Raw genomic sequence first — 267,858 nt, 5'->3', positions numbered from 1 at the left:
ACCAGTAGGCAGTGTAGAGATGTAATCTATGACCTACAGCCAGTAGAAGAGACCCAACTGTGTTAAACAGGCAGGTCAGAGACGCACTTGGCTACCAATAACCCAATACAGAGTCACATACAGTATAATAATCAGTAGCCAGTGGATAATTACGCAGCCAGTGAAAACAGTGGGTTCTACTGCAACTAGAAGTTCAGCAGGCAAGTTTATATTGTTACACTGTGAATGTTTGCTAGCTGTTAGTTTTTAGAGGAACATTTTAAAGGCTGTTTTGTTTTAAACAATTCTCTGCATCTTTAACAGAATATTATCTGGGTCTCTTTGTATCTGCAGTGTGTCTATCAGTTTTAAGAAGCATAAACTTAAAAGATATTAGTACATTAGTAGCATTAATAGAACTTGTTCTTTCCTAAAGTCACTAATTCATTTATACTGCTGATTCACAGCACTTTGTTTTTTCAAGATTATGTATAAGTAAAGTTCTTAGTAACTGTGCCCTGTGATGGACAGGTATCCCGTCTGCTGTGTTCCCTAATCACTGTGCTGAGTATCCTTGGGTGGTCTCTACTCACGTTACTCCAGGGTGGATAACAAGTTGCAAGCAAGCAAATTCAAATGATAACTATGAAAAAAAACATTTAGTTTTGATGAAGTTAGTTACATCATCTGAAATGTCTAGTGGGCAAAGTTTTGTAGTAAAAAATAAAGCGAGGAGTTATACAGAAAATTTGGGGATTAGCATTTGGTTATTTAGCTGATTCCTTTGTTGTGATACATTATAGCAATGTAACCCTTACAGCAGTGACCTATGTGGTTAATTTTAAATGTTAGTGACCTCATCTAAACTGTGAAAAAGATTTTTTCTCCCATAAGAGTAATTGCCAGAAAAAGATTGCTGGCCTCCTTCAGTTTTTGCTTTGCCCAGGTTGATGATTGGTCCTCGCTGTAAACAATGCCAATACTCGGGTTAACTTGTCCGTCTCGGTCAGCCTTTATAATGCAGTAGGAAAAACAACAGTTTTGTTTAATCACAGGGTCCGGCCTCTTCAAGTCAATGAATGACTACTTTGCATTTCAGATGCTCAGCTCATGCTTTTAAATTGCATGGTTGCCCATTTATAGACACGCCATGATTATTACTATTATTACTGAATATTAACCCCAGTATTACCCACTTCCACGGACTAGAAGGTAGCATTGCTGTTAAAGGCAGGTTGTTAAGCATATTGCTTAACAGATTCCACCCATTCATTTTCCAGCACTTACCCAGTGTTGTGGTGTACAGAACACACTGGATGGGATGCCATTCCTTCACAGTGCCCAGGCACACAGATGAGGGGAGTTCACCTGGCTTCATGGGCTTCTACTGCATGAAGCGAGCGGAGGACCTGAAAGAAACCCACTGGAACAGAGAAGAACATTCAAACTCCATACACACACACAGCCAGGGGCAGGAATTGAAAACACAGTCCTAGTGGCATGAGGTTACAGCAAGTAAATACTGTATAAAATACAGAATTCATCCTTTGAAATACATGCAAAGGAGAGAATTGCAAAAAAATCCCTCCATTTTCTACATCATAATTCCCTATTAACCTCTGGTGTTTTGTACATTGATCAAATGGAATGTCTTATTTATTTATTTGTTTGTATATTTGTTTAAGATCTGAACCAACCAACTTCTACCTCAATAACGTACACAATATCAATAGTATGGAAAGCTGACAGGAAATTGCAGATTACCACTGACATTGATATTGTTTGAATCTCTTAAGCATGAAATCTGTATTCAACTGTTATAGTTGCAAAAAAAATATCAAAATGGATTTATTCATACTCTTTGGCAAATACACCATACTGTTTATATCATTGTGAGTGTATGTAACATCGGGAAATACTATTTAATATATGCATACTGCATACAGCTCATTTTGAAATAATATACATTCCCCATAACAGAAGGAAAGATTTTAAAAATAATTCTATGCATGCTGAAATGTTTTTCATTTTTTTTTCGCAAATTCTAAATTATTTAGTGTTAGATTAACTAAGAAAGACCCATTGATGGTAATCTGTTGTTATAAGAATCCAAATTTCCTATATTCATGGCAAAGATAGGAAAACTATTTTGGGCTTAAAAAAAGAGAAATTGTGAAGAACTGCTTCCTGGGAAGTACCCCATGAAGCTAATTATGATGTGGAACATTCTAGTTTACCAATACATCTAGTAAAATTAAAGACCCAAAGTCATCCATTAAAGATTAAGCAGTTCTTTATGTATCTCAGCAGGAGTCATTCGCTGCAGTTCCTACAAGATATGCAGCCAAGCCCACATAAGAGCAGCAAACAGCCACTTGGCTAATGGCTTTGAAACACCTCTGTTATATGGAGGTCAGGGGCTTTGCATTTCCCCCGGCTGCACACTTTAACACTGCTGCACGTACCATTAATGGCTTTCTGTGTAAGCCTTCTGAGATGTTGCTTTTCAACCAATGTCCAGAGAAATCAAAAAGCTAGAGAAAATGTCTTCAGACACGGAATCTTAAAAAATGTAAAATGGAATGATGTCTAGGGGGGGGGGGGGGGGGCACGGTGGTGGGATCTGGGTTTGAGTTTCTGCCATGGCTCCATGTGTGTGGTTAGCATGTTCTCCCTGTGTCATTCTGGGTCTCCTCTGGGTTCTCCGGTTTCCCACTACAGTCCAAAAACACACTAAGGTGAATTGAAGTTGTCAGATTGCCAGTACATATGCATGTGCTTGTGCCCCATGAGGAGTTGATGCCCTATACTGGGTTGTAGCCCCATGACCATGAATTGGATAAGAGGTTGCAGAAAATGGATGGATGGAATGAAGTAGCCATAGATGTGTGTATCTGTCAGTTTTCCATATCCATCTTCCAATTGTTGTGGGATATACATTCCGTAGGTACACAATGCAAATTGTCTGCCACTCCACAGGGCAAATCATGTGGTGCAAATAATAGCAGTCAATGTTGCACGTAAAGTAGGCAAATTTATGTGACTGAAAATCTCATGTCACTGTTGGTGCCAGATGCGGGCACCCCAGCGCCTCAGAAACAGGGCCGTAGTCCACTTTATGGGGCCCCTAGCAAGAAGTACAGCTTTGGATTCTTTGTGTTGAGTGGAATTCAAATAAACTGTATCCACATTAACTTCCAGAGTTAAATATGTTTAACTTAATTTTACAAAATGATGAAATATTTCAAGAGCGATGCTAACTATGGAGCAAGTGAAGAACTTCGAGATCACGTGGAAAGCTTGGGCAGGTGCGCTGTAAAGCATACCGCGGCCCAGAAACAGTCACCCCCTTGTAATTTTCACGTAGTACACTGTTAAGTGATTGGTTTATGAACCAAAAACACCAAGTCGATGGCATTTCTGCAACCACAAAACCCCTGTTAATGGGTAACAAGTGCAAAAATAATAGTTTAGTACGAACCAAGCTGTGCTGAACAACTCATCTACTCTTGAAGTGATTCTAGATGCGAAAGTCAGTCCTACCCAGTACCAGCTTGGTGTACCTAATAAAGTGGTCACTCAGTAGATATGCGTATTCTTGCTTATTTCTCTTGGTGTTTAGGTTTTTTGAGGGCTATCAACATGAATGTGTGCCTGACTCTCTAAGCAGAATGTGCGTTTGTTACTCGGAGCGGTATGTTGTGGCCCGATGTGACGAAATGGTGTTTTTACGGGCACGTGCACCTGCGTTTGCCACCAGAAGGATGGACCTCATGCCAAACATGCAGAAGGCCCTTGTTAAGAGATGTGGAATCATGAACTCCCACAAGTACCAAGAAATGTTGGTATAATGCCATGTTTCCCCTGCCGATGGGAGTGTGGCTGCAAATGAACTTTCCAGCAAGACAACAATCCCAAACATCAATCACATGTAACCAGGAATCGGTCGAATAAACAGGGAATGAACACCCCGGACTAACCGCTCTAATTTCTGTAGTCAAATCTGTAGGAACATGAATGATTTGAATGGAAAAAAAAACAGAAACTGAACTACCAGGCAAAAATAAATTAAAACAATTGAAAAACAATGGGCAAAAAGAAATTAAAAGATCTAAATGTAGAAAAGGAAAGAAAAACATAATAGAATACATAAAAAATGAGGCCAATTCCATATGCCTGTATTGGCCATAGGGGACCTCCAAAGCAAGGCCATTGATACAGTCTCAGTGTGTCAAGCCTTCACATTCTCCCTGTGCTGTGCAGGTTTCCGCTGGGTCCTCCAGTTACTTTCTGCATCCAGAAACATGCCGTTATGCTAATTGTCATCCCTAAATTGCCTGTAGCATTTGACTGCGTGCGTGTAAGTGCCCAGCGATAGACTGGCATCCCGTACAGGGTGTTCCTCTGCTTTGTGCTTCGTGCTGCTTCAGCCTCATAAGCTGTCTTCAAATATGCTGCATATGAATAAAAATATTTCATATAAACCAGCCCTGCATAGCAGTATTCAGAATTACTGTAATTAAATTACAATTACATTTGCACAAAATCTTCAGTTACCATTTGTTAGGATGTAAATTTTTCCACAGACAAAAATATTGTATAACAAAAAGTATCTGTCAATCCATCTATTCATCCATCCTTACATACATACATACATCTTTCAGCTGCTTACAGGGTCTTGGGGTCGCTGGAGCCTGTACAAGGCAGGGATAATGGAATATAATTCTGGTTAATTCACATTTACAGGCAGTCTCCAGGTTAGAAATGAGATCCGTTACCCAAGTCTGTTGAATTCAGACTTATAATAATAATGCAGTACGTACTTATAATACAAATAATAAAAATAACTACATACTGTACATTGCACAATGAACCGCTGAAGCGTTTTCACAAGCGTCACAAAGTAGTGCATGCGTTTGTCATTAGGAACCGTTGTGTTTAACCCAAATTTTTTATATAATCGGCTTTATGGCAGTTTGTTTGTATGTACACATTGTTCATGAGTCGGACGTTCTTAAGCACTGCTTGCATGCATTATTCACGCATTAGTATATTTGTGGAAATAATTGCCCATTAAACATAATTCCCCCTCCATCCTACAGTGTCAGAAGTGGAAACCCCTTTCCAGAAGCATGTCTCCTACTCCCAAACCCTCCTCAGATCCACCCGGCTGCTATTCGTTACCTGAGATACCCACGGGCTGGTGATCAATTGCTCTGTCTCCAGTAAACTCTCATTAAATACAGTAGTGTAACAGGATTTCCAATAAGTAATATAACATTTATGTCCATCATCTATGATCAGGTTGCAGAGCCAATCCAGGAGGCTACAGGCGCAGGGCAGGAAATAACCCAGGATGGGGCACCAATCCATCACTGGGGATGCAAACCATTCACACACACACCATTCACACCTGCGTCCAATTTGGTATCTCCAGTTCACCTTGGCATGTCTTTAGATGGTGGTGATGAAACCCCAGTCCGAGAGGTGTGAGGCAACAGTGCAAACCAATGGCCTACTGTGCCCCCTATGTGAGGTCTGTGACAATGATTTGGTATTCTTAAGTCGTAAATAACATTTTCTTTGACCAAAGAAGTGCTACCATCAGGAGTAGGATTTCTTGCAAGTGCAGGATTGAAGATCTGGACCTGTGTGGCTATGGTTTGGGTTAGGCTTAGGGTTAGGTTTAGGCTGGGCTAGGTTTTGGTTGTTCTTCTGAATCAAGCATTTAAAAAATATTTGGAAGTTTTTCCATTGTTTAAAGAGACATGGGGCACTTTTTATGTTTGGGTTAGAGTTTGAATTTTCCCAAAATCGCTGTGCTTGTGGAGGCTTCAGTCTGCGAGCTCCTAAAAAAGCTACAAATATTCAGTGGATCAAACAGGCTCCGTGCACTCGCATGCATTCAGAATTTTGGTTTTAACTTTGATTAGTGTTGTGATGAATTCAGGATGGCAGATACTGATTTGTTCAGAGTGTGTCACAAGTAAGTGTCTTTTGTGTGTAGTATGAGAAGCAATAAAACAAAGGGCTGTCTTACCTTCAAAATGGCTTTTCCCTCTTAGGAATTACTATCCCCTCAATGCTATAGTGACTGATTTTATTGACACAGCTTAATATAGCTCAACATCAAGCTGCTATTGTGTACAAGGATACTTTTTCACTTTGTCTTGCTTTCCTGTTAGGGTACTTGGTGTGATGTTTTCACTGTCATTTGTAAATTTATGGTGAACAGGACCAAATACAGTGAAATTTACACTGTAATGGATAATTGTAAGGCCCCTAACCCCAGTTGTTCAGGGATACTGGCTGACGCTGCTCTCTGATCCTCAATTGTATGTCACTTTGGACAAAAGCATTTTCATGCAAATGGAAAACAACCAAACATGTAAATGATCAAAAAAGCAAAGATAACTCTTATCAGCCAAAGTCGGGGGGCCGTTCTCATATTTAATTTAAAACATCAAAGTCGTAAATTGCATAAATTCATAAATTACAATCTTGTTACATTTCCCACTGACAGGTGACAGATAACCAGCCAAGACCCCAACATAGGAATGTGACATTGCAGTACAGAAGCAAGTGTAATTAGACCCTGACAGAAACCCAGGTATCCTGACAGAAACCCTGGTATCCCACACGGACCCTTGTCTCAGTTAGATTACCGTTATCATCAACGTGATAAAAATGATTATCTAGACATGTTCACTTATAGTTCTCTTGCTAAGTAACTTGTGTAATGGATGGAAGCTAACATTACAGAATGATCTTTTGACTAAATACAGACTATTATGCTGTTATTATCCCAGGTATAAGGACCTGCACTGGTGAAATGGGGTAATAAGATTTGGAGGAAAAGTAACCCCCCCACAAAAAATACCAAATGACAAAAGAGTGAAGCCTTCGGTGTATTCAGTCACGTTCCTGACAACGCCATCCATCACCATATTCCTAAAACAGGTAAAGCAGGTCGCTGCTCTCCACAGAAAGCACTGCAGCAGACGAGACTTCCTAAGCTTCCCCCAACCCATCCTAGTAGTAGAGAGGCAGGCATATTCCATGACTGTCTGGTCTAGCGCTTCATCATCCCAGTGCAAGTGTAAACCGCAGCGCATCACTCATCCTGCTGGAAAGGTTATGGGCTGAAACCTTCCCCCGAACAGCTGCACAACTACAGGACAAGATGACAAGCAATAAGAATCATCAGCAACCCCACCACCCACCACCCTATAGTCATCGTACCCTCTACTACATCAGCGTCAGCATCACACTCTGTTCTATCCATTTTCTAGTTGTATTTATACTAAGGAACCTTTGAAGTTCCCTTGTTGTTTCAATCTCATCCCTTATAACTCTTGTCTACCAGACTTTGTTTTTGGAGTTGCACTGCGTATTCCCTGTCCACGCTAAATGCATTTTCACTGTGTATGTGCTGTCGGTTCTTTGCATATTGAGTAAAACAAACCAAAAATATTCTTATATATTTGTATATTCTTATATGTTTTGCTTGGTAAACAAAGTTCAGTGGGGTGGTGTGCTGGTGCAGTGGTTAGCACTGTTGCCTTGGACCCGGGTTCGAGTATCCAACAGGGTTACATGTGTGTGGAATTTGCATGTCCTCCCCATGTCGTTGTGGGGTTTCCTCTGGATATTCCAATTTCCACACACAGTCCAAAAATATGCGGAAGCTAATTGGAGTTACCAAATTGCCTATAGGTGTGTGTGTGTGTGTGCGTGTGTGTGTGTGTGTGTGTGTGTGAGAATGGTTTGCGAGTGTGCCCTGTGATGGGTTGGCGCCCCATCCTGGGTTGTTCCCTGCCTTGTGCCCTGTGATGGGTGGGCGCCCCATCCTGGGTTATTCCCTGCCTTGTGCCCTGTGATGGGTTGGTGCCCCATCCTGGGTTGTTCCCTGCTTTGTGCCCTGTGATGGGTTGGTGCCCCATCCTGGGTTGTTCCCTGCCTTGTGCCCTGTGATGGGTTGGTGCCCCATCCTGGGTTGTTCCCTGCCTTGTGCCCTGTGATGGGTTGGCGCCCCATCCTGGGTTGTTCCCTGCCTTGTGCCCTGTGATGGGTTGGTGCCCCATCCTGGGTTGTTCCCTGCTTTGTGCCCTGTGATGGGTTGGCGCCCCATCCTGGGTTGTTCCCTGCCTTGTGCCCTGTGATGGGTTGGTGCCCCATCCTGGGTTGTTCCCTGCTTTGTGCCCTGTGATGGGTTGGCGCCCCATCCTGGGTTGTTCCCTGCCTTGTGTCCTGTGATGGGTTGGTGCCCCATCCTGGGTTGTTCCCTGCTTTGTGCCCTGTGATGGGTTGGAGCCCCATCCTGGGTTGTTCCCTGCCTTGTGCCCTGTGATGGGTTGGTGCCCCATCCTGGGTTGTTCCCTGCTTTGTGTCCTGTGATGGGTTGGCGCCCCATCCTGGGTTGTTCCCTGCCTTGTGCCCTGTGATGGGTTGGTGCCCCATCCTGGGTTGTTCCCTGCCTTGTGCCCTGTGATGGGTTGGCGCCCCATCCTGGGTTGTTCCCTGCTTTGTGCCCTGTGATGGGTTGGTGCCCCATCCTGGGTTGTTCCCTGCCTTGTGCCCTGTGATGGGTTGGCGCCCCATCCTGGGTTGTTCCCTGCTTTGTGCCCTGTGATGGGTTGGCACCCCATCCTGGGTTGTTCCCTGCCTTGTGCCCATAGGCTCCAGACCCCCCACCACCCTGATCAGGACAAGCGGTATCAGAAAATAGATGAGAATAAAGTTCATTCTGCTTCTCGAAACTGTAGAGTTTATCTAGTGGTATGAATCATTCTATGTGATGTTATTGGTAGCTATACACACACAACTAGCCAAAAAAGCAGCATGTATTAGGGTGCATTAGATCTTCCTTTTGAATCTGCATTCAGCTTGGTGCTTAAAATTGAATTGCTCAGATCGGAGTTTCTCACTGCTAGTGCGGGTTTGTTAAATTCATTCATTTTTCATTTGTTGAAAATCACTGAAGTAATAATTTACCAAAATTTCTTGACCAAATGGATAAATAAATTAGGGTCACGTCAACCTGCGCAGGAAGTACATGAAATTATTCCTTTCCAGCGGAAATAGTGGAAGTGAAAAGTGTACCCCACTATTTCTTGGATAATCTAGATAAGCACTCAGGGGCAATTTTGTCCTGGAGGTAATAAGCATACAGTGAATGATTGTGCTCACCGGCAATTAAAATTCAGCCTTGTTTTTAAGCAGAAAACAAATCTATCAGCAGAATACCTGGCGCTAACTTGCCGAACAATAAGAACAGATTTCAGTTTGATGAACTCTAAAGGGACAGTGTCTTTGAAAAACTCACCAAAGTTGCGGGGTGCCTGCAGGTGTTGTGTGGGCTGGTGTATAAATTTTGACTGTGGCTGAAACATGAGTTTCTAAACGGCCCACTGATCTAACTAGGGAGGGCTTGTCCACTGCTTCCACTAGCTATCTTAATTTGAAAACAAAACAGATTTCTCTCATCATTTGTAAAGTGCAGCTCTCCATATTAACAGATCTCCTCTTCCTTGGTAAACAAAAGAGGGTACTCAACTGATACATTGGCTATCTGCTGATGCTTAATTTACCAAAGGGTTCTCTTGTAGATATTGTCCATTCAATTCTCATGAATAATTATAATAATAAAAAAAAAACTGTCCCTCATATCTAGTATGGGGTCATAGGTGAACATGGAGCCTATTCTAAACTGGCAATAGCACAAGGCAACAGGACACTGAATGGCATGCGGATGATTTGCCATATCAAGCATCTCACAAGATTGTACACCATCTGTTTCCTTACATTTTAATATATTCTGCTGGATAAAACCTTCAAAAATGCAGCGATACATTCTCTTTCGTTTTACTTTTAATTTTACTTTTCTACATTTCACTTGAAAATCACCCCGTCTCTTTTAATTTTCAGGCACAGAGCATTTTTATGCATTAATGTTTATAACTTAACCTTCAAAGTCAATGTCAGATACACGTTTGCTTTAACTGTATTCTTTTTACCACTGGGGAGCATTCTCGATACCGACTACAATTCAAATGTAAAATGCAGCATTGTTGAATGCTCTAGAGAATTCTGTCAAACCGCTTTTCTTTCATGCCGCAGACAGCTAATAGAAGCTATACTTGCGTTTTAGTGAGCTCCCAGCTAACAAACATGAACATGATTTCAACATAACAAGATATTTTGACAAGCATGGAAATGAGGAGAGCCAGTGGAGCTTCATAGCTGTAGACATACAGTTTTCTCTCCGCATTTCGTGCCGCTCTGAAGTGCAGGAGAGCCACACTCCACTATGTTCAGACGAACAGGAACAGTAAAGGTGCAACGATTCCTGGGATTGGGCGCTGAATGATTGGGGTCATTCCACAACACATCCAGAGTTGGGTAATTCAGGTCCAGAGAGTAAAAGTCCAGACCGGGATTTTGTTTCAACCAACCAGTTGAGTGCTCTGTGACTGTGACTCTTTATACTCAACTGATTGGTTGAAACAAAATCTTGGTCTGGACTTTTACTCTCTGGACCTGAATTACCCAACTCTGAACACATCCTGCTGAGTAACATCTTGATAGAGGAAATCTCTCTGTCCTAGGAATGTGGCCTTATTGTTGGACTGAAGAAAAAGCCATGCTGTTATCTTTAATTATTTTAGTGTGAAATCCTCTTGACTGGAATCTGCATTACCATAATCCAACTCTGGTCTATTTCATTCTAAAAACACCCAAACTGAAGCTATTATGTATTTTTTCATATGATTAATTGATTCAAATGTATATATTAGAGCTCGAAGCCCCGTGTGTCCTGGTACTCACACTACCATCATTAAAATTATCTGCAATTAGTGCAAGTTTGTACCAGATCTGATGGCTTTTGTTCACATGCATTGACGAGTCATGGTCACCCAACAGCCTGACAGCAGATGATGGTTGTTTCCTCCTCGGACCTCTCTCAGTAGGTACTCACCACTACTGGCCATGAGCTACCTTCATGCCATACCATTTCAGAGATGCTCTGACCCGCTCATCGGACTGTAGCAGTCTGACCCTTATCAAAGTCACTTAGTCTTTATTCATGACCAATTTTTCTGCATTCAGCATTTCGACTGTGAGTAGTGAATGCTGGCTTGTTTTTAAGATTTGTTCGTTAATATATTCAACATTTGTCACGTTAGTCATGTGGCAGTAGTCATAATGTTTTGGCTCATTGGTGTACAAACACACATGCACAGGTTGCTAATTATATCTTTGCGGGGACTCTCCATTCATTTCTAGGGGAAAAACTGTAAAACCTTAAGCACAAGTCACAAGTAACCAAAACAAATACAAGACTTTTGGTATTTTTCGTTTTTTGATTGCATTCACAGATCTTTGTGGAGACCGGAACCTTTGGTCACCACAATGTAATATAAAACTAATACACACACACACACATTTTTCCTTCAGGTTTTCTGGTAATTCATAATGCTGAAAGGTCTCAGTCATGAATAAAACTAATTGTCCTAAAGGAGGTAGGGCAGTCTGTATCGTCAGGGCTGACCATTGTCCTCTCGGAGGTAGGGCAGTCTGCAGCGTCAGGGCTGACCATTGTCCCCCCGAAGGTAGGGCAGTCTGCATCGCGGGACACGGTCTATCAGGATATCAAAATGACAGGCAGAAACAGGCTAGTGTAACAGTGTAGCGGATGGCTATGGCAGTGCCAGAAACCACAAAAAAATGGCTAAGGGTGGCAGTCTGGGTCTGAAGCACTTTGTGTAGTGTCAGCACAGGTGTAGCGTTCATCCATCGGGAACATGGTGAAGGACAACTCAGCAGACCGAGTCGCATTCCCTCCACTGCCTGTTTTACCTCCGTTTTTGCAAGCGCGTTACATTCGCAGGGGAAAGCAGGATTAAAAAATCCCAACCTTTCTATTGCCTGTACACTTCCTTTTGACATGCAGTATATCCTGGCTTTGTTAGCGAAGAAACAACGGCCATAAGGATGGCTAGAGACCAAGCTGAGTATTCATACACGACCCCTGGGGGCACCGATAAACAGCACAACTGTGATCGTTTTCAGATACCAGTGCAAAGGTATTCTCTACCCTGTGCATATAAAACAGTACATTCTATTGTGTTTTCCCTGTTCTTAATTTATGGGTTATGGAAGCTCTTTCTCTTGATATATAGAACAGAGCATAGCTCCAGAATAACACATGTGGTTTGTGTGGATCTTTTTACTTGCTTTACATTTCACTTTCTGCATACGGTGTATTAGTCGATAACTATAGGTATGGTTATGTAACTGTTCTAACGATGGGAATGCGCACCTGTACATATACATATATTTCTCATATATTTACATGTATCAGGGGTATAGCTACAATGGGTCTGTTACTAGACTGATTTCAGGAAATGAAATTCAGACCATAATCTGTCATTCATTTCTAAAGACGCAAAAAAGTATCGATAATGAAGGTATCACTGAACCGTGCGCAAATATTAAAATGTTTTTTATTAGATTTGTTTGCGACATATTAAACATAAATGTAATAATATGTAACATTGAAATTATACATAACACATGCTTTCTCCTTTTGTGTTATTTTCTGCATATACATATAAATCAGATTTTTTTTTCCCTGCTTGATTTACCAACAAATGTATTTTAAACATTTATGATTACATTAATTAACATTTCCACATCAAGTTGTGTTACAGATTTATTCTACAATAGACTCATATTTTTCTTAATGCCGTTTAAATAAAATCAAATCAAGACTGAGAAATCAGTCTATTCCTCACATTTTGTTACCAAAATGTATTTACAAACAAGATGATATCACATACTCAGTGATATTAATATGATAGGTTCCCTGATCTGTAAACATCTGGTTATCTTGCTTTTTCATGATAAGAGAAAGTGCTGAGGATTTCCAGTTTGTGAGCACATTTGGGCAGAATCTTTCACAAGTCACAAATTGCAGATGGGAGGCAGTGATCTTGAACAGGCAGTCACATTTCCGTGACCATCTGACACCTTCCATTTAGAAAAATAATACTTTCTCTCTTAGCATACGCTCTCTGCTGCACCCAGCTCCAGGAATCACGCTTCGGGGAGTTTGCTAGGCTTGGATCTCAAGTTTTCCAGTTTCTGTGTCTGGCTTTTCTAGAACTGAAAGGCCTTCTTCAGCACCAAAGACAAAGGAGGCAAAATGAGCACAGGAAAATTTTGTTACTCTGCTTTGTTGCTAAATTGTTACAATATTATACTCCAGAAATGACAAATATCCAAGTATTAATAGTCTACAGTAGGTATTGTGAGGTTTTATCATAATAATTATTATGTGTTTTTCTTGTAACTAGATGCCCTTATTATACTGTGAGCTGAATGAATGACATTAGATGTGTCACCATTTTAAACAGCTGGGGAATCATTTAGGTAACTCTTTAGGTTAAATCCGTAGCTCAGGGGGGAAAAGCATTATATCTGCAATCCAAACCTAAAACCACTTTGATGATCTGAATTGGTTCTTAACCTTCATTTCAGTACCGACATTATTCATGACATGTTTATTTATTATTCATCTTTATTTAACTTCCTATTGCCTTGATTTTGTATTTTGATGATGACTTGATGATACAATTAAAATAACACGATCGGCAATTAATTACTCCATAATGCTAATTTTATCATTCAGTCTAGGAATGCATTTTTGAAAACATGAGTCAAGGGTCTGTGTGTTCACACATGTAAACCTGTGTGTGTGTATATGTGTGTGCGTGTGTGTTTTATATGTATATAGATATTGAAAATTTTGTTTTCCTTCATTTTAAGCTAACGGTTATTTTAAAACATTAATTGATGTTTAAAATGAGAACTACCTTTATATAACACAACTGTACACAGTAAGATAAAAATGAATATAGACAGGAGTGGTATAGATGCTGTTTATCTAATGTTGTAGGTTAATGTCCATTCCCAGGTCTATCAGATCTACTTTCCACCGTGTTTTGACTTCCGTCAACGATATACTGTAGAGTGTGAGTGCAGTATTCTTTGTTGGTGAACATGTGTGTTTGAGTGTCGTGTAATATAGCCATATTCAGAGTGCATGCTCTGTAAATGCTAATTTACTAAACGACAATTTATCGAGTTCCACTGATACACAGCTGTAAATCATACACTATGATTATACGCCCCCAAGGGCTTCCTGTGTGAAAAAAAAACACATTTCCAACCATGAATGATTCCTTCACTCAAGTTTTAAAAAACATGTCACTTTCAGTCTTTAGGATATTGCATGAGATCTGCAGTGTCATTAATCCCCCCTTTTTTTAACCTCCGCTTCTTCAGGTGAGCTGACTGCAGACCACCTGAAGTGAGAGAGGAACGAATCAGCAAGCCTGAATGAATTAGCAAGACTGAACAACAGAGTAAGACTGAATGAACTGGTGAAGCTCAACAAATGAGTCCGATAGAGTGAGCGTCTTTAAAGCTAATCAACCGAAGGACTATAGCTATGTAGATGTACGTAGCTAAAGACGGGGGTGAACACATTACCGTAATCTAAACCATGTATCAGATTCAGTATCTGAACAAATCTGACTAGGTAAGGATAAGTTGAATCTGTAATGCAAATGCCAACATCAAACGAATGAAATTATTTGAACAAGCTGGTATTCACATTGACTCAGCTCATAATGGCAGTAATGCAATGCACACCATATATATGAAGTATACATTTAGGAAGAAAAAAATACCCAAATAAAAATTGGATCGAGCGTTTCCAACCTTCTTGGAACAAGGAACCCCCAAATAGCGATCCCCTCCTACTACTGCGGGGGGGGGGGGGGCATTAATATTTCTTGCAAGCGGGTCTCTCTTGAAAATGTTTGACTCGTAATATCGAGCACTGTATATTCAATAAGTGCAATTATGCACTTATTGAATGGTTGTCATGTTGCATAAACTAATACCAGAATTTTGTCAGTTTGCAGCACACGGCTCTGTACCCTGTGCAATTGCTCTAAAGGAAAGGTCTGGAACCACAGGCTGAAAACCCTGGAACTGGGTCATATATAGAACCAATGTATCCAGAAATTGCCCTCGAGAGACCAGCCCAGTTCATGCTGATCTGCACTGCAAAGCAAGGCACCACAGAGGCACACACAGCCACGCAATCCATGCATCCACGGAATTATACTGGTCTTACCTTTTATTCCTGCAGAGTTATCTGTACATCGACATACATTGGATCTAATCACTCACTCCAGACATTTCTCATGTGCGGCTCCCCAATGGTGGAACGGGCTGCCAAACCACATTAAGTCATCAGATTTCATCTCTACTTTCAGTAAACGACCCTAAGACCCATATGGTCCAGGAATACCTCTACTAGCCTATAATCTACTTCATGTTCCTCGAACGCTTTACATCAGCACGTTATGCTGATTTGAATAGATGTCTCATCAAGTTCTTGCTTTGAAATGTTTGTAATGTACGATTTGCCTCACCTGTATGTTGCTTTGGGCAAAAGCATCGACGAAATAAAATGGATGTAAATCTAATCACACAATGGCATGGCATGCAGTTACTGAACATGCTAATACACCTCCAGCCCAATATGAGCAGAGGAACAGGAGAACGTGTCTGTTCTCCCCATGGCAGATGGCTCCCAGTGTTGCGTCTTCTTTTCACTCTTCCAGGTCCTTTGGGTGACACTTGCGATAAATTGTCTCCTTCTCTAACTCCCGTGGAACAGAATCTGAAAACCGAAATGGGGATCAAACTTTCCAAAGGTGGCTGAAGACTTAATTGGCTTGATTTTAGTAAAGTGTGATGCACTGAGAATAATGAACCTCAACTATAACCTGAGGATTAGCATTCATGAGGCTGGATCTACATCGTTTAGTCGCAATGGGTGATGTCGTATTTTTTGCTGTCCAGAGACTGCTTCCCACCCAAGGTGTGGGTAATGTTCATTTTTTTGTGTTTTTTTAATTAGATTGATTTGATGTGGTGCTGCATTGCTCATTCTCCCCTGTTAACTGAACCACCTGCTTTCCCAGTAGGATCGTCACTTGATGCAGTGTCCCTAAAACTCCACTGGGCCTCCCTGTGTGCTTCACTGGGTCCTGCGGTAACAACAGGGACATGGAGAAGACCACATTCCACTGCCATGCAGGCAGGTGAAACCACAGCACCAGCTGGTAGACTCCTCTTCTGCTTCCAGATCCAGATCACTGACGACGCGCTTCTGAACAAAAGTTTTTGAACAATACAAAGTTGCACTTGTGCGGGATGTGATAACAGACACAATCTCTTGACCAAATATCTTACCTTATTTTATTTTTAACACATGCCATAAAACATGTCATGTTTACAATTTGCTAACAGTCCAATAGCAAGGTAAAAAGTCCTTTTCATCAGCATAACTCGTGTTACTGAATGTTAATATATTTTAACAAAAGGAGACATAATTTCTGGGGTGGCATGCTGGTGTGGTGATTGGCACTGTTACCTCAAACCTCTGGGATCAAGGTTCGAGTCTCTGCCAGGCTACAGGGTCTGTAGCATCTGCATGTTCTCCCGGTGTTGTCATGGGGTTTCCCCTACAGTCCAAACGTATGCTGAGGTTAATTGTAGCTACCAAATTGCCCATAGGTGTGCGAGTGAATGGTGTGCGGGAGAATAGTGTGCGGGTGAATGGTGTGCGAGTGAATGGTGTGCGAGTGAATGGTGTGTGGGTGAATGGTGTGCGAGTGAATGGTGTGTGAAAGAGCCCAGTGATCAGTTGGCGCCCCACCCTGGGTCGGTCCCTGCCTTAGGCTCCAGACTCCCCCATAACCCTGATTAGGACAAGCAGTTTCAGAAAATCTCTGGACAGAGACTTAATTTCAAATATTATTTAATAAAAAAATAATAATTGTGTTAGCTCAGGAAAACAGTCTTGTTGTATATTTTATTCATCTTCATTATACATTACAGTTGTATATACCTGCTTTGTTTAGTTTGCAGGACTTTTATAGCAAAATTCTCAGACCTCATTGTCTGCAGGAGAACACCAGCTCATATTCTCAATTAGCAGTAGCGGGAACTACCCCCACCCCCCCCCCCCTCCCCCAGCTGGATCATGGCATTGCCATTTTTAAGGGAATGAGCTCACACAGTTGTTGAATGGTTAGCATTTGACTGCTATATAAATCGCTCATGTACTGATTTTGTGTCATTTGCTAACATTCAAATAAATCATATGCGTTATATAATGTAATACACTTTATTCCATCTATCCATACATAACTGAGTATCTCACATAGCGCTGCAGAAAGTCTATCATGAAACAAGGCAGGGCAAATCCAGGATAGAATACCAGCCCTAAACCCAAGGTAAGATACCCGTCTACACATAGACAGGGGAATTTAGAGCTACCTGTTCAGCTAAAGCCAAGGAAAACCAAGGGAGTATTTAACAAAGCAGGATTACTTCATGAGGCAGATTACTTAAGCCAAATGTAAAGATGGACCAATTGTAATGTGACTTACCTCTCTTCCTATTGGACCGTTTTCCCATTTGGCTTAAGTTATCCAGCTAACTGGGAAATCCTGCTTTGTGGAATACCCCCAAGAGTCTATGGGCACAAGGCAGGGAACAACCCAGGATGGGGCACCGACCCACCACAGGACACAAGGCAGGGAACAACCCAGGATGGGGCACCAGCCCATCACAGGACGCACTCACACACCATTTACATCTATGGGCAGTTAAGTAACTCCAGTTCACCGTAGCATGTTTTGGACTGTTGGGGGAAACCAAAGAATCCTGAGGAAAGCCCTCAAAGCAGGGGGAGAGCATGCAACCTCCACACCAGGAGCCATGGCAGAGACTTAAGACCCAGTCCCAACTGTGTGCCGGGAGCTTCATGGAATGGGCTTCCATGGCCGAGCAGCTGCATGCAAGCCTCACATCACCAAGCGCAGTGCCAAGCGTCGGATGGAGTGGAGTAAAGCACACTGCCACTGGACTCTGGAGCAGCGGAAACGTGTTCTGTGGAGTGACAAATCACGCTTCTCTGTCTGGCAGTCTGATGGACGAGTCTGGGTTTGGCGGAAACCAGGAGAACATTACCTGCCTGACATCAACTGTAAAGTTTGGTGGAGGGGGGATAATGTTGTGGGGTTGTTTTTCAGTGGTTGGGCTTGGCCCCTTATTTCCAATGAAAGGAATACTTAATGCTGCAGCATTTGAAACAATTTTGGACGATTTCATGCTCCCAACATTGTGGGAACAGTTTGGGGATGGCCCCTTCCTGTTCCAACAGGACTGTGCACCAGTGCGCAAAGCAAGGTCCATAAGGACATGGATGAGCAAGTCTGGTGTGGAGGAACTTGACTGGCCTGCACAGAGCATTGACCTCAACTCCATCAAACACCTATCGAATGAATTAGAATGGAAATTGCAAGCCAGGCCTTCACATCCAACATCAGTGCCTGACCTCACAAATGCTCTTCTGGATAAATGGGCAAAAAATCCCACAGACACACTCCAAAATCTTTTGTTTGGTTACTTATGTGTAAGGTTAGGGCTGGGATTAGAGTTTTCCCCATAGAAATGAATGGAGAGTCCCCACAAAAATATAATTACAAACCTGTGCGTGTGTGTGCGTGCATGCATGCGTATGTAACTCAAAAGAAATTTTAAGCAAAAATGGAGCCTTGTAGTAATGAAATATTGACTTTAATTATATTGTGATAGTTATTGACATTCATTCATATGAGAAAAAAATATCGTGATAAAATATTTTACCATGCCACCAAGTTCTACTCCAAAGCACCGCACACTGAATTAGCAATTACCCAGCACCCTTTTCTTCATCAAGCAATGCACTGTGCATAACTACCATTAAGCCAGCTAGAGTTTAATGATATTTACTGTATTTCACTGTTTTTATTATTGTCTAGCTTAATAGTTCAGTAGACAGATCTATTACTGTCTATGACTTTCATCACCAACAGTGTTCAAAATGTATTAAACATGTGGAATAAATTATAGTGTATTATAGCCTGTGTTTTACCCAACAATTTAAGGTTGGCCTGTTCAATTAAAAAAGGCAGTGACTCCTTATTTATATTGCAGTCTGTGTTTTGTATGTAGGATGCACCTTTTTTGCGATTGTTCATTTAACATACAACACCTATTATTCAGAGGATGTGTTGATTAGGTAATCACTGAATGGTGCACAGATGCCAGTAACACAGTGGTATTACACATATGTCCTATTGCTTGTGCATGAAGCCAGGTTTTTATGCTTTGTTATTCCAACTTTTCATCGCAACAAATTATACACAGTGCAATTTTAAAGGCATGCGTGCATCTGTACGTGTAATTTTTGGCTTTAGTTAGAATTATAATGTAATCTTTTTCCCAGGTCGCTTTTGTCTTAAATAATTTATCTTAATATCTGGCTTTACATCTCAGAAATCTACAGATTCAATAGGGGTTTGTAAGATTCTCAAATTCACTTTAGTAGAGTACGCATATAAAATATAGGATTACCACTTCATGCCCTTATTAATCTATTACCGCACTAATTCTTTATTTCTACGTATAATTACATCGTAATTAACCTATATATTTTTTTCCTTTTGTCACAGCTGGCATGGGAGACAGCGGTAGAGCTTGGCTTAATATGCGACGCTTGGCAGTGATGTTAAACCAAGCGGCCAGAGGGATGTTTATGGTGGGGGTTCTGAGGAGAGTAGCTTGGGACTTCGGGGGTGGTAGTGGGGAAGTGTGGCCTAGGGGGTGGGGTGTGGGGGGGGGACACAGTGCAGGCAGGCGGCAGACATCCCAGCTGCAGTAGCTTCACTGGCCGTCAGCGCAGACGCCCTTCTCTGAGTTCTCAGCGTCTGCGTACAGGCAAGCCGAGCTGAAGAACATGGTAAATGAGAGTTTTCGCTGAAGCAGGCAGGCAGCCCTCCTTCCTCCTCGCTCGTGTCTTCTCTTCTTTTCTCAGTGTCCACGCAGAGCGCCTAAGCACCCACAGCCCTCTCCACTCTGCGGCCGCTGGCCGCGCCTCGTTGCCTGTGGGGGGGTCTGCCTCCATGCGCCCGCCCCGGTGTCCGGGGGACACGGCCAGCGACGACTGAGCTGTGGACAGGTGGCAGCTGTCCATGGCGCTGAAGGGTGAAGGCTGTCCCCCCCCCGTTGCCTGCTTGGGGTGGCAGGATGCCCGAGAGGCACCCAGAGGCTCAGCCATGACACGTTTTGGGTGCTATGTCATTATGGAAGCCAGTTGTCGCTACAGCGTTTATAGGATTTTTTTTTATAGAAATCTATCATATTTACCATCATATAGCAGCATGTAAGTATTTTATTTACTATTCATCTTTGCAAAATGTTTTTTGGTTTTTAAAGTTTCTCCTCTATTATAGCATTCCTTGTTGCCATATTGTTATAATTAAATAATCTGAATTTCCACGTTTCTCATAGGTTCTTGCTCAATGCATAGTACCAACGCCAATCCAAAGCAAAGGGTCCAGCACACACCTCTTCCACTGTGTTTGCTGTCAGTCACCGAGCTCTTTACACTCCATGGCCTGCAGGCTCCGTTGAGTGATGTGAAATACTTGAAGGGGAAAGCAGTTTGCTTGAGTTCTTCCTTCAGCCCTGCAGGTGCCAGGATGTGACAAGAGGCAGAGCGACCGGCTGTCTCAGCTACCAGAATGAGCACACGCGCATTTCGATATGACTGGATGAGGGTCTCTCCATCACAAAGAGCTAATGGGTCACAGGAAGGATGAGCGCAGATCAGCGTTACAGGACCGCTCTAGCTGATGGAAGAATATCAGAGCTACAGCAAATACGTCTCACGTCAATGAGAGAAAGATCCCAGTTCCAATCCATGGAACATGTAAGGGACGACTCTAAAACGAAAACTGTTGACTAAACACAAGCAAACCACTGCTGAGTGACCCGATTAACTTATGAACTACAAAAAATGTTACAAAGCAGGTCAGAAATAGTTGCTTATGCAAGTACATTATCAATGCATTGTGTGTTTCAGACAGTGTGGTCAAATTGCAGATTGGGTTTATGAACTGAAATATGGAAGTATCGGTGACACTCGAGGGGACCCAAGTGATTTAGTGACTTAGTTAAGTACAAATCATGAACAAAATATAGTAATTGTATGAAATACATGAACTGTTATGATTGATTAATGATGAACAAACATGGCATCAGTATGTAACTAACACTTAGTTTCTGATTAATTAATACATTAAGTAACAGTGTACTACTACATTATCTGTGCCCCCTCAAGTGTTACCAAATTATCAAATTATAGCGGGAGAACATTTTAAAACAAATTTGAGGAAGCACTTCTTTACACAGCGTGTAGTCAGAGTATGGAATAGTCTTCCTGCTATTGTAGTGGAAGCTAAAACCATGGGTTCCTTTAAATCAGAGCTAGATAAGATTTTAACAACTCTGAGATATTAGCTAAGTTCTCCCCAAACGAGCTTGATGGGCCGAATGGCCTCCTCTCGTTTGTAAATTTCTTATGTTCTTCTTATGTTCTTATCTGTAAACAACATAATAAAGCCCTTACTGAGAATTATTTAAATTCAGGAATTATTATCTACATAAAACTTAGTTTTGACTTAAGAAAAACTAGTAATTTTTCACTGTATCAGACCTACTGTATAACTTAGTTATTACCATAGACATGAGAAATTCTGTTGTTTTTCCAGATAGTTAATCATGAATGATAACTGAAGCCACAGATTCGGATATGTATAACAGTCTTAAAGTTACCTGTGCTACTTACATTGCAACCCTGGGTCAAAGTTATTAGATGAACAAGGTGGTTTATCATAGGATCAAGTTCAAAATGAGAAATTCACATCATTATTAATAATAAGCTTTGCCTTTCAGAAGTGATAACTGAGAACTGAAGTGAGCTTGTAGTTAGACGCCAATCTCTAATTTACATTACGAGAGTTAAACCAGCTATTGATATTATTATGGAAGTAACTGGAGTGAGTGTCGAACTGGGCCGTTAAGACTGACCTGGCTTGGAGAATTTTAGGTGCATTCAATGTCTCCCAGCATCCTCAATCAAGACAAGCCCCATCTGAGTCATTTGACCTGAATTTTTAATTAATGAACTTATTGGCAATTTCCATTTTCAGATTTTTTTCTGCAATTAATAAATGTACATTTTCTGGTTATTTAGCAAATCGTAATTTATTTCAGCGAACTATTGTTGCATTCAGTGGCCATTTTATTAGGTACTCCTAGTTAGTATTAATTTTTGCTGGTGTACTTTATGGGTATGTGAGTTGTGTACTGTGCTCGTTCAAGGTTCAAGGTCACTTTATTGTCATCAGCAGCTTCATACATGTACAAAGAGCGATAAAACAACGTTTCTCCTGGGCTCCGGTGCAACATATAGTAACATATAGTAACACTTAACATCACAGTAACAGGGCGTGCAAGGTGTGAACAGGCAGTAAGTAAATAGTGCAGAGATAATAAATAAATGGTGCAGAAACGTTGTAGTTAAGTAAAGTGCAGTTGCAAGTTAGAGGTAGATTGTATATGCTTTTTAGAGGTAGATTGTACAGTGATACCTCAGTTCTCAAACTCATTAGAACTCGAATTTCTTAAAAGTCGAACCAACCAGTTTGAAAATTACCTAGAACTTGATCTGAATCTCAGAAGTCAAACCGTGAACGCCGACCTAAGATAACTTGTACGCCCAGGGAAATGAGTCACGTGGCACGTTTGTCAGCGGAAACAAAGGGTAAAGCTTCAGTCTCAGCCTCGCATTTGCTGTGATAGCATCATGGATGTTTACACTAGCTGAATACATATATTTAGACAGTAAAAATACATTTAGACAATGATAGACAGTAACAGTGAACATTATTATATAATAAAATGCACAGCTATTAGGGGAACATGTAGACCAGAGGTCCTCAAGGGGCCAGAATCCAACACAGCTTGCAGATTTCCCTGCCGAAACACATCTTATTCAGTTAACTACCAGGTTTAGTAGGTGTGTTTGAACAGGGAAATTTGCAAACTGTGTTGGATTCTAGTGTAGAGCCCTGATGTAGAAGTTAAGCAACAATCCTAACAGCCCCAACACGCTGTACAGTGAAGGATGTTCCCAAATATAATCTTAAATAACCCAGAGCAGCATCTCCCCCCCCCCCCTGTACAGTCACTGCCTCCTTTCCGTGGGTGGTCACTGCCTCCTTTTTCCGTGGGTAGTCACTGCCTCGTGGGTGGTCACTGCCTCCTTTTTCCGTGGGTGGTCACTGCCTCGTGGGTGGTCACTGCCTCCTTTCCGTGGGTGGTCACTGCCTCCTTTTTCCGTGGGTGGTCACTACCTCCTTTCCGTTGGGTGGTCACTGCCTCCTTTTTCCGTGAGTGGTCACTGCCTCGTGGGTGGTCGCTGCCTCCTTTCCGTGGGTGGTCACTGCCTCCCTTCCGTGGGTGGTCATCGCTGTCCCTGGTCTACCCTTGCTTCCTTTTAGTGCCTCCGGAGTATCTTGTGAAGATGCTGCACATGCCACCCAAGGCCACTTCACTCCCTGATATGTTTAATGTCGACTGTGCGGCACCATTCACAGCTCATAATTACTGCTGTGTTGTGCTAAAAAAGGCCAGGTCATTTCATGGTGGATTAGGACCTCTGAACTGTAGCTATATGTGATGAGGAAGCCAGTGCTGTAAGCCTCTGGAGTATTTTTTTCTTGAGTCACTGAGGACAGACATGCAGTCATATAGTTGTTTGCAGCTTATTGTGACCTGTCAGGTACTCAGGTACCCATAGAAGAAATTGTGTCGAGATTTATAACCGGTACGAAATATTTTGAAACATCGTGATGATATTTTAGACTCTTCGTACCATGGATGAAACCGCAAGGAGGAAAATTAGCTAGTGAAACTCCTAAAGATAGATTAAATACATCGATAGCGGTTAAAAGAGAAGGTACTGGCCAATCATTAATGAAGCTGATGCAGAATTTTCCATCCTTATTTTAACCACTCTTCTGCTGCGGGGCAGCCTGCGGCATCGAGCTTTAGACTGGCATACACCCTAGATGGGAGGCCAGCTGTCAGGACATACATGTACTTGATGGGCATTTTAGAGCCGAGACTAACTGCGTGTCTTAGGACTGTGGGAGGAAACTGGATTAACTAGAGGACATTAACAGGGAGAACAGGGGGAACCTCACAGCAGCAAAGCAGTCACAATGGCACTATGTGTGTGTGTGTGTGCATGGTCCAGGTATACATTACATTGTGGGTCCCCACAATGTGATAAAAACCTGTTATTTTGATGCTGTGGGGACCATTTTTTCAGTCCCCACAAAAGGAAATTCAATTTTATAAAAATCTGTGACTGCAATTAAAAACTAAAAATGCCTAAAGATATATATTTTGTTTGGTTACTTATGGTTAAGGTTAGGGCTGGGTAGGACTTAAGGCTGTCATGTTGGGATTAAAGTTTTCCCCATAGAAAAGAATGGAAAGTCCCCACAAAGATATAATTACAAACGTGTGTGCATGTGTGTGTGTGTTTGTGTGTGTGGTTGCCAAATTGCCCATAGGTGGGCTTGTATGAGTGAATGGTGTGTGAGTATGTCCTGCAACGGGTTGGCACCCCATCCTGGGTTGTTCCCTGCCTTGCACCCATGGGCCCCGGGATAGGCTCCGCCCCCCCCTCGATCCTGAGTAAGACAAGTGGTTACACAAAATGGATAGGTGGGTGGATATATTATATTTTATAATTTTGAACATGAAACTATATTAACATATCTGGAAAATATCTGGAAAGTGCCACTCAAAAATCTTACATGCACAATAAGTGTTTCCCAATCCGGTCCTCGGTAACCACAGACAGTCCATGTTTTTGCTACCACCAAACTCCCTGTCAGACAAAAATTGGAACTGTCTGGCAGGGAACTCGGAGACAGCAAAAACGTGGACTGTCTGTAGGTCCCCAAGGACCAGATTGGGAAACACTCTGTCAGTGGTATTGTGCATGTAAAATTTTTGACTCAACCTTAGGACTATAAGGACTATAAGGACTATTATTCATGCTTTATGAATGTGTAGCCAGAAAATTAAACTTTTAGCATTATAATCTTTGGGGTACAATCTCTCTACAGTACAGGACAGATAGAAGATGAAAGTACAAAGTAGGGCTTCTCAGGAGTAGGGAGAGAGGAAAGATGCAGCTGATCCGATCACTGACCTGAAATGCTATATGCTAATTGACCCACAGTGCTTCCCAGACTGGTGTCTGTTCCCACACTGCCATCTATATCTGCCTTACTATATGAATCTGGCCTAGCAGAGGCAGGAGAGGGAAATGTTGAGAAAATGTCAGTGCCGGCAGCTCAAACATCAGTCAAACATCAGTCAACAGCACGCTTGTTCCATCGTCTTTGCCATCTGCCACCTGGCGTGCAGCAAAAATCTTAAATTCTTTCCGACCAGCCATGCAAGTAGAGCTCATTATAACAGTTATGGCCTTCCAAACAGTCCGACTGCTTAATCGATATAGTTCTTTACCTGGCATTACATTCGAGCTTTTCCCAGTTGTTGTTAACTCACTTGTTTACTTCGTCTTCGTTGTCATGGTATTCCTACCCACAATGTAAAAAATATTCACGTAATTCAGTAAAGGGAAATTAAATTAATTGGATCACGCACGGACTGGCCATCGGAAAGTTTGTGAATTTTCCCCATGGGCTGGTCATGTGGGGGCCATTGAACTGGCCCATTAAATCATAGCCCCTATGATTGAATTGATATTTTATTTACTATTTGCACAGGTATGGAAGTACAAATACTTTGGAATTCTTGCATGGTTCCTTTCAATCAACCTAAAAAAAATTCAAAAGAAACACGACAGAAGCACAAGAAGACTGTGACATATAATGAGACTATGACATATAATGAGACTATGACATATAATGAGACTATGACATCGTAGACAGTAAGCAATCAGATTATTGCTGCTAAGAAACTGTTGTGGTAACATGTCCTGTGCATTATAATGCATACTGGTCTTGGACGCCTGAGGTCATAACCAGACTCCCTCTACGTGAACAGTGAATGTCCCGGATAAAAGAATAAATTAAATGTCCAAAAGTGTTTAATATTTATATTATATATTAGCCAAAAAAATCTGTGCCTTTTTCCTACAGACCAAAAGCTAAATCTTACTTTCTACAGTGAATGCAGAGTCCAGTAATATACTCCCCTATTACAGGCATTGTAATAACTGGGAATAGCATTGAACAATATGTAATTCTATTTTAGAAGTGCAATTCAAAGAGAAACACTGTTCTTATCTATCAGATACAACAAGGTGCTTTGGTAACACTGTAAACGCAGCTGTGAAATCCAACCCCAACACATGTAAGCCATCCATCCATTTTCAAACCAGTTATCTAAAACTGGGTAACAGTGAACCTGGAGCTTATCCCAGGAAGCAGGGGCCATGAAGCAGGAGAGACCCGGGATGGGATTCTTGTTCTCTGCAGAGCATACACACACACGTTGAAACATACATGCACAATGGGCAATGTACAGCACATGCACAAACATACATGCACAATGGGCAATGTACGGCACACACACAAACATACATGCACAATGGACAATGTACAACACACTCACAAACATACATGCACAATGGACAATGTGTAGCACACACACAAACATACATGCACAATGGGCAATGTACGGCACACACACAAACATACATGCACAATGGACAATGTACAACACACTCACAAACATACATGCACAATGGACAATGTGTAGCACACACACAAACATACATGCACAATGGGCAATGTACGGCACACTCACAAACATACATGCACAATGGACAATGTGTAGCACACACACAAACATACATGCATAATGGGCAATGTACAGCAAGAAGTGAAACACAAGCAATATGTCTGTCTCCAAGCACATAAACCCGGGTGAAAGGGGACCCCCCCCTACCCTCAAAGTTTCTGAAGGAAACCCACATAACACAGGGAAAACATGCAAACGCAGCACACACATAGAGAACAGGTAGGGCTTGCTACCCACTGAGCCATGATGCTAATCCCAAATTAGCAATCACCTACACCTACTTAAATCAACTAGCCAGTGAGTGTAATGCTCATTTAAAACTGATGTTGATTTGTCTTGGAATAATTTTAGATACATTTTTTTTGATGAAATGCAATACTCAGCTAGCCACATTTTATGTTTTCAGATGTCTGTCTTTATATGTTGCCAGTCACAAAACCTTTTGCCAGTCACAAAATCTTATGGTAACAGCTGTTATTTAGCTGACTGCAAGCAACTACTGTTTTTATACACACTGTGTTTTATGACTTTGGAACCCAGACATAAAAGATAACTGAAGATTTTATTTAACAAATGCTCATCAAAAAAATCAAAATAAAACTCAACAAATAAACAAAGGCGAAGGCAAAAGTTGCTTTTCCTACCTACCAAAAGTCTACATCACTCAGCCAGCGAAAGGTGGGGATGTGGCCTATCACCATGGCTAATTGTCCCCTAAGGGACAGAACAATTCCATCAGCTAGGAACATTATGACTGAGCAAATACGTGGTTTGTTTTAACTTTCTTAGCTTTTTTAATGTTTTGATGCATGGCCGACTGGCTTTTCGGCTGTGCCTGATTATCGAAACCCCCGATATTGAGTAACCTGTAATTGAGCTGTGAGCCCCAGTCTTGATGCCAAGCTTGAGATTTTTACGCCTATCAAAGCTGCACGATGACTAAAGTCTTCCCCGTTGCAAGATTCTGGACACAAACCAGCATCAATATTCGTATCCTACTCTGTATCAGACCTCAAAAAAACACCAGCAGAATACTCAAGGATTTTAAACCTTCTATCTATTGTAGTGGTGCATAGTTGAATACCTGAGCAGATTAGCCTCATAACTTTACCTGTCCTTGACTGACTGAATTCAAGGTACTTTGCTTATAGCTTAGTTTAAAACTTCCTCTGATTGGCTGTCAGTCTGGCATTGTGATTATGCTCTAGAACCTAAGGGTAGACAGATGTGTTGTCCTGGGTATGAAGGCTGTGCCCTGGTCAGTTGATACTTCCTTAGGGATGTGCATCTGTTCAGCAGCTTTTGCAGTAGCCTGGGAGAGGGGAAAGGCTTTCATTCACTTCATTTAGAAGAATGGCTCGTTGATTAGATTTCCTGGTAACACTCTTCCATCCCTTTTATCTAACAGGTTGGCTATGGTTCTAAAATAGAATCTCATCGTTGGAATAAAGACTTTCGAAAGACTAAGTACAAGTGAAGCAGTGTGTAGCCAGGCAACAATGTGTCAAAGGTTGCAGCACTGGTAAGGTATGGAGCATGCACTGAATACAGTGTGTAAGGATCATGCACTGAATACAGTGTGTAAAGAGCATGCACTGATTACAGTGTGTAAGGAGCATGCACTGATTACAGTGTGTAAGGATCATGCACTGAATACAGTGTGTAAGGAGCATGCACTGATTACAGTGTGTAAGGATCATGCACTGAATACAGTGTGTAAGGAGCATGCACTGATTACAGTGTGTCAGGAGCATGCACTGATTACAGTGTGTAAGGGGCATGCACTGATTACAGTGTGTATGGAGCATGCACTGATTACAGTGTGTAAGGATCATGCACTGAATACAGTGTGTAAGGAGCATGCACTGATTACAGTGTGTCAGGAGTATGCACTGATTACAGTGTGTAAGGAGCATGCACTGATTACAGTGTGTAAGGATCATGCACTGAATACAGTGTGTAAGGAGCATGCACTGATTACAGTGTGTAAGGAGCATGCACTGATTACAGTGTGTAAGGAGCATGCACTGAATACAGTGTGTAAGGAGCATGCACTGAATACAGTGTGTAAGGAGCATGCACTGAATACAGTGTGTAAGGAGCATGCACTGATTACAGTGTGTAAGGAGCATGCACTGATTACAGTGCAGTGCCGCACCCACCACACGACAAACCACCTCAGGGGTGAGCACCTGAGTGCAGCCATGTGGCAGGTGATACCTCAGCACCACACTAGTCTGAATGGACCAGTGTGAGTTTTTCCAGTGGGTGCAGTGCCAATCCTGCCACCAACCCCCAAGTTTTTCCCTGTAAGTTGGAGGACCTCCTTACAGGGCTGGGTGTACTGTAGATTAACATCATACCCAGCAGTCCAACCATTCACGGGATTCAAACTAGCAACCTTCCAGTTGCTGACATAGATCCCAAGCCACCACTCCGTCCATAGCACTGGGCAGAAGTGAAAATTATGAAGTGCAGGCACCTGCAGGCATTGAGCATTAAGTAGGTGGACACACTGATTAGCAGCTTTTCCCTCAGATCAGATGCATAGCTGTGCCTGGTTCATATTCTGGAATAGCTGCTGGAAAAGATTCATGGTGCCATCCATGGATTCCCAGCCTCATCTCTTCCCACCAGCGGAAGACATCAGTATTCATTGGGGTTTGTCCTTGAACGTTTAACTGGCCCATTATGAAGTCCTCTGTCACCCTTAGTGGCTGGCAGGACTGGACAGTCTCCGTAACAATATTCATCTCACTGATGACATACTACTGCACGTGAGACATGTGAATGACATCAGGAAAGTTGTCCAGTAACTTACTACAGTACCTTACGGCTTTCACTGGTTATAGCCTGCAGCATGTTGGAAGTTCATTTCACATAACAAAGTGTTTTATCACAGCATAAGCAAGAAAGGATCAGTACAATTACTTATCAAAATAGCCTGCAACTCATTTAATATCCTGATAATTGAAACAACAATCAGGTCCAAACTCTGATGCTTTTTACGTTATTTTTTAGTAATGATCCACAATAAGTGTGACACAGATGTTTTTGTGCTAGGCCTTCATCACTGTCTGCTTATTATTCGACAGTCCAAACAGCTCTTTGTTACTACAACCAATATACTTAACATAATTAGCTAATAGTAACTGATGGTTTGTTAAGGTAGCACCCAGTTGTACTGAGTTATCCGTACAAAGGTAACATTCAGTATGTATTGTTAGGTCTCACAGAACAACACAAAACATAGCAAAGTGAATAGGTTTTAATATGGAGTCGGCCCACCCTTTGCAGCTAAAACAGCTTCAACTCTTCTGGGAAGGCTGTCCACGAGGTTTAGGAGTGTGTTTATAAACTATTAAAACAGAAAGGTTTTTTAGAATTTTTGACCATTGTTCCAGGAGAGCATTTGTGAGGTCAGGCACTGATGTTGGACGAGAAGGCCTGGCTCACAGTCTCCGCTCTAATTCATCCCAAAGGTGTCCTATCAGGTTGAGGTCAGGGCTCTGTGCAGGCCAGTCAAGTTCCTCCACACCAGACTCTCTCATCCATGTCCTTATGGACCTTGCTTTGTGCACTGATGCGCAGTCGTGTTGGAACAGGAAGGGGCCATCCCCAAACTCGTCACACAAAGTTGGGAGCATGAAATTGTCCAAAATTGTTTCAAATGCTGCAGCATTAAGTGTTCCTTTCATAGGAACTAAGGGGCCAAGCCCAACCCCTGAAAAACAACCCCACACCATTATCCCCCCTCTACCAAACACGTCTCCACTGCTCTTGAGTCTGGGGCTGGCGTGCTTTACACCACTGAATCCGACGCTTTGCTTTGCACTTGGTGACGTAAGGCTTGGATGGAGCTGTTTGGCCATGGAATCCCAATCCATGAAGTTCTCTCTCTATTCACTGTTCAGCTAATCTGAAGGCCACACAAAGTTTGGAGGTCTGTAGCTATTGACTCTGCAGACAGTTGGCGACTTCTGCACACTGTGAGCCTCAGCATGCGTTGTCCCCGCTCTGTGATTTTACGTGACCTACCACTTCGTGGCTGAGTTGCTGTTGTTCCCAATTGCTTCCACTTTGTTATAATACCACTAACAGTTGACCGTGGAATATTTAGCAGCAAGGAAATGTCATGAAGGGCCTTATTGCACAGATGGCATCCTATCACAGTACCATGCTTGAATTGACTGAGCTCCTGATCGTGACCCAGTCTTTCGCAAATGTCTGTAGAAGCAGTCTGCATGGCTAGGTGCCTGATTTTATACACCTGTGGCTATGGAAGTGTTTGGAACACCAGAAATCAATAATTTGGAAGGGTGTCCCAATACTTTTGGCAATAGTGTGTGTATATATATATATACACACACATACACACGCACGCACATGTAGGGTAAACATATCCTTATGGGGGCCGCTCATTCATTTCAATGGGAAAAATGCTAACGCTAACTATGACAACCTTAACCCCTACCCTGCCCTAACCATAACCATAAGTAACCTAACAACATACAAGAGTTTTTGCATTTTTAGTTTTTTCATAGCAGTCAGCAATTTTTATAAAATAGAGTTTTAAAAAACGGATATTTATCACGTTATGGGGACATTATGTCCCCATAAGGATAGGTAAACCCGCTCGCACGTGCGCACACACACACATATCAATGTAGTTCATATACAGTCAACCCTGTATCCTAACTTTCCCCATCGTGGTTTTGATAAATGACAGGTTCGGCACGACAAGTTCGCTATAGAACTGAACGATATTGTGATATTAGTCACCTTTGCTCTTACGTGTCCAAGTGATTTAAAACTGAGACCCCCCCCCCCCCCAATTGTTTTTCTTTATTTTTTGTAAATACTTGAAGTTTTGTTTTTGTGTTAAATGCATGTATACCGACATCACGTTAAAAATCGTATTTCATATCTTCTCTATCAATTGCGGCTCTTTGTAAATCTTGGGTCAGACGTTTAAGATAAAATGGCTCTTTGCTTTAAAATGGTTGCCGGCCTCTGCCCTAACCCCTGCGATGTGGAAGGGTCAGCTGTAAATAGAGAAAGATCAAATTCTCATTGAGATTCACAGGTGCTGAAGATCTCAAGTCATAAATTCATGTAGCCTCTCTTTTTAGTAATCCTGTAGTTATATTTCCACCATATTCTAATAAATGTACCTCTTCAATTCTAAATCATTCCACCTGATTGACATTATGACTGATTTCACTGAAAGTTCTCACGACTGATGATAAATCCAGGACCAGTCAAAAGTTTGGACACGCCAAGCCACCTACAAAGAAGAGTGATAGTGTTGCATCACCTGACCTAAATACAGTAGAAATGGTTTTGGAGGAGTTTTACCAGAGACTGAAGGGAAAGAAACAGCATTTATGTGGAACCTCCTTCAGCACAGCTTGAAAGCATCCCAGGAGGCACCTCATGGACCTGGCATGGAGGAGACAGTAGGGTCAGCTAGTTGGGGTTAAGGGCCTTGCTCAAGTGCCCAATGCTGGGATCACTCTCCAAAAATGGGATTTGAACCAACAGCCTTTTGAGTTTCAACCCACAGAGCTGCCCCTCCCTCCAACAAATTATTATTTTTTTGTTTAATACTTTTTTGGTCAGTGCATAATTAGTTATTCACTGCCTGGCCAAAAAAGTAGTCATTTGAATTTATATCAGCAAACACTTAAGAGCCAATGACTGAATCTTTATTACAATTCAGCAACGTTATGCAGAAATAAAGTACCTGAATCTACTGGCCAGGTTACACTACCATCCATCATCAATGGTTTTGGCAGTCCAAAATTCAAATGGCGACTTTTTTTTTGGCCGGGCAGTGTATGTTATTTTATAGGTTTGATGTCCTTACAATTATTCTAAAATGTAGAGAAAAGTACAAATAAACCTGTCTATAAGTAGGTGTGTCCAAACTTTTGACTGGTGAATTTGTGTATGGGTGTGTGTGTATATATATAAATGTGTACAGGAAGAGAAAGTCATTTAAAAACTAATGTAACTAAAATATAAAATTTTATCTGGTCATTCTGGGTGGACGTATTGAGTATCTTGACTACTTTGTTTTCTGAGGTTCCGGCTACAGTAATTACCCATCCCAAATTCATTCACATCAGATAGTAAATCTCAACTTCCACATGTCATGTTTGAATGGCAAGTCTGTTGCTGTAATCTGAAATATGTGATTGTAACTCCTTGAAAAGAGTTGAGTGTCTCATTCTGAATGGTTGCCCCATGATCTGCTTTCTGTATATGATTCCTGCTTCCTTTCTTAGTTAAGATGACCTACAGTTGTAATCCATGTCAGAGAGGACACTTTGAGCTAGGACAAGATTTGTGAACTACCATTTCAAATAAAAGGACCTGAATTTCACTTAAGCACTGAGTTATTGCTGTGTGCTGACTGGTCAGTCTCCTATAATCATGCATGTGTCATTAATGGTAATGTGAAACAGCTGGATGAGTCATTCAAGAAGGACTGAACTATTTAGCACAGGAACCTTTCCGTTTTAATAGTTTATAAAACCTGATGTAACTCAAAGTGACCTCCCTGACATGGATTATCTGATCATCCTATTCTTGGTTTTCAAGATATTTAGTACGTGTCTCCATCCTCTCCATCCAGTCATTTCAACATGATGGCCAACTTTGGTCAGCAGGTTGGAGTGAAATTTTCAATTCATGACAAGTCTGCACAGACATGCACACGCATTTACGTGTACGTAACAGTTTTATTACCTTGCAAATAATCTGTAGTGTTCTCAAACTACTCCGACACTTTTGATGTAGCTAATTTTAGGTTTATAATGGAATAATACAAATTTGCCATAAGATTTCTTGCGTGAGCGTGAGAGTTTGAAAGTTGGCAATCTTAGTACAGTTGAGTCCTGGTCACGGCACCATGACAGTCACCCATGATTAGGTTTAAAAGTAAGAAAACTTGATACAATAAAATCCCGTTATAGTGGACTCACTTATAACGGAATATCGTCTATAATGAACGAGGTCCGCTGGTTCTGGCCGTGCGCCTTTAGGAACATGCAGAAAAAGCGTCGGATATAGCAGACTCGCATATAACGAAATATCGTTTATAACGGACAAACAATTTGGTCCCCAGGGCCGCTTTTAGCTGTAGTTTTGTTTGGCTATAACGGACATGCAGCGCTCCGCCTACAAGGTGCGTGGCGTGCCGGTGATATCCAGCGTAGATACGTATGTAGTCGGCGTCACGCATCTGCTCAGGTAAAGTTGGATTACTACATGTACAATATAATAATCTATACCACAAGTGTGTCTGCTGAGGTGTGGCATGAGTAAATGGTGTCCTGTAGTTGTGTTCTGGGCATACAGCAACTCTGGATATAACGGACTTTGGATATAACGGATTGTTTTGCCTGGTCCCTTGAAGTCCGTTATAACTGGATTTTACAGTAATGATTATTTTAAAAATGCTTAATAGAGATAAGGTTTACATTTTGGGTTCTTGGTTTCGTAAGTGGTACGGTTTAAGAAACGTGGATCTAAATTTGGCTACTCTTTTGACGAATAGTTTCACTTGTTACAGCAGCAACACTGTTTCCAAAATAGTGCAAACCATACTGTGTTTGGTTAAAAAACGGTTTTAAATTCAGTGAGGACATCTATTGAATGCTGAAAGTAAATATGAAGGGAACACAGGAAATGTCAAATAGCCATGAGTATGCCCACATAATCTAGCTGTCATATCTTTGCATAATAGCACTTTTAAGAATGTACATTATCCTGTTTAATTTATATTATAAACCTAATATTGACAGAATGCAGAATCAGTTGGACATGATAATACAATACTGTCACAAGCAGGGAAACCCAGTACAAGACACAATAACAAGAACTGTACTAGTATTTGTCATGAAACAATGGTGCAAAGGTGTAACATCAAGCTTATATATATAAACTCAATAACATCTCTAAATCGCCCAAACATCTATTGTGACAATGAGTTCATAGGAAATAATTATATTTTATGATGGCATGGTATGTGAATAACATGTAGAGGAGGAGTGATCATTGATGTTGTCCTTCTTCAAAGTCAAAAGAATGAAGATTCTGCTGTTTGAGGTAGACAGCTGAAATGTAGGTGACATAAATGTAGACACAAAGATGTAGTAAATTTAAAAACACTTAGAAATCATGTCTTTGACTGATATATATTTGTCAACAGGTGCTTCATTTTTTGGCGATAATTTACTTTATTAATGAGAATTCATGTTAATTTAAACATTCATTCATTTCCCAGAAGCACCCACCCATTTCAAGGTCACAGTGATCATAGAATCTGTTCCCAGAAGCATAGGGCACAAGACAGGGTAACTCTTTTCATGGGTCCACTGCAAGTCCCGCACCACCAAACACACTCTCACACACCTACACAAACATACCGATGAACAGATGAAAATACTATAGTCACTATAATCTTTGGCCTATGCTTGGAAACTATAGACTCCACATGAACACAGGCAGAGGTGATTAGAATAAAATCCACAATCCTATGAGGCTACAAATGTTTTTGCTTACCTGGGAAAGGACTAGTTCCTTCTAACTGACTTGGACTGAACAATTAAAGAAAGTTTAAGTTCTGCTCCTGTTACCAGTTAATTTTCCTTTGTGATTAATTTGGCTAAAACCGTAGCTTCCTCGAATTATTGTTTGTAATATGGCTGCACCAAAGCAACTAGAACCCTATTAATTTCCTGTCTTAATTAAGAATATTGTTATATTTAGTTTTGCACAACTACTTAAGTGAGGGTGGTGGTGGTGGTGGTGGTGGTGGTGGTGGTGGGGGGGGGGGGGGTATTGTCTGAGTTCCTGCCCCCTTTACCCTAATGATTGAAAGTGTCCCCCTTTTGACATGGGGGGTCCAGGGTGCTTCTTCTTGTTCACAGACAATCTGCACAGCCTGTTCTTCTCATAACAACAGTGAAAAGGACCGTTTTTAAGCAATTATTAACAAAGCCAGTTTAGGAAGTATTTTTTCTGAACAAATGCTTGTAAAGCCGTAGGTTCACAATGACTTTGGCGGATGCGTGTCTTTTCGTCTTCTTTGTTAAATTCAATTAATTTGTCTGATCGCAAATTATCCTGCAAATTATAATGAAATAATTACATGAAATGTTTAAAATGACGTATCTTTACATAATTTACCAACCTTGACATTAGAAAAGATTTCAAAGCAAAGCCTCAATCAGAAGGACCAGGAAGCTTTCAGACCCACTCAGGGGTAAAAAGACACAGATAAAAAGGTATAAAAAAAATTTCCTACGACGAACATTCCTTTGAGCGGAGCCATTAAGAAGTCACTGTATTACATTATGCAGACCGCAGGGGACAAGGGGCCACAACGCCAAATTAAAAGTACAATGCAGGGTGGGACAATACGTCTGAGTCAACAGAAGAAGTAGTAACAATAAAATCAAGTGTACCATGCTTTTATTATTACATGTATTCAGGGGATACAATGAAATTCTTATGCCACAGCTAATGGGGAAGGTGCTTTACTGGAAACTGGGCGAAGGGAAGTGCAGCACTGGACAATGCAGTGCAAGATGAGACGAAGGAGTACAATAAGAATAAAAATGTGATATATAGTAAATACAGTAGATAGTGCAATACTGGGATGAGTTATCTTAGTGGGATTGTATGCAAGGAGTACACTGACAAAATACAACTGCGAAATACAATTGTATTGTCACAGGGAAATATTGTAAAAAGCTATACTATACTATATATGTAAAGGCAACTTTAAGCCTCATTTCTGTACTAGCATAGTTTGACATTTTAGTAAAGGACTCCTTCACTCAGTAACTACTTTATATGATTATTCTGAACCAATCTGAACATTTTTTGTTCATATTGCCCAATTAGCCGGCACTGCAGAATGCATACGAAAACACATTGCCTACTATTTCCCCAAGATGGAGGTAAGAATTCCAAGTGTAAAGACTGAAACGCTGTTAATGTGTTAAACAAAGGAAATTGAAAGGGTAAATTGATAAATGAGATGTTAATTAATTTTGCACCAAACGCAGAGAATGTTGGTAAATTTCCGATTCACCTAATTTTCTGAAATGTGCGTCACTTCAATTACTAAATATAAATATATCGTAACATGCATTTTGAATATTTAATTTAATGAAGGGGAGTGTCATTAACATTCATGTCATACTGATAAAACTGTAATGAGATGTCCTGTTAGTCATTTAAGCCTCTTTAAATTAGATCGAGGCAGATTGTAACAAATACGCAATTATCATTGTATTGTTGATTCAGCAATGGTTTACCCAGAGGGACGTAATAAAAATCAATATCAATTGAATATCAGCCCTGTTATCTGATGTGTAATACACCTATGTAATTAATCTGCCATTTATCTGTTTAGCTTCCTGGGGAGCTAATCTCAAGGTTTAAGATTATGCTCAAGTTCAATTTCATAGTGGCCATAATCAGCATGTCAAACCGGAAAGCCATACGAGTAACTGAAATCGCTCATGCACTCCATACATTTCTAAGATTGTTATGTCAAAAGAATTACGCGTTGCCTCAGCTGTTAGTGACCTTTCATTTTACATACCGATTCTCCATATTAGAAGCACGTGTGACAAATTTATTATAAAATGGCGTCGGCTGGTTAAATCACCCATATTCTTATAAATTTAACATTTAATTTTCATTTAAATCGTTGGATGCGCAATTTTGAACACCACGTGCTCAGTGCTAACATAGCGGGCTCTAATACTGAGATGCAACCGAAGGGCCTGATTATCTGGATCAGGTGTGTTAAATTAAGGTTGACCCTGAGCCATGCAGTGTGGGAGATCTCCAGGAGCAGGGTTGGCCAGCCCTATATTATTACGATGTGGGAATCTATGTAACTCTAAGGAAACTGTGAGATTAACGTAACTTCAGCAGTCATTTCCTATAAATTGCATTTTCTTTAAAAAGGAATGTTGTGCACGTTCAGCTTGACTGCAGCAAAAGAACGGGCAATGTGCGTAAGCAATTACCCAGACTTGTCATTTTGACTTGACTGAATCAAATGTGAAATAGTGCTGACTAACCAGACATGCTGCACATGTGAGACAGCCAAATTACTCAGGCAAGAATGATTCCGAAACTACGAGCTCAGGTGTATATTTTCTTGGTGAAACCCCTGTACTGGCAAGTTCATTAAGTCGGCTATTTAATGAAATATTAAATGGGTAAAAAACAAAATTATTACCTGACACCTTCAAATAATTAGCCGATTAGGACAGTGCCAAGAGCGGATACCACCTGTTTTTGGTCCTGCTCTTCTGTTATTTTTGTCAAATACAGTAATCTGATGTTCTGCTCCTTGTGCCAAAGTCCATATAGCGGACCCACTTTACTTGAGGGTACATAATGTAATGTAGTAGTACACACTTACTTAATGCATTAATTAACCAGTAACTAGTTACATACTAACCCCATGTTCATTTATCATAAATAAATCATGACAGCATTCCATTAAGACACTATATTAGTTAACAGTTAACTAATTAGTTAATAATGGTAAGACCACTTGAGGGCAAGTTACTTATTTACTCATTTACTACTCAAGAACAAATCATAAATTAATATAGGTTATAAGTATTGATCCCATGATCATTTATCATTAATCAATCATAATAGTTAATGTATTTTATAGATACTGGTTAATTTATGCATTAAGTACGCATGTATTACTACATTAATCATGTCCCCTTTACTGGGAAGAAAAGTCTTACCCATATAGCTTTATACAGAGGAACATCTCCCTATCAACCCACCCACAGACCCTTTTGCTGTGTTTACCACATCCCTCACCCTTCTTCTGTACCTGTGTTAATTTGCCTGTTTCCTGCCTGTGCTATATGCATCATTACTGCATATTTGCTGTATGTTCTATGTACACAGCACCAAAGAAACTAACTAAATAAAAAAAAAAATTCTCATGCATGGGTCTATTCTCCCATCAAAGTCAAAAAAGTACTTGAAAAGTTTTGGGATTTTGAATTGCGCACATTCTTCCTTCATCAGGACGGTTACGCCCACCACGAGTCACCTGCCATGCAAGGACTCTAATTAATTTATAAGGCAAGAAAAGAGTGTTACGCCCCCAATGATTTTAGCAACAAGCAGAACGTGGAACACGGACTCTTTAATTTACAATGTGAACCTAATTGAAATCCATAGAAACCCTTTGATTCTGAAAGTGAAAACGTGCTGGTAACCTACTATGTCTGTATTTGTTTATTCACACAATCCTTCGACAAAAAACAAAATGTCACAGTGAAATACAGTGTCTGAGGTTTGTGCAGAGATTGACATTACCTTATTAGGTATATTAATAGTATGTCCTTTGTAGCACCGATTTAATGATCCCTCAATCGTTTTCCCTACATAGACACTACTGTTGCAGTTTTAAAATCAAATAACACAAAACTGGATGAAATGTTTTTAAATCGTTCAACTCTATTGCACGCATTCCATACTAGACAATCAATAAGTATAATAAGATGTATGCACGTTTCTTAAATTGTTTTGTATTGTCAGTTGTCTTACTCCTCAATTGACTAACTACCCCATAAGCAAAATCTTTATTTTAGCAATGAATCTGTATAATTAGAGTCTGTCTTCAAACTAATTTTAATCATTTGAGAAATTTGATATGTTCGTGTGAATCACCCATGTTGTTTTTAAGAACGAATCTATGTACGTTTTAGGCTTCAGCTTTTTTTCCCCTCCTCATTCAGAACAATTCTGCAAACAAGCAGATATGCCTAAGCAACAGATGTGGTGTGAATGGTAATATTATTCGTAAGATGGACTGAAAGTTTAGAATGCATTGCTTATAAAATAATAAGCTTACATGCTACAGTGTAGGCTGTGATGTATTATTCCAAACCAATTGTTAGTCACTGCCAGTAGAATCCCATACACGTACCCCATTAAGTGTAGAATGGTTGCCAATTTGGCAAGTGTCTTGGCCAGTTAGTTCTGTTGTGGACCCCTGACCTACAGCATGTAAGGTATGCAGAGATGCACTTTGACTTACCCATATGGCAGAATGGCCCCGTGGTGAATAAGACCAATTCTTATTAGGGATAGATGGCCAGAGAAATTAATGGCAGTCAATACAGAACTATGGCAAAGAAGAGTTAATTGGCACAATGACACACGAAGCTGTGACTGTAGGGTGCACTGTGTTCAGGATCCTTTGCTCAACGCCTTCATATATAGGATAGAAAGATATAGACATAAAAAGAATGTATGTAAAATTTTAGAGCACCATACTGCAGAGGAATACTTCATCTTCAGTCAACTCCACTGTGTATCTGGAACACTGACCTGCAAAAGCAATATTACATTCGCGCTGATAACCTTCCAGAACATCATTATTAGAATATTAGTCTATTTTGGGTAGACACCCCAAAATGTCCTTGTAGGAAAGAAACCCAACACCTTCTTGAGGTATCATTTTAGGGTCCCGATGAGGAAAAAAAAATCGAAAAAACTGAAGTGGAAACGACTTCAGCCTTTTGAGGTCGTCTACGTTGATTACTCTGGAGACCTCCGGTAAAACACCTGCCGTTCATGAATGGTAAATAGATTACAATAAAACAATTTGCTAATGTGAAAAGTACGAGGTGACAAAAACTTTGAAGACAGATTTGGGCGACACTATGTACAGTTTGACAGAGGCTCAGGGGTAACAGTGGTCCCTCACACTGCCAGCATAGCAGTATAATCTCTCTATGTTCTACTACTTTCCTCCCATATTCTAAAGTCATCCATTTAGGTGAATTGACATCTTTGTCCTGCAATGGGCTTCCATCCTATTGAGTGTGATTCCTTAATTTGTGCACTATACCTATGATCCTCAAACCAGTCCTCAGGGACCCTCAGATGGTCCCGTTTTTGTTCCCTCCCAACTCTCAGGAACTGATTTGAGAAACATTGCACTATACTACCTAGGACAGGTAACCCTTATTCAATATTAGTGTTACAAACCCTGGTTACGAGTCTGTAATTTGAAGAAACCTTTCTCGTCCAATGAAACAACGGCCTTTCAGGAGGCAACATATTTGCCCATTTGAAGTAAGTCTTTCCTTTATCAAGAAAACGATTGGCTGCTTCTACTTATAAAGGAAGATTGGGAAGCTGAAGAAGGGGAAAGTATGTGGTGAATTGACTGGTTTGCAGTACCTACCCGTGACTTTTGTTTCGGTTTATCTTTTAGCGTTAACCGTTTGGATTGGCGTCTAGATTTCAGTGTTGAGCTTTGTTTTGTTTGACTTTTCTTTTTGTGAAAACATGCAAACTCCACGGAGGCAGAGCAGAAGTTGGATTCAGGTGCCCCACCCTGAGGTAACTGTGGTCCAATGAGGCATCATGTTCCATCCATCCATCCATCATCTACCACTTGTCCGGGGTTTGGGTCGCGGGGGTAGCAGCTTCAGCAGAGATACCCAGACCTCCCTCTCCCCAGCTACCTCTACCAGCTCCTCGGGGAGGACGCCAAGGCGTTCCCAGGTCAGCCGAGAGATATAATCCCTCCAGCGAGTCCTGGGTCTGCCCCTGGGCCTCCTCCCTGTAGGACATGTACGGAAAACCTCTCCGGGTAGCCGCCCAGGAGGCATCCGCACCAGGTGTCCAAACCACCTCAACTGGCTCCTTTCGACGTGGAGAAGCTGCGGTTCTACTCTGAGGCCCTCCCGGATATCCAAACTTCTCACCCTACCCCTAAGGGAGAGCCCAGACACCCTGCGGAGAAACCTCATTTCGGCCGCCTGTATTCGCGATCTCATTCTTTCGGTCATTACCCATAGCTCATGACCATAGGTGAGGGTAGGTACGAAGATGGACCAATAGATCGAGAGCTTTGCTTTTTGGCTCAGTTCTTTCTTGGCCACGACGAACCGGTTAAGCGCCTGCAAAACTGCAGACGCCGCTCCGATTCGTTTATCCAGCTCCCTAACTCGCCTACCCTCACTCGTGAACAAGACCCCGAGATACTTAAACTCCTCCACTTGAGGCAGTACGTCTTCGCTGACCTGAAGAGGGCAATCCACCCGTTTCCGGCTGAGAACCATGGTCTCGGATTTGGAGGTGCTAATCTTCATCCCTGCCGCTTCGCATTCGGCTGCGAGCCCCAGAGCGCGCTGGAGGTCCCCAGCAGATGATGCCAACAGGACGACATCGTCTGCAAAAAGCAGCGAGGCAATCCTGAGGCCACCGAACTGGACACCCTCAACACCCTGGCTGCGCCTAGAAATCCTGTCCATAAATATTATAAACAGGATCGATGACAAAGGGCAGCCCTGGCGGAGCCCAACCCGCACTGCGAACATGTCCGACTTATAACCGGCAATGCGGACCAAGCTTCTGCCCCGTTCATACAGTGACCGAATCGCCCACAACAGTGGACCCCGGACCCCATACTCCCGAAGCACCCCCCACAGAGCACCTCGGGGAACCCGGTTGTAAGCCTTTTCCAAATCCACAAAACACATGCAGACTGGATAGGCAAACTCTCAGGCCCCCTCCAGTACCCTTGCGAGGGTAAAAAGCTGGTCCAGTGTTCCACAGCCCGGACGAAAACTGCATTGTTCCAGTCTGCTGCCTCCGGAGACCCCCGGACTAATAATTCCCGGTAAGCCTCCTTCTTCAGCTTGACAGCCCCCCTCACCTCTGGTGTCCACCATCGGGTATGGGGGTTACTGCCACGACTGGCACCGAACACCCTGCAACCACAACTCCGTACGGCCGCTTCCACAATGGAGGTCCAGAACAGTGTCCATTCATACTCAATGTCCCCGACCTCCCCCGGTATGCAGTTGGAATTCTGGTGGAGGTGCGAGTTAAAGCTCCGGCAAACAGGAGCCTCTGCCAGACATTCCCAGCAGACCCTCACTATGCGCTTGGGCCTACCAGGTCTGACCGGCTTCCTCCCCCGCCACCTGAGCCAACTCACCACCAGGTGGTGATCAGTTGACAGCTCTGCCCCTCTCTTTACCCGAGTGTCCAAGACTGAAGGCCGCAGGTCAGATGATATGATTATGAAATCGATCATCGACCTGTAGCCCCGGGCATGTTCGTACCATGACCACTGTTGCAAGCCATGGACACCCTTATGCTGGAACATGGTGTTCGTTATGGATAAACCATGCATTGCACAGAAGTCCAATAACAGAACACAACTGGGGTTCAGATCAGGGAGGCCGTTCCTCCCAGTCACCCCCCTCCAGGTCACACTGTCATTGCCCACGTGAGTGTTGAAGTCTCCCAGCAAAACGATGGAATCCCCTCGTGGCACGCTAACCAGCATACCACTAAGGGAATCCAAGAAAGCCGGGTACTCCGAACTGACATTCGCCGCATAAGCGCAGATGACAGTCAGAGACCTATCCCCGACCCGAAGGCGCAGGGAAACAGCCCTCTCGTTCACCGGGGTAAACTTCATTGTTAAAGCATTGAGCTGTGGGGCCACTAGTAGCCCCACCCCAGTCCGGCGTCGCTCACCCGCCGCAACTCCAGAGTAAAAGAGCTTCCAGCCCCTCTCCAGGAGATTGGTTCCAGAACCCACGCTATGCGTTGAGGTGAGCCCGACTATATCTAGTCGATACCTCTCAACCTCACACACAAGCTCAGGCTCCTTCCCCACCAGAGAGGTGACATTCCATGTCCCGAGAGCCAGTTTTGTCAGCCGGGGATCGGACCGCCAGGGCCTCCCTTGGCCGCCACCCCATCCACAATGCACCGAACCCCTGACATTCCCCTTGCGGGTGGTGGGGGACCTGGGGACAGTCCCGCGTGCCTCTTTCGGGCTGTGCCCGGCCGGGCCCCATGGGCCACTTGGGGCCCGGCCACCAGGCGCTCGCCAACGGGCCCCTCCCCCAGGCCTGGCTCCAGGGTGGGGCCCCAGTGACCCTAGTCCGGGCGAAGGAAACGTGACTTTGTTTGAATGCCTTATCATAGGGTTCTTTTTGGATTGCTCTTTGTCTGGCCCCTCCCCTGGGACCTTTTTGCCTTGGGAGACCCTACCAGGGGCAATTGCCCCCGACAACATAGCCCCCAGGGTCACTGAGGCACACAAACCCCTCCACCATGATAAGGTGGCAATCCAAGGAGAGGCCCATCATGTTGCCCATGATTGAATATGCAATGCTATGATTATACAAAAATACATGTGAATATAGTTACATTTATAATAGGATGTGTTGTGGTAAGGAATGATACAGAGGCCTAAACAGTTAAATAACATTTTGACTGGATAATTATCATAAGAAACGTTACTATCATTTGAATGGCATGACCTGTTCCTCTAGTCATCACCACAAAAATGCTTAAATTAAATTGAAAATGACGCATTTTTAAAAATCGATTTATTTGTAGAGTAAGCAATCACAGTTATATTTGACTAAATATTATCATTTTCATTTGAACCATTCTTCTGTCCGTGCTAGGAGACAGCAATAAACTGATGAGTAATGTACCAACTGATGACTTTGTACTTATCTATAAGGACAGGATTGGAGATGAAAAACAAGGGTGATTGGCAAAGTGGGTCTTTATATTTCTTAGTAATGAGCATCGTGATAATGACCAAGTGGAAAAGGATAAGCAGAGAACCCAGGATTTATAGTTACTCCTGTGAAGTTGTTAGTGATAAAAGTACGAAAGAGTTGGCTGATATCATTCGTTGAATTTATAAGAAGGGCATCGGTTTATTAAACGGGGTAATTGTTTATTTTGTACATTTCTCCTAGGCTTCACCAAGTACTCGCACAAAGATTTAAGCAGATTTTTCCAAACTCATAAACATGTTGAGGTTGTGCGCTAACATACCAAAATAGTAGCTTTCCCAGACTATTGTCTGTTCACAACTTTGGGTTATAAGATTACAATACAGCCAGGATTCAGCCCATGCAAAGTTAGCATCCCCCCCCAAACCTGTGTGTCTTTTGACAGGAAGTACTTGGGAGCATGGCAGTTAAAGTCAGTATTAAGGTTGTTCTACATTATAAAACTTTCCAACAATAGCATGCACATTTATACATTTAATTTCTGCATTAAATTCTGCATCCCTGGGTTCTGCTATGGGTGGCTGCGCTTCGCAGACAACATACTCTACAAAAAAAAAAAGAGCAAGTTGATGGAGGCGTAAAGACAATTTCCCCACGGGGATCAATAAAGTATCGATTATTATTATTATTAAAGCAGAAATTCCTGTTTTATTTATGGACTATTTCCAAAATTTACCATTCAAATTTGATGGAAGCAGTATAGTATTGTGGTTTTCGCAAATGACAGTAACACATTCAAAATACGACACACTTCAGAGTGATATGACAAGCAGCTAGCATTAAAAATGTAATATATTCCTAATCGAGTATGCCTCTTGTAGCCAAATTTCCTGATCAGTGCAGGATTGTGCTCAGGCATTTACACTGGGGAATCATTTACGCCAAACATAATGCTTCTACTGTCACCTTAAGGGATGAAAGTTTTTTTTTACATTATTATTGCTGTAAGTCTCTGCCAGCACTATATGAACTGAAAGGTAATTGTTGACCTATGTGTATAGAAAAGAAAATGCTGCCTATTTGTTAGAAATTGCATTTTTTTATTACTGATTTATACAGTTGAACCCATCATGACCTGAACTGTGTGGTTCTGCAGATTAGGGGTCCCTGGAGGGTCACTGGTTCAAATTCTTTGGCCGGGCCCTCAAGCAAGGCCCTTAACCCCAAGCAGGGGTGCTGGAGAAATGGCTGACCCTGTGCTCCAAAGCCAAGCTTCATTTGCACTTGTGTGTGTCTTGTAGGAGAGCTAGACGGGATATACAAAGACTAAGACAATAAGGCATTCTATTCTATACAAGACCAACCAGTGACAGTCTACCCTTCGAGCGAGAATACATTTTACACAAAGTTGATTATACACAGAATAGAATGGACTGTCTGGCAGAATTTTAGACCCTACTGTTCCTCCAGTGAAAAACCATTTTTTGCCCTTAGCACTGGACAAAATGGAATGGTAAATTCAGCCAGGCAGAGGAACTCCCAGTGTGTTGACCATAAGCTTGCCCCTGCAGACTGGATGGCCGAATGTGGGAATGCTTGTGACTGCTGCTGGAGTGTGTCGTGTTTGCCCATCATGACTTTGATGAGATATTTATCTTGTTGGTTGATGCATCGCTGGACAGACTTGGTGCAGTGCTCTCTCCAGTGCTCAAAGGAGAATCCAAGGACAGACTGATTTGTTCTTGCAAGCAAGACCTTAAGGGCGTCACAATGGAAATTCCCAGCTCACAGACTAGAGCTCATGGCATTGGCGTGGAGTGTTTTCCAGAAGTTCGGCCACTGGTTAAAGAGCCATAGATTTAATGTCTGGACAAACAATAACCCACTTACTTACCCCCCAACAGAACATTCACATTTTGTTGAGCTTTAAGACTGGCTTCCTATTCCTATGATCTCGGATTTAACTGGTCTAGCTGATTCAGAAAAGTTTTAGACATTATGCGCACTTAGACTGGATACCCTCATTGGTTGCCCACCATTGCTGTGACTAAGACCACCACCAGTTGCCTCTGTGGGCATATCATGCAGAACTGCAGGACTGCAGTCAGTGCATGCTGGCTTTGTTGATGTTGATGTCTATGCTGATCAGGGGAGAATACGCAAAACTCTGAAGTGCAACACTTTGCACAGCTTGTTTGCATGACGGGCAAATGATTTCCATAGTGTTAGAGTTATATGTATAGTGCTCTAAGTGAAGGCTGAGGTTTTCATTCATTCCTGTGGTGTAAGTATCTAAGTAATAAGTAAAATTATTTCCAAATGCATTACAGAAGGGGAATTCAACTCTATCTAAGGTAATTTGCGTGTTGACTGAGTGGACTGGGTCCTGCTTTCCACTTCTCAGAGATGTTTGATAGGATTCAGATCTGGGGAATTTGGCAGGCAGGAGCAACACCTTGAATTCTTCGTCATATTCCGCGAACCCTTCTTGAACAGATTGTACAGTGTGGCAGCGCAGAACAGCTACTACCCAGCAGCGATAGTGATATTTCCTTTAAGACCCAGAACATAAGACAGACCATTAGAAGGATCAGCCAGCAGACCACAAGCTGCAGTCTGTCGTTACCCTCTAAAAAAAGACCTTTTCTCATATGTGCCATGTACAATTTTATATTCATTTTACAGAAAACAAGATTAATACATAACTAGTAAATGTGTGAGGGAGACAAGCAGTAAAGAGATGGGTGCCGTTGAAAAATGGACTATTTGGTCATGCATCATGGATCTTTTTGAAGGTTTTTTGAAAAATATAGGAACACTATTTATAAATAAATGCTTGGCTTAGCCTGTATTATATAGAGTACAGTAGCAAAAATGCATGAATATCTTTTAGTTTTAGGTGAGTTTAAGAACACTTCATGCCTACAATCTCAGGGCCTCTAGTAAATATCTCAACCATCATCACCATATACGCTGCATATATATATATATTTTACTTATATTTTCGAAGCTCTGTCCAAGGAATAAGGGTGCTTCCTTCATGATCATTGTGCATGTACGTAAAATAAGCAGGTCATGCTGGTCTGATTCTTTTGATCTTGTGGATGGAAATACAGTTTTGTGGAACTTAAATTCACAATAATACTAGTGCAATAACAGATATTACATTTATTAAAACAAAGTGTGAGTCAAAAAGGAAGAGCCTAAATGTGGAAATTATATTTTAAACTTTATGGAATTTATGTAATTTTATATATTACTTCTCTTGTATGTGCTCATACATGTATTCATGATAATAAGCAGATTAATCGTATTTTTTTTTTTTTTCATTTTGCATTTGTGCATTTATCTAATGATGTCATAACAACAAATACCATGACAATAAACATAAAAATACAAACTTAACCAAAGAAGAATTTGAGTGTTGTTTTAAATTAGGTTCAGTGTCTTTAAAGACAACCTGCTTGTCTTTTCTAAACAAGCTGCTCTTTTTCTTAGTGTATTAATTAGTATAAAAATGTGGAATTAATCTTTTATGAACAGTTACATCACACACTGCTAGTGAACTATTAAATGTTTCATTTTAATGACAATATTAAATATAGCATACACATATGATTATAACCAACGAGTACTGAGAATATCATTATATATGTTGCTTATCTCCACACCCTGTGATTTCAAAGACATACATTTTAGTGGGACATTCATTTGTGGAAGTTTGTGACGTTTGTGGCTACCTAGCATGATGATAAATCCATGGCTTGGAACAGGTTTTAGTTAATTAGAGTCAATCAATCCAAACTTTGCCTACTTACTGGTGTGAGACAGGAGGATAATGAGCAGAAATAAGCAAGATGATTGGAAACACACATATTACAGCTGTAACCGTATCATTACACTGACTTCAGCTGATGCCATTGCCTGTTGAATTAGTGAAAATGCAAACAAAAAAATCCCCAGCAAATAAAAAAGCACGAGCTTTATTTTCTCTCGAAGTTTTTGAACATCGCTAAGGAATAAAATGCTCGATGTATTGGAACCAGAAAGGTTCCTGAATCACATGCCTTAAGTTGAATTTGCTTCTCACAACGCAGCTGTGCACAGCTCGATACGTAGAGCTGCAAGGACCTAACTAGAGCTGTAGCGAAACGCTGAAGGTGCTACGTATACTGCTAGACATAACGCACGGCAACCAGGCAGACGTAGAAACGAGAAAAATAGATGCTAGAATGGAAATGATTTCAGTAGCAGGCCTTTTCTTTTCTGTAAAGCTTCGACAGTCCAGTGCAGTAATGATCATATTGTAACGCCGGCCTGACCTGTGTATAGTTCGGATATGTATTCCCAGTGGTGCAGGCCTGTGCATCGCCTCTCCTGTATTACATCACCTCATTGGAATTCCCCATTGTGCGCCACTCTCCTATGGTTAGCAAACTAATGTTAGCTCCCCTTTTGTGTGAGCTGAACTTATGTTTGCTAAATCCCTGTCCACTGTGCGCATGTTACATGCTTACTTGTTTCTTGCATGACCCTCCTTGTCCAGGAACACACCCGCGCCCCCCCCACTGTGCGTTAGTGTGTTGCTGAAATGCGTGACCCTACCCACTAGTGTCTGTATAGTGAGCTTGATCGTGCATGTTGATTTGCTGCCGTCCTTCTAAGGATTGCGTCATGAAAGAGCTTATCAACATCTGCCTGTCTGCTCTCGTTACGTCTTCGCCACCACAGCGGCACAAATTTGTTAGTGGTGCACATATGTGGAAATTTTTAGCGAACAATCGATCTGTGAAACAGATTTAGTAATGGGTTACAAACATGGAGCAGGCCAGTACTTCTCTTGTACAATCCTCTGTCCTCCATTACGGAAATCTTCATAAAGTCAATATATGATGCATAATAATAACAACAACAACAATAATCTCATTGCCACTTCGCAAAAACAATAAAATGAAAACTGAAGCAGCAGTTCCAGGTGGCAACAGAGAAGCCAGAAAAGGAGGCTGTAGTAGCCATATTGTAATTCATGCAGTAAGTGTAAACTTATTTTATACTCCTAGTCAGGCCTGCCGTGTGTCTTGCTATACAAATTGCAATAGGAACAGACATACGACTGACGGTGATCTTCCGTTATCAAGTCTCAGATAACTTATAAATCTCAAGTAATACCAGACATCAACAGAAACTTAACAAGGCTGGTATGTATACTCCATACTCATTAGGGAGTCTTTTTTTGTATCTCTGCTATGTTGCAGCGTGGGCGACATACCGGACTTGAATTATTAACATTGCCAACTATCTAGTTAATAATACATCTCAATACACAAGTGGGCAGTTTAAAGCTTCTAGAAGTTTAGAGGCATGCAAGTATACAAGTATTTTCTGTCTGGTCATGTACAGGGGACTGGTGTGTGGGGAATTCCCAGCAACGATAGCTCCCTGACTGTGTCAAAGTTGAGATTCTTATCATATGCTGCCTTGTCTAATGACAGGCAGACAGTATAAAAATCAGTTGTGTCTAAATCAAATTTGATATCCGCCTAGGGCTGGGCAATATGGTAAAGTATTGAAAATGATGTCAGCAATGATATCAGCTTCCCCTGTATCTACGGGTGATACATTCCAAGACCTACAGTACTAGAATTGCCAAAACCATAGATAATAGCAAACCATTTATAATGTTACTTTTGTGTATTTACTTATGGTAAGTCATTAGTTACGCACAGTAAAACATTACCTACATAAGTACAATAATAATGTAGTACAATGCACATTATTATACAGTACAGTACTCTCTATCCTGAATGAAAGAGATTATGATGTTTTACCCTAATTCTCAAGTGATGATAGAGCAATGAAAATATATCATGTATCAACAGATGATGGATCAATGAAAATCATGCTTTTAGTACCCCTCTAAGGAAGAAGGAACAATGGGAAAATATACTGTTACACATTTTACTATTTTTTTTATTTTTTCTGTACTGCAGTAAACTGCAGATTACTGAAACTGTGGATTTGGGGGGCTAATTCAAGTCATTATTTCTTTACTTCAATGCTTCATTTTTACTTTGAATACCCATTGAATTGCACTTAAACAGGTTCAGAACATGAAACAGACTGAATTGACTGCAAACTAAGGTCAAATTTTAATGTTATACCAAAAAAATCATAAATATTAAAAATACACAAAGGCATGTATTCAGTGGGCTGCCAATTCTCCCGTCTGACTGCCGAAATCCACTTACTGCATCTTTCTGGGTCGGCTGGAAATCTATGAAATGTTAAACCAGGTTTATCACCTCTCTGACGTCTCAGGAATATTCAACATAAATCTGCTCAGAAACCTCATACATTGCTGCTGCTTTTTCTGCATTGCAAGACATTGCTTTTGGAATCACCATGAGTTTGTCTATCTGGCACTAAAAGAACAGATCAAACCAATTCTTACATTATAGAGAAGGAATGTAACATAAGAAAAAAAAGCCATTATGTGATTCAAAAATGCTATATAGAATTTTCAACAATGTGCATTTTTGCCATCATTTGATCAGAGGCCCTTTTGGGGCCCCTTGACCCAGAGCCCGGGGACAACTGACCTGGTTTCCCTCCACTGTCAGAGGGCCTGGTCTACAAGTTGGGGTTTAATAAAGATTTGGCAACACTTTACTTGAAGCAGTCTACATAAGGGTGACATGTAACCGTCATAAGAATGACATAAGAATGACATGACACATGTCATGCACATTAATGACACCTTATTGATGTTTATGACTGTTGTCATAATGTGTCATTCAGTTCCAAAAACCGAATGACACATTATGACAACAGTGATGTTTATGACAACACTCATAAACATCAATAATGTGTCATTAATGTGCATGACATGTGTCATGTCATTCTTATGTCATTCTTATGACGGTTACATGTCACCCTTATGTAGACTGCTTCAAGTAAAGTGTTACCAAAGATTTTTTGGAAAGGTGGACTTCAGCGGTTTTACGGTAATGCTTTCCGTAAATATCAGAATATTTGTGCACAGAAATTTATCCCTCCACCCTGCCCCCCCTCCCCTCATGGATAATACATTATAACAATAATAGTAATAATAATAATAATAATAATACATATATATATATATCACTTTTCAAAATCTCAAAGACGCTTACACAGAGTAAAGTAAACTGACAAGTTGTGTGATGGTATGAAAAATTAGATATTACTCAAGCCAGTACTGTAGGGTGTGGGAGGAGTAGTGATTAGACAGAGGAGCGGGCTGACAGGGCCATCCGGGGAATACGTTGTTGTCTTTTTTGTCGGCTTCTTTTCCATTCGTATGCACGCTCATCTTAAATGCTCTAGCATTATTATAATGGATGTACAGTATACGTTTATTTCCAGCGGCACGGTGGGGCAGTCATTAACACTATTGCTGCCTCACTCCTCTGCAATCAGGTCTCGAGTCGCAGTCCTGGCTCGATGTGTGTGGAGTTTGCATGGTCTCCCCATGTCATTATAGGGTTTCCCCCCACAGTCCAAAAACATGCTAAGGTGAACTGAATTTGCCAAATTGTCCGTAGCCCTGAATGGTGTGTGTGTGTGTGTGTGTGTGTGTGTGTGCCCTGCAATGGGTTGGCACCCCACCCTGGGTTATCCCCTGTGCCCAGGGCTTCCGCGACCACTATGATCATGCGTAGGACAAGCGGGTATAGAAAATGGATGAATGGAAGTTTATTTACAAAGTTGAAATGCAAATACAGTGGTACCTCAGAACTCAGAATTTAATCCGTTCAGAACTCCGGATCGAATCCTAAAAAGTTCGAGTCGTGATCGAATTTTCCCCATAAGAAATAATGGAAAACCAATTAATTGGTTTGGGTTTTTTTGCATTTAAACACAAAATGAACCAGATAAAACAAAAAGATCATATACTGTGCTAAACACATCTAAGCACATTTATCAAAACTGTAATTTGTAAAGTAAGAAAAAAAATGTATCCAAACAATTAATGTGTCCTGCTCCGATCCTCCGCTCCTTCCGTGTGCCACGCCCCCTCGTTAACCCCGTGTGGAATCCCCGTGTTATCAGCTGTTTCTGGCTGTTGTCATTAGTACTAGTCCTCTGTATTTCGTCCGCTTTTCAGTTTGTTTCCCCAGTCCGGTCATTGTATTGTCCATCTGCGTTTTGCCTGCCTTACCTGTAATTAAACCCCGTATTCCCCGATACCCTGACGTCTGCGCCTTTGTCTCCGTTCCCGCTCCGCATGACAATATTATTTTAATTAAACGTATTAATGGTTTATTATTAATATTGAAATCATTTATAAGAAATCTTTATTTTTAAATGTATTTTATTATATAATAATACTCACTGTTACTGTCTATCATTGTCTAAATGTATTTTTACTGTCTAAATATATATGTATTCAGCTAGTGTAAACATGCACGATGCTATCACAGCGAATGCGAGGCTGAGACTGAAGCCTTACCCTTTGTTTCCGCTGAGAGACGTGCGGCGTGACTCATTTATTACTTTAGTTCGGCGTTCACGGTTTGACTTCTGATATTCAAATCAAGCTCTAGGTAATTATTTTTCGAACTGGTTGGTTCGACTTTTAAGAAATTCGAGTTCTAATGAGTTTGAGAACTGAGGTACCACAGTATAACAACTTTTTTTTTTGATTGCTGGTGTTTCATTTTCATAAGTTTTGGATCCGGTACCTTATGCTGATTGTATGTTAGCTAACTGGAGGGTGTGTGTGTGTGCGTGTGTGTGTGTGCAGTTTAAAATAACTTAGTTATTAGTAATATTTGATCTCAGAAGAAAATAGCATATAAGTATTTATGCAAAAAATATATATATAAATAGGATAAATTACATTTTAAGAGGTGATAAAAGATATTAAGACATGCACAAAATAATGCAGTTGATCAGTTAACCACTGCAGAAATGCAGTTAACAACTGGTGGGGAAAGACTGGCATGTTAGCAGACTGTGTAATAAATGAATAGGTGTAGTTTTGGATATGTGTCACAACTAGGACTAAAAACACATTTATTGTCTTTTGTATTTCTGATCAATCCATCCAGTGCTAGGGATTAAATGGGGGAAGGTTTGGAATGATGGAGAATCTTTTCCAGTTGTCTTTGCCTTTTAAGCACTTTCAGCTTTCACTATGATCCTTCACTTAATAAATTTTAGAAGATGGATGGATGGATGGGTGGATGGATAGATGAGTGGGTGGACGGGTGGGCGTGTGGATCAGGAGGTTTTTTTTTTGTGTTTTTAAGTCCTGAAGTACAGGCAATGGTGAGCCTTGCAGCGTAACTACTGAACTGAACAGTGCCTGCAAGGCCTTATGCATTTGTGGAGTTTTAAGGAAGAGCAGAACACAGCCAAGTGCAGGAAGTACAGAGTGATTAATCACCGTCTCGAGAGCAAAATTAAATTTGTGAGATCAACTAGCACTGCTTTTAGTCACTGCTTTGGTATAATTTTCTGGGAACCTGATTGTTCCTCTTCTGATTCTGCTGTATGTTTCCGGCCTGGTGGTGTAACTACGTGTGCCGCTGACCTGTGTGTCCAAAGCCAGAAGTTTACGTTGAGCATGGGGGGGGGGTTTGAGGTTTCCACCCGTTTAAGGGGGTCCAGCGGGTTGTATTGGTTCACCTCCCCCCTCACCTCTACGTAATTTACGCCCCTGCTTGTGCCCATATGAAATCTAGCGCTCTTGCTATGTTTCATAACACAAATAAACCACATTACACGCACAACACGTTTTTCTTTTTGTTAACGTATGTGATCTCATACCTCATGCGTACAACGTACCTTTTTGTATAAATGCACCTGTACCAGTAAAGAAGCCCCCCCCCTTTTTCCGGTTTACGGAGAACCGATGTATGAAGTGTGTTTTTCCTCCATATAAAGTGATATATGATCTATCCCTACATGCGCCTAAAGTAAATGGCTACACCAACACTTTGTTTTTCTTAATCTGTCTTTAAGGGCCACTCACATTGCACATCTAATTATCATATTGTGATATTCACTGAATTGAACTGCAATATTGACAAGTTTGTCTTGGTCTCTGGCTCCCCGTCTCCTAACTACCACCAAGAAGAGAGAGCACATTACTCCAGGTCTCAGATCCTTACACTGGATGCCAGTCTCCTAACTACCACCAAGAAGAGAGAGCACATTACTCCAGGTCTCAGATCCTTACACTGGATGCCAGTCTCCTAACTACCACCAAGAAGAGAGAGCACATTACTCCAGCTCTCAGATCCTTACACTGGATCCCGGTCTCCTAACTACCACCAAGAAGAGAGAGCACATTACTCCAGCTCTCAGATCCTTACACTGGATCCCGGTCTCCTAACTACCACCAAGAAGAGAGAGCACATTACTCCAGCTCTCAGATCCTTACACTGGATCCCGGTCTCCTAACTACCACCAAGAAGAGAGAGCACATTACTCCAGCTCTCAGATCCTTACACTGGATCCCGGTCTCCTAACTACCACCAAGAAGACAGAGCACATTACTCCAGCTCTCAGATCCTTACACTGGCTCCCCGTCTCCTAACTACCACCAAGAAGAGAGAGCACATTACTCCAGCTCTCAGATCCTTACACTGGCTCCCCGTCTCCTAACTACCACCAAGAAGAGAGAGCACATTACTCCAGCTCTCAGATCCTTACACTGGCTCCCCGTCTCCTAACTACCACCAAGAAGAGAGAGCACATTACTCCAGCTCTCAGATCCTTACACTGGATCCCGGTCTCCTAACTACCACCAAGAAGAGAGAGCACATTACTCCAGCTCTCAGATCCTTACACTGGCTCCCCGTCTCCTAACTACCACCAAGAAGAGAGAGCACATTACTCCAGCTCTCAGATCCTTACACTGGATCCCGGTCTCCTAACTACCACCAAGAAGAGAGAGCACATTACTCCAGCTCTCAGATCCTTACACTGGATCCCGGTCTCCTAACTACCACCAAGAAGAGAGAGCACATTACTCCAGCTCTCAGATCCTTACACTGGATCCCGGTCTCCTAACTACCACCAAGAAGAGAGAGCACATTACTCCAGCTCTCAGATCCTTACACTGGCTCCCCGTCTCCTAACTACCACCAAGAAGAGAGAGCACATTACTCCAGCTCTCAGATCCTTACACTGGCTCCCCGTCTCCTAACTACCACCAAGAAGAGAGAGCACATTACTCCAGCTCTCAGATCCTTACACTGGATCCCGGTCTCCTAACTACCACCAAGAAGAGAGAGCACATTACTCCAGCTCTCAGATCCTTACACTGGCTCGCTGTCTCCTCTAGAACTGATTTCAAAATACTACCTATTGTCTACAAATCACTGAATGGTTTAGCCCCAAATTATATCATTGATATGCTTGAAGACTATTAGCCTGTTAGGTCTCAGATTGGTAGGGACCGGTCAGTTAGAGGTGTCCAGTTGAAACAAGCAGGTGCAAAGGCATTCAGTAATTATACAGCCAGACACTGTAATCTCCTTCCAGTGAACATAAGGAATGCCAAAAATGTTACTATTTTTAAGTCCTTGCTAAAATCAGTTTTATTCTCTCCTTTTTTTACATTATTTCAAATAAACGTGACTTGACTTGAATAGCAGTATATCACCCTGGGGTTAATTATGAGGACCTGATAATGTGAACTACATTCCTCACGATAACTACAAATGAACAAACTTGCTTTTATTGCCATTTGCACAAGTACAAATACAGGTACATTGGACTGTTTCTTTTCGCTGATCCCCGTCTTGCTCTCCATAGCTTGGGGGTCACAGCACAGGGTCAGCCAGCGTGCAGCACCCCTGGAGTGGGGGGGTTGGGGCCTTGCTCAGGGGCCCACGGACATGTGAGTGCTCTGCTGAGGCTGGAATCGGCGATCTTCAGGTCACAGTCACAGAGACTTAGCCTGAGACAATGTAATTGTGAATATGCTTCATCATCATCATCATCATATTCATAGCAAGATTTATAACAAAACGTTTTAAAGAATTTTGTTGCTGTTTTGCCTCCATAAGATTAGATTAGATAGATAGATAGATAGATAGATAGATAGATAGATAGATAGATAGATAGATAGATAGATAGATAGATAGATAGATAGATAGATAGATAGATAGATAGATAGATAGATTAATTGAAGCTTAGGCTTCAGTGGACCTATCACACTATTGGTCATCACCTAGCCGCCACCTACTTTCCTACAATGTAAAGAATAGATGTGACCGTTCACAGTTTATCCAACTATCAACAGTATTGCTATGTATCAATTATGAAGGTAACTCAAGGCTGTAATCAGTGATCCTTGTTTCTGCGAGGGTGAGGCATTGGTATTCAGGCCTCTCTACATCAAAAAGAGGGAAAAAAAAGCTTGTACCATTATGTGAATCTTGTACCACCTGCCGATTTATTTTGTCTTAAAATTGTGCACTGGGGTGATATCTACTCAGGCGTCTATGCAACACTGTTTTATATCAGTTTAACTCATCACTCTGAAACACAGCAGTATCCAAAGACTTTGTGCCGTGATACCCATACACCCTAGCTCTTCATCTCATCTCTTGGGGTGAAGGGTTTTCTTTCCTCCACCTACTATAATCTCATTAAGCAGTAACACTGGCATTTAATACAGGGGCGCAATACAAACGATCTTACAATACCTTGCTCTGAATTGTAGACATTGGATTTAAGTGAGTCGGCTGTTTTTTTTCCCCAAGGTCAAATCTCTCTCGAAGACCAAATTAGCTCGTGAAGAAAATGTTACGAGAAACGCCGAAGCGGTTGCGCCAGCTGATACATACGCACAATCCCTGAGTCAATGCATCCACATTAGCATCGGGGCCAGTCGTCTATTTCTAACTACGCTTTCACTGAGTCCATATGCTCTCCGTGCCCCCAGGCCATTTTGTGCTCCTCTCAGCGTTATGCTCCCCTACCCACCACGCTCACCTCCCTGTGGCTTCCTTCACCACTCCACTGTGCGCCACTGGGACAACGGAATTAAGGCCCCTTCCGTATGCAGTGTATACACACACACAGTATATCAGAATCAAGGAGTGTGTGCAAAACACGTCATGCATAAAGACTGTAACTGTTTAACAATTTATTTACCCTCTTTGGTAACATTTTGAGCGTATACTGTCACGTACTGTTATAAAGCATTTAAATGAGCATTTTTCTCTCTTGCTTTTATCTGCCTAAATCAACTAATGAGAGAATTCTGGTCCCAGGAATCTGTAACCAGCGTTTATGTAAGTGTCACTTTCTCTTGCTGCTTAAACAACGTCTTCTTTTTTTTCAGGCTCTTTAGCTCTCTTAGTAATTTAATCCATCAATGTATAGCACGCCACTGCCCAGTACTTCTCTGAAATGGCCAGACAGACAACGTATTCCAATGTATTCACGGCCGGAGTCTCCTCCACACATCTGTTTGATGTGGGGAATGATGACAGCTCATACAGAAATACAGTTATAGATTACACTGACTTTATTGTCCAATTCCTTATTTCAAATGATGGCTGTTATTGTTACTAGGTGGCCCGTGTACATTTTACATCATTGTTTTATTGTCCTCATCCCTGAAAGCACATTAGCCACAGGCTAGGAATGCCGCTGTTCATCCATATCACAGAAGTTACTCGTAGGTGCACCTTCTGCTACTCATTCCAGCTTGGACCCTTTGCCTGATGTTCGTCAGGCCTGGTGGGAACAGCGTATCTGCACCGGAGTGACAAGGTGCGTAGTAATTAGACATGGAATTGTTATCGCTGTGGTAAAGCGGCACGGGGATGAGGAATGGCACAACGGAAGTAATGGTGCCATTTTCGCTGAGGATTTCATGCCGTACACTGCATGGCCTTTTTGGAACCTGCTGGATATCTGGGCAGACACTGATAGCACGGCTGCATAAAGCATTTTTTCAGTCATTGCGGAGATAATAGGTGTGCAGTTGTACCTGTTCTAACCGTAGTACCCAGGACTAATTAAACAGCCTGTCAATTGTGCCCTCAGGGTACCTCTGTCACAAAAGTGTGCGTTTCTGTTGCTCACAAGCTTCAGTACCTAATACTCATTCCATTGCAACCATTTGCTTGGGTGTAGAGCTAATGTGTCTTACAAGCCCCATTAGTGTGACTTATGGGGAATATTTTGTGGGCACATGTATCCCATGTGGTGACGCCCTTTGTGTTTAGACCTTTATGATCAGCTTGGGATAAACATACATCCTACAGGTTTGGAAAACATCGATCGGTTCATTTTTTGAAGTAAACATGAGGGGGGGGGGATTTTCTCAGTTTCTAATTGACCATTTCACTGGCATTTCGATAAATCTGTTGAACTTTCTGTTCCTGGAGGAGCAGGATGGCCGCAAACATGGAGACGAACATATGAACAGAGAGATCAACGCAAGAGAAAAGTTAATGTCATCGGAACTTTCTTTTGAATGTGTCAGAATTTGTATTTACAATTAATCATATTGTATATTTGAACTTCTGTATATCAATGCATGTATCTTTATATGTAGTTTCTGTATAATATACCATTTTATTGATTTAGCAGATGTTTTTATCCAAAGCAATGCACATTTTTTGAGAAGGCAGGGTCATACAGTCTCTGGAACAATTGGGGATTAAGGGTCTTGCTCGACAGCCTAAAAGTGACATCAGTTTGACCACCTGGCATTTGACCCAATGACTTTCTGAACACGATTACAGCATCCTAACCGGCTGAGCTACATGTCAGGGACTGTTGTGATACGTGACTCACAAATATCTATTATAATTCCAGTGCTTTTCCGTTAATTATCATGTTCCATTAATATTTATAGATTCACCTGTTTTATATAGTTGCTTTATATAGTGTAACTTAGTTCATCTCTTGTCTCAGTGTCACTCTGTTATCTTTTAGTCCCTCTTAATTTATATGTTAATTCAAAATTAATAATAAAATCTTGTCACCCGGCTTAAAAAGTTATACATTTGTCAGTCTTGCTTGTTGTTCTGTATTGATACCGTGTGTGGTGTTAGACTGCTTAGTTGCACCAGTGTAACTTCAGCCATAATATGCTAATTAAGCAGGGGAGCTTCCTTTTTAGTACATATTGTCAAAGCATTATGGACAGTCTTTGCAAATTAGTTAAGACCTTTCTCTCTGTCAGGTGCCCTTTTACAGTGTGAATGCTGTTCAAACGATTTGGAGTCAATTTAAGAACAGCTTGCATATAAGGTGAGATTCACAAAATATTCTCAGTCCAAATGCAAAATAAGCAGTGGCTGGTCTCAATATGGTTCAATGATGCAATTAATCAACAGTCAACATGAACGCCATTAGCAGCTTCTCTACTTAAAGTGCACCTGTAACATCTGCTGAAGGGTTAGGCAGGCAGGTTCTGGAGGTGCTTCCTCGGGGCGAGAGAGGAAGCAGAGCTGAGTCTTAGGTGATTAGTAAGGAGGCGCAGGTATGAGGAGGCCAAAAGAGGAAGATCTAAGAGGACGAGAGTGTCGGTGGGACAGGAGAAGATCAGACAGATAGGGGGGAGCAAGGTCATTGAGGGCCTTGTAGGTGAGGAGAAGAATTCCGAGTGGGATAGAAAAATGTCCACAGGGAGCCGGTGGAAGTCGGGGAGAAGAGGAGAGACGTGCAGATGTGTGCGGATGTTGGTGAGGAGGAAAGCTGCAGAGTTCTGGACCAGGGAAAATGAACAGATGTGCTTGTCACCAAATCTCAGGGCAGCCTGGCACTTCCACACATCCCATAATGCATGTCTTTTATAGCCGTCCACTGTTTTACAGCTGGCGAGTTCCATAGGCTGAGTAATGGCCATAGGTCAGTAACCCCATATTCACTTTATCCTCACTTGCTTTACCTCCGTATAGCTCTCAGATGAGGTCAAACAGCTGGCCGTTAGTAGTTCATGCCAGTAACTGAAAGCATGTGTTACAGATATTCAGAGAGGCCTTTTTAGCAATGACGCATGACCCTACTACCATGATGAAAGCAGTGGAACCTCTTAACACACGGCCTTTGTTACAGATGCTTTTCTGAAATGTATCGTAAATCGTAAATCTTGCCCTACACTCCGCTGTGATTGCGTGGCTGTGCGTCTCTGTTAGCCAACCTTGCGATTTAGCCGTAGCCTGGCGGCTACGTAGCTATGGCTCTTTCTCTAGCCTCTGACGGCCTCTGTGGGGCTGCGGAGATTCAATGGCCTCCTGATGGTGACTCAGGCTTCCTCTGAAAACACGAGGTGTACGAGTCTGTGCTCACTGCAGCCCTGCACTGTGTAAGCTGTTATTAGGACTGATGAATGGAGAAAAAAAACTGTGTCATAAATAATTGTGCCCACATCACCATGCAGCAATTAACGTATGTTTTAATAGTATTATGACTGTCCTCAAGCTAAAATCAATTTTAACATCATATTTGGGCAATCTTAGTTACTTATGAACAGCTGTGCTTACCTTGTCATCTTATAAGCCAGTTCAGTAATTAATTACAGTTTTGGAAAAAAAAAAAGTTTATATTGATTCATTTATTGGAAACAACTGTTAAACAATGCACTGTGATTACGAATCACTGTACCATACACAGATGGCTAAATAAAGTTTATAAAAAGTTATGCATATAAATGCAGCTAATCTAGGCATTAAGTCTTGGTAGAGCTTTATATATTGTGATTTATTACCAATTAAAGGCAATTTAAACTTGATAAACCATAGGCACATCCAAAAAGTATTAGTTGTCTGTATGAGTATTCCAAAACAACTGTGAATGTACTGTATGCATATGGATAGCTGTATCTTACATTGGGAGCAGTGAATGCATGTATATTTCCTATATGGTGAAGCAATACACACATTAATGATTAAAATATGTGGCGAGTCTTAAACAAAGTAATATCAAACATCAGAATGTCATCAATACAGCAAGGAATATTAGGAATACTTCCACAGTAATGTTATACAATTCATGTAATAAAATATACTACAATAACATAATTTACTAATTCAAATATTTCAAATATTTCAGTTTGTATTATTATTTGCTCAAAAACTCTTATCAGACAAAGCATGAGTCACCTAAATAGTGACCCTGAACTGGCCATATCTGTGCCTTCTTAGGCTACCGTAGGAAGATCACTCTCTAATGAACTTTTGTTAAGGAATACATGGAAATTAAAATACGTTACGTGGAGCCACAAAATTGCCAAAATGACGCCCATGTTTCCCGAGGGCTGCTTCGTGTTTAGAAAGCCAGGGGCTGCTTTGCACACGACGTTCATCCGTTTTTGTGCATACTATTTACCTCAGGCTTGCTTCAGGCTAATGTCTCAATAATTTTCACTCCTTTCTCAGGTCCTTACCACAAAGGACTTGACTAATGATCCATGGACAAAATGAAGCATTTAAATTTATTCATTAATCATTCATCTCCAGCTCATTGAAAATGTTGAACTTCCACAGAATTAAGATAGAATATTGAAAAGAGATTGAGGACGACAGCTCTGAGAAAAGCTAAAACTTAATAAACAAATATAAGAAGCCACTGAGAAGTGAACCTGATGTCACACGAGAAAGGTTATGGTGATATAGTAAGCGCAGGATTTTTAAGGTTTTAGCAGGGTTAATATGGTAAGGAAATCTGAGGAAGCCTACAGTTACTGTCAACACAGCCAGTAATTATTCTCTCTTCCAATTAATGGTGACATAGATTAATTATCAGATGAGGCAAAGCCAATTGCAGTCACTCACCCAGCGCTAAAATTAGATCATTCCTGACAACAGCATGAAAGTCACCTGCTTCATTGTTATGGATTTGTTGTAAGTAGAGAGGATGGCAAAGCATGCTGGGAGGTGAATGAGTTGTCTGTCACAGGTGAATGTCCAATTACGCTGTTATCTGAACTGTAGGCTTCTCGCTGTTCTTTAAATCCGCATCCACACCGACTTGTTCATTTGCTTGGGCATTGTCTGTAGTAGTTGAGTCATCTGTCAAGCAGTGCAGGAAGGCAGAGATGCGATGAACAGCATTTGACAACTCATCCTGTTTAAATGAGGAAGCAAGCAGTCAATGAATACCAACTAATTAAGAAAACAGAACATTATTGTTGAGACGAACATGTATGGTTTGGGGACAAAAAAAAAAAAGATGATTTCTAGGCGTCTATCTGTTGCTTCCAATGCAACACATTGGGGGAGTATTTCTTCATTTTTTGGCTATAAGATGAAGAACAAAAGGAGCCTGGAGATCGGTGTGCAGGTTCAGTGCACAACTGTTTTAAAACCTCTGCATCCAGTTTTTCTATTAGACTGCCTGGCATTGTCAACCAGCTTGGGAATGTGAACCAAGCCAGCCATGCAGAAATTCTCTGACTTACAATTATATCAGGAACCAGATCTAGGATTAGTGTCCCTGGAGAGCAGGGCAGTGGGCGTCTACGCCAATCATGACTGGCCACTCACAACTCACACAGCCCCCTGCTTGCCACTGGCAATTACGGCATCCATGGCAAAGTGTGTAAAATGCAGAAATGACTTTGCCAGTGTTATTTTATGCTGACGGCACCCTCCGTCACCCCCTGTATCTTCAATCATCCTTCCTCCAAAGTAAAGTAACGTTCGACTCCTTAGATTAAGGAAGAGGTTTAGCAGGCTATAAAGGGAGTAGCTAATATCTGGGCCCAGCAGTTTCTCCCCATAAGGAGGCCTTTCTGATGCACCCCCTGTATGATTAAAGCTTACTGAACTGGACTTCACTCATGTGGGCCCCTCCCTACCCCTTAACAGGCTCTCCTGCCCACCGCCCCATTGCTAAGTGCTATAGAGGGTATCCATGTCATGTATCCCATCTTTGCAATAGTAAAAGTCGCTATCTGTTTTTTAATTGCACACATACCATCCACCAATTTATTATTATTAGGGAGTGAAATGCCTTAGACACTGTCAAGTAGTTTCCATGCTGCCAAACTAATACATTGTTTTGCTGCAGCATGCCTTCCTTTACAAACCAAATCATAACCTACTGATTGATAGCATTCTGTTTTTTCAGTCTCTTTTCTTTGTTTTCAGTTCCTCAAGGATGGAATTGAATGGCACCAGAATAATCAACATTTAAATGAAAAACTGTTTTAATGTCAAAAAGGAGAAAAGAAACTATTTTACATACATTAAGTATATATATAAATGCATTTAGCTGCTAGATAGTTTACTACATTTCTTGGAAGGTGTTTTCTGATTGGCTGGATGCCAGGAAATCATCCACAGAGCAGACTGCTTTGGCTACTTCCATTGTGTCCCTGTCCAAGTCTATTATAGACTGGTGCTCTGGCTGCTAATCGTCTATAGTTTTGTTTTTTTGAGAACATATACATACACAGTATACAAGAATGGGGCACCTATTCAGTGATCAAATTAGCTGAGAAGTGTCACATCTGCTTAGAAACATGGACATAATAAAAAGACTGGAAACATTTTACTTAAAGCTGACATCTATAATGCATTATAGATACCTTCATAATGCATTATATTGGTAGAAATAAGAATTAATAAGGCATTACAGAATCTTCTGTTGACAGTCATAAGGCATTATAGTATTGATTATAATACTTCATAAGCTCCAATGAAGCTCTCATCTATAATGCATTATAGATACCTTCATAATGCATTATAATGGTTGGTATAAGAATTATTAAAGCATTACAGATTCTTCTATTAATAGTCATAAGGAATTTTTGTGTTGATTATAATACTTCACAAGTTATAATGAAATCTCCAATGTATCTATAATGCATTATAGATACCTTCATAATGCAGTGCAGAGCATCCTGAACTGTTATACCAACGATGCATTATAACGATATGTATAACAATTAAGGCTGCTTTGTAGTGCATTATGAAGTTATCTATAGTACATTATAGATGAGCGCTTCATAAAAGTATTCAAAATGCACTATAAACATGCCTGTAATGTGTTATGCCTTTTTATAAATATTCATAGCCTTGTTCATAAGGCTTTATGAATGCATTATAATGTGTTAATTGATGTGTTCATAGATCTTTATTGATATGTCATTCATAGGAAGTGTTACTAAGAGACCTTTCTGATTATCACCAATGTATTGATAATAAAGGCCCTGTTCATAAACTATTTCATCATTCGGAGTATAGTGCCTCTTTGCTTTCTGCCAGGTGCAGATCACACAGGGCCTGACGTATTGAAACTTCTCATGGTTTTTCTTCCATAGTTAAAAATGCACCAAACTAAAATATCAGTGTATTTTCACATTTTTTTAACTAGAGGATTTTTCCCAATATTTGCAGTACAGGAAAACTTATCGTGTAAAAAGCACCAGTGGTAAAATATTCTGAAGAATGCAGATTTTATTTTATATTGTCCATCCATCCATCCATTCATGCCTGCATGCATGCATCTATCCATCTACAGTATGTCCTAAACCTGCTTGTCCTATTTAGGGTTCAGGGGTCCGGAGCCCGTCCCGGGAGCTACGGGCGCAAGGCAGGGAACAACCCAGGATGGGACACCAGCCATGTATATTAATGACAATTGTAAGTTATCAAAAAAAGATAAATAACTACTCATTTATAATTAACACGATCAAGAAAAGAGTTAATGCTATCTGTCAGCGGTGGAAAGCCACCTGTCAAAATCAACCACTAAGTGTTAGACAAATAAGCCGTCAATCCGGCTGTAGCTTAAAAAGGCAATTATCCAAACAGGTTGGAAAAAAAAAAAACAAAAAACAGAAACTTGAAACTTGACACTCTCATAGGCCAGTGGTCCCCAACTATTTCCCCCAAGGGCCAAATTCCATCAGCAACACAAAGTCAAGGTCCACTACGCCCAAAAAAAAATTAAATGTCGACCAGCAATTGGATCCCCGACGATAAAATTTGCCAGCTGGCGGGGATGGGGGGTGGGAACTGATCACATGGCTCAGTTGTGTCACCGGATGGTGACCATTGTCGTAGATGAACAGAAAACGGTACTTCTGCAGATAGTACTGGTACAGTACTATAACATTACTGATACTGTTACTAAAGAAAGGAAGTATTTATAGCCTTACTTTTCATTTTTTGCAAACAATTGGTTAACACAATATACCATTAATTTACAAGGGAAAAATGAGGTCCCATTTAAGTTTAAAAGCACAAGCTTGTTAAATACATATCACAGTAGAATTTGTTTAATAGGTGTCAGGCTAATTGGTCTTTAGTTCAAGTAGGATAAGTTCTATCCCCTTATTGTGCACCGGCATAACCAGCATTATCCAATCATTTTCTTCTTAGGTTAATTAAAAAAATTAAGATCTCTGTGTTTATAGACAATGACAACTAGGGAATCACTTTTTAAATACACAATAAATCCATCAATAGACTGCTAGATATGTTCTGAACACATTTAACACGGTGAATCTAATGAAAGTCACGTTTTTAATAATTTTTTTGCCCAAATCAATTCTGCATTGTCCGGTAACAAAAATGTTCACTATAAATGCTTCATTTAAACTGTCAAAAAAAAAAAAAAAAGCCTGAAAGGCAAAATGTCACGTTTCAGAAAGAGTTACAAGATCTCCAAATCGTGGAATGTGCCCCAAAGACTTTTCAGAGGATGTCGTGTTTTCCAATACCCAGTTCTCATTGTCCGTCATGGAGTTGGTCAGTAGAGGCACTTTGGTACAGATGCTACTGTATCAAACCATCACTTAGGATGCAACTGTCCTACAAATTGTAGTTATGATGGCTAAATGGGAGCCAGACATGAGGCTTTAGTGGAGAAACTGATATAAGTATCCAACAATGACTAACCTCTGACATGTTCATCATCTATAACACATAAATCATGATATATACCACATTTATAATCACATCTATTTGCATGTATATATTTAACAGGCTAAAGCTAAACACACTACCTGACATTTTTAAGTTGGAGATTCACCTAGTATTTCGCTCCATTTGTGGGATTAACACCTATCATAACATCTAATTTAATTTAATAAATATTTTGAAAGGATCCCAGGAAACCTTTAATGCTATGTATCCTCTTGTTGCCCATCTAGGGAGGCAAAATAATGCATTGATCATAACAAATCATTTATTCAGCTGTCCAACCCTGTCCACAAACACTTTATTTAAAAAAGTGTTAAGTGAATCACTTTAGGTAATAAATGAAGTCTCTCTCTTGGTTATCTATTGTCAGCATATTCATTTTGCTGGAGAGTGAATTTACAGGGTTACATGATTGAACCACAGTTCTGGGCCTGCGTTGGCAGATGATGGACTAAATTATTGATGTTCCACACTAATGCACTCTGATGAAAAATAAAACACAGACATTATATTTCAACTGCCTGGTAATTATTTTGTGTATTAAAGCCATTTTATTTCTTTCTGAAATGTACAAGTTCTCTGTAAAAGGAGTGAATTTCAGTAAATGATCTACTCATTAACATCTGCGTGATTCTAAAGCATGCAAATAAACTGCAATGCACATTTTGTGTGCTGTTACTGAAATATATACCATGCTTCGTTACAGACTTTACCACCATCCTTGGTTTTGCATACCTGTAATGTCAGGCTGAATTATAAATGCTAATGCTGTGCCAGTAAATGTTTATATACTTGATTGCTAGTCAAGAGTAAAGTGTGTTTAAGTGATATTTTGCATAAGTAATGGTGTTGCCGCATCTCTCTCAGACTCAGCCCCTAAAGCCACGAATTGGAGCACAGAGCACTCGAAAAAGTTTTTTTTTTCCTTTCATCATTTAAGTTAAGTGGATCCAAATTGAGTCTTCAACTGCATACGAAAGTGGAGTAAGTTGACAGCAGTCTATCTCTAAACCACTGGCATGCCATCATTATTTAAAACTGCTTTTGAATGCTAAATTATTGTTAGGGTGAGTAGACAATTGGACCATGTCCTTCATTAATGCAATAGTGTGTCAAAAGTTAAAAACTAAAAGCAGAAATTTCATTTGGTCATATTTATACTGCCTCAACTCCATACATTATTTATTTAGTACCAGTACTCTATTATGAAACATCTCCATTTGAATATCTACCAATTCAACACATGACACACGATCTGTGCCAAGCCAGCATTTGTGACTAGAGAAAGACTGCACACAGCTGTGTAAAAATAAATACACACAAAATAAAATGGATGCACTAAAAAAATGAGCTGTGTTCAGCTGATCCAGAAAGCTGCACGTATTCACTATATCTGCCTTGTAGTGGGAACTGAAAACAGTCAAGTTCATTATTCATGCCCTGGACGGGATGCCAGTCCATCACAGGGCACAGGGCAGGGGGACACCCTGGATGGGATGCCAGTCCATCACAGGGCACAGGGCAGGGGGACACCCTGGATGGGATGCCAGTCCATCACAGGGCACAGGGCAGGGGGACACCCTGGACGGGATGCCAGTCCTCACAGGGCACAAGGCAGGGGGACACCCTGGATGGGATGCCAGTCCATCACAGGGCACAGGGCAGGGGGACACCCTGGATGGGATGCCAGTCTATCACAGGGCACAAGGCAGGGGGACACCCTGGACCCTGCATCATGCATCATGTTCAGCCTTCCATGTCCACCTGACCCTGACAAGCCACGCCTGTTTCTCATTTGTCTTACCTCTTTTTCCTAACCCTCGTGTTAATTACTCCCAGCTGCCTCTTGTTAGCTCCCTCGCTAGTCTCATATATATGTGCTTCCCAGTCCTTTGTTCCCCAGTCCAATCATTGACATTAACCTTCCCGTTGCATGAGCCCTTCCTTACTCTATTCCTCCTGTTTTGATCATTTGTGATCCAGTTTGTTTACCGTCCCAGTTCTTTGAGTTCAATAAACCCCCTTGTGTTTCACCAAAACTCCTGCCCTCGAGTCATTCATTCTTCAAGTCATGACAAGACAATGTGGGTCTGACCCTGAAACATCATAGGTATATATAACTGCTTGTAGTGATGAAAAGTATTTTTTATAAAATTTATTTCATGAAGACAGTCGCAAAGTAGTCATCTGAATTAATAGAAATAATAATTAAGAATAATTACTAAATTAAAAACTCATGGTGTCCCATCGACTAACAATATTAAAGCTTGTGCTTCATTGATCTACAGCATGTTCACTTTCTTTTCATAGTCTTCTGAACGATAAGTATTCGCTGGCATTCCAGTACTAATGGATGGGTAACTAAAGGTCTTGGCACTTCCTTTAATGTGCCCCCCATTTCCCGTTAATGGTCCACAAAGGGGGCAGGGAAATATCCTGGGCAACTGTGACTTGCAGACTCATTGTGCCCTTAGGACCAGACACTTAAATCCTCAGCTGAGCTGGCATAGTGAACTGGATTTTGTTCAGTAACCCCAAACACTGTCAAAAAAAAAATCACCATCCAAATGATTTTATAGTAATTGAATAAATGACACCACGTACATAAATTATGCATGTAATTTATCTAACAGATGAATTGAATTGCATAACTTAGAAACTCTCTCGGGGCACCATGGTGGCCCAGTGGGTAGCACTGTTGATTCACATCTCCAAGTTTGTGGCATGAATCCTGCCTCCGCACTGGGTGTGGAGTTTGCACGTTCTTTCCATATCGTGTGGGAATACTTCTGCATTATAAAGACATGCAGTTAGACATTTGTGTGTGCGTGTGCCCTGTGATGAACTGAAATCCCCTGTCCTGGGATAGGCTCTGATCCTCTGCTTCCACAGCAAGGTAAGTGGTTGGAACCTGAATGGACAGAAGCTCTCTAAAATCCTACTGCCAGGAACCATGGGGTAATGACAGACAACCAGCTGTCCTTTGCTGAGCACATACTGTAACAATGCTCTCCCCAATCTTGTAGATTTCCCCTGTATGACACCAGGAAGATCTGGCCTTTTCTGTCTGAGTATGCAGCTCAGCTTCTAGTTCAGGCGCTCGTTACCTTGCGACTAGACTACTGCAACTCTCTACTAGCAAGTTTACCAGCTTGTGCTGTCAGGCCGCTGCAGATGATTTAAAATGCAGCAGCATGGCTGGTTTTCAATCAGCTCAAAGCCCCCCTCCCTGTCTCTCTCCATTGGTTCCCTATAGGTGCTCACATCAAGTTCAAGTCCTTGGTGCTGCTTTCAGATCCATTAAAGGACAGGCACCCATCTCCATCAAGAACTTCCTTAAGACCTACATCCCATTTCGCCCTCTTTGGTCAGAAAGCCAGTGCAACTTGGAAACTCCTCCACCACGCGAGAAGTGTTACTCCAGACATTTTTCATGTGTTCTCTGATGGTGGAATGAGCTGCTGAACCACATCCAGCCATCTGATTCCCTCTTTACCTTCAAGAAACACCTTAAAACCCATCTATTCCTGGAAATCCTCTACTAGCCTGACGTATCCCTATGTTCTATCTGAATGTTCTTAATGTTGCACTTCTGGTCATTGAATTATCTTATTTGATTCCCGCTTTTATGGAAGATGTTGTGTAGCTTTTGCTCCTATGTTACTCATACGTGGACCTGGGCAGTCATTTGAAGCTGATCCTAGCTGCTCTTCTGCCTAGTGGCTCCTCGACAGCCGTAAGTTTGTGTAAATGCTAATTAACGTAATTGTATGTCTTGTTGGACAAAAGTATCTGCTAAAATAATGTAATGTAAATGAATCTTGTGTACAATACAATGGATTCGGTGTTATTGCAGTGACTAAACTAAATCAAGCAGTATAAGTCAGCAAAAACTCATCCCTGTTTCGTAGCTCAACATGAGATAATATCATTTTAACATAAAGAACATTTACTTACTTAGCAGATGCTTTTATTCAATGTGACATCCAATTGAAAAAGCACGATCTGATAGTTCCTGGAGCAACTGGGGTACAAGGGCAAACTCACGGACCCAAAACTGAAATCACTCTACTGATCACAGGAGTCAAGCCAGTGACCTTGCACTATGGGCATGGAGTCCCACCCCAAAGAGCCACACACTGCCCAAACTGTAAACTCCATGAACACAGAGCAAAGGTGGGATTTGAATACCCAACCATGGATGTGTGAGGCAGCATTGCTCCCCACTGAACCTTCACGCTAACATGCAATACGGCGGCGCAGAGGGTGGCTCAGCGGGCTTGGATGCTGCCCCTCGAGAAGGTCGCTGGTTTGAATCACCAGGTCAGCAGGATAGCTTCACTATTGGGTCCGTAAGCAAGACCCTTAACCCCCAATTGTACTTTGTAATGTTGGATGAACATGTCTGCTAAATAAATAAAGTGTAAAATTGTATGATCACAGAGTAATCTGCCCAGTTGCATACACATATGCCGATTTGAGTTGGTGTGTAACACCACTCTTACAATTTCTGCATTAAATGATGCAGACGAATTGTCTAGTTAACACGAGCAGATGCATATTAGTACAGTTAGTGGCTGTGGATATCATTAATTTGATGGCAGTCTACAGGGAATCCTTACAGGGGTAGAACTCCAAATGGGCTTGGACCAGTATATACTTGCTGATTACTCCTTTCATAAGATGCTGCTTGATTCATCTACCAAGAATTGTTAAAAGTACAAACTTCAACATAACCTTCTCATTCCCATTTAATAGAGCAACTGAACAATAAAACCATACATATTCAGTCTGTCTTAGCAATAAGTATATTGATCCAGATCTTCACAACAGAATGGCTTGAAAATTTAACAGTCAATGCTGACGCCCTAACCTCATATAATTAATTGTGGTGTTATGGTTTTATGTTTATTGCCTTAGATGTCCGTTCCTGCGGTATTACACTTGCCTGGCTCTTTTTCTATATCAGTAAATAACAGTTTGCATCAGCAACCTGTTACAATCCAGATTTATTCACTCGCTGCCACGGTAAACAAACACCCATGATTTTAAGAGGTATATAATGAGTTTTTTTCTCATTTACAGTTTGACAAACTACCTTTTTTTTTAATTGTCTGGAAGGGCTACTAAAGAAATTTGTAAAAACTTCATTAAATCAATTTCTGATTAACTGGCTCAATCAGAATGGCAGCTAGAGACAAAAACACTCCGCTGTTTTGCGCTGGATTCAGCCTGCAGATGCTCTGTGAAGCAGCTATGTTTTGTGTGCTCCTTTATGTGAGCTGCAGAATCCCACAGTCAGCAGTCATGCAGATCACAAATGAGGTCTGTACTTGGCTGACCATTTAAGGCATCTGCTGCTCCATAAGCCAAGCATCCAAACTCTGTTTTCTTCAGCTACTCTGTCATTCCGTCACCACAAAATAAATGCAAACATTCACTGTTTACTAGCTGTTTACAAGATTTGTTTTGTCTTAGTACAGAAAATGTCTTTGATCAAATTACAACACAAGAAATATGGCTTAACAATATTTAACACTGTTTATGGTATTTTTATGTCCTTATCTGTGTTGCTGATTTAATTAGGACGATACTTCAATTCTGCCTTTCTGGGTCCATGACTTCAGCATGTAATTTTTGTCAGTATCAAATGGTACAAATAATGCCAGTATAAATACATGACTGAAGGTATATATAATTATAATTACAAATAATTAAACATACTTATCAAAGTTGTGCACGACTGTCTTTACAAAAAACACTTCATTAGACATTTCAAAATTATTTTTGAAGTGCATTTGATATTTTTCTGCAACAACAAATGCATTTCTTTTTAGGATAGGACTCTTTGCAAATTACTTATCGTAAAAAGGAATAAATGATGCTTAGTTTCTTGTTAAAAGGCTCTGTTTAGACTAATCCTGACTGATAGCTAGGATTTGTATTCTGATGTCATAACTAAACATAATGTGGCTTTATACGTGAATCTTCTGGCCATTTATAGTGATTTCAGAGCTGAGCAAAATGATATCATAACTGTTTATACTATGTAAAATGACAGCTGTGCTAGACACCATGCTGTGGGTACCTATTATGTTTTCATAGATGTGTATACTGATCTCATCACTCTGCAAATTGATGTCAATCAACACGCTCTCAGGGGATTTATATTCCTCATACACAACAGATCCGATGTCCAGATGCTCAAATAGCTGTTGTAGATCAGTAATTATTAAACTTGCACCAATCAGCATAAGAATAGTTCACCAGCATGAGTAGCAATACTGCCGGGGCTTTCCTTACGACGTGCCGGAGCCAAATCAATATCACACAACATGCAAGTCCGTCCTAAAAGGTGAGCCACGAACACGCAGACCAAGCGAATTTGACAAATGGCCAGGCATGGACTAACCAAGTGTATGTACCTTAAGAGCAAGCTCCCACTCAAACTCTAGGTCACAGGATTAGCACTCCTGCCCACAGAACATTAATCTCGCCACTCATTGATGTGAGAAGGAGAGAGAACGGGATGCTGCTGTACTGCGCCCTACAGCAGCGGTGACGTCTCCGCCGGGGTGGGGGTGCTGCTGTGGCGTGCAGTCTCTCCACACCACTGCTCAGGGGAGCCTCCACCCATGAACAGACATGCTGCATAGGTCACTGCAAGGAGAGAAAGGCTTGGGCGTACCATGTGCCGGAAAAAAGTTAAATATTTACCGCAGGGTTACGAATGCTTTCAGCGCTTTATGGGTTTCCTGTGAATAAAGAACAATGCGAGGGCGAATCTCCATGCGTGCATTTAAATATCGCACTGGTGGCTCGTAGCTTTAGCCAGTCTGTGTACCTGCACGCTCGCAATCTTCTGGTCGTTGTCACTGGAGCGGGCCTGGAAGAGGGCCAGTGCAGCCCGGCTGTGGAGGCTGCGTCGTCTGAAGTGGTCTACCAGGGCTGTGCGCGTCCTCTTCTGCAACAAAGAAAGCTGCGGGGAGAGGAGGGGGGAGAAAGATGTCGCCAGGGCAGGAGAGGAAATTAATGGCAGTGTTCAAGAAGAATGATGGAGGGAAATAGAGAAAGCAGTCAATAGCCCATTCTGCAGTCTACGGGCCTGACAGGAATTTCACAGTCTCTTGGTTTTTTCACCCACTCATGTGCATTCATCAGAATCCAGTCACATCTGGCTGCCAGGATGGGGGGTTAATTTTCTCTAAATGCTTCAGCAGTTTTGTTCTAGTCGAGGCAAACTCTGTGACTGCAAAGCTGATGAGTAAAATATTTCTACTTCACCCAGTTTAACTTTATACCAGTTGCCTCGGGGCGTACTGCTCCTCTCGCTCTTTTACACGTACACAAAGAGTCATGAACCCTCTCTGTAACAAGAAATTATTCCTAGTCCCTTTCAAAGACATACTGCTAGCTTCATTATCTGAACACGGTTTGAAGCAAAGGTTTAAAGTCTTTGATAGACATTTTTTTCTTTCCTTCTCCCCCCCCCCCCCCCCTCCATCTTTCTCTCCTCTCTCCTTAAGCTTATCATAGCCTGGCAATGTGTGCTCCAGAGCGCGGAAAAATTAAAAAAGAGTGAATCCAGCCATCAATAGCTGAAGGAGAAAAATAACAAAAAAATTCCGGAATAGAACATCCTATTAATCCCCTTGGTGAGGCTTCCAAAGGAGATGCTAGATGCACTCTTTGATGTTAAACAATATAATTTTATATTATTACCGAGATATGAAAAAAGTAGCAACAGAGCATTTAGCAAAAGAAAATTGACTACAATAAGAAATCCGGTTCACAAAGCCTTACGTAAATCAAATTTTACGTGGATTTACCATCCCATACCATTCACGGCACCTTATAGCAAAAACACATTAGCCAAAAATATATTTGTACTAGTTCATACTAAAGAACACATATTAAATAAATGAAAAGATTATCCATAAATTTACTCACAGACGTATGTGCACCATTTCATGTTAGAGATTACGTAAATTCTATATATCTATGATATTTTTTGCATAAATCTAGATTTACTTTGAGAGCTGCCTGTAGGGAGGAACCAGTGTGGGTCTGATCGCGACTAGAAATGTGTGGGTCTGCCCACAGGCTGGAGACAGATTTGAACCTCCCTATGGAATACAGATGGTTATAGTATACGGGCCTAGTCATAGAATACAAACAGGCGCTACATCTTGGCCTAGCCAGAAGTGCTGTTTAAACTGAGATAGTCAAAGTACTTACAAAACTAGGCCAAAAATGCACCTTTTCACCATTGTAAACAATAATCTATGATCATCAGTTATCTTATTCTTTCATTTTATGCACATATTACAATTAGTTCTATTATTCATTTATTTTGAAAATATTGGGGGTCACTCCCCCAGAAAACGTTTGGGCAGATTCCCAGTGTGGTAATGGCTAGAGTCCCCAGTTTGATAGGGGCTACAGTCCACGGTGAGGTCTGGGCTAGAGTCCCCGGTGAGTTATGGGCTAGAGTCCCCGGTGTGGTATGGGCTAATGTCCCCAGTGTGGTAGGGGCTAGAGTCCCCGGTGAGGTTTGGGGCTACAGTCCCCGGTGAGGTAGGGGCTAGAGTCCCTGGTGTGGTATGGGCTAGACTCCCCGGTGAGGTATGGGCTAGAGTCCTCAGTGAGGTATGGGCTAGACTCCCCGGTGTGGTATAGGCTAGAGTCCTCGGTGAGGTATGGGCTAGAGTCCCCGGTGAGGTATGGGCTAGAGTCCCCGGTGAGGTATGGGCTAATGTCCCCAGTGTGGTAGGGGCTAGAGTCCCCGGTGAGGTTTGGGGTTAGAGTCCCCGGTGAGGTATGGGCTAGAGTCCCTGGTGAGGAAGGGGCTACAGTCCCCGGTGATGTCTGGGCTAGAGTCCCCGGTGAGGTATTGGTTAGTGTCCCCAATTTGGTATGGGCTAGAGTCCCCGGTGTGGTAATGGCTAGAGTCCCCAGTGTGGTATGGGCTAGAGTCCCCGGTGTGGTATGGGCTAATGTCCCCAGTGTGGTAGGGGCTACAGTCCCCGGTGAGGTTTGGGCTAGAGTCCCCAGTGAGGTATGGGCTAGAGTCCCCGGTGAGGTAGGGGCTACAGTCCCTGGTGATGTCTGGGCTAGAGTCCCCGGTGAGGTATGGGCTAGTGTCCCCAATTTGGTATGGGCTAGAGTCCCCGGTGTGGTAATGGCTAGAGTCCCCAGTGTGGTATGGGCTAGAGTCCCCGGTGTGGTATGGGCTAGAGTCCTCGGTGAGGTATGGGCTAGAGTCCTCGGTGAGGTATTGGCTAGAGTCCCCGGTGAGGTAGGGGCTAGAGTCCCTGGTGTGGTATGGGCTAGACTCCCCGGTGAGGTATGGGCTAGAGTCCTCGGTGAGGTATGGGCTAGACTCCCCGGTGTGGTACAGTATGGGCTAGAGTCCTCGGTGAGGTATGGGCTAGAGTCCCCGGTGAGGTATGGGCTAGAGTCCCCGGTGAGATATGGGCTAGAGTCCTCGGTGAGGTATGGGCTAATGTCCCTGATGAGGTATGGGCTAGAGTCCCCGGTGAGGTATGGGCTAGAGTCCCTGATGAGGTATGGGCTAGAGTTCCCAGTGTGGTATGGGCTAGTGTCCCCGATGAGGTATGGGCTAGAGTCCCCAGTGTGGTATGGGCTAGAGTCCCCGGTGTGGTATGGGCTAGAGTCCTCGGTGAGGTATTGGCTAGAGTCCTCGGTGTGGTAATGGCTAGAGTCCTCGGTGAGGTATGGGCTAGAGTCCTCGGTGAGGTATGGGCTAGAGTCCTCGGTGAGGTATGGGCTAGACTCCCCGGTGTGGTATGGGCTAGAGTCCGCGGTGAGGTATGGGCTAGAGTCCTCGGTGAGGTATGGGCTAGACTCCCCGGTGTGGTATGGGCTAGAGTCCTCGGTGAGGTATGGGCTAGAGTCCCTGGTGAGGTATGGGCTAGAGTCCTCGGTGAGGTATGGGCTAATGTCCCTGATGAGGTATGGGCTAGATTCCCCGGTGAGGTATGGGCTAGAGTCTTCGGTGAGGTATGGGCTAGAGTCCCTGATGAGGTATGGGCTAGAGTTCCCGGTGTGGTATGGGCTAGTGTCCCTGATGAGGTATGGGCTAGAGTCCCCGGGGTGGTATGGGCTAGAGTCCCCGGTGAGGTATTGGCTAGAGTCCTCGGTGTGGTAATGGCTAGAGTCCTCGGTGAGGTATGGGCTAGAGTCCCCAGTGAGGTATGGGCTAATGTCCCTGATGAGGTATGGGCTAGAGTCCCCAGTGAGGTATGGGCTAGAGTCCCCGGTGAGGTATGAGCTAGAGTCCTCGGTGAGGTATAGGCTAATGTCCCTGATGAGGTATGGGCTAGAGTTCCCGGTGAGGTATAGGCTAATGTCCCTGATGAGGTATGGGCTAGAGTCCCCGGTGAAGTATGGATTAGAGTCTCCGACATGGTATTGGTTAATGTCCCCTGTGAAAAACGTGGGAGGTTAAAGTCCCTCAATTCTGGGGATATTTTATTATTTTTATTGTGCTTATTTAAATTTCTTGTGTGCTAATTTCTTTCTTTTTCTTCTTTTAAAATATCTGTAACCCTGTGGTTAAAACATCCATCCATCCATTTTCTGAAACCACTTGCCCTATTCAGGGTGATGATGACATGGAGTGAACATAGACAGCGCTCCACTGACGTTATTTAAATAAAGACTGATTGATTGGTTGATTGATTGATTGCTTGAGTTACTTGCCATCCATGTGTTTTTTTTTTCGAGGCGGTCACCATATAAAAATGAGAAAATATGCTTCGGAGTTGCATACATAGACGCACGGATTGCGAACTTTAATTCTGCTCACACATGATACATTACATCCACCCACGCTAGCTTGTTCAGACATAGAGCCACAACAGCTCCCTGTCCCTCTTCAGCCACGTTCAGACTGATCAGCATGTACAGATAGCACTCTGAGTGCCATCTATGTAAGAGCATCAGGTCAAAATAGATAATAACCTAAGGACACTTTGCTGTGTTAATGGAAAACCAAAAGGCAGGCTAAATATCACGTTTGCTGTAAACTCTTCTCTGTCATGGACTCGGGCAGAGAAGGCATGGGGCAGAATGTGGACGACCCACTGGTGGTTCACAGAAACATGGGGGTTTATTGAACAAAATTGAACACACTAAGAACACTACAAAACTAAAAGGGATAAACAAAGACTAATAACAAAAGGGTCAGGGCAACAAAGGGCAGATAGGCAGAGTACAAACAACAGAACATTCAACGTCAGTGACTCCAGTGGCCTGTACTACGAAGCGGGGTAACTTGTCGGATTTAAGGTACCACAGTTTAAATGGAGTTCATATTCATTCACTTACGTTTTGCCCAGACTACCTTAAATCCAACAGGTTACCCCGATGACCCGGTTACCCCGATGACCCGGTTACCCCGATGACCCGGTTACCCCGATGACCCGGTTACCCCGATGACCCGGTTACCCCGATCTGTAGTACAGGCCCCAGGAGAAACAGAACAGGAGCAGGAACTTAAATACAAAAGGTTAACAAGGATAATACAGAACAGGTGAGAACAATTAACCAATTGAGGAAGGTGCAGGACAATGAGCAATCAGGGTAGAATACACAAGGACTGGCACAAGAAAACAGACATCAGGTGAAACTAATAATTAACTCAGGGAACTAGGGAATCAAACAAACATAAGAAACTAACATAAACAGGGAAAACAAATCTAACACAGGGGAATAACAGATTGTGTTTTTACCTATCACGGGCACAAAAGCAAAAATCAAAACTGAATACAAATCAAAACACAGGAACTAGAAAACTGATACACATGAAACAAAATCTACAAAAATGGAGATTTGAACACAAGACTGAGGGGTTTACAGGTCGCTGCACACTCAGCTGATTGAACCATGTGGACATCTGAGGAGCAGGGGTAAACACTAAAGACTGATGGGGAAGACAGGATGGCCAGCGACACCTGCTGGCCAAACAGGGAGAAGACAAAAGACTCGGACAAACAGCTGCTGACCCTGACATTCTCAAAAGTAGCGCATGAATAACGAAAATATGTGAATTAACGAGCAAGCATACAAGTTGAAGAAAGTAACCCAAAGTGCTAACAGCTACAAAATAAACTGCTGCACTTGCTAAACTATTTATACTACTGCTATACAAAACATAGTTTAATATCACCACTACAGTACAGATAGGATAAACTGAGTCCTTGATTGCTAACTTCAGCACAACCCCCAGGCAGAAGTCTGGATGCTACAGAACTGTCAGTCCACTCGTGACCGCAGTGTTTTTCTCAGATGTTCACTGTTCATGTATGTTACTGTCTGATCTGCACTGTATATATGCAGTTGAACTGTCACAAACTCAAATGCTCGCAGACCTGAAATAAAAATTACTGCAAAATCGAGACACATGGTGATTTTTGCTGCAGCATCCATTTAAACTATATGCAGTTCGATCAAGCTTATCAGTGTACGCAACAACACATTTCAAATGGGATCTGCTCCATCCCTCTGCAATGATATGGAGAGCAATCCAATATTCAGATACCAATCCAGTCAACTGTTTCAGTGCATGGAAATTAGCAAGCTTCCTTCAAGGGACCGGGTACAGGAAACTGCACACTGGATTTTAAGACTTGGTCTGTATTTAATCGCTACACAGACCTTTTAGTGCGATTCATTCGTTCGAATGGAATGGCAGTAAGAATTTAAATGCCTGAGGGTCTAGTGCTCTAAGGTCGTCCAGCTCCATCTCCTGGACCTGAGCAGGAAAGCCCTCACTGTTGCCAGGACAACCAACTGGCCTTTCTTAGCTTAACAAGCAAATTTGATTGCACCTCATGTCAATTAATCCTCCTGTCTGCTTCTGTATAAGGTGTGGCTATAAAATTCTGCGGATGAGCGGGGGAAAAAGGATGGGGGGGGGGGGGGATGAGGGATAAGAGTGAGTCAGAGAAAGGGAGTGAGTAAGTGCGCAATCCTACAGGTATTAGAAATAAATAAGTGTTTTGGAGAATGGGAGTCAGTAACGCACAGAGTGTAGTAAAGGAAAGAGTTGGACAAGGAATTAAGTAAATGAAAACGGGAATGAATAAAAGATACTGGGATGAGTGAAAGAGAACTGTGCTATGTGAGATTTTTTTTGTTTTTACATGACCATGTCGTGCTCCTTCTTTTTACAAGTACATGGATAATATCAAATTCAAAACTAAGGGCTAAGGGTTGAGAGTTAGGAAAGTGCACTTGTAATTGAAAGATTTCTGGCTTGAATCCCTGATTAACAAAGTACCACTGAGGTACCCTGAGCAAGGTACCGCCCCCAAGCACTGCTCCCCGGGCGCTGAATAAGATGCCCCCTGCTATCTCACGACGTCACATATGAGTTAAAGGCACTGTGAATGACACGTTTTCACTTCAGTTATGCTGGTGACATGATAATTCATTTATGACTGTTTATGGACGTGGCACTATTAATATATCAGACTTTTCTTGATGCGATCTTTTTGGGAAAGATCATATGTTACATTGCTAGCTTGATTCCTTTCCTAGTGAAAGTTGTACTTTTTTTTTTCATTTGTTAACAAAAGGAAATCATCTATCCATCTTCAAAATATTCTTTATTCAATACAGGGTAATGGGGAACACATGGCACAAGGGATTGGATGAACCTGGACCGGATGCCAGTCCATCACAGGGCACACACAATGGGAAAGGCAAAAAAGGATGATACCACAATGTACTGCACATTTAACCCCCTTGCAGAGAGATGCCGGTTTTATCATTCATGTGCAATGAATGGGCACAAAAAAACGATTTCAGACCAATTATCCGATTTCCATGTAACAGAAATAATGCGAACCATGTATTTAAGGGCATAAGTCCTTACCTACAGTACTTATCCATCGCAAGAACACAGCCAGTCTACTGTACCTCCCAGGAAACACGCGGCACAAGCCCGGGCCTCACGCTCACGCGCACACTCACACACTTTGGCCAGTTACAGATGCTAGTGCCCTAACTGTATGACTTTGCTGCATACCAGACTTCCTCAGGAAAACCCATTCACACACTTTTTATGTTCTTTCTGCACTGAAAAAAAAAACTGCTCAGAGTAGCTTTAAAAGAAAATTTTGCCGTGATTCTCATTCATTCCAGTCTCAATGACCCCTTTCAGTCTTTTTGAAGGGTCATTATTAATTATCAAATCTTTCCTAAGAAAGAGGCTTTTAGCACAAGCCTATCAAATAAATGTCATTTGCTGCAGCATTACTAAGGTCCTATAGGTATGTCTTTTGTTGTAATGTAAATACAAGTATTTGTAGTCCCACAAAGCCTCTTACTTGATTACTGTAAAAAAAAATTATCGGTTAATATTACATTTCACATCTCAAGTCTATATTTTATAACAAGATACAATGAAGTTTATAATTGAAGTGAAATTTCAAGTATGACTTAAGATGTTTCACACCTTATTGGTAGCCTTATAAGAGGCCTTATATGCTGATTTGAGCTTAGCTTAAGCCAGCCTAAGAGTAATGCATGAAGCAGAAATCATGCACCTCACTCTTATACCTGGAACATACGCTTTTTAAAAGAATTTCCCCATGGGATCAATCTTATCTCAAAATAAGAGAATAAGTCAATCATAGTAAACCATAGTAAACCATAGTCAATTACCAAATAATATATTTTTCTTTACCTATTTTGCTGTAAATAAGATTTATTTAATTACACAACTTACAGAAACTGAATGAACCAACTGTTAACCAGTTTCTGGCTGGTTAAAATAAATATGGAGGCTGCACTTTATTTATATTTTATTTAAAAAAAATCATGACTTTTAAAGTTTTCATTTAAACAATTTACACATGAAATTTTATGCACTTCTAATACAAATGGATCATTGTACAGCATAAAGTCCCTATATCTGATAAAAGAGCAGTGTTAAGCAGTAACAGAATACATTTTTAGTATTATGTGTTTATTCATTTAAAAATCGTGTTCCTTTGTAGGAAATTGAAAGTAAGTTGAAATACAATCGTCAGAATACAGTACATGACAAAGAAGTTATTGATTGTCAATATTTTGGTCATATTACTTTTAGAATATTCATTCCTATGAATGTCAATAGATACCCACAAAAGTTTAAATGCAGTTCTCATCTGAAGGTTTAACATACTTAAAAAACATAATCTGTTTAAGTAGAGCAATACAGACTGTTCACACAGCTAATGGATGCATTGAAATGAGCATTTTTTATAAAATAAACATTAAATCAACATGAAATTAATAATGACATTGAATCTACGTTAGATCAGCATTAAACCTATGTTTAAAATAAACATTGACTCAATACTGAATCAGACTTGCCAAATTTTTCTTTAGCACTTTTTAACTCATAAAATTCATGAAGGAGTCTTAAATATTAAAGGGACCCATGGCCATTACAGTCCCAAATGTATTAAACGTTCCACAAACGTTTAACAAAAGCTGACAAAATAGCATGCAGGCAATACTAAATACGTAAATACTAAATTACTATTCTCAAGCCTGTTTACTTCACGGAGTTAAATTGCACACAGAGCATTATCTAATTGTAACCCACATCCTACGGCCTGATAAAGGATGCAATATGTTATTTCAGCTCATGAACGACAACACAGCCAACCATCACACTAAGACTGAGGTTTTGTGGTCTCTGGCCATTATTATAGCACAAAATAAAAGTCTATTCATTTCAATTATTCATAAGTTTTCTTGCATTACTGAACTACTTAATAGCAAATACACCAATTAAAAAACAGATCCTGAGTTCTACTAAGGCTGTGATTTATTATTTGCTTTGTAAAACCTGTGAACATCTAGTCTAAATAGTCTAGTTTTTTAGACATCTCAGCTAAATGACCTATTTAATTTTGCACAATAATAACAGAAACTGCCATTAATTGTTTATTTCACCAAATTTTGATTTTGATTACCATGTATGACGTTTTCCGTGCTACTGTAAGTTTTCCAACATTAGATGAACGGCAGGTGAAGTCTGCATCATCCAGTGCAGTGTCCATGCTTGATTCCAGTGTCGTAAGAGTGCTACGCACACTGCATATATACGCACACTGCATATATACGCACACTGCATATAGGCGATGTCAGCTTATTATGTATCGTTTAGCTGTTGCGATTATCCATGTCGTATTATCTGTGAATGTTTTCCGAACATGGAGGTGGATGGAGGTACATTTTATAAAAGTGAGAATGTGACTTTTCTATAGGTGGCTACTTAATGTATGCATTTTAATAAATTAGACTAGGTCATTTAGCTCATTTTACTAATTTAGATAACATCTAAATGTGAAATTAGTTCAGGGATGTCTCAAAATATCTCAAAAGTAGCTGCATAGGTCACATTGACTTTGCTGGTTGAATGCATCATTAATTATGTTTACTCGCTAGTCAAGATACATTACAGCTGTTATAGGTTCGCCATTTCATATAATTATAACTTGAAATCCCTAAACCTCTGAAACATAGTCATTTTTTAAAAATCACGTCATTAAGACATGTAAACATATTTAATAAGCATACTGTAAGGCTATTGTCTGGAGAAACAGATGGACTGATATGGTTACGCAGTAAATAACAATCAGTCATCTAGATAATTCAATCCCCCTATAGCACATACTTATCTGTAACCTGAATCAGTGATAACATCCAAAAAGACACATCCTTTAGCAAGCTATTCAGTACATCTAAAACTCAGGTATACATTTGATTTAAGCTCCGGTAAAACTGAAGAACGCTTGTCTTTTTTTTTTTTCCTTTTAAACCTGAAATTAAGTAAAGTCATGAGCTGTCGATTTGTCATTTTTCATAAACGGCACACTGGAATGATTAAATTAGCAATAACAGTCATCCCCGTGCTCACAGTGGACCCAGTTCACTCTTGCTGAGACACAAGGGACAGAAGCCCCATTGGACACTAAGAGATCCAGAACTTCCTCTCCAGGTACACGACACTCACAAAAAGATTTTAAAAGAATACAGACGCTGAATAAGAGAACAGTGAGAATGCCTAAGGGACTGGAACGGGAAACAGAGACACAGTGGATGCAGGCCTATGTGGAAAGCAGGGGCTAAACTAGGCTATCGAAACCACACCTACGTCTTTAACTTATACAGGAACATAGATGGATGACACACTAAGTGGAAACATACAAGTTAATGTTCCTGTAATGTTTATGCTCGTATTTTAGGCATTTATTACATGTTCATGTCATTTTCGATAACTGACAATGCAGAGCAGTTACATAACCTGCCCAGCAGATGGCGAGATGTACTCAAAGCAATGAAGTTCTAGATTTTAGAATCTTGATTATTTGTAATCTGGATAGGAGAGATTTGGTGTTTTTTTTGGTGGTGGTTAAGGATGGGGCATTTCTGTTGGCATTTCAAAACGAGTACTGCAAAACTTACAAATGACTGATCGTCCAGTTACAGGTTTCCTCTTTGTAGTCTGATCCAGTCCGACATAGGATTTTAAACAATAAAAAAAGCAGTTTCCCTTTTTATCTCTTTCGATTGTGCAAAACATGTTAAATTGCTTGCAATATAAAACACCTGAAATGGGGCTGCAGCCGAATATTCAGCCAAAGTTTTACTGCAGCAAACTTTTTAATGTCCTCGCAGAGAATTGTGCATAGTAGCAATATTGTATATGACAATGCAAGCAAGAATAATGTTGCACGGTCACTGTGGCTGGAATGCGCCGTGAACTCAAGCATGCAAAATGTCCCCTCAGCACCCCATTTAGTTGCTGCTCTGCTGGAGCTGCCTTTGCGATGCTGGGCTTTGTCTGTCGGACACTGAAAAAGACTCTCCTTAAACTGTAGCTTTGCTTTAAACCTGTTTGGGGAGATGATGCGATTTGAACATCCGTACTACGTGACGGATTGGCGGTGCCGTAGTCTGACTGCACCATGTGATAAATTGCGTCGAGACTTAACATAAATAAACTTGATAGTGATGTACTGGCCCAGTATTATTTATGTCGCTCTGTGCTGTTTTAATCATACAGTTCACGGGACTCTTTTTCACTAATTGTGACTGACACTGTCGAGGGAATGGAAATGTAGCTCTGACACTTGTAGTACATGCAGACTGTGTTGGACGCAGGAAAAAACACGGCTGATGTAGCTGCATCCCTGCGGTTCTGCCAGCGCCCATCGCTCTATGACTGACTGCTCCTTTAATCAGTTCTAATCTAATACACTGCACCAAGTAGATATATCACTGCACGTCTTCACCAACTTTAAATGCAGAGTAGTTTTTTTGCCTTTTCATCTCGCTAGATTACCATTGTAAGGTACTCATAACTTCCGCATAACAACCCATGCTGGTAATACCTTAAACAGTAAATACGAAAGGCATATTTTCATGTCTTATTTGAAGCAGTTTTTTTTTTTTTTTTTGAATGATAACTGTGCTTTCACTGTATTTACACCCATTTTCATTAAGAATCTGTCCAGCATGGGGTCACAGAGAGTCTGGAGTCTATCCCAGATGGACAGTCTGGAAAGGATGCCAGTCCACTGCAGGGTACAACCGCTATGGGCTATTTAGGGGCACCGATACACTTAAAAAGCATGTCTTTGGACTATGGGAGGAGACTGCAAAACCTTATCCCATACAGATCGAGTCAGGGCAGGAGTCAAAGCCACAACTCTGGAGGTATGAGCAGAAATTGACATAACTGGCATGCAAGTATGCATTCACCTTTAAAAGTGTTATGTACGGCAATCGATTGTTGTAACAGCGCAAATACGTACGTATTTTATGTGCATTTGCGCATATATGACAAGAAATTATCGTGCATTTTAACCTTTATATGCTAATTCGTACTTCATTTCCAGTATAGATCTTAAAATGCACGGTAATTTCTTGTCATATCGGTGCAAATGCACATAAAATACGTTTATATTTCTGCTATTACATTAATCGATTGCTGCACATATCGTTTTAGAGGTGAATGCGTACTTGCGTACCAGTCATTGTATGTCAGTCCCTGGGTATAAGGCCACAATAAACCACTGAGCAACCTTCAGCTTGCATCTTATCGTATTTTCATTATATAATATAATCCCAGGCTTTCACTCCATTAGTGTGCATAATATGTCAGGAGAGTTATGGTTAAGTTAGGGTTAAGTTAGGGTTAAGTTAGGGTTGTTTTTATAAAATCTTACTTCACTTTGTTGGTGTCAGGTTGGATTCCACTAGGCCTTTTTATGCCTTGACTTGCATTCCTCCTTGTGGTATTTTTAATTTTGAGCAGGGCACCAAAACTACATATGCATGACAGGGAAAAACACATGAGCTATTTTATATTTGTTACGTTTCACCTCCAGCGCACCTGATTAATTATGAGCTTGTAGATTAGTTGATTTAAACAGATTGTCTGGTGGTGGAAAAGAGCAAATATGTGGAATGGTTTGGGATACATGAGGAGAGAATAACTGATCCAATGTTGGGGTGGCATGGTGGCCTGGCAGGGAGAGCTGTGGCCTCAAGTCTTCAGAGTCAGAGTTTGCATGTTCTCAGCATGTCCTTCAGGCTTCCACCCGCAGTCCAAAGACATGCAGTAAGGTCAGCTAGCATCCATGAATTGCCTATAGCATATTCTTGTGTGTGCCCTGGCATTCTACATAACCTCCGTCTTGTGCCCTGTGCTGCCTGAGATAGATTCTAGGCCAGGGACAAGTTTGTGAACAGCTGCTCTTGGCACAGTAATCGGCTCGCTGCGTTCTGATGTTTATTTATGCTCTGAGGTCACATCAACGGACGATGTTACACACGTTCTACAGAAAGGTCTTAGCCACTTATGAGCTGGTACTGTAGGTCCTTATCTGGTTAAGGGTGAATCATGGGGGGTGGATCAGTGGGTTAAGCCTCGGTGGCTGTGATCAGAAGATGTTCAGTTGGAGCCCCAGCCTCCACAGAATATTCATATCTCCATTGGATCCTGGAGCAAAGGCCCTTATCCCAGCTACACACCGGCTGACCCTTCACTGTGACCCCTAAGCTTACTGGCAACACAATACATGTCTGTGTGTCTCATGGACAGTGACATGGGGTCAAGAGAAGTTCCCCACAGGGATTAATAAAGTATAAATAAAAGTATGTGTTTGAGTGTGTGTGTATGTGTGTGTGTGTGGTCCAGGTATACCTTACCTTGTGGGGACCAAATGTCCCCACAATGTGATGAATACCCATTTTTTTACCTTACGGAGACCAGTTTCCGGGTCCCCATATAGGAAAACTCTATTTTATAAAAATCCGTCACTGCAATGAAAAATCTAAAAATGCAAAAACTTTTTTTTTTTGGCGATTTATGGTTAGGGTTAGGGCTTGGTAGGGGTTAAGGTTGTCTTAGTTAGCATTAGAATTTTTGAATGAGCGGTCCCCAAAAAGATATGATTACATGACTATGTGTGTGTGTGTGTGTGTGTGTGTGTGTGGATTATGTTTATATTACATTGTGCGGACCAAATGTTGCCCACAAATTAATAAAAACCTGTTATTTTGACATTGTGGGGACCATTTTTCAGCTCCCCAGAAAAGATCTGTGAATGCAATCAAAAAACTAAAAATGCCAAAAGTCTCTTATCTTATTTGGTTTCTTAGGGTAAGGTTGGGTTGGGGTTAAGTTCATCATGTTGGGATTAGAGTTTGCCCCATAGAGATTAATGAATAACCTCTGAGTGTGAGTGTGTGTGTGTTTTAGAATACTGTGTTTCAACATAGAGAAGATGCAGTGCCAAACACTCCTGCCAGACACCATCTAGGGCAATGACAAAATCATGTTACATACAAATTTTTATGCAGTTGCTATGATTCGTTTGAAAACTGAATTTAAACTAAACTGTTCTGCAAATACTTGCTGGAATGAACTGCACTGCAAATTCATTACTGGTTGCAGTCTCACTTGGAAAAATGCATGCAGATTTTCACAAACGCTGTCAATTTCTTCTAGATTGATTGTTTTCAAGACTTTCTGCAGAACCTCAGCCTGGAGGCATTAAGACATTAATCTGTACACATTTATGTACATTGCTTTAAATGTTCTGGTTTTCACCCATATCCTCAAATTTTGTATTTTCCTGCTTGTAACAGCACAACGTAACAGTACGATCTTCTGATTCCTGCCTTAACATAAAAGGTATGCAACTACACTGCCATTAAATAGCAACAAAAGCAGTATATCTGATCAAAACTGACTTATGACCAAAATTGGGTCTCTTAAGCTCTGTTTTATCTCTTGACAAAATACCTGTATCTTAGTTCAGCTATGCTCCACTGAAATCCACACTAAAAGTGAGGCGAATTTCAGTGTCAGAATAGTTAGTGTTTTGCCTCTGTAGGGCAGTATGTATATCTTCACGAAATGTGCTTCACAGGTATCTCATCTTCTACCAATGATACCAATATTCAATTAATGTAGTAGTATACTCTTACTTAGTGTATTAATTAACCAGAAACTAAGTGTTAGTTACGTACTGATCCCATGTTCATTCATCATTAATCAATCATAATGGTTCATGTACTTCATACAGTTACTGTATCTGTTCATGATTTGTACTTGAGTAGTAACTGAGTTACTAAGATATGTGTGCCCCCTCAAGTGAAGGATTACCAAATTAAGAATGACTGCTTTTTGTTGCTGGTGATTTGGATAGACTTAATAAACTTCAAATCAACACCAGGATCCAACAGTCAAATTCAAGTTAAAATGAAATCCACAATTAGTGTATAAAAGGGGCATAACCATGACTGCACATTATACAAGGCACCCCTACTTTTTAGTGCAGCGTTTCCCAACCCAGTCCCAGACAGTCCACGTTTTTGCTCCCTCCCAACTCCCAGCCAATCAGAAACACCGAATACCTGGTACAGGCGTGCTGGGGGCTGAGAGGAAGCAAAAACATGGACTGTCCGGGGTTCCCCAAGGACTGGGTTGGGAAACACTAGTGTATGACTGCGTAAATAACTTGGTAAATGGGTAAGTAGTGTAAAACCTAAAAACCAAATGTCTCAGGCAGTCACCTGAAAGGACTGTGGAGCCCTGGTTTAGCTCAGTGGTTTCTTCCACGGTCCTGGATCTGCGTGTGCTGATACTTATGTTGGGAAAAAAAATCCTGATTCATATGCCTATAAGACTAATATATTCACCTTGGTTCAGCTTCACGGTTAGCAATCAATGACCTGATGTATTCAAACGGGAAGATCTTAATTCTCCAAAAATGAATTTAACATGGGGAGGCACTACAGTACATTGGCTCATATACTGCCCTCATCCTGCCTGTGGATTGTGTTGTGTGGATTTCTCGTTGCCTTCCTCGGTAACTCTAAACAGCCCACAGTATGTGAATAGGAAACCGGAAAACTTGTTGGATTTAAGGTAGCCCTTTATCTTTGTTCACTTACATTTAGCCCAGACTACCTTAAATCCGACAAGTAATCCAGCTAAGCAAGAAATCCCGTTTTTGTGATTCAGGCCCCAGGTTCTCTATTAAGAACATAAGAACATAAGAAATTTACAAACGAGAGGAGGCCATTCGGCCCATCAAGCTCGTTTGGGGAGAACTTATCTAATAGCTCAGAGTTGTTAAAATCTTATCTAGCTTTGATTTAAAGGAACCCAGGGATTTAGCTTCCGCTACACTAGCAGGAAGACTATTCCATACTCTAACTACACCCTGTGTAAAGAAGTGCTTCCTCAAATTTGTTTTAAAATGTTCTCCCGCTAATTTCCACTTATGGCCACAAGTTCTAGTATTTAAACTAATATTGAAATAGCCATTTGGCTGAACAGCATCCAGACTCTTTACAATCTTATAATCTGATCTCTATCTGGAATAGACATCAGGGATGAGTTAAACAGCCCATCATTACTTCTTATTACTTATACTTTATTACAGGATTTGTTCAAATTAATGGGAATTAATATATCGAACTGGAAAGTACAACTTAGATGTTAGGTTTCATAAAAGTTATTGTGTCTTTGGTATATGTGGAATTTACTTTGAGTATTCGGTGACTATGTGAGCATGACCACTGCAGTATCCATGCAAAAAGAAACATACATTATTTATTCCACAAATAGAACATTTTCTCATCTGACAGCATAAAGGGTACGAACTGGAAAAGCACATGCAAAAGTCCTGCGGACAGGATTTTCCATGCTTCCGATCAAAGTTTCATTTCCTTTCTCCTAGCAAATTCTTCTTTTTTTACAGACGACTAGCTGAATATCCAAATTAAGTTAAAGGTCAAGAAGATTCTCAGAATTAGTATGTAGCTCATATTGAATAACAATGACACATTTTCTGTTTTTGCTCAATCTGATTAAATGCTTTTTTTCTTTAAGACCCCCATAAAACTTTTACAATGGAACATAAATGCTGGTAAAGGCTGACAGTATCAACCCAAAGCTGTGCAATTGTGCATTTTAATATGAAACAATGAACACCGAGTTACAGTACCAGGTAGGACACACTTGATTTTAATGCATGTATTTTTGTTATCTCTGTCTAAGCCATGTTATTCACTTATAGTAAATGGCCCCCAGGCAAAGTAAAAAGACATCAAATATTGCAATGATCAATTCAACATCTCAGAATTAACCCACTTTTGCGTAGAAGATAGCATTGTGGACTCTTGTATTCTTTTAACCAGATTCCAGACGAAACCGTCCAGCAGTCCTGAAAGTGTTTCCACAAGTTCTGGGGACAAGTTGGATATCTTGCTTTTGTCTTTGATTCAACTCATCCCAAACCAGCTCTATATGGTTTAGGTGGGGGGATTGTGGGGGGGCAGGTCATCTGCCACAGCACTCCAACTCTTTCCTTGTTCACAACACAATTACTTACTACATAACCTTGAGGTGTGATTATGGTAATTGTCTTGTGGAAAAACGAATGATTTACAGTAGGGGTGCCCAGTCTTTTGACTGGTGCTGTAGATGTTACTACAAATCGCTGTTAATGCCATTTTAAAAATACTGTAATTGTCCTGGCACCTGCATTGCATGTAGAAAGTAAATGGAAGACAAGACATATAGACAAACCCAACAGGCTTCAAGAAAAAAGCAGTGGTCAGAAATCATATAAAAAGTCTTGATGACCTTTTAAATAGAAACCACACAACCTATACAGATGTGTGCCAGAAAACATAGTAAAGTAACCATCCACTGTAAAGTACTGCCTTATCAGGGCAATCAGACAATTCTGGGCCAGCTGTTTGTCAGTAGCTGAGGGACCTGTTAGATAAGGGCCAATGATCAAATGGTACCTGCCCTCATCCTGCTGTCATGCAGATCACACTCCAGCATGCTTTTAAAAGCACTTTTACAGCGGCAGCTACATACAAAACCACAAATTCCATCAAGTCCCCATCAGAAATTATGGAAAGTTCTAAGCATCCTTATTCTTCCAGTGCAAAAAGACTGTAATTCATTGCAATCTGCACAACTGGGCAAAAGTACATCATATTAATTTTCACCTCTTGTATTAATTTTGTTATTGACTTCCTCATTTCATGTTGCAATTTTTTATATCTTTATTTTTTATTGTACATATACCATCTGCTAATTTATATCATTATTATTATTATTAGTAGTAGTAGTAGTCGCAGTAGTAGTAGTAGTAGTCCCAGTAGTATTACAGACTGCCCCTGACTTACAACTGGGTGCAGTTCTGAGAGACAGGTCGTACATTGAAATGAACACTGGAACACGATAATCACACTGACTTTTAGGAGTGAGAATGACTCTGGAAGCGTGAGGATGGGATGGTTGCACTGCCTTACAGTGCAGTACTTTCCAGTGGCAACTAATGTCCATTGTGCAGCACACACTAGATAATGTAGCATTGCAAGCCGTCCAAAAAATTAATTTTTATGTGTATTTATTTATGTTCTTGAATTGCATAGGTTGTAAGTCAAGAACAGTATGTATTATTACAGTGGTACATTGGAACATGAACTTAATTTCCAAGGATTATGTTCTAAAGGGCTGGTCGAGTTGTTATTTGGTCGAAGTCCAAGTCGCATTTCCCTATAAGAAATAAAGTAAATGACCGCCAGACCCCCAAATGATTGCCTATTTAAACCTACCTACCTAACTAATGATAAAAAGCATTAACAGTCAATGTAAAACTAATACACACGTAAAAAATCACACATACAAATCCTATACTCCATGACAATCCTATACTCAGAGGAGAACAGACACAGGTACACCACCTTCAAGTCTCACTATACTGTAATTTCCTTTTTGAGTTCTACAGTTGCTCTGACTACTTTCTTCTTTGGTTTGCTGTTCGCACATCGAACTCAGTCAAGTGGTACTGCAAGACTGAGAGCAATTCATAGGTATAAGCAACCCAGAAGGTCCGCTTGCCTTTGTAGATGCGTCTCAAGCCTGTCAATGTAGTAGGCCTGTTTTGTTTTGTCATGTTCCGTGTTTTCGGTTGAGTTGCCGTTACAATGTTCTTGACCGAACTGGTCAAGGTCCGAAGTGGTTAGAGTTGAACGTATAACAAGCCATACAAGTTTTACCAGGAATGGTCGAGTTCCAAGATTTTGGTCGAAAAAATTCAACAGTCGAGTTGAATTGGTCGAGTTAAGAAGTGTTCATGTTCCAGCGTTCCATAGTTTATATTTTCTTTTATTTCATTAACATATATTCCAACAGACCTATGTTTTTCAGGATTCTTTTTGTAAACTGTGTAGTTTTCAATGTGTTCCACTACATTTACTTGTTTACAGCATGTGTGCCGCGCCTTGTTAGTTTTGCACTTTATGTATGTTTGTCTGTGCTCTACATAATGTGCTGCTGTATCCACAAGAATTTTCACCTGTGATCAATAAAGTTAATCTAATCTAATCTAATCTAATCTAAACCTTTACATCATGAAATCACCAATGATGCCGCAGATGGTTGGACAAGATTGTCCTGAGAAAAAGAGAAAATCTCATGTGACAGCTTGGTGACCTCTGCCAGTTGCTCATGGTCAGGAAAATCTGCTGACCTGCTCAAGTAACCAGTAAAATAAGAGGGAGGGGGGAGCATCCCGCATTTGTGGTGAAATATGTTTGTAGTAATTCTGTTTTAATTAGCACAGGTTTTCAGCAGAGTTTGTTTCTAATTTACTTTTCATTTACATTTCGTATCAACGTATCAACATATTGGCAACCCTATCCCAGACGTTAGAATATTCCCTTTGCCTTGTCCTTGTTTCTAAGTTCTATTGATATTTCTGATTGTTCCACATTTGGCAGGTGGCTGATAAGCCTAATCAGGGAATCCCATGTGTTGGGGAAATTTTTAAGTATTTGTTCATCAATTTTGTGGGACCTCTGCCATGAATCACTGTACCAGGAGATCATCATGGACTTCAGAAAGACCTTCATTCCTCATTATTCATTTATGGATCTGTCATCGAGAGCGGCTTCAAGTTCTTGGGTATCCAGATCACCACTACCACTCATGGTCTCCATACACCAGTTACATCCTCAAGAAGACTCACCAGAGGCTGTTCCTTCCAGATGAAGCTAAAGAACTTTGGGTTGGGAACCAACATTCTAGTGATCTTCTACTGCTTGACCATTAAGTGCATCATATTGTGCTCAGGTCAAGGTTTCTCAAACCAGACTTTAGGGACCAACAGATGGTCCATGTTCTTGCTCCCAGGGAATTGGGAGGGAGAAAAACATTAATCATCTGTGGGTCCCCAAGGACTGGTTTGAGAAACACTGGCTTAGGTAAACTACCTGCTCTGGACCAGATTACTGCAAGGGATTGTCCAGACAGCATCAAAGACCATCTGCACAGATCTTCCACAGCCCTAATCGAGCTACCTCCCCTGCTTGCAGAAGAGGTCCATCATGAGGGAAGCCAGCCAGCCATCTCACGCCCTCTTCACACTCGTACTGGTGTATTACCACCTGCTTTAGAGAGAGTTTCTTTCCTCAAGACAGCTGGATGCTAAACCAGTGACCTACATGTATCTCATTGCTTTATATTGCTACTTATGCACTGTATCTTTATTTATTGTTCTGTACCACAGTCCAACTGCCATTCTAAATTGTGGTCCCATTAAACATATTAATTACTTATTTGTTTACTCATTCTTATATCGCTCTGTTGTGTCCTGCACCCAGTTGCCTTCTATTGCCCTACTGTTTGTCCTGTCCTCTCATGCCATGCCCTGCAATTGCAGCATAAGAAGTTCACTGAGCTTCTATGAACAAGAACACTTGAAACTTAAAGCTGGAAATCTGTAGACATTGACTAGGAAATTTCTGGAAGTGATTCCCCTTCATTCCCAAGAGCTTCAGGTCTATTATAAAAGCCCATTTGTCTAATTTTGCACTACATATAGGTCACCGAAATGCATCCAGTCTGACCAAGGAACCAATTTTATATCAGAAATGTCTGATCTGGTGAGACACAAGGTTGAGGCTAAACATCTCACCTTCAGTGCCCTCCATTCAGAATCTCTGTGGGCAATAGATCATCCATCAATTTAAATTCCATCAGAATTTAAAGTCCATTCTTGGGGGGTATTTTCTTGAGATAAAACGTAATTGAGATGGCAGGATGCATTTCTTGTTATCTGCCAATTGAAAAACGGTACGCAAAAGCCTTCGATTTGCTCAAACTGAGCTGTCATTTATAAAGATGCCACCAACACTAGTATTTGATTATGTCAAGAGATCCTGTGATAGACTGTAGTTAGTCCACGACCTGGACCCTAAATTGATGCAGTGGTCTGCCCAACTTGGCATGAAGATCCCAACCTCGGAAGGTGACAGGTGGCTGTCTTGTTGTCCATCCGTCATTCGACACTTGAAGATCACCTCTTGGGTCATTGGTAAGAAACATACTGATAATGACATGCTAACACTGACTATGCTGATGCAACCTCTGACCAAAGAAGAACATTTCCCTTATGTCACGTTAATATGTTGAATACCAGTCACTCTCCTGCTGCACTCTGGGAACCTGATTTCCTGTCGTAACCTGTATCGTAACCTGCATAATACTCTTATGGTCGCAATATGATGTTTGTTAAAGTTCCCCATTATGTCTAAATATCCATAAATCAATAGCATTTGCACCATTTGCACGATGCCTGTTGATTTAGAATGGGACGTCATAAAAGTTCCTGTGGGTGTAATGGCCAGGTGTCCCAGTACTTTTGTCCATATAGTGTAATTCAGACTCTGATTCAAGTACGTCATAAGAATCAGTGTAACTGATAAATGTACACAGACAAGCACGCGCATGTGCAGTACTCGCTCACGAGTGAAATTGACATTCAATGTTAAACAAAAGGCAAGATATCAAATAAAAAATTCAAAATAAACCCCATAAATGTCTTGGAGGGGCTATGGCTAATGTAATCATAGCTACTGTGCCCCCCCCCCCCCGGGCTCCTCACTGGTGCCGCCCGAAGGTTAACGTCTCCAAGGCTTGTGGTTTTAATTGCTGTGCGTGTGTGGAGTTTGCATGCTCTCCTCCAGGTACCGCATTTCCTCCCACACGCAAACTGGTCTCTCAGAATTGCCCATAGTGTATTATTGTTTATGTGGGGATCTCCCTTCAGACTGACTCGCACCACATCCAAGGTCCACCCCAGCCTCACAAACTATACTGCCTACCCCCCTCCTCCACCGCCGACCAGGAAAAGCACTCATGACGAATGGAATTAATTCTCCTGGGTATATTATTTGACCAAAAAATTTATGTTAGTCCTTCTTTGGTGTGGAAAAATGGAAAAATAATTAGGACGTCATATTACCCAGCTGTCCACTAAAAGTACATTTTAATTTACAAAAAATATAATTACTTTTCACTGATTAAAAATCAAAATAATGTCACTTCTGAAAAAAAACATTTAACGTATTATCATTTATCAGTAATGCAATTTTAACCTTATATACTATATCTAATAAATCAGCTATTTTGACTTACTTCTAATTCCCACTGTTAATTATTGCGCTAATTTATTATGTCAGTCTCAGTTATTTTTGTACTCTAATTAGAGAGAGCCATTTTTACTGACGTATTATAGTATATGCGAATGTAAACCCACATCAATTCCAGCCAGCAAAAACTAGAACTTTAGTTTTTCGAGTTATTAGTGTAACTTTAGAAAAAAACTTTTGATCAATAATTGCAAACATTGGACCCGGTAATGTCCACTGCCGAGGATGTTGGAGCTGTCACGCTTCGTGGATCCCTCCCATATTATATATATATATATATTATTTTTTTTTGTTAATTTATTTTGTGCAGCCAAGCCTTTCTTTTGAAATGACTATCAGTGTTTTTGCTTAAGAAGGGAAGTTAAACCGATTTATAATGTTCTTTTTTTGTGCATTCAAACAACAGTAGGAAAGGAACAATTAATTGAGTCTTTGTAATCCAAGGACTGTTCTGCAGTACCCTTGATCAAAGTGCTTAACCTGAAATGTTCCACTAAAATTTCCAGCTGTGAAATGGATTAAGAATGTTGAGTCACTTTAGATGAAAGCTCCGCCTAAGGAACTCTAAAGCAATGCATAATGATTTTTTTCCACAGTGCAAATGCCCATATACTGTATACAGTGACATGGTAGTTCATTAGACAGTGCTGTGGACAGAGTTGGGAGTTTGAATCCTGACTAAACTGCGTGTAAGAGAGGAGTTTGCATACAGTATGCTGGCCATGTTGCTTTACTTTCCACCCTCAGTTAGGCTATTTGGTGTCTTTAAATTGCCTTTATTGTGTGTGGGTGTCTTGCCATGAACCGGCATACCATCAAGGATATAGCCCTCTTTTGACTGTAGGATGGGTAAGTGTATATAGAAGGTGTGCGGGGGATTCTGTCCTTAGGTTTACCTGCGAATGTACCCTCCATAACTCTGGAAATGGCCAGGTCCAGAAAATAATTGGGTAACACTTTACTTGAGGGGACACTATCAACTTAGTAACTCAGTTACTACTCAAGTATAAATCATGAAAAAATATATCTGCATCACATGCATTAACCACTATGATTCATTAATGATGAACGAACATGGTATCAGTATATAATTAACACTTTGTTTCTGGTTAATTAATATATTAAGTATTACTACATTATTTAGTAACACTTTATATTAACTGCATCTTCATAATGTATGCATTATGCATTCATCGAACATTCATAAGCAGCATGTAAGTAAACCTTAACATCCTAATACACCTTAACAGCTTAATATATATTAATAACAAACATATATGATTATACACTTATATGTTTCTTAGTATCATGCCATGTTCGTTATTTTCATCTTACAAAGTAAGCAAAATTGGCTATAGATTTAAATATCACACATAAACACCAGTTTTTGGTACTGTTTATATAAACTGGATTAAGCTCCAGTTTATTTCATTACTAGTTAGTTCAAAATAAAATATTAATTGATGAAAAAGTCTGTATTTTGCTTGGATTTCATCTCTAATACAAATAGGTGCTAAAACAATACAAAAAAAGGTTCTGGAATCTCGGAAACAGAACCAGAACATACATCACAAATGAAATTAGCTATTTAATTATGTATTTGTCATATGCTTAGAGCGGTGCTTTGTATCTGCCTGCCCCCCCATGGACAGCTTTGCGTGCAACGTATCCAACCTCCAAAGACCAATTTAAGGATTTTTGGGTTCATGCTACAAGAAAATTTAGTGGGGCAAAGTGCTTCATTCTTTACAAAACCTTTATATAGAGCTATTATGATATGCCCGAAAAAGAACTTGTCGTAATTCCTTACCCATATATTTCTTTGATTCAGATCTCCATTAACGGCACGGTCTTAATACAGAAAACCTAAGGCTTATCCACAGTATCCTGCAAGCATTTGCATCTCGTTGAGGGGATCTTCTGCTTTAGTGCTATAGTTAATGTGTCTAAAAATATTCAGTGTAATAATTCTGTCAAGCCCCCATGGTCTCCTGGAAGTGCGGCAGCCCGCGGGGGTCCGGTGGGGAGCCGTGTAATGAGCTCTCAGCAAAGGCTCAGCACATCGGCCGTGCAAAACACACTCCGGCCTCTGCGGTTCCACATCATTAGCAATATGAAACAAAGACACATGCTTGATTTTAATAAGCGACTGAAGCTGTGAGCTTATTAGGATGCTACCGAATATAAACTTTCTTCCTGCAAGCGCAGGCAGATTTATATAGGCCGGAGTTCAGTATCAATTAATGCAGTGCGGACTGAGCAGCCGTGAGGCCAGTATTGCGCTGATCACTTTAAATGTTTCATGTGTGCACATGCTGTACTTGGGTTGGTTTTCAATGAGTAAAGAGAAAAATCACTGAAAAGTTAGCATCCCTAAATTGCCGGTGAGATCATTTAAATAACGGCCACCAGTATCCTGCAAAAGAGTTTTCTTTCTTAAAATAAAATCTTATAATCATATATAATCATGTACTTTTGACTGGTGCACTGAACTTTATAATTGGGCTGCTCATTAATAAAAAGTGAGCAATTCTGCAGTTCCTTTTTTTTATTAACATGCACAATTCCATTATTCACTAAGAGTTTTTCATGGTTCTTGGTAACAGTGTGATTATATGAATCAATGTTTTTTTATCAAATCTAAAAGTCATGATTTAAGTAATAGTGATTGATGTTACGACAGCTGACGGTGAAGTATATGAAAAACATCTGTGGAGACATGGGTCCGATTCCCTGAATCGATTAATGCTGAGTAAAGCTATTTCCAGTGGTTAACAGGAAAAAAGACAAAGTGAGGAGAAAACATCAATGGAAGATAATTGATATAGAGAAATATTTAATATCATGTTAATAAATGATGCTCTTGTGATTCAGCCAGTTCCTTGATGCTTATTGTTTCTGCTTTGAGATGCACTGTCTTTTAAAGAGGCTTACAGGAGCCTGTGTTTTTTACTTTTGGCTAATCATACACAGGATAATTAGCTTCTTGCAATACATCTGAAGGCAACTAGACATACCAGATCAGTTATTAACACTTAACTTTAGTTTATTTTTGAAAGTGTTTTCCTAGATGTGCTGTACAACTTCACAACTTAAGAATTGTGTATCGACTTGTTACTACATCCATGTGTGCATCAAATTTGCTTATTTTCATATCTGTGTGTCGGTGATAAAAATTATCTGAAAATTCACTAGCGGCCAAAATTGTGCTTTAAAAATTACGACACGAATATTAGTGGTAATGCGTGTAAACAACCAAAGAATGTTACAAGTATCATACATTGTGTGATTAAATAAGTGACTGGAGCGATAATCTCTAAAAACTGGAAGCGTTTCCACAATTTTGGACACCAGTGTACTGTTGGCCTCAAAATATAAATGACATCCTTAATTTATGTTGAATGATAGCGGGATGCAAAGAAACAATAGCGAATCGAGAATAATGTTGGTTGAAAATTCCACCAAAAATTTTTGCATCCTTCAGGGGAAGATAGCAATGTACCCCACATGTGGTCATTTTCCACAGCAGGCTCACTGCGTTTTTGTATAACCATTCAGATCTATTACAGCAGATACAGATGCTGTCATACAATTGGAAGATGTCAAGTCTGTCCAACATGCCATTACCGTAATACTAGTACAAAATGTGCAGGGGGTACAGGTTTCCTTGTCTTCTTCCTTCTCATAATCTCATCTTTCAAATAAACCATTAACCACGCTTAATCTCAGAGAAACGTCAGTGCAATACGTCATTTTGTCTGAGGCAGAGTCTGCATTAACCAACAAAGAAGAAGAACAACAAATTAAACGGGGCATATGATTGCTGGTTTACAGGTTTTTCGGAATAACGGTCCCGAGAAACTGAACATATTGACAACAGTAACACTGATAAGTTCTCTGTGACTCATAACAAGGACACAAAAGACAACCTTGATTGGCCTTGGAATACTTCTTCTCTGTTCATGTTGTGCAATGCGACTTAAGTGTAATCTTAAGTATACATACACTTTTCTGATTGACTGCTGTGTCATCGAAGGGTGTTACAAAAGGCAGCTGGTTACTGGATCAGCTTTTATTTCTCTGAAGCCTCCTAAACACTGAACATACACTAAACTTTAGTGGTAGATGTCACAGCTGACGAGGGCAGGTTTTTCTGTCTCTATAATTTTCCCTGTTATTATTAATGAATAGCGCTCAAAGAATCTGGTCAAGTTCCCCTCCACCAACTGGGGAATCACAGCAAGGTCCCGGCTTGCCCTGTGCGTCGATGCTGACTTCCTAGTGCAGTTGAGTGCACCGTTAGCTACGTTAACAATGTGTTCCAAAGCCACTAAGATATTAACCTTAGCTCCACAGTATATGTATTGCAGTCAAACTATGTCTCAAGTTTTCTAGATCCTGAATAAATTTGGCCACACAGTTGACTCTGAAACGATGTCACTTCAAAGAGATAAGAAAAATAACTACAGTAAAATCCACTTATAACAGACTTCACGGGACCTGGCAAAACCGTCTGTTATATCCTGAGTTGCCCAGAACACAACTACAGGACACCATTTACTCATGCCACACCCCAGCAGACACACTTGTGGTATAGATTATTATATTGTACATGTAGTAATCCAACTTTACCTGACCAGATGCGTGACTATTAATAATCCCGACTATGTATCTGTGCTGGATATCACCGGCATGCCACACGCCTTGTAGGCGGAGCTGCATGTCCGTTATAAGCGAAATTCCATTATATGCGAGTCCACTATAACGGGATCTTACTGTAATAATATCTTTATTGCAAATCTGGAGCAATATACTACAAGGAGCAATATGCAGGTTCCTTCCCACAGAAACACATAAGTGACTATGAATCCACCCCATACACTTACTGAAATGAACAAATGCATTTTCACAAAAACTGTGGGAAAATGACCTGTTTCTGGAGTCCTCTCCATGTGTTTTTTGTATATCAGATCACCAGCCATCATATTTAGGTGCAAACAAAACAGCACAGATCATCCACATTTATATGAATGATCTCAAAAGATTGAAAACTGCAGCACAAAGCAGGGGCAGTTAAACCTCTGTTTTTGGGAACCAGTGAAGTAAATGGGGTCGGTTAATTAAACATCTAATCAGGACTTGGGGTGGGAAATATAAATGGTATATATCGATTTATCTTGTAGCTTACCTTTGTGCATTCATATAAGTAGGGCAGTGTCGGGTTTGAAATTAAGAATGCAAACTAAAAGCTACCCATTAATAGGTAGGAGGTACAGCTGAATACCCGTCACTCTCTGGAGGGCACCAAAAATCGGAATCGGGATAAACAATGAAGGGGCTGGCATCGATTATCGGTATCAGGATAAAAACTGAAGGGGCTGGCACTAAATATCGATAATAGGATAAAAACTGAAGGGACTGGCACCAAATATCGATAATAGGATAAAAACTGAAGGGACTGGCATCTAATATTGATATTGGGGTGAAAGCGGTTTTACCCATCACTCTCCGGATGGCACCCAATATCGGAATCAGGATAAAAACTGAAGGGGCTGGCACCAAATATCGATACTGGGGTAAAAATGGAAGGGGCTGTCACCTAATATCGATACTGGGGTAAAAATGGAAGGGGCTGTCACCTAATATCGATACTGGGGTAAAAATGGAAGGGGCTGGCACCAAATATCGATACTGGGGTAAAAATGGAAGGGGCTGTCACCTAATATCGATACTGGGGTAAAAATGGAAGGGGCTGTCACTGAATATTGATTTTGAGATAAAAACTGAAGGGGTTGGGACAAAATATCAGTATCGAGATAAAAACTGAAGGGGCCGGCATTAAATATCGATATTAGGCTAAAAACTGCAGGGGCTGGCACCGAATATTGGTATCAGGATAAACACTGAAGGGGTTAGCAAGAAATATCAGTATCGGGGTAAAAACTGAAGGACCTGGCACCGAATATCGGTATTGGGATAAAAACTGCTGGACCTGGCACCGAATATCGGTATTGGGATAAAAACTGCTGGACCTGACACCGAATATCGGTATTGGGATAAAAACTGCTGGACCTGACACCGAATATCGGTATTGGGATAAAAACTGCTGGACCTGACACCGAATATCGGTATTGGGATAAAAACTGCTGGACCTGACACCGAATATCGGTATTGGGATAAAAACTGCTGGACCTGACACCGAATATCGGTATTGGGATAAAAACTGAAGGGGCTAGCAAGAAATATCGGTATTGGGATAAAAACTGAAGGACCTGACACCGAATATCGGTATTGGGATAAAAACTGCTGGACCTGACACCGAATATCGGTATTGGGATAAAAACTGAAGGGGCTAGCAAGAAATATCGGTATCGGGATAAAAACGGAAGGGGCTAGCACCGAATATCAGTACTGGGACTAAAAACTGGGCATTTCTAGATATCAGATTAAAAAGGAAATCAGTGGCATCACCGATCCGTACTAAAAGGGTGGCTCTTGTAGGCTATTATTTTGCTGAAAGGGGACCAAAGGTGATTTTCGTATATATATATATATGTCTAAAAGACTTTTACCTACTCATAGCAGTTTAGGTATGCAGCGTAAATTACTATGACGATATACCCTGTTTGAAAGTTAGGTACCCAAAACTCAGAACTAAGCCTTAAGAAATCTTGCTAAGCCAGTAAACCCGCTTCATAGTAAACCCCACTGATTTAGATGTTTTTGCCACCCACCATATTAATCTCTCTCTGACTGGCTAATCACAAAACTGAATTTAAATCATAGCACATTTTTCAAAGCATCAGTTGGCAGAGTATATTGTCCACTTTCTAATAAGCCCAGTTACTGTCTGACACAGACAAAACTCCAAAAACAGATTGCTCCACAACTGGACCTTCCCTGTTAGTCAGATCCGCAAGGAGACACTTTTTTGCTTACATAAGCCCTATGATGCCTGCCGAAAACCAAACACTGCATGTCTATGTAAGAATTATCATTGTCAGTGTCATAATCTTTTAACACTTTGTTGCGTCACAAGCTGCCCAACTAGCTGTCAGTGAAGGACTTCTGCTCTATAATGTCCAGCCAGGAACTGGGCTAAGAACAGTTGGGTCATCCAATAGATCTTCGCCAGAATAGTCTAACAAGAAATGTTTGGCGTGGACCTTCACAAAATATAGACCTGTAGTATATCTCCTTTGGAAAATGTGGCAAGGCCTAAAATTGGTGTATTTAAAGCTGTTTGCACCCCAAACCTCCTGTTACCTATACATGTTTTTGCGTTGCTCAAAGGAGAACCGCACGGAATATGTCAGAAGAAGCACCCAAATGTGCTTGTGCTAATGGCATCATTTGATATTATCAGTCCTATATATCTCACTTCTTCTCCATATTAGCCACCGTTTCAGATCTTGCCTGAAAGGGGGTGTCAGATGGCTACAATGGATCAAGGAGACGGAAGCTTCCTTTTCGGCCCTCAAACATGCATCCGGGAGCTGAGATACCCCTAGAATGACAATTCACTCTGGCAACGCACCACATTCCATCAAAGCGAATAGCCCAAGAAAAGACACAAGCGCCCCAGTGGCTCATTGGTTTGTAACCTTGCAAACTGCACCTTCGATGACGTGGATTGTCCATCGCGGACGTACCTCCTCTCAAGCACCATGCGCCTGGACACAGCGGTCAATGAAGAACTCAGCCCTAGAAGATTTATTTAACACCCTTATATTGTAATGTTTTAATGCCCTTTAAAATCATATTAATTTCTGGAATAATATTTCTATTTCTCTAATCCAGTTGTGTCATTTCTCGCTATTATTTAGTCTCTATCTCACTATTGTTCCCCCACAGCTAACAAGCACAATGAAGTTTATGAGGGAAAAAAGCTATCAGCTTCATGTGAAGGAGAAAGATTAAATTAGAGAATTATGCTGCCTATAGAGCTTGCTCTGTTCCTACCCAACAGCCATGAAGTGGAGCACTCATCTGAGTGTGCTGAAGTGGTGCATCGAAATGTACAAAATCTGTTTTATTTCAAGGTGGGAAACAAATTCACTCTGTCAGGCATTATCTTTGTTACATTGAAGATACTAAAACTTCCGCCACTACTGCTAGTGTCAGAATCATGACGTTGATGGTGTTGATAATAATAACAACAACAACAATAATAATAATAATAATAATAACAATAATAATGATGATGATGATGATGATTCATATAAAGATATTGGGAGGAATCATTATGGTGAAGCACTGGGAAAGGGAGGAAGCGAGTGGGGGGGGGGGGGGGGGGGGAGTGGATATTGCAGTTACATTGATGTTTCCAGGGTGACTGATAGCAGCAATAGCAGGCAAGTGGACAAAACTCTGACAAGCCAAGCGGGGCTTAGGGGATGCTAATGGAAAGGTGGTAAAGAAGCAGTGGCACTCAGCTCACTGGCTCACTGCGCTGGGCACCATGCCAGGCTCATTTCAAATAACTGCATTAGCCAAGTGTAGCAGAATTATTACAACAGGAGAGCCATTATGTTTACTGGCTGTCGGAAAGTGCAACATACTTAGAGAGCAGAGAGCTGGGCAGCGTTTCTCACAAACATCCCCAAAAAGAAACACTATTCCTTTTGTTTGATTGTTTGTTTTTGTTCGTTCAATTGTTTGTTTGCTTGTTCAGTTAAATCTAGTACTTAAGAGTGTTTGCTTAGGCAAGCCATGATCAATGGCACTAATCCAAAAATTGCCTAATTGGCACTGGGAAACAAGACATCTACTGAAAACAAATAAGCCAAAAAACAGCAGGAAGAGCAGTGTAAAATGGTAAGTCCTGTGATTTGCAGTGACTTTTGAGAAGTGAATATTCCGTGTTAAAAATCCATTCACCCATTTGTCCAACCATCCATCTTCTAAAAGCACTTATCCAATGCAGGGCTGCAATGATGCTGCAGTCTATTGTTGGAAGCAGGGGACCATGGGAAAATGCAGAATTGCATACCTGTGATTTGCAGATATTTTTGGATACATATTTTGAAAGGTCTTGTGAAGCTCAGGTTGACCAGTAAGCTGTGGTAATTTCCATCGATTATTGGGAAACACGGGTAGCTCATGGATGTCTTGGGGGACGTGTTCGGGGGGACAAGACATTCAGATTAAATGCTGAGAGTGTAATGCAATATGTAAGATTATAAGGGAGGCCAGTACCAATGACCTGGGTCTTGTGGCTGTACTGGTTCAGTTAGAGAGCCAAACCATTTGTTGCAAGTTGTTCAGTTCACCTTCTTGATGCATCCTCAGGATGCCAATAGAATCACCCTGTTCCATCCTAAGATAACCTTATTTTGCTGTCACGAAAAAAGCAGGCTTTTCACAATTGTGTTTTGGAATGTTTGGTTTATATGGATTCACATATAAAAATAAATAAAAACATCAGTTATCAGATAGAGAAAAACTGGAATTTATATGCCAAACATAGCATGTAGTAATAATAATAATAATAATAATAATAGTGGTGATGATGATGATGATGATGATGATGAAATGCTATCACTGCAGTAGAGATGCCACCGTACTGAGAACATCTTTTTGAATAACTTTTGCCAGGTTAAATGGGGAACCACAGACTGCCCCCTCATTCTGCATTCTGAAACTTAAATTGCACAGACAACATTTCAATGCAACATTTCAAGAAACCCAGGCGCTTCACAGAATGCATATGTGCTGCTCGTGTGCATTTCTCCAGCCCCCATGCATAGCTCTGCAGCCAGCGAGCTGCGGAATGCACTACTGCTGTGATCTCCCTGCCTGACCCTTCCCGACACGGAGGGGGGGGGGGGGGGATCCACGCTTCAGCGCTTTTGATGGAAGCCAAGCTATTTCCCTGCAGCACGGCTCTTTGTGTTAATGGCTTCTAGCGTCACGGTGCCTCCGCTTGTGCACCCCCAGCCCAATGGCCCTTTGTCCATTTCTGCATGCCACCGCCGGCTCCACATTGCACTCAACCCTTGCATGTTAACTGAGAAACATCATGGAATGGAGTCATTTCCTAGCTTGGTCTCCCGTACTGTAAACATTATTACTGACGCATTAAGAAAACCGTTGCTGAACCACAGGAATGTCATCAAGACATACTGATGCCTCTACAGCTGTCCTTGCCTGTCCTACCTGCTCGCGGTCATGGAAGGAGACCTCTGCTGTGTTCCTCAGGTCATAGACGCCCAGAGCCTCCCGTCTGCTGGACAGGAGCGTCCTCTGCAGGTGCTAGGGCAACGTTCTCTCTGAAAGCCCTGGCCAGCTGCTTCTATCGGAATCAAATAAAGCAATGGGGGAAAAAAACAGTTAATAGTTTCCCAGTGTAAATACGTACAATATGTTTTCATTTCACATTTAATGTTAGCTATTTCCTTATACTTTACTATATGTTACGTTATAGGGACACAATGTCCCAACAACGTGATGAATATCTGTTTATTAAAAATCTGTAACTGCAATGAAAAAACCAAAAACACAAAAACTCTTGTATTTTGTTTGGTTACTTATGGTTATGGTTATGGTTAGGGTTATGGTTAGGGCAGGGTAGGGGTTAAGCTTGACTTAGTTAGAGGTAGCATTTTTCCCATAGAAATGAATGAGCGGTCCCCATAAAGATATGTTTACCTGACTGTGTGTGTGTGTGTGTGTGAGCGGGTTTACCTATCCTTATGTCCCCATAACGTGATAAATATCCATTTTTTTCACTTATGGGGACCGGTTTCCTGGTCCCCATAAGGGAAAACTCTATTTTATAAAAAATCAGTGACTGCTATGAAAAAACCAAAAACACAAAAACTCTTGTATTTTGTTAGGTTACTTATGGTTATGGTTAGGGCAGGGTAGGGGTTAAGGTTGTCATAGTTAGCGTTAGCATTTTTCCCATTGAAATGAAAGAGCGGTCCCCATAAGGATATGTTTACCCTACACGTGCGTGTGTGTGTGTGTGTGTGTGCGTGTGTGTGTGTGTGCAGTTACATTCCAGCTACTACTGAGGAATGTCACAACAGCAATCGCCAGCATGTTCTGGTATCAGGTTCTCGTATATTAATTACCTTCCGTAAAATATTTTTATTCGGTATATGTCAACACACGCATTTGTACACATTTGTACATATTATGCAAAATGTGCCACAGGCAGACACTGCAAATCAAATACTATTCAGAAAAGTAAGTAAATCCAGCACAATAAGTAACAGTCCGTTCAGCCTGCCCTTTATTTCATCTCAGCACCGTTTTTAAACCATCGGACAGGCTACTGAATATCTCAACTGTACCTAAAGAAATAATGGAGCATGTCTCAGCAGTAAAACTGAACGGCACTAAACTGATGAGTTTAACCCAGCAGAAAGAGCAGCTGTAAACATGACAAATGCCTGCTATTGATTTCAGGTTTAATTACTCTGTGCAGCACTGACAAACTCATCTGATGTTGTTGTGAAGTGTAAATGGAACAAAGCGCACTTCACTGCCCATGGGAAAATGATGGTGTCTGCACTTTGCATTGTTTACTTTAATTCCTCCAAACTTCAGCCTGGTTCAAATTAACAGACGCTGCTTACCTTTAAGATAGACTTGTGCATGTAGTCTGTCTTTCTATACAATAAAAGGCAACAGCTTCTCCAAATATATAAAAAAAATCCCAGTTAAATGCGCCATATGACAAAGTATTAATAACTGAATATGAAAGATAGCTATTGATTTAATTGAACTCTAGCAATTAAAAAATTAAAATGAAGAAAAAAAACCTGCGCATCTCACTGGGTTAGGTCTGAGTCTGTAATCAGAAGGTTGTTGGTTTGAACTTTGACAGAGGAGTCACGTCTCTGTCGGGCCCTTGAGTGAGGCCCTTAACTGCTGAAATGGTCCAGAGGCACCGGATAAACGACCCGACCCTGTACTCAGACCCCAAATTTTGTTCTCAACTGCATATGTGTGTGTGTGTGTGTGTATGCCTCAAAGGAGAGCAAGATGTGAATAGAAACACTACAATGTACTTGTGTTAATGGCTAATTAAGTATCATTTCAAAACTGTGCACTACTGTATTGGAGTTCATTAGGTATTAGGTTGTTTGTTTGTTTGTTTGTTTTGTGGCCTAATTACCCTACACAATAAATATATATATATATATATATATATATATATATATATATATATATTCAACTAGATCACTATTGAGTGATTAATCTAGCCCCTTCTCCCCTTTTAGATCTCAAATTCTTACATATTACCAAAACTGACGGAAACTAACAAATTTCTAAACTGCCAAGTGGAAGACAAAGAGAAAAGTGGCTTTTCTCAGAGGAAATACTGCATGTCTGTAAGAAGCGCAGGCAGTTTGTTTAGTGTTTAGTGTCTGTTTAATGTCTTTTGAGTTTCCGTTTCATGGTTGAGGTTTTCTTAAAGGCCCAAAGCATATTTATGCCCAACTTTAGATACTGCAATCCTCTGTTATTTAAAACCTAGTGCTTCCTGAAACCTACAACCTATATATATTTATTAAAATGGGATTATTTAGTAATTTTCAAAACTATAAGAAAATTGCCCATTGGGATGAGGCCAGCTCATGTTTCCAAAAGAAAACAAAAATGTGTAACTTTATGTTTTTGCTAATGAAACTTTCTATATATATATATATATATATATATATATATATATACAGTATATATACTGTATATACCACGGCATTGAGCTGTTCACTTATGAACATGGCTGGAGGCTAATTATTCACCTTTCTTTTGAATCAAATTATGATTAACTGTCATTTTATACGCAATCAATTAATATCAAAGGATTATAGAATTCGTAGTTAGGCTGTCTATTGTCTTAATCACAATGAATTCACAGTCATTCGCACGTCAGAATAAGAGCGATTAGTATTCTGTTGAAGACGAGTCCTTGGAGTACGCATACTCTGTCGATCATAACCATGAAGATCACCTTCATGTGTCACTTAGCATTGATGTTTCTACATTCCTTTGGTGACAGTGGCTATTAAATCTTTTTTTTTCTTTTTTTTTTCTTAATAAAGTGTAGGTAATGGGATAAATCTCTCAAAGTAAAGACCCAGACAAATCATTTCAAAATAATATATGTAGATAAAACGCAATATCCAATTTGCCTTCTTAATTCAACAAGACATTGGATTATTTCCATGAATAGGAACACTAAAGGTATATAAGGGACAGCCATGACCATCTCCTGTCTGAAGAGTTTAAAGGTAGGAGAGCTTTAACGTTGTGTTGATAAAAAATGCATCATGAGAGCTGTTGCTCAAACCAATAAAGACGTGGGTTTCGCGGTTAGGATTGCCAGACTAGGCTCATTTTTTCTTCCAACACTTATCCAAAACTTTCAAGATGTTTTCATCGGTTTTTTTCCACCCTTGACGCCTCTATCCATCCCAGATGTTATATTGAACTGCTTTACATAAACCCAAAACAGCCTCAGGCTGTCCTTCCTCCAGTCAAGGTCTCCTCCACGACCCCTGGGACTCCTGTTTTACTGTAACATCAAAGCACAATGACTCCTTTTTTTGCAAGAACCACTTTATTATATGAACCGTGCCCTGAGGCTTTTGTTATACTGTAAAAACCTAGGGCACCTTCAGCAAAGGATCTGCTATTACTTCTTATTGGGTTCTATCAGGTGATATCGGGTGTGATCTTTATTTCAATTACTAGCATTGTAGTTTCCTTTTAACATTATATACATTTTAAACGTATGTAATAATGTATACTACCTAATATATCACGGTCCTCATGACATGCATTGCAATGATGTCTGTGCAATTTAAGGCACCTTAGCTTAGTATTAGTATTAGATGAGTAGCATAACAGTTTACTCAAATGACATGCTTAATTATGATAATATTAACCATGGATCGACATATTAGTAACTGGTTTGGTGAATAAGGCGAGGAAAAGATCAGCGTGAAACTGTTGGTGTATGGAGTTTGCATGTTGGTGTATGGAGTTTGCATGTTGGTGTATGGAGTTTGCATGTTGGTGTATGGAGTTTGCATGTTGTCGTGGGCTATCCTCCGAGTACCTGTTTCCCCCCACAGCCAAAAAACACTGAGTTGCGGGATTGCCCACAGTTGTCTCGCTGAGCCCTGCAATGGGTCGGGACCCCAGTCTGGGTTGTTCCCAGGTTTGTGCTTGTAGCCCCCAGGATTGGCTCTGGACCCCCACAACCCTGAATAGGACAAGAGGTTTCAGAAGATGGATGTATTGATATTATTATTATTTCAAATCTGTATTTGTTCAAGGCATTGATGAAACTCATATTTCTATTAGCTTTAAGTCTAAACCGCGCTAAGTTTTGACACGGGGCTACTTTGGGCTACTCATTCCTTTTATGCACATCTCTCCATGAATGATTTCCCTCTTGACAATCCATCACTGATTACATGTCCTTCTTCTTTACCGATCCTTAAGTCTCCCTATCCATGTCATGGATTTGTTTCGTAGACAATCTCACTCAACAAATGAGCTCAATTTCAACCCCATTATTAATTACATCATGGCCTTAATACGTTTAATAATGTTTATTAGATAATAATAATATCTTATATATAAAATATTAAAGCCTAACTTTAAAAAAAAATCACAAAAAAGACGTGCATATGTGTCTGCTGTTACACTGCATCTGTTTCTGTCTAAACACAGAATTAAACCCAGTCTTGTGCAAACCTGCACAGTCAAGTACGACAAAGAAGTTTTGCATGCAAAACAGTGGAGCCTGACAGGAGAAGGACTCCTAGATCATTAGAGCATTGAGCTAGAATGCAGCATTATTGTATACATCTGGTTTGATCCGATGTAGTGTTTTTTGGTGCCATGGGGTGCGGCAGCATTCCTGCACCTACCTGGCTAAATGAACCTTCCTGCTGTTGTCACAACCCAAAATTAGCATTTTTCATTGCCAAGCAAAGATTGTTTTTTTCATTTGCTGGATGACTTATAGTCTGAAAAAAGATTTATTAGCACAGCCAAATCTGCAAAATTGGAATTCTACCAGCTGATGTTAAGTAAGAAACCATAAAACACAGTATATAATATAGCTGCTGAAAAAATAGATATTACTATTAATTATGTATATCGGCATTGACTCAACATAACAGATGTACATATCTGCTGTTATAACCATTCCTTTGAACAGATATATTGTGCAAAAATCTAGTTAATCAGGGTACCCTTCTAGACAAAATTCCAGATGGCAAGTACAGATGTAGGTTTATCAGGAAATAAACTTACATCTGGCAAAGTTACAATCATCCTCTGCTTCACTATATGAAAATGCGTACTTAATTAAATAAGTGTCTGAATTGACATATGTAAACAAATTAACGGCACTCAAAAGAAGACTTTCTGATCCTAAAAACTGCATCAGGGGTGAGGACCAGAGGTGCCTTATTTGCCATAATCTTTAAATAGGCAGCGTAAAAATTCAATGAGAAGCGAAGTGATTAACTGGATACATAGATCAGACCCTCTGACCTCTCTAAATGATAAGGTTAATAAATCTACAGGGTTCATGGATTGATATTGTCCTTATATAAGCTACCAGGTAGATACAGTTTAATTAATTTACTGTTTCTTTGAAAAAATGAAAGCCATTCAAATTCTTTTTGGTCCAGTCTTGTTATTAATGTGGGTATGCGTTATTAAATAATGATTCATCTGTATTATATGTAATTGTGTTTGACATTGTTAGAATCCATTGTGCATTAAAGTTACATTAAAATATTAAATAATAAAGATAATCATAATAAATAAAAAATGTTCTCTAAAACAAATACAAGTAATTGTAACAGCAACAGAACCACAGTTAAAACATCAGTTTGTATGTCCTAATTTGTCTTTTTTTTTCAGTTATCTCCTTCTATTAATCAAACACAGCATTTCACAGATTGATAAAGAGAAATTCTGTCATGAGATGGTCTTCTGTAATCTATCTAAACTTGTATCCTAACATCTACGCATGTATCTATCAGCAATCAGACATGCTTCTACAAACGAGAAATATGATTAGCAACTGACTGAGAATCTCTTGCCATGATGGCAGCTACTGGTGCAGCACGATGAAAGGTTGAATGAAAGCTAGAGAACTATACCTGTACGCAAGCAATCTGAAGTTTGAACTTCATTAAAAGCCTTTTGCGTGAAGGCAGATTTGTCTGCGATAGCACAATCAAACCGTTTTTGAGTGTATTTCAGTGTGTGAGCCTCTTCATGCTTTTCTTTGTCCGTATCATGTCACGTGTCTATGACTACACACCCCACAATTATGAGTTCGTTAGTGGCGAAAACATAAGAGACTTTTTCTTTTGGTGGCACAAGGTACATAAGATACAGCAGAGGTGATGTGGCAAGGCGATTACCAACAGGAGTGAGCCTGTTTAATAACCTGTGGTATACAGGCATTAGGGCTGATCCTATCCAGTCACGACAAAATATTAAACTAAAAAGAAGCCGTTTTAGCATGGAAGCAGCAGTACCAGCTTTTGCCAGAAGGGGTGCTGCAGCTCTATATGAAATATTCATTGCAAAGTAGGAGAGCTGCCACAATCAAGAAACATACAGACTTATGTGTATTGTCACTATATACAATGCATAGCAGTTTGTTCTCATCAAAGCACTCACTTATGATTTTGGCATTATTATCCCTATAGTTAATAACTGTTAATTACATATTTTACAGTCTTTAAAGCGAAATGTACATTTGCATATTAATTCTTATATAGCTTTTCCTCCCAAAAGCTCTGTACAGCCCTAGAGATTATACAGGTAGTCGTGTAATTGGAGAAGAATTTTGAACAGGAAAGTTTTAAGATGCACGTCTTTGCCGTTGTACTGCCTTATATGCAAAAGTAGAGCAGACGTGTGTACAGTAAATGCATTATGAAGCCGTCGTGAATCAGAGTGACTGTAACCTGTTCAGCCAAATCTCTGACACTTTTATCATACTCAGGTATCACTGTATAACACAATTGTACAAGCGTTAAGGGAAGAAAAAATCTTAAAAATATTTTATTTGCCATTTCAAATCTCTAAAGGGAAGTTTGTACCTGAATACAGTTATACCAAGAAAGTTCTTCTACATCCTATAAATTCTGTTCTTTTAACGTTGCTGTTTTATTTCTTCACAAGAATGGTCAAACACATTTGTGCAAGGCTGGTTTTATGCTACTGATGGGAGTTTTGTCTGTGTGGAAGACTTCTAATTCTCAAATTGTCACACTTCAATAACTTCTTAAAAGTTGTTGCGCCAGGATGCCTGGTGGATTAAGCTCCATTGCCTTTTCTTGTTTTGAACTAATGTATTCTTGATCACCGTTTAATGAAACTATATACCACATGGAGATTTCACATTAGATAAGCCATGTGAGACCCTCATCATGCAAGTGCCTCTGACTGAGGAGGTAATCCTTCAGATGAAAAATTCTAACTAAGCAAGTTTTCTCATCTAAATGACAGCACTGCTTTTAAAAAAAAATGTTTACAGAACCTGTTCTTAAACTTTTCTATTTTGTTCCTCGTTCTCAGTGTGGGAAGGTACCAATAGTACCTAATTAAGAAATAATTTCATCACTAATTGGGTACAATTTTGACCTAAACACTCTTGCAGTTCACGGCAAACTGCCAGCATTAGGAGATATTCTTCTGGCAGAAATAATAACGAAAATTAAATGTCATCAGAGTCACAGTACTGTAGCAGCACTACAGAGATATCTTTTCTCGTTAACTGCGGAGGAATGGCACAGCTGATTAGTTTCCAGATTTGAGATTTTATGTTAAAAGAAATTAGTCTACAATGTAAATTGTAAACTGGTCCGATACAAACTCAAAATACAAATGCTTATTCTCTGATATAATTCCGATATACCTTATGAATATTCATGGAAGTCTAATTGCAATAGAAAAACAAAATCCTGGTGTTTATTTTTACGTGAAGATTCTCATATCACAAAGAAAATGTTAATCTTGCTGCTTTAAAAAGGAAAATGGCTGATCTGTACATATACCTTGGTGTGCTCCATCATCAGGTGCCTGTCTGTGGACAAAGAGGCATGAATCAGCCCAGACACCTTTGTCGTTTTCGTGACATCCACCAACTCCTTCTGCAGGTTCCGCATGACGGAGGCTGCAGTTTTGTGCTTGAAATTCACCACATCAAAGACATTTCTGAAATCAACAGAAGCAAAGTATAATAAACTATAAGAATTAAAATAAATGCAAGTTGCATATCATGAAAAAAATCCTCACATTATTAATAAATGAAGGCATATCAAACATTTTTGATATACAGATCAGAAAGTTTGCCATCTCAAATAATTTTCCATATATTCCACAGTAGTTTCCATTAATTGTGAATGATTAATTACAAAAGTACAAGTTAAATGATGTAATGAAACCAACCTTCAGGACTACTGTGTCTTTTGAAATACACATTTTGGCATAACTTTTTATAAAAGTACAGACTTTTCTTTTTCGTAAAATAAATAAATTCCTTTGTGTTTAACTTTTCATTAATTTTTTCCCCCCAGTATTTTCACTTTATAAAATAATTCAATCATACAATGTTCGGGATATATTTAAAAGAAATTAAGAGAACTTACTGTTATAAACATGGGTAAAAGGGGAGAATTCTTAGTGAAAATAACTTCCATATAAAGAAGTGAACCATCTTATCCATTTCTTCATTAGAATGTTTCAATTTTACAGTAGCTGCCCATTGTAATGAAGTATTCACACCAACTGTTGCATGATAATTAAACAATGCATTCTGAAATCACCATTTATTTTTTGTATTGTACAAAATAGTACAGGCTAATCACTGTTAAATAATTCCTGTAGAACAAATTTTCTGACTGGAGATCTTTAATGGCATCCAGCATGGTTGCTGCTCCTTGCCTTGTGGTATCTGAATCGGCTCTGTAGTCGTTGGCCCTTGCGCTGACTTCCTCTATTCGGCTCTGGGTTTGTTCAGGCTGCCTCGTGTCTTTCCTGCGATTTGAGGAAAAAAGCACTTTGCAGCATAAGCTTCATCCAAAGCACAACATAGTCATAGAAAGCTTATAACAGGCATTAAAGCTTTTATATTTCGGTTCATATTCCATAACTATTCACACAGAACTTGGTCATGGTATGCTGTTAATTAATCATTGCAAATCAAGTGTTACATGCATTTTCTAGGATTATACAATATTTAGGTTTATATATTAATGTCTATAAAAAGGCATTCTATAGTCTACATAATCCCTTGCTATCTATCTATGATGTGCATGCCCAGTTAAGATTGTGTTATGTTTCGTATTATTAATACATATTTGTACTATAAATATCTGCTCAGGGGACATTTTATGATTGGATGGAGTTAAAAAAACACACACACAAGCTTAAAGATAAGAAAACTTGAACCTTATTTATTTAAAACATTGAATCTTAAAATCCATTCTTTTCTTTATGAATAATTTTTTAAAAACGACTATATATCACACATAGTGTATTTTCCAAATAAATAGCTTCTGTTTTCTCGCACCTCCCAATTAACAGCTGAGAACAGACTTGCCACAGGATGGGTGTTAACACCTGGTTTAAACTGTCTTCACACCCACCAACAACAACTTTAAATCAAACACCTAGATCAATTAGGCTCCAGGAATATGTTAAACTATTTGCTATCACAACATTAGCTTTGTTCTGTCTTCTGCCATCAGCATAATTCTTGTGCAGCAATTCTTTGCCCTCTGAGTATACAGTACTACACTTCTTTGCCCTCTGAGTATACAGTACTACATTTCTTTGCCCTCTGAGTATACAGTACTACACTTCTTTGCCCTCTGAGTATACAGTACTACACTTCTTTGCCCTCTGAGTACACTACACTTTTTTGCCCCATTAGTACACTACAAAATATTAAATTACATTTGTCCCGTTCAGTTTATTACCTACCATTTTTGCACTCACATCTGACGCTTAACAATACTTACTTGTCAGAATTCATATTTCTGGAAAAAAAAAGACTCTTCTGGATAGGCATTGAAATTTGACTGGAATGTCTTTCCAATCTGTCTGTACCGGTGGCAATCATAGATAAACAAATGTCACCCATAGTCCCTAAAGTGCTAGTTAAGGATTTAGTTTAACTCTAAAAATATGTCTGAGTCAGTACAGATTTCATGAAAGGAATACTCTCCTTTCTTACTGCAGGGAATTATCTGTTATATCTGCCGTGAGGCAGTCAAGATAGAACAGAGCCATCAAAAAGAAATGCATTCTCCTAAATCGGAGTGACAATAATGTAGTGAAACAGAAAAACCGCAGGTCTTCCAAGATAAAGTTTGCAATGCTTGGTCTCTGACAACAACAAATTTAGCCCTTACTTCCCTTTATAAACAGCGTTAACCTTGTGAACTTGTGTTTTTTTTAAGAAGAGACAGAATATTCGACAGACCTATGAGTGGTGTGACAGCAGTGTGCACCTCCTTGTCATGATTCATAAAAAGCAAGTAAAATAAATTGGAAACTAAGCCTTGCTATGCATCTACCACCTATTAGCTCGCATTCAGGAATTTCATACTGCATCCATCAATTAATCTTTCAAAACACAACTCTAGCGATGTTTGCACAAAAATGAATCTGATCAAAGATAGTTATCTTTTAATGCAGTCCAACAATAATTCCATTGAGGTAATCTGTGTTGGATCATGCAGCTTTCTGTCTTATGCTGGCTGTCTGGACCTGTCACATGTCATTTTTTCCTTTTTCTTATGTTAGAAATCATTCACAGCATTTGCAGGAAATCTGATAGCGGTACTGTCATTGTCAATGCTCTTGAGACTGGTGTTTTGACCACTATTCTTCTTCCTCTGTATGCCACAGCTCTGGAAGATCTTGCAGAAAAATAATCAATTTTCATTCCTATGCTAATGGGAAACAAATCGATGTAACTCTGCCCACAGCCTCTTTGACAAATGGCGTAACAAAGGAAAGGAGGATGAATAAAAATGATATCTGCTTAAAGAAAATTATAGATGAGAATACGCTGTTGTAAATTCTTTGTGAGTTTAGACATTAGTGTTTCAGATTCAATGAGCATGTTACGCAGCGTGCCTAACTTTGATAATCCCTTTAACTCTTCTGTTAAAAGCATCAAAGGTGTTTTATAAAATTAATGTATGAATCACTTAAAGTTTCAGAAAGAAACAATAACATTACACCAATCGAGTTACACTTCAACTTAAAGAAATTTTGTTTTATACATATATATGTCATGTGTATCAGTCAGAACTGACATACTGAATAAAATTTCCTAGAACTCAGGAAAGGCAGGGAAGGCATGCGGGAAGAGCAATGTTATAATTGATCTAACTCTTCTCACTGAATAATAACCAACATGCTGTTGTAATTTTCCATTCAGTAAAGAAAAATATTGAAAATGTGAAAAATTCCTTCCATCATGACTTATGATTCCTTGAAATTTAATAAATATTCTATTTTAAATTGATCAATTTTGAGTTACATTTGTATGGAGCCCTTAAAGGGACAGAGTTGGTAAATATTATTGGTAACACTTTACTTAAATCAGTCATCATAATGCATTATACTGTACATACCTTCATAATATATTATAATGCATTCATAAATTATTATAAACATGGCTATAACTATTTATAAAAAGGCATAACACATTATAGTCATGTTTATTATGCATTATGGATGCTCTATGAAGCTCTCATCTATAATGCATTATAGATACTTTTATAATGCATTATAATGGTCAGCCACACCCACTGAGCAACATTCCACCCCAATAGTTTCTGCATGTGTACTATGCACTTATTCATGCAGAATGCATGCATGGTACATTCAGCTCTTGCCTCCAGCCATTCTAGGCCTTTGGCATTTCTATTTCATGCAGTGTTGTCATAAATTAGAGCAGGGGTCTCTGACTCCGGTCCTGGAGAGCTACTATCCAGTAGGTTTTCTATCCTACTTGGCTTCTGATGAGCCACACCTGCTCCTGGTATTTACCTGAGAACAGGTGTGGCTCATCAGAAGCCGGGTAGGATAGAAAACCTACTGGATGGTAGTTCTCCAGGACCGGAGTTAGAGACCCCTGAATTAGAGAAAAGACATATAGATTGTCTGTACGAGTATAACAGTGGTCAATTGTGGTCTGACACTCAAATTGTTAGGCAGCTGATCCATGTTCCTTAAACTGGTTTGTGACCCTTTCAAAATGACCTGTATTACTGCAAGAATGACTCAAAACAGGCGATGTGTTGGTGAGACTGCAATGGCTGCTTTGCTGCCTCAAGGTCTATACAACTCGGAATCATCAATAGACAAAGGAATTCCAAATTGTAGCATAAAATTCTGCATTACAATGTCACAGCGTCGATGACCTAAAACTCAAAGGGAGCTGGATCATGCGATATGACAATGATCCCAAACGAGGATGTAAATCAACAACAGAGTGGCTCAAACAGATGGAATTCTGTATTTTATAATGGCCAAACCCTGAACGTAATCCCATTGAAATGCTAGAGCATGATCTGAAGCAGGCCGTTCAAGTAAGACATCCCAGAAATATACATGGACTGAAAGGAAAAAGTCAAATAGCCTCCTGTCCACTGCACATGTCCAATCAGCAGCTACAGGAATGGCTCTGTATTCCTTTTACGTCACTGACTTTCATGCATTTGTTCAGTAATCATATTGTGACGTAAAATGTTGCATGTGCTGTTGTCAAATAAGAATCAGATACATTTTACGAAGCAATTCATGAAGAAATCTAGTTGTTGACAGGCAGTGGAAACTCATCTCTGAATATTTAATAGGTTTTTACCCTTTTGTCCCAATTGCATCAAGTATTTAAGCTTATACAGTTATCCAAATGTAAGCCGATGGGAGTATTTTGACATAAGAGAATCTACATTATTATTCCTACAGGTTTAAGACTTTGAGTCAAATAGCATGCGCTAGTATTTCCCCCAACAAGAACCTTGAAAACATTATCATGTTCTTGTGAGAACAGCTGTTGAAATGAAAAGCAACAAAATAATTGTCAGTCATGCATCTGATTGTGTTTTATGCCTCCTAATCATTTGTTTGAGGCATCTTGTTCTTTTACTGACATCACATGATCTTCTAATTATATAGATAAGATATGTTATAATTTCATTGTAAAAGTTGGAAGTTTGTAACTAGCAATTTAAATTTAATTGAATTTAGGATCTGTCGCCATTTTTCTAGTTGCCTAATGGTTTTATTTATTAAACAAAATTTTATTTGTATATTTTGTATAGAAATATGCTTAGTGTCAGGTATGGGAGAAAAGAACTTTGCTAAATGTCACTAATGTAAACCAGAAAGTAAAGACAAATTTCAGGTATTGAATCAGCTAGTCATTACTCCTAAGGTCTGGATATAGCACGGTTCCCCAGTTCCGGTCTTGGAAAGCCGAAATCCGACAAAGTCTGCAGATTTCCTTGTTCCAACACATCTTCAAGACCTGGTAATTATCTGATTAAGGCGCGTTTGAATAAGGAAATCTTCAATCTGCTGTCCAGCACCGATATTGGGTAACCCTGCGAAATAGTGACAACTGTGGCTATTCATAACATAAGTGTCATGCTTATCAAACCACGGAATTATACATGCTGGACAGATTTGCTTTTGATTTTCATGTTAATTTTTTTGTCTTTTAAATATATTGTTTTAATCATGTTTTAAATTTCAGTTCCCTTATATCTTTTTGATTTGAATTTCCCTTGAATTCTGTATTTTTCTTATGTGTAAAGCACTTTCAATGAACCCGTCTCACCGGGATTCACTAGTACTTTGTAGTGAATTAATGTTTCCTTATAAAGTCTTTTTATCCCACAACAAGGCACCCTACCTTTGCATAATGTTAACTCATCGTTGAAAAAATCATAATATAAACATTTTTTTCTATTATTTGAAAATCCATTGCAATCCATAATTCTTTTGCATAGCTGGATTTTCAGGAGTGCATTGTCAGTTATGGTGAACATGTGACATTTGCTATTAAATTATCTATTTAGCCTTGCACTTTGAATTATTGCATCTTGTAATCCTGAAGCATATGTCAGACACATAACCACTTAGTAAAACTACAGGTTTTGAACCCCCTTGAAATTTGTTTGCTCCTGACCAAACATGTACTGTAGACAAGTAACAAAATGATGAGTCTGAATGCCCTCGCTGTTTCGTTGACAGTGACTGTCCCTCGGAAACACAATGCTGGACTCAGAAATCACTAATCATAAAACATGAAAAGTTTTTAGACTTTTGCATATTCTCCAAAAATCATCTGAAGACACACACCCCTGCTTTAATTTCTCCTCTGTATCCAAACCACAAAGATATATAAGCAGCCCTCTTAATTCAAGTGATGTTAGGATGATCAAATTAAAAATCTGTAAAGATCAATAATGCCACTACAGTACTCATTTCTTTCAACAAATACATTTTTAAATTACAATTATTTTAATAACAAACGTAGGATTTAAGTAATTCATAGTTTATTTATTGTTTTTTTGTGTCAGATATTTCTGTCACCTTGGAATGACACCTTTTAATGACTTTTGTCCAGTCTAGAGCAGAACTTGTATGTTAAGTTCCTATAAGTTCAAGAACATTAGACATTAGTAACCAGATAATCCATGTCAGGGAGACACTTTGAGCTACTTCGGGTTTTACAAACTACTTTCAAACTGAAAGGCTCCTGTGCTCGGCGAAATAGTTCAGCTCTTCTTGTGCTTTGGTTTGTTTCCTTGACTGAAAGACTCATCCAGCTGTTTCACATTAGCATTAGTGACACATGTATGATCATAGGAGACTGACCAATCAGCACGCAGCAAGAACTCAGTGCTCAAGTGAAATCCAGGTCCTTTTAATTGAAATGGTAATTTACAATTCCTGTCCTAGCTCAGCGATAGCATTGCCAGACAGTTATATAGTATATAAGTGATTGATTAATACTGATTATACTTAATACAACCATATGCCACAACCACATAAAACTGCCATACAAAGTGTATGTAAGGTGTAATTGCATGTTATCTCAAAAATGAGACAAATTATGTGTAGTATACAATACTGTGTGTGATATATCCTTGATATTTAACAAATGCGATGTGTCACTCCCTTATCACAACTGGTTACCTATACAGTTGTATTTGTATTTATTTTATTTTATGTGTTATGTGTCTTATTTCATAATAATTAATAGTTAAATTTGTGATGGAACTATTCCATAAGCCAATGAGTGAATGGGTCACATGAAAATGACACTTAACATTGCTGATAGCTGATGTGCTACAGTAATCATAATGCTATATAAAATATTCATGAAGGAGTATTCTTCTACCCTGCTCAGAAAGCCAATCATTTTTTCAATCAATTGAACAAATAATATTTTATAATACTAGTGGCACAATCAGGACTAAAAGAGAAACTGAGAACAAACATATATACATTCATATGCATTAACATTTCATTGAATTACTGGTTAAATGATGTTACACTGAGAAATCATTGTTTTAGCCATGAAGGAGCTAAGCTCCGACGATTTCCCATTTGCCAGATGCCATCTGCTGTACAGCAGTGAGATTAGCAGCCAGACCGTCTTGCACATGTATCAGCTGCTGCAGAAACACTTCCTGTAAAAGAACTAATTTTCCTATTAATATAAAAAAAATCGTGTTACGTTCTACCCCAGTTAAATAACAAAATTTATATATTTAGCTATCACTGATTCTTCTTTAATAGCTGAAATAGCGGCCAGCACATGGCAAGCTGGACTCTTTTCCTCAAAGGAACCGTTCCAGAGCTAATTCCTTCGCCATACTTACTCCTGAATGATAAGATGAACACTTAAAGTCTCTATCAATGAAACATTTATCTTAATTGTCCACAAATCAAGCCAGAAACAGCACTTATACAATTCAGTGAAAAATGTTGTTGTTCTTTGTTTGTTATAAAAAATTACATGTAAATACACCAAATATCCCACACAATGTAATAAAAACCTGCTTTTTATATTGTGGGGACCATTTTTCAGGTCAAATGCCAAAAGTCTTGTATTTTGTTTGGTTACTTATGGTTAAGGTTATGGCTGGGTAGGGGTTAAGGCCGTCATGTTGGGATTAGAGTTTTCCCCATAGAAGTGAACGAAGAGTCCCCACAATGATATAAATACAAGCCTGCATGTGTTTGGGTGCTATGTCACTTTACCTGAAGAATACTCAGGTGCATTTGCAGCATGTCCTTCTGCTGTTCCAAACAGGCATTTGTCGCTTTATGTCTGATCTGGAGTTCATGCAGGTTTTGCTTCAATTCTTCAATTTTCTGGAATAGATTATCCATATATTCAGTCTGTCAATGCCTATAGTGCTACATAATTATGAGATAGGTGCACATGGCTTTTTTGCACTTAGTATATTATAGTTATATTACAGGCCAGAATATAAAACTATGTTTTGAATAATTCATACACTTTGTCCTGTCTGTCTAGCTGGGCCACTCTTGCAAGATGTAAATAAGCTATTTATACTGACTATACCTCATGTCTACCTTGCTAGTCTGAGTAAACAGCTGTGGGAAATCAGACGCAGATCTGCAGCATCTTTCCATTTATGAAATACAATGTAAAACCCATATGGTGTATATCTTCAGGTGGGTTATTAAAATGCAACAGTGTTTAAACACCCTGTCCATATACTACTGCAATGTATGATCTAGCACAAGAAAATTAACCTTTAACTACATAAGTCACTAAAATAAGGGTTAATTTAGTTATACCGGTTAATTTAACTGCTTGTCTTGTGAGCAGAAAACCCAAAGGATATCTTTATATCACAGGAAGAACATCACAGGATGGGTTGTCCTGCACTATTTTTTTGTCATGTGAATGATGTTTATTTTTTCAGATTGTTGGCAGCTGAAAAATTAGCCAATAAATACGCCACCTAGTTGTCACTTAAGGAAATTGCATTTTCAGTGCAGTGGTGCATGCTGTTCTATATTCCATCAAAGGGCAGCATGCAATACTTGCATAGGTTCACACAGCTGATTTTAAAAATGAAAAAGAAACCCTGGAATAACTCAAGCTGTATCACTTCACTCTCTTGGTATAATACTCCTTAGTATAATTCACCAAATATGTTTCTGCCTGATGCTTTTTCAGGCCTTCAGGCCCTATCCCCATTGTACCAGTAGCACTTACAGCCTCTTCGAGTTCTGCCTGCTGTTCTTTACGTGTCCTCTCTGTGTTTGGCTGCTCCTGTCAACCTTCATTGCAGACATTTTACCCTAAAATGCCATCACAAATAATACATTACTTCAGGGTTATACTATTGTCATCTCGAAACAATAATGATTACAACAACCATAAATAATACGTTATTATTATAATACACCCATGCATCTTCTACCCACTTATCCACGACAGGGCTGCAGACTGGCTGGGGGCAGGGACTGAAAGTCAGTCCATTTTAGGGGACAGAAACAAACTGTGGGCAATTTGGAGATGTTTTAGTCTACGGGAGGAAATCCGACTGCCTGGAGGGAATCCCAAGTGCCTCGGGAAAAACACGCAAGCTGCACACGCCATGCAGCGTGGGATTAGAACCCTGAACCGCAGACGTGGTTTAACCGGACATGTAACTGGGTTTAAACATTGCACACTAAAATATTTGATTTCTCCATTACATAATTTCATCATTATTATTCCAATTTAGTTCCTCAAAATGATGAAAGTTGGCATGCAGGGTTACGTACAATGGTCAAGTATGACCAAAGACAGCACCATGTGATTCTTAAGACTCTATTTTGCAAACCTAATCTAAAAATTTTGGACTCAATGCTGTTAAATTTAACAAAAAAAAAACATCTTTTAAGGACTGAAAATAGTGCCTAAAAAGAAACAAGAGACAGAATAGATGTACAGTATGTCATTGTCATACTTTGAGGATTTCCTGTTCCTTCATTATATCCATTATCTTTTTCTTCATATTCTGTGTCACATACTTTTGAGACACAATCATACAAAGCAAAACCTGTGTAAACATTTTTATATACTGTATACAGTACATAAAATGCATTTTTAGCATGCTTGTGTGCTTATATATTGTTTTTGTTTATGTATGTTACTGAGGCAGTCTGACCCTATACAGCTGGGGGGGGGGGGGTTATTTATGTTTCACCAATGTTTTTTTAAGGAAGTCTTCTGAAAGATACAGATAAAACATTCCAACGCCTAGGAAGTAACGTTGCTAGGAACGCAATAGGAAGTAACGTTTACCCCGTCAGTCTCTTGAGAAGAAATTCTCTCACTTCTTTGGGCAAACTTATCCAACAGTATTTCTCATTCAGATCTAAAAACATTCAGTTGACTCTGTCCATATATGTAAAACAAAGTCCCAAGTTATATCCAAGCTATAACCTATAACTGGACAGGTACATCACTGATTTTCATGTCCTACAGTTTCTCACATGCTTTTTCATTAGAACAAGCTAATAATTTAAACCAGAAGTACCGTTTCCCCCTAATAAAAGGATCTCAGCCATGACAACTGGAACGATGACTGATGGGCCAGTGCAGAACTCTCAGCTCGGAGACGGAAATTCAGTAATGCCTCAGCTCAAAATAGTGTTGTTTTGCTACAAAATTAAGTCAGAGTAAAGGATGATGAGAATGAGCAAAGAGAAAGCACAAAGGCATTCAGAATAACAAAATGAAAATGCAAAAAACAGAAAACAAGCAAAAAAAGGCTGCAACTCAAAAACATATAGAATTCTCTCTCTCTCACACACACACACAGATGTTTGTAATTATATTTGTGGGGACTCTCCATTTCTATGGGGAAAACTCTAAGCCCAACATGACAACCTTAACCCCCATCCAGCACTAACCTTAACCATAAGTAACCACACGCACACATACACGCACACACACACACACACACGCACACACCACCCTAAATCCAGCCAATCCAGAGTGTGAGAAACAGCAAGTTTGGCAAGAAAGCAAATAATGAAGCTTAATGCACATTTCCCTGCCAGCTGGCACACGTGCAGACATTCTTCTCGTGAGTTTGTAGATGTTTCACTGGACATCTTATTACGTGTATAACTAGGGCATGCAGAAGTGTGCAGTGTGAGACAGACCCTGATCTCCAGCTCCGTCGTGAAGCTCCATGACTGCAAACGCTCCAGCTGGGGTCCTGGTTGCGCTGTGAGTTGCAGCCACATGGGAGAGCTCTGCGTTTGCTTTGTACGTCTGCTCCTTGTTGTGACTAATCTGCAACAGCATCCGCTTCCTGTCACTGTGAAGCTGCTTCGCAACCTGGCCACTGAGAGGGAACAAGCGAAAGCCAACGTCTCCTTCTGTGTGTTACTGATTCCCAGTGCGCTACGATTTCAATACAGATTGTCATGACTAATGCACAACAGTACAATACACCACCTATGGCAAGAAAAACACCATATCTCAAGAAGTTACCCCCAAAACCATGTCATACCCCCTTAAACATAGGAAGCATAATCCTCAAATACAATGATTTATTGTATTCTCAATCTGAGTTAAATTATTATTATTAACTTAAGTAAAAAGCCAGATGCCAAAAAACAGAAAAACCGAAATTGCCCATTGTGCTACATATAGACAATATGTAAAAGGAATCCACATTTTCAGGGTCAACTGTAAAAAAAAACCTCAGCATTTTTTTTTACCCGTGACTAAAACTATCTATCTGTCTGTTGATCAGTCTTCCAAACCAAACAAACATCTTACTTGGAAACCTAGGCTGTGTAAACATAATAAACAAGGACATATTGATTTAAACTGTTAAGGGATCTGGATTTACAAGTATTCTTTTTAGGATTCCTTGTGCTCTCTGCCCTGGTAAGCTGTAAATAATGGTGGCCCCAAAGGAATAATCATTCAACCAAGTCATTGTTGTGTGTTTATATATACAGTATATATATATATATACACACACACACACATATATGATTACAAACACGAACGCAATTGCATCTGTCAATGTCAATAGCAAACCCTAATAGCAAATAGTAACCTTATTTGCTTACTGTCAAAATAAATATGCAAAATTAATTTGGAAAATCAAACATATAATGTCATGATCATAAATGACCTAAGATTCCTTCTAAATCTGGTGTTCTCTCCTACTGAGGATGATTGTCTATCTATAGCAATAAACACCCCAATAGCCATAATTGCGTTTTTAGCCCAGTCTGAATTTCCTGGTCAAAGCGCCTTGAGATTCGACGGGGAGCCTGACTTGCAGAAGTTGTTCCTACCATGCTCCGGTCGGATAATGTTGCCTCAAATGAGCTGACACGTTGGTTATGTCTCCAGTAACATCTCCGAGTTCAGTATAACAGAGCCAACAGATGGTCTTAATCTTATCACCAACTCTTTCTTCCACGTTGGTGTAATTGACAGGGAGACCAAAATTCCGATTGCAGTACAGTTGAGTCCCTGTGCTAAGTGCTACGCACTTTGCCTCTGCCTTGCACGATATGATTCTGACGCATGAACTTATGTTAATCTTATCTTACATACTGTCATGATTCTGCCTCAGGAACATGGGAAGCGGCATCTCTTCAGCCCAAAGACAGATGGCCACCAACCTCCAGCAGCACCATGGACAGCATCCACCTGTCAACATTTCAGCACCTCTGTTGTGGACCAGCTGTTCAGAGCCGCTCCACCCCTAATTCTCCACGCCTGGTTCCCACTAACGGCTCCAGCTGGCTCCTGTCTGGGGAGCCTCCCTCAGCACTCAGAATGAAGACGCCCTCGGAGGCACTTTGGCAGGTATGTAGCTGCCGTCCGCAGGCTGGCTGAAGTTCTGTGATACCCTCTCCAAAGCGAACGAGACTCAGGCCCAACTGGAGTCAACTACCGGCCTGAACCTGCCAGACCATGCGGCCCTCTCACCACCTACCCTGTTCTCTAATAATCACTGCCTTCCTGGGGGGGGGACACTCCTTGAACCCACACTTGCCTATGTGTCGTGCTTGCTAAAACCCTAGGTTCTAACCCTAGGTGCTTCCCTGTTACCAGTAGGAGCTAATTCACATTTTTCTCACACATATTTCCATCCACCGCCAAACTGCATATTCATTACGGGGGGGTAGAAGAACCTTTCCTTAACTGCAATCTCTTACTGAAATCACCTCTTTAAAAACACTTGTTTTGGTCCCAGGTGTGGCAGCATTCTGGGTGCACACACATGCTCTCTCACTAATCACTTTACCTCTGTTATTTAGAGAAGGAGATCTTTAGTATAAAAGAGCTGTTAGGGGAATTAATGGTAAGACTTTACTTAAGGTCGTGTTTCTCACATCGAAAAGGGGAATCACGACCCAAAGGCAGGGTGGTGTAGTGCGAAGACCCTTTACAGGGTGGTTTATTGACAGGACACGGAAAAACCAGCAAACACAAATACAGAACTAGAGATTGTAGGACTGGGACACTTATATATATGGCTTATTAGGGCACAACACAAGGCAGCTGTGGGTGGTTCACAAGAGGGCAGGAACACTAGGAAGGACTAACAAGCAGCAGGCATATTCAGTACAGACCATGCCCTAGAGCAGTGTTTCTCAACCCAGTCCTCAGCGAACCCCAGCCAGTCCACGTTTTTGCTCCCTCCCAGCCACCAGCCAATCAGGAACACCGAATAGCTGGTACAGGTGCGCTGGGAGCTGAAAGGAAGCAAAAACGTGGACTGGCTGGGGTTCGCTGAGGACTGGGTTGAGAAACACTGCCCTAGAGGAAACGAGGGGATCTGACATGCGGAATGGGGAGGGTGCGACACAAATAACAATGCATTCATAAAGCATTATAAACACATGAATGAATGAATAAATAACTAGATAAATAAATAAGTATTAAAAAGCATAACAGATTATAGCCATGTATATTGTGCATTATGAATGTTCTGTGAAGCTCTCATCTATAATGCACTATAGATACCTTTATAATAAGCATTAAGGATGCGTTGTACTGCATTATAGAGGTATTTATAGTGCATTATAGATGAGAGCTTCGTAGGGCATTGATAATGTATAAAAACATGGCTATAATATATTATGCCTTTTAATAAATATTGATAGTCATATTTATAATGCTTTGTGCATGCATTGCTGTATAATGCATTACAAATGTGTTTATAAATTACTAAAAGCATGGCCTTAAGTGTTACCGAATCAATTTTAATTAATTTCAATTATAAATTTGAACAGATTAAACAAATTAGACATCAATTGCCATCTTTCCTAAAATTGTGCAGTGCCTAATTCCATCATAAGCATGGACCAAAGCTATTTCACTGCTATTAGATTACTGTGAAATTACCTGCACAAGGGGTTCAAAAGGTTTGCAGCCAGCTCAGGCAGCATATGGTTATCTACACCTTTTGTGACTAAATTATTCTCTGCTTTATATATATTCTTTTCAGAACACAACCATTGTATCCCACTTGATAATGGTCCTTTGATGCAGAGAGGGCAGATGGAACAGTACAGAGGCACATGGGAGATCTCACTATACTCCTGTGCATATCTGTGTACAGCACTATTCAACACATCCTTTCACATCAATGTTAAGGTACATGCTTCTCATACCACATTTTATGGTACTGAATTAAAATGTTTTATTTATATCTATGATTTTTTTCCAGTTTATACTCAGTTTAGCTGCAATGTTTATAACGGTCAGTTATCATCTTGAATAGTGGTTTCAAATTTGTATTTCTATTGATCCCAGCTTTCTGTCTCATTACCAATAATCCTTGCCTCCCTGCAGCCAATAATAATAATCCCTACTAGGCTTTGCTTACCCTTAACACCAACTTTACGAAAATTGCCCTTATGGTAGCAGCGTCTAATGGCTGATACTCCATGCCTACGTCAGTAATATGAGCACATATGCAGCCCTTTATGTTACTCTAGTGTACCTTACAAAAATAGTCATTGAAGGGAGCTTTCGTCCTCCTGCCAAATGCATGGGAATAAAAGGGAGGTGTGAATTCTCATTCCCTACTCTTTGTTTGCAACATATTTCTCCTGTTCTCATTCACAGTTCAACCCAGTGGAATGTGAAATGCCTCCTTTGTGGAAATTGTTGAGTATCACAGCAAATTTGCTAGTTTCCAAGACAAAAAAATGCATGAAAATTCTGCACTGTTCTAAAAATTATGGACCCTTATGGTAATGATGAAAATGGGTTCAAAGTAGCTGATTTCTACCCATAAAGCTCATTTTTACTTGTAAAAATTACTTGTAGAGCTAATAAAAGACTGGCATTCTTTATTGGACAGACCATTGCTTTTGAGTTGTGGCACCATTCCTGATATGCTTACCCTTTGGTGTCATCCTCAGCGTAAAATAACATAACATACATTGTGACAATGTCATGTCCTGCCCACCATGTCTACCTGACCCTCCCGTCTCTGCCCTGGTGTGAATCAAACAAGCCACACCTGTTACTCATTTGTCTTGCCTCTCGTTTCTAGCCCTCATGTTGATCACTCCCAGCTGCCTCTCATTAGCTCCCTCGTGTCTTTCACATATAGCTGCTTCCTAGTCCTGTGTTCCCCAGTCCAGTCACTGCTGTCGCAAACCATCTTGCTGTCCGTGCCCTTCTTTATTTTGTTCCTCCCATTTTGATCCCTCATGATCCTGTTTATTTCAAGTCTTTGTTCTTTTGAGTGCAATAAACCCCTTTTTTGTTTCACTACCACACCTGCCCTCGAGTCCTTCATCCCAAAAGTCACAACAAACATAAGTTCCCCCAGGCCATCCTTAGTATGATTTGGTTATAACTTGAACTTTCCAGGAGCCAGGTGCAGAGGGAAGAACACAAAAAGAGGAATGTAATAAACAAAGGAACCAACTAACCAAGTTTTGGGTTAGAGTAACCCGCAACACCACTGGAAAAATCAAACAAAACTGAACCACATATAAAACTAGCTACAAAATCCAGACCAAAATAAGCATGAAACAGTGCTTGACCATGGATGAAGACTGGCCAGGTTGTTCTGATTGTTTATGTAGCTTCATATATTGTTTATATAGCTCAGGGGTGGTGAACCTGATGCATGGAGAGCCACTGTGGGTGTGGGTTTTTGGGATGACCCCTCAATCAACAAATAATACTGCAGTGGTTTTCAGCGCCAGTCCTAGGGACTCACTGTCGTTGGCTGATTGAGAGGTCATCCCAAAAACCCGCACCCACAGGGCTTCCCTGTGGATTGGGTTCACCACCCCTGATATAGCTGTTTGTACGTTTTACAGAGCTCATCCACTGCCTGCACTTCCGATGGTTTTGCGTTCCATGCTGGAATGTCCAGTCCTGGAAGTAGGCTCCACCTGGCTCATGGAATGTATCTCAGCCAATTCTTGTTTGTATTACTAAATTATGATTCTAAATAGAAACAGAAAATGTTCAAAATGTCTAATAAAAAATATACACTTTATAGCCTAAAGTCCAATCATAAATGAACAAGTGGAAGTATTACTGATATATTTTTCAGCCAATAATTATAGTGTTACAGTCATTCCTAAAATCTATGCAGTTCATGAACAGCATTGCTTTCAAACATTACCACTTGATATGTGTATATTCCTACCCATAATAAGGCGGTTCATTTTTAATATTTGTGCAGAGATTGACCAGATCTTGGTGAAACAATATTAAGGTCACTGAATAAATATACAATGAATATAATGCCTAGTAATATGAATGAATTACATTTGAGTTATATTACAAGCAAAGTCTATGTCTTAAAGTAAAATCACTTAGAATACCTACATTGTAAATATTTGACCTCTTATAGTCTTAGAATTTCAAAAAGATCAAATAGCTGTCAGTAAATCAATATTTTCTTCTTCAACATTAAATTTGTTACATTAATGATGTTGTATTATGTTTTTATACCTGAGACATTTTAATTACAATGTGAAAAATTCCACTGGTGTATGTCTTTTTTTTCTCATTTAATCATTTATTTACTTAAATGATTGGTTGACTGATTTGACAAAAGACTGATGTATAAGTGCATTATACATTTGCATTTATTTTTGCAGTTGCTTATAAATATCCAGGGAAAGAGGGGAATACTTGGGGTCAGAGATGAGGCCCTAGTCAGTAGCCAGGACCTCTGGAGCAGTTTAGGTTAGTAAACCACAGCCTGCTGGACAAGAGCACAGATCCTTAATTGAATTGATTTTGTATTTAGAGATCAGTGATCATTGTTGATACACCACGGCGCACAGTGCACAACAACAAAATGTATCCTCTGCATTTAACCCATATGTGATATCATGACATAGCAGGGGGCAGCTAATTCAGCGCCGGGGGAGCAGTACCTTGCTCAGGGTACTTGCTGGTCGGGGATTCAAACTAGCAATCTTTCAATTACAAGTGCACTTCCCTAACTATTAGGCCACCACTAATGCACTGAGCTACACACCACGTGTCAGGTTTATAACAATGAAAAGTACACAAAACATAAGGACAACATAAGGGTGTCATTTGTTGCAAATAAGTATGCAATACGTACTTAGGAAAATGACCACATAGGGAAGATATACATACAATCTAATCCTCTATGACAGTGGTTCTCAACTGTGGGGCTGCGGCTCACTGGGGAGCCTCAGGAGTGTGGGGGAGGGGGGGAGAATTTATTTATTTATATAAGTGTAGAAAAAATGACGACATTGCTAAAGCTAGGGCTGGGTTGTAGTCTATAGGCATTTTGACAACAAAGTTCCTGAACCTGGTGCCACTTTACAAGTCTCTGGTGTCACGCCCGGCTCATACGATCCTCCTGTGTGCCATTCCCCTACGTTAAGTCAGTCCACGTTCAAGTCTGTTTCGAGTCTGTTTTCAAGTCTGTTCTAGTCGAGTCATTGACGTTGCGTGTGTCTATGTCCTGTACTAGGATTGATTGCTACAATAAATCCCTCATTCCTGATCCTACGTCTCCCTGCTCCTGATTCCGCGTTTCCCATCATGACAGAATGACTCGACTCCAAGAAAAGTTACCCCCCCCCGACCGAGGATCGCTACCTCGGTCTGGTAGACAATGTAACCTACTCGCTTACCCAGCCCGAAGTCCAAGGGAGTCCAAGAGAATCCTGAGGCTTGGGCGCTGGCCAGCCGAAACCGGGACATTTTGGAGGGAATGTTTCTGACTAATGACGCGCACCTTGCTGTAGAAGTGCGCGACAATCTCCAGCAGCTGCTGCGAAGACCCGGCAGGTGGCTCGTAGTGCTGAGCTGCCTCCTGCTTCATCCTCTGAGCCCGAAAGCTGCCAGCCGGAGAAAAAAGAAGCGTAGACAACATCGACTGGAGGATGGCCCGGTAATATTGCTGGGGGCTTTCTCGATCTCTTTAAATCCAGTGGTGTTTACACCGGACAACATCGCTGCCAATTCGTCCAAGCGGGCGAACAAAATTCCCATCACCGCCGCCTCACTGCCAGTGTCAGCAGCTCAAACCTCCCCGAGGGGACGTACCTGCCCGTTAACGGGGCCAGGTCAGTTTGGGATGCCGTCCCACGGATCCCCAAGGATCTTAAAGGGGCAGCGCTGGCTACCCGGACGCCAACCCCAGTTCCAGCCCCCACAGTTCCTGTGTTGGAGGTTCCTGAGGCACCCCCAAAGTCCTTATTGTGGCAACGCCAATGACTAAGGTGCAAACCCTGGATGCTCTGCCCCCCGTGGTTCCTGCGCCGCTGCCACCCGAGGTTCCTGCACCTCCGCCCGAAGTTCCTGCGCCTCCGGCTGATGCTTCGCCCCACTGCTGTTCCTGGGCCGGCGGATGATGATGGCCCTAGTTCCTGTCCCCGAGGAGGTCCATAATTGCCAGACCATCGCTCCTCCTCCCTTGATGGAAGGAGAGGAGGAGCTCGAATGGGACCCCTCAGGGATTTCCCAGATGACCCCATTGAACCCTTCCGGAGGAGTGACTCCTACTCCATCACCACCCCAGCATGGTAGATCCTGGCGGGGTCCCCACCTTTCGGTCTCCCGGAAAGGGAGGGGACACCTGTGCCGGGGTTGTGTCCTGCCCGCTGTACCCCCTGGCTTGCCCTTGGTCTCTTAGTCTGTGGCTCAAGGGGCATCTGCGGGTCCTCCAGCTCCCGCTCGGCTGTCGCCTGCAGTTCCCCAGGCTCCTGCTCGGCAGCCGCCTGCAGGTCCCCCTCCGACGCCTCATCAGTCACCTTCGACTCGTCAGTCACCTGCGGGTCCCCCCACTCCGACTCTTTGGTCGGCTGCGCCTTCGCCCGCTGCGGCTTCCCCTCTTTCCTCACCTTCGCCGGCGTCTCCTTCACCTTCCTCCTTGCCTCCTCTGGTCTCCCCTTTGACTTCCTCCTCGCCTCTGTCGCCTGTCCCTCCGTCTGCCTCCTCACCCCTATGAGGTCCCCTCCTGCTCCTACCTCGTGTTCGTCAAGGATCCCTCCAACTCTGGTCTCCCAGTCACCTGTGGCCCCTACGGCAGCCCCCTGTGTCTCCGTTTGGTGCCCCTGGGCCTGTTTGCTTTCCCCGTCATTTGTCAGCTGTTGTCTGGGTTACTGCCTTTGTGTATTCCCAGTGCCCCAATGATGTTTTGCTTTTGTTTTCCAGGTCCCATGTCCCCGGTTTCGTCTCCTCTCTCCCATTAGGCACGTCCGATGTGCGCACCTTTAGAGGGGGTTCTGTCGCACCCAGCTCATATGATCCTCCTGTGGGCCAAGCCCCCTTGTTAACCCTGTGTGGAATCCCTACGTTTACCAGCTGTTCTACGTTTCCTGCCATTAGTCTTGTGTATTTCAGTCCGCGTTCAAGTCTGTTTCCCCAATTGAGTCATTGACGTTACATGTGTCTATGTCCTGTACTAGGATTGATTTCTACAATAAATCCCGCGTTCCTGAGCCTACATCTCCCTGCTCCTGCTTCCGCGTTTCCCGTTGTGATACCTGGGCTGTGTCGACCTGGAACTTTTGTTCTCCTGGCCACTTTTGTGTGTTGTTTTCACAATGCACAACAGGAACTGGGACCTTTATGCAAAATAAACATGGGAGATGCAAAAAATGTGTAGGTTAAACATAATTTCATATGAAACTAGACCACCACACCAAAACTATGGAAGATAAAAAAGTCATTTTGTTATTTGTTAGTTATTGGGGGGATTGATCGCGATCAAAATGGGACACAGACTGTAATTTATATTTTACCTATATGACACATATCTGAGTTCCATGATTTAGTTTATTAGATTCACCTGTGTGTTGTTCCCCTGAGCCTCTTGATTGTTGAATGCACAACAACAAAATGTATCCTCTGCATTTAACCCATATGTGATATCATGACATAGCAGGGGGCAGCTAATTCCCCTGTCCTGTGTTATATTGTTAGCCTGTGTATTTAAGTACCTGATCCTGCTTTTTTCCCTGTGGAGTCATTGATTCTCTGATGTTGTGATGATTTCGCTTTGTGTTTGTGGTTCCGTTTAGGTTACTCTGTGAAATATAGGTTGATCATGTTTGAGTTCCAGTGTGTTATATTTGCCTCTCTGCCTGTTCTCTGTGTCCTGTGTTACCAGTTTCCCTTCATAGATCTTTTTTTTGAGCTGTTACATCGTACCCCTGCTTAGTTTTGACCCCTCATAGTCCTTTTATTTGTAGTGTTTCCAGTGTTCTGTAATAAAACCCCTGTTGTATGTGGAGCCACAAGTGGATCGTCACCTTCCTTTCCTGCCTGTACCATGCCCCGAATCTGTGACAGCATGGGAGACTCATTCATGGCATTAGAATGGAAATGACATACAATAAAGCTCAAACAGTATTGTTCCCTCTTTCAAATATAATGCCGAAATATGTAAAAGAAGGAAGTGAAACGGGCTGTTTTGAATTGTTACGTGACAGTATTAACCACGCCCCCAAATGTAACGCCTGCCAGCCCACTTTCAACCTCAATGTACATGCACTTCTGGACTTCAACAGTTCTCCAGTTTTCTCTTGGCTGCATTTCAAGACCAAATGCATCACAGCGGTGTGACAAGGTCGTCCCATTTCAAAGGCTCCTTCAAATGCAGTCTAGAGATGCATCCTTCTTTTGCCATCGGGAGAATCCTTCATGGTCCAACATATCCCAAGATTTGCCAAAGCTTTCTTTTCAAACTTCGAAGAACGCAGCCTACAAAGGCTATGCTTTCATACACCACATAATTCAAGGGATGCGGCCCCTGAATTCGTACACAGCCATTGTGAAGAACAAAGCGGAGAACAGCATCGAAAATGGCAGGTTGTATGCATAAGTGCAGGAAAGTAGCTAGATATCTCAGACCCCCCTAAGAAAATGTCACCTTGGGCCCCCTGCTTGGGTTGGCACTTTCAGTTGCTCAGTTGATTTTGTTGGGTGGGGCGATTTTGGGGCCCCTACAAAATGCTGGGCCCCCTGAATTAGTCATGGTATCTATGCCCCTGCATATTGGTCGAGGCGATAACAGGGATGTTGGCACTTTTCATACACTTCCCATGGAACCGAACTGGACACAGGGGGTCTGTGGATAAAAAAAGACTGAGAACCACTGCTCTATGACATTATCTGTAATGTCGTCAGATAGAAGTCCCAAAGCATTTCTGTTTATATATTTATGATATGTTTGCTCACCAATTCACATTTTTTTCACTTTGGAAACTTAGTTTACAATATGTGATTCAGAAAATATTAATTAATGTGTTCTATGATTAGAAATTAGATAAATTTATTGTATGTGTATGATTTAGTCCTGGAGAATTTTTAGTATACATAACTGAGATAACAATATTCTGGAAATCTTCATTGACTCCTTTTCAGAATGTCTGAGAAATAAATCATTAAAAATAAGACTAAAAGCCCAGGAAAATAAACAAATGAATCTAATTGAAGGCAATATCTTCATTATTCACATGAGACGATTACAGATTACAGATATTATGACAACACAGACCAGCATATCACTGATTAGGTCAAACCACTAAACCATTAACAATATAATAATATCTTCAGCTGTGGCTCCAGCCAAGAATATGAGAAAAAAAAGCAGCTATTTGGGAAATATAAAAGATACAAACTCTGGAATGTATGTAGGAGAATAAATAAATGGACTTGCCTTGTTGGGTCTAATGGGAGAGAAGAGGAACAGACCAAAGACAGAGGCATCATTAAGGTCATCATTAAGGTCATTACTAAGGTCATCATTAAGGTCATCATTAAGGTCATCATTAAGGTGGGGGTGGGGGGGGACTTAGGACGATTCCAAAAAAGTTGGAACATAATTAGTTTAAATTAGTAATAATTGGGTTGCAAGACCAATTTGATATGTTTTCTTGGGGCCCACAATCGTTAGTGGTGTCCCAGAAGGGAGAGCCAGGTGGGATATATGAACATGAATAAGCCAAAATATGCCCCCAAAAAATACTAAAAATTGTTAATCTTACTACAGGTAGCTTAACTAAATGTTTTTGGGGTTCAGGACAAAACCAGGATACCCAGCAGCATGGAGAGATCATGCAAACTCCACATGCATAAGCATCTTCATGGGTCCCAGATCTTTGGTTTCAATCATAGCAACATTCAGTTATAAGCAACAGAAACCCTACCTGATGTGAACTGGTACCTAATTAGCATGCAGCCATTCAGTACTAACTATAATAACTGGCGATAGCGCTGATGTGAATTGCCAGGAGAGGTCAGGAGCATTACTGCAAAAGAGGAAAATTAAGGAGGTTGTGGCTGGTCCTTTGAAAGCACAAATAGATTAGTGTATTGTCCTCAATATACTGAATACTCCACTTTTAAATCAGCAGTTTTGTTAGTTAATTTTTTCAGAAAACAACTGAGATACAGCACACAGAAAACAGGCAGCTTTCTGAGTGAAATTGCATGCAAATGAAACAAAATGCATTTTGAGCGTATTCAGAATTAAATTAAACACTGATAAATGCATAGTGATTCATCTGGAACACAGAAATATACACAAGAGTTACCAGATGGAGACAACAGACAACACTTGCTTTCAGGAAAGACTTTCTGTGTAGATTGAATTTTCATTAAAAAGCTTGATTCTTGGCTTTCTCACTATGATCAAACCAGGCCAGAACAGACAGTTTTCATCACTGTTCAACACCTGGTCCCATTTTATTACCGGCTGCCTTCAATAGGACCATCGTTAAAACTGCATTATATCATCGGTTAAACTGATGAATCTGTGTTATCACTCAATGTTGTACAGTAGGAGAAAAGAAATCTAAAAAATGCTTGGTGTGTGTGGGGGGGTCTTTCTAAATGAATGGTGACCAAATGTGCCAAAAACCACATACTGTGTGTGTGAAAATAAATTATTTAAAAATAAATTCTTTGATAGAGTAACATGAAAACTATGTGAGGGAAGAGCATGTATATGACAGATCTGTTTTAATGCCGATACATTTTATTATTATTTGTTTTGTGTATATTTAATGTATTGTGAATGCATTAATGCATTGTGTTTTTCTTCAGAAAATATTTTGTAGGCCATTTGTGTTTTGTTTACTGAACTATTTTTAAATGAACCTAGGGAGATTGATTTTGTCTCCATGATTTATATTTATAGTAATTCTACATCATTAAGCCAAATTAAAATGAATCGTCAAGTAATAATTGCTCCATCATCTAAAACAGATTCCTGCTCAAGCTGGATTGAATATTGAGTTTGGCTTTATAAGCTAGCTGTTCCTCTGTCTCCTTAATTTTACTGAAGAAAGTACTCCAGTAATACTTCCACTGCCTCAAATCTTTTCTGCCAAGCAAAGAGCAAAAACATCACTTACAACTCAGCAACATCTGTGAATACATTCAACTAGATTTGGTGCCATCAGAGACAACAGCATTACATTCTCTGGACAACCCTGTCACTTGCTCCGCCCATCTAATCCATACTCACCAACTTGTACAATTTCATACTCACCAACTCACCAACTTGTACAGTTTCAGGAAGTACAGTACAGAATGGATCATCTGGAAATGTGAAAGTTTAGAAATGTGTTTTCACCTGAATGCTGTGACTTCATGTATTGATATGTTGGTGTGATCGTATACTTATTCATTTATTACACATTCCGCTTATATGACGATTTTCAGAATCTTTCCCCTCCAGTTAAGTGTTTACTTGTATTCCTTTGTATGTTTTAATGTGCATGTCTGAAAATGTTGTTCATATTACTTACTTTGTCTTTATACTGGTTTACTTTCTCTCTCACTTTAAAAATAGGATTTTAATTATAAATATTAAAAAATAATAGAGTCACTGAACGTTTATGAGCTGAGCTTTAGTTAACAGACCACATGGAGTAAAGACATAGAATATCAAACATATGTGTCCCAGTTTAACTGGGACAAATAACCTATATTCACCCTATATACCAATGTACCCCCTGATGGGAATAGAACAATGTGGGGGGGTTTGAGCTGGGGATATATCTATTTCAAAATTGCATCCTTCGTAAATATGAAAAAAAAGTGCCTGTACACATTATATGATGTTAACAAATTAAAATAATTAAAATGCATAAAATAGGCACCACGTTTTGAATACATCAAATTGGTATAACTAGTAACATAACAAAAGTTTACTGTGGGGAAAGGTGCTGTCATTTTCTGTGACAGCACAGCTCTGGATTTAAATACAAGACTAACGAGGGAGCAAACAGGAGGCAGCTGGGAGTGATTAACAATAGGGCAGGAATGAAAGGTAAGCCTTAATGGGCATCAAGCGTGGCTCTCGGAAGGTCACAAGAGGGGTAGGGAAGCGGGCGGGGCAATTGCTGAATTAATGCTTACATACTTGGAGTAAGCATTCCCATAGAGAGTTTTTTTCTTTTTTAGTGATGTACATGTTACTCATTTATATTCAACTGATGCTTTTATCCAAAAATGCTTGAAGGATGCAATTTATGCATCCTTCATGGGGATTTTAACACTTATGCTCTTTGCTGTTCATATAGTGTTCTACCTGCTGAGCTACAGTAAAACTGTTGATGTAATACTAAACCTTAAAAAATAAATGCTATTATTTATAGTCTACACCAATACAAGGTTTTAGCTACAAACAACAAAAACAGTATTTACAAATCAAAGTTTACAAACTCTTGACTCTTTCAGTTATAATATAGGCCTACCAATTCATTGCCCACAAAAGAACAAGGAATACTGGCAAACAAGTGACTTTATCTTGACCAATGGCTGAACTCATATTTTGAATGGGTAGACGTAGTTAATTGCTTTCCTTTTCAGACATACTCAGAGATACAGTATTTACACAGGTCAGCCATAACATTAAAACCACTTGCCTAATATTGTATAGGTCCCCGTCGAGCCGCAAAAACAGCTCTGACCTTTCGAGGCATGTACTCCAGAAGACCTCTGAAAGTGTCCTGTGGCAATTGTCAGCAAGACTTTAGCAGCAGTTCCTTTAAGTCCTGTAAGCTGACAGGTGGGGGCCTTCATGGAACACACTTGTTTGTCCGACAGGTACTCGGATCAGACTGAGATCATTTGGAGGCCAAGTCAACACCTTGAACTCTTTTGCATGTTCCTCATACCATCCCTGACCAGGTTTTGCTGTATGACAGTGTACATTATCCTGCTACCAGAGGCCACTGCCATCGGGAAATACCTTTGCCACGAAGATGTGTATATGGTCTACGACGTTTGGGTAGGTAGTATGTGTCAAAGTAACACCCACACGAATGCCAGGACCCAAGATTGTTCAGAGAATCACAATGCTTCTGCCGGCTTGCCTTTCTCCCATAGACCGGACCAGGCCACCTTCTCCCAGTTCTCCATGATTCAGTACTGATGCTCAAGTGCCCAAAGAAGGCACTTTCAGTGGTGGATGGGCTCAGCATGGGCACTCTGACTGGTCTGTGCTTAAGCAGCCTCATACGCAGCAAGCTGCAAAGCACTCAGTGTTCTGACGCCTTTCCATCATGGCCAGCATGGGCATTTTCAGCTATTTGCGCTATAGTAACTTTCCTGCGGGATTGGACCAGACCGGCTAGCCTTCAGTCCCATTGCGCATCAGTTAATGAGTCTTGGGCGCCAATGACCTCATCTCTGGTTCACCGGTTAGCCTTCCTTGGACCACTTTTGGTAAGTACTGACCACTGCATACTGGGAAGAATAGGGTAGAACTAACTTTCAAACTATGGGGAACAGCCACAGGCAGGAACTTAAACATGGGCAGGCACTTAAACATACATGACAAGGTTCAACAAAACACAGGTGTGGGCAGTTAACAAATACTAAGGCCTAGGAACTCTGAAGAACAAGTTGGGGGGTGAGGGCATTAAATTGATACCAAAGATTCAAACAGCAGGAGAAACTAGAAACAAGGGCACGAGTGATAAATGCCAGTTTGCTTGTGCGTACCAGTGATTTGTACACACACATTTAGGAAATGTTCTTTGACAAACGAAACCCTAGGTCTTCAGTCTAACTACATATCTGCAAAGGCTGAAAAATATTCGTCATATACTATTTGAGTTATCACACAAAAGGGATGAAATGCCGATTTTTTTGCTATCATTAGGAGATACTGCTTCAGTTTCTGGGCGACCTGTCTTAAAATTTGATCACTTCCGGTTCATCATCCCTACAATGTGCTTGCACAGTTGAAATATGATATGATATTATTAGAGTTACTATCTTCACAAGGCCACGTGTCTTCTACAGCTGCCATTTCCTTCCTTCAGTGTCACATAGCATTATTGCTTAATTTTTGGTGTAATTTGTCTGAAAATGAAACCAGGTGTACATTGTCATTCATATAATGTTTTAGGAAGCAGTAATCAGATCCCTGATATACTATTTGACTTAACACATTTAGAAGGTCAAATGTCATCTGCTTCCACCCTTCTCTTTGCTGTCACTTACCAGTCCCACTTTAGTTTTGAGGAGATCTGTCTCAAAATGTAATCAGTTCCAGTTCGGGACCCACACAACGCCTCTGCATAGTTTAAAAGAGATCAGTCAAATACTTTCTGAGTTATCATCTGAACAGGGTCAAGTGTCAAAACTGCTCCATTTTTTTTTGCTGTCCCTAGGATATGCCTCAATTTTTCATGAGTTTCACCCCCCCACCCCTCTGCGCCTTTGCAAAGTTTGAAAAAGATCCATCAAATGGTTCTTGAGTTAACATCTATCATCTGTCAAAACATCCTGTTCCAAAATTGAATCAGTTGTAGTTCCTCACCCACACAATGCCTGTGCTGAGTTTGAAAAACACCCTTAAAACTGATTTTGAGTTATTGGCTTACAAACCAAAGTACATACCAAAACCATATGTATTCCCCAAAGGCTGAGGAATACAACGATTGTAATACAATATTTATAGACGTATAATGAAGAGAATGTAAGTTTATTTCAGGCTTCTGCGCAAAATCGGCTGTCATAGTATTATGTTAAAAGTCTTACATTTTGTTCACAGTTTATCATACTGCTGAGCTTGCGTCCCTTCCTTAAGTTCCTCAAGTTCGTCTTCTGGAGTGGCATAGGGTGGCATTTGTCACCATAACAAAATTATCTGCCACCCTGTTTGCCACCCCAGTTTTCAGTGATGTAACTATTATATCAATTAAACTCAATATAATTAGGAAAGCTACAAAAGAGCTCTGACTTAAAACACATCAAATACAATCTCCTGATGAGTCATAACCATATACCCTGCAGGCTACCCCTCCAGTAAATGATGGTTTGATCCACTTTCTCCGCTTACTTTCCTTTTCAAAGGTGTAAATGCTTGAAACTTTAATGTGCCATAAGAGAGATAGGTGTAAACATACTTTGCACGGATCGACAGTGTACCATTGTCAATTATGTTGTTTGTATGTTTGTGGTATGGCTGGGTGATAATTAATTAATTCATTTTTTATTGTGCAGTGTTTCTTCTAGCAGCTCAGGGTGGAGTTGTAAAATATGTCACATATAAACAATAAACTGCTGATTGTTGCACTAAGGCTGGACTTGCAATGACTGATTGTATTTATTTCGCATGTACCGCATACATATAGACCTGTGCATCTGAAAGGATGCTTTTCTCTTGCAACCCCTTCAAATTTTGTCTTTTCGCTCCTGCTTGAGCTGACTGAAAGTCCTTGAAAATGTCTCATTGCCTATAAACAAAAATAAGGAGGAGACATATCAGGGTAACGTACAAAACTCTGAAGTCTAAAAGTGGTGTATTTTCAGTTTTACACTGTATCAATTTACATCCATTTTCTGTAATTGCTTGTCCTGTTCAAGGTTGGGGGGGGGGGTGGTCTAGGTGCCTTTCCCAGAGACTACGGGCACAAGGCAGGGAACAACCCAGGATGGAGCGCCAACCCATCACAGGGCACAAGGCAGGGAACAACCCAGGATGGGGCACCAACCCATCACAGGGCACAAAGCAGGGAACAACCCAGGATGGGGCACCAACCCATCACAGGGCACAAAGCAGGGAACAAACCAGGATGGGGCACCAACCCATCACAGGGCACAAAGCAGGGAACAACCCAGGATGGAGCACCAACCCATCACAGGGCACAAAGCAGGGAACAACCCAGGATGGGGCACCAACCCATCACAGGGCACAAAGCAGGGAACAAACCAGGATGGGGCACCAACCCATCACAGGGCACAAAGCAGGGAACAACCCAGGATGGAGCACCAACTCATCACAAGGCACAAGGCAGGGAACAACCCAGGATGGGGCACGAACCCATGACAGGGCACAAGGCAGGGAACAACCCAGGATGGGGCACCAACCCATCACAGGGCACAAAGCAGGGAACAACCCAGGATGGAGCGCCAACCCATCACAGGGCACAAGGCAGGGAACAACCCAGGATGGGGCACCAACCCATCACAGGGCACAAAGCAGGGAACAACCCAGGATGGGGCGCCAACCCATCACAGGGCACAAAGCAGGGAACAACCCAGGATGGGGCGCCAACCCATCACAGGGCACAAAGCAGGGAACAACCCAGGATGGGGCGCCAACCCATCACAGGGTACAAAGCAGGGAACAACCCAGGATGGGGCACCAACCCATCACAGGGCACAAGGCAGGGAACAACCCAGGATGGGGCACTAACCCATCACAGGGCACAAAGCAGGGAACAACCCAGGATGGGGCGCCAACCCATCACAGGGCACAAGGCAGGGAAGAACCCAGGATGGGGCACCAACCCATCACAGGGCACAAAGCAGGGAACAACCCAGGATGGGGCGCCAACCCATCACAGGGCACAAGGCAGGGAACAACCCAGGATGGAGTGCCAACCGATCACAGGGCACAAAGCAGGGAACAACCCAGGATGGGGCGCCAACCCATCACAGGGCACAAGGCAGGGAACAACCCAGGATGGGGCACTAACCCATCACAGGGCACAAAGCAGGGAACAACCCAGGATGGGGCGCCAACCCATCACAGGGCACAAGGCAGGGAAGAACCCAGGATGGGGCACCAACCCATCACAGGGCACAAAGCAGGGAACAACCCAGGATGGGGCGCCAACCCATCACAGGGCACAAGGCAGGGAACAACCCAGGATGGGGCGCCAACCCATCACAGGGCACAAAGCAGGGAACAACCCAGGATGGAGTGCCAACCGATCACAGGGCACAAAGCAGGGAACAACCCAGGATGGGGCGCCAACCCATCATACATATTCATAAAAAGGGAAGTATATGTGAAAAAGGGGGAACTATGAAGTAACTTGTATCACAAAAAACACATCTACGTAAAGCGACTTGGGGTGACTCTGTTGTGAAAGGCGCTATATAAAAATAAAATGAATATTGAATTGACTTTAATTGAATCACCACAACAGGTCAAGGAAACACCTTAAAGCAAGTGTATTTAGTGCTATGGGTAGGAATATGGCTTTGTGGAGAACATGTGCATCTGTGCTGAAATTAATTGGGCCCAGAAGTGTACAGTATGGAGAGGTAAGAGAACGGCAAATTTTGACCTCTGATGACAACTTACATCAAAAACAGCTTTACCCACAGCTCCCAAAAACGACTACAACTTAAACAGAACTCGATCTATATAGAGCTTTTCAGCATATTGCCATGGACACTGCAGATGAGCCCTGTGACATATAAAAATAGATATGCTTGACCAGAGGAAACTGCAGTAAATCTACTGTACCATGTGAACTTGCTGAAGGAATGGAGACTAAAAGTGAATGCATTCATACAGAAACGTTTCGTCTGATCGGTGAAAGAAAAATAAAAGGCGCATAACATTGCATCCCAATGGGGTTGGGGGGGGGACTCCATTTAAAATTTCCTGTTGTTTGGTTGTTAGACAGAAAAGAAGAAGGTTTTCAAATCGGACAGTAGTGTTTTATGGCTTATAATTGCAGAATCAGTATTCACGTTTATATTCCATGTTTATAACTAGGGCAAAGTGTTGTCCAGATGCTCGTCCTTTATTGCCACAGCCATACCCCTGTACACTGTTATTTTTGTAGGCATTACATTATATTTTAGAACTTGCACTCGCTGGATTTCATGAAATAAAGATATGGTGGTTTCACTCAATCTATTTCCCCGGAGTCCTCCCTTGACCAGATCTGTCACAGTTGACCTTGCCTGTTCCTCTCAAAATTGTCTGCACTTGGGTCATATATATCCCTCTATGTCATATTTGCTTTAATATTAAAGATTTACTGCTTCTAAACTATCCTTGTAAGGCAAACCTTTAAGACCAATAATAATTCTACTTCAAAAATTGCTCTAAGACAGCAATAACTTTTTTTTTATGTGGGGTGACTGAAATGGTACACTTCATCAGCTACCAATCTAATATCATACTCCTGCATTCTACAGCCTCAGCGTGACTTCCTCGGTCTTTATATCAAAACACTGGAAACAAAAGCATTTTTTCCCCCAGCAAAATCTGCTCCCGATAGTAGAGAAGAAGAGCAAAGAACGTAGGTTCTGTGGCAACTATTTAAACTAAATTTAAGCCCAATGTTTGGGGAAAAAAAAACAGATGGAACATTCCTGCTTCCTGAAAAGAATGGATCTTCCTTTTTGTGCTGCTCTCTTTTTTTGTGAAAATTCGCCTGTTCCACATTCTCTGTTACTCTAGCTAATGTTTTCCATCTTCATCTCCATCCGATTACCCAGTACAGGGCTGCGTGTGAGCCTGGAACATATCCCAGAGGGGAGGGGGCATGAAGTGGAGGAGACCCTGAGCAGCATCGCAAGCTACACACTCACACAAACAGTCACACATTATGGATAATCACAAATTATAGCGACAGATACACCTAACCTCATGCTTTCGAAAAACAGGAGGAAACTGGTGGACCCAAAGGAATGTTTTTCCATTTGCAAATTGTAAGTATCCACATTATATAAGTAAATTACAAATATTTAGGATCTTAAGACAGAACCACAATTGATTACATGTTTCCAAGTGGGACTGTTGTTAGATCCTGTTTGACAGCCAATTTAGTATCCCAGAAGTACCTTCTAGTTCCTCTGAGTGTTACAGAATGTGATTTAATCTGGATGTTGCCGGGTGACTTTTGGAACCAGAAATATATGTTAAGTACCTCTACAGTCTGGAAAGACAAAAAAAAAAAAGAAGAACGATTATTTGCGCAGGTTCAGTCTAAATCCTTGTTGACGATATTGCTTCTAGAAGCCATCATATAACATTCACTGCTAGATATTTATGCTGGATAGAATAAAATCACTCCCTTTTCCTGGTCTTATTATACATACAGCCACACTTGCCTTTCCCCAGCCTGTAGCACACATATGATTAATCCCTCAGAGGTTTATCTCCCAAGTTCACCCATACAGCCTTGGCAAAGCTTAGCTCTTTATGCATCATTCCATTTTTATATGGACTTGAATCCCACACCCTATCTATTCAGTCTTTACAAAAATATTCATTTATGCCCTTATATAGTATATGGCAAATTGTTTAGTACCGCTGCGCTAAGCAGATGGAATATAAATTTCACTGGAAAACACTTGAACCAATACTAAAATCACTTAAATTCGTATTATCTCTCTCTGAAGTCAGCTAGCTATTATAGTTATGTAAATAACGGTAAAAATGTTTTGATGCTAGCTAGCTAGATTCCAATTAAAACAGTTTGAACTAGGTAATAAAATGAATCGTTAAACATAAATCTTTGAAATTCATTTGGCTTCCCTTTGTCATTTCTTTGCTCTCATCATAAGGCTCTTCCAGGTCATTGTTATTGGCTTACTGCAGTGTTTGAATTAATATATGCACTGCTGTTCTTCGGTGTGCTGCCAGATTTCTTGGATTTGTGTAGCCAAACTGGGTTCCTGCCAGATTTGCTGTTGGTGATGTTTATGGACACACGCTATTTTAAGGTTACATTGAAATTTAATATAAATGCATGTATGCATTGCACTTTCTATTCAAACTCTGAACCTCTTTAAAACTTAAACCAAAACAAACAACCAAACAAAAAACTGGAGTTGAAGGTAATACAGCCATTTAAAGAACACGTGTGGCATTCAGTACCAGTCTTTGACTGGTATTTGTTGCCGGTGTTGGTGCCAGCATTGGGAGGCCGGGGACTAGCTAGGTCAAGCCATGAGATGGCTGAAGGCCCTTGGCACAGACCATCCATCCATCCATCCATCCATCCATCTCCCCACTGTTTATCCAAGACAGGCTGCAGGGCTGCAGAGTTGGAGCCAATCCCATGAAGCACATAACATAAGGCAGGGGACGCCCAGAGCACACACATGCACACACTCACACACACAGCAAGAGGTGTCCTGCAGCAGTACTGCCCAGTGAGCCACTATGCCTTGACAAAGACCAACTATCTAAAACTTCTAAAAACTGTGTGTAATACATGGATATACATTTTTGCATAAATCATTCTGAATTCCCAACAATTGACACAGAATTATTACTGAATAACAGGACCATATACTGTAAAAATAAATATGTATCACTGGTGTAAATGTGTCTTTTAATAGTACCTCGCTTTGAGCTTCCAATTTTAGTTTCTCCTTGATGACTGGTCCAGATTCTTCGATGAAAGCATTGCTCATGTTCAGTTGCCGGTTCAGCATCTCTGTCTGGGCCAGTCTCTGTCTGACTTCTTCCAGTCTCTCCTTTTTTCAGTTTGACGTGCATTCTTATCTCACTTATATCTGAAGTACAAGTTTCATCTTCTGAGGCAGGGAAACAGAAGAATAATAATATGCCCATCAGCGGACGAGAGCCGTTCATCTGCCAAATGCTGATCTAATACAGCGCGTCGTAGTGAACAAAAAAACGTTTCATCACAAGGCAAAGATGGAAAACAACTACTCAGACAGTAGAATGTTTTTTATTCTTAAAATCAATACTTTTTTTTCCAAAACATGATCTGCTCCAACAACTTGTGCATTCACCCCTGTTATTGCTAATTACAGATACTGCACTTGCTTAAACGGTTCTCACTCAAGCAATTATCTGACATATGAAATTAGTCCATTATATTTTGACAAGTGGTGAACGGACTTTTATAAGTCTGGCCCGAACAACTCCGCTGTGTTCATCAGTAAACTGATCTATGAATAAAAGGCTTTATGTTGGCTGTAGAAATGGTTGGATATGGATGGCAAGGTTGTAAGAGAAATACAATGTGTATCAGTGACTGTAAAGAAGTGGACAAAGAAGTGTCTTAAGGGTTTGTGTGAGTTGCTTGGTTTCCTGTCTTTAAATACATCTGATACTTCATATAAAGATACACACAGTCCCCTAGATATAAATGACATACATCCTCTAAGTCTATATTTACATCAGATTTGTAGGCAAGTCGAAACAGATACGTACAGTTCTCATTTAGTGCCAGTTAGTCAAATGTCTGTCGTAGTACAATGCAGACGCTTCTCGTGTTACGATGCGTTTGACATATGTTATTTCAGCTTTATGATGGTGCGATAGCGATAGCACAGTCAGTAGCCAACAAACTTTGAATTCTGATCTGTTCCCGGTCTCCCGATACATGACACAATGCTTTATAGTCTGGCTGCATCCACCCAGCCCCGCTTCCAGTCTCTGTAGGGATTGTGAGCATAAACATCTCATACAGTGTTTAACAATGGCGTTTTTTTTCTGTATTTAAAATTTTTCCCCAAGCCCATTATATCTACTAAACGCCCAAATGTGTCCTATGAATTCATATTTAACTTACGATATCTTCAATTTACGATGGATTCATCGGCACATAACCCCATTGTAAATGGAGAAGCATCTGTATATATTTTACACAGCATATAAAACACGAAACACTACCAAATACAATAAAACATCTTAAAAACAATAATACAGTGAATAATAATAATAATAACAACAATAATATTATTATTCATATTGTTATACAGTAATAATAAAAATGACTACACACAGCACTGTATTGTACCTCAAGCCAATGAACAACTGAAGCCACACAATGTTATCATGAGTGTGAGATGTAGTTGCTGCGTTCATTATTACTAACCATTGTAACTCACATAGGCTTCATGGCAGTCCGTTCATAAGTACGAGTTGTCCATAAGTTGGATATTCTTAACCTGGAGACTGACTGTACTTAAAATATACTAAGCAATGGTACTGTGTACAATGAGTCAATGAGGGCAAGCTCTGAGTTCTCCTCTAATTACAATGTGATAACGAAGGAGATGTTCATTCTTACAAATAAGTTATTTCAGTCCAGATTTTTAACACATTCAGGATTAGTGGGCTGTTTTGGACTAGCAGTCATATCTATCACATTTCTGTGAAAGATATTCACAAGAGAGCCAGGTTTGTCCTCCATCTTCACCCGAGTTGAAGCCCAGTGTCTGTTTCCCAAAGACAATGGTTTGGACATTAATCACAGAAATATATCTTTTCACAATCATCTTCTTTCCCAAAGCTACTAGAAAATGAAGCCAAACGTTTCAGAAGATTATTGGGTGTTTGTGCCACCTTGTTAATACGATGCTCGCAGTTGGTTATTAACTATCACCTTCCAGTCTGTGTTTTTTATATTTAGAAATAAAGATCAGTTTTTATTGGAATAGTTATATGTTACTTTACCATACCTTATTAACTGTCAAGGGTATTCTGGGGCCAATATTCTCCATGACGTAACACTCCGCGTGTGATGCTTTGCTCAGGTATTTAACAAATTATTTACATTAAAAAATCAGCAGAGTTGGACCTCTTTCTGAACACGCACTCATGCAAGGAGCCTGGAAGACATCCAATTCATATAGCATCAGTCCCTGTCACCAGCCGAGCCATATGGACAGACATAACGTAATCGATGTGTTTCATGTAACGAGATATACAACGTGTGACCTTTAGTTTACGTCCATTCCCCCATTTTCCATAATCCTGGATATTACCACAGGACACTCATGCACATGCACTCACACAGTTCAGACACCAATTCATATTTTTTGGACTCCAGCAGGGGATACAAAGCGACTGAACAGCTCTGCATATACGAGGTGTGTGCAGGGATCGAGGCCACAACCCCTGCAGCAAGAAACCATACTGAGCCACTGTGACTGTAGAACCTGTGTATAAAAATGTACAATTTATAACAAGCATTTGGTAATAATTTAGTTATTTTGGAGAGGGAATCTTACAAGGGTAAACTGCATTCAGTGCTTGAAATTAAATGTTGTAATATTGCTCTTATTGTGAGATCAAAGAAGTTCAGGTTATTAAGCTTGCCTAACAAATCAGTGAAATATGTTATCTTGGTCATTATAGGGATATTAAAGTCTATCGCTACTTATTTATCATGAAATGTCTCAAATAAACCTAGAATCAAAATAAAAAACAGACTTTTGGGATGCTCTGCACAATTTCATATCAGTGAGACTGACTGCCCACTGCAACCTTAGTATTAAATTAAAATGTCTATACTGTGGCTCAAGAAATTGCTTTTGCCAGTGCGGAGCAACACTGTATCATCACCAACCTCCTATGAAAACATCGCACTGTATCATCACCAACCTCCTACGAAAACATCGCATGTTCAGAAACGAAAATGTAATATATGTGATTTTATCGTCAACTGTAGTTTTCGGTGTTGTTTCAATACTCTCTAGCACCATATTAAGCCCTGCTGATCACAAGAGAGATATTTCCGTATGGCTAATGGCATTGTCAATCACTACAGGAAGCAGCTCCCTTCTACAGGACAAAGTAATTGCATGGACATATAGGGCTCCACTCTGATCTTCCTTAACTGCCCTATCCTGAATTCATATGCTTCAAATAACACACATTCAAAAGGGAAGGTATATTGTTTAACTAAATTACTATGATCTCACTGAGCTTACGTGCACACAATGACTGGTTTATTTTTAAATAATTTTAGCAGATCTACAATAAGAGACAAGGATCAATGCAGAGATCGGGTTCTTTTGAGTGCAACAAGAAAAAAGAAAACATAATCTTTGAAAGTGCAAATCAATAAACTGTTCACTGAGAGCACTCTTTGTTCCAAGATAACCGAGGAAAAGGGCTGCTTTGATTGTCTTCTCCATTCTTTGCTGGAAGCTCCTTCCAGAGGATTTACTCGCAGGCTTTGTTATTGATTAGCACAATGCACACTCCCCCCACCCCAACAGAACTGCACTTTAATAAAGTATGAATAGCATTTTGCTCTTTTTTGCATCGTTCAAAGGAAAAAAGGGCCCTGTTTGAAATATACATTAGTGTTGACCTGAAACATATGGCTATTGACTTGAAATTTTAAACAACATGAAAAAGCAAGCTTTCAGCTCAAGGGGAGCTACCTGTGCTCTATTTATGAAATGCTTTGTGACAAATAAAATATCCACTAAAAAGTCCATTAATAGGTCAGCCATTCATTTCAACATTTAGAAGTTAATATGAAACAGTTCTCTTTTCCTGTTAATCTGTAAATTGGTATGCACCAATGTACCACTGGGGTTTTCCCTACATCAGATATTCAGAAATTGTGCATGCGCGACAAACAAACAAACAAAAAAACAAACAAACAAACAAACAAACAAACAAGCAAGCAAACAAAGGCTAACGGGTACTTCTCAGCGAGATCTGCTGCAGTACAGAATAATTTGCACATGTTGTCAATTTACATGACCTGTGACAGAGAGGAGAACCTTGGGAGTTTATCTGGGTGTTTCAGAGGCAGTACAGCATGATAAAATCTAACTTTATCCAACTATGAACCGGCTATTTCCATAATCTGGTGTTGACATATATTTTTCTGCTTACGGTTCTTAGTCTACAGATCCATCCATCCATTTTCTTTCAATACCCGCTTATGCAGGGTCACGGGGGTCTAGATCCTATCCCAGAAGCTACGGACACAATGCAGAGAATAACCTATAAGATGGGGTACCAACCCATTACAGGGCACACACACGCACGCACACACACACACACACACATACATTCACATCTATGGACAATTTGATAACTCCAATTAACCTTGCCACATTTTTGGAATGTGTGGGGAGACTGGAGAGCCCAGAGGAGACCCCACGGGGGGAACATGCAAATTCCATAGCATAATTCAGAATCACCACCCATCCATCTTCTACACACTGTTTAGAATCAGGGTCACGGAGGAAGTCCACACCACACAGGGGAACACAGAACAGAGGAGGGATTTGAACCTACAGCCCCACAGGTATCAGGCAAAAGAGCTACCCATGGAGTCCAACAGATGCACCAGTTCATCTGAACCTGAAGGTTTTGGACTATGGAAGTCATTGCGTCACCTTACTTCTGTACTAAAAAACTGGAATTAATAGTATAATTCACACTATTTTTGCTCCCATGCCCCCCTTACAGGCCATCTGGTTTTAAACTCAGAGATGACTATTAAGAAAATGGAAGCAAATACATCAACTTGATCCAGTCCACTGATCTATCCATCTGCATCAAATCAAACTTTTCAGTTCCGAGCTCCAACCACTAAATCATGCAACAAAATTTGCTAATTGTCAATTGCAATCCAATCATTACCTGCCACAATCACAAAAAGCTCATGTTGTAATCATCAGTGATTTGTAAAATGATACATATTTAGGAATACTTTGTTACCATCTTTCGTGGTGAGGAAATTTCAATTTAGCCCATATTTTCTGATTTGGTTCAACTGTGAAACATATAACTTGCTTGTGAACATTTATATTAAGTGATACTTGATCAATAAATTCAAATTCAGTTGCAGTCTCCCTGCTCTAGACTATAAATTCTTCAGTTCCCTTTTGATTAGCCAGGAAACGCTACACTCCATAGCGGCTCATTCACCATTTAGAAGAGGTCTAAAAGTAAGCAAGATGGATTTATATGGCCCGCAACATGTTTTGCATGTTTTCAGATCATTAAAAAATCTGGCCCATAGATCATTCTTTTGGCATGGAATAAAAAAATAATTACATAATGTAATTTTGCTGGCAAGTTTGGCAAGTTTCATGCCCGCAAGCAAAACGTCCAGATCTTTGCATCACTAACTGAGCTGAATTTCTTCCAGTATAACACTGTAGCAATTACTGGGGAAAATCAAGACCTCACAAAACACAGAAAGTAGCTAAGCGAACAGGTGAATGGACATCAATATACAATGTAACATCCATAATGGAATATTCAAGATTCAAGATTGAAGAGACAGTGATGAAGGCCTAGTATCGAAACGTCCATGCCACACTTATTGTGGATAATTAATAAAAAAGAACGTAAAAGCCATTATTCTTAGCTACTATAAAATGGGGCATACCGATATATCCAACCCTCCATTCAACTTCTAAAACAGCTTTTCTACTAGGGAGGTCTGGTGGAGAAGTTGTAAAAGAGAATACAGAAAAGTGGATCATTATGTAGTGATGGGAAAATGAAGCTTCATGAACCATTTGCTGTATTTTTTGACCCCACTAGGTGGTGCTCTTGGTTTGCTCGGGGCATGCTTTGAGCCTTTTTATGAAAAGAGAGCACCATCTACTGGGGTCAGAGAGTACAGCAAATGGTTCATGAAGCTTCATTTGGACATCGCTACCATTTTGCAAAAAAAAAAAAAGTTTACCTAAATTATTTATATTTATTTTTTAATTATTTATTATTTATTGATCAGCAGCACACAGGATATTTTTGTGGTTCGTTAAATTTAACGAAGTGTTGCACTAATTAGGGCAGCAGGAGGTCAGAACGCAGGCTCAGCCTGTATGCAGCACCCTTGGAGCAGTTGGGGTTAAGGACATCGCACAGAGTCTCGACAGGGGTATAAGACACAAAGCTGTAACCTGCTGAGTGACATAGTGCCCCCTCATACAGGCCCTGATCCCAGCATGTGAAGCCAACAATTAGCCGATATTATGATTCACTTACTAGAAAGACTGGAAGCTTAAAAGATTAGCATAGCATAAAATTTGCATTTTTTTTCCTTAACAAAAAATGTGGCAGGTAAATGGACAGATTACTGCTGCAAGTGAGCAGAGATTAAATTTCACAGAGATTCAAATCACGGCATTTAGAGCTCGAGTCTGACTAGCAGCTGACTTTTACTTGAAAAATTTCGTATGGATCTCATACGTGACTCAAATGCAAACTTTTTCCTCGAGTTAAACATGTTATAAATCAAACCATGACTGCTTTAAATATAAAAACAGATTTTCACCCTTCTCTTCCATGTAATAGTGGGCATGAACAAATTTTTGCAATTCATGACAATGTCAGGTTCGCGCACAAATTCAAATTTATATTATAGCAAAAATCATAATCACGATTATTTTTGAATAATATTGAGATCATGATTATTTACCACGATTATCTACCACAATTACTCTCGATCGCAGAAACATTGTATTTATTGAATCATAATAATGAAACTTATACACTCACATTGAAATTGAATTGAAAGCAAAATAAAATTTTAATAAGATAACATACGCTGAACTTGTACAAATATATTTTTTAATTGAACAGACAAAATATACTGAGATTAACTGTTCTCTGAGGTTCAAAAACACTAAACTTGATTTTTTTGAGTCAACTGCTCAGTCCACTGATATAAAAAGTGCAAATGTTGGTTGTGTCGCCTTGTGATGCAGACACAGCTTTGAAACATATTCTGTAAATTATTTGCTATTGTTCTTGGTCCGATTCGTTGAAACCAAAATGATTCCAAATGACTGATGTGTCTTTACTTCTTTTGTCAACCAAAGGTACCCGTCCTGCCATTTTGACCATGAACGCGTTTTGACTGCTGTGCTGTAAGGAATTCACTAACAACATTTGAAAAATCAGTGCGCTGATCTGGATTGCACTACATAAAGTAGGGAATCATTTCAATACGAGATACAAACAAAGATCGTTTTTCTTGATTATGATTTTTTTCATAATCGTGGCAAGTCATAATTGTAATCGTGATTCAACTTTGAGTAATTGCACAGCTCTAGTATGTACTCACTGCTATTACCTAGTATCATGCTGTGCTCTGTTTTATTAACGTCCTATTAATCCAGATTGTGGAGGATAGATTAGATGTGTGTATCTACATATGGGCAGTAGGAATAATCTCTATTATACACATCAGGTTAGAAGGCTAGTTCCGATCCATGTGCTGCATTATATATGCATTATATACTGCATTACAAAGCTAGCTATAGTGCATCATAGATGAGAGCTTCATAAAGCATTCATAATGCATAATAAACATGGCTATAATGTGTTATGCCTTTAGATAAATATGTATAGCCATGCTTATAATGCTTTATCAATGCATTATTATTTGTTATGAATGTGTTTATAAATTAATTAGAACATTGCCTTAAGCGTTACCGAAATGTATGTAACCTGTATGCGATCTATTAAAGTCTGTGTGTGCATTGTTCGGGTCACAGTACAAGCAATAGGAGATTGAGGAAGCAGTCTTGCTCACCTAACTTATGCAACCTAACCCAGACCATCTTCAAAGAAAACAAACGTTACTAGCATTTTTTAAATTATACACAAAATGAAAGGATCCATATTTGAATAAACCACTTTTTCTGTGTAATAAAATGACAAGAATAATAGGCTTCCAAATTTAAGCTAAAAGCTCTCTGTGTAAAACTATGACAATAGCCTGAATCACATTTTTAACTGAAAAATCCCAGAATGAGAAAAATGTAAATCCAATCCAAAAAAGAACAGAAAAGTTGAAAACAAATCCTTTTAGCACTAAAATGTTTTGCGGCATTTTAAATTAAAAATAACATCGTCCCAGTCCCTGATTGTGCATGCATAGATCAAAGAGTACACTACTGATGCCCTTTGGCTCTGTGAAACACTGAGTCAGTATTAAAATAAATCTTAGTTGTTTTCCATAAAGGCAAGACTTTTTCCTCTTTTCATTAATTTGTCAATGTCTCTGATTTTCAATAATCAGCTATGTAATTAGATTGCTATTGGCTAGAGTCTATTGTTTGAACCCACAACCTGGACAGAATCCCAGGGATCACATTTACTTATACAGTTACACTCAAAAGACTATTCAGTGTTGAGATGGATAATTTGGTTATTTGACAGAACCCAATGAATCTGGATGATATTCAGGCTTAGATTTGACCTCATGTTCCTGATCATTCTAGGTTCCAGGTATTTTCATGCGCCGAACATAAAATTAAAATCTACTGTAGCAGATTAAGTCCTAATGACTCGGGCCGTTGTCCTCTGACCTCCTTCATTAACAAGGTGTTTTCGGCTACAGAGCAACCGCTGATTGGATGCTATTCCGTTTAGTGCTTTCTTCTCTATAAATGCTAGATAATGTACTGTAGTATGTGAAAATCCCTGGAGGAATGCTTTGGCTGAGATGCAAAAAACCCACCCCATCTGTCCCCAGCAATCACGCCAGCTTCACATCCCACATTTAGCCATTTCAATGCTTCACTATACAGTAACTGCACCTCTTGACCCCGTTTGTGCATTCTGTATATCGAGTGGCAGCCCCACGATTCTGTTTCGTAGAGCAGGGGGTTCGGAGTTATAAGCAGGCGTGACGGAAATAGGCCCCTCTAAGCGTATTTACACTCTGATTAGTAATTCATTTTTATAGATGTGTGTTTGCACAAACTGCAGATGAAGGTATTTCAAACTATATGTAATATTGTTGCTAACACCACTTGAATTTCTAGGAAATGGAAGTAACACAGTAGTCAATGTATCCTTAACTGATGATTGCAATATATTGATATTACCTGGTGCAGGGAAGTGCTGTTGTTTCCGCAGGGACAAGCCATCGATCTTCATTTGAAGTGATCTTTGGCGCCCCTGCTCCGCCTCCAGAGCATTTTCAGCTTCCTGCCAATCAGCTGCAAGCCGACCAATCAGGCGCATCACCTCCACCAGGACCCCGCCTACTTCATTCTGAAGAACCGTCAGCGTGCTGCGGCTCTCTGTGTAATAATGGGAAAGCTCCTTAACAACCAGTCTGCATAACAATGAAATTAGATACAGAAACTTCTTTTTCTGTTTACTTATCTTGTACTGAGGATAATGAAAACAAAAGAAATCATCCTGTAAGAAAAAAAATAATAATACTAATTTCAGAGAGAATATCAGAGATTTATAAATACCACTTAAGCATGAGCCAAAGTCTTCAACACATTGGGCAGTAGGAAATTCAGAAATCCTTGAGACCCTGCACAAAAATCTAAATGAATGAGAAATGAAAAACATAAACAAATAAACAAACACAAATTAATGAGATAGATAGATAGATATCAGAAAACACACAAGACATGACATTTTAGTAATAAACAGTGTTTTATTCTACAGATCTTCAAAGACATACTGTCACGATCTCACACTAGCAGCAACAAATAAGTGACAGAGAGTAACCACAATCACTCTCTTCATTATGCATCAGGTCCATGTCAAACATAGAGCAAAGAAACGAAGTACATGCGCTTAGACTATAAAAGCTTTTATCTAACAGACCTAAAATATATCATAAAAGCAGCACAGTTTTCAAGGTGGAAATCATTTTGTTTACTATGACATTCATTCAAACTGTACACAGCCTCCGTAATTAAAGTGACACTCTTGTGTGACTTCAAAGTTTGTGTTTCCAGTAGCAGAAAGAAATCTTGCTGCTTCTACTTGGACAAAATAGACTGTTGAAATGCTGCATCGTAAAGAATCAAAGTATCAAACAGCAGAAGATGTAGAAAACCCCATGATACGATAATGTTAATGCTTTAATAAATCTGTTAGCCAGAGAGTATAACGTGTAGAGCCCAAGAGTGTGAAAATATGCAGTAACGAGGCTTTACATGTGGAAGTTAGTGATAGGCAGCCAGCCATTGCCAAAATGTAATTAGACAGATGTCAGCTGGTCGTTTTCAGTATAGGAATGATAAAAATGTAGCAAAGACTGAATATAATAATAGCTGCCCTAGGGAAGCTGATGCAATAATGGGAAGTATATTTGTACTGTAACGACCCTCTCTGTCATTCATTCTGATGCAGTCTCAGGTACCAACAGTAACATTAGAACTGTTAGCCTTGTCACTTGTTACACAATCAGAGACTTTAATCTGAGATAACATGGGACTCTTACATAGAAAAAAAAAATCCTGGTTTTCCTCAACCAGATTGTGTTCTTCATAGCACTGGCACGATGTTCTATGGAATTCATTGTGGCAACCAAATCAAATCAAGATCTTAACACTGAGAAGAGATGTAGATACATTCCTGGAGATTGAAAACTGGACTGCTGGAAATGAGACATGCCGTTTTGCCAGTATGGACTTGGAAACAGAAACAAAGTTGGAGAGCGACTAATTAGCTTTGGTGAATCCAGCAACCTGTTCATTGCCAATACAATGCAAGCAATCAAAGCATAGTCTTCACACCTGGACATGACCAGATGGAGTCTACAGTAATAAACAGACTACATTCCCAGGACCATACAAGTGAAAAAGAGCTCAATTGAAACGGCAAAGACGTGGCGTGGGGCAAATTGTGGAACAGATCACAAGCTACTCACATGCAAACTGCAAGTGAAAGTGAAATGGCACAATAAGCAAATATCACATCCAAGAAATTACCTGAAGACTACACCCACTGAAAAATATCACAATCCAGTAAGAGATGCTGGACCTACTTGATAGAGAACCTGTGGACAGGATTCATAGAGGTAACTAATGAGGAATATAAGAGAATTTGACTAAATGAAATCTGCACAAAAAAAAGTTGATGGCAGAAGCCAAAATGGAAATAGAAAAGAGAGCAAATCAAAAGAGATAAAGACGCGTTAAATGTAATGAACTGTTCCAAAAAGCTACCAGAAAAGACAAAAAGTACGAGATCACTGAAGAAGCAAATAAACAAGGAATAATAAGGCTGTTTTAAGACAAGCCGGCAAATAAAATGATGAAAAGACATTAAAAAAAAGTTCTAACCTCAAGTAGGTATGATAAAGGACATCAATGGACAAATAATAACTGACAGAACAGAACAAAGCAGACATAAAAGCAGATATAAAAGGAATACAGCGAGACCTTTATAGCAAAGATATCAACCATCAGGGCATATTTACTAAGGTCAAACACATGGAAGAATATTGTATAATGGAAGTGAAGATGAGATTGGCCCTATCACTGCTGAGCAGGAAATGTTAATGTAGACACCGACAGAAATGTATTAGATTATAATAATCCTGAGGAGAATCAAAATGTTAACTGAATTATGCCAACACGTCAGGAAGACATTTCAATGATCTACAGACTGGAATAAAATCCTAATAAAAGGATTTTGGGAAGGTTACTTTGGCCACAAGCCAGTACAAGCGAGATCTTGAAAAGATTGCAGCAAACAAGACTGTCAGGCGTTCCACTAAGTAAACCGAGGTAAGGAAGGACTAATTAAAAATAACAATTAATTAATAATTAAAAACCCTTAGGCTATTATGTCATTAGGCCTGTAAGTCACTGTTGCAGTGTGGCCATCCGTGTACTTTGCAATGGCGTCAGAGTTGTTCTTGCTCTTTATGCTGGACTGGTTGCACATCCCTGTTACTGACAATGTTTGCCTACTTGGCCTCACTGACGGCACGAGATCTAGAGATCAACAGATCAAGAAATATGATGCAGACAGAGACTTTACAGCACTGCAACAAACGACCTAGAGAGAGAGAGAGAGAGAGAGAGATAGTACTCATACATCTCTAAGAACAAAATGAGACAATCAAAATATTCCCTATCACTATTTATGGATGTATAATTTGGACAATGAAGAAATATGCTTGCCCAATATGGTTCATGTTATGAAAAGACGCAGTACATCAGAAAAGACCATAATGCTTCAAAGAGTTAAATGTTAAAATGGAACAGAACAAACAGCAACTAGACGAATGGACCCAGTCGAGACAACAATGAGCTTGCCTTCAGGAAGCAGGAGGACTTGGAAAGGTGTTATGGCGACCATGAGTCGACCCCGACTTCACAACGCTTATTAATAATATTAATTAACCAAGGACCAGAGCATGAGCGAGTCAAAGGTTATATTTATTCAAGCAGCTCTGAGGACTCCTTATCTGTCACAGCCATCTGTTCCACAGGCAGCTGCAATACAAGATGCTCTAATTATTTCTCTCCTGTTTTAGCCAATAAAGTTCTTATGTGGAGAGGAGAAAAATATTAAGCACAATTCCTACCAGAGGGTGACAAAAACTAAGTGGGAAGTACATTCTGTTTAGTACACAATTTCTTACCCTGGAAGCTCACCTCGGAAAGGATTGTCTGTTCATAAAAATAACTAAGATCATTGAGACTTCCAGTCATAGGTCTACTGGCACTTTCAGACACCTGTTACTACGTCCAGTTACATTTATTTATTTAGGAGACTATTTTGTCCGAAATGAGATATAAGTGAAGGGAGTGTGAGGTCAAAGAACAGGGTCAACTAATATCTGGCATCCCAGTAGTTTTGGGTTAATGGCCTAGCTCAAGTGATATGATACAGACACAGATCCCAAACCCTACAGATCTACAGGCCATACCAGATGCAATCATGGTTGACTGACTCAGTATCCACCAATATTTTGACAACAATACAGACCTCTCTGGAGGAAGAGGCCGTACATGTCTATGTGAAGGAAGCTGTATGGAATATGCTCCTTAACTCTCATCATATACCATTCATATTTCCAATGTGATGAATCCTTTCAAACCTAATACCCACATAATTATTTAGGTGATTAGTTGATCTATTTTCATTTGTTCCATTTTTTTCTTCTCCACTTTCAGTTTTTTCCACAGCAGCTCCATTTTAGACACTCCCTTCCCCACAGAATTATTGTTCATCCATATTTCCCTTTTATCCATTTCCATGAAATAAATCAAACGCAATATTCTCTTATATGCAAGATTCTACTCAATGAACATTAAATCTGATCATTCATTGTTGTTTCTTGGATGAAAAAACAAAGGTTCTGCAATTCAAACCTTATAATTCAAATGTAAATTCGAACATGGAAACCGACACACACCTGTGTGTTAAACAGACGGCATACAAGGACAGTACACATCAGCCTAAGCATAGGATTTAGCTGATTATTAGTTTATTATGGTTTGTTGACAATTCATTTTAGTGCTTTAATTATGTTTTAGTGCCTTAATTATCCCTAAGATGGGCTAGTTGCTATTACGTATTTGCATATCCCGGTAGAGTCACCATGGAGCACAAAACTTTAATTAAGCGGATAGATGCTGAATAACAGCACGGCTACATTATTCTGTTAATTAGCCTTTTCTGATTCTGCTGTTTGATGGTAGGAACTTATTCTGGGTAGTTGTAATGTATAGTTAGTTCCACATAGTGTTTTAGTAACAGCGTCCTACCACCAAGACGCTGGGTTACAAAGATAAGGGTGTTGACTCGCAGTAGTCCGATGAGGAAAGCCATCTGTCACTGTAGACAGTTCCTAATTAACATTCCTTCTCCACTTACTGCTAACTCTATCGTTCCAGTCTACACCAGCAGCCCATCTGATCCAGCACTGATGGGCAGCCACGTCAGCACTGCCAAGCTGCAGTGAAGACAGTTGACTTTATTCCAGTCTATGCTCTCTTCTTTCTGTCCCGATTTCCACGGATTACCCAGAATGGCATACAGTAGATATTCCATCCTGACATCTCTCCCAACTGCTGATCAAGGGGCACAAGTTTGTATATTCCCCTCGTGAGAATGAACTGTCAATCGAATGTGTCATATTCGAGTTTCCTCTTTTGTGAATAACATGCAGGAAGAGTATTTATAAAACTCGTAGCTGATGCTTTAATGCAAGATACAGTAAAATCCCGTTATAGTGGACTCGCTTATAAAGGAATATCGTCTATAAAGGACGAGGTCCGCTGGTCCCAGCCGTGTGCCTTTAAGAACATGCAGAAAAAGCATCGGATATAGCGGACTCGCATATAATGGAATTTCGCTTATAACGGACAAACAGTTTGGTCCCCAGGGCCGCTTTTAGCTGTAGTTTTGTTCGGCTATAACGGACATGCAGCTCCGCCTACAAGGCGCGTGGCGAGCCGGTGATATCCAGCGTAGATACGTATGTAGTCGGGGTTATTAATAATCACGCATCTGGTCAGGTAAAGTTGGATTACTACATGTACAATATAATAATCTATACCACAAATGTGTCTGCTGAGGTGTGGCATGAGTAAATGGTGTCCTGTAGTTGTGTTCTGGGCAACTCTGGATATAAAGGACTGTTTTGCCAGGTCCCTTGAAGTCCATTATAACTCAATTTTACTGTAGTAAATTTAACATTTAAAGTTATTTATAACCTAAGAAATTGTTATGACATTCCTTTATCAAGAGTATTGTATTGGCAGGCAGACCGAGGCATCACCAGAGCAGCGAAGGACGAAGAGACTTGCTTGCCGGGAGTAACATGCTCTTTAATTGTAGCCCTTAACAGGACGATAACAGGCACTGATTGAGCACCGAACCCAAACACAATAGCAGAAACACAAGGATTTCAGATGCTAAACTGTAAGGTGCACACATAGCGAGAGATTTATATAAAGCTAAGAACAGGATGGAACAGGGTTCACATTAGACATGGACAAACATACACGCCACAATGGGAAAATACAACTATTATAAACAATAGCAAAACAAGGTGCTATTTACAATGCATAGACAGGGGCTATCTAAAATTACCTGTGAGCATGCCTGGAATGCTAATCCCCACCAGCGCTACAGTATTACACTAGGGCCATAAGCAGAAGCAGAAATTTCAGGTCCAGAAAGTGAAAATCCAGACCAAGATTTTGTTTCAACCAACTAGTTGAGTACTCTGTGACTGTGACTCTTTATGCTCAACTGGTTGGTTGAAACAAAATCCTGGTTTGGATTTTTTACTTTCTTGATCTGAAATGTCCACATCTGGTCCTCTCATACACTATATGGACAAAAGTATTGGGACAAACCTCTTCATCACTGAATTCAGGGGTTTCATTGCCACAGATGTACAAAATCAAGCAACTAGCCATGCATTCAGGTTTACAAACACTAGTGAAGGAATTCTGAAGAACTCAGTAAATTCAAGTGTGGAATTGAGGTTGTCACCTTTGTAATAAGTCAGTCCATGAAATTTCTTCCCTGCTGGATATTCCACAGTCAGCTGTAAGTGGTATTATTGCAAAATGGAAGCTTTTAGGAATAACAGAAACTCGATTTGGTTTCGATTTTTGACTTCCTTTAAAATTCTCTCTTCTTATTCAATAATTGACAGCAACCTGTCTATTGACTAAGCTTCCTGCCCCTGTGATCATTACTATCGTTCTATCTCTTATGATGCTACTCTCCCCCAAAAGCCAAGGCTCCTAACTGGCCAACCACAAGCAGCGAAACCTCAGTCTTACCCTTTTAGCCAGACATGCTATCACTGCTGCCTCTTTGTTTCTACTTCCCATTGTTATGATCTCGTCTCAAAGCTTCACCACCATTTTGAAGATGACAACCTTTCTTAATATTCCCCTTGGACCCATATATTTCTACTCACATTAATACCTGTTTTTCTCCATCAGGAGGGCTAATCATCATCTGAAGCTGACCTGGGGACGTTCCTCTTCAAATCAAAATAATATTTATTCTTGTCTTTTCCGAGTCACCACACACTTCATCAGCACTTCCAACACGTAACATCGATAACAGAATAATGGAGACATCTTTAGAATATCAACCAGTGTATTCTCTCTCCCTTATGTAATAGTCTGTTCTACACGGCTTCTGCTCTAGGCTGTGATCATACCTCTGCTTCGTCATTAAAAACTCCCTCCTTTGAACCAACTACTAGCTTGTGAATACCTGATATTGTGAATTCACCTATCAAATTAACTTAAGTTGAATGCAGTTTTATTTATATCCTAAGGCACTTACATTTTAGTCGTAAAAGCTTAATGCCTCAACCCACTAGATCTCTCTTTAGTAGCCAGTAGTTGAGACTTTGCTATGATTTACAACATAATGCAAGTTTCAGAAAACATTTACAGTAAGAAGGAATAAAGGATCACCTTATAATGGATTTCATCTGAAAACATACTTTTTTCATGCCATACTATAATATTGATTTGAAGTAAAATAAATTGCAGTTAATTATTATCACAATTAGTATCACAAAATTAGACGATCCACCATATTATACCATGAACATGCCGCTGAAAACCTTGAAGCTCCAGATAGAAAAGAGGAGGTTCCAGACTCCATATGGCTGACAGGAGTGGACATTAGATGGCATCTTGATATCTTTGATATCTTTATTAGGTGACATCTTGATACCTTTGATATCTTTATTAGATGGCATCTTGATATCTTTGATATCTTTATTAGATGGCATCTTGATATCTTTGATATCTTTATTAGATGGCATCTTGATATCTTTGATATCTTTATTAGATGGCATCTTGATATCATTGATATCTTTATTAGATGACATCATTGATATCTTTATTAGATGGCATCTTGAGATCTTTGATATCTTTATTAGATGGCATCTTTATCATCATCATTGTTGTTGTTTTTAGGTTATGATTAAACAATTTTTTCCCAGTGAATCTCAAAAATGAACATGATATTCTCATTCCTATGTCTATCTCCTAAAGATAAACCATAACATTCAAATATTTCATACATAGTGTGTGTGTGTGTGTGTGTGTGTGTGTATACACACAGTTCCAGAGATGCTCTGACCTAGTTGTGTGACCATAAAGATTTGACCCTTGTCATAGTCACATACTGTAGGTCTTTATCCCTGCCCATTTTGTATGTGATGCATGAATACAGTCAATTGGTTTTAATGTACTTACCTACAGTACCTCTCAACTTTGCTGTCAACTGTTTTTTGGGCCGCCTTGTGAAAGTGATTTGCAGACTAGACAAAGAGAAGACATTCGGTAGTCAAGAAATAACCCATTCATTTCAACGCAACTCAATTACAATAGGCAAGCCTGAATATTATATTTAAGCTACTGGTCATTATGATAATATAAAAATAAAACATTGCTACTGTGCCAATTAAATTTACAGCAAATTAATGAAAATGAAGCAGAGTATATTCATCCAGAAAACGATTAAGATACTAAAAGCAATCAGTTACTACTGAGAGAGCCTATGTCATCACATTCACTTCTCCTTCTTTAACAGTTTCCATGGATACGGAATGTGCACCCCAGGCAGTCCTCCATAAACACGTCAGACATCACAACATCGCAAGTTATCTTTTATGCATCGGTGGCTGTAAAGCATGTTCACTACTCTGTGATCGATAAAGTTTATATTCCGGAGCTGAATAACTGAATTTAGCATAACAATAAGCAGAATTTCAGAATTCTCTCTTTGTGAGCGGAGTACCTTCAAATACCTTGACAGTAAAAATAAGAACCCCCCCCCCCGCGACCGGGCTTTGTTTGGTAGGCTTTGTTGTAATGTATTTTATTGTATGAAATGCATTTTAACTCTGTAAAATCTCTGACAAAGACTACAATTTTACTAGTGATTCTTACAATAGAATGTCTTTATGTTAACACCACAAATCCATTGCTAGCAAGCATTAGATATCATTTTAGTATAAAATTATAAAAAAGACATTCATATTATTCATACTATATTCCATCTTCCACGAACATAGTACATAAAATATACTGAGGTTTAAACTGATTAATATCAATAATCCCATTTTAAAATTTGGCAGCATATAGCCACTGAACAAATTGTACTTTGTTACAAAGACTATCGATTCTGACGACAATATTTTGACAACCTTTATTGCTAAAAATAATATTGCTGGGCCAGTCAGCCTGAACATTTCACCTTTGCCAGCAAGCATTGATATGATGAGGCCATTTAAAAAATATGCTGTTTTGTCTACAACTAAATTTATGTTCCTTCCATTATAATTCAGAAACACCATTTGACTTGTAGGATGGGAATATCCATAGAAAGTTGCAAGGAGTCCAAAACAGGAATATAAGGTTTTTTTAGATGATCTATTCTGGTCTTGTTCCCCAGCTGTTGAATCTAATAATTCATTAACTAAGTGACAATAAGCAAGAACTGTGGCATTTCTGCCAAGAAGCGACAAAATATATAGTTGCGTGAATGACTTTTTGTTTGTGTGTAGTACATAATTAAAAAAAAATAGACTCCAGACACTATACATCTCAAACTAATGTTTATAGCTCAGTAAATCGTAAAGCACTGTAGATAACAACAGTCCAGGCAGTTTAATAATAGTACCCCCCCCCCCAAAAAAAATGATTTTCATTCTTTTCCTTCACTGCAACACCTGATCTAGATGGAAACGATACGACTATCTGCTTTTTTCTTACCTGCTCACAGTTTTCAAGTTTTCGTTGCAGCTCTCGAATATGTTGAATAGCCTTGTTAACACACATCGACGGTGTGTTTGCCAAAGCACAACTACGCCGTCTACTGGAGCAGGCCTTCTGTAAATCGTCCTCATCTTTGTAAACACACAATAAAAAAGATCAATAAATACACTGATACTTAGCATCTTAATTCTCCAGAGGTTCTTACTTAAATATCAAGCTGGAAAACATGCCATGTGCAACAAAGTGTGTCTTTGAAAAAGCCAGGTAATCCACTAAAACATGAACTATTGTTATTAGTGTTGTTGACATGACTAGGTCACATTATATTATGCCACATTATATGCTAGCCAGATCACATTAACATATGTCTGTACTTCAGGAACATTGACTGTAATATTATCATAAACAACACAAATTAAATTATAGGAGAGAGTATATTCTTTTTCATACAATCTACTTGATACAACAGTAATCCATTCAGTGGCCACTTCATTAGGTACATTGTACTGGGTTGGGCCCACTTTTGCCCACAGAACCCATTTCAAGGGTAGAGGAGTTGTGTGTTTAGAAAAGCCTTGTTGCATAACTCTGTTGTACTAAGCTCTTATTTTTGCACTTGTGGTGCTCCTCTTAGCTTTAACGAGTCTGATACAACCTCTCATTAACTAGGTGCTTTTTGGCAACAAATATGCCATAAACTGGATGTTTTCATGCATCACACCGGGGCGGAGCCTAACCTTGGCCGGACTAGAACCCAATGATTTTACTGGGGTGGCAATGGGGTGCTATTTTGCTGACTGGGGGGGCAAGCTCCCCCCTCAGTAATTTTTCCCGATCGTGAGCATTATCCATTAATCCTCTCATAATCGACTTGCCGACGTGCCACGACTGAGCGATTGACGGGTTGGAAAACTCTGGTATACAGAATTGAATGCTGCAGATTTTGTGCTTATTTTTTGGTGAGGGGTCACGCAACTCAGGTGGCCACATACTTACTGGCTTTGCAAAGATCACTTTTCTGTGTACTGGGTAGTTCAGCAACCAGCCTAGTCGAAATGCTGCTTCTTCTCCAAATGCATGTATTTAAGTCACTTTGGGCTTCACAGACAATTGTTTGTAGCCTCAGTGACATCAGTAGTGCTCGTTGTATGAAAGGCTAAGAGTGAAGAAATTAGCAAAAATAGAGACTTCAAAGACATCTGGAAGGCAAAACACTGCTTTATTCTCCCTGCGGGAATGACATGCTCTGAGTGTCTGTTTTGTTCAGAGTCCATGGCAGTTGTGGAAAGGAGCACTGTGAAGCGTCATTATGAAACAAAACAGGGACACTTTGAGGAAACAAACCCACACAACCCAAAGTAGAGAATAAGTGAAATAAATTAACTGCAAATTGATTGTCTGCCACAGTAATTTCCAGTACATTTGCAGTTCAAGAACATGCAGATGAGCGTTAATTGAACGTACCCTAGACTTTGGGGCAACACACAAAAAAAAGATTTAGTTTGACAGGAACGCAAATGCAGTTGCTGAGACAATGATGAAGATAAAAATCACATAGATCACCCTGTCAGCAACAGCATTTAAATGTGCAGGATATGGGTTGTATATTTTTTAGTTTTTTTTAAAGAAAACTTTAATATTCATGTTTAGTACTGCTTACTAGTCTGTCAACCCTTTCTGTCAACCGTTTCTGAGATGCTGGGATAGCAGATGGGGGGGGCAGCGTGTGGCTCCGGGGGCTGAACCCGGCCCCCGAGTGAGGCCCTTAACCCCCAGCTCCATGGACACTGCTACAGGTGGCTGCCCTTCACTGCCAAGCTCACGCTCACTGTACCTACACACGTTGCAGTGTGTCATGGAGAGCAAGATGAGGTACGCAAAAAGAAAACCTGCCCATGGTGAATATCCAGCACCGTCACGCACACAATGTTCAAAATCAAGTCCATTGCAAGTGCTTGCCTTTCTACTCAAACGTCAAGTGCACCTTAATGTCACATGACTGCTGTTAGGGTGAGCAGGCTATTGGCGTTAACAAGCGGATGAACACACAACTCATCTACACTTTGAGTAGTTCTCAGGGTAGAAGTAGCTATTACACCGTACTACCAATTGATTGTGTGGCAAAACTAAATAGTAACTATTTTGTTGTTCCTTTCATTATGGAAATTACATTATGTGTAGCAGTCGCTCTATTTACAACAGTTTTCATTTTATTGAGAAATTCTGCAGGATGTTTTAACTCTTAAATTCCCTGATGCATTTATACCAGCAAGTGCATCAATAAATGGGGCATTTTTTTATGATTTACCCAAATGTTGACAAATTCCTTGTTCTGCAACGAAAGCTTTATATTATTACACAGAAATATGCACAATTAGTTATTTAAACAATCATCCATCACGCTGGCAGCAGACCAATCCCTTACCATAAACAGAATGTTCTGTAGATATGGGGAGCTGGACTTTTGAAAGATCTATAGCAGTACAATCGGTGTAAAAAAAACAAAAACAACAACAATAACAGACAGTGGCAACTTTAGAAAAGCGGTAACTGCTTTATGCAAGTGGGTCTGTCTGAAATTTTAATGTACGACCACTGTAGCATTCCCATTGTTTGGAGGAACCTGTTTCCAGTGTGCAGTCGATCTCCCATTAACAACACAGAACACAAACAAACCAGACGCTGACATCCAGTCGTCACACCTTCTACCTGATTTTTCCTGGAAAGAGACACAGTGGGAAACAGGCAACTGATAGGACTTTGGGCTGCTGACGGTCCAGACAGCTCCAGAACAAGATGAGTAAGAAAAGACTCGAATGCAGAGAACTGGTAAACACTGGGGAGGACAAGCATTCCAGAGACGGGACCCTGGAATCCAACCAGATAAATGAGCCAGAAGACAGGAAATGCAGAATGATAGATTAAAAACGGAGAGATAGGGGAACCAGCTTGGAGATGAGACTCCAAGACCTAGAGACTAGGACTTTAGCATAATATTTTTCCTTCATGTCATATGTTTTCCTGCTCATATCAGTGCAGCATCTTTTCTTGTCTTCGAATGATTAATCAATCATCCTATTAGACATTTTGTTAATAATAATCATTATTAATGATCTAATTCGACTAATTATTTATTAATTATTGAACTTGATATTATTAATAATTATTAATGTTAATAATAATAATTATTATTATTATTTTGCAAGTATGCCATTAAGGATTATCATCTTGGAAGCCTTACATGAAAAAGTTTACATGCACTGTGTTTTTTTACCCATAAGTACAGGACAGAAAGCAGGCGATTCCCTAGGGGATTCCCTAGATGGGATCCTAGCCCACTGCATTGTGCACATGTACACAACGATACGTTTGTTTTGTGCTTCTTACCAACTGTGTTTTCACTGCTAACATCTACACATACATGTCTTTTTTACTAATGAAATGAAGTGGCTTCATTTCACTGAAAGAATTGTATTCAGTTTTCCAAAAAGAAAAATGCAAACTGAGCCATACAATCCCTTTAAGAGGGTATTGACCACAGTCACTTCATAATAATATATGTGCAGTATGGTGATAAATGAACATCATGCTGTTGATCTATTTCTTGTTATAAGGTAGTTTCAATTGATCTGTAGGCCCGCTATTTTCTTCCAGCAATTTGCATTAGGGCAAACTGATTTCATCTGTCAAAGACAAGTGCACAAAACATCAGATTACATTACACCTGGGTCTGGCCAATGTCATTAAAGCATACATGCATTTAAAGGCAACTTTGCAGTGCTTAGTTTAGAGAGCATTAATACGAATGCATGCAAGTATGCATCTTCATGCACACATGAATCAACCAAACACCCATGAAGCAAGCAACAGACAGGGTTGGTTGTCTGTATAGTATTTACTGAACTGGGTTATACAGTGCAAAACTGCAGAACTGTCTAGAACACAACTATCTAACAATGCACTCAAAAGCCTTACTGCCACTGAAGAAAAATAACACAGTGTATACCTCAACACTGATTTATAGACATTTCAACTGCGGATCCCTATATCACAGTCAGTGCGCATTACATTACAGACACACTGGAGCTGAAATAAAGAGTACTGCAGACCAGCATCCCTCCCAAGAGATACTCCCAGGCACATCACTGAGAGGCAGTTACATTTAAATCAGTTATTTGCAATGGTAACAATGTAAAAATGGTGAAACAACTACGCAGGCAGTTTCTGCACTGGTTGCTAGGCCAGTTCCATAGAAACGAAGACTATCAGTGCTAGCATATCATACGGCCAGGGAAAAGCAATAGAGAGCTTCATAAATATTTTCCACAGGAATTTAATAGAACAGCTGTCACTGGTAGCTCGGCCAGTTCCATAGTAACAAAGATGTTAAGTGCTAGCATATCACATAACCAGAAAATAGCAATAAACAGCTTCATAAATATTTTTCTTCACTGGAATTGAAAATAACAGCTGTCATCTGCCCTGTGCGAAAGAAATTTCCATTATGCTACCTGCGGAGGAAAAGAAAAAAAAGCAACATACCTTTTTATTATTTGAGACTGATGATTTGATACAATGATCATGCAGTCTCCAGTAGTAACGAGATATGTAGCTTTGCCCTTTTAACTATTTTGAGTGTTCATATCACATCCCAGATCTGGCGCTATAATCCTTATTATGGTATGGTTGAATCGAACACCTGCATTTTCTCCAGGATGCAAAACACCACCCATTATAATCTGTAAATCAGTCAAAAGTGAATTTTGGTTCCTAAATGACGTATGAGGAGTTTAGGTCACTGGCCGTCTCGTGTCAAAGGCAACAGCAACAAAGATGGACTGAGTGGGTTTTGAAAAAAATCTGCTCTTCAAATGCACATGAGCTGCAGTCTGCTGGACATCCACCTATCCTCCATAATCACTTACCGCTGATGAGCCTGAAAGCACACGACGCACGTGACAGGCAAAGTCAGAGTCACCTAAGCTGCATGCTTTTGGATCAAGGTAGCGAGCCCATGGGGTGTCCACAAACAGGGAGAGAACACAGATACTGCACGCACGGGCAGAAATGATTCTATTAATCCTCAGTTTGAACTTTGAGGCCATAAGGACAAATGTCAACACGTCGCACTGACGATTTAAGATTTCGTTTTATTAAAACAACCAGATGTAATATGCATAAGTAATCATGCATGGATATGAAAGGAAAGTAATAAAAAAAAGGTCTTTAGATAACTGACCTTGTAAAGGTGACTCATTCTGCCTTGAGGGACATTTCAGCATTTTTAAGCATGTAATTGGAATTTGTCCGCACAGACCTACAAACACAATGCAATTTGATAACCATTTTCATAGTTAGTACAGTACACCACTAATATATATATATATATATATATATATATATATATATATATATATATATATATATATATATATATATGTACTATACGTAAGTGTGTGTGTGCCTATAGTACACAGTTTGTACAATACTACATGCAAGCTTTAATGTGTATGAAACTGAAAAGATGCATCGTAAAACCTCACTAAACTGCACTGCATGACTTCTAATAAGGTCACTGTAGTTCAATAATATGGAAAGTAAAAATATGCCAACACATGGATCACATGTACTCATTAAACTTTGACAGTCTTGTTACTACACTACATATTTCGTGCCGTAAATACAGTTCGTTTTGCAGCGTGCAAGATATAAATAGCACTAAAACTGCCAATTACCTTCTCATTTGTTGGGTGTCAGGCAGCTATATCTAGGTAGTTAATTATGTTACTATATTTCTGGCCGACACTTGCTGGTGAGTCATTCGCATTCTGCTGCAGAAACACGAAGGATTTTTGCTAAAGGTGAAACCAACCTTTCAGAAATCAGAAGGCTGTTTAATCCCTGCTACCCGTCCACGCCGCGGAGTGTGTTTGCGCGTGCTGGCTGCAGGGCTGCGTGTTTCTGCGTCCAGTGGTTACCAGGCGACGGGTGCAGCGCGTGACCCATAAGCAAGTTTCAGGGACAGAGAGCGGGGATGTGTCTGAAAGTTAAAGCAAGCAAACAAATAAATACAATTAAAAATAAATGAATTAAATTAAATAACGATAATAATATGTATAGCGCATATTATAAATATTATTACTATTTTTATCCCTTACATATATTACCAATGCAGTACGTTCGCAAATGCAAATTAAATGGAAAAAAAAAACTAACCACCTAACAAATAACAAGGCAAAGCCCCTGATAATGTGAAAAATTTAAATATAACGACTTATGCAGTAGTTTTTTTTATCTAGTTACATGTGATCTGGGACATTAAACAGAAAGTCAGTTAAGATAAATCGGGATGCAGTATTCATCAAAAAAGGGAGGAACCATTTCAAGGAATTTAGATAGATGATGGGCAATAAGAACTATCGGTGACTCGTTCTTTTTGTTAAAGTAACTGCCTGGTGATAGAAAACGTAAATGGGGGGGGGGGGGGTCCTTGTGCATACTGTAGTTCGGTGATAGACGACGCAATCAACAATGCGCGATTACTTTACTTCTTAAAGAAGTTGGTCCAAAACAAACAAAATACACTTCAGAGATGCCCCTTTCTGGGTGGCATTTTTTATATAACTAGATATATTAAAAGTCACGTTGCCGGGGAGAGAGCTCGCGAGAGCGCTCGCGGCCGGGAGGCAGTCGCCGCGTGACGTCAGCGCGTGTTATTGTTGTTTCCAGCTGTCAGCTGCTGCAGTGGCGGCGCTGGAGCGGCGCTCTGTGTCACTATGTCACTGTGTCATTGTCTTCGCCTCCCCGCCGCTGCCTGACGGCCGCTCATGAAGCCCAGCAATGAAGGACAAACGCAGGAAGAAGGACCGCACCTGGGCAGACGCAGCCCGCCTGGTAAGCTCTGCCTTTCGCCGCTTTGGAAACGTGCAAAAAAAGAGATGATGGTGCATAAAGTCCGATCCGCTTCGCCCACGTTAAACTGCACGGGGGAAGGAGTGAATTCAGTGCTATTTCGTGCTGTCAGCTTTCACGCTTTATAGTGAGATAGCAAGATGTCTTTCTCTTTAGCAACCAGGTGATGTGGAAATTAAAAGTAGCGAAGTCACTGGCATCGTAACCATGCCTTGGAATGGCAGCGAACGGCGTGCTTTTACTACGGCGTTAACTTAAACGGAAACTGGCAAATCTGATTGCTTAGTGTGACCAGTACGACGGGATTGTAGTAATTAAAGTTAAATCTGTGGCAACAATTAATAATAATAATTGCAAATTAGTCTGACTCTTGGGATGAACATTGAGGTTGTCCCGTGATTTTTAAGTGCTCTTTACAGTCTCTGGTTTTATTATTTTTTTTAGCATGTTAACTGAGTTTGTTTGTTTCTATGTTTGTTTGTTTATTTGTTTGTTTGTTTAGTTCACCTTCAGAACTAACAGTGTTTATCCGCAATTTTGTCAGAAGGAATTAAATGTTAACATTTATGTTAAGTGTTAAGTGTGAGTACAGTATGTGTGATTATGTGTATGTGTGCGTTAATTATAATAGGTATACATTGTGAAATCTATTGTTTCTTATCAATAACTTAATTATGTACACCACACTGGTAACTTAGCTGTCTTAATGCCATCGTTTTCAATGTTCACCTTGCACTGAAGTCTCTGTCACTGTAATGTATTTTTTTTTTGACATGATAAAATTGTTTGCATTTTATCTGTTCCGTTTCGCTATCCACTTGACTTATGGAAGTGCCCGAGACTGTTTGTATGCTTTATGCTTAACTTGCAGCATACATCCTCGTAGAGAAATTGTTATTGGCTGGATGCCGTAAATCGGGATAAAAAAAAAAAAATCACTTGCCGGCAACAAAGCTGTTATTTATTTTTTTTCCGCTTATTGAGAAGACACACCCAGTCTTGGAGGTGTTCCTCTAATGTAAAAGGGACTAAAACTGTATTTATGCCCTGTGACCCCCACCAGCATAAGTGGATGGATGGAGGGATTATGTTCACTGCAATACCCCAGAATCTCAATTCAGTTGGCTCTCAGTGATGATACATGTGTGGTTAATTTTGTATAATAAGCCTCATATACTGTATATATATATATATATATATATATATATATATATATATATATATATATATATATATATATATATAATAATCATTATTTATTTATTTATTTCTCTCTCTTTTTTCAAGTTGAAAAATGATTATTGCAAAAGTTGCTTGGATAGACCATGGTGGATGATGATTGGATGAATGAAATGTTCACTTTATCCTGAAGCATATAAGGCATCAGAAACACGTGTTAATTGCCTATTGATTAGCCATACATTTTTTGTCCAACCAGTGTTACATAGCATTTTTTTCTATAGTACATTCTTGAATTATTTGGATATTTATCAGGCCTAATTAATTATTGTAATTAAAGGTATTACATCAATGCAACATACTGTAATGTAAATGAGACTTTAATGTAATGTCTCAATGCTTACCCATAACCTTTGATGCTTCTTAATTTATGAGCCAATTCCATTTCATTCTTTTTAACTTCCTTTTAATCAGGATAATAGTAATGGCTTTTATGATAATCATCATGATTGTTATTATTAGTAATAGTGATGTATGCCAGCTTAGCATGTCTGGCTTCTGGACTCCACTTTGTTGTGCAAACATTATGGATGGTAATCAAGATCCAGCCTGCAGAATGGTCAACCAAGGTTGAAGTACCATGATTAACAGCAATTAATATGTCATTAGAATATGTTAATATTTCTCGAATAAGGGTAAGAATTGGAATCGTCCTGTGCAGAAAGACAGCTAAGGATATTGGTGTGTGATAGAGTGCAAAAAAACGCAGCTCGTAGTTGTTTGTACAGTTCAGGAATTTGACCTTTGTGAAGAAAAGTGACTCATTTTGAGAAATATCATTTTTGTGTACAGGGTGACTTGGTGCCAGCGTTGCTTCAGAACTCCAGGGTTCGGGTTAGACTGCGTGGGTGTTACACGCTTACTCCATGCTGCGTGGATTTCCTCACGCAGCTAATAGACGTGCTCCAGACTGACATCGTGACCAGGGTGTAACCCCCCCCCCCCCTCCCATGACCCTGAGGAGATGAAGGCAACTGGCTGTTTTTTACAGATGCAGACAAACGTACTTAAAAATCCAGTGCTGAATATTGGTTTGTGACTTGCGATTACAGTTGAGTTGAGAAATAGGTTATGAAATTAACAAAGATAAACAAGCAATACATTTGCAGCTGAAGCCTGGATGACCTTTTAATCCCTTTAGATCTTTTCCAATTCAATTCAGTTCAGTTCAGTTTTATTTGTATAGTGCGTTTTCATAATATTACATTTTCTCGAAGCGCTTTACATTATCCCTGCCCTAAGCCCCCAGAGAGCAAGGCAGAGGCAACAATGGCGAGGAATAACTCCCTAGTAGGGAGAGACCTTGGGAGGGAGCAGATTCAAAGGCGGAGAGCCCGTCCTCCAGGGCCGGCAGAGGGAGTCAAATTAACAAAAAGAACAGAATCCTGATTTATACAGTCCAGCTTTTAAGATTCAAGTGTGGAAGGCAGGCGGGGTGATGGTGCTGCTTTTGATGGCAGGATGAAAGGTGGTATCTGAAGCTTTGGATGAAGCTAAAAACACTGTGTTTATGGAGGTAAAAGTACTGTTTAGGTTTGTGTAATGTGGATATTGGTTGGGATTCATTCGAAACCATTCCTTCCTGGTGCTCTGTTATTCTTGTACATTGATAGTTAAGCCAGGCAATCCTGACTGCAATTACGGGTGTGTTTTTGCTACAAATTTTCCCCAAAGCTGAATGATCAATCGTACTTCAAGTCAGGCTAGTATCATTATCAGAAGTACCTTTAACACAGCTTTAGTGGCTTTAACCGCACGGGCAGGTTTGCCTAAAAGCCAGAAGCTGCGGCATGTTATCAATTAAATAAACATCTTGACGCAATGACTTAAAATGATCACAGTGCCCCTATTGTACACGTGGTACAGTGATGATGATATCGCTCTTGCTGTAGGTCTTATGTTCAGAAGCTGGTTATGTTGCCTACAGTATGTCCATTACACCTTTAAGAATATTCAGATACTCTGCTGGAGCTGTTTTTGGCAGAAATGAAGATGGTTTAATTTTACAATTCTAAAAGTAAATGATGGCAAAGCTGTCTACAGTGAAGTACAAATGATAGTACAGTAATTTACGGCAATTTTTTCCAGATGGAGCTAAAAAGTCAACATGCCGTTACTGTGAAAAATTTGAAAAATTTCATCCACGGTCGTTTCAAAGAAGGCAATCAAGTAGTACTCCTGGAAAATAGGGGCCATAAAAGTTAAAAATGACATGTGCGGTTGTAAATGGTCTATAAAATGGCTCCTCGTGTATGATGGGTAACGACAGATGCATAATTGTTTGGCAGCCTAGCTTTTTGTGGCAGGGGACTGATATTACAGATGCAGGTAGTTTTGGTAGCGCGCTGGTTCCTGTCAACACATCGGTCCTTTCCCTGAACTATTTGGGAAGCATTACTGCAGCCTGATGTTATGTCACAATAATCTAGTCTCAAGGTAATAAATAGACCTAACAACTAGATTTCCTCCATTTTATTAGCTGCTTTTTGGCGATCTTGGCTCTATTCCAAAAATGAACTAAAGACATTTCTGTATACAGTAATGTAGTAGTTAACCATTAAGAAAATGTAAGTTGTGATTTTGAGGCATCATATTGATACATAAATTTCTTACATGTACTGTACTGTGCAAAAGTCTCAGGGAAAGAAAATCAATATAAAATGATCTGTATGTTGGTGTAAAAGTGCGTTAAAACCTCTCCTAAAGTCACCCCAGTATTTATAGCAACCATCCAATATACCCCTGTATTTCTTGACACAATGTTTGGCTAATCAATACCTCATCAAATTATTTTATTATGTAATTATTTGTAATTAATTACTTAAGTAAACTGGTGGTGAAATTAAATGGATACGTGAAATGGCTGGGATGCCCTAGAGGAGAGTTTTGGGAACGGAAGCAGAGATCCAACAAGATATCAGTGACTTTTTGGAGAACAAGAGACATTTCTTTCTTTTTGTGTGTGTTTTACTTTACATTTGCATCTACTCTGATGTTGAATTGTATTATTTTTCTGAGCAAATATATACTTATTACACTGTTAAATAGCTTGAGACATCGCCTAAGACTTTCTCCACAATATTGTACACGTTTAATAATTGAACGGTTGAAATGTTCCACTTGTTTTCTCATGTACATGGAGTTGTGGGTCATTAGCATACTATTGTTAATCGGCAGAGTACCAGGCCCTGTGGAAATGCATAGAGGAACACTGAGAACATTGGCGATTCACACGATGCTCAAATATGCTGTTAACAGACAGATGTGTCCTGAACTTAAGGCAGCTAGTGTCTGTTCAGACAAAAAAGAGCTTCTGGTTTGCCCAAGAGCAAATGGAGTTTGATGGTGTCAAAAGCAGCACTTAAATCCAGATGCAGAAACATAGAGGCATTATCGCAGACAGTGAGAGGGGAGTCATTTATTACACTGACAAGTGCTGTATCAGTGCCCTGCTCTTGTCTGGACCCATACTACATGTTATATACATTGCATTGCATTAGAAGTTGCTGGGCAGCAAATAGATGGAAAATTGCACACAAAAAAATGAAAGAATCAGGCTGTAACGAAATGGATCAATTAGATCCAAAAATGGCTTTTTGAGTGTGGCCTTAATTAGAGCTGTAATAATATATAAAAGAACAGATTCCAAAGATAATGTCTCTGTAATGAATTTAACATGAGTTTTCTAAATACAGACAGTGGCTTTTTAAATGCTTCTGTAGATATGAGATCTAGTAAATGAGCCGGTGTTTTATAGCATGTAACAAATAGTATGGTGTAACTAGAGGAAGTGATAATGTGTTAAGTATGTGTGGATGTACTGTAACAATTCTAGTACAGTAATGTCCCCGTATCTGCGACTGATGCATTGTAAAACCACAGATAATAGCGAGCCCTCCATAGATCTCATATATAACATGATTTTTGTGCACATACATAAGGTGAAGGTTGATGAATTACGTACAGTTAGGCATTTCCCACGTAAAAATACAGCAACGATAAAGTGCATTGTACATTACTATCAAACGCAAGGGATTCTGACGTTTTAGCCTAATTCTCAAAAGATGATAGAGTAATGAAATTTTATCATGTATCAAGGGATGATGACAATGAAAACCATGCTTGTCATGCATCTTTATAACACATACAGTGCGATAACGTGGCAACGAATGCGATCAGCAGTAACGCTAGAGGCAGATTGGTGGGGACAAATGGGAAATGAGTCCATGTTACAGGTTGTACTCACTTGGCTTGCAGTTTGAAACTTATGAACCGCGGATCACAGAAACCATGGTTACCAATACCCCAGATATGGGGGTCCCACTGTAGAGGTATCACGTCTACTGCTGATTGTTGTAAAATCTGGCAACAAACATGGATCTTGTCCAATAATCATTTATCACTTTCATATAGGGCTGGGCGATATCACATGGATATTATATCGATCCGTAACGCCTCCTTTTATATAATATATTTTGTTAATTATAGAGTCAGTTGTTGACATAAATGTGACATAAAGAATACTCTTGTTTACTTCTGCCTTTTTAGTGAAATAATGGTAGAAAAAATAATAGAAAAAATTTTGTTGAGCACTATTTTTGTTCTAGTTATTGGGAGTCCAGCTTTAATTAATATCAACTGGGGAACATTCTTTTTTGTTTTTTGACAGTTTTCATTTTCAGCGACCAGAATATTCACTGGAGTGCTTAGAGAGGTGGCAAATTCTCTATGCTGATTCTTTATTTTCTTATTTTGAGTTGATGTGTTAGTTAATTTTGATGATGAGATATTATTAAAATTACGTCGTTGGCAGTTCAGATAGAAGCCGTCCGAAATCATTTCCCCTAACAGTGTGACAGTTACAGATGTAAACGTATGCCCAAAATGTCTCTTTATTTCACAAGATGAATGAAACTCATTATTGCAAGAATAATAGTGCGGCTTTATGGGTTTACAGAAGCACAGAGACACTTTGAACATTTATTCCAATGGCTACGATAAAATCGGGGAGGCCTGTTACAAGCAGAATGAACTGAGAGAGACAGACAGACAGATAGACAGACGGAGACTGGACTAAACTAAACTAGAATACCACTGTCTCCGCGACCAGTAAGACTAGAGGTTTGATTAAAGAAATGACCAGGCGGAGATGACTCAAACAGCTTATGGATGGTGATTAGTCAGAAAAGCTGTTCTAGTAATCTTAGTAATCTTTAGTAATCTTAGTAATCTTAGTAATCTTTAGTAATCTTATATTTACTATTTATCAGGTCAGTCATCCGACCTCTTAACAGGAAGTTGACTCATGTTACATAAAAGAATGGACTTACACAACCTACGCGAAATGAAGTGTCTGTGTCTCTCTGTTTAGCTCTTATACTTAAACCAGTAGAACAAATACCCCAAGGACTTAAACGTGGGCGTGTAACATATGGCACAAGCATATTTTAATCTATCGACCTTAAAGTAGGATGCTGTAACAGAAAGTACAAGATGTATCTTAGACGTGATGTGCATAATCAATGGTTGTTAAACAGAGGAGTCTGTCTCCAGGGGAAATGGTCTTATAAACTTGGCTCTCTGCAGTAACCATAATCCATCTCTAGGTGAGTTATTGTGGAAGCACCGTAGTGGTGTCTGATAGTCAACATGACCTCATATTAGATCTTCACCTCTTAAGTAGACAGCACACAAGGCAATTTGCATAAGAACAGTCTGTATCCTGTTTGTCAAAGGCTACACTGCACTACACTCTACATTATTTTAAATGCCAGGAAATGCAAGATCGGGCAGTAATTTATATGAAATGTAATCACTAAATTTCACACTCAGACTTCACACTCAAGTTTCCCACAACTTTGCAGTAAAGCGGAAACAGATAAATCTGTTTTGCTGACATATTGTGAACCTCAAACGAATGCATTTCCCGTTGAGCGGAGTGGGAAAAGTTTGCCAAAGTGGATAAAAGAAGCAGGGGGACACTTAACAAATTATGTTGTGGAATGTAGGCAGGGCGCGTCTCTAGTGGATTTTCGGTCCTGTGCAGGAGCGTGTGGGGTAAGGGTGGGTGATATTGGCCAAAATATCATATCACGTCTTCGATTATAATTCCAGCCTATGGTAGAGATCATGATATATTTTTTAGAATATTAATTAACCACTTTAAAAAGATCAGTCGACATCTGTTTTGTCGACAGCAGAGCCAACCCATCTATGGACCTTGTGTTGTTTACCGCTGGAATATAAAAATGGAATGTAAAATTTGTTCTTCTTTTCTCCTTCTACTTCTTCTTCCCCAAGTTAGCTAACTGGTTAAATATCGTCGCTAAAGTATTTAGTTTAACGTCTGTCACTAAAAAACATTGATTTTATGATTGATCACGATACTGGTTTTGACGATTCAGTCAAAGTTCTACCCTCCAATTATCGTGTCCCATAGATCTGTTTACCCTTCAGAAGAACCCAACATGTTACAAATATAACTGCTGAAAACAAGCTTCATTTTGTCAGAGACAGGAGCGATGTCGCCAGATTATGTATCGCTAATACAGAGGGTAATCTCTTTATTTTTCATCAGTGGTAATTATTTTACAGTACACATAAAAAGTGTGATTAAAATGGAGGAAAAATTCAATATGCAATGTTAGATTATGAAGCAATTATTTTAACTATCGGTAATTACGCAAAATGACTAGTTGTTCATAAAACATAAGAACAGTAGTCGTGTCACTGGAACAATAAAGTGTGTTAGATAAACATGACACCGTTTCGAAAATGGCAAAGAACGAATCTGTAGTATTTCAGGCTTCTTATTGTGCTGAAGAGCATTTTGCTTCTGCTGCAGTATATTTGGTGGTTCTGGTGGTAATTAGGTTAGTTTAATTGTTCAGAAATATAAATGATTCCTTAATATTTTTTTCATAGGCTTTAGAGAAGCACTCAAACACGCCGATGACTGCAAAGCAGATATTAGAAGTTATTCAGAAAGAAGGACTTAAAGAAACAAGGTAAATGTGCTTTTATTCTGTTAAGACCGCTGCTGTTTTTTCCTCTCTCTCAGAAGATTAAGAGTTTTATTCGAAGATGGCTAAGCAGATATTATTGATCAGATAATACGCAGGCATGTTCCGCACACTCGGAGTCGCAATAATCATTATAAGGTCTCCTGCAGTTAGTTCTCAAGCTATGATCTGTGTGCATATGAGCCTATCAGCCTAAACTCAATATTAGAGACGCCATCATTCTGTCTCAGACGAGATTCCAGGAAAGCTCTGCATCCAGTGGCATGCTTTGTGAGGAATAATTTTGTCATTGATTCAATGAGACCTTTGGATATAAAAGTACAGTCTAACAAAACCAAAATGCCGACCCATTATAAATAAATTCAGCCTTACGGTAAAAGTGCTGAGCAGTGGTTCTGACAGCTGAAATGATCCATTTTCCATAACCCTGCCCACTGTTCTTCTGAAGCCTTGTGTTCAGTTAAGTTAACTTGCACTAAAAAGCCCCCCCCCCCCCCCCCCCCCCCCCCACCATCAGGAAAGGAGTATCGCATCATTGAATTCATGATTAATTTAACGATCGAGAAATTTAATTCCGAAAGCGTTTGCTGCCATAATAGTATCTTAACAATTAATAGTGAAATTCTTTTTTTTTTCTCCACTGATTGCAATTCAAGACAAATGTTCACGCATATGTAATCTAAGGATACAGTTTAAAGATGCAGAGTAACTTTTATAAAACCATCCATCATTCCCCCCTCCTTGTAATGACTTATACAGGGCTGGGGGGGGGGGAGGGGGGGTAGCCATTTAGTGCAGGGTGCGGTACAGCCTGGCGAGGATGCAGGTCCATCTCAGGGTACGTCCTCAGTCAGACTCTTTGGGGAACTGAGAGTGACCAACGCACCTAACTGTGTCTTTGGATAGCTGGAGGAAACCTATGTGGTACAGGGAGAGTGTTTAAACAGCACACACACACACACACATAGACACACACACACACACATACACACACACAGACACACATACACACAGACACATACACACATACACAGACACACACACACACAGATACACACACACACACACATACACATACACACACACACAGACACACACACACATACATGCACACACATACACAGACACACACACACACACACACAGACACACACAGACACACACACACATACATGCACACACATACACAGACACACACACATACACAGACACACACAGACACATACACAGACACACACACACACACACATACACAGACACACACACACACATAGACACACACACACCACTGCACCCTACCTGAGAAGTTTTGATTAAATGTTTAACACTCATTTTATTTGGACATAAAACCAAAATATACTGTAAGCATTGTATATCGTAGCAGAGTAAATGCATCAGTTAAAAGTTTATTTTCATATGTTAAAAAACTGACACATTCTTTTATTTAAAAGAATCAAGGCCAGTGATCAGTCTGCCAGATGGTAAAAACAGGTTTTGAAATATAAACATTACATAGAAAAGGTGAAGCCTTGGACTTGATGACTTCATTTACAAGAATAACTTCTAAAGTCAGCAACCTCATTTTTTTTTGCTAGAAACCTTGAGTACTTCAGTATGTTTTTACTATCAAAAATACTCCATTGTGCAAGAGTATTAGGCTGTCAAAGAAAATATTTCAGCCTATTTTAGTGTGTATTTGTTCAGAAAAAGCATGATGTAACAAAATACAGCACAATCATTATGAACTAAATCATGTGTTATTCACTACATAACATGGTCATATATCTGTAGTAGGGATGTGTGGATCCATACTAAAATATTGATTCTTTTGATGTGATCATTTTCATTTTGAGAATCAATTCTCACGCTAAAATAACTATTTATTTGTATGTTTTTTCGTTTTGTTTATTTGTTCAGATCTGGTGGATTAAATGTTTATATTATTATGGGGGGAGGAGTGAATTGAGGGGGCGCCCAAAACTGTGGTCAGGATTGGGCTGCATTGTGTACTGGTATCAGGACCAGTATCAGCGCTACCAACGTTCATATTACTTGGTATCGGATGGAAAAGAATGCTAGCATTTGATTCAACAAATCCATGGCTACTGAAGAGGTTTTTCAAATGGCTTAGCTACGTAATGCACCTTGACAGACATAATACAATTCTACACTGACATAAAAATACTCTGTGTGTATCTACTTTTTAAAATCTTTAATATTAGCACATGTATTATTGCTGTTACCATTACTGTTACAGGTCCTATTGATTAAATTATACTAGTAGGCCTCATAAATTTTCTCATAACGCGGGGTTTTTTTTTGTTCATCTTTCATTACTTCGTTACAATGTTACATTACCTTTTATGTGTGTACTTGGCTGTAACACAAAATGCCCTTTTCAGGCAGAACCATACTGTAACACGCTGTTTATAGGTGTGACACTAGTTTGCACCCTAGCTTCACACCTGCAAGCCCGTGGGCTTGCCCCTAACCCTGAGTATGTCTAAAGCATCCATGTCCTTGTGTTTAATCCAGTTTCCTCCTGCAGTCCAAAAACAACTGGTATGGGGAACTGGCGACCAGCGTTGCTTATTATGTGTGATTATCTGTGCCCTGCAATAGCATGGCATTTAATCAATAATGAGAATTTGATCAAACAAACAATACATAAAGCCTAACAATACATAATACTTGTTTTTTTCCCCGAACAAATTGATCCACCGATCCCTGTCTTTAGTATATTCAGAGACTGGTGACATCTACTTCAGCCGCAAAGTCCTCATCAATTCTGCGCACACCTTGCAGAAATGAATTTTGTTGCTTTCCTCTTTACAGAATACCTGCAAGTGATTCGGACTATCTTGGGTGAACTGCTCGCTTCTGGTCATGTTACAGCATTTCAATTGAGTTATGTCCTCACTTAAAAAAAAAAATAAAAATTTGTTTTTCCATCTTTTAACCTTCAGCTAGGAGACAGATGCCTTATTTTTTTCTGTAGGATTTGAAAGAAAAATTACACTGTCATGTCATCTATCCAGTTTTTTTTTTTTAATTCATCTGTACTCAGTCACATGTAGTCAGTACAATAAAATCCACGTAACTTCCAGCAGAGTATAGTGCCAAATACATACAAGACAATAAACAGAAGACAATAAGTACTGCAGCCAATGATAAATAACAATAAATAACAAATAAGAAAAATAACACCACCTTAAACAAACAAACACTTGCCATGAATGTGTGCATTGGAGGTAGAGCCTAGAGAGAATAGTGTCAGAGCTGTTTTGCAGCCTAATTGCTTGCAGCTAAAATTCTCCCGGAATCTTGCGGTCTGAGTGTTCTGAGGTCCTATAACCATTTGGCAGAAAGGAGGAGGGAGAGACATGTTTGCCCAAGGTGACTGGATACCTTCATGATGCATTCCGCCTTTCTAAGGTAGCGTGCTGTTTATTTCTTCCCATCTATAAGCGAGCGTTGCTTCCTGTCTGAAGTTTGTCAAGGGAGCAGAGGAGCTTCCTCTTTGGTGTGTGTCCAGTCACATAACCACTGTTCGGTATTTTTTTATGTTAGACTCATTAACACACACATCTGTCACAAAATTCTGTGGACTTTAAACTGTCAGAGTATCTCTGATTATCTTGTTATCTTGAGCTACAGTATATGATGCGTGGGTCCTACATTGAAATGAAATATTGTTCTCATCGGTCTTTCTGCAAAAGAAAAATAATAATGCATAGAATATAAATATGTATGACATGTTAGACGAAAGAAGTATAGGTCAATACTTGATTTGGTAGAGAAGGATTGTGCAAATGGGCACAGGATTGAATGAACAGGAATGTGCAGTTAATGAAAAAATATATTTTAGTTTCAGTGTGTAGTCCGGAGAAGGGGAAAGGTAGGTTATAGGCTCTGGTTTAGGATGCTCAGTCACTTGCTGTTGTACTGTACTGTTTCTGTTTCTGTGCCAGAACTTGTAACATTGATTTTTCAAGCTGTCCAGAATTGCAATTCTTTTCAACTAGAGGCATTTTCAGGATTGAAAGTGACTAGGGAAGGGTTTCTGTTTGCCAGGCGTGTATTCTCTCATGGTTAGTCTGCCACCAGAAAGCACATACTTTTATGTTACTAGCCATTTTTGATCCAGGCCATTGCAAGTCTTTGTAAAGTGTTAGTCTTTTCGATAGCAGTGTCCCTCTGTGCCGAATTATACCATCAGATTCCATAAAATGTTTCTTCTCACGATTTACTAAGGAAACTCATCTCAATGTCTTCAGGGAAATCAAACATGTCGGTAGACAGTTTTTATTATATATTTGTATACTTTACCATATTAAATGTTGCAAACTTCCTCGAGGTTTACACTGAGGGCTGTATTCAGCACCATACTCCCTGTGGATATTCATGCTATCAGATTTGCTCCCTGATTTGTGCGACATACTATGTAGCCTATTTCCAAGAATCTCTTTACCTGTGGTTGACCCGCCCATATCTCTGCCGTAAACAAGTCTCCTCCGTGCCACAGGGCTGGTCTCCATATCCTCACCTTCTGTCACTGCTTTATTCTGATCCTCTCTTTTCTGCTCACAACAGCCATTGCAACTAGGTCAAAGCACCAGGCTTCCACTGGCAGCTGTGTCCACCTTCCCCAGACAGACAGTTGTGTCTCAATAATTTATAATTTCTGTGTGTTTTGTGTTTCAATTACAAATACGGCAGTGTTTCCGAGCCCGGTCCTGAGGGACGCACAGCCAGTCCGCGTTTTTGTTCCCTCCCAGCTCCCAGCCAGACAGCCCACATTTTTGCTCCCTCCCAGCTCCCCCACTGCGCCCCCTACAGGGAACTCGGAGGAAGCAAAAACGTGGACTGTCTGCAGGTCCCCAAGGACTGGATTGGGAAACACTGATATACAGAGTTTGCATAATTAATATTTAACTTGTTCTTGTTATAATCATTTTGAATACGGTGGGGGCTGTCTGCCTGAGGCAGGATTTGGGGGCTCTCTTGCGTTTTCATGGCAGTCAATGGCCAGTTTTGTGCCTGCAAATGACTCATGTAATGAAACTTTGAGTACTGGACTGTTTTCCTCATAAATGTTTAGAGTTCATTTATTTATTGATTTGTTTGTTTATTTATTTATTTATTTATTTATTTATTTTACAAGGTTGATGCACATTTCCAGGCAGTGGTGCTGGTTTGATCGCTTTCAGTTTTGGCTGTGTGTTTTGCATTATAAGGGTTTGTTTTCAGTTTTGCTTTCTTTAAACAAACCTCGATTGTTTTTCTTCTTTTTTTTTTGGGAGGGGTGGGGGGGGGCTCTATACGTCATTTGGTTGTCCTCTCCCCTGCTGCATTCAGCAGGAAGGATTGGTCATATTTTAGTGATCATCTAAAACATAATCGCAGTAAACAAAACAACCCGTACCAAACTTCAAGCTTTATTTAGTTGGGATGCAACTTGTCACAGTCCTACAAGAAGTGTTTTTCAGTATTTTGTGCAAATACTAATGCCAATGCACTAATGAAAAGACAAGCGTGAACACAGAGCAGCAGTTTATAACCTAAACTAGCTAACGGCCTTTTAGTGATTCTGTACCTTCTATCACAGATTAAATTAATTAGCATGCTGTCTGGAAGATAGAGGTTGAGATGTCATGAGCCTGCAAAGCCAGGCCTTAGAAGGCAAGTCCATGCAAAGCCCCACTCAGACAGACATGGCTCTAAGAGAAATACCCTATTATACTGAGTTGTAATGAAATAAACCAGTGCTGATGTTTCTCTGCGGCGTAACGCAACACCAGGAGACAGATAGTACTCATGCGGAAACATCAGCCTACACCTGTATCGCTTACCTGAGTTATGTTTCTCCGTAGAAGTTAGATTGATGATTCGTCAAGTCCGATCAGTTCTGTTCAGTTGTTGGGTACGGAGGATTTCGCACTCACGTTTTAACATTAAAAAGGAATATTGCAAATATAGTGGGTGGCAATGAGGGTCTGTAGGTATGTGTGGGTGGGTGTGTGTTTTATGTATATGTTACATTGTGGGGACCAAATGTCTCCACACTGTGATAAAAACCTGTTGTTTTGACAATGTGGGGACCAATTTTTTGGTCCGTACTAGGGGAAACTCAATTTTATAAAAAATCTGTGATTGCAATCAAAAAACTAAAAATGCCAAAAGTCATATATTTGGTTACTTATAGTTAAAGTTTATGGTTGGGTTAGGGGTTAAGGTCATCATATTTAGGATTATGAGTTATAGCCGTAGAAATAAATGGAGAGTCCTTATGACTCTGTGACGGACGTGGCATTCCCGTGCTTCTCCCTTGCGTTGTCTACAATAGTCTCCCAACTACAACCCCCAGTGACCCTGTATTGAATAACGTGTTACAGGATGGATGGAGTGTTTGTTAAAGAACTTTCAGCCCTCTTCCAGTTGAGCTGTCATTTAAGCATGTTGCAAACTATGTTCGGAAAACCATGGCCCAAATTTGGAAGCAAAATATATGTAATTATGAAAATAGCAAAAAGTGCTGTGTGAAATAAGTGCAGCAAGACTTGTGAGCAAGTTTTAAGGGGTAAAATACAGTAATCAGCTGACCATTTTACTGAATTAATGAACTCTGACTATTATTTAAAAAATGTTATTATTGTTATTTCTGAAAGCACTGAATGGATGAATTTTCTCTAATGTTAGTGGTACGTCACCATTGGCTCGCCTCAACGCCGTGCTTCGTATTGACTCCCACATTGGGGACGTTACTTTCTTTAAAACCCTGGGAAATGTGGACTATACGCTCTGAAAGTAAGTGTGATGTGATGCCTCTCCAGCCATGTGTTTCTCCAGCTGATGTGTTTTCTAGTATCACTTTGTTGCCAAGCCCATATATATGTTGAATTGAACGCAGTTTATATGAAGCATTAAGTCCCACTCTCTCGGAACTGCCTACTCTAGTACACACTGCTGTAGTGTGCCTGGTTACATTTGTGAGACGTACAGTATCACTTACCAGGATAATTATTGTTGCATTATCGTCGCAGTAAATTCTTTAATGACTATCCAATTTTATATTTCTCTGAAAAAAAAATGGAAATAATTACTTAAACTAAGCTCGTTATCTTGTGAAGTAAATTGGTTCAATTGTAAGTCTGATTTCTTTAAGATTGATTTTTTTCTTCCCATACATATTTATAAAATGTAAAAATTTAAAACTAGTCTGAAAAAAAAGCAACACACTGCATAAATTGTTGCTGTGCTTTGTGTGTGTGTGTGTGTGTGTGTGTGTTTTTTCCTGCTGCTATAATAGTCCAGATTCAGGAAGTAGACAAAGGCAATATTAAAGGTTTGTGTTTCTGTAGCAGTGGTGCAAGCGCCAAACTGCCAAGATGGAATTTAAGCTGCAAGACTCGTCTGCTGCCGGGAGAGAGAGAGGAAGCATGCAGCCGTTCTAGGAAGAATGAACAGCATTTGAACCTCATGTTATTAGTCATAAAAGCGGGGCAGATGTGATACCATTCTTAACAGTGAATCAATATGTGAAGTGTGCTTGCACTTGTGCATTTCAAACAAGCATGTGCCCAGGGATTTGCTCTGCCGTTTTCTCCCTCTCTTATTGTGTTCTGTGTAGAAAGAATCAGCCAGCCTTGTTGATGGGGCGTCTGAATCTGTGTGTGAATATGATTTAGAGCGTATTGAAATGACGGAGACCAATAACAGCAACGCTGAAGAAAATGGAGGTAAGCTAAGATGCCTTATTTTCCTTTCTGTATCGCTTTTCTGCTTTTTTAAGGGTAATGGAATGAATTTGCTTTATACTGGGGGAGGAAAAAAATCTTGTTTTAACTAATGACACAGCCCAATTCTACAATTATTCCTCTGTCAGATTCCCTAAGGTGGTTGAATGAATAAAGCAGGGCTATAATCTGTAGCTGGCATGTCTTGAAAGAATTGTTGTTTTAAGTACACACAAGCCTGCATAAAGCCTTGAGTGTTTCTGTGCCCTCAGCGCAGACGGATACTGTAAATATGGGCATATGGAGACTATCATCATTCATCATGCGGCCTCTGACAGGCGCTGTCTCTGTTCTGTGGGGAGGAAGTTGTCAGCTTTGTTCAGAAAGAGTGATTTCTGTGTCTGCATTACGTTGGCCGTGTTTATGGGGCTGTAACATAAAAGACATCGGGAGAATGTAGCTGTGCTTGAGAAGTGACTTAGGTGGCATTTTGCAGGCATTGTTTGAATAACTGAATTGGAAGGCTCGAAAAAGGTCAGAGGGCAAGGTCAGTTCTGTTCCCGGTGCATATAGTTACCTGTGTGTGTGCGTGCGTGCAAATACAGTATATATTTGCAGTGACTGCGTTTAGTGAGATATCGCATGTGAGTTACGCGTGCCGAGCAGCTGGAGATTTGCAGCACACCTGTGTTGTCTATCATAATTTGGAGCTGTAGTCTAATTTAAAGTACCATGGTGGAGTGATCTGGCAAATGTGTACTGCACGTTTTAAGAAATATCAATTCACATGAGTGTGTGCAATGTTATGTCTGCCATGTAATTGCATTTTGTTTCGTTTGATCATTTTAATGTATTTCATTTGTCATGCGGGGTGAATGGATGTTGGACAAAATCACATGTGGAATCACATGTGGAGAGATTGGGATAACAAAAATTTTATCCACATGATTTATTTTACTTTCTAAATGAGTTCAGATACTGGATGTGAAGATTAATTAAATTGTAAATCTGTGCAGAAACGATTAAAAAATATTTGAATGCATCAATTTTATCCTTAATTCATTCAAAGGGTATTTTTAAAAAAATTTGGAATATTATGTGTTTTGTTATTGTTGTTTCATTTTTTTTTTATTTTTAACTGCTTTTCAATCCAAGTTAGAAACGACACCATGAATGTTTGCTTTGAAACTAAGCATTTGTTCATTCCTTGTGTATAACCGCATTGAGTCTGGCTGGGTTATAATTTCTACGTGGTTTTTTAAAACAAAGAAAAATAACAGGAGAGTAGTCAAGTACTTTTTTGCACATTGCTGTGTTATTCCTCATGAGTTTTCCAGTCAGTTCTCTGAATTATTGCTTGCTACCTTTAACTAGTGCTCAGCCACTTAACTTAATTTTACATAATTCTAGCATCATTTGACATGCAATACAAGTGAGGTCAATTATAAGGTTAATGTTAGTTGGCTAGATTACTGGATACACTTAGATTAGTGTAATGTTAGTCAGTCCCTCTCCCAGGAATATCTGCAAGTCTGGTGTTTAAGGAGCAGATATTATGGAATCTAAGCTGTGAAAATGTAGTCATATCACTGAGATATTATTGGTTTTTTATCTCCTCGTGGGGCGGCACGGCAACTCTGTGGGTAGCAGACTACAGGGTTCCGGGTTCGATTCCTATCCCTGGCTCCGTATGTGTGTGCGGTTTGGCTCTCTCCCCACCATTGTGATACTAAATCAGATACTCGGATGATCTCCTACCTGTTCTATCTTATAACATAGCAACTTTGACTATTATTTGCCAGTAATTGTTGTAATACTGAAGAGAAAATATAGTTTTGAAGTCTTATGAAGAGCTTCTGTGTCAGCTGCTCCTAGCATTTATAGCATTTAGATACGCAAATGACACATTGCAGATCACCTTGTTCATCTCTGCACTCTGCTGGTTTGTGCTGCTGTGGGCTTCTGTCCCTACAGACTCCAGTTTAAATATTCCTCAGCTACTCTATGGCTTCCCGGTGCATCTCTGATTCAGATATGACCCATCTGCCTCAAACAGGTCCCATCAATCTTTAAGTACCCCGTAAATCTAGAACTTTCTTTCATATGCTACAATTTTAGCAACATGATTAATCTTGTTTCCTGATATTTTCTCTGCCTTTCATGTGGCTGTATTACTAAGACTAGAGTATTTTAAGGTCAAATGCTGTTTACCTGAATTTGCCTTGCAGAACATCGGCCCTTATTTTGCACAGAAATTATCTGCTGCATTGGCTGCTATATGGTAACTTTATTCCTCCGTTCCTGCACGCTTTCTCTAGAGAGAGTGCAGTACCTGCCTGTACTGGACTGGTTCGTATGTTAATGGACAGACCCTGTCCTCCATCTGCTTGTACATCTAAAGCCACAAAGACATTTTCCATTAGTCATCCTGCAATAAGCCACCTGGTGACATAACTTTTTACAACTTGTTCACAAACACTAAATAAGAAGCGGTAAGACGTAATTCATTATTTCTTTTATGACGTCGTTGTACAGTATGCTTGTCCGTTTGCCAAAATGGTGAAATTAGAAGTAAAATTCTCAGAAAAATGATTGAAAGAAATATGTAGGTGACGTTTGTAGGGCATCTCGACAAATGTTCAATTCGCAGATGAAAATGCAGGAACATAAAGACATTTTACAAATGAGCTGTTATTTAGCCCATCTGCTGGTGTGGGTATAATTTTATCTAAAAATGCTAGTCATTGTTCTATTAAGTTGTTTAATTAAACTTATATTAGCTGTCGACTTAGCTGTGAACATGAGCGATTGTGCCAAGTCTGGTGTACTTGTGAATAGTGCTTCGTATTGCAGTCTGTCGTACCCTGAAAGGCCTCAGCAGCCGTAGGCAACATTCTCACAGCAGATGGCGCCTGGGCTCTCAGTAGCCACCAGGAGCAACTATACTCTCCCTGATCAACTATTTCTTCCAATAATCCATTTACTCAGTTGGCTTCCTTTTCGTTGAGCCCCGCAACAAAGTGGTTTATTGATTCAGAATTTGTTCAGAGCTGCCAAAATTGAATTTTTCACCGAGTATTCTTCTCGTGCTGCTAGGATAGAGCAGCCGCCGTCCTGCTCTCCATGAAACAGATTTTAGATTTCGTGTTTATGGATGTGACAGCATATAATCCCATCCTCCTTTTAGATGTGGAAGCCAGCACTTTTCCGGCTATTTCAACTAAGCTATTTGCTGATCTTTTAAAGACACGCACATAAAACGTTTTTTGAACTTTGTCGCGTCATAAAAATAAAACGAAATGTAGTCCGGTTCCAAGTCTTTGTCCCTTTCCTTTAAATTTTTTATTATTTTTTATTATTTCATGCTTTAATCAGCACTTTTTAATATTGTGTTCACTTTTGGGTTTAATACTAATATTTTTCCGGCTAATAAAATTTAAACTTAAATGTTTTGTTTAATCATTAATGTATGTACTGTAAGCTGTGAAGATATTCCACAATGACATTGATCATGCAACGATTTAATAACAAGTTATTGTAGAAATCTACATTAACATCCAAAATTGCTGTTGATTTAGAAAGATGTTGCTGGAATCTGGCCTCCAGTGATTATATCTTAATTGAAAAGATCCTGAATTGAATTGTAGAAGATATACAAATATATCCACCCTGCCTGAAATAAAGAAAACCGTTTAATACTGGACAGAATGCTTCTCACAGAATTACAAAAGCTAGTTATACTTTAACTGTTTGAACACAATGCTTACTCAAAAAACAACATAGAGAGTTACACGTACATAGGTCTAGGCAATATAACGGTATTATCGGTAACCCAGTATCGATACCTAACTGTGACTAATCGGTGATTATCGACTTTGTCAGCGAAGTAGGAATCGGCCACACACAAAGCAAGATAGCAAAGATTTATGAGTTTTCAGTCATCTAGCCTGCGTTTCTGTTGCAGTTTTAAAAGAAAAATGGTATGCAGTGCAAAGGTATCATGTACGTAAACATTGGTTATAATGGTGGCGCACGTCTGCTTCTAAGGATGCTGGACGATTCCATTTTATCGTTAATCATAAAATCTGTAAAATAAATGATCACATATTATTTTTTTAGATATCATTCCTACAAGGAATTGAACAGAAAAACACAGTATGAGCTTAAATAGGCAATCGTATTTTAAAGAACGTTACGAGCACTATAGGAACAAAATCGGTATTTCTACTGGTTTATGTAACAAAAGCATCTGCCAAAAAAATTAAATATGTAAATATACCTCTGGTTGCTAAAGGCTGTGTAATCAAATGTTAATCATCTACTTGTAAGTGAAGCTTGAATGCTCACAACACTGTATGAACATTTAAAAGCATAATACATTAGCATAATTTTACATTTTAAAGGACTTTGATGCCAGGAAAAGAAACTAATGTTTCAATCAATGTAAAAATCAATTTCATAACCGCCTTTCCAATGCAGGGGCATGGTGACAGTAGAGCCTGTTCCAGGAAATGCAGGATACGAGGATACGACCCTGGATTGAACGCTAGACCTTCAAATATACCACACAGAAGGCATGCTGTGCAGTTGCGGTCCACCTGAGTGATGCTTTTGGACTGTGGAAGGAAAAACGAGAGCCTGAGTATGAAGGGGAAATCCACATGAACAGGGTACAAGATGCACACATGGGGGGGGGGATGGGGATGGGGGGGGGTACTGGGGGGGCTGGGGAGGCTGAAACCACAGCGCTACTCACTGAACCAAAATACAGTACAATCCATCAAGGTGTCCTGTTCCTTTTCTCTACTGGAAAACATGGTTCAGAATGCAAGAAGCAAGCTGGCATCTGTGTAAGGGCAGAATATCAAGGAAGACTCAATTGCAGCTAAAATAAATGGATACGTTCTTCTGTATACTGGATTTCAACTGTTTTACCCCTAATTTATAATGGGGAAAAACATGTATTTATTATGATATATATCATCAATCCCTTAATAAGCACAAAAGTGATAAAGTGACGATAATCATAAACCTGAGTTAAAAGATTAGTAATTCATAATGAAGTATATTGAGATACAGGTAGCAAGTACTCTCTGCTCTTCCCCTCTCCTTCTCACATATCAATAGCACTCCGCAATAGCTCGCAAATATACTGTATATCACAGCAAGATTCTTAATTGACTTTTTGCTGACGTGCCAAGCTGTTAAACTGCGAAAGTTAGCAATTTTAATGGATGCTGCAGCGATTCCTCATCTGGGTAGAGTTCTAGGCGTACCCTTCGGGGGTCCGGAACTCTTCATGGACTGTGTGCTTGGACAAACGTGGAACTTGTGATCCAGCTACGCCAGGTCTGAACATTCTATCTGTGTTTAGCTTATAAATGGGCTATTATGTAGTATTAGATAATTACGTATATGTCATCCTCCACAGATAATCACGTCTCTCGGTTAATAGTACAAATTAACTTTGTATATACTTGCATTGTGTGCCTCTTGTTGCACAAATTACCCAGCTAGTTGGGACATTAGGAATTAGGCAGGGCCTACTGTGGTAATTAATGTGGGCTCGTGGGTGATGTGAAAGTCACTACAAAGCACAGTAGGTTGTAGAACAATAGAAATGTGGCAGAAGTGTGACCAAATGGTGGTGAAAAGCAGAGCCAAATGGGGCCTTTTTCAGAATATACTAGTATTGCTTAACGCTAGGAAATGTTAAGGTTGAGAGAATGATACTGAAAAGCCTGGTAGCTGATAATGGTAATCATACAGATACTTACTTATTATTGATATTCTTATCACTATTTATATGATTAATTAATCAATTAATTAATTGGTTAGTTTATAATAATAATAATAATAAGTAATAATGGGGAAAAGCAATCAGTTATTCTTTGCTGTTTTAGTTTGTTTTTTTCCTGGTATTTTATACAGTGTTTAATGTTCATTTTAATGGTTTAAAATACTTAATTTCTTTCTCATTTTTTAAGTGGTTATTATATGACTGCAAGCTCTGTAACTAAATAAATGCGTTGTCTCTTGAGTTTTGTTGTTAAATGTAGTTGTCCCAGAACATGATTATAGGGAAATTGCTTCAATACAAGCAAGAATTACTCTTGAGGAATGTAAAGGACATTTGCATAGTAATCTAAACAGAAATGTGTGTATAAATCAAGACAAATTTCCACGTACAAGTAGCTCCCGTAATATCAAGTTTTAGTGGGCTCTATAGAGATGTATTTTATATCTCTGTTTTTATTGCTGAAAATTACAGTATTTGTCATCATGCATAAAGTGTCATCTATAGTACAAAGAAAACTGCATGGGATTAGATTAAGGGAAACAGGACTTTCCGGAAGCATAGTTGAAGCCGGTGAGTGGCGTTCACTGGTGACCAGGTAACTCAAGTCATCTGACTGAGCTTAACCTGAAACTCAACCCCCAAACAATGTCAGTCGGACTACAATGAAGTATCTCTTGGACTGAGTTTCTCGAAATACAGAATGTTACCTTCCAGAAGTGGTGAGATGGAGAGGTATCAAATAGATATATCAATAGTTATTGACATTCTTCCTAATTGTAAGGAAAATTTGATTGAACAGAAATAAATCAAAAACTGCTTCTCTGACTTCAGACGACAAATATTTGAATGTAATAGACTGAATGCAGCCAAAAGCATCGTTTTCTGTTCATTTAAGTACTGTTTTCGAAAGGGATGTGCCGCTCTGTTACAAGCCAATTCGACAAACATCTCGATGTGTTGCCAATGATCCAATTTATTAAAAATGCATATAAAACACCTACTAATGCGATATGACGTGGTTTACCCCAATTGCGATGGAGTGGGATTCGACAAGATTTTGTGCACCGTTGTGGTGAATCTTACCATCCCTAGTTTTTCAGGAATACATGGTTATTTGTATGTGATCTGAGATGTTTTCAAGTCACCATAATTGTAGCAGAATGAACTACAATTTTGTCTAGGCATTCTTACCAGATGGTGTGCTGATGTAAACATGACGGTTTTACCTAAATATATCTGCCATCATCTATAAGCTCTTCCTGTGCGCACAGATGATAAGGTGCTTCTTACATGTAGTAAGTCGTCTGTCAAGCATTCTTATGCACATTTACTCATAGCCGCACAAGGGCAATTCAGAGTAGGCAATTTACCTGAAGTACACTTTAGACTGTGGGAAGAGCTTAACCATGTCACTAGTGATTTGCCACCAAAAATATTTACACATTACCAGCAAAGACATGGTGGCTACTGGTGTCTAGTGACACAGACTGAATTTATAAGCCTTTGTGTGTTGTTATGGTTCTGCTGATGAATTATCAGCCTTGTTAGAGTCATCTAGATTTAATTAATTACTTCAGGTACTTTCTCTTAATTAATAAATGAAGTAATCCTTAGGAAAAGTGTTTGTGTTACAGATGAGCCCTTAAGGTCCGCTCAGAGCTCGTGCATTCGGAGCAGTGCAGCACAGTGGATGTTCAGTACAGTGACCAGAGCTACTAATGCAGTGTGTGGTTTTTCCTTGTTGTATAAAGATAATGAACTATGAATATATATATATATATATATATATATATATATATATATATATATATATGTATATATATATATATATATATATATATATATAGTATAGTATAGTGTGTGTGTGGTTTGTGTATAAATACATATTTATATAAGTCATATATATATATAATGTGTATATATGTGATTATGTAATGTATTAATATGGACATTGATATCTGAAGGATTAATTTGATCCTAACCCACATACTGACCTGGTGTGCTAATTTAAATGTCAGCTATATATAATGTGTGTGTGTGTGTGTGTGGATTAGGTTTATATTACATTGTGGGGACCAAATGTTCCCTGCAACATAATAAAAACCTGTTATTTTTACGTTGTGGGGACCATTTTTCAGGTCCCGAAAGATCTGTGAATGCAATCAAAAAGTAAAAATATTTTGTTCGGTTAATAATGGTTAAGGTTAGGGCTGGGTAGCGGTTAAGTTTGTCATGTTGGGTTTAGAGTTTTCCCCATAGAAATATATGGAGAGTCCCCACAAAGATATAATTACAAACTGGTGTCTGTGTGTGTGTGTGTGTGTGTCCGCGTGTGTGTGTGTCCGTGTGTGTGTGTGTCCGCGTGTGTGTGTATGTGATAAACATTTAAATTACTATATATAATATATTTTACTTTTAATTTTAAATTAAATTAAATTTCATAACTCGGTTATGAAAACCTTTGAGCTGGGTGTTACAATGTTGTTTTTTCTGGGGTTTTCTAAAGGATTTAATTAGTGATTAGAACAATGCTGAAATTAGAAATTAGCACATTGCTGTAGAGGGATTTTTCTTTCTTTGTCAAGGAGTGCTACAAAATGGCAGGAAAAAGGTTAAGCCTATGAATTTCCTGTTTGACACAACCTACTAATGAAGCCACCTTATTACATGAAAGAGAGCATCTTTTGTGAGATGTTAATAATCACAGGCTCCAATCTGAATCTAAAGACTAATGCAGGTCCATTTGTTCTCATCTTTTAATTTTGTTCTTTATTCAATTTTCCAGCTGTAACTGATTGCCTTCTCAAGCACTTACGTGTTGTTAACGAGAGCCCTGTTATTCCATAAGCTCTGCCAGAAATCTGTGTGTGCTGGTGCCATTGCAGTGAGAGACATGAAGAGACCAGAGCGGCAATCTGCGGACTCACATTGCACCACTCCTGCACTACAGAGCAAGTCAGTGTCTTCCACGCAACAGTATACCAAAAAAGCTTTGAGACAGGTAGGGGCTGCTCTTCTTCTTTTGCTGACCAGCGTGTTCGACATGCATTTTCGAAACAAAGCTATCGGCTCTCAACAGTTTCTGCCAAGCGAGAAAATCACAGCCAGCTCTCCTCCAAGTACTAGCTGATTAATACAAATACATCAATTTTCAATATTCCGTAGCCCCAACGGTTATATGGGTAATAACTTAATCAGGTTTTATAGTGTGTGTGTGTGTGTGTGTGTGTGTGTGTGTGTGTGTGTGTGTTGCATAGATCACTTTTGAGGTCCCCATTTGGATAACCTAAGTCTTATAAAAATCTGTGAATACAATCAAAAAAAGTGAAAATGCCAAAAGTCTTGTATTTGGGTTGGTTACTTACTGTATGGTTGAGGTTGGGTAGAGGTTTAGGGTGTCGTGGTTGGGATTAGGGTTTTTCCCATAGAAATGAATGGACGGTCCCCATTTAGACCAACTTGTGTGTGTGTGTGTGTGTGTGTGTGTGTGCGTGTGTGCGTGTGTATAAATGCCTGTCTGTTTATCGTTCATCAGTTGTATGCCTGTCTAATATCAGCATAACATCATAAGTTTGACGTTTCGGAAAATGTCAGTATAGGAATTGCATTTATAAAGACAACTACAAGGCTACAGATACAAAGTACTTCCCCAGCTCCTATGGCCATCTCTCTGTACACCTTTACTGTACATATAAAGCAGCTTTCTTATGGGCATCTGCGTATTACATGAAAGAATGATCATTTAAATTATTCAATTAAATTTCACCATGATACCACTATTGCAGGTGCCTTTTTCATCAAATGGGGAATTTCCAGCACAATGTGAGATATCACAATAAATGTGGTCGCATAATACTAGTACAATTTGTGTAGATAATATTAGTATAATTTGTGCATCATTATAGCAGAATAATTTTTATTTGGAAATGTTAAAGAGTGAATTGAAGCTGATCTCTGATTGGCTGAGAAGGCGGGGAAGTAGATCTCTGATTGGCTTAGAAGGCGGGGAAGCTGATCTCTGATTGGATGAGATGGCGGGGAAGCTGATCTATGATTGGCTAAGAAGGGGGGGGAAGCTGTTCTCTGTGAACAGACCACTGTATACAGATACGACTGATTTCATTCAAATATACATCAATGAATGTCATGAAATACGTTGAATAGAAAAATGTCCGTTTATATGAACCCTTTGGATTTCCATGCTTTTCATTTCAGTTTGGTGGCTTAATAGGTAGTGATGCTGACTTACTTACACCTCCGGGGGTGGGGGCCCATCTTCACCCCCCCGCTGTGTCTGTGCAGTGAGCTTGTTCTCCTCATACCGTATTGGGTTCCTTGTGTTCATCTTTCCTCCTCTAAATTATCGTCATTTTATAATCCTTTGATTATTTTTTCTTTTTTTTTTGGTCAGTATAGGGAACTATATAGATAGTTCATTCTACCGTATATTTATTGATTCAATTATAAAGACATATAGCCTAATCATACTTATAACCATTTATATTAATGTTTGTAAAAATAAATTCAAACCAAATAAATGTAACCTGTTCATAAATGTAGCGTTTAAGTGCATCTGTAATGTCTTACTCAGTCATTCTGTAACAATGATTACGATAACTACTCATTTGAAGAATGGAGTAAAAGACACATAGAGACATAGAGAGATGCTTATCATCTTTAGGAAAAGCACTTGGGTGTTGTTGGATCGATAACCAAGAAAGACTTGCCAGTACTGTAAAATGTAACCATTGACTTACACAGCAGTTAACATACTATACAGAGTGCACAATGCAACACTAGTCAGTGTATGGTTTTTGACACTCGTGCAGTAATTATAAAATTGTTGTTTCACTAAAATTATATCGACCATTTGCAATGTTTCATGAAGAGACTGTGAGAGGGTCATGATCCACCTTTCCTGAGCATTTTCATAGAATAATTTTTTCCTTTCACTTGTACAAGGAACAATCATGTTGCTGGTGGTTAACGTTAAGGAAAGCAAGGTTATAAGTGAGTTTTAACTAAGTTTAAGGAGGGGGTGGGAATGATGCGTTCTGCACTTGCATTTGATGAAGGTGCACTGACGAGGCCTGTTACCATTGATAAAGTAAATGCTTTATTACTAACCACATACAGCCTTCCAGAGTGTGTTCCACCAGATATGTTCACCTGTTTTATTTTGATTAATGGTGTTGTCAATATGTAGGGTTATTTGACGTAGCAAATTTACAGAGATGTGCAATGACGGCTATTTGTGCCTCGCTTGCTCTATAATTTATGAATAACTGTTATTTTTTATTTTTAGAAAATGATCCCTAGCAGTCAGTTGCCAGAGCCAGCATTCCGACACAGAGAATCTGCAGTGAAATCTCCTGCTGTTTTTCTTCCATTTCCTGGGCACAGTTACTGAGCACCGCTAATAACATTCTACATTTATGATTGTAGTAATATCACATAATATCACATTTCTCACTTTTATTTTGTTTATTGCTTATTGACTTTTTCGTAGTAATTTATACTCAGTGAGCATTTTATTAGGTACACCTGCTGAAAGCCATTCCCAGTCGTTTTGATGCACCTGGACCCAGACAGCCTGCAGACACAGTAAAGCGAGTCCGTTATTCTGCAACTAAGCTTTAGAATGGCTAAGCTGCTGGAATCAAACTCTTCATTTCAAAAGTGATATGTGCTGGTTCTGGTGTGTTCTGCAGGCCGGAAACAGACACCATTTGGGGATTGTCATGTACTGCAGTGTCTAGAGTTTACAAAGAATGGTGAAATAAACGCAGAAAAAAAACCCAGTCGAGGGAAGTTCCGTTGCCAAAAACACCTTGTTAATGAGAGAGGTCAGAGGAGAACGGCCAGACTCGTTAAAGGTACCAGGAAGGCCGCAAGTGCCAGAATAACAGCTCAATGTGTCAGCCAAAGAAGAAGAGGAACGATTTCAGCCAGCTGCCAGTGAACACCATCAAATGGCTGTACATCAGTGTTTATGATTCTGCCACAGGAAATGGATGGAGATATGGATGGAGATATGGAGATATGGATGGAGATATGGAGATATGGATGGAGATATGGATGGAGATATGGAGATATGGATGGAGATATGGATGGAGATATGGAGATATGGATGGAGATATGGATGGAGATATGGAGATATGGATGGAGATATGGAGGGCTTAGACTGTCTTGATCTTTAAGTAGCAGGAGGTGAACAGTGAACTTTGGCAGCTCAAGGGAAAAAAATGGGAAAAAAAAAACTGGCACAAATTTATTACACTGACTGGCTTTGATTTAAGGAGCTTCAGTCTCTCTCTAAATTTAGTTTAATTTTACACATTAACTATACGACAGAGATAAGTCATTCCCATTGGCCTTATAATAAATAGTAGTGGGATATTAAGAATGTTTCTGGTATCAGTTTTACCCAAAAATAATGCATTATACAGTACAAAAGTGTGGTTGAATATACTTCATAGTAATGTTAAATGTTATCATGCCGCATCTGTCAATAAGTCAATATAAATGTTATTAAACTTGTCAAAATGTTGTGTTGTCCAATAGCACGCCCGCACTATATTTTTCAGTATTCCTTAATTAGCCATTAAGGCAGCTGTCTGGCTCGGTGGGTGGGCCCAAAGCCTCTCACTCGTAGCTTATGGATTTTTCACTGGCCTGATGTGTGTTTGTCTCTGCTTACTTGTTTCATTTTGCTCTAGATCAGCGGTGGCTGATCCTTAAAGGGCCGGTGTGTGTGCAGGTGTTCGGGATAACCTGTAGGTCAGCTGTTCAGATCCAGGTGTGAGGACACTTCAGCCAATCAGTCCTCTAATTAGTAATCTAATTAGGGAGCTGCAGCGAAAACCCGCATACACACCGGCCCTTTGCAGTTAAGATTGCTCTAGATGTTCTGCTATCCTTCTATGGTCCACAGTCTATCAATTTAGATGGACTAAAGTCTCAGAATCACTTGTTATTAGTCAATATGTGTCCTGTAGTGCATCCTATATAGGACATACCCTGCCTCCAGACCTGTACATGCAGGCTTCCACTGATTCTGGATCTGCAGTTAATGGTAGATTGGTAACCTCCTCTACATGGTGTAACACAGTGTGTCTCAATCCCAGCTCCCAATACAAATGTTGCAGGTATTAGGTGTCCTTCATCACTTGATTGTTTGGTTCAAAAATATGACCTGTCTGTCATTCCCCAATGACGAGGTTGAGAAACACTGGCTTAATGGACTGCTTAGTGTACCTGAGAATCCATCTTTCTGATAAAGAAATATTATCTGATTCATTTTTCTCTACAGATACTGACTTCAGTGCATCTAACCATCAGATAACTTTTTTTCATTTTTATCTGTATCACTAATATGTGTATCACTAATGTTAGACTCTAATCCTCTGTAGTTCTCAGTATCAGTAGATTGTAAAACCCCTTTTTCCTTCCATGGATTCTCAGTTGCAAAGTGGGTTGCTTGTACATGTGATTTGTTATGGTTTATTAATTTGTGCTTCTTTTTTTTCGCCCCACAAAGCATATAATTTATTGCGTTGCATTGTGTTGCATAGTATTTCCTTCCTCTAATTCAGTACTGAACTTAGGCATTCAGTTTGGACATGCTGTTACTTAAATGTGTGCCAGACTTTATAGAAGGCCATTAAAATGCCTAGAATAGATTTTTGAAGTTTAACGATGATGAATTGAAGTGCGGTTAATTAAGGTAATACATCATAATATCACACCTAATTCTTTATTGTCCTACTTAAGTATAGCCCACCGTGACTGGTGAGCTAGAAGTAACATTTCCTGCAAAATGCACGCGCCAGAGGTCACACATTCACAGCTCTGTGAGTAAAAGCACACTGACCATAGAGACGATTAATAAATGAATACCGGTATTTCATATAGGCACCAAGCAATTTATTGGTCAGAGGCTGTGCAAATATTTAACTGTTTAGATGTTGGAAGTATAGACTAGATCTGTACTGTTCCATTTAAAACAACTGAGTTGTCTAGAGCGGCCTTTTACCTTGTGTTTGTCTGCACTGGGTTTAATCTCCTGAATTACAATGTTCCTCAAAGTGAGTAATTCATCACTGACTGCAGATACCATTAATATAAGAAGAGTGAATTAAAGGACATTTAAAGGAAGCACTGTCAAAATAAGCATGTAGAATAATAGGACATTAAAGGCGTTAAAATGACGTTTTCATATTACAACCTGATAGATATGGAATTTTCAGATGGTGTTTACATAATTTAGGCATTCTTGGCATTGCTAATTAGCATTGCATGGGAATAGGCTGCTTGTAATTTCTGAGCATCTAAGCAAATAACCATGGCAGACCTTTTTTTCAGGCATTCTGTGTTAATCGTGCTTTATATAATTATTCATTTTCTGCTGCATTGCTGCCCGGTCTTCGTTATCCAAATCCATCCAGCCACTTGTCCTGGTCATGAGGAACTTACTATTTGCAAAAATATAATAATGGAAAATAAGTTGCCTTTTCATTTAATTTATTAAGTAGCTTCAGCTTTAGGATATTATATACATACATATTGAGATAAGGTAATACATTTAGTGTACCATCAATTTTATCAACATTTTGTATTTCTCTTTTCACATGGGGCAAATGTGGTGTACATCTAGAAGGATATCATGTCCTACTTCAACAACAGGTTTAGTTCTGCTGTCAGAAGATAGAGTAACAGCCTTGGGCTTGGTCTGGCTAATCACTTATTTTACCAGGGTGAGTGATAACCAGCCCTGAGCGATACGGTAACACGGGCAATAAAATCCAAATTGTCCACATTAGTTTTAATACCTTGATATGGTAACTAAGAGGGTCAGTTTTGTGTGTGACTGTGAAAGAATCCAGCGAGTAGCTAAGCAGGTAGCAGCAGGTAGCTAAGCAGGTAGCAGCAGTTATCAGTTAACTAAGCAGGTAGCAGGTAGCAGCAGGTAAAGAAGCAGGTAGCTAAGCAGTTAGCAGCAGGTAGCTAAGCAGGTAGCAGGTAGCTAAGCAAGTAGCAGGTAGCTAAGCAGGTAGCAGCAGGTAGCTAAGCAGGTAGCAGCAGGTAGTTAAGCAGGAAGCAGGTAGCTAAGCAGGTAGCAGCAGGTAACAGGTAGCTAAGCAGGTAGCAGCAGGTAGAGAAGCAGGTAGCTAAGCAGGTAGCAGCAGGTAGCTAAGCAGGTAGCAGCAGGCAGCAGGTAGCAGCAGGTAGCTAAGCAGGTAGCAGCAGGCAGCAGGTAGCAGCAGGTAGCTAAGCAGGTAGCAGCAGGCAGCAGGTAGCTAAACAGGTAGCAGCAGGTAGAGAAGCAGGTAGTTAAGCAGGTAGCAGCAGGTAGCTAAGCAGGTAGCAGCAGGCAGCAGGTAGCAGCAGGTAGCTAAGCAGGTAGCAGCAGGCAGCAGGTAGCTAAGCAGGAAGCAGTTAGCTAAGCAGGTAGCAGCAGGTAACAGGTAGCTAAGCAGGTAGCAGCAGGTAGAGAAGCAGGTAGCTAAGCAGGTAGCAGCAGGTAGAGAAGCAGGTAGCTAAGCAGGTAGCAGCAGGTAGAGAAGCAGGTAGCTAAGCAGGTACTGTAGCAGCAGGCAGCAGGTAGCAGCAGGCAGCAGGTAGCTAAGCAGTCTTAACTATGTCTCAGCTTCTCTGGCATTTGCATGGCTGTGTATCAGTGATTTTTAGTTAGTTAGTTGCCCTCAGTTTTTTTCACCTCAATTCTGCACTATGTGGGAGGCATTTTGTCTTCATTTTGAGCTGTTTATTTAATACACCTCGGTGTTAATTTAAACCCTGCTCTCCTGCTCCTTTATCCCGCCCCAGGGCAGGCCAACACCTCATATTGTTACAACTGAAGTCATAAAAGCCTGTTTCACTTGCCACACACTACTGAGTTTATGCTGCATTATACAGCAATAGCCATGAAATAACCAGCACATCTACTTTGTGATTGTTTTCTTGGGCTGCCGCTCTGGTGCATACAAACATAGGTATAAGGGAAAAGGGCAGTTTTGTGTGGGGTTTGAGAGCTGTACTATGAGTGTACACATAAGCAAAGATTAAATGTAGTTGGTATGATATTAAATGAGTAATTTGTTTGTTATTAAACCCACCTCTGCTGTGTGTGTGTGTGTGTGTGTGTGTGTGTGTGTTTGTGTATGTGCACATGTCTGTTCCAGATATACCTCACCTTGTGTGGACTAGCCCATTTCTTTAACCTTTTGGGGACCAGTTTCCAACAACTGTTTGCACTATGTGTGATGTCTCTCACTTTGTTTTGCGTTAAATGAATGTTTCTACTCTACGTACTTACCTGCTGTATTCACAAGAATTTCCCCCTGCAATCAGTAAAACTTGTGGGCCCGGCATTAGAGGGATCGACCACTTGAACCCGGGCCATACCAGGTTCTGACTATGGTTTACTTTCCTGTAATAGGCTGCAACCAAAAGGAACTTCCTTGCTTGGTGCCATTATGGAATTGAAAGGGGCCAAATCATGTTTCCTAACACTGCAAACTAAATTTGCAACAATATCCAGTGTTACTAATGTAATCACGACAATCAGCTTTATTCATGTTGCAATAAATGAACCTAGTGCTAGTGAAGCTGCTTTCGTCAGTCGAAAGCAGATTCATCCTGTTGATGTGCAAGTAATTTGTAATCCCAGCAGTAACAAATTCAGTCCTTAAGAGTTGCTTAACAACAGGGATAAGTTTTGTGAAATGTGATTTTGTCATTGTACGAAGATCATAAAGTGATCTTACACAAACCTGGATGGTATAGCCGAATGTTTTACAATAAAGTTTTTTATAGGTAGAAAGAATACACTCTAAAATAGCAATAAAATGAAAAGTGCAATATAGTACAGGGGTCCTCAGGTTACGACGTCTTGACATACGACGTTTGGAGTTTACGACGCTCACTCCCATAAAAACTTCTAAAAATTGAGACGTGAGTGTTTTGGCTTACGCCGCCAGCGTCGTACTTATCGACTACTTGGGCGAACTAGTTGGCGGAAGAATATGCAGTAACGTGGCATGTGAGTGAGGGAGTTGGTGTCCCCCAGTACTCTTACCTCTGTCATTTTGCAGTGTTAAAAGCGCAAGTGTTCTGTTTGTGAAGAGGAAAGCCATCACCATGGAAGTGAAATTAGACATTGTAAAGAGATCCGAAAAAGGGTGTGTTTCGACCAAAATTTGGGTTACGTCACTGTTGTAGGAACGGAACTGTGTCGTAACCCGAGGACCCCATACATACACAAATCTGTAACATAGTTGTACATTATTTCAGCAAGTACTATGTACTGTACATAATTGTATGCGCTGTACTTTTATATACCTGGCAGGTAGGCTTGTTCACACCAGAATCACCAGAAACACATGAGTGATGTGCACAATGACATGGCTACAATGTTACTAGGCAGTAGGAATTTTTCAGCTCCATTATAATCTTACTGGAGCACCGTCATATATGCAGTCCGTCATAGACCAAAATGTCGTTATGCGGGACATGACTCTATAGTAGCTTGATGGCCCTGATCAACTTATGAACCGTTCCTTTTGAGTCTCACCTATTCACATCATTATCTCCCCACAGCTCTGGCACATCACGTAATAGGACATCCCCTAGTATAAGTACTGGATGCATGTTGTGGTGGAGATGTGGGCTTGCCCGACAGTTACAGTCTTGCTGGCCCTGGGCACAGCAAGTCATTTCTTTCCCTCTGCCACTTTTTTTTCGGGGCGTTTTGTAGAGCTGATGGAATTTATTGCAGTGGTGATGTGTTGCCATTCAACTCACTTTTCCTCCTGTGCTTGTGCTTGATGCCTGTGCTTAGGCCCCAAAATATAACATTTTTTTCATGCCTCTGCCTCACACTATTCAAAATTCCTCTTCTTGATGTTTCATTTACAGTCCCCAGATTCATACCTAGAACAGCCTGATTTGCATATTATATGAGCATGTGGTTCATTTGCATTGGCCATTTATGGTAGTTTGTGGGCGGCAACTGGGCGTGCATGCATATTTACAAATTAATTCTGATATACCAAGCGGAAATTGTGTATGTATGTGTGTGGGAGAGGTTTGATAAATTCAATTTTTTTTTTGTCATTTTCTGACTTTGTAATTTGCGCAAAGATTGATATGTCACTTTGGGTCAAAACTGTCACAAAATTCACCTCTGTTAAGCCACTGTAACACAGTTCACCACTAATGCCCCAGTATTCCCAACAAACAGATTTATGCCCTACAAAGCCTCAGAGCCTCTGAAGATGCCCTGAAGCAAGCTGTACAGAATGAAGGAGCATCTGTAAACTAACAGGAAATGGGACATTAACAATGAATCAGCCGAGCCGTGAAAGCGGGTCCCACTGTCTCTATTAAGCCTAAAAACCATCCATCCATCCATTTTCCAACCCGCTTATCCTTCTGGGTCGTGGGGGGTCCGGAGCCTATCCCAGAAGCTATGGGCACGAGGTGGGGAACAACCCAGGAGGGGGGGGCAGCCCACCGCAGGGCACACTCACACACCAGTCACTCACACATGCACACCTATGGGCAATTTAGTAACTCCAGTTAACCTCAGCATGTCTTTGGACTGTGGGGGGACACCGGAGTCCCCGGAGGAAACCTCACAACGACATGGGGCCTAAACACCATTCAAAAGAAATTATTAGCAAGTAAACAAGAAAATACTCGTCTCTAGTCTTGTTCTCTGGGTGGCCAAAAGAGTTGCTGTATTGGATTTGGTATCAGCTCAGGCTTTCATATAGATATGTACCAGATGTTCGGAAAAGAAAACATTATCTACTATATGAATATCTCACTTGTTCACAGAGACAAAAAGGTTCTTGTTGTCCATTTGGCGTTTTTCCCCATTTCTTTATCTAATAGAAGTGGAAGCCAAGGTATTCTGTTAGATGAGATAGCTTAGAACCTCCATCCATTTTATCAGGAACTGCCTTGACTTGTTGTCTGGGCCAATATGAAAACATTCTTCACGGCATGATCTGTCAGATGACAGCTTTAAAATGAAGTCTTCATAGCCCCGTAGTTCTGGCCAGGAGATATACAGCTTTCAACAATAGCTGTGATTGCTTTAAAAGAACAGTAGAGGGGCAGAACCTGGCTCTTACACACTATGGCTCTTACACACTATGGCTCATGGCTCTTACACACTATGGCTCTTACACACTATGGCTCATGGCTCTTACACACTATGGCTCTTACTCACTATGGCTCTTACACACTATGGCTCATGGCTCTTACACACTATGGCTCTTACACACTATGGCTCTCACACACTATGGTTCTTACACACTATGGCTCTCACACACTATGGCTCTTACACACTATGGCTCTTACACACTATGGCTCTTAAACACTATGGCTTTTACTCACTATGGCTCTCACACACTATGGCTCTTACTCACTATGGTTCTTACACACTATGGCTCTTACACACTATGGCTCTTACTCACTATGGTTCTTACACACTATGGCTCTTACACACTATGGCTCTTACTCACTATGGCTCTTACACACTATGGCTCTTACACACTATGGCTCTCACACACTATGGCTCTCACACATTATGGTTCTCACACACTATGGCTCTTACACACTATGGCTCTTACTCACTATGGCTCTTACACACTATGGCTCTTACTCACTATGGTTCTTACACACTATGGCTCTTACACACTATGGCTCTTACTCACTATGGCTCTTACACACTATGGCTCTTACACACTATGGCTCTTACTCACTATGGTTCTTACACACTATGGCTCTTACACACTATGGCTCTTACTCACTATGGTTCTTACACACTATGGCTCTTACTCACTATGGTTCTTACACACTATGGCTCTTACACACTATGGCTCTTACTCACTATGGTTCTTACACACTATGGCTCTTACACACTATGGCTCTTACTCACTATGGCTCTTACACACTATGGCTCTTACACACTATGGCTCTCACACACTATGGCTCTCACACATTATGGTTCTCACACACTATGGCTCTTACACACTATGGCTCTTACTCACTATGGCTCTTACACACTATGGCTCTTACTCACTATGGTTCTTACACACTATGGCTCTTACTCACTATGGCTCTTACACACTATGGCTCTTACACACTATGGCTCTTACTCACTATGGTTCTTACACACTATGGCTCTTACACACTATGGCTCTTACTCACTATGGTTCTTACACACTATGGCTCTTACACACTATGGCTCTTACTCACTATGGCTCTTACACACTATGGCTCTTACACACTATGGCTCTTACTCACTATGGTTCTTACACACTATGGCTCTAACACACTATGGCTCTTACTCACTATGGCTCTTACACACTATGGCTCTTTTTGAATCTCACCCAAAAATAAGTGGTTAGGCCCATCGGCGGCGGTAAGCTGAGCGGCCGAGTCTCTGTTTGTACCGAGTGATAACTGACCTCATCCAGGGTGCCCCTGTTATTATTAAGGCTCTCTCACACTATGGCTCTATGGGTCTCTGTTTGTACCGAGTGATAACTGACCTCATCCAGGGTGCCCCTGTTATTATTAAGGCTCTGGACTCTCTGTAAACCTGTACTAGGTATTTGGTTGAAAATAGGGATGAGTCACAATCGTCAAACATTTGAATATTCTAGGACATGTATAAAAAGTCAGAAAAAATAGATTTACTGAGGTATTCTCAAGTATTATTTGGTAGTAATATAATTATTTGCAATTTATCCATTCTCAGTTTCCTTGTGTGTGGTGAGGGTAGAGCACAGGTTAATCAAATATTATTTGAACAATTTGAATAAATTTTGACTAGTAATTCTGCCTGAAATGCCGCTCATTCCTATTTGAACGATGATTGGATGTTACCTTACCTGATATATTCTAGCAAAGTCCCCATACAGAGAATTCCTGGGAAGTTACATTATCCTTTGGCTGACCATATAATCCAGGGTCTTATTAACTGATAAGTGAGAAGTAAAGCAAGTCCCATGATGCCTGGCCTGGAACTATCATCTTCTTCCCCAAGCATAGTGATTCCTGTTTTTTTTTTTTTTTTTTTGTCGTGGCTTTAGATGCCTGAATAATTTGGCTCTGTTTGATGATAACCCAGTGCTTACCCTGAGCAGACCAATTAATCAAACAGCTTGGGAATGTTACAAAAGTCAGCTGAGGGAAGGACCAGTAGCGTATGAGGGCAAGAAGAAAATCCATAACACCTGACAGATTATAGCATTAGTAGTATTATTGTATCTCCATCACATCCAGCTGTGTACCTAGATAAATTGGTTCCTGCAATGTCCTGTCCCGTATTCATTAGCCACTGCAGGTGTTGAATGCAGTTCTCTGTTCTCCAGGTCAAGAAGTACGGGATTAGCCACAGTGAAACTATATTAAGGACACTGTCAATGGTCTTCAAACCCCAAGACACCAAAGTAAATATGATAAGAGACTTGTTGCTCTGGGGTTAGTAGGTCGTTATTCACGATTTATACCTGACCTTCAGGCAAAATAACAGGCTGCTTCCCAGAGAAAGAAATTAATCGACTATCAAACAGAAGCCATTGGCTGTGAATTATGCGAGACATTCTCTTTAGTATGATCATTGGATGTGGTTTGCTAAATAGGATCTGGGTGGGTTCCTTCATTGTACATTCATTTAATTCCGATATGTCGGGTATTGTCACTGATAATGCATCTTTATCACATTTCGTATAATAATCTACAATGATCAGTTATGTTATTATTTTATGTATATATTATAATCATTTATTTTATTAATTTGCTTTGTAGAAGATAGGGACTAGAGTCCCCGGTGTGGTAGAGGATTGAGTTCCTGGTGAGGTGAGGGGTAGTGTCCCTGATTGTGTGGGGGGGTGGAGTCCCGGTGTGGTAGGGGGTTGAGTCGCTGATGAGGTGGGTGGTAGGGTCCCCAGTGTGGTAGGGGGTAGAGTCCCTGGTATGGTAGGGAGTAGAGTCCCCGGTGAGGTGAGGGTTAGAGTCCCTGGTGTGGTAGAGGGTAGAGTCTCCGGTGTGGTAGGGGTTATAGTCCTGGTGTGGTAGGGGTTAGAGTCTCCGGTGAGGTGAGGGGTAGAGTCCCTGATTGTGTGGGGGGGTAGAGTCCCGGTGTGGTAGGGGGTTGAGTCGCTGATGAGGTGGGGGGTAGAGTCCCCAGTGTGGTAGGGGGTAGAGTCCCTGGTATGGTAGGGGGTGAGGTAAGGGTTAGAGTCCCCGGTGAGGTGTGGGTTAGAGTCCCTGGTGTGGTAGAGGGTAGAGTCTCCGGTGTGGTAGGGGGTAGAGTCTCCAATGTGGTAGGGGTTACAGTCCCCGGTGTGGTAGGGGTTAGAGTCCCCGATGTGGTAGGGGGTAGAGTCTCCGGTGTGGTAGGGGGTACTGTCGCCGGTGAGGTGAGAGGTACAGTCCCTGATTGTGTGGGGGGTAGAGTCCTGGTGTGCTAGGGGGTAGAGTCCCCGGTGTGGTAGAGGGTTAAGTCCCCGGTGTGGTAGAGGGTAGAGTCTCCGTTGTGGTAGAGGGTTAAGTCCCCGGTGTGGTAGAGGGTAAAGTCCCCGGTGTGGTAGAGGGTAAAGTCCCCAGTGTGGTAGAGGGTAGAGTCCCCGGTGTGGTAGAGGGTGAAGTCCCCGGTGTGGTAGAGGGTAGAGTCTCCGGTGTGGTAGAGGGTAGAGTCCCCGGTGTGGTAGAGGGTGAAGTCCCCGGTGTGGTAGAGGGTGAAGTCCCCGGTGTGGTAGAGGGTAGAGTCCCCGGTGTGGTAGAGGGTAGAGTCCCCGGTGTGGTAGAGGGTGAAGTCCCCGGTGTGGTAGAGGGTAGAGTCCCCGGTGTGCTAGAGGGTAGAGTCCCCGGTGTGCTAGAGGGTAGAGTCCCCGGTGTGCTAGAGGGTAGAGTCTCCGGTGTGGTAGAGGGTGAAGTCCCCGGTGTGGTAGAGGGTGAAGTCCCCGGTGTGGTAGAGGGTAGAGTCTCCGGTGTGGTAGAGGGTGAAGTCCCCGGTGTGGTAGAGGGTAGAGTCCCCGGCGTGGTAGAGGGTGAAGTCCCCGGCATGGTAGAGGGTGAAGTCCCCGGCGTGGTAGAGGGTGAAGTCCCCGGCGTGGTAGAGGGTGAAGTCCCCGGTGTGGTAGGGGTTAACCCCGTGCTATATAAATAAAATTTGATTGAATGATTGAGTTAAATATCGACACATTGTACCACACAGGCTGTATATGTTTTGTGTAATACATTTCTAGTTCAGCTGTTGTGTTGGATTTGTGTAACTATTCTAAGTATGTATTATTGCTGTTGTTATTTTTTTATACTTGTATCCCATGCCAGATTTTACATTGCTTTTAATAATAAAAAAAAAAACAGTTACAGGAATTGATCCGTTTCCCTATTTTTAGATTTCACATGACATACACAATAAATAATATATTGATATTGCCAAAACTTGGACTCCAAGGTGTGCTGAAAAGAGATTTATTATCCCAAGCTCAAAGATGGCAGAATCAGATAGCACGGCGGGCTAGGTCATCACATCTATAATGCCAGGTCTCTGCCCGTCAGTCGCTGGGCCCGTCGGACTGGACACCGCAGGAAACGGAAAAATTCCATAGCTTGGGTCTGCTCACTGACGAGAGCTTCCAGAGTGAAGCCTTTACCCTTAATACCATAATAAGATTCTTAGTCAGTGCTATCATGTAACACATTTGCCTTTATTTTCAAATACAATAACAGCTAACTAAAGGTAATGATGTCACTTCTGCACAGCAACTCTGTAGCAACTTTGCCTCTAACATTGCAATCGAGGACTGGTTACTGAACCGGCCTACAAACATCGACACAAAACCAAAAAGAGAAGAGAGCACCAAAACTCAGCCTCAAGCAACACGCACTTCTCAGTATATAGTGAGCCTGGGATTTCCACCCTTAATTACATCCCAGGACACAGAGGTGTAGCATTTATAATCTGATGCTTGTGGGGGGAAGTACCTACTTACCTATTTTTAAACATTCTAGTATAACAGAAGATTTTTGCATGTTGTATTTAAGTGGGGGAAACTAATTTCCCATTCACAGCGGACTATTTTTTTTTCTTCTTTTTTTGTCTTATGAACAAGATTACCAGCAGGTGGTCGACTGAAATATATGCTCGGAGCATGCAATGCGTATCGGCAAGATGGAGAAGCTTCTCTATTGTTATTTTGTTATGGTCATGTGAAATGAGCATAGTATATATGAATCTTGTGGCTTTTTGAATACTAATAATATTACCTGTATCTCTTTATTTTCAGGTAAAAAATCCACATTATTATTATTACTATTATTTATTATTAATATTATTATTATTATTATTATGAAGGGCACTTCTATTATATGTACATAATTATTATGACTTAAATTGTATATTTTACCATTATTATAGCTAGAGTATTTAATATTTGGAATTTAGATACAATAAATGTGGCTTGTTAATTATTTTGTTCTTATTTGAACAACCTATTTGCTATTTCATTGTAGCAGTGTTCATCCTTTCTTTGACCAGGGACTAGCAAATGAAAATCTACCAGCGCCAGGGACCCCCCACCATGTGTGATTGTATTAATACCTCAGAACTAGGGCACCCATTGAGTATTGTTCATTTTGGGGATGGTGGCCAATCACTGTTCCTCTGTTACCTGGATTGTGCAGCATGGCGATTCTGACATCTCCACTATAAAATGTAAAGGAAAACAGCTAAATCAGAAGATGTTTCCCATTTTGGAATGGAAATGGAATCTTCAAGTGAAAGCCCTGACCTTAGCCCAACTGTCACTTATTTCTGTATCAGCTCTATAGAGAAGAATAGGCTCATGTATCCCCAGATTAATGTGGGGGATTGAAGAACCAGCCAGTAACAGGTTTAGTCATGGCTACTTGCTGCCTTAGCAAGTTCTTATATATTCTTGTGATGTGTAACATTTATTTTTCTTCCGTTTGTTTCATTTCACATTACCTTTAGGTTAAGTATCTGCTGAACATTTTTGCGATACTATTGGACAAACTCCCCATTTTCTGAGAAATGTATGCATTTGTTGCATTTACCAGTCTTATCATTTTGTCGATTAGCTGGTTTTTATCAGTTTCAGAATCAGGTTTATTGTTGGTGCCTCTCTGGTACATTATAATACAATAGATCAAACCAGTACAGATTAAATACAGTATAAAGGACATCTTATTTATAGACAGAACAATGTACATGAAGTGTAAACAACATGCAAGGTGCAAAGTGTGTGGTATGTCTTATGGACCAGTTGAACAGGATATTCATATTTATATATGTATATACACCAATGAGCTCAAAGTGTCATAAAAACGGTGCATGTTCAGGTCTTGGATACATTAGATGGTAACTTAACATTAGGTACTCGTTAATGATTATCAGGAGTAAGGAGTATCAGAGGAGTAAGATGCTGCACATGGGTCTGCGTAGGTGTGGGTTAGTCAGAGTGCCCATGCTAACCTCTGTCCAACACCAAATGCACATACAGTGGGCACTCAGGAGCCCACTGGACCTTGGGGAGATAGAAGGAGGTCATCTTGCGGACAGCTGGACAGATGTCAAGCATCTGCAGGAGGTGTTGGGTCAACATGCCCAACCCCTGGCTGCATAGTCCCACACACATCAGCGCTCGATACACGTGTGCCATGGTGTCTTGTCAGATTGCTCCCGTGACCATCATTAAAACTACCTACGATATACATTTTATTGGTTGGTACCAGATGGGCAAGGATAGATGTAGTGCAGAAAAATGTACCAATAAAACACAAGAGCAATAATATATATTTACACAATTTTCTGGTACAGAATTGCTGTCAGGATAAGTACAGAAATAAGTCAGTTGCCCCATAACATAATATGCAAAGCACCCAAATAGCTGCTTTAGTTTCCTCTTTTAAAATTTCTTTAAATCACTTGTATAGGCTTGTTCTAATTACACTACCCCTAAATATGTATTATATATATATATATATACACACACACACACACACACACACACATATATATATATACAGTATATATATATGGATATATGGATATATTTTTTCTCAATGTATTGCTTTGTTGTGTTTTAATATCTCTGCATTATTAAACATATTGTTTTCTCATTAAAACTTTATGATCTATGTTACAACAAGGTGCATTAAATGTATTATATTAAAATGGATTATGTACAGTGTTTTCTAGATGTGCTGAAGACCACATAATGCATTGTTGTTATAAAATGTGCAAAAACTATGAACTCTTTGGAGGAACACAACCAAGTGTAGAAACATTGCAGTTTTGTTTGTGGGCCTAGAATTTAACAGCATTGCAGCAGTGTGTGTGGACCCCGAGTATAAAAGAATTGCAGTATTTTGAGTGGACCCCAACTATAACAGCATTGGAGCAGTGTGTGTGGACCCCGAGTATAATAGTATTGCAGTATTTTGAGTGGACCCCAACTAAAACAGCATTGGAGCATTGTGTGTGGGCCCCGAGTATAATAGTATTGCAGTATTTTGAGTGGACCCAGACTATAACAGCATTGGAGCAGTGTGTGTGGACCCCGAGTATAATAGTATTGCAGTATTTTGAGTGGACCCCAATTATAACAGCATTGGAGCATTGTGTGTGGGCCCCGAGTATAATAGTATTGCAGTATTTTGAGTGGACCCCAACTATAACAGCATTGGAGCATTGTGTGTGGGCCCCGAGTATAATAGTATTGCAACAGTGTGTGTGGGCCCTGAGTATAAAATAATTGCAGTATTTTGAGTGGACCCTGAGTATAATAGCATTGCAGCATTGTGTGTCGACCCCGAGTATAAAATAATTGCAGTATTTTGAGTGGACCCTGAGTATAATAGCATTGCAGCATTGTGTGTCGACCCCGAGTATAAAATAATTGCAGTATTTTGAGTGGACCCTGAGTATAATAGCATTGCAGCATTGTGTGTGGGCCCCAAGTGTAAAAGAATTGCATTATTTTGAGTGGGCCTAGAGTATAACAGCATTGCAGCAGTGTGTGTGGGCCCCGAGAATAAAAGAATTGCATTATTTTGAGTGGGCCCTGAGTATAACAGCATTGTGTGTCGACCCCGAGTATACAATAATTGCAGTATTTTGAGTGGACCCTGAGTATAAAAGCATTGCAGCATTGTGTGTCGACCCCGAGTATAAAAGAATTGCAGCATTGTGTGTGGACCCTGAGTATAAAAGCATTGCATTATTTTGAGTGGGTCGAGAGTATAATAGCATTGCAGCATTGTGTGTGGGCCCTGAGTATAAAAGCATTGCAGCAGTGTGTGTGGGCCCTGAGTATAAAAGCATTGCAGCAGTGTGTGTGGACCCTGAGTATAATAGCATTGCAGCAGTGTGTGTGGACCCCGAGTATAAAAGAATTGCAGCATTGTGTGTGGATCCTGAGTATAAAAGCATTGCATTATTTTGAGTGGGTCGAGAGTATAATAGCAGTGCAGCAGTGTGTGTGGGCCCTGAGTATAAAAGCATTGCATTATTTTGAGTGGGTCGAGAGTATAATAGCATTGCAGCAGTGTGTGTGGGCCCTGAGTATAAAAGCATTGCATTATTTTGAGTGGGTCGAGAGTATAATAGCATTGCAGCAGTGTGTGTGGACCCTGAGTATAATAGCATTGCAGCAGTGTGTGTGGGCCCTGAGTATAAAAGCATTGCAGCAGTGTGTGTGGACCCTGAGTATAATAGCATTGCAGCAGTGTGTGTGGGCCCTGAGTATAAAAGCATTGCATTATTTTGAGTGGGTCAAGAGTATAATAGCATTGCAGCATTGTGTGTGGACCCTGAGTATAATAGCATTGCAGCAGTGTGTGTGGACCCTGAGTATAATAGCATTGCAGCAGTGTGTGTGGACCCTAAGTATAATAGCATTGCAGCAGTGTGTGTGGACCATGAGTATAATAGCATTGCAGCAGTGTGTGTGGACCCTGAGTATAAAAGCATTGCATTATTTTGAGTGGGTCGAGAGTATAATAGCATTGCAGCAGTGTGTGTGGGCCCTGAGTATAAAAGCATTGCATTATTTTGAGTGGGTCGAGAGTATAATAGCATTGCAGCAGTGTGTGTGGATCCTGAGTATAAAAGCATTGCATTATTTTGAGTGGGTCGAGAGTATAATAGCAGTGCAGCAGTGTGTGTGGGCCCTGAGTATAAAAGCATTGCATTATTTTGAGTGGGTCGAGAGTATAATAGCATTGCAGCAGTGTGTGTGGACCCTGAGTATAATAGCATTGCAGCAGTGTGTGTGGGCCCTGAGTATAAAAGCATTGCATTATTTTAAGTGGGTCGAGAGTATAATAGCATTGCAGCAGTGTGTGTGGACCCTGAGTATAATAGCATTGCAGCATTGTGTGTGGGCCCTGAGTATAAAAGCATTGCAGCAGTGTGTGTGGACCCTGAGTATAATAGCATTGCAGCAGTGTGTGTGGGCCCTGAGTATAAAAGCATTGCATTATTTTGAGTGGGTCAAGAGTATAATAGCATTGCAGCAGTGTGTGTGGACCCTGAGTATAATAGCATTGCAGCAGTGTGTGTGGACCATGAGTATAATAGCATTGCAGCAGTGTGTGTGGGCCCTGAGTATAAAAGCATTGCATTATTTTGAGTGGGTCGAGAGTATAATAGCATTGCAGCAGTGTGTGTGGACCCTGAGTATAATAGCATTGCAGCAGTGTGTGTGGACCCTGAGTATAATAGCATTGCAGCAGTGTGTGTGCACCCTGAGTATAATAGCATTGCAGCAGTGTGTGTGGGCCCTGAGTATAATAGCATTGCAGCAGTGTGTGTGGACCCTGAGTATAATAGCATTGCAGCAGTATGTGTGGGCCCTGAGTATAATAGCATTGCAGCAGTGTGTGTGGACCCTGAGTATAAAAGCATTGCATTATTTTGAGTGGGTCGAGAGTATAATAGCATTGCAGCAGTGTGTGTGGGCCCTGAGTATAAAAGCATTGCATTATTTTGAGTGGGTCGAGAGTATAATAGCATTGCAGCATTGTGTGTGGGCCCTGAGTATAATAGCATTGCAGCAGTGTGTGTGGGCCCTGAGTATAATAGCATTGCAGCAGTGTGTGTGGACCCTGAGTATAAAAGCATTGCATTATTTTGAGTGGGTCGAGAGTATAATAGCATTGCAGCAGTGTGTGTGGGCCCTGAGTATAAAAGCATTGCATTATTTTGAGTGGGTCGAGAGTATAATAGCATTGCAGCATTGTGTGTGGGCCCTGAGTATAATAGCATTGCAGCAGTGTGTGTGGGCCCTGAGTATAATATCATTGCAGCAGTGTGTGTGGGCCCTGAGTAGAAATGCATTGAAGTATTGTTTGTGTGCCTTGAGTAGGGCTCTGTTCCTACTGTATGTCATGCGCGTCTTCAGTCAGCACATTCTCTGATGTAATGTTTGCCCCCACAGGCTTTGCGACAGCACCACAAGCGCAGGAATGGCATGTCCATGATGGTGAACAAAGCTGTTCCTCGCGTCGTCTTAACGCCCCTCAAAGTCTCTGATGACCAGCCCGATTCCCCAGCAGGTATGTGACTCTCACATGCCTCCTGCCTTCCAGAGAGCAACAGGCAGCATTTGATGTCCCAGTTAGTCCATGCATCCATCTTCCCGATGCTTTTTCTGGTCAGGGTCATGGGGCCTGGAGGCCAACCTGGATGCACTATTGATGCCATGCGAGTCCATTACAGGGTACATGTATGCACACGCTCACATGCTTACTGTTTGGAAAAGAACCTACACCCACAGAAATACGCAGCTGGAAGTTAGATCAATGGATGGATGTCATCTGCAATGTGGGGATATACATCTGAATTTTGTTTGCAATTTTATATTTAAAACTTTTATTGTAATATATTATGAAATACCTGTTCCACATTTACTCACAGAAGTATGCCCAAATATTACTTAATGCAATATGTCATCAAACAGATGAAGCTTTGGTGTGATTGTACAGTTGTCATGGAAATAATTAACACCTTATAAAAAGATACATTTAAAAGTGACCCAGACAAAAAGAACAGTGAGCTTCTACTTCAGGCCTTTTCCTGTTTTACAGTTGTTTTCTTGAAACTTTGAAAATATAAATTACTTCCAAAGCACACCTCTGTTTCCAAGCACAACACCCCCGCAGACCTGTCCTCTTTGCTAATAAGTTTGATTCCTGTTTTATCTCGTATCTCCAGAGGAGTGTTTTTTGGCTTTAATGTCATGGACAATGAAGCTTCTGCTGGACTCACTAACACAGACATGTCTTTTCATATGTCCCCCACAAACTGACAAGCTGGTGGAATGATTTAATAGAACAATTAAGCATATTCTGCAAAAGATTGTAGAAAAAGATGCATGCAGTGTCAATGGAGTGCTACACTTCCTGGTGTTCCCTAATGATGCCAAGCCCACACCACAAAATTGTTGAGCATGGTGCCCAGGAAGGACAAAAAGAACATTTGTTACTGACATGACAGACTAAAGAAATCACGTCCAATGGGATAGTGTAATCCCAAGAGTGGATAAGTTTCATGTACGGGTCTGTCAGATCATAGGAGTCCAACTCGATCCACTTCTGCTCCATGCCATTGTGGGGGGAGGAAGCCGCAGGGAAGTCAAGATGCCAGCCTCCCCCAAAACACTCTGCTTTCAGCTGTTTAATATGGGGCCTTATTTCCAGAGTATTTCTGTATTTTCAAATCTGTGTCTGTCTTTTGTTTTCAGTCCTCATCTCCCCTCTTCCCGATCCGTGATTTTGCCTCCCTCAATCCGTGTCTCCGTGTCTTTGGATTTTGCTCCTGTTTCCTGCTCGATTTCCTTTTTCTCTGACATCGACGGCCTCGTTCCTCCATCCAGCACTTTCTGGCTGTATTCAGCTCCAGGTTGCTGTCCATTAATTGCTGCTTGATAAGTGCCATGGGCTGGTGTTGCAGGCCCATGCGAGGGCAGCCTACTACTGCCCTACTACTAGAGTACTTGGTGATCAGTTGCTGTTCTGCAGAGGTCCAAGCCTTCTAACACATAATGATACACTGTATAGTACAGTTAATTCCCCAGTGCCCTGGTAACTGAGATATAGACTCAGGTTGAACATTTTACATATCTGTAGAACAAGCCTGGTTGAGTATGCTAGCTTTGTGAAGCTGGTTCATCTCATTACTACTTCTTATTTATTTATTTTTAACATTGCGGTGGCAATATAAGTAAATCAGAATAATGAATATTTCTGCATATGTTCATAACTAAAGTCCACAGGTTGCAACATTGTAATTTTAGTAGGCCATAACGGTTAACGATGAATGTTTGCTTTGTTAGCAATATTGGCCAATCATTAGGAACAAAAATAAAATGCAAGTCTTAGGCTCAGCTCCATTAGTTGGATTTTTTTCATAGTTTTTGCACAATGAAAATGTTTCAAATGCTAGATTGATGCTGCGGGAACTCGATGTGTTCATGTTCAGGGCTGACGTCAGATTTTCGGATGTTTTGGAGGCCCTCTCATAAGCCATCGCAGTGGCATTTGACATATAGAGATTTCATGTACGCAGAGTGGCGTACTTCGATCGATTCTGAATTCACAGCCAGAACTTCAGAAGAAATTCCCAAGAAAGGATGGATTGCAGCAATAAATGCTTATATCTATTATTGAACAGTATATACAGTAACAGTGAGACCACAGGTCAGAATCGGTTTATAGATTCTGGAGCTTGTACCCTTATGGCTATATGGTTGTAGCAGCCAATAATGTAACACCTGCCAAAAATGTAATACCTGCCAAAAATGTAATACCTGCCAAAAATGTAATACCTGCCAATAACGTCATCATGTTTTTAATACATTAATGGTACTTATTATATTGTTGGCTGCTACACTAGTGAATAATGTAATAACTTATTACATTATGCACAAACTTGGTTCTGAAATTTTATTACATTGGTAAGTAATTACTTTTACTACATTGTTGGGAAGTAATTACTTTTATTACACTAAAATTTGAAAAATTATTATGTTATTGGCAATTATTACATTATTGGCTGCTGCAATGCTCTGTACAGTGTGAAGAGGTGTGTGTGTCTGTGTGTGTGTGTGTGTGTGTGTATGTGTGTGTTTCTGTGTCTCTGTGTGTGTGTGTGTGTGTCTGTGTGTGTCTGTGTGTGTGTGTGTATGTGTGTGTGTGTGTATTTGTGTGTGTCTGTGTCTGTGTGTGTGTGTGTGTGTGTGTGTGTGTGTGTGTATGTGTGTGTTTCTGTGTCTGTGTGTGTGTGTGTGTGTGTGTGTATCCGTTTAAATTTTGGGGTGTAAGAATTCTAATGAGATGATAGGAGAAAATACTAAAGAAATATTTGAATGTGCTGTATTGTACTTTATCCATCCATCCACCCATTATCTATACCGCTTTATCCATCTGGGTCGCGGGGAAGCCGGAGCCAATGTATTTTATAATCTTGATAAATGTTACAAATTTGACTTAATACGTTTATGATTTCAAATGTGCGTAGGTTAAAACAGATAACTTATCAAAGGCCCTAATGCTGGCAGTAAGTATTGTGAGCATTGATATTATGTGAGCAAGTAACATGATTTCTAATTTATATTAGTGAACAATAAAAGTTTAAAATTTGTCGTCTTTTGCTAACATGGTTAATCATTTAAAACTGAATTATCCTAGGAAACCAAAGTATACTTTAAAAATAATTTAGTCAATATTGTGACTCGGTGGCTGAGTATAAAGAACTAAACTGTGATTGCATGTTATCTTCCCTGGCTTACTCTACCATAACAGTCTGTAATTCTGTTGTAAGAAGTCGCACGTCTATGAATAATAAAGGCAGATGACCGTTGAGGCATTTGAAGTTATCAGAATTCTATGTGGTATTTTATGTAAATGCCAGAAGCAGAAAATTGGCTTTATAAATACCTGATTTCATTCATTTCCACAGGAAAGAAAATACTTGAACCTCATTTGCATTTTCAAAGGGCAATAAAAAGGAGCAGATACCAGAACACTGCTTTGTTATGAAAGATGTACGGACTCGTGCCTGTTTTTGCGAAATAGAACAGTGCATGAACAGTGGTTAGAATTGAATGAGCAGCAGTTTCTTAGCTGTGAAACAAAAGGGCTGTGAGTGACTCCCACAGAGAGATGCCGTGACCCATATACATACTACAAATGATACTTGATCTTTTATTGGAACGTTCTGTAATAAATGTGCATTTAAAGTAGCAGCGGAGCTGTGTGTAGAAGAATTTTAAAAAGCAATCTGAAAATGTCACTTTCTGTACATTGACTGCCTGTCGTCTCCTGAGGCTAGTTCTTTGTGGGGTCATTTGTGGTTAACGCCTTTGGGATTACCATAGCGATTTCACCTGTGTTATCTCGATGCATTTATGTGTATGATTCTTTTCAGGAACTTAAAACACAAATACTAGATGAGAAATGATAGACGTGGCGCTCGGAGCACAGCTAGACACCGTGTCAGGGTGGGTGACCAAGGATGAGGTTCTGCCCGGGATGTTTGCTCCAGTCCTTTCTCCTTGCCGGATGCCCTTAGATCTAGGAAAGTGAAGAGGGAGAGGTGAGAGGGAGTGAGGTGTCATTCTGGTTAAAGAAGCGAGTAAGAGAAGGAAAAAAGGACAAGGGCGATGAGTTATCAAAGAAGGAAGTGAAGGTAGGCATTGAAACTGTAATTCGATTGATTCCGTCAGCCGGGAACAATTAGCCGTCTCCAGTTTTGTGTAGTTGGCTTTGTGGCCGTGTGCTTACCGGATATCTAATACAGTGATTGTGAAGTTCTGACACTTGGTCACTGTCCTTGGTACTGCAGTGACCGCCTCTGTGGGTCCCGGGGGGGACTTCGTGACCCTAAGAGCTCCGGTCCACCATAAGATGTCTGTCCGTGAGGCAATACTTCAGTTCAGTCTGCACCTGTTTGATAATAACTGTCGTGTGCCTCAGTGCCAAGGATAAACCCCCCTAGTATGAAGAAACTATGGGGGGGGGCATCCTCCAGCGGCCAGCAGGGGGTGTCCAAAGTTACGATTTATAGAGCAGTTTTGTGAGTAGTCCAGATATTTATGTATGGGGAATGTAGTGGGATTCCGGGCTTGCAGTGAAAGGTAATTCCTCAGGTGTCGTGCTGCCCTAGAGAAGTCTCAGGCACAAAGGTTAGGAGGTTTAGACTGAGGACTAGTGAGGTGAGCAATAGAAGAAGACCAGAGTGTACAGGGGAGTTGATAGAGTAAGAGATTAAACTGTGGCAGTGAGACTGTTGCAAACTGTATCAGTGAAGAGAAGAATCTTGAAATCAATGCGACATTTTAGGAGGGGCCAGTGTAGAGTAGGGGATGTTGGGTCCAAGCTTGGGGGAGTAGGAGAGTTCTGGATCATCTGGAGCTTGTGAAGCGACCTGGAGTAAATGCTTGTAAGGATGGAGCAGCAGTGATCAAGGTGACTGTAGATGGAGGCATGACTGAGGGTCTCAGTGGTGGATTGAGAGTGGGAAGGTCTGGGTTGGGCAGAGTTGCAGAGACAATAGTGAAGGGTTTGTCTGTAGCGGAGACATGAGCACCAGATGAGGGGGGTCTAAAATGATCTTCTGTACAGCAGGTTTTTAAATCAATATCCTAACTCAGTTACTACTGAAGTTACTACTAATCATGAACAAATATAGTTACTGCATGAAATACATGAACCATCATGATTGATTAATGATGAACAAACATGGGATTAGTACATAACTAATGCTTAGTTTCTGGTTAGTTCATACATTAAGTAACAGTGTACTACTTCATTATTTGTGCCCTCAATTTTCTTTTCTCTTAACCCTAACATCACCTGCTTTTCCAGCATAGATAGATACTGATGAAAGCCAGTTTTGCTAACGCCGCTCTGCACAATGCAAGCTGAAAGCCCGGATTAGAATTCGCTAAAGTGAACAACAGCAAACGAAACAATAAACAGTAAAAGGAAAGACACCTCAATCTGTGAAGGATGATGGGGGTGTGACATGTTATTAATTAAACCAGTTCACTGTTAAGCACGGCGTTCTCCTTGAGAGTGCGACGTGATTTTAAGTATAACAGCTGATGATGTGTAAAGTATGACACTGAGTGTAGGATAATAATGTGTGCACCACATTGTAGCAAGCCTCGCTTTTAACAACAAACATGCTTTATTTGCCGTTTGCACAAGTACATTGGGGTGCTTCTCTTCACCAAACCCAGGGTCAGCTAACATGCAGAACCCCTGGAGCTGGGGGTCAAAGGCTCATGAACGTGTGACCGTCCTGCTGAAGCCGGGGCTAGAACCAGTGAACTTCTGATCTCGGGCAGAGAGACATTTAGCCCACAGAGCCACTCACTGCACCCTTGTAGAAATATCTGTCTACTAGCACATGCTGACTGGTCTTTTGTTGTTACTCGAAGTTGTCCGTATGATGGCTGCAGCAGGATTAATTCTGAAATATATGTCCATAGCTTCCTCACTCTTGTCCAAACCAAAACTGAGCAGAATCCCTCAGAAAGAAGCTGGCTCATGTAGCCTCCTGTTTGGAATCGCAGGATGAATTTTGCTTAAAGTGAAAAACCACATTCTATGTGGCTGTTAAGAACTGGCAGCACATCCTCAATGGACTTTAGAAGAGGTCGTTGATTTGAAGCCAAGCAATAACTTTTAGTCCTAATAATTCTGTTGACCGAAAACATGTAGGCCGAACCCCAAAAATGTTATTTGTTCATGTAGAGAAATATTCGGAAATAAAAGTTAACATGGTATACTTTGAGTTGCATCTATATTTCAATGCATTTCAGTCGTACACAACAAAAACCACAAGGCTGATCCTTTTACTCTACCACTAATTTACTTTGCAAACGGTATCATGTGAATGCTATCGGGGTATATAATTACCCATGTAAAAATGAGCAGCATTCCACACGCATCTTAAACCAACTCGGAGATCTTGTATAACAAGCATTACAAAAAACCCTGGGGCTGTTGTAAAATTTCCAGTATACCATAACCCCCCTCCCTCCAAAAAAAAAGAAAACTCAGGCTTCTGATAAATATATTAAATGCTGAAACTGGAGTATGCCTAGAGCAGCTATAAAATTTTAAATAACCATAAAAAATTTACAATATACATATTTCTCAACCACCTCAGAACTATGCAATTTATTTATTTTTATTTTTTTACATATATACAGTATATATATATTTGACCATAGAGACATACTGGAAAAATTTCCCAGATATTTTATATCTTATTTTTATATGGCATTGGAGAGTGTTTAATTGCATGTATCTGTTTGAGTACTGAATGACAGCATTTTGTCCCCTAATCTCTGCTGCTCATAATAGCCTGTGTTTATTTTTAGAAGTCTCAGCATTCGTACCGAAATACCCAGATGCCATTGCAGTTATAATATTGGCGGGGTGGGTATGTTCTATCTGGGGCCCCACTCAAAAAGTTACTTCCAGCCCCCCCCCCCCCCCCCCCACCGGTTTACTGACAGTTTGGGGCCACATCTCGGGGGCCCCATGCAAATGTTTGTGTATAACGGTAAACACCGCTGCTGAATACTGGTGTTTGAACATGGACAAAGAAAATCCAAGCTATGACACACATACATGTGTCTTGGGAGCTGACGTTAAGTGACGATGTTTTGTGTGGCTTATAAGTTTGGCTTGTCTTGTTCTCACAGTAAAACGCATTATGCCAGGTGCCGGTGCTGTTTGATTTAGTTTTTCCCAAGTGACCCGGTCTGATTTTTCTTATTTTTGTACTGTGTGCCTGCAATCAGAGGGTCACCAGTTCAAACCCAGCCTCAGCACGTCTGTGGGTCCTTGAGCAAGGCCCTTAACCCCCAGCTCCCTGGGCGCCCCAACAAGGCCCTTAACCCCCAGCTCCCTGGGCGCCCCAACAAGGCCCCTAACCCCCAGCTCCCTGGGCGCCCCAACAAGGCCCTTAAACCCCAGCTCCCTGGGCGCCCCAACAAGGCCCTTAATCCCCAGCTCCCTGGGTGCCCCAACAAGGCCCTTAACCCCCAGCTCCCTGGGCGCCCCAACAAGGCCCTTAAACCCCAGCTCCCTGGGCGCCCCAACAAGGCCCTTAACTCTTTCATTGTCGCCGCCTAGTGGTTCGGACGCATACGTCCAAATTTTCAATAACAAAAAAAAAAGACGTTCAATAAAAGAAACAAATGTATCAAATCAACCAAAAACGGCTTGTTACACTACAAAAAACCTTTCAGATAATATCTGTAGAAAGTTGCGCAATTTTTGTGCCATGGTTTTTTTGTAACAAGTAAAAATAAAATGACCATGGTAGCCATCTTTAAACGGGTCGAGTGTCAGGAAGTAAAATATAAGTGTTAATAAAATGAAAACTAAGCACTTCAAACTATTTCTTTCACGGCCAATAATTCATAAACCGTCACAGTATTAAGACAAAACACGCATTTTTCCACAAATATGACTGTAATGCTCTGAAATAGCTTGCTCACTCATCGCGGAAAAATGTCAGTCGGCATTCTGTACATTCGTGCAATGTTTATTATCTTCGGAGTTTTAGAAGAAAACCAATGAATAAAATGACAAAGTTACCCTCGTTTGAAAGCTTGATCTCTTATGTACATAAATCAATCACTGTAATCCTTCATTGTCAAGTATTTTTTCAGATATATGCTCTGCTTCCCTGCTAGCACATTATTTTTTACGCACTGAACCTTTGCCCATGGTTATGTTTCACCATAATAAACTTTTTACATGAACATCAAATTACAGTGTCATTTGCTTCATCCAATAGAGGTGTGTCTAAGGTTTGCAAAATGGTATGGGATGTGCTGATTGGGCATTGTTTTTCGCGCTGGGGACATGAATGCGCAACTTATTATCTGCAGGTGCAGTATTTGTGGGAGTGTCTCGATTACGCATTGCGCACGTAGTCTCCGTGAGTTTACCCAGTTATTTTCGGACAACAACTTTTTTGACTGAAGAAAAATGGCTCGGATGACTTTCACTGTTGAGAAAGCACAGAAGATGATTTTGAAGAGTGGTTCGGGGGAAGAAAGTGTCGCTTTTATCCATTGATTCGATGGAGGAGGACGCTTTTTTGCGCGGAGAGGATGCAACGCTCGACATAAGTACATTTATTTACAGTTTACTCTTTTATTCTATAGATTTTTATAATTCCGTGATTCAGTAAATTACAATTAACATTTGCTTTGGTAACACTTGTATTGTGGTACATTGGGAAAAGTTCCGCATCGCCTTTGTCAAGCTTTGAAGTGTGCAAAGTAATGCAGCGCTTTTGGCTTTCACTTGGGCAAAGTTACGCGGGGCTTTGTTTGGGCAAAGTTATGCGGGGCACTTGTCGGCCTTGTTTGAGCAAAGTTATGTACAGTACTTGTCGGCTTTGTTTGGGCAACATTATGTACGGTACTTGTCGGCTTTTTTTGGGCAAAGTTATGCGGGGCACTTGTCAGCTTCGTTTGGGCAAAGTTATGCGGGGCACTTGTCGGGCTTTGTTTGGGCAAAGTTATGCGGGGCACTTGTCGGGCTTTGTTTGGGCACAGTTATGCGGGGCACTTGTCGGGCTTTGTTTGGGCACAGTTATGCAGGGTTAGGGTTAGAAACAAAATGTTTCTTATGACCCATAAGTGGTAATGCATTTAGAAAGAAAGACGCTATCCCAAAACACTGCTAGTTACACTGCGGCCATTTTGGATAGGTTTTGGATAGGTTTGGCACAAGTCGTGTGAATAAAATATAGATTTTCCTACAAATGTGTGGTGATTTTGTGTGACAAAATGTTACTTATGACCCATAAGTGGTAATGCATTTAGAAAGAAAGACGCTACCCCAAAAAACACTGCTAGTTACACTGTGGCCAGTTTGGATAGGTTTTGGATAGGTTTTGGATAAGTTTGGTACAAGTCGTGTGAATAAAATATAGATTTTCCTACAAATGTGTGGTGATGATGTGTGACAAATTGTTACTTCTGACCTATAAGTGGTAATGCATTTAGAAAGAAAGTTGCTACCCCAAAAAACACTGCTAGTTACACTATTGCCATTTTGGATAAGTTTCAGATTAGTTTAGGTTAGGTTTTGGATAGGAAAGGCTCCCAGTTGCACCATTTGCTCTTTCCTCCGTAAAACCTGTTGGGCTGCATCAAATGATATGAAATTGGGCACACATGTAGAAAACAAGTTTGGGAACCAGATTTTTAAAATTGGACCTATTCCATCATGTAGTTTTTGAAATATTTACAAAAATCCAAGACACAAAGACAGGTTTTTGTATTTTTCCAGCTGTTTTTGTTATATTCGCATGTCCATAAATTATACACAGGTTATTCATTTCGTTATTGAACTTCCTACAATCAATTGTAAAGGGGTCAACTTTGATTTTAGGTATCAGGCATGTGTCTGTGACTTTTATATCTGAAGTTATAAGGTAATTATTCCAAAGAGGGAAGAAATGCCCCCCCATGCAAGGGGCCCCTGGTGCCCTCCATAGAGTTAATCCCCAGCTCCCTGGGTGCCCCAACAAGGCCCTTAACCCCCAGCTCCCTGGGCGCCCCAACAAGGCCCTTAACCCCCAGCTCCCTGGGCGCCCCAACAAGGCCCTTAACCCCCAGCTCCCTGGGCGCCCCAACAAGGCCCTTAACCCCCAGCTCCCTGGGCGCCCCAACAAGGCCCTTAACCCCCAGCTCCCTGGGCGCCCCAACAAGGCCCTTAACCCCCAGCTCCCTGGGCGCCCCAACAAGGCCCTTAACCCCCAGCTCCCTGGGCGCCCCAACAAGGCCCTTAACCCCCAGCTCCCTGGGCGCCCCAACAAGGCCCTTAACCCCCAGCTCCCTGGGCGCCCCAACAAGGCCCTTAACCCCCAGCTCCCTGGGCGCCCCAACAAGGCCCCTAACCCCCAGCTCCCTGGGCGCCCCAACAAGGCCCTTAAACCCCAGCTCCCTGGGCGCCCCAACAAGGCCCTTAATCCCCAGCTCCCTGGGTGCCCCAACAAGGCCCTTAACCCCCAGCTCCCTGGGTGCCCCAACAGGTGGCTGCCCTTCACAGACAGCTTACTCTACGAAGAGCAAGTTGAGGGAGGCGTAAAGACAATTTCAGGGATCAATAAAGTATCAATTATGGACCTTTCTTGTTGAGTTGGTCCCTGTGTTATTGTGATCCCAACTCCACTTTGTCCAACACCTGTGTCACATGGTTCTGCCTGTCTGATATTCTTTTCACACAAAGGTTAATAGATTTCTGCATGATAAAGTGCTTCGTCGATCTTAAAGAGCACAGATAAATGTTACACCATTTTGTTGAAAAATGCCTATTTTTAATTTTCCTACCTGCCTTTTTTGCACTACAATACATTTTATTTTTATAGGGTTATGGGCAAGAACATGATTTCAGCAGCATAAGATTATGGGCATTCATTCGTTTGCCAAATATTACCTCAAATGTATATCCAGTATTATCCCAGGATAGCCAGTTCTGTTTTATGTCATAAACATGAGTACATGCGTGTTTTTGTAATTATTACATTGTGGGGACCAGATTTCTACATAAAGTGATAGAAACCTTTACCTTGTGGGGACATCTTTTTCAGTCCCCACAAGGAATACCTCAGTTATATAAAAATCTGTGATCTGGGCGGTCACGATCATGAAATTTTAATTGACGATTGTCATACAAATAATTGCGATTAACGATTTAACTGTCTTTTTCGGTTCATTTTATAACACTGTTAACCTAGTTTAATAATACATATACACCATATGAAGAATTGAATATTGGATACTGGAACATATAAATTAAAATTGCATTTAGCTTTTAAGCTTTGTAGACAAAATTGTACAGGGCAGAAATGACATTTAAAAAATAAGTTGAACGTCTCAAGATAGAGTTAGTGTTGTCACTAGCCGACCCGTACCACCTACACGATTTCACATCTCACATCTGCACTGCCCGATCCGTTCATCCTGCCATTTTACAACAAACTATATATTCTACATTTACAGCAAACTGAGCTAGATAACTTATTGGAATTAAGGTAGTCTGGGCTAATATATAAATGAATGAAGATAAAGTCCATTTAAATTGGGGTACCTTAAATCTAACAAGTTATCCGGCTAAGCAAGAAATCCGGCTTTGTGAAACGTGATACAGACCCCTGCTTTTAATGATTCTGCTGAGTTAAAAAAACAATCCATTTTCTCTGCTTGTCATTTGAAGTGTCCACTCAGGTTGTCTATTTCCAGTTTTGAATCAAAACTATTACCTTAACATTCCATATCTGCGATGTTAGTTTATATTCCCGTCAGTGGACATTGCTGCTATCCAGTGACATGGTCTTCTGGGATCTTTATAGCTTTGGTTCAGATATGAAGATTGGCATATTTTGTGTTTGTTTGCGCCATATTCGTTTCACTCCAAATGATCCGAAAAAAAGGACAAAACATGTATTTCTCTGGTTCTTTGTCCTATTGACATAATATACTGACTTTGCTGCAGCAAAAAAGTGGCAGCAGTCAGGAACAGGGACACATACAGTCATCCCACCATAACCAGACCCATAAACACGTACTCAGACACACGTGCAGGTGCTATGCACAGCCTTTATGAAACAGACAGAGAACACAAACAATGCTAAATATCTGGCTGAATATCCTATTCTGGGCAGGTGAAGATCGCTCACAAGCAGCCCATAACCGGATCGCCCTGGGTCATGAAAGTGTTCTGAAACAAGGTGATACAAATTGGGTACCGTCGTAAAATTTGGCGTGAAGTGTAACACTACGCAGCAGTATGCGCCGACGCGGAGGTACAAATGGGGCAGATGGTACGGATCAGTGCAGAAGTGGGACAAGATGTCGAACATCTCAAAGTAGAAAACGATGTGGAAATAGTGATAGATATATGACAGTTCTGTCACTATATTTATACAGATGAATGGAGACTATTGTATCGATCATGCAAAGTAATCGTGGTCAGCTAACATAATCTCAGTCAGGCAACTATGTATTAATTGTGATAGGCCTATCTGTGACTGCAATCAAAAAGCTAAAAGTTCTAAATGTCTTGTATTTTGTTTGATTACTTATGGTTAAGGTTATGGCTGGGTAGGGATTAAGATCGTCATGTTGGGATTAGGGTTATGGTCATAGAAATGAATAGAGAATCCCCATAAAGATATGGATATGTGGGCAGTGTGTGAGTGTGTGTGTGTGTGTGTGTGTGTGTGTGGCCCAGGTATACCTTACCTTGTGGGGACTAAATGTCCCCACAATGTGATGAATGCCTGTTTTTTTTTACCTTATGGGGACCAGTTTCCAATTTCCATACAATGATTCTAATCGTTTAATCTGATCAGAACACATGGAGGTGCAGGGTGTGTGGTCCAGGGGTGCGGCCCTAGCACCCTTGTGGGCCTGAGCATAGACAGGGGTGTAGTAGTGATGGCTGGCCAGCCGCAGAGAGCCGTCTTCGGGGGGAGTAACTCGACTATCAACTCCTGTCTTCCTCTCGCTTCTGCTACTCATGGCTTGTCTTTGAAGTGTTTTCTTATGGCCCTATGGGGGCCCTTTTTATTAGTCGCCAGTTGAGGCCATCCACGGCTGCCTTGCTGTGACACCAAGCCCCCCCCCCCATCGGGACACCCCAGTACCCAATGCTGTTACAGGCATATCGTTCTCTAGACGAAATTACCCCAAGTGAATGGCGAACCTACACCTGTGATTTTCTCGAGTAACCACTCTTTTTCAATGCGTGAGTGAAAAACCAATATATAATTTTATTTGTTTTCCTTTCGTTCATTTGGAAAACAAATGGCCTAAAGAAGCATCGACTTCATTTGCACTCCTGACAGAATCAATGTGCTTTTGATACTTGTGTCCTGTAAAATTAAACTGCAGATTGTGAAAACAAGAAATTTCCTAACAATATCCAAGCATATTCTGGTGAGAGATGCTTTTCATGTTTAGCTTGATGGGTGTTGGTTGCATTACAAATGACACAAAAGCTAAACAAAAATAAAAAAATAAAGTAGCGAGGACTCTGTTTCCTCTGCTCCATTGTCTTCCTTACCAAGCTCGTTCCACACATATGCTTGATATTTTATTACAGGGATTTCTGTTGTTCATTTCAGTGAAATGATGTTTTAATGTTGATGCTAAATCTTCATACACTGACACACACACACATATGACAACACAGGTGGTTCTGCCAAGCTCTATTAAAGTCCCCGAGCTAATGATCCAGCGCTGACTTGTCAAATCCTGTCACTACTCAACTCAAGTAACATTCTGTAACCGACTGACACATAATGATGACTATTTTTAATGAGAGGATGTTACTTTCTTAGGATCGGAAGCTCAGAATGGAATAGAAGACAGAGAGAACTCAGAAAAAGGCATGAAGCAGAACAACAGATCTCACACAGGCAAGCAAATCAGTCAACACCTTAAGAAGCTAAAGAAATCTGGCCTAGGTGAGTATTTTACTAACCCAAGGAGTTGTTTCTTGCTAGGTGAGTATTTTACTAACCCAAGGAGTTGTTTCTTGCTAGGTGAGTATTTTACTAACCCAAGCAGCTGTTTCTTGGCTTTCTTGGTTGTTCTTTCAGATCGGCGTACTTTTATTTTTGCTAAATCTGGAGCCATTCACGATAAGTATCTTGCTCACCTTACAGTAGGTACACATTAGTAGCACTGCAGTGTCTCATCTGTGTTTATGCCAAACTCAGTCTGGTAGTGTTTCTACAAACTAAATTCCAACATCAAAGTCATACAACAACAAATATAAAACAACAAACCAAAATACAGATGGTGCAGTTTAATTCTGGGGAAAAAAAAACAGATACAAAGCAAGACATTTTTTGCTTATTTAAAAATCACTTTTTTACACCACTTTACCATATTTAATCGCTTTTTAATTAAATTGGTCAAATACATAATTAAAGAATTTGTGAATAAATTGATTTTTATGTACACTTATTATTAAATATTTTCTTGTGGTAAGAATAATGGCCTAATGTTGCATTTCTGTACTGGTTGAAAAAATGATAATAATTATTATCCAGGCACATAGCAGATTGTTTCACTTCAATATAGGTGAGTGGATAGATTCTTTGTCTTTGGCTGAAAGGCAATGAAGGAACCAAACTTTGCATGAGCTTGAATGAATATTAAGAGACACACTGAATAAATATTGAAGTCCCAGTGTTGAGCCTCTAAGAGTTACAACAATGTGCGTCACACTGATAATATACAAATGTACACTATGGTATAGGAGGACTTAAAGGCTTTGAGGCACTGAAAAGCATGGATAGCTTATTCAGAAAAGCCTTGCCCACCATTTCTATCGCTGTAATGATTCTTCAGTGAAGTGGTGCTCAATACTCTTAATGTAACAGTGGGCTAGGGTCTCAGGTTTACCGCGCGTAGATGATGAATGGTTGTAGCTTGAATTGACTGCATGACATAACAGATGTATCTGAGAGACAGCGAGGTTAAATCATTAAGGTGCATCTCAGCTCTTGGCTGTGACAGAAGGGCATGCGGCAGATGTATGGCAAATCAGTCAAACTCTTCCCTCGGAAAAATGCATATAGGAAGCAGAACACACCCGCCTGGTATTATTGTGGTTAATGACATGACATAAGATCCAGGCTGTCAGTATAAGTGCCCCCAAGAGTCTTGCTCTACTACCCTGTTTGGAAATGTCTCTCCCTCTTTTGCTCCAGTTAATTATCCAAATGTATACATCAGTAGTAACAAAAAAAAAAGTCCCATAATTTAATTGTAAGGAAAGTAGAATTTGAGCTTCACGTTTTGCTAGCAGTCGTTCGTTTTTTGATGCGTACGATAATGCATCGACTAACTATCAGCCAGGATATAATTTTGCTTGCTGCAATAGTATGCGTGCTGTATTCCATATATAGACATGCTGTAATCTGTTTTAGCTAGCTACTTAAAGTGGACCCATCCATGAATGAATGATTTTTACTTCATTTTGTTAATCACTTCATTATTTCTAACAAAAAAACAGTGACTTTCTTTGTAAAATGACACACTGAAATGCACTGCGATGGAGTGCCGCCCTGCTCAGGGTATATTCTGTCTTATGCTGATCCCACCACCCCGGATAGAGATCAATATACAGTTATGCATTGGTTAATCAAGACTTCAAGACTTTTTATTGTCATTGTACAGTTGCCTGGACAACGAAATTAGCTAGCAAGACCACAAAGATGCAAGAAAGTGTCAGTACAAGATATAAGAATAAGAAACACAGTATATACAATGTATAGGTACAAGAGACATTGGTATACATTCTGAGAAACGCATTGTTAGCCTTTTGTCATTGTGCGAGCGTCACAGTGTAGGCTAAAGCAAACTTTTTATATATATAAGTAGAAAGCGTACGCTAAAATAACGATAAAAGTGCAGTATCGAAAATACCTAAACCAATAACTTAGGATTTTTTTCAGCTCCATTTATACTGTAATATTATATAATACTGTAGTCGTATATGCAGTCCTTCATTGACCAAAACATCTTTATGTGGTACATGACAGTATACAGACTTTTTCACTCTGCCGTCCCTTCAGAATTTTTCCCAAATTTTCTATAAAACTCTGAAGAACTGGCTAACGGAAAATTCACACATGATAATAAATAATATATTAATAAATATATTTGCCCCGTGACCCTGACCAGGATTAGCTGTACCGATGGAAGACATTCGATTTTTCACTGTGCTTTTTTCCATTTACCTTTACAAATGCATTTTCTCAAGAGTATCTTACAAATTCATGACAGAAGCATAATTTGTATCATGCAACATTCAAAAATCGGACGTTAATAAAGAATAGGAAAATCCGTGTATGTTCCTGCATAGCGACAGGATGTGTTCCCGCCAGTCAGCCTTACTCAAACAGTGTATGTTTCCCATGTGTTTTCAGCTATATGCCAGTGGGTGGGTTGGCCTTTTCTTTCGGTTCTGTTCCAGATGGACCTCTGTTTACACTGTGGGCTTTTCAAGGACTTTCCTTCAAGAACGTATCTCAAAGTTCAACCATAAAAATCAATAAACAATACATTACGAGGTCTTAAACACACACCAGCAACCAGGAAAGCCTGAAAAAAAATATCCCTTAGGCCTGAATACAAATTGCATGTCGTGAATGAGACACATGTTCCTCCCCGGGGATTTTTTTGTATGAATCCACCAAAAGCATGACTATTTTTCTGAACTGTGCATATTTGTCCATGTCCAGTTTGTTCCAATATATAAACATGCCTCATTTCATGAATAGTTCAGTTTTTTTCCATAAAAAGTAACCCTGAAGTAAGCAGAAATCATGTTTAATGCAAATATGTTCTGTTTCTAGGGTATCTAAAGTGGACCAAGGCAGAAGATATTGACATTGAGACACCTGGGTCTATATTAGTGAACACTAACTTGAGGGCATTGATCAACAAACACACCTTTGCTTCATTACCTCAGCATTTCCAACAATACCTCTTGCTTTTGCTACCCGATGTTGACAGACAGGTAAGTAAAATATAATCCCAAGGTTTTATTCAGTTTCTCTGTCATGACCCTTCTGTTGTCAGATTCTCAGAAACACAAGTGTTGTTCTGTTTTATTCATATCATAGATTTATTGTGCCCATACCAGTGCCGACTTTCAGAACAAGGTTAATCCAACAGCCTTACATTTAAAATAGCAATTGTTGAATGGAGGGCTGTACATTGCCCATTTTCCCATTATGTCACATATTTATTTCATACATCATACACAAAATTAAAAAGTCAGAAGCCAAGCGGAAAATTTTCTATGACCCGTATGTCCTTTTGTGACGCGGAATGCAGGCAGTTCTGTTTAGGTCATCCTGTTTTTGTTTGTTATCGTCTGGTATGTCGCATTGGCATATTCACATCAGTGCACAGTTGTTGCATTGACAACAGATTTCACTGAGTTGTGCTAGTTGTAATTCCTTAATTAAAACAGCAGTATAATGCAAATTAATTAATTATTACGTGATTGAGCAGACTGAATAATAAATAACTAAGTTGAGGGTGTTCAAGAGTGTAACCCTCGCAGTTGGTAACTGATTACGTGTCATAACACAATGAAGAAGAATTTTAAAAAGTCCAAAGAACGGAAAAAGAATTTGTATCAGTTAGCTGGAGGTCTTACAAGAGTGTCCAGGGAAAATTAACAAAAAAATATCGGGTAAAAACAGACAACAGGGATCTTGTTTAGAGATATTCGATACAGCTCCACCAGATCGTTTCCACTTTGTAAACATGGTATGCACACTGCTAATCAATCATTAGAATACCCAGTGGGAAAAGAGAATCATCGTATTGCTTATCTTTGAAAAGACGTTCTGAGCAATAGACATCTGCAGCAGAGAGCTGGGGTAGGAGCTGATCATTAATAATTTTGGTGATCTGCAGTTGAGTAAGAGCTAATGTGGCCATATGGTGCAGTCTGTTTGGAAAGTTGGTAAGCAGGCAGTTTAATGGTGTTTTAATCATGATAATTTACCAAGATGTAAGCAATATCTGAACAGCCTGTTATGAGCCGGGATTATCTTTAGATTGGCGCAGTTTATGCTTATGTTAAGGGTTCTCTTTCTTTACCTTGTAATTCTTACAGTCTTCTCTGTCTTCACTGTTTTCAGCAAAAGCACTATGAAATGATATTTTTCTCTGTGCCAAAGAACTCTTTAAGAGTTAATCTCATACCAGCTTTGAGATTATTTGCCTAATCGGGTAAACATTTAGGGGCTCCCAATGAATAACGGTTATTAATAGTAGCCAGATTAAATTCTTTTTGAGTGGCAAAAAAAAACAAAATAGAAAACAATATATAGTCCAGCTTGCAAATATGTTTTGAAATCCTCCTAAGGATGACATTAGCTTTAAGGACAGAAGAGCAGAATTGTTTTTGTGCAAAATCCAGCAGAAATTTCCAGATGGTGGGTACGTGAAATGCAGCGCCTGTAAATCTGTAAATGTACAGTGTTCTTCTCGAAGGTTAAACGTAAACTCCCACTGTACATATGAAAAAGCCACAGTCAATGACAAGATTAGGCAGTGAGTAATGGAACGGGTGTGTGGGTTAGCTCAGGATTGGCACTGTACTCCTCGCTCAGTCCATCAGTACGTCAGACCGTTTATGTCACCGAGTGTATGTTTGTATTTCATCTCTGTTGCTTTCAAATTTGAAATGAAACCATGCTTTATTTCTCAGATGGGCAGTGATGGAGTGGCACGTCTCTGTAATTCAGCCCTAAATAATGAGTTCTTCGCCTACGCCGCCCAAGGCTGGAAACAGAGGTTGGCAGAAGGTAGGCTGTAGCTACTATTTATTCAGCAATCTCCTGAACAATAACCATGTTACTCTAACTGCATATATTCTTTCTGCTCATATTTCACAAATAAAATGTACAAGCAGTTATACTATAAAATGGTGTCCTATAGGCAAATGTAATGTACTTGCCTTCAGTTAATTCTAATATAGTATTCTTCCAAATATGATTGCTCCAAGGCACTTACACAGGAGCTACTCAAGAAAATATTCATAGCATCATATGCACAGATATTGTGCAATTTTAAAAGGCACTTACAAATATATTTATGTTTTTTATTTAGCTGACATCTTTTTCCAAGGCAACTTTTAACTTTTAACTGTCCATGGTTTGCGCATTCAAATATCTTTTATGTTTCCAGCTGCAATGTAAAATATCCATATCAAGTACGGTTGTACACAGTGGTGTGTGTTGTGACATTGAGGACTGTTTGGCCTGCTGTACTTAAAAATGATCCCCATTGGTCATTTTAACCTTATAATGAAGATGGGCTATACAGGGCTACTCACAAGTAGATTTATGGGCTATACAGGGCTACTCACAAGTAGATTTATGGGCTATACAGGGCTGCTCACAAGTAGATTAATGGGCTATACAAGGCTACTCACAAGTAGATTTATGGGCTATACAGGGCTACTCACAAGTAGATTTATGGGCTATACAGGGCTACTCACAAGTAGATTTATGGGCTATAGGGCTACTCACAAGTAGATTTATGGGCTATACAGGGCTACTCACAAGTAGATTTATGGGCTATAAAGTGCTACTCACAAGTAGATTTACAGTAGAATTGATAGTTTCAGAATATGTATATTAAAGAATGATACAGTAGTCGTATTCAATACGAAACATTTTATTATAACATTGTTACAGAATTGGAAAAAAAATAATGAAACGGGAGGTAGTTACAAGGCATCTCTCAGCCCTACTCTCATACATCGTTTTGACAATTGTTCTTTGGAGTGATCTGTTGTACAAAGTAACTTAAATGAAGATGTGAGCTAATGAATAGCTGTTATACTGAATTAAGCAGAAGTATAGCTTCTAAACTATTATTTATTATGATATAAGAATACCACTAAAAATCTTAAGAAATATTTTGAGCTCAAGAGATACTACAGCTTCAAAGGCTTTTTTTGTACTTAAATCCTCACCACTAGGCTTATAAAAAGCAGCAATACATTGGTCGTCTTATGAAAAAAAATGTCAATGTAACCATGAAATTAAGGCTTAGAGACATTATTATTACTGCTATATATTATTATTATTAGTATTTATTTTTGGTATTTATGTAATTAGGAAATAAGGTTTAATGTATGGTTACAGGTGAATTTACTCCAGAAATGCAACTACGAATCCGACAGGAAATGGAAAAAGAGAGGAAAACTGAGATATGGAAAGAAAAATATTACGAAACTTACTATGGGCAAAAGTAAGTGTTACACATTTTTCCTCTTCTATTTAATGTTTTTGTACCAGATGTTATTTTATCATGTGGCATTGTGACTTATCTGGCCGGGTGTCCCCCTGCCCTGTGCCCTGCGATGGACTGGCATCCCGTCCAGGGTGTCCCCCTGCCCTGTGCCCTGCGATGGACTGGCATCCTATCCAGGGTGTCCCCCTGCCCTGTGCCCTGTGATGGACTGGCATCCCATCCAGGGTGTCCCCCTGCCCTGTGCCCTGCGATGGACTGGCATCCCATCCAGGGTGTCCCCTGCCCTGTGCCCTGCGATGGACTGGCATCCCATCCAGGGTGTCCCCTGCCCTGTGCCCTGCGATGGACTGGCATCCCATCCAGGGTGTCCCCTGCCCTGTGCCCTGCGATGGACTGGCATCCCGTCCAGGGTGTCCCCTGCCCTGTGCCCTGCGATGGACTGGCATCCTATCCAGGGTGTCCCCTGCCCTGTGCCCTGCGATGGACTGGCATCCTATCCAGGGTGTCCCCTGCCCTGTGCCCTGCGATGGACTGGCATCCTATCCAGGGTGTCCCCTGCCCTGTGCCCTGCGATGGACTGGCATCCTATCCAGGGTGTCCCCCTGCCCTGTGCCCTGTGATGGACTGGCATCCCATCCAGGGTGTCCCCCTGCCCTGTGCCCTGTGATGGACTGGCATCCCGTCCAGGGTGTCCCCTGCCCTGTGCCCTGTGATGGACTGGCATCCTATCCAGGGTGTCCCCCTGCCCTGTGCCCTGTGATGGACTGGCATCCCGTCCAGGGTGTCCCCTGCCCTGTGCCCTGTGATGGACTGGCATCCTATCCAGGGTGTCCCCCTGCCCTGTGCCCTGTGATGGACTGGCATCCTATCCAGGGTGTCCCCCTGCCCTGTGCCCTGTGATGGACTGGCATCCTATCCAGGGTGTCCCCTGCCCTGTGCCCTGCGATGGACTAGCATCCTATCCAGGGTGTCCCCTGCCCTGTGCCCTGTGATGGACTGGCATCCCATCCAGGGTGTCCCCTGCCCTGTGCCCCTAAGTGAAATAGACTTCAGGCCCCTTTGGAACTCTTCCAGGGAGTTGAAAGATTAATAGATGCTACTTCATGTCATAAAAAGTGAGAATTGAATTGTTGCACCATCATTGCCGATAAAGTGATAAATATTTGACAGTAAAGTAACAGATGTTAAATATTACCTTAAAATGTGAAATTGACTGACTGTCGAAATAGCCACTGCGCTCTACTGTAGCGTGGTGCAGTGTTATTCTATTCGCGGTGCAGTGCTATTCTGTTACTTTTTGTTATTATGTGTACATGCCTATTTTAATTATGCATGAATGTCTTAGCAGATTGCAGTCTATACGATATGACTCCACAGGAGGTGAAGTAAAGGCCCATACTGGCATTGTTTAATTCTGAGTGCCTTTGACTGTGCTTCAAAACCACAGTAGGACCAATATTAATAATAATAAAAGTAGTCTTCATTCAGTTAAATGCAATAAATAAATTAACTGCATGCATCTTCCACTAAACTCTTAGGCCAACAGTCATACATGCTTCTACCTTTTGAAAATTACATAAAAATGAAACTATGATGTATTTTTGTATTGAAATATTTATAACGTTGAAATAAGAAATTACAGTTTACAAGTAATGCTTCAGCATTCAGTGAGAACATTTTCCGAGTCGCCTAATATCTCTCACAGTGGTATTGTTGGTTGCCCATGCTACCTCTCACTTACTCTTTATATGCAGTGCAATCTACTTGCCCTTCTCAATATTATCTGTGTCTACATGGATGCTCTTTTCATTCATTCACTGCTGGGGGCTTCAGGAAAGGTACTAGGCAGTTTCCGGATCGTTCTGGATGTCCTGAAAGCCCCTTCCCTCTTGCTCCAGAGATGCAGTCTCTCTACTGGGTCCCTATTCTTTCCTGTGGCAATCACTAAGTTAGCGCACCCATTCTCGTGTAAAGCATGCCATTCCTCCACCTGTGACATGGACAAAATGTCCCCAAAGGGCCTGCAGTGTTGTTTTTCAATTTGCAGTTTTCTCTTTTCAATGCAGTGTGCAGTGCATGACACCTCTAGAAAGCTAATCATTTTGCAAACTGCACACTGATTGCTTTTCTTAAATAATCATAGATTATTTTTATGTAATTACTAGTTAAATTAAATTACTTGTAATATGAAGCTGTTTTATATGATTTGCACACTAAAGGGCTATATCACTATGTATTAACTTTACAATTACATGCCAGTTGTGAAAGTAACATAAAGAAACGACCTCCCCCCTCCCCCAGTCCAGTTACTGGTTATGGTGGTATGGACTTTGGAACAGTGTGTGGGCATCCCTGTTTTAGGAGAGGGTGAAAAGCCTGATGCTCTAGCTTCACATTGCATGGCAGTTACATTTCTTGTAATTCAAATACAAACCTGATTAGTAATGTAGCTCATTTATACATCTTCTTTTGTCTATAAAGTACCATTATGCAGCTGTTATGGTCCAGTGCATCAGTCATTTCTATTGAAGCTCTTGCAGTTGCATTACACCCAAAATGCTAGCATGGCAGTATAAGGTTTCTTTTACCTGTTGTTCTTGTGGTTTGGGTTTCAGTGAGTTTGTCATAGCAATTAATCACGATGATGAATATTCTGCTTCTGTTCTGAGGTATTCTCAGAATGGTAATACAGTGTTAACGATTGATTTTCTTTGTTTCTCCAGATCAGGCTTGACTGAGAAAGATTCACAGAGTTGTGTACCTGACTGTGATGAAGATCAGGGAAATACTGATGCCGAAGTTCCAGCTTTCATGCAGACGGCTGTAGCAGCTGAGAAAATTGAGCTGAAATTGAGTGACAGTGCATGTGTTTGTGAAGATAAGGACATACCGAGTGGTTTCAATATGGATGTGGCATCAAAACCATTATCTGTATTGCCCACTGTGGATATTGTACTCTCTGGATTCCCTGAGATTTCTGAAGAGGCGGTGATCCAAGAGGAGATAGCAGAAGAAGTGGAACCCAATTCCTGTACATATATCGATTATCCTGATCCTCAGATTCACGATCCTTCTGAACATGTCAGCGCTGACTCTGTTAAGGAGAGTCAAACGATAACCCTTCCACTGAACAACGTGACTGCCCTCCTACAGCAGCCCTCCTTAGAGCCGTCAGCAGAAATAATCAAAGCAATGGGTAACGACCCTGAAACATCAGCCGCGTCTCTACTGTCACTTCCCTCCACTTCAGAAACGGAGACTGATGAAATGTCACCACAAACGGAGGAAGATGCTACATTTGATAAAGTAGGTTCCATACGCACTGGACACAGTGCCCTTGTGGAGACTAACTGTCTGTCATTGTCCAGTGAAACAAAAGTCGAAAAGGACCTCCATAACACAGGGGAACCTGACTTAAAGCATGCTTGTGACAATGAGGACACGACAATGTCTGAGATAGTGGAGAGTGAAGCACAGGTTACATCACAAGCAGCGGATAATGTTCTAAGCAGTGAGCCAAATGTTCTACCTTTAACGTCATTCACAACTCACTTAGAAGAGGATGCAGAACTTGATGCCACAACCGGTGCCGATATTCTTGCTCCACATAAACCAAAAGACTCAACTTCTTATGATAATAAAGTATTACAATCACAGTTGACGTCAGATAACTCGGAAGACAGTGAGATTGAGTGTTTAAATCCTGACACTGAAGTTGTTTCTGTTCCTGACCCTGTTAATGAAGGTCATGGTGAGGAGACACCGATATTTCAACAACCAGATGAAGAACTCGATGAAACTGAAAGCGAAAACACTCAAGATGAAAGTCTGTCTCCTTTTTCTACGTCCAATGCAACGTCTGCCTCACCATTAGCTAATGACGCAGTACACCTAGACATACATTGCAATGGAAAAGCTGATTGTTCTGACAGTGTATCAGAACATCCCTCTGATGAGTTAGATTCTGAAGCATCACAGAATTTAGATGATATCTGCGAACCTGTGCCACAAGCTAAAGACCCAAAGCAAGAACAGAGCCTTCCTGATACTGTCTTAACCAAACCAGTAAATGAGACAAGATCACAAGAAGAGTTACACGCTGAAAATACACAACTTACGGAGAATACAAAAAGGACAGAAAACACCACCATTGCCTACACCATGAATAAATCACTGCCAGAAATAAATGTCTCCAAGCCAATATCATATGATCAGGTTGCAGACAAGACTGTAAAAATCAGTCCATCGCTAGATATAGTGAAGGTAAAATTGCACAAGTCATATCCAGGGAAGCAGGCACCCAGTACACAGGAAATGTTCCACAGGAAGCCAGGAGAGCTGAGCAAACCATTGCTGCTGGACTGTACAGACAGTACAGACACGGAGAATTCCAAGCGGAAGCCGGGAGAGCTGACCTCAGGGACGTGCAAGGAGAAGAGGGCGAGGATCGAGTGCAGCGAGAGCAGCCACACCTCCTCACCTGCAGGCAGCAGAGAGGAGGCGCCGAAGGAGGAGCCACGAGTGCCTCCTCTCAAGGTTCCGTGCCCTTTATTACGATTTAATTCCCAGAATAGCAGGCCATCATCAAGGCATTTTTCATTTTTCCTTTTAAGGTTTTACTTCATCAATTTTGCTGTATTATTTGTTTACCACTGAATTTTTATTTTGATTTCACCCCGTCGATACACTTTTTTTCCAATAGCACATTTATACAGTGAGAAAATAAGAAACAAAGCGTACCTCGCTGCAGCAGTAGATCTTTTTTTGTCTTATTGAGTGTAAACAGCTTCTTACAATATTGGCTTTATTTATGGCTGAATGCTGCTCCAAGTTGTTTAAATCTCCAGACTGTGCCTGATGTAAATTTTATGTTTTAGTACATCACAGAGAATCCGATAGGTGCTTATGACAACAGCCAAATCCAGAGATAGTAACATTTGCTTTCTGGTGATGCAATTAGGGTCTGCCTGTGGCAAGAACCACCTTGGGTTTGAGGAAATATAACATTTATTAGACAAAAGATAACAAATTAGTACTCGACAGCAAAAATCATATTTACAAAATTCTGATAGTCAAAACTGTACAGTACGTGAGCTATACTAAACAGCAATAGACATATCAACAATGGACCACATGTCTTAATTATCTATTGACAGGCATAATTAAAATGGCATAAATAAAATTGTCCGAGTGTATGCATTTCTATAAATCAAATAAAATAATGCAAGTGCTTTTTAAATGTTATATGCAATATTTTGTTTAATTTTCGTATTTAGCATTGTTATGAAAACAATGAGCAGTACATTTATCCGGACATAACCGGCATAACAACAAACCATACATTTGATATCATTTCAATCATCTATTCTAAAGTGGAACTTTGGTTCTCCATGGGTTTGTAAGGGCCTCGCTACCCAGAATGGATGAGCACTTATTTGAAATGGATGGAACAGATGTCTCAAGTGAAATGTGATTAAAATGTATTGATGTATAGCTAATGGAGAATAAATGGATCTCCTGTGACTTGAGTTCACTTTGTGACACTTCTTTACAGAAAAAAATGAAACATCAGTATGAGCAGTTTTTTGACCCGTATAATCTGGAGTCAGTTTAACTAGGACATCTACCTGTGAGGGAAGCTGTATGTGTGGGAGATCATTATGTGTGAAATGTCATAATCTAAAAATACTGAAACTGAAATGACTTACGAGAACTGAAATGGTAATCACACGAGGACACAAATGTAGATTAACTCTTCTTAATTTAATTGAATATTTCTCCCCAAAACTAAGTAGAATGCCTACATGAGAATCTGACAGACTTACTTATTTAAAAGATGCTCTTATCCAGTAATTGAGTAAGAGAGACAGTCCCTTGAGCAGTTGGGGGACAAGAGTCTTGCTTTGATATCACTGTGCTGCCCATGGGATTTGAAACAGCAACCTTCCAGTCACAGGAACAGACAGATAGAGCTAGTATGGTTATAGCTAAGACTACAGTCAACTCCACTACATGACGCCTCCCTCCTTTTTCGATTGACAGAGTTACCTTTTAACTCTTGCTGTGGCACATGTCATGAAACACAACATTATCGCGCGTTACTCAAAACACTTCATACATATAACACAGCAGTATGGTTAAGTTGCCAAAGGGCATATATCACCAAAATCAATTAACTCTTATCTCAAAAACAAATGATTGTATCAATTAATTAGCCAGTGCCACTAAAATGCACGTAGCTTAATCATCATCTAAACTACAGTAAAAATGTTTAGGCATATTGTAAAAGTGTCAGTGTAAATATGCTCCTGAGAGCCACAATTCTGGAAGATCGTTATTTCCCACTGACACTGAATGCCCATTTTTCTTTAGAAAACATTTTTATCCCTGTCAGAAATAACAGTTTCAACATCGCAAGGCTCTACATTGTAGTAACATTCACTGGCAAAAGAAAGCACTTGCATGCACTTGTAACTTATATCTTTATATCTTTACTGAAATGGTCTCAAGATGCAGTATATAGCAAATAAAAAGACACACAGCACAGAATAACACAAAAACAGCAAGAAATGCTGCCAAAATCACATTTTGTGGAAACCAGAAATACATTGATACTGTTTCACTGCAATTCATTAAATGTACTCTTGAATCATTCTGGTTGGTGAACTATAGTTTTGCATGTATAATTTCACTGGGAAACTACATAATCTATTTTCCATTTTGATCAAACAGACTTAACCGATAATTATGCTAAATGAAAGCTAATCAAGATCATTAGCATACAAGTACTAAAACATTTGCAATTTGTGGGAAACATGAAATGATGTAAAGCCATGCGGAAGTGACGTCATGGTTTGGGGGTTACACACATTATTTTGAAAATGTTAATTGTCGTTTGAGAAATGTGCCAAAGCAATCAAGAAAAACGAATACATTACCAACATAAAGAGAGACTTCTAACTTTCAGACAAGTCTAACTTTTTGTAGTGGTGAATAGTCAGATTTTATGTCTAAGACAGCTTTCCTTTGTTACTGCAATCTGTTCTCGTGCTGAATTAAAATCAACAATGTCAGCATTATGAAACTGGAGTTCTCATAAACCGTAACATTATTTTTATCCATCCGTTTCATAAGCACTTATTCTGGTCTGGGGGCTGCGGGCTGGGGGCTGGGGGCTGGGGGCTGGCTCCTCTTCCAGGCAGTGTAGGGCCCCATGCTATCTCTGCCCCCCCACCATGTCTGCATTGTCCTGTTTGCCCATTCCCAGCTTCTTCTCTGCACCCAGACCAGTATCGCTGCAGATCCTCCTCTTCTAGGGCTTTATTCCACCGTACCTGGCCCTTCCAAACCTGCCATTCTGCAAATTGAAAATTGGACTGTGCTTTCTTGGATTGGGGCTTTTTCCACACCGCTGGGGCTGCCTTCATGGTCCCAGCAAAGCAGATTGCTTATTCCGCGTCTGGCCCTGTGCCTTCAAATAACATCTCCTGCTGCCTCCATGTTCCTCTTCGGCGTGTTTCTTCACTTGGTCTCCGCCGTGGCCTCCATCTTTCTCCGGGCGTTCATAATGGATACCCTACTTATCTACACATTCTCTTGTCCTTTGTCATTGCCCACTCACATCACTCATAGGTCTAAATTTCCCCTGGTCTGCCCTCATACTCTTTGTCTTCCGCTGTCATTCCAATGCCACCGTGCCCTTATTCCGTCTCCCGCCGAGTGCTTACCCCTCTCCTCTGTTTTTACACTCACTTGCTCTGACCTTGTTTTTCATGCTCTCTCGCATTAGTTTACTCCCCATTTGCTTATGACCCTTTCATTTCTCTCAGGTCCCCTGCATTTCCTGAATTTTTTATGAACTTTCTTGTTATACAAAAGTGGTTTATTCCCTGGTTACCTTTGCTGTCTGCACCCTTACAATTACTTGTCTACTGTCATTTATTTGTATATTTGGGGGTCTGTCAAAGGCAGTTTTATGCAAAAAGTGCAGCAGACAGTCAATGTGCCTCTTGGGTTGTTTACATGATTAGACCTGCAAACATTGTTTATTTGTTGATCATGTTGACATCTCAATAACACATCCCATGGCTCTCCCTGCTCAGCCATCCAAAAAAGCCCAACTTGTCTTCACAAACAAAGCCAGCATTGTGCCTTTTGAAAGATACTATTGCATTTAAAGTGATTCCTTTACCTCCTGTGTAATGGCAGCTTTATTTTTCAGTGCAGTCGTCATTACTATTTTGTGCCGTGTTCTGTTACGTGAGTAACATTAGCCTTGTTGTTTTTGGTAATTACATGAAACTGCATGCCGAATCTCACCAATGTACCGTCAAGCGTTATTCTTAAACAATGATGCATTCATATATTAAGAATGTATTAACAAAAGCATCTCTTTGATCTGAAGTGGCTTCCTTTTGTGAAAACCTCTGAGCCTGTACAAGAGAACACCCAATGCTAAAATAACAGTGGTGCTGCTGGTAATACAAAGGGGGTAGGAAAAAGACTGCAAACAGACTGGATCGCACAAAGGGACCACCTCTGAGAAGCAGAGGTCTTTGGGGAAAATGTTACAATATGCAGTTACAAAATTTTAACAAAATGAATCTGCAGTCATTCAAAAAACAATATTATGTGTTATTGTTGTTTTTGCTACTGCTATGTGTTTGTAATTTGTATTTTAATATTCTTCTATGTGTTTGTAATAAGCTTTTCCACAGTCCATATTTTCTGTTTGTCATGTAGAATGGTGCCATTTGGTTTAATGAACTTTAGATAATTACATTTTTATAACCACGGCAATGAGTGTATGAATTAACAGCACAACTGCGTTCAATAGGAAGGAGTGTTTTTCAAATTATTACAAGCATATTAAGCTCTGAATGTGTAATATCGTAATGAAGTTGATTTTCTTTTCCCTCTAGATCCAGCTCTCCAAGGTCGGGTTGCCGTTTATTATCAAGACTCAATCTGTGTCCAAGCCAGAAGCTAAACTTTCTTCTCCAGGGAGGAACCTTGGTGCCAGGACTCTGGCAGATATCAAGGCCAGGGCTCATCAGGCCCGCGCCCAGAGGGAGGCTGCAGCCGCTGCAGCCGTCGCTGCAGCTGCGCATATCACTGCTTCGGAGGGAGGACCCCCTGCTGATGGATGCAAGACGCGCACACTAGCCCACGTCAAAGAGCAGACCAAGGTGAAGCTTTTCCCTAAGCATCATGCCCGGCCTCAGGTTCACCATCACCCTAAGGGCACCAAGCAGTACAATGCAAAGGAGGACCATCATTGCTTAGAGCTGCCATTCAACGTGACCAGGGATTGTGCAGCTGGTGTCATCATCGCCAACCCCAACAGGAGATCTCCCAGTGAATGCCTCACACTCGTTCAACTACCCAGTACCAATTTAAAACCGTCCGAAAGCCAAACTGCCATTCCAGCATCCGTAGTCAGTGTATCGGTGCCAAATTCTGTTCGCTGTTTTCCGGTTCACCAAAATTTGAGTAGCGTATCCCAAGCTAGAATGACAAATACTGAGGATTCAAGAGCAAAAGAAAGTGCTGTTTGTAACAGTCAGGTACCAGTGTCTACTCGTCTTTGTTCCATTCCGCCCGGTCCCTCAGTTCTTGTATCTGTTTGTAGTTCTAGCCTGCAAAGTTCGGTCTTAAAAGTTTCCCCTTCCAGTGCCAAAACCTCAATTCTGAGCTCATCACAACGAGCTGTCTTACCAAAGTATAACCATGAACTTCCATCTGTGATTCCACAATCTTCTGTTTGTCCTTCCACGAATACACAGCCTTGTTCATCTCTTGGTAATGGGAACCAGAGCCACATGGGCCAGATCAGAACCTCCTCAACCTGTGCCACTGTTGCAAGACCTACATCAAATGGGTTCCATTGCTATGTACCAGAAAGTATCATGTCACATGTTCATGAGAAACCAAAAATTAACTACCAAGACCACCATGCCTATCAAGAGAATGGAGATAAGCTTCAACGCTTTCAAGTCACAGCTCATAAAGACAAATCGGTAAATCAAAAGGAGGTAATAACAACCGAAGTAATAAAGACATCTGCAACTCAGAAAGACATATTTAAGTGCAAAGAGTTGCCTCCAGAAGATTCTGTCTCAAACAAAGCTATTCCATGCAAAGTGATTGTAGATCATACTTCTGCTACATATCAGAATTCCCCGAGTATCCCTGTAACCCAGCACAACCCACCAATCAAAGGTGTTAAAACAGAAACTGTTCTCCGCCTACAGGAATCCATTATGAGCAGAGCTGAGTCATTTCGCCAGAGAACAGAGCAAAATGGCACCTTCAGTGCTGCTTCCAGAGGGAACCATAAAACAGTGCATGGCACATATGGTGTCCTGCAGAATATCCCTTTATCTCAACAGGTTAGCCACAGGGAATCAGACCCAGAAGGAGGAGCTGCTAATCTCATATACAGCTCTTTACTCTACAAACATGCCGAAAAAACCTTGGCTATAGACCAAGACATTGAATCAAAGACATGGCCGAAGGGAAACAAGAATATGAGCACATTAGTCATCCAGAAAACTCATCAAGAATGTAACCTTAAACTATACATACGAGAAAGCAAGGATGAGACGACTCCCCACGTTTTCCCCAAATGTGGAATTTCAAAAGCAGAAGTCCGCAACAGTGACACTGGGGACTTTAAGGAGCCATGGAATCCTCGGCAACACCTAGCTCCACGTCATCCGGATGACAGGCAGTGTTCACTGGCTGCGGAGAACTATAGAGTGGTTTCTGCTGGTAGTGCGTCCAGTTGTCGTCAGTCTTCAGTGGAAGCCAGCAATCCGCTGGTGACACAGCTGCTGCAGGGAAACCTGCCTCTAGAGAAGGTGCTGCCTCAGCCTCGACTTGGAGGCCAATTGGAGATACACAGGCTTCCTTCACCTTTCCACACTAACTCTCTGCGTAAACCCATGGTTTCGGAGAGGACTGCCATGGAGAACGCTCAGAGCTGCCTCAGCCACAAGGGAGGGGTTCATAGCCTGGCCATGGTGGGTCAAAGCCTTCTCCAACAGCGAGATGGCAATGCCGGTAATAAGGTGACCACAGCCCTGGCAGAGCTGGACCTTTTCAAACCCGATCCAGGAAAATCAACTGTGGACGGCGATAACAGGAATTCCTCCTGTTCCTTTGGTGCTCATTTACATGCACTGGACGTGGGGCAGAAAATAGCGCAGGAGTGGGGGGGGAGGAATGTGAGGCAGAGGAGCATCACGCCCAGCCTCGAGATCAAAGAATCAAAGAGGCCCCTCTTTACCTGCAGCTTACAGAAACGAGTATCTGGTCTCAATAAAAACAGCAGCTTCTCCTCTGAAAGTGATACCTCCCAAAGGCCATTTTACCCACCAACAACTGCAGGCAGGGACTCCAGCCTCCTAAGTGCTCCAGTGCAAGCCTGCAAAACAAGCCCATTTGTCTGTGCCGATCCAAACAAATTAGTGCTCAATAGGAACCAGGGACAAAACGGTCCGGAGTCAATGACTACAGATCAATTTAAAAAAGGTGCGTACCCGACTAGTCTGCGGAATATGCAGGCTGATTATTTTGAAACTGTCTCACAGAACAAGCCTTTAGCCCATTCAACAAATGCTCTGCCAAAGATCCAGTCAGATCAAAGGCAAGCGGCCGGAGTCATGGAGACGAACAGGAATCTGAACTGGTTAACTTCTGGAAGTGTTTGCAACAGAATTAAAGTGGAGCCAATTTCTTTTGATGAAAATTTAAACAACAGCTGTGAAATTAATAGCAAGCAGGCATGCTATGAACAAAATGACTGGACGAAAAACTCTAAGGTTCCTCCATTCGTTGCCCCTGAGCAACAAAAGGTTTTTACGCAGCAGTCTCCACGACTAGATCCTCATCAACAAGCGTATAGCAACTACTCCTCCATACACTTCAGCAACGGGAAGCTGAACAGAACGGCTTCTGTTATAGAGAGGTCTGTGGGAAATCCCAGACTCCAGGCTACACCTGTGTCTAGTCACAAATTTGCCAACCAGAACAGTGTGGATGAACTGCAGCTTAAATGCTCCTGCAAACTGAAAGCGATGATCGTTTGTAAGGGATGTGGTGCCTTCTGCCATGATGATTGCATAGGGCCGTCGGAGTTGTGTGTTGCTTGCCTCGTTGTTCGATAACTTATATAAAGATTAGATAAGTCTTAATTCCATAATTGTAAATGATCAAGAAACAGTGTCATTTCTACAATAAGTATTGACTATGTTTAAGTTATTTTGATTTTTTTTTTTTTTTTTTTTTTAAAAAAAGCTTATTTGTGTCAACCTCATAGTTACGGAATATTTAACTGTTTACATGAAATGAAAGTAATGTGACTGTTAAGCTATGCCGTGAGGCAAAACCAGTATTTCAATTGCAACTTAGCCTGAAGACATCTGGTGCTGTACACAGAGATAGCCATCAAGTTATGCACCTCAGCTGACGAATAATTGGACCATCTTGATCCATAAAATGTGCCTGTGTATTCAAAAACTCATTCTGGAAATATCAGCATTTAGATGATTCAATATGAGCCGTTATAGCAATTACACTCTGTAACTGAAATAAGAATGTCGTGTTTCACGTTTATGATGAAAAGCACCAATGAAATACATTCCCGTTCTGTTTCTAATGGTTGCTTCCGGAACAGTTATTTAAGGGAAATTTGTCATAGGCTGAATTTAAATCTGCCAATCCTCTTCATTCTTAGGTTATTTAAACTTGCATACAATTACTGTCACTATCGCTGTTATAATTACTATTATTATTATTTTATTATTATTATTAGTGGAATAAAATTTATGCATACTTTGAATCATTCATTTGAATATGTTGTGTAAGACTTTGGCCAAGCCAGACTGTGTAGGGATACCAGATGTATAGATTTAATATGGATGTCATTAAAAAGGTTTTTTTTTTTCATTTCCCCCCAAGTCTGTGTTAATGCTGCCAGTGTTTTCTTGAGGGAAAAAATGTGATGATCACAGTTCACTTATGATACTATTATGATACTTGTTGTTAATTTTTCCTTTTATTTTTATACTTAAAGTTGTCAGGAATAATTTATGCTGAGCTAAATTATTGTCACCCATCATGAAGAAGAGCGTACAAAACCGTGGCTGGAATCTGGAGCTTTTGAAATAAAAATGTGAGGATGAGCTATACAAATGCTATGATTACTAGCATTGTACTATTGAAGCATAAACCACAGCTGGAAACCATAATGAACAAAGCATCATGCAACCATTTTCTCTTTGATGTTTAACATCATCCCACATATCTAGCAAAACATCTGTCCAAAACATCACTTGTGTGTTTATGTGGAGGAGAATAGTTCAGATCCAGAAAGAAAAGCTCCAAACCACGATTTTGTTTCTACCATCCAGTTGAATACTCTGTGCCTCTTTATTTTCAGCTGGTTGGTTGAAACAAAATCTTGGTCTGGATTTTTACTTACTGGACCTGAGCTATCCACCTCTGTGTTTATGATAATGTCTATCAGACTATATCAGGTTTTTAATCACAAAAGAATTCCTGAAAAATGTGTTTCTTGACCATTACTGATCACCATTTACACAAGGATTAAAGGCAAACTACATTTTCATTTTAGTTTTATTGTTTTGACATGTATTGTCAATCACCATAAGTAGTCATAATGAATGTATCTTTTCAATGTGTGTTTATTTGTCGTATAATTACCAGCTCACTAGTTTATTGGAGTGAAAAATTATACCTTTTTGCTCAAACTGGATTTAGCACAATTTTAAAATGATACCACCTGCTGCAATAATTTGGAGCCCTTCTAACCTTTGTACATTCTGTATATTAAATGCTAAGAACTGTGTGTTAGGATACTGATGATGGATTCCATCAAATTTATAATTACAATATGGTGAACATACCATATTTACACCACTATTTTTGTAAAGAAGCCCTACAGTGAAAAGCACTGGACTCTACGCCGAAGCACACAGTGTCTTCCTTAGCTACTCAACCTGCAACATGAGCGTTTGTACAAAATTAAATAGTCTGCCAGACAGAAATATGTGCGTTTCCTCTGATGTGTCTAACGTGGACCATTATTGCAGCTTCTTGCATTTTGCCAAAGGAAGATGAAGAAAAGTTAAAGCAGAAATAATTATATCGCACATTAACCAAAACAACTCAAGAGAAGAAGATAAAGGAGTTACAACTTGAGTGTGATCTCCAAAATCATGTAATATACATGTGAATTCACAGTGGGGGACGCAGACTTTACTGTGTGCCTGTAAGGTCCAGATATAACTCATTATAATAACCACATACTAAGACATTACTTTCCTGTGTATACAGAGTCTGCTCTATGGCTGAAATTGGAACCAACCCACAGTATGAAACTTCACAGTGAATACGGAACTCATTTTAGAATGTGACCAGAGTTGCAAGAGAATAACATATGTGCCAAATACCCAAGGAATGCTGGTCTATTTGACAAAATATCAGACCTAACATTTCCACTTTAATGCAGATTCAGTATAAAAAGTGTTTTGATTTGACCGTTAATTAAAAAAATAACAAAACTTGCCCAGAATATCCCGGAACAGTGACCTGCTATAGCGTCCCGCATAGGGTGCCACTGCCATGTGCTTTGCGCTGCTCGGAATAAACTCCAGACTTCCCATGATCCTGTAATGGAAAAGTGATTGGAAAATGGATGGATGGATGGATGGATAAAAAAATCAAAAGGTATGTGCATTATATTTTAAGTAATCAGAGGAATGCATCCTGTGGTTTGAACGTGTTATGGGTAGATTTGTTAAACGTTAAGATGCATAATGATCAATCAGTATGAGGATCGATATGAAATTTTAGTGGCATCCAGGAGAGCCTGGGAGAGGAAAAGAGCACTTAATTTCCAGTAAAGTAGTGATCCATCCATTTTACATAACAGGTTATCCAGTGCAAGGATGCAGGATGATTCTTTAAATTATACCGCATACTCACAGAACAGTGTTAATAAAAACTGAATAACAAGATACTACAAAAAGGGTTATGTCCCCCCCGCAGTGAGGCATTTTTGTAGTAATTCAGAGAACTAAACAAAGTGGTAATATGTCATGGTATAAGGTAATTGATACTTAGATCAAGTAGATTTTTGCTTGCAATCATAAAATTACCAGTCCATCTATCAGTTAATTTGTTAGTTAAATTTTTTAATGGGGGGGCACAGGGGGTTTTATGAAGCCCAGGGAACCGTGGCCTCTGTCACTACACACTGCCTCCACATTCTCTAGCTGGGTTTCCTAATATTATGTGTGCTGTGAACCATAGACAGATCCCCATTAAAGCTGGAAAAAGGACAGATGAGGCAGACGTGGCCAACAGAAAATTATTTCACAATGTACAAGCTGAATATTTTATCTGCCAACCATAGAGAAGACATATAGTTGTTGCTAATCCCTACAAATATCCCATACATATGCTAGCTGTAACCATGTTTGCCAAGATCATCAATATAAAGTACCTTTATTTAATAACACACAATAAATATTTCACAAACTTATCCATGATTTTTTTTTAAATTAGGTCATCAGTATGCCTTTTCAGTATGACCATGAATGCTGACCCCTTAATGTTGCACGGAAAAACACCCTTTTGATGAAACATGCAATGTTGAAATGTAGATTTCGATATCTTTACAACTTGAGGGCAATCCCACGGACAGCATGTGACTGCTCTGTGTGCAGTTGTTACGCCTCTGAAAAAAGGGGACAAATGATCACAAAAAATCAGATTGATGTTTCCTCGGTTATCAAACACATACACAATTCGCAAACAGAACATTCACAAAGCAAGTGGTTTGTAGTGGGATGCATATTTACAGTACAGGCATATGTAGAATTTCACTGAGGCTTAATTATATAAGAAAGAATTCACCAACAACTGTACATAATGCATTTACATTTTACAGAACATAGTGTAGCACTGGAGATACCATGGGGATTGCGGCATATTGGACTGCTGCCAACCTTGTGCATAGTTCTTATAATTACTAAGTATCATAATGTCTTGTGCTGTACCATAGTGTCACATGTAATGTTAAATTTTAATTGTGGTACATCGCACGTGTGTCTGTGTGTGCCCACTGTGCAGGTTAGGAATAAGCGGGCTAACGGGCACGGTGGGTAGTGTGGGTACTTTGTAGAGTGACTGACACGGGTGAAATAAACGCCACTTAGCAGTTGAATCCCATCGGCTCCTGTTGCTTATTACTCTTTCCACGCCATGGCCAGACGGTATGCTACATTGGGGTCAGAGCTGGGGATGATGATCGAGGAGCTCCGGAGGGAGCGAGAAGAGCCACAAGAAGAAGCCCACGCCAAAAGGGGCTCAGCCAGCCCAAGGGGACCTCTGGGATCTGAGCGCTTTGCCTTCCCAGAGCAACCTGATGGCGTTAGTGCCCCCCCCTCCCCACCTGCCCAAGCGACAGCACATGGCACAGAAATGTAGCCAGTTTCAATCAAATCCCCCTGAAGCTGCCCATTATGATGGAAAGGGACCCCTGGAGCCCTACTCTGACCCAGGTCCGGCTGGCGGTGCATCTCAGCAGCTCGTGCCATCAGGGACAAAGAGTGCCATCCCACTTCCCTGGTACAGCAGCACATTGACTGGGGGGCACCCCACCCGTCCAGCTGCAGTCGTGCAGACAACCCCAGGCAAAGCGAAGCAGAGGTTCCGAGAGATGGCAGAGGCAGGAGTATAGAGCCATCCGACAATCTAAGGGCGGCTCCAGCGGTCCTCGTCACCAAGGAGGATGGGTCATGGCGCTTCTGCATCGATTATCTACGACTCAATGTGGTGACAAGGAAGGACTCCTATCCACTGCCATGAATAGACAATGCACTGGACTACACCACAGGGTCAACAGGGTTCAGCTTCCTGGACATCCAGACTGGCTACTGGCAGGTCAAGCTGGCCCAGTAAGGTCACCCTAAGAATGCATTCACCATCGGCTACGGTCTATGGCACTTCTGGTCGATGCTGTTTGGCCTGTGCAACGCACCAGCGACTTTGGAAAGGCTCATGGAGCATGTCCTGGTCGACATCCCCCGGACCCAGGGCGTCATCTATCTCGACAATCTGCTTTTGCACACCGCTGACTTCAATGGGGTACTCCAAAACTTAAAAACTGTGCTCTCTGCAATCCGATGGGTAGGATTGTGACTGAACCCTCGGAAGTGCTCCCTCATACAGCGTGAAACACTTCCTGGGTCACGTTTTCAGCAGGGAAAGCGCGGCCACCAACCCAGAGGAGATGGTGGCAATGCGGAACTGGCCAACTCCACGTACAGTTGAAGTGCTTCGCAGCTTCTTGGGGCTAGCATTGTATTACCGGCGCTTTGTTAAGGACATTGTCAGCATTGCGAAACCACTCCACCATCTTACTGAGAAGGGAAGCAATTTCACGTGGACGGACACCTGTGCCACAGCGTTTACCCAGCTCCATGCATCGCTTACCGATGCTCCCATGCTAGCATAACCAGAACCGTGTCTTTGTTTTTGCTGGACACAGACGGTAGTGGCTCGGCACTGTGCTTTCGCAAGTGGGACCCAGAGGGGAGCGCATAGTTGCGTATTTCAGACGAACGCTAAGTAGGCAGGAGCGCAACTACTGTGTGATCCGACGAGAACTGCTAGCCGTGGTACAGGCATGTAAGCATTTCCGCCCCTACCTCTGCGGCGGGCAGTTTGGTTGCGGATGGACCACGTGTCCCTGACATGGCTCCTGAGTTTCCACAATCCAGAGGAATAGCTGGCCCGCTGGTTGGAAGTTCTGGCAGAGTTCAACTTCGAGGTCGAGAATCACTCTGGGAAGCTGCACGAGAATGTGGATGCCCTTTCCTGCAAACGCTGCATCACTACGAGTTGCCATCATTGCTGCTGGGTGGAGGACCAGAAGCAGCAAGCTAAGGTGGCAGTCACTGCCCGCAAAGCTCCAGGCACCCAAGCCCACCTGGACTTCGATTAGCAGCAGCTTATCGCAGAGCAGAGCAGCAACACCATGCATTTCAGGGTAAGCAAGAGGCTGGGCGAAGGCAGGTAACCGGGCTGAGAGGCGATCTCAACTTCTGGCCTGGAAACCAAGGCCTACCACTCCCAGTGGGACACTCTAGACAAACACAAGGGGCTGCTGTATTTGTGCTAGCAATCACTGGATGGCGCAGGGGAACTGCTGCAGCTGCTAGTGCCCCAGAGCCTGCACCCCTCTGTGTTGAGCTCAGTACATGGAGCCATCAGGACTGGGCAATTTGGGGTAAAGAAAACTTTAGAGAAGCTGCAGCAGTGCTTCTACTAGCCTGGCTGCCGGCAGGACACCGAGTTATTTGTGCACTGTTGTGCCGAAGAGTTCTAGCCAGCAGTCCCAGGCTCCCCTGCAGTAGTACCTGGTGGGCGCCCCCATGGAGTATGTGGGGGTGGACATCCTAAGCCTTTTCCCCCACACCGAGGCTGGGAACCACCGCATGCTCATAGCCATTTACTACTTTACAAAGTGGCCTGAGGCGCAAGCAGCACCACCACAGCGACTAAACTGTTCAAAGAGTTTCTTTGCAGGTTTGGGGCCCCCGAAGAGCTGCACAGCAATCAAGGGAGGAACTTCGGCAAGGTCTGCCAGGGGTTGGGGTTCGCAAAGACCTGCACCACCCCCTTCACCCTCAGAGCAATGGGCTGGTGGAGCAGTTCCACCATACCCTAGCTGCACAGCTAGTGATCCTCGTAGACGATCTGCATGACTGGGACTCCCACCTATCCCTGGTCCTATGGGCAGATTGCACAGCAGTGTAGGAGAGCATCGGTTGCAGACCCCAGTGGAGCTGGTGTTGGGCTCGCCCCCTGAGTCAGAGCTGCCAGTGACACCAAGACTGAACTACCTGGAGTGTGTACATGTCGTGCACGAGCTCGCCAGGGACCATCAAGGCGTGGACACGGCCAGACAGAAGAGGGCGTACGACGTCCGCTGCCGGGGACAGGCCTTCAAGCCTGGGGCCCCTGTGTGGGTGTACTGCCCCATCAGAAGGGAGAGGCGGTCACCCAAGCTCGACAGCTACTGGAGGGGCCTTGGGGAGGTCCTAGAACGGATGTCCGAGGTAGTATTCAGGGTGCAGATGCCTGGGTAGCGCAGGACTGTCGTGCTGTATCGCGACCGCCTGCTTCCGTACCAGCCCCTAGCCCACTCGGAGCAGCCATCGCCAGGACAAGTGGCGAGTCCCCTGGCAGCAGGGGACTCGGGGGCCCGCAGAAGTACCGTAGCACCGGAAGTACCATGGGGCAGCGAGGCAGTTTGGACCGGTGCCAACCTTGTACATAGTTCTTAGTAATTACCATGTATTATAATGTCTTGTGCTGTACTGTAGTGTCACATGCAATGTTAAATGTTAATTGTGGTACATCGCATATGTGGGTGAGGACAAAAGCAGTCTATTCCAGACTAACAAATCAAGACCATATTACAGGTCACAGATGATACAATTACAGTTCAACTTTGAACAATAAAGAATGACGCCAATTAAAAGTTTTAACTCACCTTAAACTGTTTTAACATAATATGAAAATTGTTACTGTTTTTTAAACACATTTTACAAATTGTTTCCCATAAGCACATGATCTTGTTAACCTTATCACACTCTTTTAATTTTAGAATAGACCACAAACCATCTGGCTTTTTAGATTAGTAACAGACTCCTAACACAATACATTTTTAACTTGTCACACAGTACTGAACAACACTGTTGCACCGAGGAAGGACCGAGTCCTCCTCTGTCAGCTGTACATTTAATTAACCTTCCTCTGATGCATCTGGCCCAGCCACATATGAGAACTGTGACAGATATAATGGTGAGCAATGTTTTGTACTTTTTCTCTTTGCTGATGTAATGGTTTACTGACACTTTGGTCTTTGATCATTTAACTCAAGCAGAGGCCGACCTCCCATAAGGCAGGTGTAGGCAGCCGTCTGGGACCCCTTGAAGACAGAATTTCCAGAAGTTGCATTTATGGATGTGAGATAATATGATCATTAAAATTATAGCAATACATCTGTTGTTTGCATTTTTAGCAACATAGAGACAAAGTTGCCCCCCGTCCCGGCTGTAATGGACTATTCCTACTTTGGGACTTAACGCTTCTTCTCGCACTGGAGTCTAGCGGAAGCTACCGGTTGTCTCTCTGCCAAATGAACCGGTACAAAGTAGCCTAACAGAAGAAGAAAATGGTGCAAAGACACAAGACTAACATGATATCACTACATGGGTTGATACTATCCTGTTAGAGTGGTAGACAAATTCTCTTTTCACACCTCCCTCAACTTGCTCTTTGTGGAGCTGGGGATTAAGGACCTTGCTCAAGGACCTGCAGATGGTTTGAACCACTGACCTTCTGATTACAGGCACACAGGCTTAGCCAACTGAGCCACTCGCTGCCCCCTTGTTGGCAAATTGTGAAAAGGCATGGAGAGAATTAGGTGATCAGTGTTAACACACCACAGCAAAATGTGTCTTCTGCATTTAACCCATATGTGACGTCGTGACATAGCAGGGGGCAGCTAATTCAGCACCCAGGGAGCAGTGCTTGGGGGTGGTACCTTGCTCAGGGTACCTCAGTGGTGCCTTGCTGGTTGGGGATTTGAACCTGTAATCTTTGAATTACAAGTGTGCGTCCCCAACCATTAAGCCACCACAAAAGCGGTGTTAGAAGTGGTATTCACAATCACAGAAGAGAACACAATTAAACAAGCATATGCAAAAATTCAATACTAACCCTAGCCTCCCAGGTGGAGTAAAGCATTGGCCACAGCCTGCAGCCACGGCAAAAAAGGGAATGGTTAAACTTCTTAAATTTGGCTAATCGATCCGCTGGGGCGATATACCCCCTTCTCCGATTGGTGAGTTTTACTGTCAGCGCTCCCGCCCCCACCTTGATCAATGTTTTACTGCTGCCACTTTGTGCTTTAACTAGCCTATTATTACTAGTAGCCTATTACTACTAGTAGCATATTATTGCTAGTAGCCAATTATTACTAGTTTCTCTTTCAGCTTCAAAAAAAATACCCCTCTTAGGGACCCCCGGAGAAGTTAATCCACCCCTAAATTCAAGTCATATTTACCATGTGTTGTGAAAATGACGCAACTTATCTTTAGAAAACAATTTTTAGTGTAACTCATATCACCAAATGCAGGTACAAAAATCGATCAAATGAAGGAAAGCTCATTACTGTAAATATGTTAAGGGAAGGTAACACTCAACTAGTAAAGCCATATTTGCCTTTAATTGCTAGTTTTCCATATTCTCTTGCAGATATATCTGGTATATATTATGTAATCCTGATGTTCTCATGAAAATGTTTTTTTCCTGCATATTTAACTACAGAATGAAGTCTCATCACCCCATACATTAACAGAATCTTACAAATATATTCTCACAGTGTGGGTGTTTTTTTGCTTTCTGTGGGGTGTGAGACATTCAAACCAGTAGTTCAGATTGTAGCTCCAATAAACTTGTGATGCTACACGAAGCCTAAAGGGTCAAACTGCAGTTGGAAACACTTCCATAAGAAATACGATTCAGAAATAAAACAAAATGCGGCAATGCTTTATTTACAGAGGTTTTTTGATTTGCATGGCTTTTCAGCTAACTGGAAGGAGGGCAGGTATTTGGTGTATTGAAACATTCCAGCGGTGGATTGAGTCAGTTCTTACTAAGGAAATTAAAATCATTGAGGGGAAAAATAGGAATGAGGCTGAATTTATATTGCCTCCAGAAAGCTTCATTATTTTACATTTTGCTTTGCTACATGAAATTAAAATGATTTTTCTACTATTTTTCTACTTCTCTATTATGTAAAAGTTTCTCTCAGGATATTCAAGCATTTATAATATTATTACAATTATATTCACAACGAAGACCAGAATTACTTAACTGATATACAGTATATTGAACCAATTATATGTGTAATTTCTATCCATCCATGCATTTCTCAAAACCACTTGTCCTATTCAGGGTCAGGGGGGTCGAGAGCATAGGGCAGAGAACAGCCTAAGATGGGGCACCAACCCATCACAGAGCACACTCATGGGCAATTTGGCAACTCCAATTAACCTCAGCATGTTTTTTGACAACAACAACAAATTTATTTTTGTATAGCGCATTATCACAACATTACATTGTCCCAAAGCGCTTTACAGCATCCCCACCCAAAGCCCCCAGTGAGTAAGCCATAGGCGACAGTGGCAAGGACTGGGGGTGGGGGGGCAGAGTACCCAAAGGACACCCCACGATGACACAGGAAAAACTTGCAAACTTCAAACACATGGAGCCATGGCAGAAGCTCAAACCCTGGTCCCAGAGGTGCAAGGTGACAGTGCAGAGCACTCCACCACTGTGTCAACCATATTTGTAATTTCATTCCATATACACCAAAATAGTTGCACCAAAATTAAAAATGGTGGCAAGAATGAATATTACTGGTTTCACGAGGTCCTACAGCAGAAGCAGCAGATGAAGTCAGTCGTGCTGTCATGAAGACCAAGGAACTGCCCACTACACCTTGAAAAGAAGTTGTCAGGAGGCACAAGAAGGTTATAAAAATATTGGCAAAAATGAGCCCATCGGAACAAGGTGTAAAAAATATGAGAAAACCCAGAAATAACAAGATAGGCGAGTTCTGCTAAATTGTGTGACTGGGTGAGAAGCCCAATTGTGTGAAATGACCAAGAGTCCATTTACAATACTGACAGAACTGTGGAGCTCATTAGGTGAAATAGGAACACCGTACACTGCACATGTTTGCCTTCCTTGAGGGAGTGACAAGGTGAAAGCTGCTTCTGCATTTTTCTTGCGTGAAGGGAAAAAATCCATTATTTACTTGCATCCAAATTTTAAAATGTGACAGAAAAATCTGAAGAACTTTACCATGGGGAATACTTTCTGAAGGAATTGTACTTTTTTGCGTTGCAGTCAGGGATTGACACCGAGGTTTTGTAATAACCGGTAGACCCAGGCATCGCGATGGCAGGAAACAGGCAAGACTGGTGTGTCTGAATGGCAGCACTCCTTATTTTTAACCCTTAAAAGGACCAAGCACAAACATCAAACACCAACCGCCCCCAACACACACTGCCCATTCTGTTGGCCACCGCAAACGCTCCAAAAACACACACTCATGCACACTATGAACATGAACGCTACACATGCCATTGTGGTGATGACACCACAATACATTAGAAATGCAGGGAACTATTTACAATATTTACAGGGTTGGCACAGGTCCAACATGCCACACTGCTTGATGGGTACCTCCAGTGCTACAGTACAAATTTTTATTTCATACATTTCAAAGCTACGCTAAGTATTAATTCTAGTAATAATAATGCTGCTAATGTATTCCTCCTCAGAAAAGCACTGTGCGCTTTATGAGTTATAGATCTCTGGAGTCATAAAATAACTGTTACAATATCAAACAGACTATATAAATTTTCATACCGGAGACAATTTTAATGGATTGGCTATTTCTTTCAGTATTTACAGATAAAGGCTCTTTAAATAATGCAAAGCAAAACATATTTATTTGTACAGCAAGATCAGAAAGCGTTCCTGGTGCTTCTTGGCATGGAACAGGAACAAGACCTTCATGGTTAGTCACGTATTGTTAGGCAAATGGTGGCAATGGAACAATGGAGGATTACTGCTTTGCTTTGGGTTCCTGTACATCTCGATGGGGAAACCCAGGCCTCGTGGTTTTTTTCTTAATCAGGAACCTGGAATTTCTGAAAGTCTAGTGAAGACACAATGCACAATGTAGAGTCTTAATGAGTCCCAGCACATGGAAACAGCACAGTAAGTGCTGTTTACTGTCAGCACTTGTAATCATTTAGTTGTCTATATTGATATTTCTAACTACTAAAGAACGTGGATCTGTCAATATCATGGAACAGAAGACAGTAACCCTTAAAAAAGCCATGTGTCAGCTGCAGTGTTTAAGGGGAACAGGCAGGATTACACACATAGACAAGTAATAACGACTGAACAGGCAGCACAGGACTAAGAGACGCTAATATACATGACTAACAGAGGAGTGAACACAAGGCAGCTGTGGCTGGTTAACAAGAGGACAGGAACAAGAGGTAAGACTAACGAGCTTCAGGCGTGGCTGATTCGCAGCCACATCCAATGGAAACACAGGGAACAGACAAGTGGGTGGGGCTAGATGTAATAGCATGTAAAATATAGTAAAATATAGTTAATGCATAGAGGTGAAAATGAGTATGCTGCACCACAGTATCTATAAAATTCCCTCGTTATGATGGGATGGTGCATAATTGTGCTAGGCTGGTACATAGAGTAATGGAAAAACTTGCCATTTCATTCTTTAAACCAGGGTTCCTCAAACTACAGTCCATTTGACCAGCCTTTTCACCAGCATCAGCCATGCTTTTCATCCAGCCCGCCACATATCTTTCAAAATAACATGCGTAGGTGTGTAATGAAAAATATAGCACAGCAGATGTGGCTGGAATCCACAGAGACATTCAACATGAAAAACCTCAACTGCTACAAAGTCACGTAAATGAGAGTCCGTTACGCAGACATCCCGCCTCCCACAAATTAACAGCAGCTCTCTGACACCCGGGAATGATGCACCATGCCCCAGAAATCCGCTGTTCCTCTCTTCAGTGGAGGCAAAATTGCCTGGCAAGAAGTTTTACCACGGTAACCCAGCCCCACCCAGTTGGCAAATTTTATAATCAGCACCCCTATGAACTGAATGATTCACTTTTAATCTTGGAATTGATTAAAATGATGTGTATAGACTATTGACACTATATCAAAATTAATAGTAACATGTTGAACATACAATGAAAAATGGTTACAATGAATGAACACTTTTCCACCCTCAGTCTGGTCCCCTGAAAGTCTGAATGGTAGTAAACGCAGAGGTGGAAATTTCAGGTCCAGAAAGTAAAAATCCAGACCATGATTTACTTTCAACCAACCAGTTGAGTACTCTGTGACTGTGACTCTTTATGCTCAACTGGTTGGTTGAAAGTAAATCATGGAATGCTCCATTTCTTTATTTAGTGAAATGTAGATACATTACATTGCCGTCATTTTGAAATATGTTCATAACATGTTGACTGCATTCGCTGTGTAGTGGCTCGAGAGTCGTGGGTGTACCTATACCTAACCACCAGGGTGTACCTATACCTAACCACCAGGGTGTACCTATACCTAACCACCAGGGTGTACCTATACCTAACCACCAGGGTGTACCTATACCTAACCACCAGGGTGTACCTATACCTAACCACCAGGGTGTACCTATACCTAACATGATTTACTTTCAACCAATCAGTTGAGTACTCTGTGACTGTGACTCTTTATGCTCAACTGGTTGGTTGAAAGTAAATCATGGTCTGGATTTTTACTTTCTGGACCTGAAATTGCCACCTCTGAGTAAACGTGCCCTTTGGTTTAATAGTCTGAGGACCCCCGCTTTTAACCGTGTAAGTTGTGCTCTGTTTTGTATCTTTTTGTAATGATGGTGTGATAATGTGGGGTTTGAGCTCCCCCATAGAGGGGTTTGACCCAGACAGAATGCTCCGTTTCTTTATTTAGTGAAATGTAGATACGTTACATTGCCGTCATTTTGAAATATGTTCATAACATGTTGACTGCATTCGCTGTGTAGTGGCTCGAGAGTCGTGGGTGTACCTATACCTAACCACCAGGGTGTACCTATACCTAACCACCAGGGTGTACCTATACCTAACCACCAGGGTGTACCTATACCTAACCACCAGGGTTACGGAGGGGCGTGGAGATTATTCCTGGCAGCACAGGTCAAAAGGCACATACATCTATATGTTTATCCACACAATCATACACTGAGACCAATAAAGAGATGCCTGACTGCAAGTTTTGGGAGGAAACCCACAGCAGATAGGTATAGCAAACAAGAGCAGAGGTAGAATGTGAAAACAAATGCACAGACATACACATACTGTGAGTCCAGAACCTCTTTAGAAGTAGATGAACTGTACAGTATGTTCACAGAAGCCATTCTACAAACACTTTTGTACCGAGATGTTATTTTTGCACTTGTGGCTTTTTTGTTAGTCTGGCGATTTTCCTCTGACCGCCCTCATTAGCATTTATATTGTCAACATAACTGCCCCAAAAGGAATATTTTATTTTTTTTGCTCATTATACCAATTTTAGACTCTTTTCTGTTCTGTGTGAGAGTGGTTCTGCTGCAGCCCCCCCGAGGAAGGCTGGATGTATGAAGAAGGGGATGGAGGAAAAGTCCTCGAGAGCCTCATCCCTGGAAGAGAAGAAGCAGCCGGCGAGCCAGTGGGGTCGGGCCTGTTGGGGATTGGAACTGGTGTGGTGCTGAGGCATCGCCCCCAGTATGGCAGCACTCAGGCCCTGGTTTGAGGAGGCCCATTCGGATAGGGGCATGGAACTGACACTGCAGTTGTTGCTTTGAGCAGCTGTGTAAGGCTGACTGCTGACCCTCAGGCTAGAATGCTGGACACAGCCATCAGTAGCGTATCTGTCTGCAGAGAGAGTGTCAATCTCATCGAGAAGTTCACTTACCTTGGCAGCGATATTTATGCCTGTGGTGACTCTTCCTGTGAAGTCACCAGATGGATTGGGAGAGCATGGGGGGTCATGAGGTCGCTGGAAAGGGGTGTGAGGCGATCAGGGAGTCCCAAACGAGGCACATTATCTGCATTGTGAGGGAGCAACAGTTACGGCACTACGGCAATGTGGCGCGTTTCCCTGAGGGCGATCCGGCTCGCATTGCTGGGGACCCGAGCTGCCGGACCAGGTCCAGGGGACGCCCACATAACACCCGGCTCTGGTAGATAGATGGGCGGGTGGGACTGGACTGCGGGTCGGCCTGGGGGCTCTCCCACCAGGATCCCGAGGTGTTTCGTCATGTGGTGGGCACGGTAATGCACTGTATGACTGCATGCTCCCCAACCTGACCTGACATCAATTTCTGTAAACTCTAGACCGGTGTATGAATGTGTGTGTGGATGGGTGATTGTGAGACATGAATTGTAAAGCGCCTTGAGTGCTCATAGGAGTAGAAAAGCGCTATATAAATGCAGTCCATTTACCATTTTAGACATTGCAGTATGTGAATATCTCTGGAAAATAGCTGCATCTGAGATGCACGAACCAGAACATCTGGCACCAACAATCACATCACATTCAACACCCCGTACATCAGGTATTTGGACTGTTCTAATGCTTAGCCTAACAGTAACAGTTCTTCAATCAAGGTGGTCAAAATAACATAAATTAAATACTGTGACAATTTAATTGAAGGATCCTGAGCTTGATGGTGTTTGATAGCCTCTGAACTTAGGGTAAGGAAAAACATTATATAATAAAATATTCCATGCTATAATGTAATGGACAAGGAGAGGATTCAAGTGCAAGAACTAGAGAATTATAACAGCCCAAAAGAGTAGATAAAGCAGTGAAGAAAAAGGGTGAATCATGGTCATAGTTCAGAAAGGTTAAAGCCTAAAGGTTGACGTTAATTGACATCTTCATGGGCCTAAACGTTGGGCCTACCCGTGCTTGTGCCATGTCAGTCACCTTTCCTTGCTCACTCGCTTCACCTTTGTTTTACCTTCATCGCTGGTGTCACGCTTTCTTTCTTGTGCCCTCAGTGTGACCCTCACCTTCTTCACTCCTTTCAGGAACAAACAAAATCCAGCCCTTCTCCCTTCAATAAACCTTACTAACCTATATAAAACATATCTATGCTGGTTTTATTTTTAGCTTCAAAACATATTATTGTAACTATCATCCTTTGTTTTATTTTATTTTTGTTCAACCATTGAAAACGTCTGAAGGTATTTCATTATTTTTTAAAGGACAGTTGTAAACCTTTATCCAAATTAAGTTCCTGTCATACCTTTCCATTTGCCAAATTGCCCGTGTGTGTGAATGGTGTGTGTGCCCTGCGATGGGTTGGTGGTCCTGGTTTGCATTACCCCAAGCTTCTAAGATAGGATCCAGACCCCATGACCCTGCATAGGACAAGCAGATATAGAAAAATATGGATGGATGGATGGATGTTTTTCCACAATGTGACCCAAAGCATCGTGTCTACATCAGGGGTCACCAACATGGTGCCCGCGGACACCAGGACACCCCCAAGGACCACGAGTCGCCCGCGGACCTGTTCTAAAAATAGCACAACTCACCAGTGAGCAGCGTCTAAAATTACATTTTATCCCGTTGCTATTCTTCTTTAATCACATTTGCATTTATATAGATTTGAAAATGACAATATCTAAAAAAACAGCATTTAAAACATGTTTATTACACATGAAGTTTCATAAAATCATAAACATGATCACTGTAATAATTCTGCACTCTAAAGTACGATGTGTTTATTAGTTTTATTCATAACAGCTATGCGTGTGTATTTTTGCATTGTTCAAACTTCATAACAAGTCCAATTTAAAGTTCTTGCAGGAGGTATTGTAAGCAGGGCCATGTAGGTTGTCATGTTTTCTATCGTTTTATTCACAGCAGTAAAGTCTGCCACCAGCCACTGAAGGTGTCAAAAATCTTAAAAAAAAAAACAAACCCAAAATACACACTGTTACCTGCAGATCTTGAAATATAGATGGATTCTGCTCTTATTCAGCTTTGTTTTTGCAAGTCCTGCTAGTGGGGAAACTGCATCACCAGTAACACAGAAACCCATCAGTCTGAACCAGTCATTAGAGAAAAGGAACGTGTTTGTTTATTTTGTTCACGGTTAAAGGTAAAAACATTTTGATTTATTCATTAGTCATTTAGTTTGTTTACTGTGGAAAATGTACTGAGTTAATGTTTTTGCTTTAAGACAGTTGTTTCTTTTTGAGAACTACGACATTGTATTTTTATAAGCTATTTAAATGTACTTGTTTGTAAGCTATAAAAGTTCAGTTTCGCACTGAATTCATCAATCCAAAAATTCAGAAATATCTATTTATGCATTTAGATATATGTGTATATATTTACATAATCTGCAGGAACTTGTATGCATTGTACATGTATCATGATTTACACTGACATTTATAATGCATTATAAAGGTACATTATCTATAGTGCATTATAGATGAGTTTCATAACGCATTCATAAAGCATAATACACATAGTTTTAATGTGTTATGCCTTTTCATAAATATATATAGCCACATTTGTAATGTTTTATTAATGCATATGTTATGAAAGTGTTCATAGATTCTTATAAACATTTCATTCATTGAAAGTGTTACCGAATATACCTTATATAGTTCAAATATATGAAATCAAGCTTTTGAACCAGCCAATGGTTTGATTTGTACCATAAGAAAATTTAAAAACTAAGCAGTGATACAATTTCAATTCATTGTGATTTGTGATGTCAAAACACATGGATGGAAGCAAAAAGCTAAAAATAGGCCACACTGGACAGGGAGCCAATCAGAAGGAAGGATGCCCGTTAGTCAAAGGCTACATAGACACACATGTGCCACGGGCAATTTACAGACCCTACTGAGCAGAGGTGGAAAGTTCAGGCTCAGAAAGTACGAATGCAAACCAAGATTTGAACCTGAACTCTCCACCTCTGCCTGTGAGGCTCACTGAAGCTGCAACAGGGGAAGCCACATAATATGGGAAGAACATGCAAGGTATACATGCACTGAAGGTAACTGCCAAGCCTGTGAGTCACCAGCATGCAAACTACAAACAGAAAGCTAATGAACGTAATGC

The 267,858-nt window shown here is 40.6% G+C and overlaps 2 protein-coding genes and 1 long non-coding RNA gene across 5 annotated transcripts; 1 reads left to right on the top strand and 2 right to left on the bottom strand.

The window, feature by feature from the left end:
- Positions 1–73,208: 73,208 nt before the first annotated feature.
- On the bottom strand, positions 73,209–113,601 carry LOC111854339 (uncharacterized). Its single transcript, XR_002840659.1, has 3 exons — positions 113,452–113,601; positions 105,557–105,692; positions 73,209–73,316 (listed from the first exon to the last, which is right to left on the bottom strand). It is a non-coding gene; the product is annotated as an uncharacterized lncRNA (long non-coding RNA).
- A 736-nt stretch (positions 113,602–114,337) lies between these two features.
- ccdc178 (coiled-coil domain containing 178) lies at positions 114,338–171,378 on the bottom strand. Of its 3 annotated transcripts, none has more exons than XR_002840658.2 (11): positions 171,295–171,378; positions 170,662–170,739; positions 165,420–165,553; positions 163,899–163,963; positions 156,153–156,229; positions 155,775–155,972; positions 146,538–146,732; positions 124,628–124,812; positions 122,685–122,770; positions 121,694–121,807; positions 114,338–114,433 (listed from the first exon to the last, which is right to left on the bottom strand). XR_002840658.2 is itself a non-coding variant. In XM_023832218.2 (10 exons), exons 2-10 carry the CDS (start codon positions 170,702–170,704, stop codon positions 121,792–121,794), a joined length of 999 nt encoding a protein of 332 aa, XP_023687986.2. In that variant the 5' UTR covers positions 170,705–170,739; positions 171,295–171,378; the 3' UTR covers positions 121,468–121,791. The 3 variants fall into 3 exon arrangements, 1 of the variants encoding a protein (XP_023687986.2); XR_002840657.2 differs by lacking the exon at positions 114,338–114,433 and adding an exon at positions 120,474–121,139; XM_023832218.2 differs by lacking the exon at positions 114,338–114,433 and having other exon boundaries at positions 121,468–121,807.
- Positions 171,379–172,149: 771 nt separating this feature from the next.
- LOC111854336 (ASXL transcriptional regulator 3) lies at positions 172,150–251,223 on the top strand. Its single transcript, XM_072710919.1, is given in 13 exon segments — positions 172,150–172,316; positions 180,498–180,580; positions 187,295–187,368; positions 187,371–187,402; positions 188,226–188,334; positions 197,017–197,132; positions 217,621–217,738; positions 231,570–231,695; positions 234,600–234,763; positions 236,474–236,570; positions 237,918–238,023; positions 240,750–242,562; positions 246,948–251,223. Coding segments are annotated over 13 exon segments (6,141 nt in total). The 5' UTR covers positions 172,150–172,262; the 3' UTR covers positions 250,197–251,223.
- The last annotated feature ends 16,635 nt before the right edge of the window (positions 251,224–267,858 follow it).

Source organism: Paramormyrops kingsleyae, chromosome 4 (genome assembly GCF_048594095.1).
Source record: "Paramormyrops kingsleyae isolate MSU_618 chromosome 4, PKINGS_0.4, whole genome shotgun sequence".
In the NCBI taxonomy this organism is placed as follows: domain Eukaryota; kingdom Metazoa; phylum Chordata; class Actinopteri; order Osteoglossiformes; family Mormyridae; genus Paramormyrops; species Paramormyrops kingsleyae.
Note: the sequence above shows the minus strand (reverse complement) of the source record. Positions and strands in the feature narration are given on the sequence as shown.

Excerpts from the sequence above, each read along its gene's own strand:
- ccdc178 (XM_023832218.2), bottom strand. The coding sequence starts at position 170,704 with ATGCTGAAATGTCCCTCAAGGCAGAATGAGTCACCTTTACAAG. Across the intron at positions 155,973-156,152 it reads CTTTGGCTCATGCTTAAGTG|AGAGCCGCAGCACGCTGACG; the intron begins GTATTTATAAAT and ends ATTATTACACAG. Across the intron at positions 146,733-155,774 it reads ACAGCACTTCCCTGCACCAG|AAGATGAAACTTGTACTTCA; the intron begins GTAATATCAATA and ends TCCCTGCCTCAG.